At 48.8% G+C, this 288,358-nt stretch overlaps 4 protein-coding genes across 20 annotated transcripts in view; 2 read left to right on the top strand and 2 right to left on the bottom strand.

Moving 5' to 3' along the window:
* Positions 1-41,109, top strand: part of dock6 (dedicator of cytokinesis 6) — a 180,494-nt gene extending 139,385 nt beyond the window's left edge. For 4 of the 6 annotated variants that reach the window (XM_070867242.1, XM_070867245.1, XM_070867244.1 and 1 more), the window contains 15 exons: positions 660-794; positions 1,695-1,847; positions 3,918-4,076; positions 5,234-5,334; positions 5,872-6,064; positions 7,871-8,014; positions 9,182-9,313; positions 14,137-14,151; positions 20,961-21,086; positions 21,913-22,002; positions 27,388-27,624; positions 31,969-32,112; positions 33,721-33,827; positions 34,777-34,944; positions 36,607-41,109. In XM_070867242.1, coding sequence (XP_070723343.1) covers positions 660-794; positions 1,695-1,847; positions 3,918-4,076; positions 5,234-5,334; positions 5,872-6,064; positions 7,871-8,014; positions 9,182-9,313; positions 14,137-14,151; positions 20,961-21,086; positions 21,913-22,002; positions 27,388-27,624; positions 31,969-32,112; positions 33,721-33,827; positions 34,777-34,944; positions 36,607-36,649 — 1,947 coding nt within the window. In that variant the 3' untranslated portion in view covers positions 36,650-41,109. Of the gene's footprint in view, positions 1-659; positions 795-1,694; positions 1,848-3,917; positions 4,077-5,233; positions 5,335-5,871; positions 6,065-7,870; positions 8,015-9,181; positions 9,314-14,136; positions 14,152-20,951; positions 21,087-21,912; positions 22,003-27,387; positions 27,625-31,968; positions 32,113-33,720; positions 33,828-34,776; positions 34,945-36,606 lie in introns of all 6 variants that reach the window. The other 2 variants (XM_070867243.1, XM_070867241.1) reach the window with 2 other exon arrangements.
* Positions 41,110-51,977: 10,868 nt separating this feature from the next.
* kank2 (KN motif and ankyrin repeat domains 2) lies at positions 51,978-202,449 on the top strand. 7 transcript variants are annotated; one of them, XM_070867234.1, is made up of 14 exons: positions 51,982-52,024; positions 52,902-52,969; positions 123,509-123,638; positions 167,114-167,209; positions 175,096-176,958; positions 180,728-180,964; positions 185,014-185,125; positions 187,075-187,602; positions 188,467-188,554; positions 189,546-189,765; positions 190,609-190,751; positions 192,368-192,568; positions 195,027-195,131; positions 200,288-202,449. In XM_070867234.1, exons 4-14 carry the CDS (start codon positions 167,173-167,175, stop codon positions 200,333-200,335), a joined length of 3,582 nt encoding a protein of 1,193 aa, XP_070723335.1. In that variant the 5' UTR covers positions 51,982-52,024; positions 52,902-52,969; positions 123,509-123,638; positions 167,114-167,172; the 3' UTR covers positions 200,336-202,449. The 7 variants fall into 7 exon arrangements, with proteins under 7 accessions (XP_070723334.1, XP_070723335.1, XP_070723338.1 ...); XM_070867233.1 differs by lacking the exon at positions 52,902-52,969 and having other exon boundaries at positions 51,978-52,024; XM_070867237.1 differs by lacking the exons at positions 51,982-52,024; positions 52,902-52,969 and adding an exon at positions 61,468-61,483.
* A 34,395-nt stretch (positions 202,450-236,844) lies between these two features.
* On the bottom strand, positions 236,845-257,653 carry LOC139237924 (low-density lipoprotein receptor-like). The gene is made up of 18 exons (XM_070867231.1): positions 257,512-257,653; positions 251,191-251,313; positions 250,040-250,162; positions 249,557-249,934; positions 248,507-248,629; positions 247,481-247,603; positions 246,978-247,097; positions 246,738-246,863; positions 245,843-246,014; positions 244,997-245,224; positions 244,380-244,498; positions 243,904-244,043; positions 242,654-242,795; positions 241,882-242,034; positions 241,155-241,376; positions 240,810-240,884; positions 240,236-240,396; positions 236,845-239,080 (listed from the first exon to the last, which is right to left on the bottom strand). Exons 1-18 carry the CDS (start codon positions 257,588-257,590, stop codon positions 239,045-239,047), a joined length of 2,643 nt encoding a protein of 880 aa, XP_070723332.1. The 5' UTR covers positions 257,591-257,653; the 3' UTR covers positions 236,845-239,044.
* A 24,667-nt stretch (positions 257,654-282,320) lies between these two features.
* smarca4a (SWI/SNF related BAF chromatin remodeling complex subunit ATPase 4a) overlaps positions 282,321-288,358 on the bottom strand; it is a 168,279-nt gene continuing 162,241 nt past the window's right edge. For 5 of the 6 annotated variants that reach the window (XM_070867225.1, XM_070867227.1, XM_070867224.1 and 2 more), the window contains exons 34-36: positions 285,521-285,650; positions 284,255-284,394; positions 282,321-283,132 (exon numbers count right to left, since the gene is read on the bottom strand). In XM_070867225.1, the coding sequence (XP_070723326.1) occupies positions 283,100-283,132; positions 284,255-284,394; positions 285,521-285,650 (303 nt within the window). In that variant the 3' untranslated portion in view covers positions 282,321-283,099. Of the gene's footprint in view, positions 283,133-284,205; positions 284,395-285,520; positions 285,651-288,358 lie in introns of all 6 variants that reach the window. The other variant, XM_070867230.1, reaches the window with a different exon arrangement.

The raw sequence follows: 288,358 nt of genomic DNA, 5'->3' as shown, positions 1-288,358 counted from the left end.
GAGATAAGAACAGGGTAGATAGCAGACAACTGAATTCCATTGTGACTATAATCATTATCATCATAGGCAATCCCTCAGAATTGAGGAAGACTTGCTTCCACTCTTAAAATGAGTTCTTAGGTGGCTGAACAGCCCAATAAGGGAGCCACAGTCCCTGTCACAGGTGGGACAGATAGTCGTTGAGGGTAAGGGAGGGTAGGACTGAATAGCTGTACGCTCTTTCCGCTGCCTGCGCTTGATTTCTGCATGCTCTCGGCGATGATACTCAGCGCCCTCCCGGATGCACTTCCTCCACTTAGGGCGGTCTTTGGCCAGGGACTCCCAGGTATCAGTGGAGATGTTGCACTTTATCAGGGAGGCTTTGAGGGTGTCCCTGTAACGTTTCCTCTGCCCACCTTTGGCTCATTTACCGTAGAGTAGAGTGCTTGCTTTGGGAGTCTCGTGTCTGGCATGCGGATAATGTGGCCTGCCCAGCGGAGCTGATCGAGTGTGGTCAGTGCTTCAATGCTGGGGATGTTGGTCAAGGACACTAATAAAGAATCGAGTTTGATTGCACCTAGATGGAAACTGATCCAGTTCGTAGTACAGGAGTGTTTGGAGCTGTCGTTCAGCGAGCAAATTGGTCACTCATATTGGTTATGTTACTTTGCATTGTGCAGACAGTTATGGTATCGGAGTCGAAAGAGAGTGTGTTGAGTGGAGTGCTGAAGGTCATTCTACACGGCATGGCCTGTAACCAGAGTGCCCTCTTCCTGCAGCACTGCTTTGCCACCCAGCGGGCTCTGGTCTTCAAGGTAAGCAAGCAGGACCCACCTTTGCTAACCGTGTGCACAACTTTATTTAGTTTAAAATTAGTTCTGCCCCCCACCTCCCAAACACTTTTTTGCCCTCAGCATCAAATAGGGACCATGTACGACCCAAAGCCAGATGGCCTTCTGATTCATGCCTCATGCTGTCACATTCAGAGTCTGACCCTGCCAATGAGCACTGTCACTCAAATGTGCGGTGCTATTGCAAGGCCTTCATTCTATGCATCTTTAAACACTTTGCAATTTGTAATGTACTGTGTGTTCTGTAATGTGCCGTAAACTGATGGTATATAATCCTGAAGTTTTTGGATTAAGAATTAGGAGCAGGAGTAGGCCATTCAGCGCTTCGAGCCTGCTCCACCATTCAGTGAGATCATGACTGATCTTCGACTGCTACTCCACTATCCTCATATTCCCTTAATATCCAAAAATCTAGCATTCTCTGTCTTGAATATACTCAACAACTGAGCCTCCACAGCCCTCTGGGGTAGAGAATTTCAGAGATTCACCACCCTCTGAGTGAAGAAATTTCTCCTCATCTCAGTCCTAAATGGCCGATCCCTTATTCTGACTGACGCCTGGTTCTAGACTCCCCAGCCAGAGGGAAACATCCTCCTTACATCTACCCTGTCAAGCCCTGTAAGACTGTTATGTTTCAGTGAGATCACCTCTCATTCTTCCAAACTCTGAACTTCAATAAAAACAAATTACTCCTTTATTTGAAATATTTTTCAGAGACAGAAATCAGCTGAAGTTTGCTCTGGTTAATTTATTCCCCACTCCTGCGCTAACACTCCATGTGGTTGCAGCTCAGTCCTGTCAGGAGGTGATGAGCTGGTCCCTTTACTCTGCTGGTTGATTTGTCTTTTTAATATCTCTGTGCAGTTTCCCGAAATGCTGTTTGAGGAGGACACTGAGCTTTGCGCCGATCTGTGTTTGAGACTTCTACGACACTGCAGCAGCAGCGTGGGGACTATCCGAGCTCATGCCAGCGCCTCGCTCTATCTCCTGATGAGGCAAAACTTTGAGATTGGCAACGTAAGCGTATCTTATGTCTTTTCGAACGTTGGAGAGCAGGCACTGTTCATTCATGTCTGGGACCTGGGTTCATATTCAACCAGGCTTATTGAATGAAAGTTTCCCTACCTAAATGTAAAATGACTTGTGTTCACCTCACTCAAAGAAAGAAAGGCTTGCATTTAGATAGCGCCTTTCACCAGATGTCTCAAAGCACTTTACAGCCAATGAACTACTTTTGGAGTGTAGTCATTGTTCTAATGTGTGAAACGCGGCAGCCAATTTGCACACAGCATGTTCCCACAAACAGCAATATGATAATGACCAGAAAATCTGATTTAGTGATGTTGATTGAGCGATAAAAATTGGCCAGAATACCGGGGATAATTCCCCTGCTCTTCTTCAAAATAGCTGTGGGATCTTTTATGTTCACCTGAGAGAGCAGAAGAGGCCTCAGTTTAATATCTCATCTGAAAGGCAGCAGCTCTGACAGTGCGGCGCTCCCTCAGCACTGCACGGGAGTGTCAGCCTAGATTTATGAGCTCAAGTCCCTGGAGTGGGACTTGAACCCACGACCTTCCGACTCAGAGGCGAGTGTGCTACCCACTGAGCCCCAGCTGACACTCAATTCCCAGTTGACATGGATGTTAAGCACAGACCTGGCCTTGACTAGCTTTAAATTGCCATTTCCACTTAGAGAGGCCGTAAGGATGGGCTGATTTGTGAAATAGCAACAGTGCAAAGATTGACACAGCAAGATGTGCACTCCTATTGTTGGGCTCAGTGTTAAGGTATTAGCTTTGGCTCAGTGGGACGCATTCTTGCCTGAGTTGCAAAGTTGTGCGTACAAGTCCCACTCCATAGACTTGAGCACAAAATCTAGGCTGACGCTTCAGTGAAGTACTGTCGGAGGTGCTGACCTTTGTTTGAGACATTAAACCGAGGCCCCTTCTGCCCTCTCAGGTGGACATAAAAGATTCCAGTGGCATCATTCAAAGAAAATCAAGGGAGTTCTCCCCGGTGTCCTGTCCGGTGGCTGTAAAGTGCTTTGGAATGTCCTGAGGTGCTAGATAACTGCAAGTTTGCTTGTCATTTGAGGAAACTTAGCACGGCATCGAACCCATGCTGTCCCTAGCCTGACAGCGCTGACATGGCATGTGAAAATCTCTGCAGCACTGACATTCCTTACCTTAAAGAAGCAAGTTTTAATGTGTGAGAATGATCATTCTGAAGGATGCACTATAGCAAGATTACCAGCCAATAATTTGGTTTTATTATTTCTGAAACAATATGGTGCATTGAGTGGTCAAGGTCACAAGGCATGGTGCATTGAGTGGTCAAGGTCACAAGGTATGGGCATTGAGTTGCCGAGGTTGCAATGTATGCTACATTGAGTGGCCGAAGTGATGATGAATTGTGAAATGAGTAGGTAAGGTGACAGTGGTGCATTCAGTGGGGCACGCTGCCGTTCAATCGTGTATTGAGCGACCAAGTTGACGATGAATAGTAGATTGAGTGGCCAGTCGATGATGAATGGTAGATTGAGTGACCAGTCGATGATGAATGGTAGATTAAGTTGCCAGTTGATGATGGTGTGTTTTCACACAGGCCAAACAGAATTGTTCTGTTTTCGGGTGAATTGATGAACTGATCACAAACCTGGACACATTAAACACAAATTAATTCCCAAGTCAGCAGTTTGAATCTTGTTGGCCTGGAGAGGAAGCAGTAACACAGGGAAAAGTCCATTTCCTCGAGTGAGCTCATCTCTTGCAGCTCAGTGATCACATCACTGTCACCACCGACGGTTCATTGTTGCCCTATTCTATTACACAGAGGCCGCCAGTGGGGACACTAAACAGGTCTAAAATGACCTTTATCCTACAACAAAGACCATTTCTCTGGTAAGAACAGAAGAAAAATCATCCCAGAATTGTAGTGCTAACAGAAGACACTAACCTTGATAATCCACTCCTGATGATTGTCTCTGAACCTACTCCAGCATAATCTTTACTGGGAGTTTGTCTCGCCCGCATAATACTTTAACCTCGAGTCTGTTGAAACTGAACCAAGCATTTTGTCGTCCTTTAGAACTTTGCCCGAGTGAAAATGCAGGTCACAATGTCGCTGTCCTCACTGGTGGGGACTTCCCAAAACTTTAACGAAGAATACCTTCGCCGCTCACTGAAGACCATTCTGACGTATGCAGAGGATGACCTGGAACTGCGAGAGACCACCTTTCCTGAGCAGGTAGAACACTTTGGAGATATAAAATCAAAATAGTAGGTGCTGGAAGTACTCAAGCAGTCCAGACAGCATCTGTGGCGAGAGAAAGAGAGTTAAATTTTCAGGCCGATGATCTTTCATTAGAACTGGTCCTCTAACTAAAAATGCTTGTCAAATAACAACAACAACAACGTTTATTTATATAGCGCCTTTAATGTAGTGAATTGTCCAGGGCGCTTCACAGGAGTGTTATGAGATAAAAATTTGACACCAAGCCGCATAAGGGGTTATGGGGAGCGGGCAGGAAAGTGGACCCAAGTCCATGATCAGATCAGCCATGATCCTATTGAATGGTGGAGCAAGCTCGGGGGGGCCGTATGGCCTACATCTGCTCCTATTTCTTATGTTCTTATGTATAAGTAGAAATTAGCGCAGGTGATCAAAAGCTTAGTCAAAGAGGTATGTTTTACGTAGTGGCTTGAAGGAGGAAAGAGAGGGGGAGAGGTTTAGGCAGGGAGTTTCCCAGAGAATAGTAGACCTCTGGAACAAGCTGCCCTCACTGAACTCCTTCAAGTAAAAGCTGGATTTGTTTCTGGTTGCGGCGGAGATTAACTCTGACACAAGGTAGGTACTGCAGGGAATTTAATGGCCAAAGTGATCTTCTGGACTAGTTTCGATCGCCTAGATGGGTCGGAGAGGAATTTCCCAGAATTTTTTTTTCCCAAATTGGCCTGGGTTTTTTTTAATGTTTTGCCTCTTCCAGGAGATCACGTGGTTTCGGATGGGGTGGAGTGTATAAGTTGTGATACACAAGGGTGGGACAGGCTCGATGGACCTGCCCGTCATTGTTCGTATGTTCGTTCCAGAGCTTGGGGTCTGGGCAACACAAGGCACGACCACCAATGGTTGAGCAATTATAATCAGGGATGCCCAAGAGGGCAGAATTTGAAGAGTGCAGACGTCTTAAACAAGGCGAACATCAATAAATCCACTGAATGCACAGGTCACAGGGATCAAATCAAACTGATGATGGCGATAAAGAACTGACGCTAAATATACATCAAGGCAGATTTAAGTGAATGCATATATTTTCTAATTGAAGCAAGTGGGAAATACTCACTCCTTATTATTGATTGCTGGATCGTTTGTGTGATCAGATGTGTTATTTCCTTCCTGTTCAGGTACAAGACCTGGTGTTTAACCTGCACATGATCCTCACGGACACAGTGAAGATGAAGGAACACCAGGAGGATCCCGAGATGTTGATGGATCTGATGTACAGGTAAAGGTTGGGCCTATACTCGTTGGGAGTTTAGAAGAATGAGAGGTTATCTTATTGAAACATAAGATTATGAGGGGGCTTGACAGGTCGATGCAGAGAGGATGTTTCCCCTCATGGGGGGAATCTAGAACTAGGGGGCATAGTTTCAGAATAAGGGGTCGCCCATTTAAAACAGAAATGAGGAGAAATTTCTTCACAGAAGCTCGTGAATCTTTGGAATTCTCTATCTCAGGGAGCTGTGGAGGCTGGGTCATTGAATGTATTTAAGGTGGCGATAGACAGATTTTTGAACGATAAGGGTGTAAAGGGTTATGGGGAGTGGGCCGGGAAGTGGAGCTGAGTCCATGATCAGATTAGCCATGATTTTATTGAATGGCGGAGCAGGCTCGAGGGGCAGTATGGCCGACTCCTGCTCCTATTTCTTATGTTCTGTCCCTTTTACTGCCGCTTATTTATTTTTGCTTGATCCAAGAACAATGAGCGTGTAGAAATGCAGTCATGGCTGCTTTGAACTAACACTGTGCCCTGATCTAATAGAATCGCCAAAGGTTACCAGACGTCACCGGATTTGCGGCTGACGTGGTTGCAGAATATGGCCGGCAAGCACTCGGAGCGAGCGAACCACGCCGAGGCGGCACAGTGCCTGGTACACTCTGCGGCCTTAGTGGCGGAATACCTCAACATGCTGGAAGACTGCCGGTACCTGCCGGTGGGCTGTGTCGGCTTTCAGGTAAGAGGGTGGCGACTCAGCGTTGAGAGGTAAAAATCCAGAACGAGCCTCACTAGGTTCTCCCTCAGCAGAGGGGTCAACACTGGGCATAGATTTAAAGTAATTGGTGGAAAGTTTAGAGGGGATTTCAGGGGAAATGTTTTCACCCAGAGCGGGGGAGGTGCTGGTGGGGCGGGGGGGGGGTGGTGGTGGGTGGGTCTGGAACTCACTGCCTGAAAGGCTGGTAGAGGCAGAAACCCTCACCACATTTTAAAAAGTACTTGGATGTGCACTTGAAGTGCCGTAACCTGCAGACCTAGAGCTGGAAAGTAGGATTAGACCGGCTAGCTCTTTGTCGGCCAGAGCGCACACGATGGGCCTCCTTCCATGCTGCAGCCTATGATGAAATTTCTATGATTCTACGAAAAACACAAAATGCTGGCAACATTCAGCAGGTCAGGCAGCATCTGTGGAGAGAAAAACAGAGTTAACGTTTCAGGTCGGTGACATCTCATCAGCATTGGCTGATAGGTTCTGATATGCCATTGACTTGAAACGTCAAGTTGTTTTTTTCCCGCCACAGAATGCTGCCTGATCTGCTGAGTTTTTCCAGCATTTTCTGTTGTTAGTTCAGAGTTCCAGCATCCGCAGTATTTTGCTTTAGTTTTAATGTTGTGCGGTGTCGTGTCTGTAAGTGTTTTTATAAAGCATAAAATAGGTACACGTGTGCAGTGTGGCTTACTGGTGTCTAGTTCTCTACAGTTGTATGTTTTCACCCCTCGTGAGGCCTTTCCCATTTCATACACCATTCTCTGAGGGAGCAGGTAGCTGGCCTACTTCCAGACACTGACGCCTGCCTCTCTTCAGATGGGCACGAGGACATATGACTGGGAAAAAAGAAAGACTTGCATTTCTGTAGCGCCTTTCACGACCACCAGACGTCTCAAAGCGTTTTACAACCAATGAAGTACTTTTTGAAGTGCAGTCATTGTTGTAATGTAAGAAACGCAGCAGCCAAATTGTGCACAGCAAGCTTCCACAAACAGCATTATGATAATGATCAGATAATGTTTTTTTTTGATATGTTGATTGAGGGATAAATATTGGCCCAGGACACCGGGGAGAACACCCATGCTCTTCTTCAGAATAGCGGCGTGGGTTCTTTTACGTCCACATTAGAGAGCAGATGGGGCCTCGGTTTAACATCTCATCCGAAAGACGGCACCTCCGACAGTGCAGCGCTCCCTCAGCACAGCACCGGGAGTGTCAGCCTAGATTTTATTTTGTGCTCAAGTCCCTGGAGAGGGAGAGGGACTGGAACCCACAAACTTCTGACTCAGAGGTATGAGTGCTACCCACTGAACCACAGCTGACACTAAAAGATGTTCGAAATTCAGCAGCTTACAGGCAAGTACAGAGCCTAGATAGACCCCTGGGATGGGAACCACCCCCCGGCCATGTATTGACAGGAGTGTAGCAACTGAGACACTTGCTTCAAGCTTCTGTGCAGCCTGCTGAGTATCTCTGATCTAGACAGGACTCCCTCATAAAATTGATAGCTCCTTGTTGTCAGATCAAGCAGGCATGGTGCTTGTGTCAGTACTGAGAAGCTGTGCGTGACTTTGGACTGAAATTGTCTCATCTAGCCTACGAGCTGACGAAAGTTTGGTATCAACAGGAACTTTTGGGAGGGAATGAGCAAAGTACCAGTGCATCACTTTCCATCCACAGAAGGGTGAATGTGTAATAGTGTTAACTGATGTCATTTGGACTGGGCAAGAATTTGTTTCATTTTGTCTGTAAAATTCTGTACATTTTTTCTCTAAGAACATATCATCAAACGTTCTTGAGGAATCCGCTGTATCGGATGACGTTCTTTCTCCCGATGAAGAAGGAATTTGTGCTGGGAAATATTTCACAGAAGCTGGCCTGGTGGGATTGCTGGAGCAAGCAGCAGCCTCCTTTACAATGGTACACAAATACATCTCTACATCTCTCCCTCGCTTCCCCCTCCCTCTCTCCTCACTCCGCTCTCCCTCCCCCCCGCCTCCCGTCTCCCTCCCCCTCTCTCCCGTCTCCCTCCGCCTCCCGTCTCCCTCCCCTCCCGTCTCCCTCCCCCCCCCCGCCTCCCGTCTCCCTCCCCCCCCCCCCCCCGCCTCCCGTCTCCCTCCCGCCTCCCGTCTCCCTCCCCCCCTGCCTCCCGTCTCCCTCCCCCCCTGCCTCCCGTCTCCCTCCCCTCCCGTCTCCCTCCCCCCCCGCCTCCCGTCTCCCTCCCCCCCCCCCCCCGCCTCCCTCCCCCTCCGCCTCCCGTCTCCCTCCCCCCCCCCCCCCCCCGCCTCCCATCTCCCTCCCCCTCCGTCTCCCTCCCTCCCCCGCCTCCCGTCTCCCTCTCCCCACCCGCCTCCCGTCTCCCTCCCCTCCCGTCTCCCTCCCCCCCCGCCTCCCGCCCTCACTATCTGCTCCCCTCCCCACTCACTCACTCCCTCCCTCACTTTCCCCACTCACGCACTCGTCACTCCCTCTCTTTCCCCACTCACGCACTCGTCACTCCCTCTCTTTCCCCACTCACGCACTCGTCACTCCCTCTCTTTCCCCACTCACGCACTCGTCCCTCCCTCTCTTTCCCCACTCACGCACTCGTCACTCCCTCTCACCTCCCCTCTCACGCACTCGTCACTCCCTCTCACCTCCCCTCTCACCTCCCTCTTCTGCCCAATCTAATTGTTCCCAAGGAAGTAGAGATCCCTGTCGTGTTTTGGTGCTGGTATTTGTTGACATTAATTCTGAACCCCCCCCCCCCCGCCACTGCAGAGTACTGTTTAAGCTACCAGACTATATTTTTGCGAGAACTGTTATGCACAGCTGTACAGGGGAAATCCCCGGAGAATATCAGTGAAGCGTGAAATACTTGGTCAGTGGGACCCAGCTGTAACAGTGCAATGGGGATCTAACCTAACAATGGGTCTCCTGCACAGAGGAGACGGATTCATTAGGACACGGATAGCTGGAGGTTGCTGGGTCTGCCTGAAGCTGAGACGCCACGAATCAATCGCGGTCTGACCAAGGTGTCTGCAGGCAGCTGCCTTTCCATCCCGCTCTTCAGTTCGAATGTTGATTGTGTGACTTTCTTTTCACCAGGCTGGGATGTACGAAGCTGTAAATGAAGTGTACAAGATCCTGATCCCAATCCATGAAGCCAACCGGGACAGTAAGAAACTGGCAACAATCCATGGAAAACTACAGGATGCTTTTAACAAAATTTCTAATCAGGTATTGAATGTTAACTTAGTAGCTGTGTTTTGTTTAGCCAATGGAATGTGGGAAATTTCTAATTTTAGCGTAATCGTTTGAAAGCGTGTACAGAATTGGGGGGTGGAAACGTAACGTGTCCTTCTCAACCACTCCAGTTAAAAACCTTTATCTCCCTCTTTCAGCACCCCGCCCTCCACACTCCACTCTGCAAATCGAGAGAGCTGACAGTCTGCTCCCAGGACTTGTCAATGCTGCTCTTGAGCTGACTGCCGTGTGTGTGTGTAATGTGCCTCTTCTCTCACCCCAACACTCTGGGAAAGAGTCTCACCTGTGCCTTACTCACCTCCCCAAACCATCTATCTTTCTCACATCATGGCGAGTCAAGACCAACCTGTGATAGTCAATGCTGGATCCAGATTAACATTGTTTTCCTGGGCACATCTTGTTGGTAACGCAGCACAGTGCATTGCACCAGAGGTTTTAAACACAGCATTTATACAGCGCCTTTAAAGTGGTAAAACTTCCCATAGTGCTCCACATCAGCGTTATCAAACCAGGTTTGGCACTGAACTGCATAAGGAGATATTAGGACAGATGACCAAAAGCATGGTCAAAGAGTTGGGTTTTAAGGAATGTCTTGAAGGAACAGAGAGAGATGAGATGAGATTTAGGAAGGGAATTCCAGAGCTTGGGGCCTAGGTAGCTGAAGGTACAGCTGCCAATGGTGATGCAGTGATAAATCAAGGAAGAGCAAGAGGGTAGAATTGGAGAAGTGCAGAGATCTGTGGGGTGGTGGTTTTTACAGAGAGAGAGAGGGGCGAGGCCAAGGAGGGATTTGACCACACGGATGAGGATTTTAAAATTAAGGCATTGCTGGATTAGGGGCTAATGTAGGTCAGCGAGCACTGGGCTGATGGGTGAACAGGACTTGGTGCAAGTTAGGATACGGGCAGCAGAGTTTTGGATGAGCTCAAGACTACACAGCTTCGGTAGTCCCAGTGACTCGGGACACTGTAACTTTCTGCCCCTTTACTAACACAAACCCATAGGCACATGCAGATGCTTGTGACACCTGGCGTATCAACATGCAGTGCAAAAATCCCACAAAATTAAGGACCGATTTAAAAAGCAGAGGCAATGTGCTTGCAGTACCTACAACGTGCCTTGGGATGGCACAAGTGTCCTTTATATAGCATTTAAAAACAAGCTTTTGGCTGCTGCACCAATCAGGCCTGCGATCAGCAGCCCAAGTGTCAGTAAAAGTGCCTGTAAAAATAAAACACGGAGGTTTAAGCTGCGTTCAAAATTCTCTGAGCCACTTTCAAAAACCCATTTTTGAATAGTGGCTAACATCATTCTGCTGAGCTAGAGCTGTTTGCTCTACTGCCAGTGTCTCCATAAAATCCCCGTACAACTTGGCTGAGTCGAATGACTGAAATATAAGAGGGAAAAGAAACAATGAGTTACAAAACTGCTTCGAATCGCCCAGCCCCGTCGGTTTACAGCTGACTGAAACCTGAGCAGCCGAGCCCGGCGACTGACCATCACTTGTGTTGGTTTAGCAGTGTAACCCCATTCTGACGCGTGGCGCGCTTGGAAAAATAAACAGCTGCGTACGGGTTTGCCATCTGTTGCGGGTTGTAAATCTTGCTCCAGCCGATGACAGGCCTGAGTTGAGAGTGCAGTGTATAGATAAGTGACTGTCAGCTCATTTACAATAAAGCAGAAGTGACCAGCCTGAGGGTTAGAAACATAGAAATATAGAAAATAGGTGCAGGAGTAGGCCATTCGGCCCTTCGAGCCTGCACCGCCATTCAATAAGATCATGGCTGATCATTCCCTCAGTACTCCTTTCCTGCTTTCTCTCTATACACCTTTATCCCCTTAGCCATAAGGGCCATATCTAACTCCCTCTTGAATATATCCAATGAACTGGCATCAACAACTCTCTGCGGCAGGGAATTCCACAGGTTAACAACTCTGAGTGAAAAAGTTTCTCCTCATCTCAGTCTTAAATGGCCTTCCCCTTATCCTCTGGTTCTGGACTTCCCCAACAAGGGAACATTCTTTCCACATCTAACCTGTCCAGTCCCGTCAGAATCTTATACGTTTCTATGACATCCCCTCTTATCCTTCAAAACTCCAGTGAATAAAGGCCCAGTTAATCCAGTCTCTCCTCATATGACAGTCCGGCCATCCCTGGAATTAGTCTGGTGAACCTTTGCTGCACTCCCTCAATAGCAAGACCGTCCTTCCTCAGATTAGGAGACCAAAACTGAACATAATATTCCAGGTGAGGCCTCACTAAGGCCCTGTACAACTGCAGAGTAAGACCTCCCTGCTCCTATACTCAAATCCCCTAGCTATGAAGGCCAACATATCATTTGCCTTCTTCACCGCCTGTTGTACCTGCATGCCAACCTTCAATGACAGATGAACCATGACACCCAGGTCTCATTGCACCTCCCTTTTTCCTAATCTGCCGCCATTCAGATAATATTTTGCCCCCAAAATGGATAACCTCACATTTATCCACATTATACTGCATTTGCCATGCATTTGTCCGCTCACCTAACCTGTTCAAGTCACCCTGCAGCCTCTTAGCGTCCCCCTCAGCTCACACCGCCACCCAGTTTAGTGTCATCTGCAAGCTTGGAGATATTACACTCAATTCCATCGTTAATGTATATTGTAAAGAGCTGGGGTCCCAGCACTGAGCCCTGCGGCACTCCACTAATCACTGCCTGTCATTCTGAAAAGGACCCGTTTATCCCGACTCTCTGCTTCCTGTCTGCCAACTAGTTCTCTATCCAAAAGTTCGCAACAAAAAAAATTCAGATTGCGTAGTACGGGTATTTGATACCCTTCAAACAGCATAGTGGGTGATGCTGAAATACTGCAGAACATAGAATAGAATCATAGAAATTTACAGCACAGAAGGAAGCCATTCGGCCCATCAGGTTCGTGCCAGCTGATGAAGAGCTATCCAGCCTAATCCCACTTTCCAGCTCTTGGTCCGTAGCCCTGTAGATTACAGCACTTCAAGTGAACATCCAGGTACTTTTTAAATGTGGTTAAGGTTCTGCCACCTTTTCACGCAGTGAGTTCCAGACCCACACCACCCCCTGGATGAAACAATTTCCCCTTTAATCCTTTTACCAATTACTTGAAATCTATGCCCCCTGGTTATTGACCTGCCAAGGGAAAATAGGTCCTTCCTACCCGCTCGAATCTAGGCTCCTCAGAGTTTTATACATTTGTATTAAACTTATAAATCGGTTTTTTTTTAAACCTGGGTTTCAATCTACTGAGAAGACATTTTTTTTTTAAGTTTTAACCGGTTTATACAAAAATAAATCCTGAATATTAATATTGGTTCTTAATATTAATTTTGGGCTCCAGATTTAAAACCAGGTTTAGCCTCTTTCCCAAACCAGTCCTAAATGTAGGGATTAAGCCCACCAATCAAAATGTTCAGCATAGTTCAATGCTTGGAACGTCCCTGGGAAAGCTTTGATGGGAGCTGCCGTGATGACATGTTGGCTTCATAGCTCTGTCACCGATCACCCCCATCCCCCCCAAGTTTCTCTTGTCCCAGTCCACCGCTAAAGATGAAGAACTTTCAGGTCCGTGTAGTTTTGGTGAACTGCGACCACCCCCCATGCCAGTTCTAATCAGTACGCGTCGTTTGGATGATGAGTGTTGAGTTCAAAGGTTAGGTGCGGACCCTAATTGTGCTTCTCTCGGCCGTGACCTCACTTCCTGGTGCCCCTCGTCTCGCTTCCTCCTGCCCTGAAGGCACAGGTACCCAAAGCTTCAGAGGTGCGCTGTTGGAAAGAGCCAGAGATTTGAGTTCCTTAAAGGGAAAGGAATTCGTGCTGACATTAACCACAGGCTGCATGGGTGAGATGTGAGGATCTTGTGGCTTGACTTGATAATTGGAGGCAGTGGTCTCTAGTGGGAGTTTCTAATTTTCTAATGGTGATGGGAAAAGACAATAACTATGCAGAACCTCAAGAAAAGGATGTGTGGTGGCCCCTTGCTATGACGCTGTCTGATATAAAACCCGCAATGTGATCCTGAGCAATTTGTACCCTTTCCGGTGCCAGCGGCTAATATATGCCTCTTGCTGTGACAATGGCCAATATGCCCCTCACTCAATGTTCCCGCTAATTTTTATTTTTGGGTGCGCTGCCCCTTTAACAGGCAACGTGGCCCATTCAGTTTCTCGCACAATCGCGGTTATTTCAATTGTTAAGCTGCTAGCCTGTTCGGGACCTCCAGATCACCGCTCGGCTCAACAGAAACATAGCTCTCACTGTTACTCTGACTGTATTCCCCTCACTGTCACACTGGTGTAGCCCTCTTGTGATCACCCTCGTGTGATGCTGGTTTGTGCACCCCTGGCCAACGATCCCTCGACGCTGCACGCACGCGTAGGTCCTGCGCTGGCCACTCTCGAGTTTTTAATTTGGAAATACTGTTCATGCGCAGAAATTTAAAGGGACCGCACATTGAATGAAACAGGCTGTGTGGAACATGGAGCAGCCTACAGGGATCCTTGCCCTGGCCATGATGCCTGATACATGCTGCAACACCGCCTGATGTGCGCCACACCCTTCAATATTAGCATTAAGACGACTCCTTGCCAGAATAACCTTATAAAACATCCCCTTGATCACGTGGATCTTAAATGCAGCATCATAGCGAGGGTCCTCTGTAACTCCGAATTATGTGTTAACTCCTGGACCTGTTTGAGTATTCATTGATGGGTGAATTTTGTCTCTCTTTTGCTTTCCCCCTCCCTCCCCCCCCCCCCCCCCCCCTCTGTCCATGTGCAGAGTTCTGGCTGGGAGGTAGGCTGCATGCACTCGGTGTGGATTGGATTGTTCGTACGATGATGGTGCTTTTTGCATGTCACGGGCTGTGTCACGCGAGGAGATGGTGCACGCTCAGACTGGGACAGATCTGTTCTAACTAATGTTTCATTGGCTAACTCCGAGTGTGGACCTCGGACGTTGCTTCAGGCAGCCATTGGATTGTCTCGGGTGGGAGGGAGGGGTGAAAGCTCACTTATTACTATTGGTTTTATTTTTACACCGCTCTCGACGATTTCCTCTTGTCTTGACGTGTCCCTCCAATGACGCCATTTCCTGGCTGAGGTCAGCAGGCATCTGCCTTCGGCTCGCACCACTTACTATTTTAAGCAGATTACTCATTTTTCTGCCCTCATGCTGACTCATTGTTGATGTTCAGCTCCTCTTGCCTTCCGGTTCCGCCTCCACTTTGCCATTCTTTGAGCCTCGACAGCGAGTGTCAGCAGACTACTGTGGGGCTATAAAAGTCCAGCCCCAATGCTGTCCTCACCTGCCGTCCACATGGGGGTCAAAGGTCAGCGACCAGGAGCAGAAACCTTTGCTGCTTTTCTCCTTTCTAACACAGGGATGCCTGGGCCAGTTGCAGGGGCCCCCTAATAACATCCCAATGTAGACTTGGATTCAAACCGGGCAGTCTCTGGTCATAAGAATATAATAATTAGGAGCAGGAGTAGGCTATTCGGCCCCTCGAGCCTGCTCCACCATTCAATAAGATCATGGCTGATCTTCTACCTCAACTCCACTTTCCTGCACTATTCCCATATCCCTTGATTCCCTTAATATCCAAAAATCTTTGGATCTCTGTCTTGAATATACTCAATGACTGAGCCTCCACAGCCCTCTGGGGTAGAGAATTCCAGAGATTCACCACCCTCTGAGTGAAGAAGTTTCTCCTCATCTCAGTCCTAAATGGCCGACCCCTTATTCTGAGACTGACCCCTGGTTCTAGACTCCCCAGCCAGAGGAAACCACCTCCCTGCATCTACCCTGTCAAGCCCTGTAAGAATTTTTCAATCTTTTTGTATGGTCTGTACAGTTCACCCACTCGCTATCTTTAGGTGTTTCTCAATCTCTTTCGCTTGCGGCTAGGAGATGCACGGGAAAGTCCTGGGCTAGCTTCTGCCCACTCCCTCACTTACCCCCCACCCTGGGCAAGGTGCTGGGTTTGTGTTCACTGATAACATGGTTGAGGTCCCCGAGTTCACTGCATGGTTGACTGGTGGCTGTGGACACAAGAACATAAGAAATAGGAGCCAGAGTAGGCCATAAGGCCCCTCGAGCCTGACATGCTGCTCCACGATACGGTGCGTTGGTCCTCCTGGTCCCCTGAACCGCCTGCACTGTGAATTTGTGCACTACATCCTCAAGTGGTGCTGCTATGTGCAGTCAGAGTATAAACCGACCTGCCTTGGCGGCGGAGGAAAGGCTGGAGTACCGCCCAAGACAGCTGAATCTGAACTCTTGCCTTGAGATGTTTGCACTTGGGCTTCTCCTGAAGGGTGAGTTCTACCTGTCGTGGCGGAGGTGAGAAAATCTGAGCTTGGGGAATGAGAATGGGTGCCCCCTCTGTACACTGCTCACCCAGGCTGACCCAGGAGCGGTATTGGCGGTGTGTTGATGACACTTGCAGGCTGCACTGCTCTTGTCTATCAGACGAGGGAGGATAGCTTGGCTGCATGGGTCCTTGAGGATTGGGAATGTTGGGAAATTCCCAGCCTGTTGGCGGCAATCCCAAATGTTTAAATTGTCCAGACAAAAATTTTCAGGGGGAAAAAAATGAGCTACCTTTAAGGATTCTGAAGGAATGCCCCAGAACCGTGAAATCCAGAGGGCTGCCTGAAGGCTGCTTGAAGTTAATATCACATTGCCTGACTGTTCCATGGTCACCCTGTTTTGCTGACTGACTGATGTTTCCCAGCGTGATCACATCATTCACAACACTGACCTTCCAGTCATGTTATAACCGAATAATTTCCATCAAGTCCTGCACATGCAGCGGCTCACTCCGCCGTTTCTGCTTGCGTTCGCAGTGTACCCAATAACACATCTGCCAATGTCCTCCCATTGACTCGGTGGGAGTGGGGCGGGGCTGTCCGTGTGCCAATGGCTGTTGCTGTGCCTCCGAAAATCTGCACAGAAACATCGGATCAAATTTCAACTCGGTTAATTTGCCAAAAAAAAGAAAGGGGGCAATAGAAGAAAAATAAAATCTGACTCTTGATTGATTCAAAACATAAAGTAACATTCTGGATCCGGACCAGCCACACCAGATGTGTTAGTAAAGGTTGCTGTTTGATCGTGGCTGTGTGGGACTGTGGGCTGATCAGAGGCGTAAAACCCTCTGGTCACAAAGCACCGTAACCTGCTTGTGTAGGGTTGCAGTGCGCGTGTGTGTGCGTACTGCCTTCAGGAAGCAGCGGTTTATTAAGGAAAGCCAGCAGGTTCTATGTCCGTGTGGAAGTGAAAACCTTAAAGCATGAGGCAGATCGCCGGGTGCTTTAATGCAGTCACAGTCCCCTTGTTTTGGTTTAGAGGCTGCTGGAGAGTGATTACCTGTTAGTACATGACTCGTATTGAGTCTGTGGGCCATGTAGTCAGCAATGTACTCCTGCTGAATGTCTTCCTGTTCATTTTGAGTGTGGTGCTTAGACTGTGTATTTTTTCATGTATTCATTACCTGGACAGTTAGGGATATACACATGTTTTAAATGAGGTATTTCTGGGTGAAGTAATTTCACTGCAGCTCATTGCGGGAGGGGGGAGGTGGGCTTTTGTCATCCAGCAGCCATCACTTTCGGTAAACTCTTCACTAGTACGTCGTAGCTGTAACACTAAATGGAGATGCTGAGGGTGAAAGCTGCAGAAGTGACTGAGAGTGGAGTTTTAGGCTGAGGGCTTTATTGCAGCATTGAAAAAAGAAAGACTTGCATTTATATAGCATCTTTCACGACCACCAGATGGCCCAAAGCCAATGAAGTACTTTTGGAGTGTAATGACTGTAGTAATGTAGGAAACACAGCAGCCAATTTGCGCACAGCAAGCTCCCACAAACAGCAATGTGATGATGACCAGATAATCTGTTTTTGTTATGTTGATTGAGGGATAAATATTGACCCCAGGACACGGGGATAACTCCCCTGCTCTTCTTCCAAATAGTATCTTGGGATCTTTTACGTCCACCTGAGAGAGCAGACGGGGCCTCGGTTTAACGTCTCATCTGAAAGACGACACCTCCAACAGTGCAGCACTCCTTCAGCACTGCACTGGGAGTGTCAACCGAGATTTATGTGCTCAAGCCGCTGGAGTGGGACTTGAACCACAACCTTCTGACTCAGAGGAGAGAGTGCTACCCACTGATCCACTGGCTGACACTTGAGCTCGCCTGACACCTCGGCACTGGTTCCTCTCTAATGCTGGGGTTGTAGTCTGCGAGTATCTTGTAAGAGTTAGTTCGGAATCCTCGAGGAGATGCCTGTGCTAAGCGACATAACCGGGCAGCAGACTGTGTTCCACTGACATCCGCGAGTGGAAGCTGTTATCACGACGCATGACAACTCTTCAACCGAAATCCCGCCTCACACTTGTGGTCAGGGGGTTTCCCAGTGACATCTCGCCCGTGGTGAAACCGCTGCTGCCGGTCGGACATGAACGTGGTCCGAGCTTGGAATGAAGAGCCCATTTGCTGCTCAGCAGGGACCTGGTCATCTGCCTGCCCAGCACCTTGCGAATTCTGTTGAAAGATAGAAACATAGAAAATAGGTGCAGGAGTAGGCCATTCAGCCCTTCGAGCCTGCACCACCATTCAATATGATCATTGCTGATCATGCAACTTCAGTACCCCATTCTTGCTTTCTCTCCATACCCCTTGATCCCATTAGCCATAAGGACCATATCTAACTCTCTTTTGAATATATCTAACGAACTGGCCTCAGCAACTTTCTGTGGTAGAGAATTCCACAGGTTCACAATTCTGAGTGAAGAAGTTTCTCCTCATCTCGGTCCTAAATGGCTTACCCCTTATCCTTAGACTGTGACCCCTGGTTCTGGATTTCCCCACATCGGGAACATTCTTCCTGCATCTAACCTGTCCAATCCCATCTGAATTTTATATATTTCTATGAGATCCCCTCTCATTTTTCTAAATTCCATTGAATATAAGCATAGTCGATCCAGTCTTTCTTCAGTCCTGCCATCCCGGGAATCAGTCTGGTGAACCTTCGTTGCACTCCCTCAATAGCACAGGCATCTTTTGGGATGGAGGGAGGGAAGGGAATAAAACTAAACCAGGTACGAAAGCGGTCGGTGGTACGATTGCGGCGTTGATGGCCATTCTGGCAGCAGCGCTCGCACCTTGGTGTCATGGGAGGCCCCCCCTGTAACCTGTACGTATAACAGTAATTGGTGTAAAGTCTGTCAGTTGATGATTCTCTCTGTGTGCTCTCTCCTTTATTCCACTTGCTGCTGATCGCACTGTCCCTTCACTGCACCCTGCGGTAAGTTGCTGTATTTTTTAATTGACTGTGATTTTGTAATTTGTACTGGAGATCACTTGAAATGAACTGCCAATTACTGATGAATGTTTCTGGCATGCAACCAATCGCCCCTTGCTTCAACTCTCAGTTCTGGGGGATATCTTCAGCTCTCAAAATGCTCTCTAATGTCTGCTCTGTGACCTGAGGTCTATAAAAGGGACTTTTCTCTTTCGATGGAATAGAAATCAGGAAATTTGGGAGGGCAGAGTATCAAGCACTGACCTTTCAGCTTTGGCACCCAGGTTTGATTCACGGCCAGACTGATGTGATGAAAGTCTCCTCTCTTTCTGCTGCCGTGAGGGTCCAGTGCTGTGAAATAAGTCGGCAGCAGTGTCCTGACTTGAGTGGGTGTCTCCCACAGTCCGAGACTGCTGTTGGGTGCCACAAGTCCACTGAAGTGTAGGGTCTGCAAATAACATGTTGGTGAAGTCGGAGGTGTGAAGTTTGGTTTAAGTCTCATTATTCGTCTGGTGTAAAGGCAGGCTTACCCCGCACCTAGTCAGTGTTGTACTTCGTATTGAAGTTCGGTTCCCCACCACAAACATCCTCACCTTAACGAGAACATAAGAAATAGGAGCAGGAGTGGGCCGTGTGGCCCCTAAAGCCTGCTCCGCCATTCAATAAGATGATGGCTGATCTGATCATGGACTCAGCTCCACTTTCCTGTCATTCCCCATGACCCTTCACTCCCTTATCGCTCAAAAATCTGTCTATCTCCACCTTAAATATATTCAATGACCCAGCCTCCACAGCTCTCTGGATGGCGAACGTAAATGGAGGGGATGTTGCAGAAGTCCAGACTGACTCAACATTTTATTCTGCTGCCACTGTAGTCAGCAGACATTTAAGCCTCCAACCTGACCCCATTCCCTTCCGTTTAAATTTTTACAAATCCAAATCAGGCCATCGATGAGCTTCCGCTGAAGGCAGAGGGAGCATAATTAACATTCAAAAGTCGCAGCCTAATGGCACCATTGATGCCGTGACATAAATTTTACCGTGGGTCACGGGGAGACCTTGCCATCGCCTGCCCGGCAGAAGATATGAAGCGGGCGTCGTAACCTGCCTGAGGTAAGTGTTGAAGATCAGCTCCTTGTGGGCTAGGAGAAGCAGGAGTGCTTCCCCCATTCACGTTCCCCCCGCAATCTCGCAGCCTCATAAGGAAGCCTTCAGCTCACCCCACCAATCCTGATCTTCCCGCCCCAGATCTCCTCCCCAGAGAGCTAGGAACCGTCCCGCCCCGCCCCACCCCTACTGACTGCCGGGGACTGTCCCCACGGGTCCCCAGCTGTGGCCTCCTGCCGTTGCTCGCCACTCCTGCCCACCAGCCAGGCAGTCAATGCCCAAAGTTATTTAGATGAGGCCTTGCTGTTGAGATCAGCCGGGTCTACACCTCTTCGTCCTTGCTGAGTTCTTCGGCCACTCCCGAGCTCACTGCACCCTCCCAGTCGTCTCATTAATATCGGGGCCACAGTTGCAGTTTGGCCTCGTTTTTTTTAACCTTTTGCTTTCGCTTTCTACCCAGCGACTGGATTTACCTCCATCCCACTGAGGATGAATGGAATTGAAACCATGCCGTGCATTTTCTGGATGTACGCTGGCGTTGTCATGTTGCATGTTGGTAATCTAGCTTAACAGCATGAGATACTAGCGTATCTGTTGCCGCTTCCAGACAGTTGTAGACAGAAGTTATTTTCGGGAGGGCGAATGGAGTGTGAAATGAATGACCCATCTCAGACCTGGGTTTGATTTTGCAGGGTAAGATCCTGAATGAAATGCACATGGACAATTTCAATCCGACCACATCACAAAACCAGCTCCTAATTTGGAGAGGTCAGAGAGGCTGGTATGGGATATTTGAAAATGTCACACTGATTCAGTAGGTGGCACTGCTTCTGAGGGGGGAGCAGAGCTATAATTCAAACTGGTGAAAGTTAGTGGGACGCCCAATTAATCTGAGACAAGAACAGCTTCACCAGGATGAACATAACCAAAATTGTTCTTCAAACAACCTCTGCTAAACAACCAAACAACACACTTAATGGTAGGATCTGTCTCTAGCCCTTAGTAGACTGCTTGGATATAACTGGCACTGTGGTGACCAGTCCCGCTAATGTGTACTAATGTAACCGCTATAACTAACAAGCTTGGAAAATTGAAGAGAGATTGAGAGAGCAGAGGGTAGGTGGAGGATTGAAGAAGTCACTGCTGCGTTTGTTAATATTCTCCCTGCTCCATGTACCACAGAACACGAAGAGGATGTTTGGGACTTACTTCCGAGTGGGTTTCTATGGTTGTAAATTTGGAGATTTGGATGAGCAGGAGTTTGTTTACAAGGAGCCCTCGATCACCAAGCTGGCAGAGATTTCGTACCGGCTCGAGGTAAGTAAGTTTGGAAAATCCAGCTTAAAGAAAAAAGAAAGACTTGCATTTATGTAGCGCCTTTCACAACCTCAATGCCCTAAAGCGCTTTACAGCCAATGACGTTCTATTGAAGTGTAATCACTGTTGTAATGTGGGAAACGCCGCAGCCTTTTTGCACACAGCAAGCTCCCACAAACAGCGATGTGATAATGACCAGATAATCTTCAGGTGATATTGGTTGAGGGATAAATATTGGCCAGGACACCAGGGATAACTCCCCTGCTCTTCTTCGAAATAGATCTTTTGCATCCACCTGAGAGGGCAGACGGGACTTCGGTTTAACCTCTGATCCGAAAGACAGCACCTCCGACAGTGTGGTGCTCCCTCAGTACTTCACTGGGAGTGTCGGAGTTCTCATCTTTGGAGTGGGACTTGAACCCATGACCTCCTGACTCAGACCTATCTCAGTGCTACCCATGCAGACATGGCTGACACCTAACTCTGGCAACTATGTGACGCTACAACTTAAAAATGTTAACTATAGCACTTCAAACGAATATTGTGTGTACTCTGGGCATGTGACTCAGCATTCATGCAGGGAAGCCCTAGACAGTTGGCCACTGCTGGTGGGATGAAACAGCATATTGATTGTAGGGGGTATAACCTGCTGCTACATAGTGCAGTGGTGGATCTGTGACAGCAACACCAGGTGACTTGATGATGTACCACTGCTGATGTCGTTTAACAGGACATCTGTATTGCCCTGCACTGTTGGTGCTGGGGTTTAACACAGATTCTGTGTTATATTGTTCTCCCTAAATCATACTGTTCTGTATTGTGGCAGGAGTTCTACCGAGACCGGTTTGGTGAAGAGGCTGCTGAGATTATCAAAGATTCCAATCCGGTTGACAAAGCTAAACTGGATCCGAACAAGGTAACGGCAACCTCGGTGGTACCTTGTACAGTGCCGAAAACAGCTCACCATTGAAACCTGACCAACTGATTCAATATTCGTGCACTCAATCCAGTCCTCCACTACACCGTAGCAATTGTATGTTTTTATGTTGCTGGTCAAGGTGAGGGGTTTTAGTGCTGGCAATGCATCTTTTTCCAGCACCAAGTACAGGTGCAATGTACCAAATCCGGAACGCCGAAAACCGGAATTGTCCGAAAACTGGATATTTTGCGCATAGCTGATGGAGTCGGCCGGAATTATTGTCCAAAAACTGGACATTTTTGAGGCGGTCAACTCTGCGGTGGTTCAGTTTGGTAGGAGGACTAAGGAGGCTACTTACTGGTTAAAATACGCAGCGCCGTGGGAATCGACGCAGAGCGGAGGAGAGTGCTGTGAATCTGTGTCCCCTACTCATTGTACCATCAGCTGCAGGACAGGGGAGTGAGTGGCCAATGTGAATCCCATTTTGAAAAAGGGAAAAACAGCTATTTTGAGTAATTACAGATTGTTTAACATCTGTGGTAAGGAAAATGTAGGAATCTTTAATCGAAGATTAAATTACTAAATAGCTAGATGAAGAGATAATTAAAAGCAGCCCACAAAGGTTTCAGAAAGGGAGATCGTGCTTGCCAAGTCTAATAGTTCTTTAGGCTGTGACAGACATGCTAGATGCCGTGTTCGGAAAGCCGTTGCCACTGTAGGAATCGCAGGATAGCTCAGATGAATACGTGGCTTGAGCAATGGTGCAGCAGGGAGGCATTCAAATTCCTGGGGCATTGGAACCGGTTCTGGGGGAGGTGGGACCAGTACAATCCGGACGGTCTGCACCTGGGCAGAATCGGAACCAATGTCCTCGGGGGAGTGTTTGCTAGTGCTGTTGGGGAGGAGTTAAACTAATATGGCAGGGGGATGGGAACCAATGCAGGGAGATAGAGGGAAACAAAAAGGAGGCAAAAACAAAAGACAGAAAGGAGATGAGGAAAAGTGGAGGGCAGAGAAACCCAAGGCAAAGAACAAAAAGGGCCATTGTACAGCAAAATTCTAAAAGGACAGAGGGTGTTAAAAAAACAAGCCTAAAGGCTTTGTGTCTTAATGCAAGGAGTATCCGCAATAAGGTGGATGAATTAACTGTGCAAATAGATGTTAACAAATATGATGTGATTGGGATTACGGAGACGTGGCTCCAGGATGATCAGGGCTGGGAACTCAACATCCAGGGGTATTCAACATTCAGGAAGGATAGAATAAAAGGAAAAGGAGGTGGGGTAGCATTGTTGGTTAAGGAGGAGATTAAGGCAATAGTTAGGAAGGACATTAGCTTGGATGATGTGGAATCTATATGGGTAGAGCTGCAGAACACCAAAGGGCAAAAAACGTTAGTGGGAGTTGTGTACAGACCTCCAAACAGTAGTAGTGATGTTGGGGAGGGCATCAAACAGGAAATTAGGGGTGCGTGCAATAAAGGTGCAGCAGTTATCATGGATGACTTTAATATGCACATAGATTGGGCTAACCAAACTGGAAGCAATACAGTGGAGGAGGATTTTCTGGAGTGCATAAGGGATGGTTTTTTAGACCAATATGTCGAGGAACCAACTAGAGAGGGAGGCCATCTTAGACTGGGTGTTATGTAATGAGAGAGGATTAATTAGCAATCTCGTTGTGCGAGGCCCCTTGGGGAAGAGTGACCATAATTTGGTGGAATTCTGCATTGGGATGGAGAATGAAACAGTTAATTCAGAGACCATGGTCCAGAACTTAAAGAAGGCTAACTTTGAAGGTATGAGGCGTGAATTGGCTGGGATGGATTGGCGAATGATACTTAAGGGGTTGACTGTAGATGGGCAATGGCAGACATTTAGAGACCGCATGGATGAACTACAACAATTGTACATTCCTGTCTGGCATAAAAATAAAAAAGGGAGGTGGCTCAACCGTGGCTATCAAGGGAAATCAGGGATAGTATTAAAGCCAAGGAAGTGGCATACAAATTGGCCAGAAATAGCAGCGAACCTGGGGACTGGGAGAAATTTAGAACTCAGCAGAGGAGGACAAAGGGTTTGATTAGGGCAGGGAAAATGGAGTATGAGAAGAAGCTTGCAGGGAACATTAAGACGGATTGCAAAAGTTTCTATAGATATGTAAAGAGAAAAAGGTTAGTAAAGACAAACGTAGGTCCCCTGCAGTCAGAATCAGGGGAAGTCATAACGGGGAACAAAGAAATGGCGGACCAATTGAACAAGTACTTTGGTTCGGTATTCACGAAGGAGGACACGAACAACCTTCCGGTTATAAAAGGGGTCGGGGGGTCTAGTAAGGAGGAGGAACTGAGGGAAATCCTTATTAGCCGGGAAATTGTGTTGGGGAAATTGATGGGATTGAAGGCCGATAAATCCCCAGGGCCTGATGGACTGCATCCCAGAGTACTTAAGGAGGTGGCCTTGGAAATAGTGGATGCGTTGACAGTCATTTTCCAACATTCCATTGACTCTGGATCAGTTCCTATGGAGTGGAGGGTAGCCAATGTAACCCCACTTTTTTAAAAAGGAGGGAAAGAGAAAACAGGGAATTATAGACCGGTCAGCCTGACATCGGTAGTGGGTAAAATGATGGAATCAATTATTAAGGATGTCATAGCAGTGCATTTGGAAAGAGGTGACATGATAGGTCCAAGTCAGCATGGATTTGTGAAACGGAAATCATGCTTGACAAATCTTCTGGAATTTTTTGAGGATGTTTCCAGTAGAGTGGATAAGGGAGAACCAGTTGATGTGGTATATTTGGACTTTCAGAAGGCGTTCGACAAGGTCCCACACAAGAGATTGATGTGCAAAGTTAGAGCACATGGGATTGGGGGTAGTGTACTGACATGGATTGAGAACTGGTTGTCAGACAGGAAGCAAAGAGTAGGAGTAAATGGGTACTTTTCAGAATGGCAGGCAGTGACTAGTGGGGTACCGCAAGGTTCTGTGCTGGGGCCCCAGCTGTTTACACTGTACATTAATGATTTAGATGAGGGGATTAAATGTAGTATCTCCAAATTTGCGGATGACACTAAGTTGGGTGGCAGTGTGAGCTGCGAGGAGGATGCTGTGAGGCTGCAGAGCGACTTGGATAGGTTAGGTGAGTGGGCAAATGCATGGCAGATGAAGTATAATGTGGATAAATGTGAGGTTATCCACTTTGGTGGTAAAAACAGAGAGACAGACTATTATCTGAATGGTGACAGATTAGGAAAAGGGAAGGTGCAAAGAGACCTGGGTGTCATGGTACATCAGTCATTGAAGGTTGGCATGCAGGTGCAGCAGGCGGTTAAGAAAGCAAATGGCATGTTGGCCTTCATAGCAAGGGGATTTGAGTACAGGGGCAGGGAGGTGTTGCTACAGTTGTACAGGGCATTGGTGAGGCCACACCTGGAGTATTGTGTACATTTTTGGTCTCCTAACCTGAGGAAGGAATTCTTGCTATTGAGGGAGTGCAGCGAAGGTTCACCAGACTGATTCCCGGGATGGCGGGACTGACCTATCAAGAAAGACTGGATCAACTGGGCTTGTATTCACTGGAGTTCAGAAGAATGAGAGGGGACCTCATAGAAACATTTAAAATTCTGACGGGGTTAGACAGGTTAGATGCAGGAAGAATGTTCCCAATGTTGGGGAAGTCCAGAACCAGAGGTCACAGTCTAAGGATAAGGGGTAAGCCATTTAGGACCGAGATGCGGAGGAACTTCTTCACCCAGAGAGTGGTGAACCTGTGGAATTCTCTACCACAGAAAGTTGTTGAGGCCAATTCACTAAATATATTCAAAAAGGAGTTAGATGAGGTCCTTACTACTAGGGGGATCAAGGGGTATGGCGAGAAAGCAGGAATGGGGTACTGAAGTTGAATGTTCAGCCATGAACTCATTGAATGGCGGTGCAGGCTAGAATGGCCGAATGGCCTACTCCTGCACCTATTTTCTATGTTTCTATGTTTCTATGTTTCTATGTACCGCACAGGAAACGATCGGAGAAAATGAAGGAGTATGGAAGTCGAGCAAGGGTATCAAACTGGGTTAAAAAACCTTTTTGAAGGGCAAAGACAGAAAATGGAGTTAAGGGAAGTTTTTGAGAGGTTGGGAGTGTGTAGAAATGTCTAACAGGGTTCTATTCACTGTGTACATCAGTGATTTGGATATGGGGCTTGAGAGACGATACTAAAATAGGAAATAGTTAATCATTCTGAGGACCAAAGGAAGCTGCAATATTGATAAGATGGTGGAATGGTCATATAAAGTGCTAATGGAATTCAGTATCTGTAAATGTGAAGTATATATTTGGTAGAAAAATGTAAGTAATAATTAATGGGGATAGATGCAGTAATGTGGAAGAGCAGAGGGATTTGGGGGTTCAGGCTGACAAGACATTAAAGGCAGCACCTCAAAATGGAATATGGCCTTTTTTTAAAAAAAAAAGCTAATAGAATACTGGGTTTTATGGGGTGAGATATAGATATGAAAGTCAAAATGTAATGAATCTATATAAAATCTTAATACCACAATAAGAGTACAGGGTGCAGTTTTGTGCCCCATGCTGCAGGAAGAATGTTAAGGTAATAGAGAGGGCACAGCGTAGATTCACTCGGATGCTGCCTGGTATGAGGTAATACAAATACAGAAAGACTTGAAAAGTTGAGGTGGTTTTTATTAAGAACAGAAAAGATTGCAGGGTGAATTGATGGAGGTGTTTAAAATTAATGAAGGGATAGGACAAGGTGGATATGAACAGATTGTGTCTAGTTGAGGGGTTGAAAATATCATCATCATCATCATAGGCAGTCCCTCGGAATCGAGGAAGACTTGCTTCCATTCCTGAAGTGAGTTCTTTGGCGACTGAACAGTCCAATATGAGAGCCACAGACTCTCACAGGTGGGACAGATAGTCGTTGAGGGAAGGGGTGGGTGGGACTGGTTTGCTGTACACTCTTTCCGCTGCCTGCGCTTGATTTCTGCACGCTCTCGGCGATGAGGCTCGAGGTGCTCAGCACCCTCTCGGATGCACTTCCTCCACTTAGGGAGGTCTAGAACAAGGGACAATGGGTTTAGCATTAAATGAAAGATTTAGGACAGAGTGCAGGAGATTTTTTTTTAAACAAGAGGGTTTTGAAATTGTGGCATTCACTACCCGGTGTTAGTGATTGAAGCAGAGGGATAATGGGATATGGGCACGTGGGATTAAGATAGATTGTATGGGGGATATACAGCAGCTCAGATTGGTTGGGCCAATTGACCTGTTGGCATGTTGTAATTTCTGTGTCTTCTCTTCTGTCTAATCTTTAACCGACTGAATTTGAAAGCATTCAGAAGTCTCCGTTTGTCTTTTCCAGGCGTGCATACAAATCACGTATGTTGAGCCGTTCTTCGACACCTACGAGATGAAGGATCGCATCACTTACTTTGACAAGAATTATAACCTGCGCTGCTTCATGTACTGCACGCCTTTTACGTTAGACGGTCGTGCTCACGGAGACCTGCACGAGCAGTACAAACGGAAGACAATCCTCACAACCTCGCACGCCTTCCCCTACATCAAAACTAGGATCAACGTCAATAATAAGGAAGAGGTAAGGGCCCTGTGCCAGGATGTCACTGAATAAAAACAGAAAATGCTGGAAATACTCAGCCGGTCGGGCAGCATCTGTGGAGAGAGAAACAGTATTAATGTTTCAGTTCAATGACCCTTTGTCAGAACTGCAAAAAGTTAAGAGATGTAACTGGTTTTAAGCAAGTATAAGAGCAGGAGAAGGGAAAGAACAAAATGGAAGCTGTGTGATAGGTTGGAAGGCAGAAGAGATGAAGAGACAACAGAGATGATGGTGCGAGGCAAAAGGAGATGGTAATGGGACAAATTAAGAAACAAAAGTTGAGTCTAGATAGGGTGTGAATGGGAAAATCATCAACAGCTTCTGTGAGAAAGAGGAAAAAAACAGGGATAAAAACGTTGGGGCAGGAGTTACGATTTCAAATTGTTGAACTTTGATGTTGAGTCCAGAAGGCTATAAAGTACCTAAACGAAAGATGTTCCTCGAGCTTACGTTGAGCTTCATTGGAACAGTGTAGGAGGCTGAGGACGGAGAGATTAGAGTGGGAGTGGAGCAGAGAATTAAAGTGACAGGCGACCGGAAGCTCGGGGTCATACTTACGGACTGAACGGAGATGTTCCGCAAAGCGGTCACCCAATCTGCGTTTGGTCTCCCCAATGTAGAGGAGACCACATTGTGAGCAGCGAATACAGTAAACTAAATTGAAAGAAGTACAAGGAAATAGTTGTTTCACCGGGAAGGAGTGTTTGGGGCCCTGGATAGTGGGGATGGAGGAGGTAAAAGAGCAGGTGTTGCATCTCCTGAGCTTGCATGGGAAGGTGCCGTAGGAAGGGGAGGGGTTGCTGGGGGTGACTGCAGAATGGACCAGGGTGTCGCGTAGGGAGCGGTCCCTTCGGGAATGCTGAGGAGAGGGGAGAGGAAGATGTGATTGGTGGTGGGATCACGCTGGAGGTGGCGGAAATGGCGGAAGCTATAGAAATCCAAGTCTTTTTCTTTCATTCCTGGTGACTGATACGCGACTTGAATATATTGATGGGAAATATCTTGACCAAGTCATATCTGTTTTCAGGAATTGCCTGATAGATTATTTGTGTTCTGCCTGACCCCACGATAGTGCAGCTCCGTAGCTAGACCTTCACCACTGCCAAAATGTTTCCTTGTCACAGTGTGATTGACTGACCCAGTATGACTGACTGACACCCTGTGGCACCAGTCATCCTAGTCTCAGGTTGCCAACGTCACCCGCAGTGTTGTTGTTGCTGGAGGTGAAGATTGTTGCCATTACCCTCAGTGTTATCCCTGCTGGGAACTCAACATCCAGGGGTATTCAACATTCAGGAAGGATAGAATAAAAGGAAAAGGAGGTGGGGTAGCATTGCTGGTTAAGGAGGAGATTAAGGCAATAGTTTGGAAGGACATTAGCTTGGATGATGTGGAATCTATATGGGTAGAGCTGCAGAACACCAAAGGGCAAAAAACGTTAGTTGGAGTTGTGTACAGACCTCCAAACAGTAGTGGTGATGTTGGGGAGGGCATCAAAAAGGAAATTAGGGGTGCGTGCAATAAAGGTGCAGCAGTTATAATGGGTGACTTTAATATGCACATAGATTGGGCTAACCAAACTGGAAGCAATACGGTGGAGGAGGATTTTCTGGAGTACATAAGGGATGGTTTTTTAGACCAATATGTCGAGGAACCAACTAGGGGGGAGGCCATCTTAGACTGGGTGTTATGTAATGAGAGAGGATTAATTAGCAATCTCGTTGTGCGAGGCCCCTTGGAGAAGAGTGACCATAATATGGTGGAATTCTGCATTGGGATGGAGAATGAAACAGTTAATTCAGAGACCATGGTCCAGAACTTAAAGAAGGCTAACTTTGAAGGTATGAGGCGTAAATTGGCTGGGATGGATTGGCGAATGATACTTAAGGGGTTGACTGTGGATGGGCAATGGCAGACATTTAGAGACCGCATGGATGAACTACAACAATTGTACATTCCTGTCTGGCATAAAAATAAAAAAGGGAAGGTGGCTCAACCGTGGCTATCAAGGGAAATCAGGGATAGTATTAAAGCCAAGGAAGTGGCATACAAATTGGCCAGAAATGGCAGCGAACCTGGGGACTGGGAGAAATTTAGAACTCAGCAGAGGAGGACAAAGGGTTTGATTAGGGCAGGGAAAATGGAGTATGAGAAGAAGCTTGCAGGGAACATTAAGACGGATTGCAAAAGTTTCTATAGATACGTAAAGAGAAAAAGGTTAGTAAAGACAAACGTAGGTCCTCTGCAGTCAGAATCAGGGGAAGTCATAACGGGGAACAAAGAAATGGCGGACCAATTGAACAAGTACTTTGGTTCGGTATTCACGAAGGAGGACACGAACAACCTTCCGGTTATAAAAGGGGTCGGGGGGTCTAGTAAGGAGGAGGAACTGAGGGAAATCCTTATTAGCCGGGAAATTGTGTTGGGGAAATTGATGGGATTGAAGGCCGATAAATCCCCAGGGCCTGATGGACTGCATCCCAGAGTACTTAAGGAGGTGGCCTTGGAAATAGTGGATGCGTTGACAGTCATTTTCCAACATTCCATTGACTCTGGATCAGTTCCTATGGAGTGGAGGGTAGCCAATGTAACCCCACTTTTTAAAAAAGGAGGGAGAGAGAAAACAGGGAATTATAGACCGGTCAGCCTGACATCGGTAGTGGATAAAATGATGGAATCAATTATTAAGGATGTCATAGCAGTGCATTTGGAAAGAGGTGACATGATAGGTCCAAGTCAGCATGGATTTGTGAAAGGGAAATCATGCTTGACAAATCTTCTGGAATTTTTTGAGGATGTTTCCAGTAGAGTGGATAAGGGAGAACCAGTTGATGTGGTATATTTGGACTTTCAGAAGGCGTTCGACAAGGTCCCACACAAGAGATTGATGTGCAAAGTTAGAGCACATGGGATTGGGGGTAGTGTACTGACATGGATTGAGAACTGGTTGTCAGACAGGAAGCAAAGAGTAGGAGTAAATGGGTACTTTTCAGAATGGCAGGCAGTGACTAGTGGGGTACCGCAAGGTTCTGTGCTGGGGCCCCAGCTGTTTACACTGTACATTAATGATTTAGATGAGGGGATTAAATGTAGTATCTCCAAATTTGCGGATGACACTAAGTTGGGTGGCAGTGTGAGCTGCGAGGAGGATGCTGTGAGGCTGCAGAGCGACTTGGATAGGTTAGGTGAGTGGGCAAATGCATGGCAGATGAAGCATAATGTGGATAAATGTGAGGTTATCCACTTTGGTGGTAAAAACAGAGAGACAGACTATTATCTGAATGGTGACAGATTAGGAAAAGGGGAGGTGCAAAGAGACCTGGGTGTCATGGTACATCAGGCATTGAAGGTTGGCATGCAGGTGCAGCAGGCGGTTAAGAAAGCAAATGGCATGTTGGCCTTCATAGCAAGGGGATTTGAGTACAGGGGCAGGGAGGTGTTGCTACAGTTGTACAGGGCATTGGTGAGGCCACACCTGGAGTATTGTGTACAGTTTTGGTCTCCTAACCTGAGGAAGGACATTCTTGCTATTGAGGGAGTGCAGCGAAGGTTCACCAGACTCATTCCCGGGATGGCGGGACTGACCTATCAAGAAAGACTGGATCAACTGGGCTTGTATTCACTGGAGTTCAGAAGAATGAGAGGGGACCTCATAGAAACATATAAAATTCTGACGGGGTTAGACAGGTTAGATGCAGGAAGAATGTTCCCAATGTTGGGGAAGTCCAGAACCAGAGGTCACAGTCTAAGGATAAGGGGTAAGCCATTTAGGACCGAGATGCGGAGGAACTTCTTCACCCAGAGAGTGGTGAACCTGTGGAATTCTCTACCACAGAAAGTTGTTGAGGCCAATTCACTAAATATATTCAAAAAGGAGTTAGATGAGGTCCTTACTACTAGGGGGATCAAGGGGTATGGCGAGAAAGCAGGAATGGGGTACTGAAGTTGAATGTTCAGCCATGAACTCATTGAATGGCGGTGCAGGCTAGAAGGGCCGAATGGCCTACTCCTGCACCTATTTTCTATATTTTTTATGCTGGACGTCACAGCAATAACCTCCAGTTTATGAATAACTGGTGCAGATAAATTGTTCGCGATAATGAAAGGGGCACAAGTTTATAAATGAGGAAGCTAGGAGCAAGAAGGGAAGTCAGGGCCACTTGTGTGGAATGGTCTTCCTCATCCATATCTATCGTGATGAAGGGTGCAATGGGTTACTGGGGGAGGTCCTTGAGGTGGCGAATACAAGAAACTCTTGAATATGTTTCTGGAGAAAGGATGTGGTGTGTGGTCTTGTATTCATTCCCCTTCCTGTATTTTCAGATTATATTAATCCCGATTGAAGTAGCAATCGAGGATATGCAAAAGAAGACCCAGGAGTTGGCTTTTGCAACACACCAGGATCCAGCTGATGCCAAGATGTTGCAGATGGTGTTACAGGGAAGTGTGGGAACCACCGTCAACCAGGTAAAGTGTCTGCTCTTTATATTCGGTACATTGTCTGTGTGCTCTTTATACTCTAGCAAATTTTCTGAGTGTTCTCTCTCTTTGGATGCGCATTCTTTAAATTCTGGCTGTGCCTGAGGTGTGGGCGATGATGTGTGCATGGAACATTTTTGAGAGATGAGCACCTTCAATTTTTTGGCAGAGTGTACATCCATAAACTAGGTGTATGTGACAGTTACACCTGTATAGGCAATTGGCGAGAACCACGAAATGGTGCATAAATTGTCTCCACAAGTCTTTAAACATACACCACAATGCAAAACCAACAACGCGCCTCAATAATGAGCACTGACTGAGGGCTTTATGTTTGGAAGGATTAAGTGGCACTGTTCCTGATTAACCTTCCGTGCGGTTCCAGGACACCTCTGCTGCTTTTAGCTTCATTCGGCAGACTGCCGAGAGAACTATTGCTGTTTGCACAAACTCTCTACATCCTCATATTTTGCCCACCAGTTTCTAACGATATATAAAGTATAGTTTTTGTAATAATATCAGATCTGTGGGTTTTTGATCTTGTATTTTTCCCCAGTTTACCTGCCACTGCCTTCCACCTTCAGCCCAGGAGATCAGGGTCACTGCTGCTGCCTGGGTTAACCCTTCCACCTTCAGCCCAGGAGATTGGGGTCACTGCTCCTGCTGCCTGGGTTAACCCTTCCATCTTTCAGCCTGGGCAGTGTGGATTTTGCTTCCTCTCATCAATCAGCTCGGGTCACAGCCCTTGCCTCTCTGCTTGCTTCCTGCTGCCTGAGTACCCCCGAGACCGAAGGGATTTCAGATAGTTCTCCCACCACTGCACAAGACCTCTGGGCCTCACTTCCTGCTTCAGCAATATGCCTCCTACCATCACGCAGTCCCTAGTAACCTCTGTGATGGGGGTGGAAAGGGGGTTATTTATGTTGCTGGGGCTTCTGGCCACATAACAAGTAAAGTCCCAGTTGGATTCTATAACCAGTGTTGCTTTCCTGTCTAATTCGATGATACAGTGCACCTTTTAATAGCACTGTTGGCCCTTGTAAGGTGAGGCATGAATGGCAAAGAAGATAAAGCGCACTGTCGCGTTGAGGTACCGAGCAATCTCGGACAGGGCGGGGGCTCTAGAATTGGCCTTGTAGCCTCTGAGGGGTGGGGGTGACGGAGGGAGGGGGATAATCATTTACTAGGGTTCCTCCTACTGTCCAGCGTCTGCATGTAGATGTTGGATGAGTGCAGGATTGGGCTTTGCGATGATGCCCTCCACAGTCTGAAACCCTCCCGGCACGCACTAGCTAGTCTCGTATATGAACAACAGTCACTTGGACGAGCAGCTGGTATCTGCAGCCATGTTCCATGTTCCAGTGTATTCACAAGAGGAGGTGGGAAGGAATTAAGCTGTGAACTGCCTGAACTGTATTCTATATATTCTTAGCACCGCCCCCATTTTGCTTCCAACTCTGTAAACCTTCACCTCCGGGCTGTGACATTATGTCTAACCAGCACATAGTTAAAAGCGACCAGCAGTCTCTGGGTTTGCAACATTTATAACAGATGTGCCACTGAAATGATTCTGTTTTCGCTCTGGAACTTTCCCAGGGGCCGTTGGAAGTGGCCCAAGTTTTCCTGGCAGACATTCCAGACGACCCCAAGCTCTTCCGACATCACAACAAGCTACGCCTCTGCTTCAAAGACTTCATGAAGCGGTATGTCAGTATCTTTATGTCTACAATGTACCAGTCAACAAAGGATTAGCTCTGCGTTACAGCTCGCGACTTCCTTGACCGTGCAGCGTCAGCTGCTTGGTGACATGTCCCTTTCCCTTAAACTCCCCACAACGCACACTTTCCACTCTCCCCTCCCCCTGTGGCTGAGAAAGTGGGCAGTGGGCCCTGCTCCTCGTGCAACTTCAGGCATAGGCTGGCATCAGACTGGTGAATGCAGAGTGTAGGAGGGGCAGCGGCTGCTAATTGCGGGGGTGGCCGGTTTACTTCCTCATTTGTGAGGTAGCGTGTGGCCTTCATTCTGTGTCGCCGGTGTGTAGCCCAAATCAGGAACTCATGAAGTGCAGCCAGTGAACCACGAAACAGTCACCGTGTATCCTGGTGCCAGCTGTCTCATGAAGTCAAATGGCACTTGGGACCAAGAAAGTTGGCCTGTAAGACAGTGAGAAGTTTCCTGATTTGTTCTCAGGATGTGGGCGTCGCCGGCAAGGCCGGCATTTATTGCCCATCACTAATCGCCCTCGAGAAGGTGGTGGTGACACTCCTTCTTGAACCGTTGCAGTCCATGTGGTAAAGGCAACAACTGAGTGTCTTGCTGGGCCATTTCAGAGGGCAGTTAAGAGTCAGTGACATTGCTGTGGGTCTGAAGTCACATATAGGCCGGGCAAGGGCGGCAGATTTTCTTCCCGACATTAGTGAACCAGATGGGTTTTTATGACGATCCGGTAGTTTCATGGTCACCATTACTGCTACTAGCTTTTTATTCCAGATTTATTTAATTAACTGAATTTAAATTCCCCAGCTGCCTGTGGTGGGATTTGAACTCGCGTCTCTGGATCATTGATCCAGGCCGCGGAATTACTAGTCCAGTAATAACCACCATGCCACCATTCACATGAACCCACCCGTGTAACCAGTGTTTAATCTGTAGATGTGAGGATGCCTTGCGCAAGAACAAGACTCTGATTGGAGCAGACCAGAAGGAGTACCACCGGGAATTAGAGCGTAATTATCACCGACTGAAGGAGTCTTTACAGCCAATGATCAACAGGAAGATCCCCCAGTTATACAAGTCTCTTATACCCAGTACAAGCCACCGGTAAGGGGTCCTCGTACAGCTCTCTGGATTAAGAGTAGGGCAGCACTGCCTTGGTTCAAATTGTGTTCCACCTCTGAGATTTGGGTTTCACTCAGCCCATGGATCGATCATTTTCTCTTCCTGCCTCTCACTGTCAACTCCAGGGTCAAATGTTTTTATTTGTTTTAAATTCTCTCCCTCTATTCTCACTCAGTCTCCCCTCCCGCTCCATTAATCACTTACCCCCTCGCTCGCTCGCTCTCCCCCCCGCCCCCTCGCTCGCTCGCTCTCCCCCCCGCCCCCTCGCTCGCTCGCTCTCCCTCGCGCCCCCCCCCGCCTCCTCGCTCGCTCTCCCCCCCCGCCCGCTCGCTCTCCCCCCGACCCCTCGCCAGCTCGCTCTGCCCCCGCCCCCTCGCTCGCTCGCCCGCTCGCTCTCCCCTCGCTAGCTCGCTCTCCCCCCCGCCCCCTCGCTAGCTCGCTCTCCCCCCCGCCCCCTCGCTAGCTCGCTCACCCGCTCGCTCTTCCCCCCCCCCCCGCCCGCTCGCTCTCCCCCCCCCCGACCCCTTGCTAGCTCGCTCTCCCCCTCGCTCGCTCGCTCCCCCCCCGCCTCCTCGCTCGCTCGCCCCCTCGCCCGCTCACTCTCTCCCCTCGCTCGCTCGCTCCCCCCCGCCCTCTCGCTCGCTCACTCTCCCCCCCCGCCCCCTCGCTTTGCCTCTGCCTCCGCCCTGCCCCCCCCTCGCTGGCTCGCCCCCTTGTTCGCTCTCCACCCCTCCCTCATAGGCTCTCTACGACTAGCCTATTTACAGTTTTGGGCACTTAGAGAATTGAGAGATATGAGAATAAGGCGGGAAAGTGGAGTTGAGGTCAATGATCAGCCATAATATTGAATGGCGGAGCAGGCTCGAGGGGTCTTATGGCCGACTCCTGCTTCTATTTCTTATGTTCTTCTGACACTCAGTCTTGAATCACACTTGAAGAATGGCAATTTGGTTGAGCTGGCATCTTCAGGAGCGATGGGGATAAAACTGCCGGCCAAACTATCTCGTGAAATGCAGTGCTGCATTAGTTGTCTTTGTTACCTCTAGACTTGACTATTCCAACGCACTCCTGGCTGTCCTCCCACATTCTACCCTCCGTAAACGAGGCAGCCCTTGTCCTAACCAAGTCCCACTCACCCATCACACCTGTGCTCACTGATCTACATTGACTTCTGGTTAAGCATCATCTCGATTTCAAAATTCTCATCCTTGTTTACAAATCCCTCCATGGCCTCGCCCCCTCCCTATCTCTGTAATCTCTTTCAGCCTCACAATCCCATGAGATGTCTGCACTCCTCAAATTCTGCCCTCTTGAGCATCCCTGACTATAATCGCTCAACCATCGGTGGCCCTACCTTCAGCTGTTTAAGCTCTTAAGCTCTGGAATTCCCTCCCTAAACCTCTCCGCTTCTCTACCTCTCTTTCCTCCTTTAAGATGCTCCTTAAATCCTACCTCTTTAACCAAGCTTTTGGTCATCTGCCGTAATTTCTTCTTGTGTGGCTCGATGTGAAATTTATCTGTTTTGTCTTATAACCCTGATATTGGGACGTTTTACTACGTTAAAGGCACTATATAAATAAAAGTAGTTGTAGTGTTTGTAACACTCTCCACGGCCCTGAAACTTTGTCTCTGCCTTTGTTCCAGGAATTCATTCAGCAGATCGAGTCTGCGTAAAGTGGAAGTCTAAAGACCAGGGGGGATGCCTTTTTCCTTTTTTTTTGTTTTCTTGTGTATGAAGGAGCTGGTATGAAGGAGGACCATGTAGCAGGGTCAAGGCCCAGGGACTCTGGGGTCTGCTAACTTTAAAGCCTCCTCTTCAGGACCCGCCCGACATAAGGCAGGTGATCGCCGAATCCAAGCCAGGTGTGGCCGCAGCTTGACCGTGGCAATCTACGATTGCAGGAGACCGTTTTCCAAATAGGAATCATAGCTCCGTGTGAGCTGGACTGCTTGATCTGTGTGAGATGCTCTTGCATGGCTCGCGACATCATACCACTTGTTGTCAAGATTTAATAACCCAGAAATTTTTTTTTTTAAATACTCGTCTCATCGTACCAGTGTCTCGGGCCAGATGCAGACGAGGGGCTGTCTTTATCTGACTTATTGTCCTTTCTCTGTCCGATGCACTTGTGCCCTGTACAGTATTATATGGCGCATGCTGGCGCTAGTAGTGACCTGCACCGACCGGACAGGCTTGACACGCGCCAAGTCGTGAAGAGGCGGGTGCTGATCTCTGGTGGGAAGTATTTTTTGACTTCTTGTCGTAAAAGTATCTTTTGAAATACAGAGAGGATGCGTTTTAGCACTGGCTTAAGTCGGCAGCTTGTGAAGCAAAACGTTCGTGGTCAGTATTGGTCACGGAACCAAAAGGCCACTGGCATGCAAAGCAGACTTTACCACTCCGGTGCCTACCAGTTGCCGCCATAGCTGTTTTGTAATTTATTACTGATTTCCGATGTGCACATGTTTTATGTATTCATGACCTTTTAAGAACCACTAAATTCTGGACATTTCCGACACTAGCTCCTTCTCAGTGGGTGTCGGCTGCAGAGCTGGAGTGAGAGCTCCAAGCAGCCTCTGAAGAATGGCGTTATTACAGTTGTCTCCTGCTGGGGGAGGGGTTTTGCGATGTTTTATGTGCACCGTTGCCCTTCGGGGCATTTTTTCTGATGGCATTTATTGGTTGTCCAGGTGATGGAACTGGCAGTTGCAGCACCTGATGACTCTAGCAAAGAGCCCGACACACCCACTCAGACCTTCGCCTTCTGACCTCAGCTGACGCACGACCCGCCAGCCAGGGTTTTTTTTTGAAGATCTGCCTAAGTCGGAAAGTTTGTAGTGGCAGCGCCATTCGTTGGGCACAGCTGGCAGAGGGGGGGAGCCCAGCAGCACCCTCATCGAGATGAGAGTCTGACTGATGGCAGAGGTGGATCGGGGGGTGGGGGGCGGGAGGGAAAGAGAATGTGTATTGATCTGCCTTTGGGGCTTTGTTTCGAGGTTGTTGTCTTCTTCTGCAGGATTATCCTAGCTTCTGTGTGTTAATTGGTCTTAAAAAAGAATTGTCACTTGGGAACAGAGGAGACCTTGGTGCCGTGTTAGAACGTTGATCAGAATTTACAGATTAATGTGAAGTTCATGCTGTTGAAAGATTTTAAAGAATATTTCTATCAAGAACATAATGATCTTTCGTATAAATGATGTATTCGGGGGCTAAGCTGACGCAATAATGCAATATTCTAAAAGCGTCAGTGGGTTAATGCTGTGTCTGCACTAACACACCAACTCGCCTTGATCCTTACTGAAGCATCCCTGCTCAGACGCAGGTAACTCCAACCAAGAGCGTTGCTCTGTACCAAACCACTTCCGTCGGCTAAACCCTCCCGCTCACTACATTGTTTTAAGAATGAAATCCTCCAAGCTGGGAATCTTCTTCCACGTTGTTATTGGCGTTAAATTATGTGCATTGTGTATGTCTGGCATTGTGTGTGTCTTTAATTTCAAAGAGATCACTTTGATTTTCCACCGCGCTTTGAGTCTCTTGACTTTGATGCCGATAATGGAAGGTCCTGAGGCAGGCTCACCTCAGGCATTCATTGTGTTTTTCTTTTTAAACTGGCTCCTCTCATCATTTGCCGTAATCAGGGTTTGGTTCAAGATGGAAGCATCTTCCTTTCCATCCCCATTCAATGTTTGGTGTAGATCAAGGTCACAATGCTGGATGAAGCCAACATATTTCCATTCAGTCCTGCATTAGGAGTGCAGCGCCCATTCCGACTGTCAAATCTTATATTAAAACCTAATCCTGCTGTATCATTTCGAACTAGCTGATTGTAATCTTCACTCAGACCTCTTTCTGTTTTTTTAATGATTTGTTCTTATTTATTCAGAATTATTTAAAGATATAATGGGATATTTTACACAGAGCATGTTTATTGAAGATTGATTGGGTCCGTCACACTTGCTTTATAAATTCCAGTATCCAGGGCTTTTATTAGGCAGTCGCTGGGATTGGTTCCCCCCCCCCCCCCCCCCCTCGCATTTCCCTCTGCCTCCAAAGGGAGGAAACTGTTGGATACTGAGATTTGCCAAACTTGTACAGGTTTGTGCGATTCCCTAGCCTTAGCCCCCCTGCCCAGAGGGTGCCCCCCTTTCCGGAGGGGAAGTCTATTCGTGCTGCGTTCATGAATCTCCAAGTAGCCAGGCTGATGACTCAATAGATGGCTGGCAGGCAGCAGCCTTCAAGTACTTCACCAGAATTGTCGTTATTCTTGTGTCCGCAGCGAGTGCTGGTGCACTCCTGAGCTCTTGATCAGCTCTGCTGGCCGGGCCACATTGTCCGCATGCCAGACACGAGACTCCCAAAGCAAGCGCTCTACTCTGAACTCCTTCACGGCAAACGAGCCAAAGGTGGGCAGAGGAAACGTTACAAGGACACCCTCAAAGCCTCCCTGATAAAGTGCAACATCCCCACCGACACCTGGAAGTCCATGGCCAAAGACCGCCCTAAGTGGAGGAAGTGCATCCGGGAGGGCGCTGAGCACCTCAAGGCTCATCGCCGAGAGCATGCAGAAACCAAGCGCAGGCAGCGAAAGGAGCGTGTGTTATACCAGTGCCACCCACCCCTTCCCTCAACGACTATTTATCCCGCCTGTGACAGGGACTGTGGTTCCCGTATTGGACTGTTCAGCCACCTAAGGACTCATTTTAAGAGCGGAAGCAAGTCTTCCTCGATTCCGAGGGACTGCCTATGATGATGATGACTCCTGAGCCATACAAACCATCACTGCTGACACTTTTGTTAGATAGTGACTTTGCTGAGCTCCTGCACCGAGACCCATTGTCGGGGGCCCCTACCGCCATCGCGGCTCGTTCACCCCACAACCCCCCCCGGCTTAATGGCCGAGCCCTCCAAACCAAAACCAATTGGGACCTAACCTGGGACCAGCATTAGAGGGCAGTCATGAACTGGGGAGGAGGAATTTCCGTCCGTATCACTACTGCAGCAGCAGGAAGGAGATGATGGAACACGCACCTTACTGCCGAGCGAGAATTGCGCTTTTCTGCTTTGCCGGTCAGAGGTTGAGAAAGGACCAGAGGAGCCCCAGGAATGGTCCAGTCCTGTGCCCATCTCTCATAGTGGATTCTGATCGCTTATACCACAAGCATTGGCTGCACTGATGTGATTCTCACAAGGTGACACTTCTGCAGTGCACCCAGCACTCAGCGACACTAAGTCCATATTAGTAATATAATTGTTGATTGTGCGGTTTATATTAGAATGCCATACATGCGTGTAAGTAACGTATCTTGTATAAGGACCAGCAACATCATGGTACTGTTGTCAGAAATCCACCTTTTGACTGACGTATATTTTACAAAACTACAAATATTGAAAATCTGAAATCTGAAAATTCTGGAAACTCACATCAGGTCGGTTAACATGAGTATCCGCGGGCACCTTGCCAGAGAATCGGGGCGACACTGAGCGTGAAGTGGGAGGGTGAACAAGGTTATTTCGCTAATTAACCTGCTGTGTATTTCCAGCAGTATCTGTTTTTTTTCTTTACTGACAGCTAGGATTCGGGGACATGCATTCATTGCAGTGTCTCTTGGATGTAAAGGTGCCTCCGGTTGCTATATAACCGTCTAGTAGTCAGGAATGAGAAGGCCCCCACTGATTGAGAACACACTACGAGGATATTTTACTGGAGTCAGACCTCGCTATTATCGCTGTTGTATATATTGGAATTTTTTTTTTAATTGAATGATCTTGGTGTACCGAGAGTTTCTTTTATTCTACACTCTTGACGAAGCTGTGACGATGCTGTGGGACCCGAGCACCCTCAGTCAAAGTGGATAGGGCCCCCACAGGCCACCTCCAAAGCACCGATTGCTTGGAGTTCTCGGGTCCCATTGCATTGCCCATCCCTCTTCAACCTGCTTTTCTCAGGTTGGTTTGTTGGCTCCGTGTATTTTCCTAGACTACCTTTGCACTTTTTTTGTTGTGGGGCTGGTGGGGGGGTGGGCAGGCGGCCTTGTGGATTCAGGAAAAGGAGGGGGAGGTTACGTCATGTCTTTGAAATGGATTTTTCTTTTCAACTTGTAATAATCTGTATAAATCAATAAAAGAAAAGGCCAAGCTCTCTCTCTCGCTCTGGTGGTGATTTTTTTTTTTTAATGAATTTTCCTCACACTTGACCAAACCCAACAATTCTCGGTCACAAAGACAAGGGGTGCTCCAGCTGCAAACATGGATGCATGACATTGGAAATGCTTCATCACCCATCCCTGGATATCTCCGGTGAGACAAGGCTACATTCCAGGTCACCGGGACTGCTTCACCTCTCCTTATTGATCGTCAGGTCACGGAGGGCAGGTGAGCAAGTTCCTGCTTCAAACACAGCTTGCGCAGAGTGTAGTCATAATATTTTTGACCTATTTTGCCTGTTAAAGCATTTGTTCTATTGCAGTTTATTTTCTGAGGGTCTCTATGCTGTGTGTGCGCTGTCCTTATTTTCAAGGAATATGAACACCTTTACAAATGCTGCTCTGACAGGCCATTAGGCGAGAGAACAGATCAGGGCGTGTCCCTCACATGGAAGAGTCTCATCACGATGGTGCTGCTGAGACTGCAGAGTCATAGTGCTGAGAGTGACTGTGTGTTACAGCACCAACACTGCACTATCTTGACAGTATATTACAGCTACAATATTGAGCTCAGTGACACTGCATGTTACAGCTACAATATTGCACACAGTGACACAGTATATTACGGTTCGCTGATACTCCATCTACCTGTTCCAGTGCTTCAGGTGGATAATTAAAGATCCCACAACTCTTTCTGAAGAACAGGGATGTTATCTTCACTAACATTCCTCAATCAAAACAACTCAACTTAAAAGCTATTCTTTGCACATTGCTGTGATTGTGCTAGATAAACATAAGAAATAGGAGCAGAAGTAGGCCATTTGGCCCCTCAAGCCTGCTCCGCCATTCAATAAGATCATGGCTGATCTGATCATGGACTCAGTTCCATTTCCCTGCCCGGCTCCCATAGCCCTTTATTCCTTATTGTTCAAAAATCTGTCTATCTCCTCCTTAAATATATTCAATAACTCAGCCTCCACAGCTCGCTGGGATAGAGAAATCTATAGATTTACAACTCTCAGAAGAAATTTCTCCTCATCTCAGTTTTAAATGGACAGCCCCTTATTCTAAGACTACGTCCCCTAGTTTTAGTTTCCCCTACGAGTTGAAATAAATTCTGCATCCACCTTGTCGAGCCCCCTCATCTTATAACTTTAGATAAGATCAGCTCTCATTATTCTGAACTCCAATGTGTATACTCAACCTATCCTCAACCCCCTCATCTTCAGAATCAACCGAGTGAACCTTCGCTGAACAACCTCCAATGCAAGTATATCCTTCCTTAAATACGAGTCTTTTCATTCGCAGGAACTTTGCAATTGGTTACGAAGATGCCCAGAACCACCTGACCTCAGAAAAATTGCCTACAAGCTGGGGATCCCTTTCATACATCAGGCAGCTCCAGGTATAAGTACAGAAACCTACAGCACGGGAGGAGGCCATTCTGCCCGTTGCATCCATGCTGGCTCTTTAAAAGGGCAGTCGTGTTTTGTCTCACACCCTCAGCTTTGTGTCCATAACCCTGTAAGTTCCTTATCCTCAAGTACCTCTCGCCTCCTTTTAAAATTGTTTATGGAACCGGCTTCCACAGGCTTTCCAGGTCGAGCATTCCAGATCCCAACGACAATCTGACTGAAAACATTTCTCCTCGTCAACCCCTCTAGAATTTCTGCCAATGATTTTAAACCTATGACCTCTGGTTATTGACCCAATCGCCAGATTGACCTGTAACCTCCAGCAGTCTTTTGAATAAACAAAGCCACGCCAGGACCCAAACCCCTTCCTGTATATTTTTGTTTGTTCATGAGAAGTGGGCAACATTGGTGAGGCTATATTTGTTTCCCAAAGCACCCCGGGAAGGTGTGGCGACTGTTCACAAGCCAGTGCAGCGATGGTACAGATGATGCTCTCAGTGATGTTGAGTCGGCAATTTCAGCGATGGTGGAGGAATGGATGATGTGCGACTCAGAGGTGATGGTGTTCCTGTGATATTTTTACTCTTGTCCATCTCAACGGTAAAGGTGTATCTATCAAGGATCTATCCTTGACCCCCTCCTATTTCTCACCTACATGTTGCCCCTTGGCATCATCATCCAAAAACAGCACGTCAGTTTCCACATGTATACTGATGCCACCCAGCTCTACCTCACTTGCACTTCTCTTCAATTTGAACTCTCTCTTTTACTCTACCTCTATGAAAGTAACTGCATGCAAAACTTTTGGTCAAGCACATTCTCACGTGCTGGTCATGTCATGGAGGTCTCCTAATAATTTGGACTTGAATTTATTTGGTATAACCACTCTTGCACCCCACAAGATACAATCTTTATCGACTGATAATTCATTTCTATGAATGAAGAATGGATGAATATCTTTGTCTGTTACCTGGTTTGGCCAGCCATTTGCAATATAATCATACACCTTTGACATAACTGGGTCATGTTTGGTTGCTCTACCAATCTCTTCAGCTGTGACTGGCAGTTCCTCAATGTATGAAAAATGGAGCACTTCTTCCCTATCGGGTGTAACTTGTGCTGGGGAAGGCAATCTAGACATAGCATCAGCATTACTGTGATCATCTGTATTCAATATCATATGTATATGCTGACAAAATCAAAGCCCATCTCTGCATTCGGGCTGCAGCTAATGTTGGAACTGGGGACTTTGGATGGAGGATTGCTGTCAGGGGCTTATGGTCCGTAATGATGGTAAACTTACGACCATACAAGTATTTGTGAAACTTCTTGACCCCAAAAATTAATGGCAAAGCATTTTAGTACTTTACTGGTAAAGGGTACAGTCCTAGAGATGGAGGCAGTGCATAAACAAGGTACTTAGTCTTCCTTTCTCTAATAGCAATACTTCATCGGTGTTAAAAAAAAAAAAAAAAAAAAATTTTGAAAGGCACTGGTGGCATGAGTTGTACTTTCAAAGGGGCACTAAAACCATGAGCTGAGCTTTGAAGAGACACGAATAGTGTGAGCTGTGTTTTGAGCGGGACACTGATGGTATGAGATGTGTTTTGAAAGAGACACACAAAAAAAGACTTGCATTTATATAGCGTCTTTCATGACCACCGGACATCCCAAAGTGTTTTACAGCCAATGAAGTACTTTTGGAGTGTAGTCACTGTTGTAATGTGGGAAATGTGGCAGCCAATATGTGCACAACAAGCTCCCAGAAACAGCAATGTAATGACCACGTAATCTGTTTTTATGTTGATTTGAGGGATAAATATTGGCCCCAGGACACCAGGGATAACTCCCCTGCTCTTCTTCGAAATGGGATCTTTTACGTCTATCCAAGAGAGCAGACAGAACCTCGGTTTAACGTCTCATCCGAAAGATGGCACCTTCGACAGTGTGGCGCTCCCTCAGCGATTTTTGTGCTCAAGTTCCTGAAGTAGGAATTTAACTCTCAACCTTCTAACTCCGAGGCGAGAGTGCTATCTACTGAGTCACAGCTGACATGTCACAAGATGTGTTTTGAAAGGGACGGTGAGCTGTGTTCTGAAGAGGCTCTGATGGCACGAGTTGTGTTTTGAAAAGGACGCTGATGACACGATGTGTTTTGAAAGGGGCACTGATGGAGCGACTCCTATGTTTTGCTGTGACACTGCACAGCTGGTAATTTGCTTGGGCTCTTTGCTTTGTTGTCACAGAAGGAATAAAACAATTTAAAAGGGAATGAAATACTGTGGTAGGAAATCGCAGCAGTAGCCTAACTACCCAGAAGCCATTCTGACCACTGATTTGTGGAATATCACCTCAATAATCTACCATAAAAGTGATTGAAATGTGAACCACACAGAGCCCAGACTGTTCCTGTACTTGGGGAACGTCTCCAAATATCTACTTCAGTACAGTGCAGAGTTAATCTAGTGGCTCATTTTCCATCCTTTGATAGTCACCCAGACTGCAGTTCTGCCTGTGCGTTGGCAGGCAATTCTCCAACGGAGGCATCACAATCGAGCCTGCTCCTGTCCTAATGCGATATGAAAGCCTGTCCCTTCTAGCAGGGCTTGCTGGATCAGGAGCAGCCTGGCTCACTTTTTCCCTCCCTAGTCCAAGACACTAAGGCAAATTGTTTTGCATTTACTAACCTGGCCATGACCAGCTAACATAGCATAAAACAAGGATCAAACCTGGGACCACCCTGCCCCATATGGCTCAAGGTAGTACCTTGACCCATTAAGCTTAAGAGCTCTGTCCTATGTTTTTTCTCATCATTTTCCCTCAATAGAAATTCACCCCTGGGACGATGGGACAGCTCACCCAATGGCGTCTCCATTGATGCTGTCAGAGTTGCATATTAGAACATAAGAAATAGGAGTAGGCCATTCAGCCCCTCGAGCTTGCTGCACCATTCAATAAGATCATGGCTGATCTTCACCATCAACTCCACTTTCTCGTCCGAGCCCCATATCCTTTGATTCCAGTGGTGCCCAAAAATCTATCGTTCTCAGTCTCAATGATCGAGCATTCACAGATTTCAGGGATACAGGATTCAAAAGACATTGGCTGAACGAGTGACCTTGCATCACACAGACTCGGGTAGGTGAGACTCTGGCTGATCTAAGACTCCAATCTGCGGTTTGTCAATCCTTAGCAAAGATACATGATAGATCGCCGTGATCAAGTAAAGAGCACTCCCTCCCTAACACCCCACCTCGCTCAAATTTCAACAACTGCAGTATTGAATATCCAGTGCAGCGTATGACTCGGTGCCAAGAAGGGCCACAATACCAGGAGCAGAGCGAGCACCAATACCAAGCTGGGAAATGTGCCAATCACTGGGCAGCCAGCGTGCAGAGAAAATAGAGGACAGAAATGAAAACACTCGTGGTGCAAGAAGCCCAGAAAAACCCAAACAGCTACACCACAAAAGCCGCAAAACTGAGCTGCCAACTTTAAAATAAATCAAAGCTCGAGCCAGTGGTCAAAGTGCAACCTGGCACCGAGCCAACCAGCAATCACTGACTGGCACACTGAGGTTTACTTCAAGTTATTGAAGTAGGGGCTGGATCTCCTTATCCGTGGCGTGAGGTGGGAATCTCAGATGATGCATCAAAACACTTGTACTGTGCGACTGAAGCCCCTGGCTGATGACACCCAGCTCTACCTCACTACCACTTCTCTCGACCCCCTCCTCGGTCCCTAAATTCTCAGACTGCTGGTCCGACATCCAGTTCTGGATAAGCAGAAATTTTTTCCAATTGAATATTGGGAAGACCGAAGCCATTGTTTTCAATCCCCGCCACAAACTGCGTTCCCGAGGCACTGACTCCATCCCTCGCCCCAACTTCTATCTGAGGCTGAACCAGACTGTTCGCAACCTTGGTGTCATATTTGACCCTGAAATGAGCTTTCGACCACATATCCGCAGCATAACTAAGACCGCCTATTTCCACTTCCGTAACATCTCCCGTCTCCGCCCTTGCCTCAGCTCATCTGCTGCTGAAGCCCTCACCCATGCCTTTGTTGCCTCTAGACTTGACTATTTCGACGCACTCCTGGCCAGCCTCCCACATTCTACCTTACATAAACTGGAGGTGATCCAAAACTCGACTACCTGTGACCTAACTCGCACCAAGTCCCACTCGCCCATCACCCCTTGCTCGCTGATCTACTTTGGCTCTGTTATATATGTAAACTTGTGTATATACCCTGTACAGCCACCAGAAGGCTCATCCCCTGGAATCCCAAGGAGTCCCGTAATCCCAGGTACTGGTACTTAAGGAGGCCTCACAGGTTGGAGAGGCACTCTGGAGACCTGCAATAAAAAACTACGGTCACACTTTACTTTGAGCTCACACTCTCCAGTCAGACTCTTCATACATAACAGGCTCCGGGTTAAGCCATGCATCGATTTCAAAATTCTCATTCTTATTTTCAAATCCCTCCATGGCCTCACCCCTCCCTAGCTCTGTAATCTCATCCAGCCCCACAACCCCCCCGCCGCCCCCCGATATGTCTAATTCTGCCCTCTTGAGCATCCCTGATTATAATCGCTCAATCATTGGTGGCCGTTCCTTTGTTGCTAGGCCCTAAGCTCTGGAATTTGTTTCCTGAACCTCTCTACCTCTTTTTCCTCCAAGATGCTCCTTAAAATCTACCTCTTTGACAAAGCTTTTGGTCACCTGCCCTAATTTTTCCTTATATGGCTCAATGTCAATTTTTTTTTAATCTCATAATACTCCTGTGAAGCGCTTTGGGACATTTCACAACGTTAAAGGCGCTATATAAATATAAGTTGTTGGGATTGCCCATTGTGGTCTGGCGCACTGTACACAGAGAAATCAGTCCCACTTCCTATGTTAAGCAGGGCCATTCAATGACAATTTGCATTTATGTAACACTTGACAAGGAAGGGGGTGAAACAGATGTTGAACAGGAGATGGGAAGGATAAAAGGAGGGGCGAATTGAAGTCACCGTTAAAGAGAAAGATTTAAGGGGATTTTGATGAAAGAGGGTAGAAGACCAAGTGGTTTTAAGGGTGTTCCAGGGAGCACGGGTGGAGCGATGGTAGAACAAAGGGAGACGGGAACGAACAGTAATCCAGAGAGAGAAGTGTACAGGTGAGAGGAGATTGCTGAGGTCAACTGGAGCAGGACTGAAGAAGGGTTTGAAGGTGAGTGAGGATCTTGAATTCGATAGGCTGAGAGAGCCAGAAGAACACAGTGGCAGTGTTGGACTGGCACTGCATTAACTGGAATTTGTGAAGAGGGAGGGCTGTGGGGAGAGAGGTTGAATCACAATCGAGCAAGGGAAAAATATAGTCTGACTGGTTGTGGCGTACGAAGGTCGGCGTCGGGTCTGAAAATTAAGGCTACGCACAACCAGATTCAGCCTGGGATGTTGGTGAAGCTGGAGCCAGAGGCAGGTAGCTGCTGGTGAGAATATGAGTAGGATTCATATCCCACAGAGCCCGCTGTTCATTTTGTTAGCCTTGGTATCCCTTTGATCCTCGTCCTTTCTCCATATGCCTTAATCATCTTACTTCCCAAATAAGTTTCTGTTTCCCTTTCAATAACCTCAGCTGACTCTACATCAGTGCCCCATGTGACAGTGCCCTCCACTTTAGGGGGGGGGGGGGGCGGCTGGACTATTTTGAAATCACTTTTAAGTGGCTTTGTCTGAACTTTTAAGGTGATGTACCCCCCACCCCCCTCCCTATTCTGGATTTGTCTATCCGAGCGAAGAGTTGTTCCCGATCAATACCCTTCATTGTTTTGAACTCCCAACCAGATCACCCCTCGCTGCCATCCTTTTCGTCTCCAAGGAATATAGCTCACGCTCACCCAGTCCCAGACATTATCCTGGTGAATTGTTGCTGGACTTTCTCCAAGAACTTGGAAAAACAAATTCAATATTCCAAGCGGGGTGTGTAAGCAGTGCTGTATAAAATCACAGCAGCATTTCCAAAGAAGATGGATTTGGTTTTGTTGCCGTTCAACTGAAGGAAGTTTCGGCTCATCCATGACACCGAGACTTAGCTCATGCTGCAAAATTATGCATTTCTCCTGCATGACTTCGTAGGGATGCACAGTGAAAATGATGCTTGCTATGGCCAGTAGGTAGTGTTGATGCAGTTTCTCCTTTCCAGGTACAGTTTTCCAGGTTCTGGCCAACAGCAGCAACAACTACAACTTATATTTATATAGCGCCTTTAATGTAGTGAAACGTCCCAAGGCACTTCACAGGAGTATTATGAGATTTAAAAATGTTGACACCGAGCCACAAGGAGAAATTAGGATAGGTGGTCAAAAGCTTAGTCAAAGAGGTAGGTTTTAAGGAGCGGTCTTGGAGGAAAGAGATGTAGAAAGGCGGAGAAGTTTAGGGAGGGAGTTCCAGAGCTTTGGGCCCAGGCCTCAGGAGGCACAGCCACCAATGATTGAGCGATTATAATCAGGGATGCTCAAGAGGGCAGAATTAGAGGAGCGCCGACATCTCGGGGGGGATTGTGGAGTTGAAGGAGATTACAGAGATATGGAGGGATTTAAAAATAAGGATGAGAATTTTGAAATCGAGTCGTTACTTAACCGGAAGCCAGTGTAGGTCAGCGAGCACAGGGGTGATGGGGGAGTGGGACTTGGTGAGAGTTAGGACACGGGCAGTGAGCACAGGGGTGATGGGGGAGTGGGACTTGGTGAGAGTTAGGACACGGGCAGTGAGCACAGGGGGTGATGGGGGAGTGGGACTTGGTGAGAGTTAGGACACGGGCAGCGAGCACAGGGGTGATGGGGGAGTGGGACTTGGTGAGAGTTAGGACACGGGCAGTGAGCACAGGGGGTGATGGGGGAGTGGGACTTGGTGAGAGTTAGGACACGGGCAGTGAGCACAGGGGGTGATGGGGGAGTGGGACTTGGTGAGAGTTAGGACACGGGCAGTGAGCACAGGGGGTGATGGGGGAGTGGGACTTGGTGAGAGTTAGGACACGGGCAGCTGAATTCGGCCCCCTTCAGATAAATCTCCCCCCACCCCCCCATGCACAACTCAGTAAAAGTTGTGACACAGGTTAGCAAGGCCATTAAAAAAAGAAAATCAAGCACTAGGGTTTATTTCTAGAAGTATGGAATTGAAAAGTAGGGAAGTTATGCTGAACCTGGATCGAACCTTGGTTAGATCACACTTGGAAAGCTGCATACAGTTCTGGTCGCCATATTATAAAAAGGATATAGAGGCACTGGAGAGAGTGCAGAGAAGATTTACAAGGATGATACCAGAAATGCGAGGGTATACATATCAGGAAAGGTGGGTCTCTTTTCTCTTGGAAAAATAGAAGGCTGAGGGGTGACTTAATAGAGGTCTTTAAAATTATGAAAGGTATTGATGGAGTGGATACAGAGAGAGCGTTTCCACTTGTGGGGAAGAGCATAACGAGGCCATCAATATAAGATAATCACCAAGAAATCCATTAGGGAATTCAGAAGAAACTTCTTTACCCAAAGAGTGGTGAGAATGTGGAACTCGCTACCACAGGGAGTGGTTGAAGTGAATAGCATCGATGCATTTAAGGGGAGGCTGGACAAGCATATGAGGGAGAAGGGAATAGAGGATTATGCTGATAGATTTAGATGAGGAAAGACAGGAGGAGGCTCGAGTGGAGCATAAATGCCAGCATGGACTGGTTGGGCCGAATGGCCTGTTTCTGTGCTGTATATCCTATGTAAAAAAAAAAAACATGCTACTCTCCCAGGTACAATTCCCCAGGTACCAGCTACTGTCCTGTATCTCGCCCTCCCTAGGTACAGTTCTCCGGGTACCAATCTTGCCGCTAACCTTTGTTTTTCGAGTGCCATCCATTTAACTGGCTACACAGCCCATTCAAATTCTCGAGCATTCGCGGTTACTTCCATTGAAAAAGTTGGTGAGCGGCCTGCGTGGGACCTCGAGACTGGCATGCGGTCACATAGCTTAGCGGTAACGTTGCCAGTCACCCTCCCTTACCTTACCCTCCCTCCCCCCCCTCCCCTTCCCAGGTACCAGGCACCCGCCCATATCTTCTCTTCCCCTCCCCAGGTACAGTTCCCCAGGTACCGGCCACCCTCCTGTATCTCCTATATCCCACCTGTAGATGTAGCTGGTGCGATGACAGCAGAGTTCACCCTGTCACCACCCGACATCTTCATGCATATGCCGCCCTGAGTGAGTTTTCTGATGGAACCAATTTCCGTTCTTCGTAGCGACTGTGTTCCTTCTATTAAAAGTCATGACATCATAGAATGGTTACAGCACGGAAGGGGGCCATTCGGCCCATCGAGCCCGTACTGACTGTGTCAGTCCCACTCACCCGCCCTTTCCCCGTAGCCCTGCAATTTTTTTTTCCTCCAGATACTTATCCAACTCTCTTTTGATCGATAAAATTGAGCCTGCTTGCACCACCCTTTCAGACAGTGCATTCCAGATCCCAACCACTCGCTGCTTAAAAAAGTTTTTTCTTACATCGTCTTTGGTTCTTTTGCCAATCCACCTTAAATCCATCTCCTCTGATTCTCGACCCTTCCGCCAATGGGAACAGTTTCTCTCTATATACTCTGTCCCAGCTCCCTCATGGTTTTGAACACCTCGATCAAATCTTCTCTGCTCCAAGGAGAACAACACCGGCTTCTCCAGTCTATCAATGTAACTGATCATTCCGAGCACGGTGGGTCAATAGATGAACACTCCCAACCCAGTGGACCGGTGGGCCGCTCAGACCCCAATGGTTCCCACCATGGAGCAACTCAGCAACCTCCTGGCATCCAATTCAAGTGGCAGAGGTTTGACCTGCTGAGATGTGGGTACATACCCCTTGGGGCTGGGAAACTTTGTATGCAGAAGGGGGAAGAGGCTGAAGGGAGGGAAAGACTAAAATGTTTAAAAAAAATACAATTGTAAATTAAATTAATTGAAATTGGATATATATTTGAAAAGGAAAAAAAGTTCATGGCTCATAGAAACATAGAAAATAGGTGCAGGAGTAGGCCATTCGGCCCATCGAGCCGGCACCACCGTTCAATCTGATCATGGCTGACCATGCTCTATGGAAAGAGGAGATAGTCTAATTGGATCGCTCTTTCAAAGAGCTGGCACGATGGGCCGAATGGCCTCCTTCTGTCCTGCATGAATCTATATTCGAGCGCGGCATCGAATGTGAAACTATACTTATTTCCTTAAAATACTTTTTGGCAGTACGTTTTTTTTTTAAATAGCTCGGGTTCTGGAGCATCACCTAAGTATTGCTCGCTCCCTGGAGAGGTTTGTGTTGTTTCTCCAGCTTGGGCCGTACGTTTGCTGAAGATGTGGCAATTTAGAGAGAGTCCCTGAGCAATCGCTCGGCCGCTTGGAGTTTAGAGGGATTCTGAAACTTTCTGGTTCTCAGTTGAAGCTGGAAGAGGATTGGGATGCGAACAGCTGGGAGTCAGCTTTTAATGTAAGTCATATAAGTTTTCCAAGTACCGTTTAAATACACTGATATTTTAAATCCTGATCTTTGCATTTATATTGAGAAGATTTATTGTTAATTCTGTGCAATTGTGATGGTGAATTGGATGATGGTGATGAAAAAGTTACAAACTATGATTTTTGTTTAAATCGTTACAGTTTCCCCAACCTTAAACTCCTATCTTTTGTTTAAATCGGCCCAGAGTTTAGTTTGGAGTTTAACCCTCTTGGTGGAGATTTTAATTGGGAGTGAATTATTCCTTTGGGGCGGTGGGTTGTTCAATTTTCCCGGAGTTGGGAAAAGTTTCAAACACTCGGGGGGGAGGAAAAAAGTTAGCAAAAGTTTTTTTTATCTCTCTTTGAAAAGTGAAACTGACGAGTCGATGTAAATATCACCTTCCCATTCTGGCCTGTCAGCCCCGGGAATGCGATCGGAATTCCTGGGTGAATTCTCGGAAGTTATTGAGACCGGTGGGGTCAGTCAGAACAGCCCCACTTAAAATGATGCAAAGCAAGGAGTCACAGATTGAGGAACCCGGGAGTGCAATTCAACCAGACCCTCCCTGAGAGAGAGAGAGAGGGAGGAAACTCATTCACATATCATTTCAGACTTGTTCTAAAACCTGGTGCTAACCGATGATTGAGTGGCTTCTCTGAAGTGTACTTGTCAGTTCAACCGTCTCCCCGTCCTCCCATATTTCTATATTGTGATGGTTTTGAGCTCAACGTTCCCAGTGCTCTGAGGATCTTCCTTTGGGTGCACTAAAGCTTATTTTCTTAAATAAAACGTTAAATGATTCGCTTCTTCCTCCCCCCACTCCAATTGTTTTGTTTTAATACAACCCTTACTATCATATCATTTCCAGCTGGGGGTTGGGTTCCTGCTCCAGGCACCGCACCACTATCGCCATGGAATAGCAATTGTCTACAGGAGGTAATGTTGTTTTGTCCTCATCATCTCTACCCCCCACCCCGTACACCAGTTCCCATCCACACGGTGCTGAGTGTGTTGGTCCCGGCTGTAAGTTGATAAAATTCACCCAACTCGGGCTGGCGGGTCCAAGGGGCAACTTTCAGCTGTGCATTTCTCCCCCTTTTCTCACCCCCCTATTCTCCTCCATTTTCCTCCCCCATTCTCCCCTTTCCTCCCCCTATTCACCCCTTTTCTCCCCCATTCTCCCCCTTTACTCCCCCCATTATCCCCCTTTACTCTCCCCATTTACTCCCCCCATTCTCCCCTTTCCTCCCCCTATTCTGCTCCATTTTCCTCCCCCATTCTCCCCTTTCCTCCCCCCATTCTCCCCTTTTCTCCCCCATTCTCCCCCTTTACTCCCCCCATTATCCCCCTTTACTCTCCCCATTTACTCCCCCCATTCTCCCCTTTCCTCCCCCTATTCTGCTCCATTTTCCTCCCCCATTCTCCCCTTTCCTCCCCCCATTCTCCCCTTTTCTCCCCCATTCTCCCCCTTTACTCCCCCCATTCTCCCCTTTACTCTCCCCATTTACTCCCCCCTACTCTCCCCATTTACTCCCCCCATTCTCCCCTTTACTCCCCCATTCTCCCCCTTTACTCCCCCATTCTCCCCCTTTACTCCCCCATTCTCTCCCTTTACTCCCCACATTCTCCCCATTTACTCCCCCCATTCTCCCCTTTACTCCCCGCATTCTCCCCCTTTACTCCCCCATTCTCCCCCTTTACTCCCCCCATTCTCCCCTTTACTCCCCCCCTTTCTCCCCCCATTCTCCCCTTTCCTCCAGTCTCTCCCCTTCCTCCCCCATTCTCCCCCTTTTCTCACCTCCATTTGCCCTTTTCTCACTCCCATTCCTTCCTATTCTCACTCCCATTCCCTCTTCTATTCTCACTCATTCTCCCCTTTACTCATCCCATTCCCCCTCTTTTCTCGCCCTTTAACCTTTTCCTCGCCCTTCTCTCACTCATTCCCCATTTCCTCACCCCACCTCCAAATCCCCAAATTTTCCCTGATATTCCCACCTCCTCAAGCACTGTAGTTCGACTGCCAGGATTGCTATTGGCTTGTAATGAGTAATGGTATATTGCCAGGTTTTAAACCTGCTATTCCGGGTTATTTAGCTTTGTTTTGTACTATACTTACTTTTGTGAAAGTTCTTAACGACCGATTGAGATGTGTTTGTGCGTGTGTACAGAGGATCATTAAATAACACTTGTACACGTAGGTGCTATAGTATAGCAGATAACAACACTGTATTTATATCACAACTTATCGCAGCAAAATCTTTCAAACATTTTCACGCATTGACTTACTTTTTGAAGTGCAATTGCAATTGTTGTGTCGGCAAACATGACCCAGCAACATTCCATAAACAGCAATGAGATGATTGGCCAATTAATCTGTTTTTGGTGGTGGGTGGAATGTTCGCAAAATACTGGGAGAATTCCCGACTTATCCTCAAATGATGCGTATTTAACAACCGCCTGAGCCACTAGAAAGGCAGATTGGAACCACATCCCGAACTGCTCCACCTCCGACAGTGCAGCGCACTCTCAATATTGCACTGATGTGTCAGGGTCAACTATGTACTGCAGTCTTACAGAATCATAGAATCAACAACAAAAACTTGTATTTATATAGTGCGTTTAACGTAGTGAAACGGCCCAAGGCGCTTCACAGGATTATTATGCAATAAAAATTTGACACCAAGCCTCATAAGTGCAAAGTTACGGCAGGTGACCAAAAGTTTGGTCGGAGGTAGGTTTTAAGGAGCGTCTTGAAGGAGGAAAGAGAGGTTTAGGGAGGGAGTTCCAGAGCTTGGGGCCCAGGCAACAGAAGGCACGGCCACTGATGGTTGAGTGATTATAATCAGGGATGCAAAAAGGTCAGAATTAGAGAAGCGCAGATATCTCAGGGGGGTGGGGGCGGGGGCGGGGGGGGGGAGGCGGGAGGCTGGAGACTGGAGGAGATTATAGAGATAGGGAGAAGCATAGACAATTACGAGACAAAAAGAGGCAATATGGTGCATCATGTCTGCCCAGCTACCCAGTCTCATCCCACCTTCCAGCACTAAGTCCGTAGCCCTGCAGGTCACGGCTCTTGAATTGCACATCCAAGTACTTTTTAAATGTGGTGAGGGCTTCTGCCTCTGTCACCCTTTCGGGCAGTGAGTTCCAGACCCCTACCACCCTCTGGGTGAAATTTTTTTCCTCATCTCCCCTTGTCAGTTTGAACCTACAGCCTTCGGACGATGGAGGTGCGAGCAATGAGTCAAGCTGACATAACCATGGTTCTGATGGTCTTTGTATCGCACTCTTGGCACTGCGAGCCTCGAATAGACTGATACAGCAGAGGAGGAGGCCATTCGGCCCATCGTGCCTGTGCCGGCTCTCTGAAAGAGCTAAAATAAAAACAGAAAATGCTAGAAACACTCAGCAGCTCCGGCAGCATCTGTGGAGAGAGAGAAACAGAGTTCACATTTCAGGTTGATGATCCTTTGTCAGAACTGGAAATTTGACACCAAGCCTCATAAGTACAAAGTTACGGCAGGTGACAAAGTTTGGTCGGAGGTAGGTTTTAAGGAGCGTCTTGAAGGAGGAAAGAGAGGCAGAGAGGTTTAGGCCGGGAGTTCCAGAGCTTGGGGCCCAGGCAACAGAAGGCACGGCCACTTATGGTTGAGCGATTATAATCAGGGATGCAAAAAGGTCAGAATTAGAGGAGCGCAGATATCTCGGGGGGGGGGGGGGGGGGCGGGGCGGGGGCTGGAGACTGGAGGAGATTACAGAGATAGGGAGAAGCATAGAAAATTACGAGACAAAAAGAGACAATACGGTGCATCATGTCCAATTAGTCCCACTCCCCTGCTCTTTCACCATAACCCTCCAGATTGTTCCTTGTCGAGTAGAGATTCAACACCTCCAAGTTCCCCTCCAAGTCACACTTCATCCTGACTTGGAAATATATCGGCCGTTCCTTCATCATCGCTGGGTCAGAATCCTGGAACTCCCTCCCTAACAACACTGTGGGAGCACCTTCACCACATGGACTGCAGCGGTTCAAGAAGGCGGCTCACCACCACCTTCTCAAGGGGCAATTAGGGACGGGCAATAATTGCCGGCGACGCCCACACGAACAATTTTTTTTAAATTCCCTTTTGAAAGTTACTATCAAATCAACTTTCAGGAAGTTCAACCCAAATCATAACAACTCGCTACATAAAAAAAAATCTCCACCCTGGCGGTTTTGCCAATTATTTTAAATCTGTGTCCTCCTGACAGTGGAAACATTTTCTCTCTATCTCCTCTATCAAAACCCCCCTATAATATCGTACGTTTGATCTCGAATGTATTGCACGGTGAGAGAGAGAAAATCTATGGTTAGAACAAAAAGGAACCAACTCTTAATCGTCTTTTTTCAGTCCTTGTTTCGAAGCTATGTAATTATTGCTGACACTCACAATATAAGTATAACTGAGAACAGCCATTTTTCAGCCAAATGGACCCGCAAGTGGCCAAATTGCAGCATTCAATTGTTCCATAAATGATTCAAGGGCTTTGGCCTCCACTGCTCTGCCAGAAGTCTATTCCATGTATTGATCACTCTGCAGAAAAACTACCAGTCCTAAATATACCTTTTACTCATTTGAAACTGTTGGAATCTTGCCCTACTCCCACAATTTAATTTGAAGTAATTTTCTGGATACAATTTACTATCCTATGAGCCTCTACAAGATCACCTCTCTTTTTTTTTTTATTTGGTCCGGGATCTGGGCATCATCGCCAGGGCCGGCATTTATTGCCCATCCCTAATTGCCCCTTGAGAAGGTGGTGGTGAGCCGCCATCTTGAACCGCTGCAGTCCTTCAAGGTTGAAGGGCCCAAGTCTCTCCAATCTTTACTCATAACAATATGGATCAGAGTTTTGTTAGGCAATAATATTAATGGCTACAGCACCAAGGCGGGTAGATGGAGTTAAGATACCGATTGGCCTTGATCTAATAGAACGGTGGAACAGGCTCGAGGGGCTGAATGGCCTCCTCCTGTGCTGTAAATTTCTATGATTCTATGATAAAGCTAATTCACGTTTCCCTTGCATGACTCTCCATGGGCCCTTCTGCCTCCATACTGCCCTCTCAGCTGGGAATACTGCAGTAGTGATCTTACTGAGCATGGAATTTCAACTTACAGAATCCCCAGACTGCCAGTTACCCATAAAAAAGAAAAAGACTTGTATTTTTATAACGTCCTCCATAACCTCAGGATGTCCCAAAGCGCTTTACAGCCAATGAATTACTTTTGAAGTGTAATCACTCTTGTAATGTAAGAAACGTGGCAGCCAATTTGCACATCGCAAGCAATGTGGAAATGACGAGATAATTTGGATTTGGTATGTTGATTGAGGGATAAATATTTGCCAGGACACCGTGGATAACTCCCCTGCTCGTCTTCAAAATAGTGCCATGGGATCTTTCACGTCCACCTGAGAGGGCAGACGGGACCTCGGTTTAACGTCTTATCCAAGAGACGGCACCTCCGACAGTGCAGTGCTCCCTCATTACTACACTGGGAGTGTCAGCCGATGGATTTATGTGCTCAAGTCCCGAGTGGGACTTAAATCCACAACCTTCTGACTCAGAGGCGAGAGTGCTACCCACTAAGCCACAGCTGACAGCGATGGAGTGCAGCATCAGTCGAGCTGCCAGCCTGTGGTGGGGGTTGTGATGAGGGAAGAGCCTTGTCGTGTTTCACACTGTGACATTTCTGTATTGTATCTGATGCACATCAAATCTCAGACAGACCATAGTACTGAGGAAGGTGACTTCAGTTAGATGTACGCGTAAGAGTTCTTGAGAAATACAATCGGTAATATACATTTGGGGCCCACTGTTCTCCAGAGGGACAACTAATTGTATTTGAAAATCTTTTGTGTTTCTGAGATGTTAATGCATCCAAATTTATAAACTCGTATATATGAGCCAATGTGACCATTTTAGAACAGGGAAGTGACTTGAAATGCCAGGCGGGAGCCAAAAACAAGTGAAATTCACTCTCCTCTTCACAGGCTATCTACTCAAAGAGAACTGTCGATCAATTGCATGATTATCTGTCTAATGGGATAGGGTTTCATTGATCGTGTGAGTTTGGCTTTGGGCTTTGGGCTGGTGTAGATGTTGCTGGTTTCCCTATTCCCTGTTTCCCTACTTGCCTGTTTTTTCACAGCATTGGGAGTCGAACATCCATGTTATGTTCATCTGTGATTCCATTAATAGCTTCTGGATGGAGTTGCCAAAATGTTGAACTCTTGTTATTTTTTTTTCCGCCAGCAGTTTAAGCAAGTCAATTATTTGGGTTGTTCGCTGCATTCTTTAGCTTCAGTGTAATCGCATTCCTTGCAAATAAATTCGACTTGTTAATTTTAGCGTGAGTGTAATACGGTCTTCCCAGTGTTGTCCTGTCTGCAGGAGCGCGTAGTGGTATTAGGGTAATGATTCGTCTCGTGACTTGCTGATCCCATTCAAGTCAGAAGCCGGACTACTGACGGGAAATTGCCTTTTTTGCCGTGAGGCCGAAGGCAGAATATTGAGTGAGTGACTGAAATGGGACGCATATAATTACCGCTTGAGCTTTACGCTGGACCTGCTAGGCAGCAGTGCAGGCATCGCCAAGCACTGCCATCGAATGCATTACTGCTGCAACTACTGGGCTGCACTATACTACCTGATGCTGGAATCCAACACTGCCAGTCAGTCCGCTGGGCTCTGATAGAGGTGTGTCTAATTGAATCCAGTCAACTTCCCATTCTTTGGGCTGTATATGCCCGTGTTGGGATAACTCCCCTGCTCTTCGTTTGAAATAGTGCCATGGGATTTTTTTTACGTTCTCTTGAGAGAGCAGACGGGGCCTCGGTTTAACGTCTCATCCAAAAGACGGCAGTGCAGCACTGCCTCAGCACTGCACTGGGAGTGTCAGCCTAGATTTTTTTGTGCTCAAGTCTCTGGAGTGGGATTTGAACCCACAACCTTCTGACTCACAAGCAAGGGTGCTACCCACGGAGCCACAGACTGTAGGGGAGGACTGGACTCCTATCTCATGTTAACAACGCTCTTTTCAAATCAGCAAATGAAACGGACTGTCCCATAAAGCAGCGGAAAAACTTCCCAAACTTTTTTTTAATAGACTGAAAGTTGTTTCGAAATGTTTATTGGGATTCCTGAACAGCAATCTCAGACTTTAATGTCTTGCAGTAATTTCCGCTGGACTTTCTCTCCCAGTCTCCAGTTGAAGCTGTCTGTGCTCCCGAGGCGAGCGCCAGAGCTGGCTGCTGTTATTTTGGGCTCGGCAGATGTTAGCCATTATTCTAATTATTACTTCGCCCCCCCGCCGCCTCCATTCTCGATTTGCTTTTCATCTGGGGCTGATTTTGATTATTTACCTCGCGTTGCTGAGGAAAGGCAGAGCCGGAATGTTGCCAGGAGTTTGGAAGCAAACGAGAGAGAGAGAGAGAGAGAGAGAGAGAGAGAGGGAGAAAGAGCTTGCATCCAACAGAGAGACAGGGACTGAACAGGGTGGGGAAGGAAGAGAAAGAGAGGCTGAACAGAGAAAGGACTGACAGATGTTCTGTTGCATTACATCATCATTACAAGACTTTCCTTTCTAACACCCTGTCAGACATAGCCCATCCTCATTATACAGCTCTCAGCTGTAGCACTCTCTGTGTTGCAGCCCTCTCTCATTATAAGCCTCTGAGCTATGGGGTGTGGTCTGGTCATAGCAGTCTGATGCCAACAGAGTGCCAAATTAGGGCAGTTTTGTGCTGGAAACTGGCTCGAGGCTGGCCAAAGGCGCTCCGCTTAGGACTCTTGCAGCCAGCAGCGACAGGAGACTCTCACTCGGTCTGGCCTGGATTTGACTTGGGTTCCGTGGTGCAAAGACAGTGTCCACTTTGCTGCACCTGGCGACAAGAAATTCTGTCTTGCAAAACAACAAATCCCAACAAGATTGCCTTTTATGGTAACAGACAATAATCTGGCAACATTGTGATTCATGTAACACGAAAGAGCACTCACTGACCAAATTTATTCAGGGAAAGCTGGGCTTGTAGGGTTTGGTCCAGTTGGCACCAACGGTGACACCAGCTCATGGGAAACTTAATTGTGTTTTGGCTTGGTAACCGGAAAATTAGTGTACCAGGATAAAGCAGCTCCGTTCCAGCCAGCTCCTGTGCATTGCCCTCTCCATTGGTCAGTTCCCCATGGGCCTGTGTGTCCCCCCCATTGATCAATTCCCCATGGCCCTGTGTGTTCCTCCATTGGTCAGTTCCCCATGGCCCTGTGTGTCCCTCCATTGGTCAGTTCCCCATGGCCCTGTGTGTTCCCCCATTGGTCAGTTCCCCATGACCCTGTGTGTCCCTCCATTGGTCAGTTCCCCATGGCCCTGTGTGTTCCCCCATTGGTCAGTTCCCCATGACCCTGTGTGTCCCTCCATTGGTCAGTTCCCCATGGCCTTGTGTGTTCCTCCATTGGTCAGTTCCCCATGGCCCTGTGTGTCCCTCCATTGATCAGTTCCCCATGGCCCTGTGTGTTCCCCCATTGGTCAGTTCCCCATGACCCTGTGTGTCCCTCCATTGGTCAGTTCCCCATGGCCCTGTGTGTTCCTCATTGGTCAGTTCCCCATGACCCTATGCATTGCCCCCTCCATTGGTCAGTTCCCCATGACCCTGTCTGTCCCTACATTGGTCAGCTCCCCATGACCCTCTGCATTGCCCTCTCTATTGGTCAGTTCCCCATGACCCTGTGCATTGCCCTATCATTTGCTCGACCCCCATGCTGTGCCCCAATAGGATGCTGTGGGCCCACACCTATTCGGAGCTGGGCTGTGGCTGCCCAGACTCATTTTACCTAGGATTGCTATTGCTGAGATAATGCCCCTTCTCTTCGAGTGGTGCCATGGGATCTTTTACGCTCACCTGAGAGAGCAGACGGGGTTTCGGTTTAACGTCTCATCCGAAAGACGGCACCTCCAACACTGCAATGCTCCCTCAGCACTGGGAGCGTCAGCCTAGATTTATGTCTCGTGCAACGGGACTTGAACCCACAACCTTCTGACTCCGAGGCAAGTGTGCTGCCCATTGAGCCACAGGTGACACCTTAGTTTTAAATGGGTAAGAAATTGAGGGGTTGGCAAAAAGAGGGAGGGTTGACGAGTGAGCAAAACGTGGCCTTCACCGAGAGAACCGAGTAAGGGTGCCTGTGTGGCCTGAAATAGACAGAGTGGAAAATATGTTTCTGTGGCTGTTGTGACATGGTCTGACGAGAGGCTGGGCTATTTATATTTGATGGCTGCCTGGGTTAGACTCCAAGCTGACACCTGGGAGGCCTTGTAGCTCCAGTAGAACCTGGCTCCGCTGCTTGGGGCCTGTCGCGACCTCTGGGGGTGACCGCGAAAGCCCCTGTGACCATCAGGAGGATGCAACTGGGAAGTAGGTGACTGTGTTATCTGATTAATTGTGAGCGTGTGTTTCTGACAGCTCGCCCTGGGAGCGGCGACGAGCTGGGGGAAGTCAAGTGTTTGCCTGTTAGATATAGCACTGACCCTGCAATGCAGACAAGTGACTTCCCATTGCTCAGATCTGCTCAAAAACAAACATTTCCTCTCCTTGGCACTGTTTGTAGAAGATGGGCAGGATTGGGGCGGCAGATAACTGGTCAGGCTAGGAATTTGTCACTTAATCGACCTCGAACTCAGAGAGTTTCAAACATGCCTCTGCGCGGCAGACCCCATTCCAAATGTTGGCATACTTCCGAAGACGCCGTGTCCCAACTTCTCAATGTCCGTTTCAGCTGCACAAAAGGAAAATACTGCAGCAAATATTTTAAATGATTGCTTTATCTCCATCAAGCATTTGTACTTGGCGTTGGAAGCCGTCGAGTCACTCTGCGCCGGCTTGAACTTGTTTTAACTTGTCCGCTGCTGGCAGTCTAGAGCTGGGAAATGGCATCTCATCTGATCCAGGAATCGGCATTTAATCTGATCCAGGAACCAGCAACCCAATCTGAACATGCAAATGGTTTAGTTGGGAAATGCTTTCTAATCCGCTTTAATTACCACTAATTATTCCTCAGCCACAATCTCATTGGATGGCAGAACAGACCCGAGAGGCTGAATGGTCTCCTCCTGTGAGCCTCCTACTCTGAAGTGAATGACATAATGTTCTGCTTTGGGGGCATTCGGGTGAGGTAATGAGAACTGTGGAGATGAAACGGTCACTGTCAGCACTGAAAGAAAGACATGCATTTAAATAGCGCCTTTCACGACCACTGGACGTCTCAAAGCGCTTTACAGCCAGTGAAGTACTTTTGGAGTGTAGTCACTGTTGTAATGTGGGAAACGCGGCAGCCAACTTGCGCACAGCAAGCTCCCACAAACAGCAATGTGATAATGAGCAGATAATCTGTTTTTGTTATGTTGATTGAGGGAAAAATAATTGCCAGGACATTGGGTATAACTCTTCAAAATAGTGCCGTGGGATCTTTTACATCCACCTGAGAGCAGACAGGGCCTCGGTTTAACGTCTCATCTGACAGACGGCACCTCCGACAGTGCAGCGCTCCCTCAGCGCTGCACTGGGAATGTCAGCCTAGATTTTTTTTGTGTACTCAAGTTCCTGGAGTGGGACTTTAATCCCACAACCGTCTGACCCAGAGGCGAGAGTGCTGCCCACTGAGTCACAGCTGACACTGTCACCCAGAGTCCAGGACATGAAGAGGTAAAATTGTACAAATGTACAGACCTTGCACTTCCACACAATGTCACGGCCTTGTGGGATTGCAAAAAACGTGCAGAAGGTGGGGCGTGAGATTGGATTCAAATCCCGGAAAATATGAGAGCAAAGTCTTCAGCGGAGTGGAGCATTTCACGAGATTTTGCTTGTCCCATGAGGAAGGGAGTTCCCGAAATCCAGAGTGAGGGTGGGGTCCTGCTGACTTGCTCTCATATCCCAGTACAATTCTCCTCACATTCGCCAAGCACAGAGAACTCTGCCTTGCGCCACACCCCTCCCCAGGCCACGAAGTGAGCTGGATTCTGGACTCGTGATGTTTTTTTTTTACTGAATCAACTTGCTTCAGAAAAACATACATAGACTCTTCGTTGGGATCAGAAATTCTGCGTCATGAAGGGGAATGAGTCGAGTGCGTGAAATCGTTGGTGATTTGTGTTGGAAAATGCTGCCAATTTACATCGGGCCGGTCAGTGTCTGATTGGAAAACAAGCACTGAGTCTTACAAAAAGCAAAATACTGCGGATGCTAGCAATCTGAACTAGAAACAGAAAATGCTGGATACACTCAGCAGGTCAGGCAGCAACTGAGGAGAGAGAAACAGAGTTAACGTTTCAAGTTGGTGACCTTTCACCAGAACGGAGTCTTGCTGGGCGACCTGGGTGTCCATGGCTGTAGCCCACACTCTGATACCTCCTCCCAAATGGACATGCTTCATGAGTGAGTCTGGATAGTGAGTGGTAGACGTTTGTTTAAAATTCAAAAATCGGATGTCGATGTCACTGGCAAGCATAGAAACATAGAAAATAGGTGCAGGAGCAGGCCATTCGGCCCTTCGAGCCTGCACCACCATTCAATAAGATCATGGCTGATCATGCAACTTCAGTACCCCATTCCTGCTTTCTCTCCATACTCCTTGATCCCTTTAGCCGTAAGGGCCACATCTAACTCCCTTTTGAATATATCTAATGAACTGGCCTCAACAACTTTCTGTGGTAGAGAATTCCACAGGTTCACAATTCTCTGAGTGAAGAAGTTTCTCCTCATCTTGGTCCTAAATGGCTTACTCCTTATCCTTAGACTGTGACCCCTGGTTCTGGACCTCCCCAACATCGGGAACATTCTTCCTGCATCTAACCTGTCCAGTCCCGTCAGAATTTTTTATGTTTCTATGAGATCCCCTCTCATTCTTCTAAACTCCAGTGAATGTAAGCCTTGTCGATCCAGTCTTTCTTCATATGTCAGTCCTCACATCCCGGGAATCTGTCTGGTGAACCTTTGCGGCACTCCCTCAATAGAATGTCCTTCCTCAGATTAGCAGATCAAAACTGTACACAATATTCAAGATGTGGCCTCACCAAGGCCCTGTACAACTGCAGTAAGACCTCCCTGCTCCTATACTCAATTCCTCTCGCTATGAAGGCCAACATGCCATTTGCCTTCTTCACCGCCTGCTGCGCCTGAATGCCAACTTACAATGACTGATGTACCATGACACCCAGGTCTCGTTGCACCTCCCCTTTTCCTAATCTGTCAACATTCAGATAATATTCTGCCTTCCTGTTTTTGCCGGCAAGGCCGGCATTTATTGCCCATCCCTAATTGCCCTTGAGAAGGTGGTGGTGAGCCGCCTTCTTGAACCGCTGCAGTCCTTCAAGCCCAAGTCACTCCAATCTTTACTCGTAACAATCAGAGAGTTTTGTTGGGCAATGATATTAATGGCTACGGCACCAAGACGGGTAGATGGAGGTAAGATGCCGATCGGCCATGAATTAATAGAACGATGGAACAGGCACGAGGAGCTGAATGGCCTCCTCCGGTCCCTATGTTCTTATCAGGCTCAAGCCTCTTCTCTGCATTGCCTCCAGGGCGTGACTCTCTCCCTTATAGCTCAGTGACCAGGACTGGACGCAGTGCGCAAGATGTGGCCTGACCAGAACTCTATCCAATTTAAGCGTGACTTCCTCAGACACGAACTCTTCTGTTTTGACTATATAGTTCAGCTTTCTATGTGCTTTGTTGAATGCTGCTCTGCACTGATTGGACAGGTTGAATGCCCAGTCACCCTCGGGTCACTTTCCCTTCACCAATTCAAGGCCATTCATGAAGTTTGCGTGTTGCTGAGGCATTTCAGCTGCTGTTCTTCACTCCCACTGAAATATTTCAGAGGGCAGTTAAGAGTCAACCACATTGTTTTGGGCCTGGAGTCACATATAGGCCAGACCAGGTAAGGACAGCAGATTTCCTTCCCTATGGGACATTGGTGAACCAGATGGGGTTTTATTACAATCTGATAGTTCCACGGTCACTATTATTAATACTAGTTTTTTGTCTTCAAATTCCGGATTTATTTAATTAACTGAATTTAAATTCTCCAGCTGCCGTGGTGGGATTTGAACTCGTGTCTCTGGATCATTCGTCCAGGCCTCCGGATTACTCATCCAGTAATACAACCACTGTGCTACTGTAGCCTATTCGATGAAGCGCACCACAATCATCGAATAGAATCATAGAAATTTACAGCACAGAAGGAGGCCATTCGGCCCATCGTGTCCACGCCGGCCGACAAAGAGCTACCCAGCCTAATCTCACTTTCCAGCTCTTGGTCCGTAGCCCTGCAGGTTACGGCACTTCAAGTGCACATTCAAGTACTTTTTAAATGTAGTGAGGGTTTCTGCCTCTACCACCCTTTCAGGCAGTGAGTTCCAGATCCCCACTATCCTCTAGGTGAAGAAATTTACCCTCAACTCCCCTCTAAACCTCATACCAATTGCTTTAAATCTATGCCCTCTGGTCGAACCATATCTCGTTGTCCCGACACACATGCCCCCACCCACCATCCCCTATCTGAAGTCACTGGGACCGTGGGCCAAATTGGGGATACTGTCAAATCCCAAGTGTGCAGGGTCTAGTCGTAGCATCGCAATCGCTGCCTCCCACCGAGATCAGCCTGACTCCAGCGGAGCCAGGAGGCCCAACCTGTATCCCTGCTATTGCAAAAATGCTTCAAGGACACCCTCAAAGCCTCCTTGAAAAAAAGTAACATTCCTCAGCGACACCTGGGAGTCCCTGGCCCACGACTGCTCAAAGTGGAGGAGAAGCATCCAGGAAGACGCCGAACACCTCGAGTCTCTTGGCCGGGAGCACACGGAAGCCAAGCGCAAACAGCGGAAGGAGCACACGGCAACCCAAGCACCCCACCCACCCGTCCCTCCAACCACTGTCTGCCCCACCTGCAACAGAGACTGTAGGTCCCGCATTGGTCTCATCTTAGAACTCGTTTTAGTGTGGAAGCAAGTCATCCTCGACTCCCAGGGACTGCCCAAGAAGAAGAGTCATAGAGTGCAAGAAAAAAATGGGGCAACATTTCAGATGGGTCCCTTCATCAGGAGCTGAAGAACTAGTCTGTCCCTCTCCATCAGGAGCTGAAGAACTAGTCTGTCCCTCTCCATCAGGAGCTGAAGAACTAGTCTGTCCCTCTCCATCAGGAGCTGAAGAACTAGTCTGTCCCTCTCCATCAGGAACTGACAGTGAACCAGTCTGTCCCTCTCCAGGCACTTCCACGTTCACTGCTTTTACTTCCGATCTGATTATTGACCCGTGCTATTCGGGGATTCTCTCGCTCCAGTCCTGTACTGCTGCAAGACTTTCTCTCTGAACTTTTGAGGGCACTGTGGACTAAACTCGTTCCTTTTTTTCTCTCAATAATGTTTAGTAATGGCTTCAGCCAAAGAAAACCCGCTGCCTGAAAGGCTATCTGCGATCCCACCCGCGCTGCACGGTCACATGAAACCCTTCAGATTTGTATGTTTAAGGGAGAGAGTGCAAGGGAGGGAGGTGCAGTTTGGAACAGACCCTTGACTGCAGGACTGAAAGTGATTTATCCATCTGGAAGGGCTCCCGGCACCGAAGCTGAGAATAAAAATGTTGTTTTCCTTGGAAAGGCAGAGTTTGTTTTCAGTGCGCCCCCCTCCCCCCGCCTCACACCCTCTCCCTCTCTCTCCTTTTCTGTGCCGGGAAAGGATTTGACAGAACAGTATGCAGTGGAGGGGTTAGGAAGAAAGCGTTCCCTGAAAAACATTTAAGGACAAAGAATTTGCTGAGAATGCACCTCGAGTTTTACCTCGTGTTATTCCATTTTAATATAATAAATTCAGTAGCATATTCAGTTAACTGCTCCCAGACTTTGAGCATTTCTATAGGAGCCCTAGTATCTATCAGCTCAACACCACTGCACATATGCCTTGCATGAATTTGGGTTGTATTAATATAAGCCATTGTAAAAATTCAACACCTATATCAATATTCGTATTTCATTATTCTTCTGTTGCTCATTTAAATTGATTTTCCGCCCATTTTTTTTTTCCTCCTCGCACTCTGACCCCCTCACCCCTCCCTTCCTCCCTTCCTCTCCCCACAGGCTCTGGGCCCCACATCATTCCCGGCTGAAAATTAGACATATTTCCAGGCCTCTGCCAGTGTTGCACTAAACTGAACACCAGGAGAGACGCAAGTTCGGGGCCCAGAAGAGGCGTGGGCCCAGGGGCAGCACGGGCCAGCCCACACTGCGATATGTGCGCGTACTAGGTCCGTGCAGCAGAGCTGGTCTCCAGTCGTCTTGGTTAACCCTTGCTACTGGACCAAGACCTAGCTCTGTCAAGCCCGTGTGGTGGCTGGTGTACAACGGCCACCACATGTTAAAAAAAATCCACGCACAGGCATCTTCCACCCTACACGATGTAGTTCGGGATCTGGAATATTAGGTCCTTCATTGAAATACCTGTAAACTCATCCTTTTTTGGCGTGGAAGCAAGTCATCCTCACTTCGAGGGACTGCCTATGATGATGACTAAACTGCGGTGGGGGAAGCCACGATGACCGAGTACCTTCGCCGGGAACAGCCCGACCCCTGGCTGGTTTTGGAGATTTGCCACCTCCAGAGTTGCAAGCACAAGACAGATGCTGGTTGGACGTAACTGAGGTGCCCACATTCACTGGCATTTTTCTTGCATTTATATAATAAAACATCCCAAGGCGCTACACAGGAGCATTTATCAAACGCGGTTTGACACCGAGTCACATCATGAGATATTAGGACCGGCGACCAGAAGCTTGGTCAAAGAGATGGGTTTTAAGGAGCGGCTTAAGGGAGGAAAGAGAGATGGAGAAGGAATTCCAGAGATTAGGGCCTGGGCAGCTGAAGGCGCAGCCGCCGATGGAGGAGCGATGGGAATCGGGGATGGAAACGGGGTTTATTCGCGGGATTCAAAGCCTGGGATGGTGACAGGAGATTAGGAAGATGGAGGAGTAATGAAGGGTTGGGGTTGGGATTTGGTGGAGCGGAGGGGTTGCACAGAGTATCCGAAAGGGGAGGGTTGTAAGGAGGCATTTTTCTGGGTGTAGAAGCCCCTGAACACGAACTTCATTGGTGAAGGAGTTGGTGGAAAGTGTGCAGCTGAGATCCGGAACTCCTCTCTCGAACCAAGGTGATGTGACTTACTTTTCTCCCAGCCTAATTAAAAAGTGGAGAAGTTATGTTAAACTTATAGAGAATCTTGGTTAGACCACACTTGGAGTGTTGTGCACATTTCTGGTCTCCATACAATAAAAAGGATATTAAGGCACTGGCGGAGGTACAAAAGGGATTTACAAGGATGACACCAGAACTGAGAGGTTGTAACTATCAGTTGTAACTGAGAGAATGAGGAACTGAAAGATATCCTTATTAGGCGGGAAATTGTGTTAGGGAAATTGATGGGATTAAAGGCCGATAAATCCCCGGGTCCTGATAGTCTGCATCCCAGAATACTTAAGGAAGCGGCCCTAGAAATAGTGAATGCATTGGTGATCATTTTCCAACAATCTATCGATTCTGGATCAGTTCCTATGGACTGGAGGGTAGCGAATGTGACGCCACTTTTCAAAAAAGGAGGGAGAGAGAAAGCGGGTAATTATAGACCAGTTAGCCTGACATCAGTAGTGGGGAAAATGTTGGAATCAATCATTAAGGATGAAATAGCAGCCCATTTGGAAAGCAGTGACAGGATCGGACCGTGTCAGCATGGATTTATGAAAGGGAAGTCATGGAATCTTCTGGAATTTTTTGAGGATGTAACTAGCAGAGTGGACAAGGGAGAACCAGTGGATGTGGTGTATTTGGACTTTCAAAAGGCTTTTGACAAGGTCCCACGCAAGAGATTGGTGTACAAAATCAAAGCGCATGGTATTGGGCATAATGTACTGATGTGGTAGAGAACTGGTTGGCAGACAGGAAGCAGAGAGTCGGGATAAACGGGTCCTTTTCAGAATGGCAGGCAGTTACTAGTGGGGTGCCGCAGGGCTCAGTGCCGGGACCCCAGCTCTTTACAATATACATTAACGATTTGGATGAAGGAATAGAGTGTAATATCTCCACGTTTGCGGATGACACTAAACTGGGTGGCGGTGTGAGGAGGATGCTAAGAGGCTGCAGGGTGACTTGGACAGATTAGGTGAGTGGGCAAATACATGGTAGATGCAATATAATATGGATAAATGTGAGGTTATCCATTTTGGGGGCAAAAACACGAAGGCAGAATATTATCTGAATGGCGGCAGACTGGAAAAAGGGGAGGTGCAACGAGACCTGGGTGTCATGGTTCATCAGTCACTGAAAGTGGACACGCAGGTACAGCAGGCGGTAAAGAAGGCAAATGGTATGTTGGCCTTCATAGCTAGGGGATTTGAATATAGGAGCAGGGAGGTCTTACTACAGTTGTACAGGGCCTTAGTGAGGCCTCATCTGGAATATTATGTTCAGTTTTGGTCTCCTAGCCTGAGGAAGGACGTTCTTGCTATTGAGGGAGTGCAGTGAAGGCTCACCAGACTGATTCCAGGGATGGCTGGGCTGTCATCTGAGGAGAGACTGGATCAACTGGGCCTTTATTCACTAGCGTTTAGAAGGATGAGAGGGGAACACATAGAAACATATAAGATTCTGACGAGACTGGACAGGTTAGATGCGGGAAGAATGTTCTCGATGTTGGGGAAGTCCAGAACCAGGGGACATAGTCTTAGGATAAAGGGTAAGCCATTTAGGACTGAGATGAGGAGAAACGTCTTCACTCAGAGTTGTTGACCTGTGGAATTCCCTGCCGCAGAGAGTTGTTGATGCCAGTTCATTGGATATATTCAAGAGGGAGTTAGATATGGCCCTTACGGTTAAGGGGATCAAGGGCTATTGAAGGAATGATCAGCCATGATCTTATTGAATGGCGGTGCAGGCTCGAAGGTCCGAATGGCGTACTCCTGCACCTATTTTCTATGTTTCTATCAGGAAGGATTAAAAAGGCTGGGGTTCATTTCACAACAAAAGAGAAGGCTAGAGGTGATCTTTAAAATTATGAAGGGGTTTGATCAGGTAGATCTAGAGAAAATGTTTCCACTTGTGGGGAGTCCAAAACAAGTCACCAATAAGGAATTCAGGAGAAACTTCTTTACCCAGAGAGTGGTGAGAATGTGGAGCTCGCTGCCACAGGACGTGGTTGAGGTGAATAGTATCGATGCATTTAAGGGGAAAGAAAAGAAAGACTTGCATTTATATAGCACCTTTCACGACTTCAGGAAGTCCCAAAGCGCTTTACAGCCAATGAAGTACTTTTGAAGTGTAGTCACTGTTGTAATGTAGGAAACACGGCAGCCAATTAGAATGTGGAACTTGCTACCACAAGGAATAGTTGAGGCGAATAGCAGAGATGCATTTAAGGGGAAGCTGGATAAACACACGAGGGAGAAAGGAATGGAAGGTTTTGTTGATGGGGTGAGATGGAGTAGGGTGTGGAGCATAAGCACACAGGCAAAGCACAATTGGGCTGAATGGCCTGCTTCAATGAAGCAAATTCTATGACCGTTCATCTAGAATATCAGAATTAAAACCAGCACTGTTTATGTATCTGAGCCTTACATTCAGGGGCTGTAAGGACAGGGAAGGGCTTTATGTAGTGAGCCTTGTAATGAACGCTGTTACTATCTGGGCTTCAGGATATCAGAAGCTACAAAAAAGAAATTGCTGGCGCTAGACATCTGAAATAAAAAGAGAACATTTTGGAAATACACAGCAGGTCAGGTAGAGTGTGAAACGTGAACAGGCCATTAACACTTGGTGAGGGTTCTCCACTTGAAGCATTAACCCAACTCTCTCTCTTCAGATACTGACATTTGTTGCGTGTGCAAATTAGAAGTGATCCAAAACTCGGCTGCCCATGTCCTAACTCGCACCAAGTCCCGCTTGCCCATCTCAACACAAAAGCAAAATACTGCGGATGCTGGAATCTGAAATAAAAACCGAGAATGCTGGAAATACTCAGCGGGTCAGGCAGCATCTGTGGAGAGAGAAACAGAGTTAACGTTTCGGGTCGACGACCCTTCGTCAGAGCTGCTGAATGTTCAAAAAGAGCACATTCTTAAGCACTGAAAGGGGGAGGGGAGGAAAGAACAAAAGGGGAAGGTCTGTGATAGGGTGGAAGGCAGGAGAGATTAGAGAGACAAAAAGGATGATGGGCCGAATTGAAATGGTAATGGCAAAAGTCAGAAAAAGGTTCATCTGGATAGGGTGTGAATGATGGAGAAATGACCAGCTGCCATTATAGACAAAGCGAAAAAGGAGAGAGAGAAGAAAGAAGAGTAAAAAACATAAGATGGGAGGTGGGTAAAGGGAGCCAAAGATGGTCAGAGATTACGCTCTGAAATTGTTGATCAATTTTGTGTCCAGAAGGCTGTAAAGTGCCTAAACGAAAGATGAGGTGCTGTTCCTCAAGCTTGCGTTGAGCTTCATTGGAACAGTGTAAGAGTCCGAGGACGGAGAGATCAAAGTGGGAGCGGAGAATTAAAGTGACAGGCGACCGGAAGCTCAGGGTCACACTTACGAACTGAATGGAGGTGTTCAGCAAAGCAATCACCCAATCGGCACTTGGTCTCCCCAATGTAGAGGAGACCACATCGTGAGCAGTGAATACAGTATACTAAATTGAAAGAAGTACAAGTAAATCGTTGTTTCACCTGGAAGGAGTGTTTGGGGCCCTGGACGGTGGGAAGGGAGGAGATAAAAGGACAGGTGTCGCATCTCCTGCGCTTGCACGGGGAGGTGCCGTGAGAAGGGGAGGGGCTGCTGGGGGTGACTGCGGAATGGACCAGAGTGTCGCAGAGGGAGCGGTCCCTTCGGAATGCTGAAAGGGGAGGGGAGGATGTGATTGGTGGTGGGATCACGCTGGAGATGGCGGAGAATGACCCACTGAATGTGGTGGGGTGAAAGGTGAGGACAAGGGGAACCCTGTCATGGATCTGAGAGGGAGGGGAAGGGGTGAGAGTAGAGATGCGGGAAATAGAACGGACACGGTCGAGAGCCATGTTAACCACGGCGGAGGGGAAAAAGGAAGACATGTCAGAGGCACAAGTGTGAAAGGTGGCGTCATCAGAGCAGATGCGACGGAGACGGAGAAACTGGGAGAATGGAATGGAGTCCTTGCAGGATGCAGGGTGGGAGGAAGTGTAGTCCAGGTAGCTGTGGAAGTCACTGAGCTTATAGTGGATACTGGTCGAAAGCCTATCCCCAGAAATGGAGATGGAGAAGTCGAGGAGATGGACCATGTGAAGGTGAGGGAAGGGTGGAAATTGGATGCAAAGTGAATGACCTTTTCAAGTTCAGGTCGAGAGCAGGAAACGGCACCGATACAGCCATCAATGTACTGGAAAAAGAGGTGAGGGGACATGAGTAGGACTGGAACAAAGAATGTTCCACATATCCCACAAAAAGGCAGGCATAGCTAGGACAATGCAGGTTCCCATAGCAATACCTTTAACTTGGAGGAAGTGAGTGGAGTTAAAGGAGAAGTTGTTCAATGTGAAAACAAGTTCAGCCAGGGGGAGGAGGGTGGTGGTGGATTGGACCTCTGCTCGAGGAAGAAGCGGAGCGCCCTCAGGCCATCCTGGTGGGGGATGGAAGTGTAGAGGGATTGGACGTCCGTGGTGAAAAGGAGAGCGTTGGGGCCGGGAAACTTGAAACTGGTAATGTGACGGAGGGCATCGGAGGAGTCGCAGATGTAGGTGGGAAGAGAGTGGACAAGGGGAGAAAAAATAGTGTCGCGATAGGAAGAAGTAAGTTCTGTGGGGCAAGAACAGGCTGAAACGATGGGTCCTGTTTGTGGATCTTGGGAAGGAGGTAGATGCGGGCTGTGCGGGGTTGGGGAACTATGAGGTTGGCGGCTGTGGAGGGAAGATCTCCAGAGGAGGTGAGGTCAGTGACGGTCTGGGAAATGATGCCTTGATGTTCAGTGGTGGGGTCATGGTCCAGGGGGAGGTAGGAGGAGGTGTCAGAGAGTTGGCAATCAGCCTCTGCAAGGTAGAGGTCGGTTCGCCAAACAACAACAGCGCCATCCTGTCAGCGGGTTTAATGACGAGGTTGGGGTTGGACCTAAGTGAGCGGAGTGCTGCAACTTCAGAGGGAGGTGAGTTGGAGTGACTGAGGGGAGCAGAGAAGCTGAGACAGCCGATGTCCCTTCGGCAGTTCGCAATGAAAAGAGGGTAAGAGGCCAGAGGGCGAGGTCCAGGTAGAGCGAGAATTCTGAAAGCGTGAGAAAGGATCAGCTGTGCGAGGGAAGACTCCTGGCCGAAGAAGTGGGCACGGAGGCGAAGGCGGCGGAAAAAGAGCTCCGCATCATGCTGAGCTCGAAATCCATTGAGGTGGGGGCGTAAGGGGACAAATCAGCACAGGCCTTTGCTGAGGACTGATCGCTCGGGGTCAGAGAGGATAGTGAAAACACGGCAGGGGGCGAGATTGGAAGAAGGGATGGGATCAGAGGGAAGTGTAGGGGAAGAAGGTTCCGGAGGGTCGTTGGTGTCCAAGAGTTGTTGAAGTTTACGAACCTTGACACCTGAAGGGAAGGAAAAAAGTTTTTGGTTAAAGTGCCGGATGAGGTGAAGGATGAGATGGAACTGCGGACCAGGACTGCTTAGAGACAGAGTGAGTCGGTGCTGCTGGAGAGAGAGGTCGAGAGTGTGCACATGGTGGCACGTAGTATTGAGTGTAGATCCTAGGAGGCAGCGAGAGCAGTGATTGGAGGAACGCTGAATATCTCGGAGATATCTATAATCCTGGGTGGATCTAAAACATGAAAGGTGGAATTTCAGTCGAAATCCACGTGGATTAAGTCTGAGGCGGAGACAGTTACTGAGGAAAGAGATGTGGCTGTGAAAGCGAGTCTTGGCAGATACTGAATCAATCACAAAAAGCGAAACATAGAAACATAGAAAATAGGTGCAGGAGTAGGCCATTCGGCCCTTCTAGCCTGCACCGCCATTCAATGAGTTCATGGCTGAACATGCAACTTCAATACCCCATTCCTGCTTTCTCACCATACCCCTTGATCCCCCTAGTAGTAAGGACTTCATCTAACTCCTTTTTGAATATATTTAGTGAATTGGCCTCAACAACTCTCTGTGGTAGAGAATTCCACAGGTTCACTACTCTCTGGGTGAAGAAATTCCTCCTCATCTCGGTCCTAAATGGCTTACCCCTTCTCCTTAGACTGTGTCCCTTGGTTCTGGACTTCCCCAACATTGGGAACATTCTTCATGCATCTAACCTGTCTAACCCCGTCAGAATTTTAAACGTTTCTATGAGGTCCCCTCTCATTCTTCTGAACTCCAGTGAATACAAGCCCAGTTGATCCAGTCTTTCTTGATAGGTCAGTCCCGCCATCCCGGGAATCAGTCTGGTGAACCTTCGCTGCACTCCCTCAATAGCAAGAATGTCCTTCCTCAGGTTAGGCGACCAAAACTGTACACAATACTCCAGGTGTGGCCTCACCAAGGCCCTGTACAACTGTAGCAACACCTCCTTGCCCCTGTACTCAAATTCCCTCGCTATGAAGGCCAACATGCCATTTGCTTTCTTAACCGCCTACTGTACCTGCATGCCAATCTTCAATGACTGATGTACCATGACACCTGGGTCTCGTTGCACCTCCTCTTTTCCTAATCTGTCACCATTCAGATAATAGTCTGTCTCTCTGTTTTTACCACCAAAGTGGATAACCTCACATTTATCCACATTATACTTCATCTGCCATGCATTTGCCCACTCACCTAACCTATCCAAGTCGCTCTGCAGCCTCATAGTATCCAGAAAGCAAAGCAGATGAACAAGGTAAAAGAGACAAACGGAACTTTTTCAAGGTGAGCACTCCGAGAAGAGAAATGGCACTGAATTAAACACGAATTGAAAAGCAAAATACTGCGGATGCTGGAATCGGAAATGAAAACCAAAATGCTGGAAATCTCAGCAGGTTAGGCAGTATCTGTGGAGAGAGAAACAGAGTTAACGTTTTGGGTTGACGATGCTTGGTCAGAACTGCTGAATGTTCGAAAAGAACACATTCTTGAGTGCTGAAAGGTGGAAGGGAAGAAAGATCAAAAGGGGGAAGGTCTGTGATAGGGTGGAAGGTAGGAGAGATTAGAGAGACAAAAGGGATGAAGGGCCAAATTGAAATGGTAATGGCAGGAGTTTAGAAAAAGGTTCATCTGGATAGGGTGTGCATGGCGTAGTAATGATCAGCTGACCTACATTGGCTCCCGGTTAAGCAACGCCTCGATTTCAAAATTCTCATCCTTATTTTCAAATCCCTCCAAGGCCTCGCCCCTCCCTATCTCTATAATCTCCTCCAGCCCCTCAACCCCCCCTCCCCCGAGATGTCTGTGCTCCTCTAATTCTGCCCTCCTGAGCATCCCTGATTATAATCGCTCAACCATCGGTGGCCGTGCCTTCTGTTGCCTGGGCCCCAAGCTCTGGCATTCCTTGCCTAAACATCTCTGCCTCTCTATCTCTCTTTCCTCCTTCAAGACACTCCTTAAACCTACCTCTTTGACCAAGCTTTTGGTCGCCTGCGCTAATTTCTACTTGTGCGCCAAATTTTTAGCTAATGGTACTCCTGCATCCGCAGTAGTTTGCTTTTCTATTTGTGTTTAATTCACTGTCACTTCTCTTCTAGAAGAAATACTCCTGTGAAGCCCCTTGGGACGTTTCACTACGTTAAAGGCGCTATATAAATACAAGTTGTTGCTGTGTGTGATTGCAGGGTAGCGGGAGTGAGCAGTGTTTGAATTGGGCACCTGGTCCTTAATCTCGTGCTGGTTTCGCCTGAGTGCTGTGTTTGAATTCATAACATGAATCACTCCTCCAAAAAAGGTCATTTATGGTGTGAAGCACTTTCAGCAGTGTGATATGGCACTGTATAAGCTCAAGTATTCTTTCCTGTGCGTGTAACTGGGGCCCACGGGAGGGGGGGGGGGGCTCGCTGTGGATGGAGAAGGTCCAGCTTGTTATACAGCGGGAGCATGTGGGGCTCGTTCTGGCTGCCACTGTCCTGAGTAATCGTCATAACAAACTGGCTGGAGAGCCCAGAACCAGGGGTCACAGTCTCAGGATAAGGGGTCGGCCATTTAGGACTGAGATGAGGAGAGATTTCTTCACTCAGAGGGTGGTGAACCTTTGGAATTTTCTACTCCAAAGGGCTGTGGATGCTGAATCATTGAGTATATTCAAGACGGAGATCGATAGATTTTTGGACTCGAAGGGAATCAAGGGATATGGGGACAGTGCAGGAAAGTGGAGCTGAGGTCGAAGATCAGCCATGATCTTATTGAATGGCGGAGCAGGCTCAAGGAGCCGAATGGCCTACTCCTGTTCCTAATATCTTGTGGTTATGGTGCAGCACTCAAGAGTATGGCGAGCAAATCGCAGACACAGCTTTGATATTGTGCTTCATGTTTCAGTCCAACCATCTCCACACCCAGCGCAGTGACCCAGGGAGAAGATGGACCTCACTCACTAACTGATCCTCCTGCTGTGCAGATATACCCAGGTCTGAAAACTAGAGTGACCTTGTAGGCTGCAATAGAATAATATCCATCAACAGAAGGAAAGAATTCAAGAAAGAACTGGCATTTATATAGCATCTTTCACAACCTCAGGACGCCTTACAGCCAATTCAGTAGTTTTTGGAATGTAGTCACTGTTGTAATGTGGAAAACGCGGCAGCCAATTTGCGCACAGCAAGCTCCCACAAACAGCAATGTGATAATGATCCATTTTAGTGATGCTGGTTGAGGGATGAATATTACCCAAGGATAACTCCCCTGCTCTTCTTCGAAATAGTGTCTTTTGCATCCACCTGAGAGAGCAGACGGGGCCTCGGTTTAACGTCTCATCTGAAAGACGGCATCTCCGACAGTGCAGCACTCCCTCAGCAGTGCACTGGGAGTTAGATTTTTGTGCTCAAGTCTCTGGAGTGGGACTTGAACCCACAACCTTCTGACTCAGAGGTGAGAGTGCTACCCACTGAGCCCCAGCTGATGCCTTACTCTGAGCTGATGACGTCCCCGTTAGGTTGAACTGTCCTGTGACTGGCCCATTAAAATGAAGGGAGCACTTGGCCCCAGTCAGACCAGCCTGTGCTTTCTTCTGACGCACAGCGTTCCACATGCTTGTCTGCGACTAGATTCAGCCTCTGATTTAATCATGCTAAAACATGAGACTGTTCAAGTACTGGGAAGTTCACTGTTGACATCCTTATATAACTCGAGAGCTGCTAACTGTTAAAAGGGATGTTTACTTCGGCATAATACTTAATGTAAAAAATGTTCTGGAACATTCCTTCCCCTTCATTTGCGCACAAATCGTCCTTGCTCGGGACAGAGCCACAGCTTGGAGAAAACAGTGAGGATTGTTGGATCGGAAAAGTTCAATCTGTGTGCCTGGGAATGCCAGTGATCCTTATGTAAGGATCGGGCATTGCACTGGTAGCGAGAGGGGGGCGTAACCGTAGCGACAGTGGCTACCGCCAGCTTTGTCCAGCACTGTTCTGCAGTGTAACTGGGATATTTCTGGGTGTTTAGGCCAAGGCCCATCGTGCAGTTAATGGAACTTGCTGCAGAACCTCTTCTATTGAGTTTGAATAGAGCAGGAGACAACCTAAGTCAAGTAGTGGTTGGTTCATTGACGGGAAGCTGGGGTTTTGAAAGCCTGTTAATTTTTTTTTAAAAGAAGTTTCAGTTTAAAGCTAGGTTTGTAAACATTCTTAACCTTAAAAATAAAAGCTACACAGGCACCGCCAGCACCAGGAACTCGCCTGGTGTAAGCAGCAGGGCACCGTGGAATGGTTATTGATGTGGAGTTTTGTGGCAAAGATCAGCCTGGTGACCTCACTCCCCTGGCTCCACCCATCCCTCCATTGGCTCCACCCATCCCTCCCTTGGCCCCCACCCATCCCTGCATTGGCGCTGATCGTCAATCCATTGGCCCCTCCCATCCCTCCATTGGCCCCTCCCATCCCTCCATTGGCCCCGCCCATCCCTCCATTGGCTCTAATCGTTAATCCATTGGCTCCACCCATCTCTCCATTGGCCCCGTCCATGCATCCATTGGCTCTGCCCATCCCTCCCTTGGCTCCGCCCATCCCTCCCTTGGATCTACCCATGACTCCCCTGAATTTAAATGACTGTACTTGATGCACGTACGCTTTTGTTGGGGTGAAGGACTAATACAGGTGAGGCCCAGGCCCAAGGGCCTCTCGTTGACCGTGTCAGGCGGCCTTGTGTTGGTCACAGCAGCGCGTGCGCTGGGACTCAGCGACTATGTCATGGCGACAGAGCCTTTGCGTGCGCCTATTTCCTTGCTTCTGCGCATGTAACTCGCCGTGCGCATGCTGCTAAAGAGCGGGAGAGGTCCGGCACCTAAAGGCACATCCTTTCAGCTCGTGTTTGTATGTCAGTGGCTTCCTCAGTATCCCTGTGGGCTTGTGGTATGCAGTGTACACAATGGGCATCTCTCTGAGGGAACGGCCCATATGCACTGCATATGTTCTGAAGACGGGTCTAATTCATGCCATATGTGCGTGTGTGAGCCTGTGATGTCATTAATTTGCTTTAAGAAAAGTGCCCTCCCCTCCCGCCCCCTCTCCCCTCCCCCCCCGCCTGTCTGCTGCTCCCCCTCAGCCCCGACCCCCCTCTGCAAGCAAACTGACCTGAGGACTGTGCGAAGGAAGCAATGGCAGAGGCAGCTGTCCCTTGATGCTGCACTTTCTGCTGACTTAAGACGGGTACTGCTTCCGCTGCCATTTTCCCGGAGTCACTAACAAGACCGACGGGGAGCTGGATAACATCATCAGTTCCTCCGGTATTGCAGCCTTGCAAGCCAGTAATTCTGTGTAAACATTGGGGCCATTGCAGGGGTAGAGTTACAGGAGGAATGGCTGTAAGTTTGGGAACTAGGGCTGCGCTCACGTATAGACAGAGAGAGAGACAGAGAAAAGAAACTTGTACTTGGCTGGAATCTTCCCACATCTGTGGGAAACACTTCAAAGTGCTTCACGCAGTGACTTTGAGTGTAGTCACTTGTTGCAGCGAGAAACACAGCCGTTCCCTTGGATAAAACAAGATGCCACAAACTGTAATGGGATTAATGATCAGTTCACCTAATTTGGTTGACTTTGGCCTCTCGTACATTCCTGCATTTCCTTCACTCCATCATTGGTGGCCGTGCCTTCATCCTTCCAGCTCTGGAATTCCCTCCCTAAAGCACTCCACCTTTAATAAGACGCTCCTTCAAACCTACCTCTTGGATCAAGCTTTTGCATATCTCCTTCTTTGGCTCCGTGTCAATTCTTGTCTGATTATCATCATCATAGGCGGTCCCTCGAACGAGGATGACTTGCTTCCACATCAAAAGGGTTTGAGTTCATAGATGTTTCAATGAGGGACCCGATAATCCATGTCCTGAACTCCAATTGAAGGGTGGAAGATGCCTGTGCGTGGATTTTTTTTAACGTGTGGTGACCGTTGCACATCAGCCACCACACGGGCTTGACAGAGCTGGGCCTTTATCCAGTGGCAAGGGTGTAATGTATGTACATAAGGTCTGCCCACCAACGGGGCTCTACCATCGGAGGTCCTAGGGTGATAGGTACACACGTGCTGGGCCCGGTATATAGCCTGAACTTCACCTTTGTATCTTTGTTTAGATCGTTTGCCACGAAATACTGGTCAAGACGATCCGTGAAATCTCCCCAATCCTCTCCCTCATTGACTCTCTCGAGAATTCCAACAGTACGCGATCGTGCTGTGCTCGCCATACTTTTGCGTGGGTTCGTATTTGCCTCGTCGCCAGTTGTGGTGTATGAAATGATACAATGAACTCCGTACTGTGAGCCAGTGACTAGGTGTAACCTGGTCAGTCTTTAATGGCTTCCAGAAGTGAAGATACAAAGGTGAAGTTCAGGTTATATACCGGGCCCAGCACGAGTGTACCTATGACCCTAGGACCTCTGACGGTAGTGCCCCCTGGTGGTGGGTAGACCTTATGTACATACATTACAAAGGGTTAACCAGGACGACTGGAGACCTGCTCTGCTGCACTGGGCTGGCCCGTGCTGCCCCTGGGCCCTCGGCTCTTCTGGGTCCCGCACCCTCATTTGCCGCTCCTCTGCTATGACCTTCCCACTTCTCCGCTGTGCCTTGTCTGATAACACTCCTGTGAAGTGCCTTGGGACAATACAGATGCTTTATAAGTGAAGTTGATGTTGTTGTTGGTGCAATGTTGGCCAGGAGTTCATGAATACTCTCTGTGCTCCTTTAAATAGTCTCATCCAACAGACGGCACCTCCACCAGCGTAGCACTGCCTCAGCACTGCACTGGAGTGTCAGTTTTGATAACGGGCTTAAGTCCCTGGAGTGGGACTTGAACTCATGATCCTCTGAATCAGGGACATGAGTTTGAGCTTGGGATAACAAGGGACTGGTTCTCTGATCTGGCAATTAGCAATGGTGCAGAGGAGTGCACTGACACTGACACCTGGGAGTCCCTGGCCCAAGACCGCCCTAAGTGGAGCAAGTGCATCCGGGAGGGCGCTGAGCACCTCGAGTCTCATCGCCGAGAGCGTGCAGAAACCAAGCGCAGGCAGCGGAAGGAGCGTGCGGCAAACCAGTCCCACCCACCCCTTCCCTCTACGACTGTCTGTCCCACCTGTGACAGGGACTGTGGTTCTCGTATTGGACTGTTCAGCCACCTAAGGACTCATTTTTAGAGTGGAAGTAAGTCTTCCTCAAATCCGAGGGACTGCCTATCATGATGATGATGATGAGAGGAGAACTGATAACTTAGTTTGTACCACATGCCTAGGTCTGTGACCAAGATGGAAAATACCGATCTTACTCAGTCTATTGGCAGCTGTATCTCGCTGGCTCCCAACTACAACAACAACAACATGTATTTATATAGCGCCTTTAACGTAGTGAAACGTTCCAAGGCACTTCATAGGAGTATTATGAGAGAGAAAAATTTGACACTGAGCCACATAAGTAGAAATTCGCGCAGGTGCCAAAAGCTTGGTCAAAGAGTTAGGTTTTAAGGAGCATCTTGAAGGAGGAAAGAGAGGCGGAGAGGTTTAGGGAGGGAATTCCAGAGCTTGGGGCCCAGGCAACTGAAGGCACGGCCACCAATGGTGAAGCGATTATAATCAGGGATGCTCAAGAGGGCAGAATTGCAGGGTCACAGACATCTCGGTGTGGGGGGGGCGGCTGGCGGGATAGGGAGGTGCGAGGCCATGGAGGGATTTGAAAATACGAGGCATGCTTAACCGGGAGCCAATGTAGGTCAGCGAACATAGGGGGTGATGAGTGAGTGGGACATGGTGCTGAGTTTTGGATCATCTCTAGTTTACATAGAGTAGAATGATCAGCCATGATCTTATTGAATGATAGTGCAGGCTCGAAGGGCCGAATGGCCTACTCGTGCACCTATTTTCTATGTTTCTATGGGAGGCCAACCAGGAGTGCGTTGGAATATTCAAGTCTAGAGGTAACAAAGGCATGGATGAGGGCTTCAGCAGCGGATAAGCTGAGGCAGGGGCGGAGACGAGCGATGTTACGGAGGTGGAAATAGGCGGTTTTAGTTACATGCGGATATATGGTCAAACACTCCAACCTGAAGACCTGAGTATCAGGCTGGGCTTTTAAAGAAAAGGGAGACTGCCTCCTTTCTCAAACAATTACCCCCGCTCCCCCCCTCCCCCCCACCTCTGAAATTGTTCCCCTTTAAATATAAAAAAAATTCTGGTTCTGGAAGCGTTAATGCCTTCTGCACCCTGTGGGACCTTCGCTGGGGAGCCCAGTACAGGCTTCACCACAATCACAGTGTCAGCCACCCGGCAGTGTAAGGTATCTGGGTTTCTCCAGGCGCTCTCGTATTGAACCCTCGGAGTTGAGATTCGAGTTACTTCGTTGCTGGATGGTGGAGGGCTGGTGCTTGTTGCTTCGTGCTGTACAGTCTCAATCGACGGGACAGAGACACAAACATGATGAGGTCACTGTGGGAGTTCCACAGGCCGCCAGCTGTTTCAGTGCACTGCGGCAACAACATCTGGGATCAAAACGTCAAGAGGAACAGCAATGATCCCTCCGCCTAACTCCCAACACAAGGAGATATAGCAACATAGAAAATAGGAGCAGTAGTAGGCCATTCGGCCCATCGAGCCTGCACTGCCATTCAATATGACCATGGCTGATCCTCTATCTCAACACCATATTCCCGCTTTTTCCCCATACCCCTTGATGCCTTTTGTGCCTATAAACCTATCTATCTCCCTCTTAACTATATTCAGTGACTTGGCCTCCACAGCCTTCTGTGCTAGAAAATTCCACAGGTTCACCACCCTCCTGAGTGAAAAAATTTCTCCTTATCTCGGTCCTAAATTCCCTACCCCGTATCCTGAGACGGTGACCCCTTGTTCTAGACTTCCCAGCCAGGGGAAACATCCTCCCCGCATCCAGTCTATCCAACCCAATCAGAATTTTATACGTTTCAATGATATCCCCTCTCATTCTTCTAAACTCGAGTGAATACAGGCCTAGTCGACCCAATCTCTCCTCATCCCAGGAATTAGTCTGGTGAACCTTCGCTGCGCTCCCTCTATGGCAAGTATATCCTTTCTTAGGTAAGGAGACCAAAACTGCACACAATACCCCAGGTGCGATCTCACCAAGGCCCTGTATACTTGTAGTAAGACATCCTTGCTTCTGTACTCAAACCCTTTTGCAATGTAACCCATCCCTTCAGTGGCCTTCCTCCTACGCTCATTTGGAACTCCCTTCCCCAAAAGTCTGTGATGGTTGGGGGTAGTCAATTCATAACTTTCAAGTCTTGAGATTGATAGAATTTTATGGGATACGGAACACAGGCGGGTAAATTAAGTTAAGGTACAGACTAGGCATGAAGGCTTGAATTGCGGAGAGAGGGCTCGAGGGGCTGAATGGCCTTGCTCCAGTTGCAATGCATCTTTCAACTGCACAGTCGATGTCCTGAATTGCTATCTGTGCTACTCCACCACCAATTGTCGGGAAGCACATATATAGGCGTTCGCTCCTGGTTGGGGTTTTTTCCCAGTCTTCCCCTCGATGGCGCATCTCTCCCCGGAAATAGTCGGTGAAGGCGGCGTTAGGTGGGAAAGGCACGACTCCCTCCCTGGTTGGGAATACAACCCACCACTCTACAGCTACAGCTCCCCCACACCCCCAAGCCCTTTTTCGTTCCGTTCATAAGAAATGGGAGCAGGACTAGGCCACACGGCCCCTCGATCCTGCTCCGCCATTCAGTAAGATCACGGCTGACCTTCAACCTCAACTCCACTTTCCCGCCCTTATTGTTCATTAGTCTTTTGGTGCACATGTGCTTCTCCATTTTTTTGGGAGCTGAACCTTGATCGACACGATGGGTCGACTTGGAGCAGCTGAGTTGCTGTTTCTCTTTCTTGCTTCCCTGTTGTTTTCCTCGGTTTACGTTCACCAGATTTCCCAGTCGACAGCTGCCACTCAGTGCCGTCTAACATAAATACCGTGGCAACAAGAGCAGGTCAGAGGCTGGGTATTCTGGGGCGAGTGTCTCACCTCCTGACTCCCCAAAGCCTTTCCACCATCTACAAGGCACAAGTCAGGAGTGCGTTGGCACACACTCCACTTGCCTGGGTGAGTTCAGCTCCAACAACACTCAAGAAGCTCGACACCATCCAGGACAAAGCAGACCGCTTGATCAGCACCCCATCCACCACCTTCAACATTCACTCCCTCCACCACCGGCGCCCCCTGGCTGCAGTGTGTACCATCTACAAGATGCACTGCAGCAACTTGCCAAGGCTTCTTCGGCAGCACCTCCCAAACACGCGACCTCTGCCGCCTAGAAGGACAAGGGCATCAGGCGCATGGGAACACCACCACCTCCACGTTCCCCTCCAAGTCACACACCATCCTGGCTTGGAAATATATCGGCCGTTCCTTCATCGTCGCTGGGTCAGAATCCTGGAACTCCCTCCCTAACAGCACTGTGGGAGTTCCTTCACCACACGGACTGCAGCGGTTCAAGAAGGCGGCTCACCACCACCTTCTCACGGTGCAATTAGGGACGGGCAATAAATGCTAGGCCTTGCCAGCAACGCCCACATCCCAGGAAAGAATAAAAACAAAACATGGTGTGACTAGGATCGGCATGTACACGTGACAATGGTAATCCTGGGAGGGGCAGGTGAACTTTGCCCTCCCCAGTGATGCCTCAAGAACCCCTTGGGTACACTGTACACTGCCCTTACAGGAGCCCTCAACTCTTTCCCTACCCCCCCACCACCTCATTCCAACATTAAGACAAAAAGCCTTTTGTAGCAGCGTCTGTTTCCCACACACGCCTTCCTCATACCTCACAGACCAACATTGTTTTGTTACCGCTGGATTTAAGGGAATCTTGTGCTCTGTACTTTTTACCACAAGCATCTGAATTGACGTTGCCAAACGCAGATTAGCTGCGAATCTTTAACTAGCGCTGAGGAAAATAGAGCCTTGTACCAGCTGTCTGAGGGTGGGGGGGGGGGGGAGATAAAACGGCAGTGATGAACACACAGCCCTTTTTCAATGTCTCTAATTTGTGTTCTGATATAATCTGCAAAATTAGACTTTGAATTTCTGCCACTCGGCTTCAGTTTGAAGATTTTTTTCCGCCCCCCCCTCCCCTCCACCCCATGCATCAGCCACGGCTCAGTGGGTAGCACACTTGCCTCTGTGTCAGAAAGTTGTGGGTTCAAGTCCCATGCCAGGGACTTGAGCACATAAATCTAGGCTGACGCAGTGCAGTGCTGAGAGAGTCATAGGCAGTCCCTCGGAATCGAGGAAGACTTGCTTCCACTCTTAAAATGGGTTCTTAGGTGGCTGAACAGTCCAGTTAGGTGAGTGGGCAAATGCATGGCAGATGCAGTATAATGTAGATAAATGTGAGGTTATCCACTTTGTTGGCAGAAACACGAAGGCAGAATATTATCTGAATGGTGACAGATTAGGAAAAGAGGAGGTGCAATGAGACTTGGTGCATCAGTCATTGAAAGTTGGCATGCAGGTGCAGCAGGCAGTGAAGAAGGTAAATGGCATGTTGGCCTTCATAGCGAGAGGATTTGAGTATAGGAGCAGAAAGGTCTTACTGCAGTTGTATAGGGCCTTGGTGAGGCCACACCTTGACTATTGTGTATAGTTTTGGTCTCCTAATCTGAGGAAGGACATTCTTGCTATTGAAGGAGTGCAGAGAAGGTTCACCAGACTGATTCCTGGGATGGCAGGACTGACATATGAACAAAGACTGGATCGACGAGGCTTATATTCACTGGAATTTAGAAGAATGAGAGGGGATCTCATAGAAACATATAAAATTCTGATGGGATTGGACAGGTTAGATGCAGGAAGAATGTTCCTGATGTTGAGGAAGTCCTGAACCAGGGGTCACAGTCTAAGGATAAGGGGTAAGATATTTAGGACCGAGATGAGGAGAAACTTCTTCACTCAGAGAATTGTGAACCTGTGGAATTCTCTACCACAGAAAGTTGTTGAGGCCAGTTCATTAGATATATTCAAAAGGGAGTTACATGTGGCCCTAACAGCTAAAGGGATCAAGGGGTATGGAGAGAAAGCAGGAATGGGGTACTGAAGTTGCATGATCAGCCATGATCATATTGAATGGTGGTGCAGGCTCAAAGGGCCGAATGGCCTACTCCTGCACTTATTTTCTAAGTTTCTATGTTAATACGAGACCCACAGTCCCTGTCACAGGTGGGACAGACAGTCATTGAGGGAAAGGGTGGGTGGGACAGGTTTGCAGCATGCTCTTTCCGCTGCCTGCGCTTGATTTCTGCATGCTCTCGGCGACGAGACTCGAGGTGCTCAGCGCCCTCCCGGATGCATTTCCTCCACTTAGGGCGGTCTTTGGCCAGGCGTTAGTGGGGATGTTGCACTTCATCAGAAATGTCCTTGTAACATTTCCTTTGCCCACCTGGAGCTCACGTGTAGGAGTTCCGAGTAGCGTGCTTGCTGAGGGAGTGCTGCAGTCTCAGAGGTGCCGTCTTTCGGATGAGACATTAAATCGAGGCCCCGTCTGCTCTCTCAGGTGGATGTAAAAGATCCCATGGCACTATTTCGAAGAAGAGCAGGGGAGTTATCCCCGATATCCTGGGGCCAATATTTATCCCTCAATCAACATTACAAAAACATTATCTGGTCATTATCACATTGCTGTTTGTGGGAGCTTGCTGTGCACAAATTGGCTACCACGTTTCCTATATTACAACAGTGACTACACTCCAAAAGCACTTCATTGGCTGTAAAGCACCTTGAGACCTTCGGTAGTCGTGAAGGGTGCTATATAAATGCAAGTCTTTTTGTTGATTCCACCAGGGTTCCTGTTCTATAAGTAGAAGGTGCCTCTGGTACCCCACCCAAATGGGAACTGAGGCGAACAACTATAGGGGCATTCGAGCCAAGCACGCTCCTGACCACCCCAAGGTCTGCTCACCTGGTCCACAGTCAGTATATGGTTATCTGGGGCAGGAATGCTGTTTCCACCTCGGCCCAGGGATAGTAAGGGATGAATGTAATTTCTGTAGCATTGGTGTGCCTGAATTGCCTGCATTTATGATGATATTTCGGTCCCTTCCCCAAACTGCGTTCCCTCGTCACTGATTCTATCTCCCTCCTCGTCACTTTCTCGGGCTGAACCTCAGTGTCCTATTTGCCCCTGAGCTGAGCTTCCAACCCTGTATACACTCCATCGCAAGGACACCTACTTCCACCTCCGCAACATCGTCTGTCTCCGCCCCTGCCTCAGCCCATCTGCAGAAACCCTCATCCGCGCCTTTGCTACCTCCAGACCAGACTATTCCAACGCTCTCCTTGCCGGCCTCACATCTCTCACCCTCCGTAAACTTTGAGCTCATCTAAAGCTCTGCTTGCCCGTGTCCTAACTCGCGCCAAGTCCCCTTCAAGTTCTCTTCGAAATCTCGCACCACCCTGACTTCGGATGTATATCGTTGTTCCTTCATCATCACTGGATCTCAGTCCCTTATGTCACTGGGCACACAGACTGCAGTGGTTCAAGGAGAAGGCCCACCTTCACCACCTCAGGGCAACTAGGAATCGCCAATAAATGCCAGCCTTGCCAGCGACGCCCATAATCCTGAGAGCAAATTTTAAAAATGGGGCAAGACTCGTGTGCAGATTGGGGACTGCTCCCCTTTTGCAGTCAGTTTTTATTTGCGTTGTATGTTCAGTTCCACATGGATAATGTGGAAGCTTCTGTCACTCAATGAGTTAATCCGAGTCTTTAATACAGAGAGTGCGGTCTGGAGACGAGAAATGGCCAGAACCAGCCTGATTGATCCGCTGCCCAGAAATGTCTGTTTTATTCCATTACTTTACGGTACGATGGAGGATCTGTGAGCCAGCAGTAATTGATAGTCTGGCTCTGCTATCTACCCACGTGTTTCGAGGGGCTTGAGACAGTGTGGACCCAGGAGAGGGGGAAGGGGCGACGGCCCCCAGAGAGAGGGAGTGGGTGAGGACCCCCGGAGCAGGCGATGGGCTCGCTGCCATACAGCCTTTTGCCAGGCTCCTCGCGAGACAACAGCACTTGTTGGCCGGCCTGCGTCCAGCTTCACCACAGCAGTGTGTTGCGGTGGAATTCATGTTCGAGAGGGAAACAATTCCTGTTTAAAGAGCCCTGCTGAGCTGGAACGGGAATTGGAATGGAAATTAGCGGCAAGCTTTCTGGCCATGACCTTTGGGAGGAACGGCTCGTTTTATCGTCTGCTTATTTCTCAACCAAAGTTAGCCCTTCTGACACCACACCATTTGCCTCTCCATTTGTGCCACTTCTCCAATCCACCAGGTACCAACAGCTGATTGCTGTAAGAACATAAAACTAGGAGCAGGAGTCGGCCATTCGGCCCCTTGAGCCTGCTCCCTCATTCAATGAGATCATGGCTGATCTTCTACCTCAACCCCACTTTCCTGCACTGTCCCCATATCCCTTGATTCCCTTAATATCCAAAAATCTATCGATCTCTGTCTTAAATAAACTCAAAGACACAGCCTCCACAGCCCTCTGGGATAGAGAATTCCAAAGATTCACCACCCTCTGAGTGAAGAAGTTTCTCCTCATCTCAGTCCTAAATGGCCGACCCCTTATTCTGAGACTGTGACCCCTGGTTCTAGACTCCCCAGCCCAGGGGAAACATCCTCCCTGCATCTATCCTGTCAAGCCCTGTAAGAATTTTGTACATTTCAATGAGATCACCTCTCATTCTAGAGAATATAGGGCCTAGTCTACTCAATCTTTCCTTGTAGGACAATTCCCCCATCCCAGGAATCAGTCTGGTGAACCTTCGTTGCACTCTCTTTATGGTAAGTATATACTTCCTTTGCTAAGAAGACCAAAACTGTACACAATACTCCAGGTGTGGTCTCACCAGGGCCCTATATAATTGCAGGAAGATGTCTTTACTCTTAGCCTTTATTGCAAGAGGTTTTAAGTATAAAGTACCATTTGCTTTCTTAATTGCTTGCTGAATCTGCATGTTAACTTTCCGTGATCCTGGTACAAGGACACCCAGGTCCCTCTGAACAGCATTTCCCAACCTCTCTCCATTTAAAAAATATACTGTTTTTCTATTTTTGTGACCAAAGTAGATAACTTTGGAAGACCACTGTCTCCATCCAGACTAGCTTTCAGTGCAGCCCTTCCTGAGAAAGTCGTCAGAAAAGTATCCCGAGAGGAGACTTTAAAATGAAGTATTGAAGACAGGGGTTCAAGCAATCCCCCAGCCTCTGTATGCTCATCTAGTTCTTCCTTAAGGGCTCTGTTTATCAGGAATCTGAGGCTGAACCACACTGTACACAACCTTGGTGTTATATTTGACCCTGAAATTAACTTTCGACTATCTATCCACAGCATAACTAAGAGCGCATATTTCCACCTCCGTAACATCACCCGTCTCCGCCCCTGCCTCAGCTCGCCCGCTGCTGATACTCTCATCCATGCCTTTGTTGCCTCTAGACTTGACTATTCCAACGCACTCCTGGCCAGCCTCCCACATTCTACCGTACGTAAACTAGAGGTGATCCAAAACTCAGCAGCCTGTGTCTTAACTCGCACCAAGTCCCGCTCACCCATCACCCCCTGTGCTCGCTGACCTACATTGGCTCCCGGTTAAGCCATGCCTCGATTTCAAAATTCTTAACCTTATTTTCAAATTCCTCCATGGCCTCGCACCTCCCTATCTCTGTAATCTCCTCCAGCTCCACAACACCCCCCCCCCCCCTCCCCACCACCCCAGAGATGTCTGCACTCCTCTAATTCTGCCCTCCTGAGCATCCCTGATTATAATCGTTCAACCATTGGCGGCGTGCCTTCTGTTGTTGCCTGGGCCCCAAGCTCTGGAACTCCCTCCCTAAACCTCTCCGCCTCTCTTTCCTCCTTCAAGACGCTCCTTAAAACCTACCTCTTTGACCAAGCTTTTGGTCACCAGCGCTAATTTCTACTTATGTGGCCCGGTGTCAAATTCTTTATCTCATAATATTCCTGTGAAGCGCCTCGGGACGTTTCACTATGTTAAAGGCGCTATATAAATACAAGTTGTTGTTGTTGAATAGGAGCTCCCCTCCCCCCCCTTGCACCCAACCTGGGACACTGAGGTCAATTGTAGCCCCCACAGCTTGCTCTGGCTGAGATCATCTAACTGGCTCAGTACCACACCGGGGGTTCATTTACCTACAGGGCCACTGGGATGCTAAATTGTGTTACGTTTAGCCCATGGCCTGCATTCTAAGTGCCTGTGCAAACGATGTCTCTCTGGGGCTGGTACCTGACAGTAAATTGCATTGTGTGGCATGAGACGTGATCGAGCTCTTTGGAGAAAATTGATAGTTTAATGCGAGCACAGACGAGCAGCCAAGTTTGCTCCTGATAAGATCAGTGCAGCAGTCCAAGTACTTAATATGATGATGGGTTTGGATGTAATTGTTTCTGATGGCATCTATATTTGGGAGGTCCACGTCCGTTTGACGGGCGGGGTAAACGTCGGGGTCGAATGACGCAGATTCTCAGGCTCATGGACGTATCCTGACACCCCGCCCAATTACAGACTGGGCCGCAATCAAAGCTCCTCTGGAATCGGCCCCAGTGAACAGGAGAAATGCAGTTGCACTCATTGTCCTCCTGGTGAAGGGCCGGCCTGCTCCTGAACAGCTCACCAGGGTCAACAACATTCCAGTGGGGAATCGTGGCGCACAGTCCATTTCCTCTTCGTTTCTATTGTTAATTTCAATTTTGCCGTTCAGTGCCTGAAACAGGCAACAATGCCACAGGTTTTGGACGGGTTCTTGACCAATCAGAGACCTAGTTTGTAAATATGCTGGACCTTCTCCCAGCACTGCGCAGTGAGTTACATGGCATTTACTGAGCAGGGATCGTATCAGAGAGTGTTACAGTGAGGGGCGTAAGGTATATCAGAGCATGTTACAGTGAGGGATGAGGAGTATATCAGGGAGTGTTACAGTGAGGGGCGTAGGGTATATCAGAGCGTGTTACAGTGAGGGATGAGGAGTATATCAGGGAGCGTTACAGTGAGGGGTGTGGGATATATCAGGGAGTGTTACAGTGAGGAGCGTAGGGTATATCAGAGCGTGTTAGTGAGGAGTGTGGGGTATATCAGGGAGTGTTAGTGAGGGGTGTGGGGGATATCAGAGAGCGTTACAGTGAGGGGTGTGGGATATATCAGAGTGTTACAGTGAGAGGTGTAGGGTATATCAGGGAGTGTTAGTGAGGGGTGTGGGGGATATCAGAGTGTTACAGTGAGGGGTGTGGGGTATATCAGACTGTTACAGTGAGGGGTGTAGGGAATATCAGAGAGTGTTACAGTGAGCTGAGTGGGGCTATGTGGATATTTATGCTGGTTCTGATACATGTGATATTTACTGTTAATGGTCAGGAGCTGAGGTGATCGTGAGCTAGGACATTAAGTGGTGCTGGAGTCTCTGGATGTGTGGAATGCAGGGAATTAATCCTTGGAAGAACACATCAACTCAGCTGATGTTCTCCGAAGTCTGGGCGGGTCTGGCATTCGTCGCATCTGTCTCCGAGCCCTGCACTCGAACTGGTCTCAGCACGGCCCAGAAGCGTTTGTTTGAATTCCCATTAATCTGTCTAGGTGCGAAATGGCGAGCGGCTGGGTGGTCTGTTGCTGAATCTGCAGTTTGTTATGTTGATTTTAACATTCAGTGATATCCCGGAAATGTACTTTGGGACGTTTGAGATTGGTGATGAATTGTTGAGTCTGAATCAGATGAACGATTGATGGTGTTGGCCAAGAGATAAATATTGGCTTGGACACTGGGAGTATGGGTTCTTGTACGTCCACCTGAGAGGGCAGACGGGGCCACGGTTTCAACTGGCACCCGCCATGAACCCCCGCAGTTAAGAGTAAATTCAGTAATGATCACTTTTGGGTGTTTCCCCCCTCAGTCCTGTTGACGAGCTGAGTGAAAGGAAGTGACTGAAGGGGCCTTCTAGTGGTGTTTCCGATAGTAAACAGTACAAAGAAGGGTAACTCTGTGTAGTGTGTGCACCTGTGAGTATGCTCACACATTTGTAGAGCTGTTGTTACCCCTGGCAATCAAATTTTAATTTGATTTTATATGCTTTAAAGTTTAATTTGTTTTAAATGCTGGTTTTAGTGTCCCCCTCCCCTTTTATAGGGGGCACTTGTAAAAATTATGATTTTAGTGCCCAAAAAAAAACACAAAAAAGGGCCTTGAAAAATGTTTGGAGTGTCCCCCAGATCGGGGGGGCACTTGATTTAATGTTTATTTTTGGTTTCCCCAAAAAGAGTTGTAGAGCTGTTGTTGAGGCCTCCTCGTAGGACTGCTCCTGGGCATGGCCAAGGTGGCCATTAACCGGTCCAGGCAGCAGGCGGTTGAGGGGGTCGTTCAGCCCAACTGCCTGCCTCTCTTTCGCTGTTACATCCGAGCCAGGGTGTCCCTGGAGATGGAGCACGCGGTGTCCACCGGTACGCTCGCGGCCTTCCGTGAGAGGTGGGCACCGGAGGGACGGGAGTGAATCATCACCCCCGGCAACCAAACTTTGATTTGATTTAAGTTACTGCCAAAATTAATTTGTTTTTGTGTTGGTTTTAGTGCCTCCCCCCTTTAATAAGGGGGTACTTGTATTAAAGATTGCCATCTAATTTACCCCTTTAAAAAAGAGGCGTTTGATTTACAGATTTACGGATGCAACTAAAATAGTTGTAGAGCTGTTGACGAGAGGTGGGCGCCGGAGGGATTGGAGTGCATCATCACCCCCAGCAACCAAATTTTAATTTGAACCATTATTGTCTAAAGTTGAATTTGTTTAAGTTTGCCGGTTTTGGTGCCTCCCCCACCCTTAATCAGAGGGCACTTGATTGAAATTTGATTTATAGGAGCAACTAAAAATAGTTGTAGAGCTGTTGAGTGGGAGCGGATTAGTTAGTCACATGATGCTCACAAGACTCAATAAAACCCCAGCCAGTTGGGTTCAGGAGATCCACGATGAGGCAGGTGGTTGTGAGCCTGATGGATGAACCGGTAATGTGTAGTGTGATTGTTAAACCTTTGCTAATAAACCAACTAGTTCTTAATAGCCAAGCGTTGCTATGAATTCTTCAGCAAAGAACCCATGAAGCAAACACCCTGGAATCCGTGAGAGTAGGTCAAGGGGCGCAGAGTCAAACTGGAGAAAGGAAATGATGTCAAGAAATTATTCCCACCGAGCACTCAGAATGTCGACCGTAGTTTTGGGACAGGTAATGGAGGCCAAAAGATTGGCGTCATTTCTGAGACTGTCGGAAGCTGTGATGAGGAGCCTGCGATAGTCTTTGGGATGGATGAACCAGGAGGGGCTCCCTCATCCTGGCTGGGCCAATATTTATCCTTCAATCAACATAACAAAACAGATTATCTGGTCATTACCACATCGCTGTTTGCCGGAGCTTGCTGTGCGAAAACTGCCGGCCGCGTTTCCCACATTATAACAGTGACTACACTCCAAAAAGTACTTCATTGGTTGTAAAGCGCTTTGGGACATCTTGTGGTATATAAATGCAAGTCTTCTTTCTTTCATCCCATGCTGCCCGTGTAAATGTTTGAGAAGTGATGGGGTAGTGCTGCAGTCTCCCACACAGTTGGTTGTGGATCGCTGCGTGACACTCGGAGGATGAAGGGGAAATCGGGGAGTGTCACACCACTGAGCGGGGAGAGGGAAGGGCAAGTCAGCAGGTTGCCTCATTTCAGAGAATTGAAGTGTGGAGTCTGTGGCTCACTCACATGATGACACAGGAGCAGGAGTAGGCCATTCAGCCCCTCGAGCCTGTTCTGCTGATCTGTAACGTAACTCCATCTACTCACATTGGTTCCATATCCATCAATACCCTTGCCTAACAAAAATCAATCAATCTCAGTTTTGACATTTTCAACTGACCCCTGGCCTCAACAGCTTTTTGGGGGAGAGCGTTCTGGATTTCCACTACCCTTTGTGTGACAAAGTGCTTTCTGACATCACCCCTGAACAGCCTGGCTCTAATTTTAAGGTTATGCCCCCTTGTTCTGGATTCCCCCCTACCAGAGGATACAGATTGTCTCTCTCTACCCTATAAAATCCTTTGATCATCTTGAACAGCTCAATTAGATCACCCCTTAATCTACTCGAGGGAATACAAGCCTGGTTGTGCAACTTGTCCTGATAATTTAACCCGTTTTGCCCCGGTACGGTTCTGGTGAATCTGCGCTGCTCCCTCTCCTAGACCAGTATATCTTTCCTGAGGTGCAGTGCACAGAACTGAATGTAGCGCTCTAAACGCTACTTCAGTTAATCTTCCTGCACAAGGTCTTGCTGTGACAGAAACTCTCAAAGCTCCGTTGTGATGGCAGCGAGTCGTTGATCCGAACTGTTGCAGTGGCCAAAGTCTCCAGCCGTTCTCTTGCCTCTGAGTCAGAAGGTCGCGGGTTCAAGACCCACTCCAGAGTCTCGAGCAGAAAAATCTAGACTTCCACTCCCAGTGCAGTGCTGAGGGAGCGCCGCACTGTCGGAGGTGCCGTCTTTCAGATGAGACACTAAACCGAGGCCCCGTCTGCCCCCTCGGGTGGATGTGAAAGATCCCGCGGCACTATTTCGAAGAAGAGCAGGGGAGTTATCCTCCGGTGCCCTGGCCAATATTTATCCCTCAAATAATGTAACAAAAAAACAGATTATCTTGTCATTATCACGTTGCTGTTTGAGGGAGCTTGCTGTGCGCAAATTGGCTGCCATGTTTCCTGCATTACAACAGTGACTGCACTCCAAAAGCACTTCATTGGCTGTAAAGCACTTTGGGGGCGTCCGGTGGTGGTGAAAGGTGCTATATAAATGCAAGTCTTTCTCTGTAGCTTCTTTCAGCTCCTCCCGCATCCCGCTGCACGGAACGTCAGCTGAGGTTTCAGGTGCAGGGGGAGCCGGTTGGCGGGGGTGGGGGGGGGGGGGGGGTCTTTGCCCACCGAGATGGCCGTGCCGTTGGCCTGCTCCAAGTTGGAACAACTGAGATGGCTGGGACTGCACTCAGAGGACAGAATGTTTGAGGCTTTGGCAGCGATTGTGTTATGGAAACCATCCCATCTGCTGCTCAGTACAGTTGAAGAATTATTTATACAGACTCCAGTACAGGGTACGGAGCTAGCCGGGCCAAAGGGCTGCAGCTCTTGGGCGGTGAGGTGGGGCACGAGAGATGGCTGGCCAATGGGAGCACAGCGGAATGGAACATTTTAGATTGGGTCCAATCTACCCCGATGTTGGTGCACCATGTGATGAAATATTCAGGGGTTTTACATTAAGCCCTGATCTCAGGGCGGGGAGCTCTTAGTTGTTGTAACTTTAAGTTTTAACAGCAGATTTTACAAAAAATATTTTTGCAGCTTTTTTGCGAGGAAAGAAAGAAATTGAAAGAAAAAAAGACTTTCATTTATAGAGCGCCTTTCACGACTACCGGACAACTCAAAACACTTTACGGCTAATGAAGTACTTTTTGGAGTGTAGTCACTGTTGCAATGTGGGCAACGCGGCATCCAACTTGTGCACAGCAAGCTCCCACAAACAGCAGTGTGATAATGACCGGATAATCTGTTTTAGTGATGTTGGTTGAGGGACAGGGAGAACTCCCCTGCTCTTCATTGAAATAGTGTCCTTAGAGAAGGATGTCTGTAAGAAGGAGAATACATCATATCGGGGAGTGCGCGATGTTTGCTGCATGATGGTCCCTGCGTTGTGTGGTGTAGGAGAGATCGACACCCACACTACGTTGCTAGCCTATTGCCAATCTCTAGTATACACGATTAATTGGTGCTGGAACACCCAACCCCGGATCTCTCTGCCATGTCCCTCCCTCCCAGAGAAATCTCTCCACAACTTCCCATTCCCAGAGAGAGCACTCTGCAGCTTCCCATTCCCAGAGAGAGGACTCTCGGCTGAGCTCACTTCAGGCAGTTCTCCTGGCCAAGGACCTGTATTGGGTGCCCTTTGACCCCTTCCTTTGCACTGCCTGAGCTGAATGTTGTGAACTGAAGTCAGCCTGCGTCCCCTGTGACCCCTGCGTCCCCTGTGACCCCTGCGTCCCCTCTGACCCCTGCCACTACCTGATTGTTCACTCGCTGTGATTATGCCGCGGTTCTGGGCAGAGCTGACCTTGGAGAGAAAGGCACCCCTCACGTGTCCACACAGACACTTCTCCTTGTTAGCCAACCATGGAGCAGGTTTGATGGTCATCCGCCTGCTTGGGGTGGGCTGCGGTGTAAGGAGAGAGAGAAAAATCAGAGGTAAACACTGCGAGATTTGCAGAATGAAAGGGCTGGCTCTCAGACTGCAGCCAGTGAAAGGGTTACTGAGTCTGGCATCGTGCACTGGTATTGTTGGCAGGGAATTTAAATCCTCCCAGCTGGAGGCAGAGCAACAAGAGAAGAGAGCTCTCCACACGCATTCCCGCTGTGCCTGTCCTGCCCTTCAGCCTCCGTCCCACACCAGGTAAGTGAAAAAACCCAGACTTGAGATTTGTCCGATCTGCTTATTACTTGCCCAAGCGCAGAGGCACCTCTGTTAAGAGCTGGTCCAGAACTCGCTTTGGCTGGCCAGCTTCCTTCCTCCAACCCCCACCCGTGACCTACATTGGCTTCCAGCCCCCAAAACCTCCATTGCTCCAATTTTCATCATCGTGTTTAAAACCCTTTGTGGCCTCGCCCATTCCATATCTCTGTAACCTCCTCCAGCCTTCAACGTTCCCAGAGCGCTCTATTCCACTGGGCTGCTGTACATCCCCACCACTGCGTCCCACCCCACCCCAACAATCTTCACCCCACCGTTGGCGGCCGTGCCTTCAGCCATCTTAAGTTTTTCTTGTTGAATGGGAATCAAAGCTTGTATTGGTGATTCCGACCAGGGTGCGCTCGATGCTGCCCAGCCTCCATCTCTGGATTTTCCCTCAAATACAGGGTGTGCGATTGTACAGCGAGTTCCTTACACAGGGAGTCCTGTCCTGAGAATGAGGCACAGCTCTATACCGGACGAGCGCTGTATGAGTTTACTGGGATTTGTGTCATCTGAATCACGTTTCCTGTAAAAGGTTGGGATGTATCCTTGCTGCGTATCTAAGTCCATCCCACCACAGATTTAATCAGTTGCACAGAGCATCGACCGAAACCGGTTCAGGGATATAGAACCGGGGCGATTCCTCAAAACACGAAACTGGTGCCTCAGAGCAGTGTTGTGTATGAGTGTGGTGAGTGCACTCTCTGACACTGGATGTGGGTAATCAAGAATTGTCCCTGCAGAGGTTTATAATCAATAGTTACATTTCTCAAGAACTTCACAACCAACAATGTGTTAGTTTGTAGAGCTGTGAGTATTGTTGTGTAACCAAACACAGTAGCACAGTGTCACACAACACTCTTTCCCAAAACTGTCTGGTCCTATGATTGGGAGTCCAGCATTGTACCCCAGAACCATTGGGGTCCGATGACCGGGAGTCCGTCCCAACACTGCCCCCAGAACTGTCTGGCCTTGCAACTGGGAGTCTAGGTCTGTGAAGACCATTTGAGGAGCTTGAACAATGGTGGTGGGGCAGGTGGTGGTGGAGAACTTGGAGTAACCCTGTACATTATCTCCAGCAAGTATCTGTAGAACCAAGGCTGAGCTCAGATGGATTCACTGAAGCTCTGGATCTTAATGGGAATGGTGAGGTTATTCTTGATAAGTGGGAGAAACTTTGGCAGAGTAAATTTGGGTTGGGTACTGGGAATATGCCATTGTAGGAGAGAGCATTGATTTAAGAAAAAAAAAAAATGCATTTATATAGCGCCTTTCACGACCACCAGACGTCCCAAAGCGCTTTGCACTCAATGAAGTACATAAGAACATAAGAAATAGGAGCAGGAATAGGCCATACGGCCCCTCAAGCCTGCTCCGCCAATTAATAAGATCATGGCTGATCTGATCTGATCATGGACTCAGCTCCACTTCCCTGCCCGCTCCCCATAACCTTTATTCCCTTATCCTCAAAAATCTGTCTATCTCAGCCTTAACTATATTCAATGACCCCGCCTCCACAGCTCTTTGGGGCAGAGAATTCCACAGATTTACAACCCTCAAAGAGAATAAATTTCTCCTTATCTCAGTTTTAAATGGCAGCTCTTATTCTGAGACTATGTCCCCGAGTTTTAGTTTCCCCTATCAGTGGAAATATCCTCCCCACATCTACCTTGTCGAGCCCCCTCATTATGTTTCGATAAGATCACCTCTCATTCTTCTGAACTCCAATGAGTATAGGCCCAAACTACTCAACCTATCTTCATACGTCAACCCCTTCATCTCCGAAATCAGTGGGAACAGCCTCCAATACAAGTATATCCTTCCTTAAATACGGAGACCAAAACGCAATACTCCAGGTGTGGCCACATGCATACCCTGTACAGTTGTAGCAGGACCTCTCTGCTTTTATACTCTATCCCCCTTGCAATAAAGGCAAACATTCCATTTGCCTTCCTGATTACTTGCTGTACCTGCATACTAACTTTTTGTGTTTCATGCACAAGGACCCCCAGATCCCTCTGTACTGCAGCACTTTGAAATTTTTCTCCCTTTAAATTATAATTTGCTTTTCTCTTTTTACTGCGAAAGTGGATAACTCACACTTTCCCACATTATACTCCATCTGCCAAATTTTTGCCCACTCACTCAGCCTGTCTCTATCCCTTTGCAGATTTTTTGTGTCCTCCTCAAAATTTGCTTTCCCATCCATCTTTATATCATCAGCAAACTTGGCTACATTACACTCGGTCCCTTCATCCAAGTCATTAATATAGATTGTAAATAGTTGAGGCCTCAGTACCAATCCCTGCGGCACCCTACTAGTTACTGTTTGCCAACCAGAAATGTTTTCTGTTAGTTAGCCAATCCTCTATCCACGCTAATATATTACCCCCAACCCTGTGAACTTTCATCTTGTGCAGTAACCTTTTATGTGGCACCTTATCAAATGCCTTCTGGAAATCCAAATACACCACATCCACTGGTTCCCTCTTATCCACCCTGCTCGTTACATCCTCAAAGAACTCCAGCAAATTTGTCAAACATGATTTCCCTTTCATAAAACCATACTGACTCTGCTTGATTGAATCATGCTTTTCCAAATGTCCTGCTACTGCTTCCTTAGTAATGGACTCCAGCATTTTCCCAACGTCAGATGTTAGACTAACTGGTCTACAGTTTCCTGCTTTCTGTCTGCCTCCTTTTTTAAATAGGGGCGTTACATTTGCGGTTTTCCAATCCACTGGGACCTCCCCAGAATCCAGGGAATTTTGGTAGATTATAACCAATGCATCTATTATCTCTGCAGCCATTTCTTTTAAGACCCTAGGATGTAAGCCATTAGGTCCAGGGGACTTATCCGCGTTTAGTCCCATTATTTTACTGAGTACTATTTTATTCGTGATAGTGATTGAATTAAATTCTTCCCTCCCTATCGCCCCTTGATTATCCACTATTGGGATGTTTTTAGTGTCTTCTACCGTGAAGAACAATACAAAATATTTGTTCAACGTTTCTGCCATTTCTCTGTTGCTCATTATTAATTCCCCAGTCTCATCCTCTAGGAGACCAACATTTACTTTAGCCACTCTTTTCTTTTTTATGTACCTGCAGAAACTCTTACTATCTGTTTTGATATTTCGTGCTAGTTTACTTTCATAATTTATCTTCCCTCTCATTATTATTTTTTAGTCGTTCTTTGCTGGCTTTTAAAAGTTTCCCAATCCTCTGGCCTCCCACTAGTCTTGGCCACATTGTATGCCCTTGTATATCATCCCTTATTTCCTTAGTTCGCCACGGATGGTTATCCCTTCTCTTACAGTCTTTCCTTCTTATTGGGATATATTTTTGTTGCGAGTTAGGAAATATCTCCTTAAATGTCTGCCACTGCTCATCAACCGACCCATATTTTAGTCTATTTTCCCAGTCCACTTTCGCAAACTCTGCCTTCATACCTTTGTAGTCTCCTTTATTTAAGCTTAGGACACTGGTTTGAGATCCAACTTTTTCACCAACTGAATTTGAAATTCAACCATGTTATGGTCACTCATTCCTAGAGGATCCTTTACTAGGAGATCGTTTATTAATCCTGTCTCATTACACAGTACCAGATCTAAGATAGCCTGCTCCCTAGTTGGTTCCACAATGTACTGTTCAAGGAAACTATCCCAGATACATGAACTCTTCCTCAAGGCTACCCTGGCCAATTTGCTTTGTCTAATGAATACGAAGGTTAAAATCGCCCATGATTACTGACGTCCTTTATTTCTTGATTTATACTCCGTACAACAGTATAGCTACTGTTAGGGGGCCTATAGACTACGCCCATCAATGACTTTTTCCCCTTATTATTCCTTATCTCGACCCTAACTGATTCAACATCTTGATCTTCTGAGCCAATATCGTTTCTCGGTAACGTACTTTTGGAGTGTAGCCACTGTTGTAATGTGGGAAAAGTGGCAGCAAATTGGATAACAGCAAGCTCCCACAAACAGCACTGTGATAATGACCAGACAATCTGCTTTTGTTATGTTGATTGAGGGATAAATATTGGCCCAGGACACCAGGGATAACTCCCCTGTTCTTTTTCTAAATAGTGCCATGGGATCTTTTACACCCACCTGAGAGAGCAGTCGGGGCCTCGGTTTAACAACTCATCCTAAAGACGGCACCTCCGACAGTGCGGCGCTCCCTCAGCACTGCACTGGGAGTGTCGGCCTAGATTTTTCTGCTCGAGTCTCTGGAGTGGGACTTGAACCCACAACCTTCTGACTCACAGGCGAGTGTGCTGCCCACTGAGCCACTGCTGACACTTTACGTCAAGCAAACCTGTTTGTTGTTTTCTACATGAGGCAGTGGAGCTGCTCCGTTGCTATGGTTACCCTTTTCTTGAGCTGTTTGAAGGGCTGATTATTAGAGATTTACTGCGTCCTCCAGTTGTGATTGTTTTGTCAGTAAACATAATGTAGATAACGTGAGGCTGGCTGTGTGTTATAGTGAGGAGGAAATGCTACGAACAGGACTGAGTGCTGAGTTGCACTTGAACACTCGAGAAGGTTGTAATTATTGAAACTGCAGGAAGCGATAATCAGTGGCTGTGGGTGTCAGTTGTGACGATGATCCTTTCTGAGTCCCAACAACAGCAAGCTGGGCTCTTGTCCTCAGTGTCGAGTTAAATGGAGAACGGGCATGGAGACTGTCCAAAGTACCTTGTAACCAACTAACCTGATACAATTGACAGGTTCGAGGGGCAAAATGGCCTGCTCCTGTTCCTAGTCTCTGATTACATGTGTTTAATGTCCTGTCACTCGATAAGATTAGCATCATCGTCCCAATCGATCCAATCAGAATTTGTCATTGTAATGTATTTGCTTCATGAATTCTTTGCTTAAGAATTCAGAGCAACACATTGCTATCAAGAACTAGGTGGTTTATTAGCAAAGGTTTAACAATTACACCACACATTACCCAGTTCCTCCACCAGGCTCACAACCATCTGCCTCATCGTGGATTCCCCCGAACCCAACTGGCTGGGGTTTTATTGAGTCTTGTGAACATCACATGACTGACTAAGCCGCTCCCAACTCAACAGCTCTACAACTATTTGTGCAAAACAATAAATGAAGTGCCCCCCCCGCCCCCACTAGAGGGGCACTAAAACCGACAAATTAACCAAATTAACTTTTCCATTGGTGGCTCAAATTAAAATTTGGTTGCCGGGGGTGATGATGCACTCCAGTCCCTCCGGCGCCCACCTCTCGCAGAAGGCCGCGAGTGTACCGGTGAACACCGGGTGCTCCATCTCCAGGGACACCCTGGCTCGAACATAACCTCGGAAGAAAGGCAGGCAGTTGTAGAGCTTGTTGATTGGCATGGCCAAGGTGGCCTCTACAACTCTTTCCATTGGAAACAAAACTAACCAGTTAAGTTAAGTGCTCCCCAATTTGGGGGACACTCCAAACATTTTTCAAGGCTCATTTTTTTTTTGTATTTTTGTAGGTTTTTTTTGGGCACTAAAACCATAATTTACAAGAACCCCCTATAAAAGGGGAGGGGGACACTAAAACCCGGCAATTAAAACAAATTAAACTTTAAAACATATAAAATCAAATTAAAATTTGGTTGCCTGGGGTGATGATGCACTCCAGTCCCTCCGGCGCCCACCTCTCACGGAAGGCCGCGAGCGTACTGGTGGACACCCTGGCCTGGATGTACGCACGGAAGAGAGGCAGGCAGTTGTAGACCTTGTTGATTGGCATGGCCAAGGTGGCCTCTACAAACCTGTGAGCATACTCACAGGTGCATATATTACAGTAATGTTTCTTAACACATGGCTCGGAGGACCACAGCATCCCAGCTTCAATCCCAGGTCTGCGCTCACTTTAACCACCTCAAGCTGCTGTAGTGGTTGGGCTGCGACAGTTAGCAGAAAGAGAGCAAATTAGCCCGCGTCCCTGTCCTGTTCATTGCAGAGTGCCCCCCGGCCCCGCCCTGACCCCCCCCCCAGTAAAGTGCCCAGCTGTGGGCACGTGAGCTAAGGCTCAGGCCTTCTGCCCCTGGGTTAGATACCCTACCATGGCAGCTGCACACAGCCTGTGCTGCACAAACAGTCCAACTCTGCTGCTGAAAATAGATAAGAACAAATTGCGTGGAGCGATTCCTCTGGGATTTCATAACTAGAACCATCAGGGCATGGCCCCATCTCAACACGAAGAGCTGGATAAACATCACCCTGAACCGTAGGGAAAGGCAGATAAAACCGAGCGGTGGAATAAAACAGACTTCAGCATCAATGAAACTCACCCAATGGTAGGTGAGTAAGAAGGTATCTGGAAGATGGACAAAGCTCTTCTCTGTACAGTACATTTATCATCATCATAGGCAGTCCCTCGAAATCGAGGAAGACTTGCTTCCACTCTAAAAATGAGTTCTCAGGTGGCTGTACAGTCCAATACGGGAATTACAGTCTCTGTCACAGGTGGGACAGATAGTCGTTGAGGGAAAGGGAGGGTGGGACAGGTTTGTCGCACACTCTTTCTGCTGTCTGGACTTGATTTCTGCATGCTCTCGTCGACGAGACTCGAGGTGCTCCGCGCCCTCCCGGATGCTCTTCCTCCACTTTGGGCGGTCTATGGAGCGCGAGAGACTATGGAGCGTTCTCTTCCGTTTCGGCTGACCCCAAAAGTTTGTTACCATCCTCTGCCTGCTCCACGACAACATGCAAGGCCATGATCCTGACCATCAGATCCACCACAGACCCAATCCACGTCCGGACCGGAGTCAAGCAGGGCTGCGCCAACGCTCTTCTCGATCTTCCTTGCTGCAAAGCTCCATCTCACCATTACAAGCTCCCCGCTGGTGTGGAACTAAACTATAGAACCAATGGGAACTTGTTCAACCTACGTCGCCTCCAGGCTAGATCCCAAGGTTGTCCCATCCTCTGTCAACGATCTACAGTCCATTAATGAGTCTTTTTTTAAACTTTTCTCCATCCTTCCCAGAAGGTGCTGACTAATATTGGGGTACAGTTCCACAGACACTGACTCTCACTGGGGTACAGGTCCCACACACACTGACTCTCACTGGGGTACGGGTCCCACACACACTGACTCTCACTGGGGTACGGGTCCCACACACACTGACTCTCACTGCAGTACAGTGATGAGAACTGTACCCCAGTGAGAGTCAGTGTGTGCGTGGAACTGTACCCCAGTGAGAGTCAGTGTGTGTGGAACTGTGCCCCCTGAGAGTCAGTGTGTGTGGCACTGTACCCCAGTGAGAGTCAATGTGTGCGGAACTGTACCCCAGTGAGAGTCAGTGTGTGTGGAACTGTGCCCCCTGAGAGTCAGTGTGTGTGGGACTGTACCCTAGTGAGAGTCAGTGTGTGTGGGACTGTGCCCCCTGAGAGTCAGTGTGTGGGGGACTGTACCCCAGTGAGAGTCAGTGTGTGTGGAACTGTACCCCAGTGAGAGTCAGTGTGTGCGTGGAACTGTACCCCAGTGAGAGTCAATGTGTGCGGAACTGTACCCCAGTGAGAGTCGGTGTGCGAAACTGTACCCTAGTGAGAGTCAGTGTGTGTGGAACTGTGCCCCCTGAGAGTCAGTGTGTGTGGGACTGTACCCTAGTGAGAGTCAGTGTGTGTGGGACTGTGCCCCCTGAGAGTCAGTGTGTGGGGGACTGTACCCCAGTGAGAGTCAGTGTGTGTGGAACTGTACCCCAGTGAGAGTCAGTGTGTGCGTGGAACTGTACCCCAGTGAGAGTCAATGTGTGCGGAACTGTACCCCAGTGAGAGTCGGTGTGCGAAACTGTACCCTAGTGAGAGTCAGTGTGTGTGGAACTGTGCCCCCTGAGAGTCAGTGTGTGTGGGACTGTGCCCCCTGAGAGTCAGTGTGTGTGGAACTGTACCCCCTGAGAGTCAGTGTGTGTGGGACTGTGCCCCCTGAGAGTCAGTGTGTGTGGAACTGTACCCCAGTGAGAGTCAGTGTGTGTGGAACTGTACCCCAGTGAGAGTCTGTGGATGTGTACCCCAGTGAGAGTCAGTGCCCATGTAACTGTACTCCTGAAATCAACTAACACAACACACACTAGGGATCAGATCTGGGCCTTCACTCGATTAACACGAGTCTTTCTCCTGGAATTGTGGGTGAGCACATGATTAATTGGTTGATCCAGCGATTGTCTCCTGACTGTTGAGAAAAGCTGAGGGTGAGAGCTGGGAAGTGTGAGTTCATACCGAGAAAGCCTATCACTGCTGATCTGCATTGAGGGAAGTGACCTAAAAGACGTTACAGGGGGAACTTTCTGCTCCACTAAGTGTGACTGTGGGACATGCGCCGATATAAACCAGAGTCAAGAATAGAAGTGATTCATAGTCTGATGGTGCTTTCTCTGTATGAGGAGGGTGTGACTTTGGGGGAGGGGCTCCAAGTCAGTACTTCCTATTTGTGGATTTTTATGCCAGACAAATTTTCGATTTGATATTTCAGAAACTGCCAATATTGGTGTTTCACTTCTCCCACGACGCGTGCGGGCACAGGGTGTGATGGTCACGACCTCACATAGCGTCGACAACCCTCCAGGATTGCCCGGGAGTTTCCAGGAATTAAAGATTAATCTCCTGGACTGCTGGAAGCAATGCCCGGGAGAAAAATCACCGGGGCAATTTAAAAAATGCCGCACTTACCTTCAATTTTTTCAAGGCTTTTGTTTATTAGTTATAATAATATTGGAGATGGCAGGGAGGCTGTTTGACTGGAGTCAAGAATCATCCAATCGTGTAAGGAAGAGTCTCTTCGCTGTCCAATTGGCAGAGGGGAAGGCGGGGCTCCGTGAAGATGGACGTTTTGAGCGACCAGTGACGGGAGTGTGGGGGCGGGGCAGTTGGAGGCCGGAGGTCATGTGATAAAACCTCCAGGTCGATAAGGTGGTTCAGAAGGCATACGGAACACTTGCCTTTATTAGCTGAGGCATAGAGTACAAGAGCAAGGAGTTTATGCTTGAACTGTATAAAACACCGTTTAGGCCGCAGCTAGAGTACTGGTCACCACATTACAGGAAAGATGTGATTGCACGAGAGAGGGTACGGAAGAGATTTACGAGGATGTTGCCTGGACTGGAGAATTTTAGCTATGAGGAAAGACTGGATAGGCTGGGGTTGTTTTCTTTGGAACAGAGGAGGCTGAGGGGAGACATTATTGAGGTGTTTAAAATTATGAGGGGCCTGGATAGAGTGGATAGGAAGGACCTATTTCCCTTAGCAGAGGTGTCAACAACCAAGGGTATAGATTTAAAATAATTGGTAGGAGGTTTAGAGGGGATTTGAGAGGAAATTCCTTCACCCAGAGTATGGTGGGAGTCTGGAACTCACTGCCAGAAAGGGTGGTAGGGGCAAAAACCCTTATCACATTCAAAAAGTACTTGGATGTGCACTTGAACGGACCAAGAGCTGGAAAGTGGGATTAGGCTGGATAGTGGATAGCTCTTTGTCGGCGTGTGGACACAATGGGTCGAAATGGCCTCCTTCCATGCTGTAAATTTCTATGGTTCTTTGATATGAATTCGGCCGACCAGAGTTGGCAATCCGAGCCTCACATAACAAGCGACATTTTATTTGTCTGCTCTATTCTCTGTTTCAAAAGTCCGAAGTTACAGCCTGGTGTGATTTTACTTTCAGAAACCACTTGAATGTTAGTTTTAGTTTTGTCTCGAGTTTCGTAAGAAATTTGGTCTTCAGTTGAATTTACTGGAAATACAATAATTTCAGTAAGGACCAAGGTCCTCCTACTGCGAGTTAATTGAAACAGCACCGAGTGCTCTTCTACCATCATCATCATAGGCTGTCCCTCGAAATCGAGGAAGACTTGCTTCCACTCTAAAAGTGAGTTCTCAGGTGACTGAACAGTCCAATATGGGAATTACAGTCTCTGTCACAGGTGGGACAGACAGTGGTTGAGGGAAGGGGTGGGTGGGACTGGTTTGCTGCACGCTCCTTCCGCTGCCTGCGCTTGCTTTCTGCACGCTCTCGGCGATGAGACTCGAGGTGCTCAGCGCCCTCCCGGATGCTCTTCCTCCACATAGGGCAGTCTTGGGCCAGGGATTCCCAGCTCTTTTACCACATAACCATAAAGCCATTGATAGTGATGCTAATCTCAGTTGCCTTTCGGATGAGACGTTAACACGAGGCCCTCGGGTGGATGTAAAAGATCCCATTGAACTATGTGAAGAAGAGGAAGGGAGTTATCCCCGCTGTCCTGGGGCCAATATTTATCCCTCAAGTAACATCACTAAAACAGATTATCTGGACATTATCACATTGCTGTTTGTGGGAGCTTGCTGTGCGCAAATTAGCTTCCCTGTTTCCCTCATTATAACAGTGTCTACACTCCAAAGGTACTTCATTGGCTGTAAAGCACTTTGGGACGTCCTGAGGTCATGAAAGGTGCTATATAAATGCAAGTCTTTCTAACCAGGGGTTGTTCACTGAGGAGTGAGTTGTTCGAAGACAGTAGCCCAGAGATTAAGACTGTGGCCCAGGTTAAAGGTACCAGGCAGTGTGATACTGAGCCACACAAACCAGATGCTGCTAGGTTACATTCCCAGTCTATGCTGAATTAGCTGGCATCAGTCATGGGACCATGAGTTAGCTATTCGGCTCCTCGAGCCCGTTCCGCCATTCAATGAGATCACGACTGATCTGTGACCCCATTCTATATATATAGCGAGGGAACTTTTGGCAGAGTTCCCCTCCCCACCTCTGGGCTGAATTTGAGGCACCGCTATTGACCCCAGTGCCTCTAGGGTAGGGTGTGGAGAAACATCACGTCAGGTTCCCGCTTCTGATCACTACCCTGTGACCCCACCCCCCTCCTCCACAATGCAAAGTGCACACGATCTGGACATTGCAGTGCAGAAGGGGATATGATTAATGTCAGCAACGATGCCTTGCAGGATCAGATATCCTGGTGACTCTCTAGGCTCCAACGTGGGAGACGTGCCGAGGAACCGGAGGGCAGCGAGTTGCCATGGAGTGCCAGCTGTGGCTGTGTGGGCCGGCTCACGTTGGTGGGGGAGTGCCTTTCGGGCAGGCTGGTGTGTTGGGAACGGGGGGGTGAGGTGCAGATCGCAACCGCTGTGGACATTTCTGACCCCACAGGAAAAAAAACACATTTTAAAACTTGCCTTTCGTTGGCAGCTGCTGAACAATTCTGAGCTGGGCAGGCCTAATTTACAGATTTAAAGGGGCCCCCCGCCTGTTTTAGGCATCCTTCCGGCACTCCGAAAAAACGGGCCCAGCAGTTGATCCCACGCCTGTGCAGATCAGGTACAGGTAGACCCACTGCTAAAACAGGCCGGATAATGCTCGAGGTTATAACTATCGGTGGCTGAGTGGGCAGCACACTCGCCTCTGATTCACAAGGTTGTGGTTTCAAGTCCCACTCCAGGGTTAAACCGAGGCCCCGTCTGCCCTCTCAGGCGGACGTTAAGGAACCCATGGCACTATTTGAAGAAGAGCAGGGGAGTTATATAAACATAGAAAATAGGTGCAGGAGTAGGCCATTCGGCCCTTCGAACCTGCACCAATATTCAATATGATCATGGCTGATCATGCAACTTCAGTTCCCCATTCCTGCTTTCTCTTGATCCCTTTAGCCACATCTAACTCCCTTTTGAATATGTCTAACGAACTGGCCTCAACAACTTTCTGTGGTAGAGAATTCCACAGGTTCACAACTCTCTGAATGAAGAAGTTTCTCCTCATCTCGGTCCTAGATGGCTTACCCCTTATCCTTAGACTGTGACCCCTGGTTCTGGACTTCCCCAACATAGGGAACATTCTTCCTGCATCGAACCTGTCCATTCCCGTCAGAATTTTATATGATTCTATGCGATCCTCGGTGTCCTGGGGCCAATATTTATATCCTCAATCAACATAACAAAACAGATTATCTGGGTCAGTATCACATTGCTGTTTGTGGGAGCTTGCTGTGCGCAATTGGTTGCTGTGTTTCCCACATTACAACAGTGACTACACTCTAAAAGTACTTCATTGGCTGTAAAACGGTTTGAGACATCTGGTGGTCGTGAAAGGCGCTATAGAAATGCAAGTCTAGGAAAGGGGAGGCAGGGCAGGTCGGGGCAACTCGATGGAGGTTTGATAGGGTAGAGAAGATGTTTCCACTTGTGTGGGAGACCAAAACTAGGGTCCATAAATATAAGATTTAAAACTCAAGTAAATTTGTATCCATTTACAAGATACCGCACAGATGTGAATCGTATTAATCTATGGGTGCAAAGAGTGATCAGTGTAAATGGAGTACTGTGCATAGTTCTGGTCTCCCTATTATAAAAAGGACATAGAGGCACTGGAGAGGGGACAGAGAGGATTTACAAGGATGATACTGGAACTGAGAGGAAAGATTGAACAGGCTAGGGCTCTTTTTTTTTTAGAAAAGAGAAGGTATTTTAAGATTATAAAGGGGTTCGATAGAGTAGATGCAGAGAAGGTGTTTCCTCTTGTGGGGAGAGCAAAACTAGGGGCCATAAATATGAGACAGTCACCAATAAATTCAATAGGGAATTCAGGAGAAACTTCTTTACCCAGAGAGTGAGTGAGAATGTGGAACTTGCTAGTGTTTGAGACGAATAGTATCGATGGATTTAAGGGGAAGCTGAATAAATACATGAGGGAGAAAGGAATAGAAGGTTATGCTAATAGGGTTATGTTATATATGCAGACTATAGATATACTCTCTGTGTAGTCACTGTATAGTTGCATAAGATGGTGACTTGTTACCTGATGTACTTTCAATAAGGTTTACACTGTGTATATACTATGCTGGCACCACTAGAGGGTGCAACTGGTAGAGACCGGGGTTTCCTGCCCCTGTGGCAGAGGCTGTCCACCAGAGGGCACTGCGGTGGGAGACCTGAGGGTCACCTGCATAGGTGTGCAGGGCCCAGTATAAAAAGCTGCCCACCTTGCTTGTGCCTCACTCTGGAGTTACAAATAAAGGACCAAGGTCACTACAGTTTAAGTACAACACATTGCCTCGTGGAGTCATTCAGTAGTGCATTACAGACATAACAGGTTAGATGAAGTGAGGGGCTTCAGCTCTGCGGATAGCCTGGAGACGCTGGGGTTGTTCTTCTTGGATCAGAGAAGATTGAGAGGAGGTTTGATTGAGGTGTTCAAAATCATGAGGGGTCTGGACAGAGTAGATGGAGAGAAACTGTTCCCATTGGCGGAAGGGTCGAGAACCAGAGGACAAGGATTTAAGGTGATCAGCAAAAGAACCAAAGGCGACGTAAATAAAAACCTTTTTACGCAGCAAGTGGTTAAGATCTGGAATGACCTGCCTGAAAGGGTGGTGGAGACAGTCTCAATTTTATCTTTCAAGAGGGAGTTGGATAAATATCTGAAGGGGGAAAAAAATTGCAGGGCTACGGGGAAAGGGCGGAGGGAGTGGGACTAGCTGAGAGTTGGCACGGGCTCGCGGGCCGAATGGCCTTCCGTGCTGTAACCGTTCTATTATGATTCTAAGCATAAACACCGGCATGGACTTATTTGTGTGCTCCACATTCGATGCAATGTTTACCAATTTCTTCCGCCTCTTCAGATTCTCCCATACAATACGTCAGCCGAGGACCGAGGAGATAAGCCTCGAACACTGATCTCACGCTCTGAGCCCCTCTGATGTGGTTACCCTCCCTCTGTCTCACTGCATGCTGTTCTATAATTAAGCAGTCATATCAGCAATCATCCTGTGACCTCTTTGTGCACTCATTTTGCTGGTGGGAGTGCTAATGAGTGGCATTAAATGAGTTTAAAAGTGCTATAAAAATGTGAAACAGGTCACAGACTCTACTGGTTGCAGCTTACGTTGAGTTACTGTCTGCTGGAGTAGCAGAGAGAACACCAGGCACACAGCAGCAGACAAACTCCTCACTGGCCCTATACTCTCTGGAGTTTAGAAGAATGAGAGGTGATCTCAAGGAAACGTATAAGATTCTGAAGGGGATTGACAGGATAGATGCTCAGAGGCTGTTTCCCCCTGGCTGGGGAGTCTAGAACCAGGGGGTCTCAATCTCAGGATAAGGGGTAGGGTCAGCCTTTTAGGACTGAGATGAGGAGGAATTCATTCACTCAAAGGGTCGTGAATCTTTGGAATTCTCTGCCCCAGAAACCTGTGGATGCTGATTCGTTGAGTATATTCAAGATTCAAATCGATTGACTTTTGGATGCTGTGGGAATTAAGGGTAATGGAGATAGTGCGGGAAGATGGAGTTGAGATCGATTATCAGTCATGATCTTATTGAATGGCAGAGCAGGCTCGAGGGGTTGTATGGCCGACTCCTGCTCCTATTTCTTAGGTTCACTGCTTGAGCTAAATGTGTAATAAAATCCAGAAGCAAAAGCGAATGCTGGAAATCTGCAATAAAAACTAGGGGCCATATATATAAGATCATCACCAATAAATCCAATAGGGAATTTAAGAGAAACATTCTTGCTCACAGTGCTTAGAATATGGGACTCACTTCCACATGGAGTAATTGAGGCAAATAGCATAGACATTAAACTGATGGATGTAAAATGGCACTCAGGAACAGCAGGAGAGTTCTTCGCGGTGTCCTGGGCCAATATTTATCCCTCAACCAGCATCGCTAAAACAGATTATCTGGTCATTATCACATTGCTGTTTGTGGGAGCTTGCTGTGTGCAAATTGGCTGCTGCGTTTCCCACATTACAACAGTGACTACACTTCTAAAAGTACTTCATTGACTGCAAAGCGCTTTGGGACGTCCTGAGGTCGTGAAAGGCGCTATATAAATGACCAGGGTTACGCAGCGAGCTGCTTGCTGCCCCTGGCAGAGTAGATGCAGGTTGATGGTGTTCAATCTGCAATTGGGGGAATTTGCCATTGAATTCTTTAAAGTCATTTGACTGATTTAAAATGTCAGCAATTCAAATCCTGTCTTCGTTCAGAGATGATCCAGCAACAGCAAAGAGGGAAGCAGCTGTTTCCAGGCTGTTCTGACTCATTCGGTGAGCCTCTGAAGGAAAAGGGGTTGTAGGAGATTGGCCTGTGAATAAATACTGAGGTCAGAACCAGTCCGAAGGTCCCACAACCTCTGCTCGGGCAAGTGTGCTTCCTGCGCCCTCCCAGACACTGAGCAGCGCCTCCTGCTGGTGTGCTGGTGTGGATTCACCAATGTCCCTCTCTGTAACTCCGTCCAACAGAATACAGTGCTCTTATCTCCATCTTCAACAGTTGGCAGGTATCAGGCACTCAGTATAACACTTGGCACACAGTGACTATGGTTCTCAAAGCTATAGCTGGGAAATAATCCCCCTCTCTATAATATTGCTCCTGTCACTGTGCAATGACTCTCTCTACAACTGCCTCTATCTCTGTGACTCTCTCTATAAATGCCCCTATCTCTGTGAGCCTCTCTAGAAACACCCCTATCTCTGTGACCCTCTCTCTATAACTGCCCCTATCTCTGTGACCCTCTCTATAAATGCCCGTATCTCTGTGACCCCCTCTCTATAAACGCCTCTATCTCTGTGAGCCTCTCTATAAACACCCCTATCTCTGTGACCCTCTCTATAAATGCCCGTATCTCTGTGACCCTCTCTCTATAACTGCCCCTATCTCTGTGACCCTCTCTCTATAAATGCCCGTATCTCTGTGACCCCCTCTCTATAAACGCTTCTATCTCTGTGAGCCTCTCTATAAATGCCCCAATCTCTGTGACCCTCTCTATAAATGCCCCCAATCTCTGTGCCCGTCTATAACATGCCCTGTGTTATACATCACCCCCTGTGCTCGCTGACCTCATTGGTTCCCGGTTAAGCAACGCCTTGATTTTAAAATTCTCATCCTTGTTTCCCAATCCCTCCAGGGCCTCGTCCCTCCCTATCTCTGTAATCTCCTCCAGCCCCACAATCCCCCCTAGGTATCTGCGCACCCCAAATTCTGGCCCCTTGAGCATCCCCGATTTTAATTGTTCGCCATCGGTGGCCGTGCCTTCTGTTTCCTGGGCCCCAAGCTCTGGAACTCCCTCCCTAAACCTCTCCGCCTCTCGACCCCTCTTTCCTCCTTCAAGACGCTCTTTTAAAATGTCCTTATATGGCTCGGTGTCAAATTTTCTCCTGTGAAGCGCCTTGGGACGTTTTACAACATTAAAGGTGCTATATAAATGCAAGTTGTTGCTGTTATTGTGCCTCTGTACATGCCCCCTGTGCCTCTGCCTCTATAACCTCCCTTTCTCGACATGCTTGCCTTTGTCTGTAATGTCCTCTGTCTGATATGCATTTTCTCCATTTAATGAAATAAAGAACTTGCATTTATAGAATGCATCAGGATGTCCCAAAGTGCTTTACTGATGGATTACTTCTTCTGAAGTGCAGTCACTGTTACATAAGCAAACGCAGCCGCTAATTTGAACACAGCAAGCCACGGGATCTGGTTGAATATTGAACATGCACAGAACTCCCTGATCTCTGAATAGTGCCATGGGATTCTTTGCATTCTGCACTCCTGCAGTACTGCACTCCCTCAGTACTGCACTGAAGTCTTACACTAGAGTAGGTGCTTGTCCATACTGCCGTTTGTACCCCCAACCTTCTCACCCAGGAGCAAGAATGCTACCGACTGTAATGTCCCTTTCCCTATCATCATCATCAGAGGCGGTCCCTCGAACGAGGATGATTTTCTTCCACATGAGTTCATAGATGTTTCAATGATGTTCCAGTCCTGAACTCCAGGGGTGGAAGATGCCTGTGGGTGGATTTTTTTAACATGGGGTGGCCATTGCACACCAGCCACCACACGGGCTTGACAGAGCTAGGTCTTGGTCCAGTGGCAAGGGTTAACCGGGACGACTGGAGACCTGCTCTGCTGCACGGGCCTAGTGCGCGCACATATCGCAGTGTGGGCTGGCCCACGCAAGCAGCACGGAACCGGTGCACGAAAGCTCCTGTGGGAGCCCAGCCCCTATAGCACACCCGTGTTACTGTGGAATGTCTCACTAATATGCTGCCCCTCTGCATAACAAAAAGAAAGACTTGCATTTATATAGCGCCTTTACCGTAGTGAAATGTACCAAGGCGCTTCACAGGAGCACTACCAAACAAAATGTGACAGCGAGCCACATAATGAGATATTAGGGCAGATGACCAAAGGCTTGGTCAAAAAGGTAGGTTTTAAGCAGCGTCTTAAAGGAAGAAAATGAAGTAGAGAGGCGGAGAGGTTTAGGCAGGCAGTTCCAGAGCTTGGGGCTCAGGCAGCTGAAGGCACGGTCACAAATGGTTGAGCGATTATAATCAGGGATGCTCAAGAGGCCAGAATTAGAGGAGCGCAGATATCTCGGAGGAGGTTGTGGGGCTGGAAGTGATTACAGAGATAGGGAGAGGCGAGGGCGGGGCAAGGGCCATGGAGGGATTTGAAAATAAGCACGAGAATTGTTTTCAAATCCTTTTAACAAATTGCTTTCACAACTGCAGCATGTCCCAAAGCACTTTACAGCCAATGAAGTATTTTTGAAGTGTAGTCACAGCTGTAATGTAGGAAATGCGGCAACATATTTGTGCACAGCAAGCTCCCACCATCAGCACTGTGATCATGATATATTTTAGTGAGTGTTGGTTGAGCGATAAATGTTGTCCAGGACCCCAGTGTGAGCTCTTCTTGAATTAGTGCCGTGGGATCTTTTATGTCCACCTGAGAGGCCAAACAGGGCCTTGGTTTAACGTCTCATCCAAAGGACTCCACCTCCGACAGTGCAGCACTCTCTTAGCACTGCACTGGAGTGCACCCATGAGAAACGTATCTCAGCGGTTTTTGAAGAAGAAGATCTACCTGAAGTTGCATAAGTGTCTGAAGTTACTGTGGGACCTGTTGTACATCATCATGTACGTAGGTCATCACATTCCCTGTGCTGCGAGCAAGTAGCTTGCAAGCCAGTTAAAACAGACTGCTGGAGTTTGTCGGAGTGTCAGCTGTGGCTCAGTGGGTAGCACCCTTGCCTCGGAGTAAAAATAGTTGTGGGTTCAAGTCCGACTCTGGAGACTTGAACACAAAAATCCCAGCTGACACTCTAGTGCAGTACTGAGGGAGTGCTGCACTGTCGGAGGTGCCATCTTTCGAATGAGACATTAAACCGAGGTCCTGTCTGCCCTCTCAGGTGGATGTAAAAAATCCCATGGCATTGAAGAAGAGCAGGGGAGTTATCCCCGGTGTTTTGGGGGTCAATATTTATCCCTCAATCAACATAACAAGAAACAGATTATCTGGTCATTATCACGTTGCTGTTTGTGGGAGCTTGCTGTGCGCAAATTGGCTGCCGCGTTTCTCACATTACAACAGCGACTGCACTCCAAAAAATACTTCATTGGCTGCAAAGCGTTTTGAGATGTCCGGTGATCGTGAAAGGCACTATATAAATGCAAGTTCTTTCCGACAAGCCTCTTCCTATTACGGTCTCTCACCAAACCTTTGCTGCAACTTCAGCCGAGCTTACGATGGGAGTGTCCCGGTCTGTGCAAGATCACCAAACTCCAGAGCTGGCCTTGTTACCAGCTCAGTTATTTCTGTGAGGGAGTTATTGTTATTGTGAGATGTGACTGTAATAGGAGCATTCCGGTAAAGCCACTGAGTGCTGCAAGCCAGTTACCGATGGATAGCCCTGGCCAATGATAATATGTCAGAGTAGAAAGCGAGTACATGCATCCGCCCCACACCTCCCTTGAGCATCGACCCTCTGCGAAGGCTTGTTATTTATGGGACTCTTCTTACATTTTCCGGCTGTATCCCATCCACACACATTGTCTGCAAATTCTTTAAATACATTGGAGCTTGTTTGGGAAATGGAATTGTTTGGCTCTGGCTGCAGGAGTGTGAAGGAGTGACAGCAGATTCCATTCACTAGTTCTCATGAAACAGTGCGAGTGTGTCTGTGGGTGGGGAGGTCAGATTAGTAACATCCCAGGGGGTGGAGTAGATCAGTGTTACACTGAGGGTTGTGGGGTATATCAGTGTTACACTGAGGGGTGTGGGGTATATCAGTGTTACACTGAGGGGTGTGGGGTATATCAGTGTTACACTGAGGGGTGTGGGGTATATCAGTGTTACACTGAGGGGTGTGGGGTATATCAGTGTTACACTGAGGGGTGTGGGGTATATCAGTGTTACACTGAGGGGTGTGGGGTATATCAGTGTTACACTGAGGGGTGTGGGGTATATCAGTGTTACACTGAGGGGTGTGGGGTATATCAGTGTTACACTGAAGGGTGTGGGGTATATCAGTGTTACACTGAGGGGTGTGGGGTATATCAGTGTTACACTGAAGGGTGTGGGGCATCCGACTGCTGATGGGATACTCAAAGGGTTGACGGTGGATTAAGCAGTGGCAAACATTTAAAGAATGTTGGGGAAGTCCAGAACCAGAAGTCACAGTCTAAGGATAAGGGGTAAGCCATTTAGGACCGAGATGCGGAGGGACTTCTTCACCCAGAGAGTGGTGAACCTGTGGAATTCTCTACCACAGAAAGTTGTTGAGGCCAATTCACTAAATATATTCAAAAAGGAGTTAGATGAGGTCCTTACTACTAGGGGGATCAAGGGGTATGGCGAGAAAGCAGGATTGGGGTACTGAAGTTGAATGTTCAGCCATGAACTCATTGAATGGCGGTGCAGGCTAGAAGGGCCGAATGGCCTACTCCTGCACCTATTTTCTATGTTTCTATGTTTCTATCACATGGATGAACTTCAGCAATTGTTCATCCCTGTCTGGAGTAAAAATAAAACTGGGAAGGTGGCTCAAAGGAAATTAAAGATCGTGTTAAAACCAAGGAAGAGGCATATAAATTGGCTAGAAAAAGCAACAAACCTAGGACTGGGAGAAATTTAGAATTCAACAGAGGAGGACTAAGGGTTTAATTAGGAGGGGGAAAATAGAGTATGAGAGGAAGCTTGCAGGGAATATAAAAACTGACTGCAAAAGCTTCTATAAATACGTGAAGAGAAAAAGATTAGTGAAGACAAACGTAGGTCCCTTGCAGTCGGATTCAGGTGAATCCATAATGGGGAACAAAGAAATGGCAGACCAATTGAACCAATACTTCGGTTCTGTCTTCACAAAGGAAGATACAAATAACCTTCAGAAGGTACTAGGGGACAGTGGGTCTAGTGAGAAGGAGGAACTGAAAGATATCCTTATTAGGCGGTAAATTGTGTTAGGGAAATTGATGGGATTGAAGTCTGATAAATCCCCGGGGCCTGATAGTCTGCATCCCAGAGTACTCAAGGAAGTGGCCCTAGAAATAGTGGATGCATTGGTGATCATTTTCCAACAGTCCATCGACTCTGGATCAGTTCCTATGGACTGGAGAGTAGCTAATGTAACACCACTTTTTAAAAAAGGAGGGAGAGAGAAAACGGGTAATTATAGACCGGTTAGTCTGACAACAGTAGTGGGGAAAATGTTGGAATCAATCATTAAGGATGAAATAGCAGCGCATTTGGAAAGCAATGACAGGATCGTACCAAGTCAGCATGGATTTATGAAAGGGAAATCATGCTTGATGAATCTTCTGGAATTTTTTGAGGATGTAACTAGCAGAGTGGACAAGGGAGAACCAGTGGATGTGGTGTATTTGGACTTTCAAAAGGCTTTTGACAAGATCCCGCACAAGAGATTGGTGTGCAAAATCAAAGCACATGGTATTGGGGGTAATATACTGACGTGGATAGAGAACTGGTTGGCAGACAGGAAGCAGAGAGTGGGGATAAACGGGTCCTTTTCAGAATGGCAGGCAGTGACTAGTGGAGTGCCACAGGGCTCAGTGCTGGGACCCCAGCTCTTTACAATGTACATTAACGATTTAGATGAAGGAAAGAGTGTAATATCTCCAAGTTTGCGGATGACACTAACCTGGGTGGCGGTGTGAGCTGTGTGGAGGATGCTAAGCGGCTGCAGGGTGATTTGGACAGGTTAGGGAGTGGGCAAATACATGACAGATGCAGTATAATGTGGATAAATGTGAAGTTATCCATTTTGGGGGCAAAAACACAAAGGCAGAATATTATCTGAATGGCGGCAGACTAGGAAAAGGGGAGGTGCAACGAGACCTGAGTGCCATGGTTCATCAGTCACTGAAAGTGGGTACGCAGGTACAGCAGGCGGTAAAGAAGGCAAATGGTATGTTGGCCTTCATAGCTAGGGGATTTGAATATAGAAGCAGGGAGGTCTTAATGCAGCTGTAAAGGGCCTTAGTGAGGCCTCACCTGGAATATTGTGTTCAGTTTTGGTCTCCTAGTCTGAGGAAAGACGTTCTTGCTATTGAGGGAGTGCAGCGAAAGTTCACCAGACTGATTCCAGGGATGGCTGGGCTGTCTTATGAGGAGAGACTGGATCAACTGGGCCTTTATTCACTGGAGTTTAGAAGGATGAGAGGGGATCTCATAGAAACGTATAAGATTCTGACGGGACTGGACAGGATAGATGCGGGAAGAATGTTTCCAATGTTGGGGAAGCCCAGAACCAGGGAACATAGTCTTAGGATAAAGGGTAGGCCATTTAGGATTGAGATGAGGAGAAACTTCTTCACTCAGAGAGTTGTTAACCTGTGGAATTCCCTGCCGCAGAGAGTTGTTGATGCCAGTTCACTGGATATATTCAAGAGGGTGTTAGATATGGTCCTTACGGTTAAGGGGATCAAGGGGTATGGAGAGAAAGCAGGAAAGGGGTACTGAAGGAATGATCAGCCATGATCTTATTGAATGGTGGTGCAGGCTCAAAGGGCCGAATGGCCTACTCCTGCACCTATTTTCTATATTTATATGTATATCAGTGTTACAGTGAGGGGTGTGGGGTATATCAGGGTGTTACAGTGAGGGGTGTGGGGTATATCAGAGAGTTACAGTGAGGGGTATCGGGTATATCTGGGCGTTACAGCGAGGGGTGTGGGGTATATCAGAGAGTGTTACAGTGAGGGGTGTGGATATATCAGTGTTACAGTGAGAGATGTTGAGTATATCAGTGTTACAGCGAGGGGTGTGGGGTATATCAGAGAGTGTTACAGTGAGGGGTGTGGATATATCAGTGTTACAGTGAGAGATGTTGAGTATATCAGTGTTACAGTGAGGGGTGTGGGGTAGATCAGAGTTATACTGAGGGTTGTGGGGTATATCAGAGAGTGTCACAGTGAGATGTGTGGGGTATATCAGTGTGTTACAGTGAGGGGAGTGAGGTATATTGGAGCGTGTTACAGTGAGGGGTGTGGGGTATATCAGTGTGTTACAGTGAGGAGAGAGAGGTATATTGGCGCGTGTTACAGTGAGGGGTGTGGGGTATATCAGTGTGTTACAGTGAGGAGAGAGAGGTATATTGGAGCGTGTTACAGTGAGGGGTGTGGGGTATATCAGTGTGTTACAGTGAGGGGAGTGAGGTATATTGGAGCGTGTTACAGTGAGGGGTGTGGGGTATATCAGTGTGTTACAGTGAGGAGAGAGAGGTATATTGGCGCGTGTTACAGTGAGGGGTGTGGGGTATATCAGTGTGTTACAGTGAGGGGAGTGAGCTATATTGGAGCGTGTTACAGTGAGGGGTGTGGGGTCTGCCAGTGTGTTACAGTGAGGGGTGTGGGGTCTGCCAGTGTGTTACAGTGAGGGGTGTGGGGTCTGCCAGTGTGTTACAGTGAGGGGTGTGGGGTCTGCCACTGTGTTACAGTGAGGGGTGTGGGGTATATTGGAGCATGTTCCATCCATGCCCCCAAGAGTAGAAAGCAAACTCTCGAGTCCGTCCACCCCACTGTCCCACGATCCCCCAGGGCCTCATTATCATAGCTGCTCCCAATAACACCGGCACAGGCTGTACCTCCACTGTCCGGAGGAGCACGGCAGAATGGCAATAAACATCTGCGGGGGGGGGGGGCACCAACGTGTGGAAAGAGTGTTGATCACAGCGACAATGCCGCTGAGCCAAGAGCTGTGCACCATCCCCGAGCTGCGACCTGGAACAGATGGGGAATCAGACCCGCTCTCCCAGCCAGCTCCCGGGAAAGCCCTGCTTCACCCACACAGGCTGCTGTTTGCCTTCGCTCTCCGTTCTCATGTCTGCCCGGCTCCCTGATGCTTATTCGTTCCAGCTGTTGGCCTCTCGTTGTATAATGGTCTTTTTGTTGCCTACTCACATGTTGCCAGGATATTTAAAGCTGGAGTTCGCTGCCAGTGACTCCCTGGTTGATCATATCACTGGTGTGCACACAATAAACCCCTTGAAGTGGTCACGGTAGGCACCATGTCTTTTTATGTTGTGTGTGTGTGTGTGTGGTGGCGGGGCGGGGGGGGGAGGAGTAGGAGGCGATACTAAACAACTTAGTCATCAGCTTTATTTAATTGGTGTCTGTTTCGGGATTGTGTCTACATTATCAGCATTGAATTAACATCCTCGTCTTCTGATCTCTCTCTGGCCTCACCTCTCCTCCCCTAACCCCCGGCCCTCTGACTCTGGCCTTTTGTGGATTCCCCACCCCTCCTTCCCTTCTCCCCATTGGTGGCCAAGCCTCTTCTCTCAACAACAAAAACTTGCATTTATATAGCGCCTTTAACGTAGCAAAACGTCCCAAGGCGCTTCACAGGAATGTTATAAAATGAAACAAATAAATTTGACACCGAACCACATAAGATGAAATTCGGGCAGGTGACCAAAAGCTTGGTCAAAGAGGGAGATTTTAAGGAGCGTCTTAAAGGAGGATAGAGAGGAGGAGAGGTTTAGGGAGGGAGTTCCAGAGCTTGGGGCCCAGGCACTGAAGGCACGGCCACCGATGGCGGAGCGATTATAATCAGGGATACTCAGGAGGGCAGAATTAGAGGAGCGCAGATATCTCTGGGGGGGTTGTGGGGCTGGAGGAGATTACAGAGATAGGGAGGGGCGAGGCCATGGAGGGATTTGTAAGCAAGGATGAGAATTTTGAAATCGAGGCGTTGCTTAACCGGGAGCCAATGTAGGTCAGCGAGCACAGGGGGTTGTGGGTGAGCGGGACTTGGTGCCAGTTAGGACACGGGGCAGCGAGTACAGGGGGTGATGGGTGAGCAGCACTTGGTGCCAGTTAGGATACGGGCAGCCGAGTTTTGGATGACCTCAAGTTTACGTAGGGTAGAACGTGGGAGGCCAGCCAGGAGTGCGTTGGAGTAGTCCAGCCGAGAGGTAACAAAGACTTGGATGAGGGTTTCAGCAGCAGATGAGCTGAGGCAGGGAGCTAGCTGTGCGCAAGTTGGCTGCTGCGTTTCCCACATTACAACAGTGACTACACTCCAAAAGTACGTAATTGGCTGTAAAGCGCTTTGAGACGTCCGGTGGTCGTGAAAGGCGCTATATAAATCCAAGTCTTTCTTTCAATCAGGAGCAGAAACATTGGTTGATTTTTCTTTCCTTCCCCCTGGATCAGAGAAGCCAGATCTGGTCCCCCAACTGTTGCCTGGCACAGATCAGCTAACTCAACACCTAGCAGTCTGCATGGCTCAGTAATGCACACCGAGGTGCATTCACCCCCTAGACTGTCAGAGGCTCTTCAATCATTGCATTGTTGAGAAGCCTACTTGACTGGCCGAGGCCCATAATCAGGGACAGCACCAAGGGATAAGGGAGCGTAGGGAAAACAACTTAAATCGGAAAGTGATTAGGGAGCAGCAGTGTTAAAAGCCTGGAGCATGTGGAAGGAAGGGAACTTGGGGAATTAAATCTTTCACAGCTTTGAGGCCTTACAGAGTGAGTTAGAGTAGGAGTTGGTGAGTCTTGATTTCAACACAATGAGGCTGTTGGAAGGAGGAAGATAGCGAGGAGCATTACATAGAATGTACAGCATACAAAGAGAAGGGGAGTTCTCCCCCGGTGTCCTGAGCCAACGTTCAATGTCAATCAACATCACTAAAACAGATGATCTGGTCATTATCACATTGCTGTTTGTGGCAGCTTGCTGTGCGCAAATTGGCTGCTGCGTTTCCCACATTACAACAGTGACTACACTTCAAACATCGGGCGGTCATGAAAGGTTCTATAGAAATGCAAGTCTTTCTTTCTATCGAAATGTTCCCTCACTCTCGTTTGTTGGCTGGGTCGAGCGGCCCCTGTGTGCGGTGACACACAGAGCTTTGCTGGCTGTCTAGATTCCTAGTCAACAAGCCAGCAGCTTCATTTACATTTAGCATCTGGTTGCAATAATGCCCCTATTCTTTGAGGCTAAAGGTCGCAATTAAACACAGCTCCGCAGCTGGGCTCCCACACAGTAGCCTGAATGGTGCATCAGAGGGACCGATGGGTGGGAGTCAGGGATTCTCCTGCCCAGTATGGAGTCTCGACATTTCAGTGTGAGGAATGTCTGGAATTTCTTTAAAGAAATAAAGGGAGAAAAAGGATGGAGACAGAAATTGAGGGAGGAGGGGCCCTCCCGAGTTATCCCCCCACGCCCTCCGCCCCGCGTTGTAGTGATGGAAGAGGTGTTGGTGGAGCTTTTGCATATCTCTGACCTCCTATCAGCTCACAAGTACAAGGCCACTTTATCTGAAAGCTATACCCAACTCGCGGCCCAAGTGCAGGTCAGTGTGAGGTTACTGCAGCCCTGCCCTGAAGACCACGTATCTCCTGCCGCGATATAGTCAGACCGTCTTTCGGATGAGACGTCAAACCGAGGCCCCGTCTGCTTTCTCAGGTGGACGTAAAAGATCCCACGGCACTATTTTGAAGAAGAGCAGGGGAGTTCCCCCCGGTGTCCTGGCCAATATTTATCCCTCAATCAACATAACAAAAACAGATTATCTGGTCATTGTCACATTGCTATTTGTGGGAGCTTGCTGTGCGCAAATTGGCTGCTGCGTTTTCCACATTTCAACAGCGACTACACTCCAAAAGAAAAAGTATTTTTGTCATTGGCTGTAAAGCGCTTTGAGACGTCCGGTGGTCGTGAAAGGCACTATAGAAATGCAAGTCTTTCTTACTTTCTTGGCTCTTGTGGTCAGGTTCACAGGCGGCCATGGGCACCTGGGCCTGCATTTTCATTGTTGTGTTGATAGCATCACGCCATGGCGCACCATCTTGCCGTCTGGAGGAGGCGGGAGTCCTCCCACTATTTATTGGGGACTTGGCCTGGAGGGTGTTGCATGGGGCAGTCCCGTGCACTCACTTTTTAAGTCGGTTCACGGGCTCCCAGGCCGCCTGCAATTTCTGCGGTCTGGAGGAGTCCGTGTTCCATGTTTTTATTGAGTGTGTGAGGTTGCAGCCCCTGTTCCATTATTTGAAGGGGCTGCTCCTCAAATTCTGGTTACACTTCAGTCCCACACTCCTGATCTTTGGGCACCCGGTGCGGAGGGGAGCGGGCAGGTCGGAAGGCCTCCTCGTAGGACAGCTCCTGGGCATGGCCAAGGGGGCCATCAGCCGGTCCAGGCAGCAGGCGGTCGAGGGGGTCGTTCAGCCCGACTGCCTGCCTCTCTTCCGCGGTTATATCCGAGCCAGGGTGTCCCTGGAGATGGAACACGTGGTGTCCACCAGTACGCTCACGGCCTTCCGCGAGAGGTGGGTACTGGAGGGACTGGAGTGCATCATCACCCTCGGCAACCAAATTTTCATTTGAACCACTTAATGTCTAAAGTTTAATTTGTTTTTTTGTCGGTTTATTGCCCCTTTAATAAGGGGGCACTTGTATGAATGTTCAACTAAAAATTGTTGTGATGATAGTGTGAGTTCCAAGGCATGAACAGTGCCAAAGCGCACAAAACAGAGTAAATGTTTCTCCTCTAAGGCCTTGCGTACCTCTACTTCAATAACAGGAAAGCAACAGATAATCCATTGAGGGCTGAGTATTATTTACCCTCTCCGCATAGCTCAGTGGCCTTTGACTTGAATCAGGTGACTGCAGACCAGGACCTTAGCCCATCCCTCGACCTTCTCTCATCTCCCCGTTGTCCTGGGCCAAAATTTATCCCGCAACCGGCATAACTAAAACAGGTGATCCGGTCATTATTCTCATTGCTGTCTGTGGGAGCTTGCTGTGCACATAACTCGGCTGCCGCGTTTCCTACATTACAACAGCGACCACACTTGTGGGGAAAACATACTTCACTGGGCTGTAAAGCGCTTTGGCACGTTCTTGAGGTCGTGAAAGGCGCTATGTAAATGCAAGTTCTTTCTTTTGTCACTCCTCCAGGTCTGTGGAGTAGTTGAGCTGGCTCCAGAGTCGCCCCCCCTGGAATTGTCACAGAATACTCCAACGTTATGACCTTCACAGACGCCGCTGTTCCTCTTGGACTCCACACCGACGCAGATTGTTGAGCTTGGTAAGAAAGACCTAAAGGTTTGACAGCGATGTCTTGTTCAGTCTGTTGACCCGACTGCCAGGTGGAATTTGTAACCCGCAATCCTGAATCAAATGATGAATCTGCTCGTAACCTCGCCGACCTTTAACACCCGCCCATTGGGCGACCTGTAATCCAGCCCCCCCCCCCACCCCCTTGGGAGACCCTTCGGTCTGGCTGAGGGTGTCAGAGTCAGAATGAAGGGCGCAGTACCCAGAGGTTGAAGTGTACGCAGCACGCAGTAATGTGCTTCTCTTAGCTCGCAGATTGGGAAAGTATCGGGTTATGGAGGGTGGAGGTTGGGAACCTGCTGCCCGATCCCAAGTTTGATGTGTGCATCCATCCTGCAGAGTTTGTAGAGTTGTTGAATGGCCATACTAGTCTGAAAAAGTCTGATCTTGAATGCTAAACAGAGTAAGGCCTGCTTAGTACTTGGAAGGAAGACCAAGTGGGAATACCTGGTGCCGTAGACTTGTAGTTTCTGGTTAAAAGTTAATTGGTTTAATTGTTGGTTTTAGTGCCCCCCCCCTCCCCCCCGCTAATAAAGGGTCACTTGTTTTATGGTTTTACAAAATAGTTGTAGAGCTGTTGAGTTGGGAGTGGCTTAGCCAGTCACGTGATGTTCACAAGACTCAATAAAACCCCAGCCAGTTGGGTTCGGGGAATCCACGATGAGGCAGGTGGTTATGAGCCTGGTGGATGAACTGGTGTGATTGTTAAACCTTTGCTAATAAACCAACTAGTTCTTAATAGCAATGTGTTGCTATGAATTTTTCAGCAATGAACCCATGAAGCAAATATATTACACAGATGATCCCAATTATCCCAGAACAGCTGACTGTTCTCTGTGCTTCGGTTATTTTTGTAGTCGCAGCTCACAGCTCACCACCACCCTTCTCTCCCCAGTATGGTGACCATGGATACAACACCACATCCTTAATTAAGGCTGGGGAGGTGGAGCTGCTGGCTATGCTGTGGGAATGAACATTTCCCGTTATAATTGCAGTAGCTCATTGACAACCCAGCATCTGTGAGAATGGATCTCACGAGGGAGCCCAGTGTTGTGACATTTCACAAACATGATTAGTATCATTTCGGAGGGGAGGGTGCCGAGGCGATTGACCAGAATAAGGCAGCAGGGATGAGTCACTTTAGTTACGTGGAGAAGCTGGGGTTACATAAGAACATAAGAAATAGGAGCAGGAGTAGGCCATACGGCCCCTCAAGCCTGCACCACCATGCAGTAAGATCATGGCTGATCTGATCATGGACTCAGGTCCACTTCCCCGCCTGCTCTCCATAACCCTTTATCCCCTTATCATTTAAGAAACTGTCTATTTTTGTCTTAAATTTATTCAATGTCCCAGCTTCCACAGCTCTCTGAGGCAGCGAATTCCACAGATTTACAATCCTCTAAGAGAAGAAATTTCTCCTCATCTCAGTTTTAAATGGATGGCCCCTTATTCTAAGATCATGCCCCCTAGTTCTAGTCTCCTCCATCAGTGGAAACATCCTTTCTGCATCCACCTTGTCAAGCCCCCTCATAATCTTATACGTTTCGATAAGATCACCTCTCATTTTTCTGAATTCCAATGAGTAGAGGCCCAACCTACTCAACCTTTATTCATAAGTCAACCCTCTCATCCCCAGAATCAACCTAGTGAACCTTCTTTGAACTGCCTCTAAAATAAGTATATCCTTTCGTAAATATGGAAACCAAAACTGCACGCAGTATTCCAGGTGTGGCCTCACCAATACCTTGTATAGCTGTAGCAAGACTTCCTTGCTTTTATACTCCATCCCCTTTCCAATAAAGGATTGTTCTCCTGCGAGCGGAGAAGATTAAGGGGAGATATTAATAGAGGCGTTCAAAATTATGAAGGGTCTTGATAGACTAAATAAGGAGAACCTGTTTTCCCTGGCAGGAGGATTGGTCACCAGGGGATGCAGATTTGAGATCATTGGCAAAGGAACCACGGCGGAAGTTGAGGAGAATTTTATTTTGCAGCGAGTTGTGATCCGGAATGCAATGCCTAAAAAGCCGGTGGGAGCAGATTCAATAGTAACTTTGAAAAGGGAATTGGATAAATACCTGAAAAGGAAAGATTTACAGGGCTGTGGGGAAAGAGCAGGGGTGTGGGATTAATTGGATCGCTCTTTCACAGGCCCAATGGGCTGAATGGCTTCCTCCTGCGCTGTAAGATTCTAGGTGGGGGGGGGGGGGGAATTCGGGAATGCCCCTTTGGGCAGCTAACTTTTATAAGTTTAAAAAATTAGCACCAGGTGTGAATCGTTCTCAACTTTCAAGCAATTCGGGGTTTTGAGCTCCAGGAAGCAAGTGGAGCGCTAAATCAAGCGACGCATTTCCTTCCCGGGGCACAGCAGGACGCAGGCAGGGCGGTAGGTGTGCAGCACTGCCACGTTCGAAGGCTCCTTCTCCCCCGTACAGGGAAGGGCCATCGCTGCGGGCTCTGCAAGAGTAGGACCCCGATGGTAGTCTCGGTCCGGCCCGATCAGCCCCATGCACTGCAGCAGAGTGCCGGGCCGATCGATCGCTGGCAAAGACAACATTTAAAAAAAAAAGAGAAACAGCAATTTAAAATTTTTTTTCACCTGGCCTTTAAGCATCGCTCCCCTCTCCCCCGAAGTTCCGGGGCCGGGGCATTACCGGGGTCGTGCGCACGGCGATGACATCACGATCTCAGGGCGAAGGATATCGGGGCGCAACACCCCACCATCGTCGCAAACCTCCCGCCGGATTTAGCGGGAGTCGTTCCTCTCACCGCGCACGGTCGTTAAGTGTTCACGCCTCGTTAGCGCCCCCGGAGGCGATGGCGGGAGGTGCTAAGGAGGCCAATTCCTAGGGGTATGATTCTATGAATATAATTTCATGTTTTAAAATGTCTCCAACGTCTACCTTGGTGGGGATCCAGAGGAGAGTGGCGTATTCTTGACTATCTCCTGAATTTTATATCACAGTACCAGATCTCTGTATGAAATAACATTTATTCTGGGGGTGCATAATTAGCTGATACGTCAATTCCTGTAATGTTTTAGTAGACCGTGTCCTTTAATAGGAGGGATATCGAGTCTGACAAACAGAGAAACCGGGCGAGGGACAGAGAGTTGACAGGGAGACACACATTCAGAGACAAGCTGGGACAGCTGTTACTTCTTTCCCTCAGTATGATGGAATGCTTCAGCATCAGATATTTAACCACAGAGATTGGAGAAGGTATTTTACAGCTAATCATAGAATCATAGAAATTTACAGCACGGAAGGAGGCCATTTGGTCCATCATGTCCGCGCCGGCCGACAAAGAGCTATCCAGCCTGATCCCACTTTCCAGCTCTCGGTCCGTAGCCCTGTAGGTTACAGCACAACAAGTGCACATCCAAGTATTTTTTAAATGTGGTGAGGGTTTCTGCCTCTATCACCCTTTCAGACAGCGAGTTCCAGACCTCACCACCTTCTGGGTGAAGAAATTTCCCATCAAATCCCCTCTAAACCTTTAAATCTATGCCCGCTGGCTGTTAACCCCTCTGCTAAGGGAAATAGGTCCTTCCTATCCACTCTATCTAGGCCCCTCATAATTTTATACACCTCAATCAGGTCTCCTCTCAGCCTCCTCTGTTCCAAAGAAAACAACCCCAGCCTATCCGATCTTTCCTCATAGCTAACATTCTTCAGTTTAGGCAGCATCCTCGTAAATCTCCTCTGTAGCCTCTCTAGTGCAATCACATCTTTCCTGTAATGTGGTGACCAGAACTGCACGCAGTACTCCAGCTGTGGCCTAACTAGTGTTTTATACATTTCAAGCATAACCTCCCTGCTCTTGTATACTATGCCTCGGATAATAAAGGCAAGTATTCCGTATGCCTTCTTAACCACCTTATCTATCTGTCCTCCTAGCTTCATGGATCCGTGGACATGGACTCCAATGTCCCTTTGTTCCTCTACAATTCTCAGTGTCCTACCATTTAATGTGTACTCCCTTGCCTTGTTGGCCCTCCCCAAATGCTTTACCTCACACTTCTCCGGATTGAATTCCATTTGCCCACCCGACCAGTCCATTGATATCTTCTCGCAGTCTACAGCTTCCTTCTTCATTATCAACCGCACGGCCAACTTTTGTATCATCTGCAAACTTCCTAATCACATTCCTTACATTCAAGTCTAAATAATCTGCCAGACCGTATTAAAAATTAACCTGGCTCTGACATTCGGACTGTTGTCGCCAGCAACTAGATGTGACTGCTGTAATTCCCATCTTTGAATATGGCCAGATGGGATGTTGATATCCCTCTTCAGTGTGCCAAGAAAACACTTTGCCCTACCCTTGAGCCTCCAGCGGTGTGGGAGACACCCTCTCAGCCAGGGTATGATGTGAGACCGGACCCACCCAGAACTGGAAAGCAAATAACATAAATAAAATGGAGGGATCTAAACTCGGGCTACCTCTGATTCATAACACCTTCCAAACCCGCGACCTCTACCACCTAGAAGGGCAAGAACTGCAGGCGCATGGGAACACCACCACCTCCACGTTCCCCTCCAAGTCACACACCATCCTGACTTGGAAATGTATCACCTCTACAACAACTTGTATTTATAGCGTGCCTTCAACATAATAAAACGTCCCAAGGCATAATTTAGAAGGACGAGGGCAGCAGGCGCATGGGAACACCATCACCTGCAAGTTCCCCTCCAAGTCACACACCATTCTGACTTGGAAATATATCATCGTCGCTGGGTCAAAATCCTGGAACTTCCTCCCCAACAGCACTGTGGGACCACCTTCACCACACGGAGTGCAGCAGTTCAAGAAGGCGGCTCACCACCACCTTCTCACGGGAAATTGGGATGGGCAATAAATGCTGGGCCTTGCCAGTGACGCCAACATCCCGGGAACTAATTTTTAAAAATGGAACCCAGGACACAGGATCTTCATCCGATTGGTCCACAGTGGTTGCATGGCCAGATCTCAGAGGTGAAAAGGGGAGTTCGCTGGGCAGGCCACATAGTTCGCATGCCAGACACGAGATTCCCTAAGAAAATGCTCTATGCGGAGCTCCTTCACGGCAAACGAGCCAGAGGTGGGCAACGGAAACGTTACAAAGACACCCTCAAAGCCTCCCTGATAAAGTGCGACATCACCATTGACAGCTGGGAGTCCCTGGCCGAAGACCGCCCTAAGTGGAAGAAGTTAATCCGGGAGGGTGTTGAGCTCTTCGAATCTCAGCGCTGAGAGCATGAAGAGGTCAAGCGCAGGCAGCGGAAAGAACGTGCGGCAAACCAGTCCCACCCACCCCTTCCCTCGACGAATGTCTGTCCCACCTATAACAGGGTCTGTGGCTCTCGTATTGGACTGTTCAGCCACCAAAGAACTCACTTCAGGAATGAAAGCAAGTCTTCCTCGATTCCGAGGGACTGCCTATGATGATGATGATACACCACACAGCTCCTTGAGAGAGACAAGACCTTCAGCGAATTCCCAGCTAGGCCCCCAGAGGTGATAGGTCAGTGTTGCAGCACCCTGTGACCCAGTTGCTGGTAATCTTGTCTTTCTATATTGTTTTTTTTAATACTATTTTACTACCTCTTGTATTTACTTTGCGATAGGGATGAGCTATTTTTCCTTGTGACCCCAGACGTGCCGGTCCTGAGTGTTCACATTCCAGCATCAAGACTGTCGATGTTTCTGTCTGGGTCAGAGCTCGGTTCTCAAAGGACTAAAATGAACTCGCTTATTACAAAGGAATCCTTTTAATCAGTTTGTTTTCCTGTGCATCCCAGCCAGAGTACAACAGCGCCAGAGAGATTGATACCCGCTGACCAGGGTTAATAGATTCTCGGCAGTACAGAGTCACTGGCAAGTTAACTGTAACAGCCACAAGGCTGGATTCAGCAGTCAGGTTAGATCCATCATCTTGTGCAACTTGGTTTAATTTGAAGAGTCGGGTGATTTCAACAGAAAATCTTAGAATTAACATGGTCCCCCACAAAGTGTTGTCTGTGAGATACTCACGGCTCAGGTTAACTTTCTTCATGTGTTCGACAGAAGATTTGTGAATAGCCTAAAAATGACTGCATGCGCTTTTAACATATTTACTGTGATTGAACGGCTGCATTAGAGGGAGCAGCCTGCGGCGGCCCAGCACAGTCCTGGCCTGCAAGACCATCAGCAGGCCGGGACCATCAGAGGGAGCAGCGTGCAGCGGCATACCACTGCAGGAGGGCGACGGCTGCGAAGCCAGGTCGCTGATTGCAGTGCGGGCAGGCACAGCAGGAGGAGCGAAGGAGCGGCAAAAGTTTGTAGAGGGAAGCGACCGGGGCCCAGGAGAGGCGTGAGTCTGCGGCCCAGAAGAGGCGAGGGCCCAGGGGCAGCACGGGCCCAGCCCACACTGCGATATGTGCGCGCGCTAGGTCCGTGCAGCAGAGCTGGTCTCCGGTGGTCTTGGGTAATCCTTGCCACTGGACCAAGACCGAGCTCTGTCAAGCCCGTGTGGTGGCTGGTGTGCAACGGCCACCCCACGCTAAAAAAATCCACGCACAGGCACCTTCCACCCTACACGATGTAGTTCGTGACCTGGAATATTGGGTCCTTCATTGGAATGCCTGTGAACTCATTCCTTTGTGGCATGGAAGCAAGTCATCCTCGCTTCGAGGGACTGCCTATGATAATGATGACACTAACCTTACACATTCATTTCAAGGCTGATATCCAAAACTTTAAGGGGGAGAAATTGGTTGCATTTGAACCTCCCAGGGGCACGAACAGGGCGCAATTTACTTTGCAACCAGGCTAAATTCACCGGGAGTTTAGAGGTGGCGCTACGGCGATGCGCTCCAAAGATTGTGACATCATCGCCCCATTACCGACCCAGCCCCTAAATTGGGTTTCACCTCCTGAAGCATCGCGGGGCGGTAACAACGACAGCTTCAGGACACGTGTACCGACCGGGGTAACATTTAAAAGGGGAAGTGACCGGCTGCTGCCAAAAAGAAAATCTGCCTCGCCACTCTGGTTGCGCCTTGGTTCGCGGGGTCGGTGCCGCGATCGCTCGGCCCGGCGCTCCGCTCCAGTGTCAGTCTGATCGCGTGGAACCCCCGCACCCCGCTGGTCCAGGTAGGTGGGTTTTACTTACGCAACGTATGCAGCGTGCACCCTGCTCTTTAATTGAGGGACGAGCCCATTGGAGGCGGCCGTGCTCCGCAGCCCAGGAAGGAAGTGCAGCGCTTGATTTAGCCCTCCTATCCCTTCCGGAGGCAGTAACCTGAATTTCTCACGAGGGAGCAAGACTTCTGTGCCTGGTGCAAGGTCTCGCGAGTGTTACCGCCCGAAATGGGGCGGTATCCAATTTCTAGCCTAAGAACCTCCGCAGGACTGATCCAGTTCTGTCTGCACTCTACCTGATCTGGTAAGGTTATGCCACTCAAGTGGTTTGGTCCATTCAGATTCTGTACAGTGGGAGCGATTGGGAAAGGAATTGGTCCATTCCATTGGGATTCTACACATTGGGAGTGAATGGGAGGGTTTGTTGTCATTGGGACAATGGCAAAGGAACTGGTCCAGTGGGATTCTACACAATGGGAGTGATTGGGAAAGGGATTGGTCTGTTAGGATTCTACACAATGGGAGTGATTGGGAAAGGGATTGGTCTATTGGGATTCTATAGAATTGGAGTGATTGGGAAAGGGGTTTGGTCTATTGTGATTCTGACTTTAATTGGTGTATATATTAATTTGGAGTTCAGTATATCTCGGATATGTTTTATTAAACCGGAGCCACCTCCTCTTTCTGTAGCTTTATTCTGTAGAGGGTGAGAAATATAACACATCAGCTCTCTCCCATTGTTGGAACTGAGATCTAAATACTGTTCAAAATCTTGCTGCTTGCTAAGCCACTGAGGAAGGAGCTTTACTCTGTCTCTAACCCGTGCTCTACCTGCCCTGGGAGTGTTTGATGGGACAGTGTAGAGGGAGCTTCACTCTGTATCTAACCACGTGCTGTACCTGCCCTGGGAGTGTTTGATGGGACAGTGTAGAGGGAGCTTTACTCTGTCTCTAACCCGTGCTCTACCTGCCCTGGGAGTGTTTGATGGGACAATGTAGAGGGAGCTTTACTCTGTATTTAACCCATGCTGCACCTGCCCTGGAAGTGTTTGATGGGACAGTGTAGAGGGAGCTTTACTCTGTATCTAACCCGTGCTGTAACTGCCCTGTACGTGATGCAGTTTGAGAGATGTGATGAGGAGTTGTATAAATGCCGACTGACAGTTTGAATCTAACATTCTTTTTCTTCCCATGTTGCGAGAGTCTAATTTAGTCACAAACCCTGATGTTCTGCTCCGCTTTCCACAACCTATTTCCTCCCTTGCACCAGAGGGTGGAATTGAAGCATTTCCCGATAGGTTGCGGTGACAGTGGGAGGGGGAGGGGTGAGAAATATGATGAGGGTGTACCATCATCATCATAGGCTGTCCCTCGGAATCGAGGAAAACTTGCTTCCACTCCTGAAGTGAGTTCTTTGGTGGCTGAACAGTCCAATACGAGAGCCACATACTCTGTCACAGGTGGGGCAGATATTCGTTGAGGGAAAGGGTGGGTGGGACTGGTTTACCACACACTCCTTCCGCTGCCTGCGCTTGACCTCTTTATGCTCTCGGCGTTGAGAGTCGAAGAGCTCAACGCCCTCCCGGATGCACTTTCTCCACCTAGGGCTGTCTTCTGCCAAGGTCTCCCAGATATCAATGGTGATGTTGCACTTAATCAGGGAGGCTTTGAGGGTGTCCTTGTAACGTTTCCGTTGCCCACCTTTGGCTCGTTTGCTGTGAAGGAGCTCCGCATAGAGCTTAGGGAGTCTCTTGTCTGACATGAGAACTATGTGGCCTGCCCAGCGAAGCTGATCGAGTGTGGTCAGTGCTTCAATACTGGGGATGTTAGCCTGGATGAGGGCACTGATGTTGGTGCGCCTGTCCTCCCAGGGGATTTGTAGGATCTTGCGGAGACATCGTTGGTGGTATATCTCCAGCGACTTGAGGTGTCTTCTGTACATTATCCATGCCTCTGATCCATACAGGAGGGCGGGTATTACTACAGCCCTCCATGATCTTGGTGGTAGATTTGAGGGCCTGGTCTTCGAACACTCTTTTCCTCAGGAAGGAGCACTTTGAAGATCTCCTCAATCGAGACTCTGCGTTTGACTCGAGTGTTCTCGATTCCATCCCGCAGCATGCGACCCGCCACCACCTCAGTGAAACCCCAACGTTGCACGAGGTAGGCAAAGCCATAAAACAGCTCAAGAATAACAAGGCTACGGGTGCGGATAGAATTCCTGCTGAGGCTCTAAAGGGTGTACCACCAACTGCTCCAGCTGTGTTACACCCTGTGGCTGGACAATGACAGAGGGAAAAGTAATCAAAATTACATATGCTAAATATTATTGAAATGTTGGTTGGAATGATTTGGCTGCATTAAGTAATCCTTCTCGCTTCATTCCGACTCCATATCTCAGCTGCTATTTATCTCCATTTCCCAGAAGATAAACTCGAGATCAAAACAATGCACGTTTATTTTCCTGCTGCTTAGTGATGTCACTGCTTGCTGGACGGGTTCCCAAAATAAACATTACCTACCAGGGTTGGACTTAGTGTTGGAGATATTCCAGGAGGGTTCACCACGTAACAAAGCAGCCCGCTTGATCGGCACCCCATCCATTTAACCATTCACTCCCTGCACCACCGGCGCCCCCTGGCTGCAGTGTGCACCGTCTACAAGATGCACTGCAGCAACTCGCCAAGGCTTCTTCGGCAGCACCTCCCAAACCCGCGACCTCTACCACCTAGAAGGACAAGGGCAGCAGGCCCATGGGAACACCACCACCTCCACGTTCCCCTCCAAGTCACACACCATCCTGACTTGGAAATATATCGGCCGTTCCTTCATGGTCGCGAGGTCAAAATCCTGGAACTCCCTCCCTAACAACACTGTGGAAGTCCCTTCACCATACGGACTGCAGCGGTTCAAGAAGGCGGCTCACCACCACCTTCTCAAGGGCAATTAAGGATGGGCAATAAATGCTGGCCTTGTCAGTGTCGCCCACATCCCAGGAACAAATAAACAACAAATGACCTCCCACCTCGAACCACCCCACCCACACACTCCCGCCATTGGTCCATGCTCCAGGTGCATTGCCTTCTCATGGCCAATGGGATCGGGAACAGACCCTTATTACCCAATTGGATTAATCTTGAGTGTTAGTGAAACATTATTTTTTTCCCAATCGTCGATATTTTTAGAACTCAGAAATAAAAATGTTCAAAATATATGAAATAAAAAACACAATCTTGTTCAAAGCCCCTATGATTTTTCTCCCGAGTGTTGCTCACAGCAGTGCCCAGGAGATTAATCTTCAATTCCTGGGGGCACCAATGTGATCCTATAGAGTTGGCGTCCCCAAGGAATTGCGTCACCCTCCAAGCTGGCTGGCTGGAAACAAGATGGCGGCTTAGTTCTGCGCTTGTTCCCTGAAAGTGGCGATCCGTTGGGTTAATCCGAACCGCTGTACCGGGGGGTGTGGGGGATGGGGGTTTTATTTCGCAGTGACTCCTACCAACCAACCGGAAGCTGCGCAGAAGCATTAAATGTCAGCCCCCAAATTTTAAAAGTAACGTTGACCACAACGGACGGAGGGTCTGGGAAGTGCTGAAGCCCATCACTAGTAAAGTTTCACTAATGTAACTAGGTTGGAATAATTTAACTTTGTTTCAAAAATCTAACTATAGTTTGATTAATGTTACTAGGTTGAGTTAATGTTATCAGGTTGGGTTAATTTACCAGGCTGGGTTAATGTTACAAGGTTGGGTTAATGTAACTGGTGATTTTCCAGTTTAAGAACCGTTGTCTCGAAGCACAAACAACAACTTTTACAAATAAACTCACAGTTCGAATTTTATTTAAAATGAACGGTTCGAACAGAATTCTCTAAATCCATTTCTTGATTCTTCATTTGGGGAAGTCCGTCGACAACAAACAAACAAATCACTGACACTGCGCATGGGCAACAACTTCCGGTTCGTTGGCAGCAGTCCTGTCCGTCTTTAGCATTCGTTCCTGGGATGTGGGCGTTACTGGCAAGGCCGGCATTTATTGCCCATCCCTAATTGCCCCTTGAGAAGGTGGTGGTGAGCCGCCGCCGCCTTGAACCGCTGCAGTCCGTTGGGTGAAGGTGCTCCCACACAGTGCTGTTAGGGAGGGAGTTCCAGGATTTTGACCCAGCGACGATGAAGGAACTGCCGATATATTTCCAAGTCAGATGGTGTGTGACTTGGGGGGGGGTGGTGGGGGGTGGGGGGGTGGTGGGGGGTGGGGGGTGGTGGGGGGGGTGGGGGGTGGTGGGGGGGGTGGGGGGTGGTGGGGGGGGGGGGGTGGTGGGGGGTGGGGGGTGGTGGGGGGGTGGGGGGTGGGGGGTGGTGGGGGGGGGGGGTGGGGGGTGGGGGGTGGTGGGGGGTGGGGGGGTGGGGGGTGGTGGGGGGGGGGTGGGGGGTGGGGGGTGGTGGGGGGGGGTGGGGGGGGGGTGGGGGGTGGTGGTGGGTGGTGGGGGGTGGGGGGTGGTGGGGGTGGGGGGTGGTGGGGGGTGGGGGGGGGGGGTGGGGGGGGTGGGGGTGGGATGTGGAGGTGGTGGTGTTCCCGTGCGCCTGCTGCCCTTGTCGTTCGAGGTGGTAGAGGAGCTTTTGTCAAAGAAGCCTTGGTGAGTTGCTGGATCTTGTAGATGGTGCACACTGCAGCCACAGTGCGCCAGTGGTGGAGGGAGTGAATGTTTACGGTGGTGGATGGGGTGCCGGTCAATGTTGGTGACGGATGGCGTTCAGAAGGCGTTCGACAAGGTCCCACACAAGAGATTGATGTGCAAAGTTAGAGCACATGGGATTGGGGGTAGTGTACTGACATGGATTGAGAACTGGTTGTCAGACAGGAAGCAAAGAGTAGGAGTAAATGGGTACTTTTCAGAATGGCAGGCAGTGACTAGTGGGGTACCGCAAGGTTCTGTGCTGGGGCCCCAGCTGTTTACACTGTACATTAATGATTTAGATGAGGGGATTAAATGTAGTATCTCCAAATTTGCGGATGACACTAAGTTGGGTGGCAGTGTGAGCTGCGAGGAGGATGCTGTGAGGCTGCAGAGCGACTTGGATAGGTTAGGTGAGTGGGCAAATGCATGGCAGATGAAGTATAATGTGGATAAATGTGAGGTTATCCACTTTGGTGGTAAAAACAGAGAGACAGACTATTATCTGAATGGTGACAGATTAGGAAAAGGGGAGGTGCAAAGAGACCTGGGTGTCATGGTACATCAGTCATTGAAGGTTGGCATGCAGGTGCAGCAGGCGGTTAAGAAAGCAAATGGCATGTTGGCCTTCATAGCAAGGGGATTTGAGTACAGGGGCAGGGAGGTGTTACTACAATTGTACAGGGCCTTGGTGAGGCCACACCTGGAGTATTGTGCACAGTTTTGGTCTCCTAACCTGAGGAAGGACATTCTTGCTATTGAGGGAGTGCAGCGAAGGTTCACCAGACTGATTCCCGGGATGGCGGGACTGACCTATCAAGAAAGACTGGATCAACTGGGCTTGTATTCACTGGAGTTCAGAAGAATGAGAGGGGACCTCATAGAAACATATAAAATTCTGACGGGGTTAGACAGGTTAGATGCAGGAAGAATGTTCCCAATGTTGGGGAAGTCCAGAACCAGGGGTCACAGTCTAAGGATAAGGGGTAAGCCATTTAGGACCGAGATGCGGAGGAACTTCTTCACCCAGAGAGTGGTGAACCTGTGGAATTCTCTACCACAGAAAGTTGTTGAGGCCAATTCACTAAATATATTCAAAAAGGAGTTAGATGAGGTCCTTACTGCTAGGGGGATCAAGGGGTATGGCGAGAAAGCAGGAATGGGGTACTGAAGTTGAATGTTCAGCCATGAACTCATTGAATGGCGGTGCAGGCTAGAAGGGCCGAATGGCCTACTCCTGCACCTATTTTCTATGTTTCTATGTTTCTATGTTTGTTATATTGGGACGCGCACCCGACAGGGTATCTGACTAACCCTGAGCGTCCTGATGGACTGGACGGAGAGTTTGTAAGTTCTGTCTGAATCTTCCTCTCCTGTACAGTGATTCCGAGAGGAAATGCTCCTGCCAGTGGCTAAAAAATAATGTCCTGTTTGTTTTCTCGAAAAATGAATTCCATATACGGTGAAGATTGGGGGACTCAGCCCCACTCATCTGTGCCAGCTCCCTATTAATGAAAGCTGCCTTGCTGACCTCAGAGAATACAGATGGAACCGTGCCTTCTCCTGCACGGCAAGGTGTCGGCCGTGGTCAGAAATAAGAACATAAGAAATAGGAGCAGGAGCAGGAGTCGGCCATTCGGCCCCTTGAGCCTGCTCCGCCATTCAATAAGATCATGGCTGATCTGATCATGGACTCAGCTCCACTTCCCTGCCCACTCCCCATAACCCTTCACTCCCCAATCGCTCAAAGATCTGTCTATTTCCGCCTTAAATATATTCAATGACCCAGCCTCCACAGCTCTCTGGGGCAGAAAATTCAACAGATTTACAACCCGCTGAGAAGAAATTCCTTCTCATCTCAGTTTTAAATGGGCAGCCCCTTATTCTGAGACTATGTCCCCTCGTTTTAGTTTCCCCTCTGAGTGGAAATATCCTCTCTGCATCCACCTTGTTGAGCCCCCTCATTTTTTATAAGTTTCGATAAGATCATCTCTCATTCTTCTGAACTCTAATAAGTATAGGCCCAACCTACTCAACCTATCGTCATAAGTCAACCGCCTCATCTCTGGAATCAATCAAGTAAACCTTCTCTGAACAGCCTCTAATGCAAGTATATCCTTCCTTAAATACAGAGACCAAAACTGTACGCAGTACTCCAGGTGTAGCCTCACCAATACCCTGTACAGTTGTAGCAGGACTTCTCTGCTTTTATACTCTATCCCCCTTGTAAAAAAAGGCCAACATTCCATTTGCCTTCCTGATCACTTGCTATACCTGCATACTAACCTTTTGTGTTTCATACACAAGGACCCCCAGGTCCTTCTGTACTGCAGCACTTTGCATTTTTTCTCCATTTCAATTATAATTTACTTTTCTATTTTTTCTGCCAAAGTGGATAACCTCACATTTTCCCACATTATACTCCATCTGCCAAATTTTTGCCCACTCACTTAGCCTGTCTATATCCCTTTGCAGATTTTTTTGTGTCCTCCTCACAATTTGCTCTCCCATCCATCTTTGTATCATCAGCAAACTTGGCTACATTACACTCGGTCCCTTCATCCAAGTCATTAATATAGATTGTAAATAGTTAAGGCCCCTGCACCGATCCCTGCGGCACCCCACTAGTTACTGTTTGCCAACAGGAAAATTACCCATTTATCCCAACTCTCTGTTTTCTGTTAGTTAGCCAATCCTCTATCCATGCTAACATATTACCCCCAACCCCGTGAGCTTTTATCTTGTGCAGTAACCTTTTATGTGGCACCTTATCGACTACTTTCTGGAAATCCAAATACACTACATCCACTGGTTCCCCCTTATCCACCCTGCTCGTTACGTCCTCAAAAAACTCCAACAAATTTGTCAAACGCTGCTTGATTGAATTATGCTTTTTCAAATGTCCTGCTTCCTTAATAATGGACTGCAGCATTTTCCCAACATCAGATGTTAGGTTAACTGGTTTATAGTTTCCTACTTTCTGTCTGCCTCCTTTTTTAAATAGGGGCATTACATTTGCGGTTTTCCAATCCGCTGGGACCTCCCTAGAATCCAAGGAATTTTGGTAGATTACAATCAATGCATCCACTATCTCTACAGCCACTTCTTTTAAGACCCTAGGATATAAGCCATTAGGTCCTGGGGACATGTTCGCCTTTAGTCCCATTATTTTACCGAGTACTACTTCTTTAGTGATAGTGATTGTATTAAATTCCTCCCTTCCTATAGCTCCTTGATTATTCGCTATTGGGATTTTTTTTAGTGTCTTCTACCGTGAAGACTGATACAAAATATTTGTTCAACGTCTCTGCCAATTCCCTGTTCCCCATTATTAATTCCCCTGTCTCATCCTCGAGGGGTCCAACATTTACTTTAACCACTCTTTTCCTTTTTATGTACCTGTAGAAACTCTTACTATCTGTTTTGATATTTCGTGCTAGTTTACTTTCATAATCTGTCTTCCCTCTCTTTATTTTTTTTTAGTTGTTCTTTGCTGGTTTTTAAAAGTTTCCCAATCCTCTGGCCTCCCACTCGACTTGGCCACATTATATGCCCTTGTTTTCAATTTGATGCCATCCCTTATTTCCTTAGTTAGCCACGGATGGTTATCCCTTTTCTTACAGTCTTTCCTTCTCATTGGGATATATTTGCGTTGCGAGTTATGAAATATCTCCTTAAATGTCTGCCACTGCTCATCAATCGTCCCATACTTTAATCTATTTTCACAGTCCACTTTAGCCAACTTTGCCTTCATACCTTTATAGTCTCCTTTATTTAAGCTTAGGACACTGGATTGAGATCCAACTTTCTCACCCTCCAACTGAATTTGAAATTCAACCATGTTATGGTCACTCATTCCTAGAGGATCCTTTATTAGGAGATCATTTATTAATCCTGCCTCATTGCACAGTACCAGATCTAAGATAGCCTGCTCCCTGGTTGATTCTGCAACGTACTGTTCAAGGAAACTATCCCGGATACACTCTATCAACTTTTCCTCAAGGCTACCCAGGCTAATTTGCTTTGTCCAATTAATATGAAGGTTAAAGTCGCCCATGATTATTGCCATTTTTTTTTACAAGCCTCCATTATTTCTTGATTTATACTCCGTCCAACAGTGTAGCTACTGTTAGGGGGCCTATAGACTACGCCCACCAGTGACTTTTTAGCCTTATCTCTACCCAAACTGATTAAACATCTTGATCTTCTGAGCCAATATCATATCTCACTAATGCACTGATCTCATCCTTTATTAACCTCCTTTTCCTTTCTGTCTGTCCTTCCGAATTGTCAAATATCCCAGAATACCTAGTACCCAGTCCTGGTCACCTTGCAACCACATCTCTGTAATGGCTATCAGATCATACCCATTTGTATCTATTTGTGCTGTCAACCCATCTATTTTGTTACGAATGTTGCGTGCATTCAGGTAAAGAGCTTTTAAATTTGTTTTTTTACCATTTTTTTCTAATTTGACCCCACTCTCTGATTCACCTTTTATGTTTATACATTCTGTCCCTTGCTGGCCTGCTCTGGTTTTCATTTCCCCCAGTGCTACCCTGCTCTATTGCCTTCTCTTATTCTTTGACACCCGCTGCCCGAGACTGAAGAATTAAAATAAGCCGGCCGGTTGAAGTCCTGTGCTTCTGTGTCTTACTCTGTTTTACACCATGAACAGCGAGACCCGCTGTTATGTCTGTAATGTACTTATGAATGACTCCATGAGGCAATGTGTTGTACTCAAATTGTAGTGACCTTGGTCCTTTAATCGTAACTCCAGAGTGAGGCAGCTGCATGGTGGCTACCCTTTTATACAGCCCCTGCCACCAGGGGCAGGAAACCCCGGTCTCCACCAGTTGCACCCTCTAGTGGTGCCAGCATAGTATTTACACAGTGTAAATCTTATTGATAGTACATCAGGTAAAAAAGTCTCCATTTTATGCAACTATGCAGTGACTACACAGAGAGTATATCTATAGTCTGCATATATAACAACCGCCATCCGCCCTGTTTTTAGTCCTGTGTTTTCCCGGTTTACCTGGAGTGTCTCTTTGAGAGCAGAGTCCTGACTGTTCCTTGACCAGTGGACCCGTGAGCTGGGTGCCCGAGAAACACACCTCCACCGTTGCCCTTTACTCCCTCCTCTCTGTGAAGTTTCCTCTGCGAGTTTCACCCCCCCCCGCAGTGAGTGTTAGCATGATATTTCGCCATGGCGGGCATCACCGCCGTGCCCAATAAACCAAAGGCTTCCATTTCTATGGTCACGGTCATCGAACGACCCAAAGCGCTTTACAGCCAATGAAGTTCTTTTGGAGTGCCGTCACTGTTGTAATGTGGGAAACATGGCAGTCAATTTGCGCACAGCAAGCTCCCACAATCTGCAATTTGATGATGACCAGGTAATCTGTTTGATAAACAGGACACCGGGAAGAACTCCCCTGATCTTCTTCGAAATAGTGCCGTGGGATCTTTTACGTCCACCTGAGCGGCCTCGGTTTAATGTCTCATCCGAAAGACAGCACCTCCGACAGTGCTGCACTGGAGCTTCAAGTTGCATTATGGCTTAGAGACGAGAGTGCTGCCCACTGAGCCACAGCTGGCACCTATCCAAACTCCTGCACGCATGTTTTTGATCATAGGATTTCCCTCAACGACTGTCTGTCCCACCTGTGACAGGGACTGTGGCTCTCATATTGGACTGTTCAGCCAGCTAAGGACTCATTTTAAGAGTGGAAGCAAGTCTTCCTCGATTCCAAGGGACTGCCTATGATGATGATGATAGGATTATACAGCACAGAAACTGACCATTTAACCCAACCAGTCCATGCCGGGGATTACATCGGATATACAGGAGCAGGAGTCCCCTGATGGGCAATAGGGGTACAGGAGCCTTGGTGGATTTAGATTTTGTGTCTCCCATGCCCTATCCAAGGATGTTGCTGCCTTTTGGCCTGACATCACTGCCGAGACCAGCACACAATGGGGCTGCAGCCCGGGACTTTCCTGCTCCGCATGACTCAGCGGCAAGTGCTGGTAGCTTCCTGTAGAATGAGTGAGAAACAGCGGAGGAGCCAGGGGCCACGGGAACAAGCACATCTCATGCTCGATGAGTCGGCCAGCAGTCTGGAACCTGAGCCCCAGTTCTGCCTCGGGCGGGGCGAGCTGATGCCGGGGGAGAGGGGGGCCGATACGTCAGGCATTAGTTACCTCATCATCATCATAGGCAGTCCTTTGGAATCGAGGAACACTTGCTTCCAGTCTTAGCATGAGTTCTTAGGTGGTTGAATAGTCCAATACGAGAGCCACAGTCCCTGTCACAGGTGGGACAGATAGTCGTTGAGAGAAAGGGTGGGTGGGACAGGTTTGCCTCACACTCCTTCCGCTGCCTGCGCTTGGTTTCTGCACGCTCTCGGTACTCAGCGCCCTCCCGGATGAACTTCCTCCACTAAGGGCGGTCTTTAGCCAGGGACTCCCAGGTGTCGGTGGGGATGTTGCACTTTATCAGGGAGGCTTTGAGGGTGTCCTTGTAACGTTTCCTCTGCCCACCTTTGGATCGTTTGCCGGGAAGGAGTTCCGATTAGAGCGCTTGCTTTGGGAGTCTCGTGTCTGGCATGCGGGCAATGTGGCCTGCCCAGCGGAGCTGATCGAGTGTGGTCAGTGCTTCAATGCTGGGAATGTTGGCCTGATCGAGGACGCTAAAGTTGGTGTGTCTGTCCTCCCAGGGGATTTGTAGGATCTTGCAGAGACATCGTTGGTGGTATTTCTCCAGCGACTTGAGGTGTCTACTGAACATGGTCCATGTCTCTGAGCCATACAGGAGGGCGAGTATGACTACCGCCCTGTAGACCATGAGCTTGGTGGCAGATTTGAGGGCCTGGTCTTCGAACACTCCTTTTCTCAGGCGAACGAAGGCTACACTGGCGCACTGGAGGCGATGTTGATGTTACACCGAGCTACAGACTGCCCCACCCCAGCCGGCTGGAGAGCGGGGTGGTCAACCTCTAGGATTGGCCAGATGTCTCATTTCCGAACGATTAACAAGAGCTGCGAGCAAACCTGGGAGAAATATCACCGAGGCATTAAAATTGTGTACGTTTGCTCCTATTTTCTTGGCAGGCTTTTGTTTATTAGCATGGCAAATATTGCAGATGGGAAAAAAAAAGACTGGGTGGGCGGGGGGTGGGGGGGCGGTTGGAAGCAGGGGCCCATATGATGAAACCTCCAGGAATATGCCGAACTGGAGTTGGCAAGCCCTATTGGCACGACATGCTCAGCACCGCCCCCCTTTCCAACCCCCTTGTGCTTTGCTCCAGGAATTTCTAACGAGAGCCGTGATTTAGTCTTAAAAATAACATTTTTGTGAAGCTAGCCTTGTTTTGAATACGCAGGGTCGGTCGAGTCTCCGGGGGATTCGGGACAGGAACTAGATCCTTGAACGGTCAGGCCACGCCTTTCCTGCCTGTTATCCTGCCTGTTTCCCTCCGACTGTGCTCTCGGGGCCCACAGTGCAGCGCTGTACACTCTGCACAAAATGTCAAAGCAATTATCCAAACGCAGGCAGAGCTCTCAGCTGAGCATTGAGTTAAAGCTGCGGAAATCCTAGCCCTCCACTGCAACCGTACCGAGTCCCCCCCCCCCCACCCCGGCCTCCCACCGGTCCCCAGTCCCCCCGGCCTCCCCCCGAGTCAGTCCCACTCCCATTATATACAACCTAAACGGGTCAAAACCACTTCCCATCATTCTCCCTGCGTGCAATCCCGCTGGAATCATCACATCCCATTCACTCTCATTACAAAGGGCCAAACCCGCTTTGAAACGCAGGAATGTACGGAACCAGAAAAGGCCCACTGTGCCCATCTGGCCGCCGACCAAGTTCAAAGATTACCATGACATTATGTCTCCAGTGCCCTCCGCATTCACTGCTCGCACAGAATCACACACTGTACTACCCGTTATGAGAACATAAGAAATAGGAGCAGGAGTAGGCCATACGGCCCCTCGAGCCTGCTCCACCATTTAATACGATCAAGGCTGATCTGATCATGGACTCTGGTCCACTTCCCCGCCCGCTCCCCATAACCCCTTAATCCTTATCGGTTAAGAAACTGTCTATGTCTGTCTTAAATTTATTCAATGTCCCAACTGCCACAGCTCTCTGAGGCAGTGAATTCCATAGCTTTACAACCCTCTGAGCGAAGAAATTTCTCCTCATCTTTGTTTTAAATGGGTGGCCCCTTATTCTAAGATCATGCCCTCTAGTTCTGGTCTCCCCCAAGAGTGGAAACATTCTCTCTGCATCCACCTTGTCAAGCCCCCTCTGTAGCGCCTATAACGACCTCCCGGAGTGCTCTGCACCGAATGAAGTACTTTCGAAGCGCGGCCGTGGTTGTAGGAAATGCGGCAGCCTACCCACACACAGCAAGATCCCAACAAGCCGCAATGCGTGATCGTGGCCAGATCATCTGTTTTCCAGTGATGTTGGTCAAGGGATAAATATTGGCCGGGACACCGTGGATAACTCCCCATGCTCTTCTTTTCAAAATAGTTTCCATGGGATCCTATACGTCCACCTGAGAGAGCAGACAGGGCCTCGGTTTAACGTCTCATCCGAAAGATAGCACCTCCATCAGTGCAGCACTTAAACAATTCACTGGGTGAAGCACATTGAGAAACTTTGACCTGATAAGGTGTTTGTATAACTATTATTTACTGGTTCTTCGGCCATGGTGTTGCACATGGGGAGTGAAGACTGTAATTTTCAGGTGAAGTGAGTTAGAGGGTTGGGTTCATTGGATCAGGGTGAACAGATGTGACTCAGCCCCATATCAAAGTCAGTCAGCCTGTCCTTATTTTAATATGTTCATTACAAATTTCTTTGCCCACACTTATAACAGAAGCTGAATTATCATGTTGTAGTTATGCCCTCTCACACTGGAGGAGCTGCAGTGCCTCCATTAGCGAGAAGGTGTAATTACACCATGACAAGTTGACATAGCTAGTTTCCATTATAAATGTGGACAGAGGAATTTGTAATGACAAAAGACAGAAAGTATGGAATAGATGTAAGATCTTTAATAAGTTGCTAGATTTATTTTGTCATTACAGAGTTCCAATGGGCACAAGCATCTCCTGTTTAGTTCCATTATGTAGACTCGCAAATTACCAAGGATCAGTGAGGGATTGGAATCAGTAAGAGGATCAGTTGGAACCCTCACTGGATTACTTGCTGGCCCAAAACTGAACTTTGACCTTTACAGGTTCATTCTAATATGTCCCTAGGTGGGTAACTGTACTGGCAAGAGTGTTGCTGAGTCACACAGAGCAGGCTCTGTGTGCTTGTGAGGGTCTGTGTTTCTGAGAGTCCAAGTTTCTGAGGAGCTGTGTTTCTACACCTGCCCTCAGTGCCCTGGGCTAGCGAGGCAGTGCTCCGCTAGGGTAACTTCTCTTGACCTATAGTGAATAGACTCCTGCTGGAAGAGGTGAGCAGTCGGACTGGGCTCAAGCGCGATGCCCACCCAGGTCAAATAGCTCCTGACACACGCCGCTGAGGGTCGCACTTTCAGAATTGGCACTGGATGGCGGATGGCCCCAGGAAGAGTCAGCATCTTTAGGGGAGAATGAAACTGTCCTTACCCAGAAATCATTATCCAGGGGTCTCACTGAAAGGGCGACAGCCCAGAGAAGAGAGAGAGAGAAAGTGGTCAGTGTTGAATTCTGTCCAGCAGGAGCTGAAGTACAAGGAGGCTCCAGCTGATCTCAAACCATCTTGTTCTGAATGATTTCTCTGATTCCTGTATCCACTGTTTCGATACTGTACACTCTGATTTGCTAGAGAAATAAAATTGAGTCAGCCCTCAGAAGCAGTGAGTCAGAGTTTGAGGAGCTTTAACACGCAGACATAATCTGAGATTGTCTCGAGCGATTTATCCGCCTGGGGTAAGGACAGGCTTTTATAGAGACAACAAGGTAATTACTTATTGCAGCCTTTTTATTTAATTGATTTATGCAGCATCCACCTCTCCCCCTCCCCCCTCTGGTGCATTAGCGAGCGAGGAAGGATAGCGTACATAACACAGAGGCTCACAGGCTGTGATGGTTTTAATTTGATAAAGATTGGACAGTTCCGTGTGAATCAAATCCTTCTCAGAATGTTGAGGCTCTCTATGTTTCTGAGGCTGTGTATTTTTGAGGGTCTGTGTTTCTGATGCTATGTTTCTGAGAGTCTGTGTTTTCTGAGAGTCTGTGTTTTCTGAGAGTCTGTGTTTTCTGAGAGTCTGTGTTTTCTGAGAGTCTGTGTTTTCTGAGAGTCTGTGTTTTCTGAGGGACTGTGTTTTCTGAGGGACTGTGTTTTCTGAGGGACTGTGTTTCTGAGGGACTGTGTTTCTGAGGGACTGTGTTTCTGAGGGTCTGTGTTTCTGAGGGCCTGTGTTTCTGAGGGCCTGTGTTCCTGAGGGCCTGTGTTCCTGAGGGCCTGTGTTCCTGAGGGCCTGCGTTTTGAGGGTCTGTGTTTCTGAGGCTGTGTTTCTAAGGCTGTGTTTCTGAGGCCCTGTGTTTCTGAGGCTGTGTTTCTGAGGGACTATATTTCTGAGACTCTGTTTTGTTTGACGCTGTCTGTTAATGGTGCGTGCTGCTGCAAGGCTCTCTCTCTCTCGCCGGGTGTTCCTGGATGTCGGTGGGCCCCAGCCTCTCTCTCGAGAGCTGTGCTACCAGGGGACGAGCGGGGTCCATCCTGGGGCGAATTGGCATATGGAGGCCTGGGGGGGGGGGGGGGGCACATTACCCAGCAGCATGGGTTCATTAATTAGTGAAAGGAGTCCAGGTGGCTGAACACAGGAGGGTGAAGAGAATAGCAGCAAATGGAGAGGAGGGGCCTCCTGCTGCACACCACCCCAAGCCGACTGCTGACCCAGCCCTTGGACAAGTGCTGCTTGTTGGGATCCTGTGAGCTGCTCTGTTTTGGGTTATGTGATTTTCTCCTGATTCCAGCAGACAGAGAAAGGCCGTGAATAAAGGGCTCCCCGAGGGAGATATTTCCTCACATCCTCCTGACTACACAAATTGCTGCTCGGTCATGAGTCATTTTGTTAAACTGGATTTAATGAGAAACATGTGCGGGGTTTAATGCTGGAAAATCTTTGAATGTTTTTTCCATTGCATTTCTGCAGTATTCTCTTGTATATTTGTTCCACCGATCACCGAGCCCTTCCCTAGCTCACGTACTGTTTCGACTCTTCAGGATCATTCACACTTCGGAGGGTGATATTAATTCTCCCCTCCCCCCCCCCCCGGAGCCAGTATTCTTACATAGTATTAAAAAGAAAGACTTGCATTTATATAGCGCCTTTCATGACCAGCGGACATCTCAAAGCGCTTTACAGCCAATGAAGTACTTTTGGAGTGTAGTCACTGTTGTAATGTAGGAAACATGGCAGCCAATTTGCACACACAACAAACAGCAATGTGATAATGACCAGATAATCTGTTTTTGTTGCGTTGATTGAGGGATAAATATTGGCCCAGGACATCGGGATAACTCCCCTGCTTTTCTTCGAAATAGTGCCATGGGATCTTTTACATCCAACTGAGAGGGCAGACGGGGCCTCGGTTTAACGTCTCATCCGAAAAGACGGCCCCTCCGACAGTGCGGCGCTCCCTCAGCACTGCACTGGAGTGTCAGCCTAGATTTTTGTGCTCAAGTTCCTGGAGTGGGACTTGAACCCACAACCTTCTGATTCAGAGGCGAGAGTGCTGCCCACTGAGCCATAGCTGACACTCTTTTATATGGGATATACAGCACAGCAACAAGCCACTCGGCCCAACTAGTCAGTGCTGGTGTTTATACGCGACACGAGTCTCCTCACACTCCATCTACCCCATCTGAGCCTTTCAGCATATCTTCCTGTTCTCTTTTCTCTCATGTACGTATCCAGTTTCATTTTGAAAGCCTCTCAGCTGTTTGCCTCAACCGCTTCCGTGGTATCGAGTTCCACGTTCTCTGAGACAACTGGGCTGAGATCGGCAACTCACTGCGCACGGGCCTCGATTGATCCACTGCCTTCCTGGGGGGGAAGACATTCCTTCTGTGGGATCGTCTGTGAGTGGGAATGTGGGAGGGCAGGTGTGAGGGTGGTGAGGGTGGGAGCGTCCCTTGCAGTACCAGCTCCTGCTAATGCCGTTGCTGTTGGGTTGACTGCCGGCACCTATCAGCGGTTTGGCCTCGACCGACTTCACAGGAGATGGCGAGAGAACAAAGTGTTTTTTGTCGTCTGCAGCGCAGAATCTTCTCCGGGAAGACCGTTGTTTGGCAGCGGGTGATTTTTGTTGCTCAGCCCAAGTGGTCTGTGCCGGTCTGTATACGCGATACCAGCCCCCTCCCATTCTATCTGCCTCATCTCAACCTTTCAACATATCTTTCCGTTCGCTTTTCAACCATGTACTCGCCTATCCCCCCCTCTCTCCGTGGATGCACTGTAAGTTCCTGGAGCACAGTTCCTCAGGGCCTGGCACAAGAGGCTACCATTTGCCTCCTCAGCCCTGAATCCAAGGAGCGGAGGGCAAGCGTGCAGGGTTCCCGCTCGCGTACACCATCCATTCACCTGACAAAAAGTGCCCTCACCTCCGCTCATCTGCTGCGGGAACCTTCACCCGTCCTGTTGTTACTCCCAGACTTCCGATGTTCCAGTGCTCCTTCCTGGCCGGCCTCCCACCTTCTGCCCTTCATAAACTTCAGCTCATCCAAAACTTGGGCTGCCCCGTGTCCTAACTCGCACCGAGTCCCGCTCACCCATCACCCCCTGTGCTCGCTGCCCCGTGTCCTAACTCGCACCAAGTCCCGCTCGCCCATCACCCCCTGTGCTCACTGCCCCGTGTCCTAACTCGCACCAAGTCCCGCTCACCCATCACCCCCTGTGCTCGCTGCCCCGTGTCCTAACTCGCACCGAGTCCCGCTCACCCATCACCCCCTGTGCTCGCTGCCCCGTGTCCTAACTCGCACCAAGTCCCGCTCACCCATCACCCCCTGTGCTCACTGACCCGTGTCCTAACTCGCACCAAGTCCCACTCACCCATCACCCCCTGTGCTCACTGACCCGTGTCCTAACTCGCACCGAGTCCCGCTCACCCATCACCCTCTGTGCTCGCTGCCCCGTGTCCTAACTCACACCGAGTCCCACTCACCCATCACCCTCTGTGCTCACTGCCCGTGTCCCAACTCGCACCAAGTCCCGCTCACCCATCACCCCCTGTGCTCACTGACCCGTGTCCTAACTCACACCGAGTCCCACTCACCCATCACCCTCTGTGCTCACTGCCCGTGTCCCAACTCGCACCAAGTCCTGCTCACCCATCACCCCCTGTGCTCGTTGACCTACACTGGCTCCCGGTACGGCAATGCCTCGATTTTAAAATTCTCATTCTTGTTTACAAATCCTTCCATGGCCTCACCCCCTCCCTATCTCTGTAATCTCCTCTAGCTTCACAACCTCCCGTGATCTCTGCATTCCTCCAGTTCAGGACTCTTGTGCACCCCTAATTTTAATCACTCCACTATTGGTGGCCGTGCCTTCAGCTGCCTGGGCCCTGAGCTCCGGAAATTCCTCCCTAAACCTCTGCATTGTTTTTCTCCTCAAAGATATTCCTTAAAACCTACCTCTTTGACCAAGCGTTTAGTCATCTGTACTAATGTCTCCTTCTTTGGCTCGGTGTCAATTTCTGTCTGATTACACTCCTGTGAAACACATTGGGAGGTTTTACTACGTTAAAGGCGCTATACAAATACAAGTTGTTGAAGACACTATATAAATGAACGTTATTGTTGCAGTTGTATGGATGTGTGAGGTGATACATTTTGATAGGAAGAATGGGGAGAGACGATACAAGCTAACTGTTACTCTTGTAAGGGGGTGCAAGAATAGAGAGACCTGGACGTGTTTGAGATAAATCTTACACGTTGGCAGGGCAGGTTAACAAAGTATATATGCGATCCTGGGCTTTATAACTAGAGGTAGAGAGCACAAAAGCCAGCAAGTTATGCTGTACCTCTGTAAAACACTAGTTCGGCCCCAGCCGGGGTATTGGGCACAATTCTGGGTGCCACACTTTAGGAGGGACGTGAAGGCTTTGAAGGCTCCTTTGAGCAGAGAATGCTACGAGAAGGTTTGACAGAGGTGTTAAAATCATCACCGGCATAGATAAAGTGAATGAAGAGAAATCGTTTCCAATGGCTGAAGGGTCGATAACCAGAGGGCACAGATTTAAGGTGATTGGCCAAGGAACCAGACGCAACGCGAGGAAAAACTTTCTTTACGCAGCGAGTGGTTAGGATTTGGAATACACTGCCTGATACAGATTCAATAGTGGCCTTCAAAAGGGAATTGATAAATACTTGAAGGAGAAAGAATTTCAGGGATGTGGGGAAAGGGCGGGGGAGGGGGACTGACTGGATGGCTCTTCGAAAGAGCCAGCATGGACTCGATGGGCCGAATGGCTTCCTCCTGTGCTGTACTGTTCTGTGATTGTACGTGGAGCGAGGAGGGGATTTTTGAGCTCCCCCAAATAAGTGGCCTGTAACATTCAAGGGTCGAAATTCGGTTTCTTGCGCCGCCCGTTACTGCCGAGAGCGGCGACTAATGGACGGCTATGTCTTTACCGTCGGTGGCGACCAGGTTCCTGGGCTGTCGGGGAATTGAGTCAGGCGGTGGGGGCGGGGCCAAGACGCACCGCTGCGCGCTCGGTCGCTGCCCACCTAGTGACATCATCGAGCGTGCAACGCCCCTTTGTCGCCGCCGCGGCTGCGATATTCGGTGAGTACGGTTGCCTTTACCGCCTGGCGTACGTACAGCCCGGGAAAGGTGATGTGACAGCGTGGGGGTCCCAGGGCAGGGGCGTCCAGGGAGCAAGGTAAGTGCTTGTGTTTAATTTGTTTTTAGGATTTAGGTATTAATGGGACCGATGGGGAAGTGTGGGCGAGGGAAATTGTCGGAAACTTTTTTATTCTCTTTTTTTTTTTTCCCCCATCTGGCCTGTCGTGGGGAAATTCGGTGAGCTTCCTGAGCTCCCGCTCCCGCTCCGTCGGCGCTCCAAGGGTGAGTGTACGACGCCAGTCTTAACGCTGCTCCCTCGTCTTTGGGCGGCAAAACTGAATTTTTCCGTTTGAGGTGCACCTACTGCCCGCCGGTAGAATCAGCACTCGGCCGGTGTCATCGCCTCAAACGCAGCGGGAACCGAATTCCGACCCCCTCGGTGTCTAGGCTCAGCCCTGCGGAATGGGTATTTGAGTGAGCTGGTGAGGGTCGGGTGAAAGTGGGACTGTTGCCCCAGTGAGGAGGAGAGCAGGGAACAGGGCAGGGCAGAGAGGAGGGAAGCAATACACCCAGCTAAATACACGGGGGGGGGGGGGAAAGTGAAACAAAGCACTCAGAGGGTTACTGAGACCAGAGTGAAAAAAAATGTCAGTAATGTGTGGTCTTTGATGTGAGATAATCAACAGCTTCAGTCAACATTAAACCCAAACTGTAAACACTGTCACATGATGCCGAATGCCAGTCTCATTCGTAGTAAAGCGTACACGGCCTGAACCAAGTGCGACCCGGAGTGGGAGGGGGCAATGTCTCAATGCCTCGACATTTCAGCCAGGCTCGATCACAGACACCCAGGGCTCCGGGAGCAAAGCAGCTGACATAACTCAATACCAGGCTGCAGGCTGCAGGGTGCGGAGGTGAGGATGGTTTATGCTGCATGTCTTGGCTCTGTGTGTTTGTGTGTGTGTGTGTGTCTGCCTGTATATCTTACTGTGTGTGTATGTGTCTATGCATGTCTGTGTGAGTGTGTCTTTCTGTATGTATGTCTGTATATGTGTCTATGTGTGTGTGTGTGCCTGTGTCAATGTGTGTCTTTGTGCGTGTGTGTCTCAATGTGCGTCTCTATGTGTGTGTTGGTGTGTATGTCGGTGTGTGTGTGTGTCTGTGTGTGCGCGTGCCTGTGTGTGTGTCTGTGTGCCTGTGTGTGTGTCTGTGTGCCTGTGTGTGTGCGCGCATGTCTGTGTGTGCATGTGTCTGTGTGTGTCTGTGCCTGTGTGTGTCTGTGTCTGTGTGTGTGTGCTTCTGTCTGTCTGTCTGAGTGTGTGTGTGTCTGTATGTGAGTCTGTGTCTGTGTGTGTCTATCTGGGCTCTAAGGTCGGGAGAGGGAGCAGCACTGTGAAGGCTGTGGTGATAGTCAGTTTTGGGGTTCCTGATGCGGATGACTTGTTTCTAAACACACATCTTTCCCCGTATCCCTGCAAATTTTATCCTTCAAGTATTTATCCAAATTCCCTTTTGATGGCTACTATTTTACAGCACAGAAACGGGCCATTCGGCCCAACAGGTCTATGCTGGTGGTCATGCTCCACATTAACCTCCTCCCACCTGACTTCATCTCACCCCATCAGCTTAACCTTCTATTCCTTTCCCCCTCATGTGCTAATCTAGCTTAAATGCATCTGTGCTATTTGTCCCAACTACTCCCTGTGGAAGGAAGTTCAACAATTTAATCACTCTCTGGGCAAAGAAGTTTCTCCTGAATTCCCCATTGGATTTATTAGTGACTGTCTTATATTGATGGCCCCTAGTTCTGCACTCCCCCACACTTGGAAACATCGGCTCCACATCTACCCTATTAATGCCTTCTTAATTTTAAAGACCTCTATCAGGTCACCCCTCGGCCTTCTCTTTTATGGAGAAAAGGGCCCCAGCCTGTTCAGTCTTTGCTGATGGATATAACCTTTCAATACTGGTATCAGTCTTGTAAATCTTTTCCACACCTTCTCCAGTGCCTCCACATCCTTTTTATAATCTGGAGACCGCGACTGTGTTTGGTGGAGTTTTTGCAGTGATTTAGTGCCCAGCTCCGTTTCCCTTTGATGAACCATTCCGAAAGAACGAGACTGGAAGAAGGTTCAAGTAAATTCTCCAATCTCACCATCCCTGTGGGGAATCCTGGACTTTACCCTGGAAAGAAAGACTTGCACTTATATAGCGCCTTTCATGTCCCAAATCGCTTTACACCCAATGAAATACTCTTTTGGAGCGTAGTCACTGTTGTAATGTAGGAAACGCGGCAGCTAGTTTGTGCACAGCAAGCTCCCACAAACAGCAATGTGATAATGACCAGATCATCTGTTTTTTTGTTATGTTGATTGAGGGATAAATATTGGCCCCAGTTCACTGGACTTCCCTGCTCTTCCTCAAAATAGTGCCGTGGGATTTTTTACATCCACCTGAGAGAGCAGACAGGGCCTCGGTTTAACATCTCATCCAAAAGACAGCACCTCCGACAGTGCAGCACTCCCTCCGTACTGCACTGGGAGTGTCAGCCTAGGTTTTTTGTGCTCAAGTCCCTGGAGTGGGATTTGAACCCACAACCTTCTGACTCAGAAGCAAGGGTGCTGCCCACTGAGCCACAGCAATGTAGACTACACGAGACTATAATAAGCGACAGCATTAGGGACACTTACATTGGGCGAGCCAACATCGGGTTCATGAATGGCAGCGCACACTTAACCAATTTAATCAAATCCATCAGTGTACAGACAAAAGGAATGGCGCAGATATTTGGGCTTTTCAAAAGCATTTGATAAAGTAAGAGACTTGAGGAGAGCACCACAGCCTTCTCATTCCCTTCTTCCTAGAAAGTAGGCCCTCTGCCCCAATTCTTTACAGAAAATATACCACTCAGAATCAGGCCTCTCGGACCACTGGTCTGTGCTGGTGACGAGACTCGAGGTGCTCAGCGCCCTCCCGGATGCTCTTCCTGCACTTTGGGCGGTCTTTGGCCAGGAACTCCCAGGTGTCGGTGGGGATGTTGCATTTTATCAGGGAGGCTTTGAGGGTGTCCTTGAAACATTTCCTCTGCCCACCTTGGGCTCGCTTGCCGTGTTGGAGTTCCGAGTAGCGCGCTTGCTTTGGGAGTGTTGGGCATGCGGACGATGTGGCCTGCCCAGCGGAGCTGGTCGAGTGTGGTTAGTGCCACGATGTTGGGGATGTTGGCCGGGTCGAGGACGCTAACGTTGGTGCATCTGTCCTCCCAGGGGATTTGTAGGATCTTGCGGAGACATCGTTGGTGGTATTTCTCCAACGATTTGAGGTGGCTACTGTATATGGTTCATGTCTCTGAGCCATACAGGTGGGCAGGTATCACTGCATCCTTGTAGACCATGAGCTCAGTGGCTCATTTCCTTTTGAAAGCCTCTCAGCTGTTTGCCTCACCCCGTGGTAGTGAGTTCCACGTTCTCTGAGACAACTGGGCTGAGATCGATAACTCGCTGCCCGCGGGCCTCGACTGATCCACTGCCTTCCTAGCGGGAAGGCATTCCTTCTGTGGGACCGTTCTGTGGGCGGGAATGTGGTAAGGAAGGTGGGGAGAGGGTGGGAGCGTCCCTTGCAACACCAGCTCCTGCTGATGTAGTTGCTGGTGGGTTGACTGCCGGACAGTAGCATCGGCACCCATCAGCGGTTTGGCCTCGACTGACTTCACAGGAGGTGGCAAGAGAACAAAGTGTTTCTGTCGCCTGCAGCGCAGAATCTGCTCCGGGAAGACCTTTGTGTGTCGGTGGGTGATTTGTGTTTGGGTGCTTGTTCCTACGTGTTGGGGGGAGGATAGAGTGAACCAGCCCAGCGGGAAGACCCTCTGACGGGAGCAAGAGTCTGTGATTGGACGTCGCATTCCCGTGGAGGCTTTCTGCCAAACGGGAGGTAGTCTGGCTTCCAACCTTCCCGTTCTCATTCTCCCAACACCCCTGTGCTCGCTGACCTTCATTGGCTCCCAGTCCAGCAAGACTTTGTTGGCCTTGTTTTCAAATCCCTGCATGGCCTCGGACCCCGCCCCCCCCCCCCACCATCTTTGCAACCTTCTCCGATCCTACAACCCTCCGAGATCTCTGTATTGCTCGAATTCTGGCCTCTTGCACATCCCCCTCTATCTTAGCTCCTCCATTGGTGGCCGTGCCTTCAGCCACCTAGGCCCTAAGCTTTGGTGTTCCCTCCTTGTTAGCCGTGGCTCAGTGGGTAGTGTACTTAGCTCTAATTCACAAGGTTGTGGGTTCAAGTCCCCTCCAGAAACTTGAGCACATAAATCCAGGCTGACAATCCCAGTGCAGTGCTGAGGGAGTGCTGCACTGTCGGAGGTGCCGTCTTTTGGATGAGATGTTAAACCAAGGCCCCGTCTGCTCTCTCAGGTGGATGTAATAGATCCCGCGGCACTATTTCAAAGAAGAGCAGGGGAGTTATCCCTGGTGTCCGGGCCAATATCCCTGAACTAACATCACAAAAACTGATTATCTGGTCATTATCACATTGCTGTTTGTGGGAGCTTGGTGTGTGCAAATTAGCTGCCACGTTTCCCACATTATGACAGTGACTGCACCCCAAAAGTACTTCATTGGCTGTAAAGTGTTTTGAGACGTCTGGTGCTCGTGAAATGCACTATATAAATGCAAGTCTTTCTTTCTTTCCCTAAACCTCTCCACCTGTCTCTCCTCATTTAAGACGCTCCTTAAAACCTACCCCTTTGAGCAAGCTTTTGGTCACCTGTTGTAGAGTCTCCCTGTAAGGCTCAACGTCACTTTTTGCCTGACTACGCTCCTGTGAAGAGCCTTGGGATGTATAAGGCGCTATATAAACACAGTTTGTTGTTCTCCTGCTAGCGAGCAGCACAGCAGATGGCACGGAGCCTCAGTGTGGGAAGTGTATTTGTTTCGCTGAGCTCGGAATACGGCAGGCTGCACACTCCCAGCAGGACAGTTAGAAAGTTCTCCGCTTGCTTACAGGACCAGATGTAGGGCTGGGCCCAGGCCTGGAAAGACAAGGCCCTTGCCTGACAGCAGGGCGGGGTCGGGTCGGGTCGGGGGGAGGAGGCGAGGATTACTGCGCAGATGCAGTCTCCAGCTTTTGTGTTTACTTTGTTTTACTGAGACTCCGATGGAGGAGAGAAAAAAAATGCGACTTGTACGCAGCCTGTTAACACGTCCCTCAGAATTGTCTCAAATTCTTCACGTAAATGAGTTCCTTTGAAGCGCACTGACTGTTGTAATATGTGCCGATGAAAGAAAGAAAGATTTATATAGCGTCTTTCATGACCACCAGACATCTCAAAGCGCTTTACAGCCAAGTACTTTTGGAGTGTAGTCACTGTTGTGATGTGACAAAGCCGCCACTTTGCACACAGCAAGCTCCCAGAGACAGCAATAGAATCAAAGAGCAGTTAATGTGTTTAGGTGGTGTTGGTTGAGGGAGGGATGTTGGACCAGGACAGTGGGAGAACAAATGCAGGGAGACAGAGGGAAACAAAAAGGAGACAAAAGCAAAAGACAGAAAGGAGATGAGGAAAAGTGGAGGGCAGAGAAACCCAAGGCAAAGAACAAAAAGGGCCACTGTACAGCAAAATTCTAAAAGGACACTGGAGAAGGTGCAAAAAAGATTCACAAGGAGGATACCAGAGCTGAGATGTTATACCTATCACAGTAAAGGTCGAACAGGCTGAGGGGTGACCTGAAAGGGTTTGATAGAGCAGGTGCAGAGAAAATGTTTCCACTTGTGGGAGTGACCAAAAGAGAAGTCATAACTATATGATAGTCACTAATAAATCCAATAGGGAATTCAGGAGAAACATCTTTACCCAGAGAGTGGTGAGAATGTGGAGCTCGCTGCCACAAGGAATGGTTGAGACGGACAGTATGGATGCATTTCAGGGAAAGCTAGATAAGCACATGACAGAGAAAGCAATAGAAGGTTACTGTTATGTTTTAAGTACGACATCACAAACACACAGGCTTCAAGATGGCTGATAACTTCAGGAAATCTGTCACCTGACTTGTTCCCTCGTTACTGTTGTAAACATCAATAGCTGCAGTGCCACAGTAGTTCACTGGGTGGAGCTATATATATTACAGTTACACTGATGGGTTGAGATGAAGAGGGGTGGGAGGAGGCTTGTGTGGAGCATAAATACCGGCACGGACCAGTTGGGCTGAATGGCCTGTTTCTGTGCTGTGGACACGATGTAAGCTCGACAGACAGGACCTCAGTGCAACATCTCATCTGACATTGCAGTGACCCCTCGGTACTGAAGGTGCTGACCCCTGGACAGTACAGTGACCCCTCGGTACTGAAGGTGCTGACCCCTGGACAGTACAGTGACCCCTCGGTACTGAAGGTGCTGACCCCTGGACAGTACATTGACCCCTCGGTACTGAAGGTGCTGACCCCTGGACAATACAGTGACCTCTCGGTACTGAAGGTGCTGACCCCTGGACAATACAGTGACCTCTCGGTACTGAAGGTGCTGACCTCTGGACAGTACAGTGACCCCTCGGTACTGAAGGTGCTGACCCCTGGACAATACAGTGACCCCTCGGTACTGAAGGTGCTGACCTCTGGACAGTACATTGACCCCTCGGTACTGAAGGTGCTGACCCCTGGACAGTACAGTGACCCCTCGGTACTGAAGGTGCTGACCCTTACTGGGACTGCTCTCCGGGGTCTCACCCGAGTGACCACCTTTCATTGTGAGGACAGTGAGTGTTGGCAGGGTATTTGATCGGGGGGTAGGGGGGGGGGGAATTACACCCCAACCGGTCCTGGCCTCAGCCAGCTGGGTCAGAGGGGGGAACCCAGGCTTATCTTCTTCTCCCGAGCCCAGGGGCACCAAAGCCAATAGTTAGCTTCCTATTGCCGCCACAGCTCAGTGTAAACCAGGGGACACCCTCTCATCAATAAGGCACCACACCACATGGTGCCTTTCACTCACTAAGCCATTGGGGGTTACCGCAATGATCCTCACCAACTAGCAGTTGTGCCTGAGCTCCACAGCGCCCAACTGCTAGTTGGCGAGGATCATTGCGGTAACCATGGTACCATGCACTGGCCATGCCAACGCCTATTACAACAACTTCAATACAGCGCTTCACAGGAGCATTATCAGGCAAAAATTTGACAGCGAGCCATATTAGGAGATATTAGGACAGGTGACCGAAAGCTTGGACAAACAGGTAGGTTTTAAGGAACATCTTGAAGGAGGAGCGAGTGCCGGAAAGGTTTAGGGAGGGAATTCCGGAGCTTAGGGCCCGGGCCGCCAATGGTGGAACGATGAAAATAGGGGATGCTCAAAAGGCCAGAATTGGAAGAGCGTAGATATCTCGGAGGATTTGTAGGGCTGGAGTAGATTACAGAGATGGGGAGGGGCAAGGCCATAAAAGCCTTTGAACACAAGGTTGGGAATTTTACATTTGAGACAGTACATTTTAAATGACTGACAAAGGCTCCGTTAAACAGAACCTTACTGTCCCCCAAAGGCAATTAGTCCGTGCCCAGCTCAGACCCTTGAACATAGAATCATAGAAAGTTACAGCACAGAAGGAGGCCATTCAGCCCATTGTGTCTGCGCCGGCCAACAAAGAGCTATCCAGCCTAATCCCACTTTCCAGCTCTCAGTCCGTAGTCCTGTAGGTTACGGCACTTCAAGTACACATTCAAGTACTTTTTAAATGTGCCATTACCACCCTTTCAGGCAGTGAGTTCCAGACCCCCACCATCCTCTGGGTGAAAGCATTTCCCCTCAAATCCCCTCTAAACCTCCTACCAATTACTTTAAATCTATGCAGCCTGGTTGTTGACCCCTCTGCTAAGGGAAATAGGTCCTTCCTATCCATTCTATTTAGGCCCTCATAATTATATACACCTAAATAAGATCTCCCCTCAGCTTCCTCTGTTCCGAAGAAAACAAACCCAGCCTATCCAATCTTTCCTCATAACTAAAATTCTCCAGTCCCGGCAACATCCTCATAAATCTCTGGAACCTCTCCAGTGCAATCACATAGCAGTCGGCTATTTAACCACAGCCTGATCCTGCCCCAAATAACGGTGGCACCTGAGGAGCCCCCAGATTGTGAGCGGGGTCAGGAGCTCAGACTGGTCCTCCCAAACCCCCAACCAATCCCCTCCCCAATCCCCTCCCCAATCCCCTCCCCAACCCCCTCTCCAACCCCCCCAACCAACCCTCTCCTCAAACCCCTCCCCCCAAACTCCCAACCAACCCCCTCTCCCCAAAGCCCCCCACCAACCCCCTCCTCAAATCCCTCCCCCAAACCCCCAACCAACCCCATCCCCACAAACGCCCCCCCCCCACCAACCTCCTTCTCAATCCCCTCCCCCAAACCAACCTCCTCCCCAAACCAATCCCCTCCCCCAAACCCACAACCAAACCCCTCCCCCCAAACCCCCTTCCCCAAAACCCCCCTCCCCCCCTCCCCACCAAGCCCCAACGTCCCCCCCCACCCCCCATTCCCACAAACCCAGGGCACTGAGGCTAACTGCGTTAAAGTCCCCTGTGGGCGTTGTTTCCTTTCGCCTCGGCTGTTCCCCTCGCGCTGAGTGCGTGAGCGTCAAATTAGAGCCCCATAGCACAGACAGACAGGGGCTGCACCCTCTGCCGGGCTGGGCTGGGGCTCTCCAGGAGCTTTTACATCATCGTACCATCGCCCTGTGCCCAATGGGGGTCGCTCCTGACCAATCGCGGTGTCTCCCCCACTTGACACATGGCCTCTCTGGGCAAGAGCTCATTGCATAAATCTGAAATCCCACTGACACAGGCCCTCGAGCAGGTTGATCCACAACACATGCAGAGAATCTGTCAACAATCAGTTCTCCCAGGCCGGGAAACATCCTCTGTGTTGTGCTGATCAACAACAACAACAACTTGTATTTATATAGCGCCTTTAGCGTACTGAAACATCCCAAGCCACTTCACAGAAGTATTATGTGATACAAATTTAACACCGAGCCATATAAGTAGAAATTAGGGCAGGAAAGAGGTAGGTTTTAAGGAGCATCTTGAAGGAAGAAAGAGAGGTTTAGGGAGGGAGTTCCAGAGCTTGGGGCCCAGGCAACAGAAGGCACGGCCACCGATGGTTGAGCGATTATAATCAGGGATGCTCAGGAGGGCAGAATTAGAGGAGCGGAGATATCTCGGGGGGGTTGTGGGGCTGGAGGGGATTACAGAGATAGGGAGGGGTGAGGCCATGGAGGGATTTGTAAGCAAGGATGAGAATTTTGAAATCGAGGCGTTGCTTAACCGGGAGCCAATGTAGGTCAGCGAGCACAGGGGGTGATGGGTGAGCAGTTAGTGATAAAGCCATTTCCCCTTTGCGTTAAAGTCCCCTGTGGGCGTTGTTTCCTTTCGCCTCGGCTGTTCCCCTCGCGCTGAGTGCGTGAGCGTCAAATTAGAGAGTGATACGGTACAGAAGGAGGCCATTGGGCCCACTGTGCCTGTGCTGGCTCTTCAGTAGCGTTATCCCATTAATCCCAGTCCCCTGTAGACAGTACGCGCTGTGTGTATTTGCAAGTCTGCATGTAGAATGGACTCCTCGAAGCTTGGCGGATTCGATACTCTAACGGGTGGACTGGAGGTCTGTGGGCCCACACTACAATCTAATCTAGATGTGCTGAGCGCTGCAATGGTCAGAGGTCCCGTCCTTCAGGACTGACGTTAAACTAAGGCCCCGTCTGCCTGATCCACCGATTGTACTGGCTGTTAAAGCCTGTTCTACACGAGACTGCATTCGCTTTACCATTAACTTCAAACAGATGGATTGCCGAATCGTTATCACCCATTTAGCAGCAACTCCAAGACCAATTTCACACCCCCCCCCCCCCCCGCATTCAGCCTCCCCACTATCTCTGCAACAAGTGCTTGACAGCTGTGAGTGTTTATCTGAGGAAAAGTGCTATCTCGATCCAGAATATAAGACTCACATCGTTAATAGGAATGGAATGCGGCCAGGATCTGTGTTGTTGGCCGCCCGCTTTTACTGGGCTGAGTGCTCACCTTATCTTCAAGGCCAAGTGCATCAGTGTTGATGCCAAACAAGGAGAAGATTTGGTGCTAAAATAGGGCACCGCATCCTGCAGGGGCCAGAACATGAAGCTGAGCAGCAACACTGGCCCATAGAGGCCTGCGGAAGGGGGTTGGGGGGCGGTGGCAGGTAAATAGGTGGGCAAGGACAAAGGAAGGAGGCAGCAAAACGGGGACTGGCGCATGGAGGTCCTAGTGACAACCCACAGATTCCCTGCAGTGTGAAGCACACTTCTCTGTTTCCACCTCCATAACATCGCCCCGTCTCTGCCCCCTTGCCTCAGCTCATCTGCTTCTGAAACCCTCATCCATGCCTTTGTTACCTCCAGACTCAACTATTCCAACGCATTCCTGGCTGGCCTCCCACGTTCTACCTTACGTGAACTTGAGGTCATCCAAAACTCGGCTGCCTGTGTCCTAACTCGCACCAAGTCCCGCTCACCCATCACCCCCTGTGCTCACCGACCTACATTGGCTCCCGGTTAAGCAACGCCTCGATTTCAAAATTCTCATCCTTGTTTACAAATCCCTCCATGGCCCTCGCCCCCTCCCTATCTCTGTAATCTCTTTCAGCCTCACAACCCCCCGAGATGTCTGCGCTCCTCAAATTCTGCCCTCTTGAGCATCCCTGATCATAATCGCTCCACCATCGGTGGCCGTACCTTCTGTTGCCTGGCCTCAAGCTCTGAAATTCCCTCCCTAAACCTCTCCAACTCTCTACCTCTCTTTCCTCCTTTAAGACATTCCTTAAAACCTACCTCATTGACCAGGCTTTTGGTCATCTGATGTAATTTTTTCATATGTGGCCCTGTGTCAAATGTATTTGTTTTGTCTTAAAACACTCCTGTGAAGCTCCTTGGGTCATTTTACTACGCTATATAAATACAAGATATATAAATACAAGGTATTATTGTTGTTGTTGAAACTCAGTCCTTTTGTCCCTCTCTCCCACATTACAACAGTGGCTACACTTCAAACACTTGTTGACTGTAAAGCACTTTGGGACGTCCTGTTGTGAGAAGCGCTATACAAATGCGACTTATTTCCCTTTCTGCACCGTTTTATGAAGGGCTACAGTCCCAAGCTTTGGCCTGTAATGAGAAGGGACCAGAGCAGATTGGAGCCCAAGAGCGAGTGGTAGTGCTGAGCCCCCAGGGGGGACCGCACAGCATGGCCAGACACAGCTTCCAGCCCCACTCCGGACTGGGGGATATGAGGCAGAGGCAGCAGCAAAGGGCCAGACCACATGGGTGCTGGCATCTCCAGGTGAAATGATCAGCGGGCAGGTGCCCACTTTCTCAGCTGTCATTCTCAGATCAGGTGTGCAGAGGGAGGGGGATAACAGGTCCATCTCGTGGTTTATGCTCCAGTCGAGCCTCCTCCTCATCTAACGCTATCAGCATAACCCTCTATTCCCTTCTCCCTCATACGCTTGTCCAGCCTCCCCTTAAATACGTTGATACTATTCGCCTCAACCACTCCCCATAATAGCGAGTTCCACATTCTCATCACTCTCTGGGTAAAGAAGTTTCTCCTGAATTCCCGATTGGATTTATTGGTGACTATCTTATATTGATGGCTCCTAGTTGTGCAAGTAGAAACACCTCTACAACTATCCGATCAAACTCTTTCTTAATCTTCAAGGCCTTTGTCAAGTCACCCTGTGACTTCTCTTTTCTAGATAGGTAGGTATAGCCTTTCCTGACGGGTATAACTTCTCAATTCTGATACCACCCTTGTAAATCTGTTTTGGCTCTTCTCCAGTGCCTCCATTTCCTTTTTATTATATGGAGACAGATACAGGAAAATAAATAAATATCTTAACATAAAACGGGAACAGACATGCCAGCCTGAGGCCTAGGTGGGAAGGCCCTTTCACTGAGGTGGGTCTGAGTTTGAATCCAGCCTGATATCCTCTCCCTCAACGAGCAGGAAGGATGTCACATGGATGGGCTGAACCAACAGCCCAACATTATAGGCCCCAGGCTGCCAAAATCTCACACACAGAGCTGATTTAATGACAGCTCTGGAAGTGGTGGAAGTTGATGCAGAGAGCTTGGAATTAAAGTCACTGGGAGAGGCATCGATCAGAAAGTATAAAACAAGACAAGGCTGTCTGATCCTTCTAACAGACTGTGTGCCTGTCCAGAAATCTCCCCATACAGCTGTGTAACCCTGGACTAAACCCAGGCAATGAAAATTCATAATACTGATTTAGTCCCATTAATGAGCTGAGATACATTCCATAGATTGTCGTTTAGAGTATAGAGGGAGCTTTACTCTGTATCTAACCCGTGCTGTACCTGCCCTGGGAGTGTTTGATGGGACAGTGTAGAGGGAGCTTTACTCTGTATCTAACCCGTGCTGTACCTGCCCTGGGAGTGTTTGATGGGACAGTGTAGAGGGAGCTTTACACTGTATCTAACCCGTGCTGTACCTGCCCTGGGAGTGTTTGATGGGACAGTGTAGAGGGAGCTTTACTCTGTATCTAACCCGTGCTGTACCTGCCCTGGGAGTGTTTGATGGGACAGTGTAGAGGGAGCTTTACTCTGTATCTAACCCCGTGCTGTACCTGCCCTGGGAGTGTTTGATGGGACAGTGTAGAGGGAGCTTTACACTGTATCTAATCCCGTGCTGTACCTGCCCTGGGAGTGTTTGATGGGACAGTGTAGAGGGAGCTTTACTCTGTATCTAACCCTGTGCTGTACCTGCCCTGGGAGTGTTTGATGAGACATTGTAGAGGGAGCTTTACTCTGTATCTAATCCCGTGCTGTACCTGCCCTGGGAGTGTTTGATGGGACAGTGTAGAGGGAGCTTTACTCTGTATCTAACCCTGTGCTGTACCTGCCCTGGGAGTGTTTGATAGGACAGTGAAGAGGGAGCTTTACTCTGTATCTAACCCGTGCTGTACCTCTCCTGGGAGTGTTTGATGGGACAGTGTAGAGGGAGCTTTACTCTGAATTCCTCTATATCACTCAGCCCCTTCTCCACCCCCGTTCTCTTCCTTCCCCTCCCCCTTCTCCTCTCTCTCACTTTCCCTCTTTTGTCTCATTCCCCTCCTCCATCTCTCCATTCACCTCTTCCTCCTAAACCTCCTCCTCTTTCTCTCTCTCTCCTCCCTCCCACTTTTACATCCTCCCTCATTTCAAATTCCCTCCCTCTCCTCCTTATCCCTCCTCCCCGCCTCCCTCTCTCTCTCTTTGCTCTCCTCTCCCTTGTTCAGGTGACAGTGACGCACACTTTTTGGTGTCAGTTCAAGGCTGCTCAGAATCGCTGCAACTGTACACCCACCCCTCCGGTGCCAGTTTGGAGGGGGGTGGGAAGGGGGGAGATGGAATAGTGAACGCACTAACACCCCACAATAGGTACTGCAGTGTTGATGTCCCCAGCACACTGGACATCATTTGGACACAATACTGATGGTTCATGTACAGCAATCTGTGACCCAGAGCTTCCCTTCCGCAACCGAAAGAATTAGCAGTCAGGGAAGGAACTAAAAGGACCGAAAATATAAACAAGCTTCAGATAAATTATTTATCCATTAGTCCATTGGCGGGTCACGTCAACCAGAGGGGCAGAGATGGTCCAACTGTTGCTGCGTGTATGGAGACCCCTGCTGGAGACAACCAGTACGGCACATCATGAGGCAATTCATTTCAATGCAGTTACAGACTTGTCTAAATTAATGTAACCCACCGCTGGCCAATACAAGTCCACCTAATGCAGCCTGACACAAATCAACCGAACCCAGTTCCAACCAACGCACCTCAGCTCTATTTCAATCCGATCCAATTCCACCCAACCCAATTCAAGCCAGTCTAGAAGGAACTTTACTCTGTATCTAACCCCATGCTGTACCTGCCCTGGGAGTGTTTGATGGGACAGTGAGAAGGGAGCTTTACTCTGTATCTAACCTGTGCTGTACCAGCCCTGGGAGTGTTTGGGACAGTGTAGAGGGAGCTTTACTCTGTATTTAACCCTGTGCTGTATCTGCCCTGGGAGTGTTTGATGGGACAGTGTAGAGGGAGCTTTACTCTGTATTTAACCCGTGCTGTACCGCCCTGGGAATGTTTGATGGGACAGTTTAGAAAGAGCTTTACTCAGTATCTCACCCATGCTGTACCTGCCCTGTGAATGTTTGATGGGTCAGTGTAGAGGGAGCTTTACTCTATATCTAACCCATGCTGCAGAAGAATGAGAAGGGATCTCATAGAAACATATAAAGTTCTGACGGGATTGGACAGGTTAGATGCAGGAAGAATGTTCCGATGTTGGGAAAGTCCAGGGGTCACAGTCTAAGGATAAGGGGTAAGCCATTTAGGACCGAGATGAGGAGAAACTTCTTCACTCAGAGAGTTGTGGACATGTGGAATTCTCTACCACAGAAAGTTGTTGGGGCCAGTTTGTTAGATATATTCAAAAGGGAGTTAGATGTGGCCCTCATGGCTAAAGGGATCAAGGGGTATGGAGAGAAAGCAGGAATGGGGTACTGAAGTTGCATGATCAGCCATGATTGTATTGAATGGTGGTGCAGGCTCGAAGAGCCGAATGGCCTACTCCTGCACCTATTTCTATGGTGCACGGGCACTGGGAGTGGGTGTGATGTTGAGGCCAAGTATTGAATGGCAAAGAGCCATTTTCTTGTTTCATTTTAATTTTGAGTCCATCACGAAGTTTACGATGATCGTCACTGGTGACTGAGCTAAATTTAGGTTCGACCCAAAGTGAACCAACGAGGCGTCCAGTAATGTGTCTGTTACTCCCATCAGTAAACAATCTGTGGGGAGGACAGCCTTGATTTATGAAACCTAAAATCCCATTTGCTTTTTATGGTCTTTTCTACTTGCTGTTCCCATTTTAAAGATCCATGTGTCTGCCTCCCTCGATTTCAGTTCCTCACCGTTTATGGCATCTTTCCTTTACCCTTGATATGCTGATATTCATTAATCGAATGTGGACATCACTGGCAAGGCCGGCATTTATTGCCCGTCACTATTTGCGCTTGAGTAGGTGGTGGTGAGCAGCCTTCTTGAACTGCTGCAGTCCCGTGGGGTGAAGGTGCTCCCATAATGCTGAGTGTACTTCTTTGTAGCAAGTTGACACGAGGCCATTTGCGAGGACAGTTAAGAGTCAACCACATTGCTGTGGGTCTGGAGTCACATATAGGCCAGACCGGGTAAGGGCGGCAGATTTCCTTCCCGAAAGGGCATTAGTGAACCAGATGGGTTTTTTACAACAATCCAGTAGTTTCATGGTCACCATTACTGATACTAGCTTTTTTTTTTTTTTCCCTCCCCTTAAATTTATTTAATTAACTGAATTTAAATTCCACAGTGGTGGGATTTGAACTTGTGTCTCCAGATCATTAGAGCACTAACATAACCACTACGCCACTGTATCTGCTATTAGAAGAATGGCAAGGGCATAAATAGCCTGTTTCTGTGCTGTAAATATAATGTAAACATTTGCGGGGAAAAAGCAGGATGGAAGAGCACGATACCCGAGTGCTTGTGGGACTGGATTAGCAAACCTGTAGATCATGAGTTCAAATCCTACCGTGACAAGTCGAATTCAGTCGTTTGGTAAAAATGCGGGTTGGCATCAGGTGCGGGAAAAAATAATGTAAAAACCTAACTGGGTTGTACAGGGAACGGGACCGGTCACTTCTTCCTGGCCAGGCCTACATGTGAGACTCCAGTCCTCTGCCATGTGGTTGTCCCAATGCCTTCAGGGATGGGCAATAACTGTGGCCTTGGCAGAGGTTCCTACATGCCAAGAGCAAATACATTAAAAATAATTGAACGTGACAATCGTAAGGCCAGCAATGTTGCACTGCGAGAACCTGGAGTGCCCAGACAGTCCTGTAGGATCGGCAGATAGGACGCAGTGTTCTGTCGGGCAGTTGTAATTCGGGATGAGGGGAGGGGGCTCGAGTGGAGCATAAACGCCAGTGTGGACTGGTTGGGCCGAATGACCTGTTTCTGTGCTGTCTATTCTATGTAATCCTACGTGAATTGTTATCATATGCAGCTCCCCGCTACCTCTCCCCGCTCCCCCCCCCCCACCTCCCCCCAACAGGGATTTGCTGCTCACCCCCCACCTCCCACATCAGCCTGCTCCTGCTCAGTGCCAAGAAACAGCCAGTTCCCAGTCGGATCTGTGCTGAGCAGGGAGGTGAGACGGGGTCACTTGTGTAAACGCCATTTGCAGCGGTGTCTCCACTCTCAGGCCAAGCAAGCTGAAGGTGGGGGAACCAATGGAAAGAAAGGCTTGAATTTATATAGCGCCATTCACAATCTCAGGATGGCCCAAAGCACTTTGCAGCCAATGAAGGACTTGTTTCAAAGTGTAGTCACTGTTGCAATGTGGGAAATGTGACAGCCAATTTGCGCACAGCAAGCTCCCACAAGCAGCAATGTGATAATGACCCAGATAGTCTGTTTTAGTAATGTTGGTTGAGGGGTAAATATTGGCCCCAGGACACCGGGGAGAAGTCAACTCCCCTGCTCCTCTTCATAATAGTGCTGCGGGATCTGTAACGTCTGAGAGAGCAGATGGAGTCTCAGTTTAACGTCTCATCGAAAGACGGCATCTCCAACAGTGCAGCACTTCCTCAGCACTGCCCGGGAGTGTCGGCCTAGATTATGTGCTCAAGTCTCTGGAGTGGGAATTAAACCCACAACCTTCTGAAAACCACAGCTGACCCCTAGAATGAAACGATCCAAGTGTTCTGTCCTGTCCGGTCTCGGTGCCATTCTGACTTGCTTTTCTTCTTGCCTGCAGACCCCCGCGCTGTGTGATTCATTCATCTCCTCGTGACTGACAGAAGATCAGAGGTGAAGATGGCGGAGGTGCTCCAGATGAAAAGTAACTTTCCCGGTACGTGTCATTTATTGAACTTCCCTGGCGCCTTTTAAAGTGGCCAGGTACAGCGCTCGTTAATCAGCGTGGTGTTAAACCTGCGTTTGAGCAATCTCGTGTAGCACATGGGCGGGACGGGGGAGGGATTTCAACCGAATCCGCCCGTCGGGAAAGTGACGGAATCTGCACCACGCTGGTCATTGAATAAAAACATAAAATGCTGGAAATGCTCAGCAGGTCAGGAGAGAGAAACAAGAGTTCACCTTTCATCAGAACTAGATTTATATCCAGGCCGGTTGTGCTCTCCATTGAAATCAATATTGAGTGGGGCGTAAAGCCAGTCTTCTACCTGATCCCGTGGATTTCCCGCCCGGAAATTAAGGTTAAAATTGCCCCCGTAGTCTGCAACCATTACCCTACAGCTGGCCAAGTCCCAGTGAGTAGACTAGGCCTGTATTCCCCAGAGTTTAGATTTAGAATGAGAGGTGATATCATTGAAACATATAGAATTCTTAAGGGGATTGACAAGGTAGATGCAGGGAAGATGTTTCCCTCAGTCTGGGGAATCTCGAACTAAGGGGTCACGATCCCAGAATAAGGGGTCGGCCATTTAGGACTGAGATGAGGAGAAATGTCTTCACTCAGAGGGTGGTGAATCTTTATAATTCTCTGCCCCAGAGGGGTGTGGAGGCTCAGTCATTGAGTATATTCAAGACAGAGATCAATAGATTTTTGGATATTAAATGAATCAAGGGATATGGGGATAGTGCAGGAAAGTGGAGTTGAGGTCGAAGATCAGCCATGATCTCATTGAATGGCGGAGTAAGCTCGAGGGGCCGAATGGCCGACTCCTGCTCCTATCTTTTATGTTCTTATGTCCTGTACGTTATAGGCCCATGGATTAATAAATATCTGCAAAATGAAAAAAAACATGCATGTACAAATTACGCAGCTACGCTTTACAGACTTGATCATCATTTCATCATAGGCAGACCCTCGGAATCGAGGAAGACTTGTTTCCAGTCTTAAAGTGAGTCCTTGGGTGGCTGAACAGTCCATTATGAGAACCACAGTTTCTGTCACAGGTGGGACAGATAGTCGTTGAGGGTAAGGGAGGGTGGGACAGGTTTGCCACATGCTCCTTCCGCTGCCTGCGCTTGATTTCTACACACTCTCGGCGATAAGACTCAAGATGCTCAGCGCCCTCCCGGATGCACATCGAGACTTGATATGAATCAAATGTCTTTCCATAATGTACAAAATTCAATTAATAGTCCCTTTCAACTAATATTGTATGTGGGCTATTAATTCAAAATACATGTTAGAACATGCAGCCCCTCGAACCTGCTCCGCCATTCAATGAGATCATGGATGATCTTTGACCTCAACTCCACTTTCCTACCCGATTCCCATATCCCTTGGTTCCCCTCGAGTCCAAAACCCTTATCGATCTCAACCTTGAACATACTCAACGACCATCATCCAGGGGTGCCGAGGTCAATTGTGGCTCTTCAAACACTCTTGCTCAGCAAACTCACCACGGACCAAGGATTGAACTCGGGAACGTGTGGGCTGTGTGACGACACTCCACCCTACCCACCTGGGGGGCCACGCGATCTCCCGGGAGAGGCAAAAAAACAGATTAACAATCCAGGCCAATTGGGGGAAAAATCTGGGAAAATCCTCTCCGACCCATCCAGGCGATCGAAACTAGACCAGGAGACCAGGAGCTCTACAACTATTTTGGTAGAATGTAAAGTCAAATGCCCCCATTTTGGCAAGGGCGCTGGAACCCACAGATTAACAATTTAAACTTTAACTGTGACTTAAATCAAATTAACATTTGGTTGCCGGGGGTGATGATGCACTCCAGGCCCTCCGGCGCCCACCTCTCACAGGTGCGTACATTACACTTGCTCACGTGGTGAGCTTGCTGAGCCAGAATGTTTGAAAAGCCACAACTGATCTGGGTTATGATCTTAAATGTCTTAAATGGCCGACCCCTTATCCTGAGACTATGACCATGGTTCTTGCCGGGGGAAACAACCTCTCTGCATCTACCCTGTCAAACCCCCTCAGAATCTTGTATGTTTCAATGAGATCACCTCTCGTTCTTCGAAACTCCAGAGACTATAGGTCCATTCTCCACAATCTCTCATCATAGGACAGCCCTCTCTTCCCAGGAATCAGTCTGGTGAACCTGTTCTTGCTGTTCTTCCTGTTGAGTGTGACAGAGTGTATGTGGAACGGACGATACTTGTTCGCCCATCGCGGGTGCTGCACTCACTTTCCCATCCGCCCTTTGGCTGTACATTTCCTCAGATTTTTGCTCTCACCCCCGCTCCTCCCCCTCCTTCCCCCTCCCCACCCCCGCCACTCCCGTTCAGCGTGACTCCGTCTGTCAACAAGATGAACTGGTGCAAACACTCGTGCGCTCAGTTCATGGCTGAGAGGGAAAGTGGAATTTGGATCATTAGACCCTGGTATCTGCATCGTACCTCCCAGCGAGAGTGATTATTAAAAGGCCTGGGGATCTGTGGAGCGCTGTGCTCAGAGGCTGGAGAGTAAGCGGAACGCCCGAGGTACAGTCTTTTTAAGTGTCACTGTGTTGGAAACAATTTGTTTTAAGCTGAGGCCGAGGTGTCGGTCAGTACAGTCGGAATGTTTTAGTGTTTGGGTCATTGACACCAGATCGTAGTATAACGTCCCGCATCGCCGGAGTGAAGGACATCAGGAGTTCAATGTCCCAGAGACACAGTGTGACACCAGGGGACTGTGCTCGCACACAGTCATGGGCCACTCACTCACTGATACAGGAGGCTGTACTCTGTGGATACATGGGACACTCACTGATACAGGGGCCTGTACACTCTGGATACATGGGACACTCACTGATACAGGGGCTTGTACACTCGGGATACAAGGGCCACTCACTCACTGATACAGGAGGCTGTACACTCTGGATACATGGGACACTCACTGATACAGGAGGCTGTACTCTGTGGATACATGGGACACTCACTGATACAGGGGCTTGTACACTCTGGATACAAGGGCCACTCACTCACTGATACAGGAGGCTGTACACTCTGGATACATGGGATACTCACTGATACAGGGGCCTGTACACTCTGGATACATGGGACACTCACTGATACAGGGGCCTGTACACGCTGGATACATGGGACACTCACTCACTGATACAGGAGGCTGTACATTCTGGATACATGGGACACTTACTCACTGATACAGGGGCCTGTACTCTGTAGATACATAAGAACATAAGAACATAAGAATTAGGAACAGGAGTAGGCCATCTAGCCCCTCGAGCCTGCTCCGCCATTCAATAAGATCATGGCTGATCTGGTCGTGGACTCAGCTCCACTTACCCGCCCTCTCCCCGTAACCCTTAATTCCCTTATTGCTTAAAAATCTATCTATCTTTGACTTGAAAACATTCAATGAGCCAGCCTCAACTGCTTCCTTGGGCAGAGAATTCCACAGATTCACAACCCTCTGGGGAAGAAATTCTTTCTCAACTCGGTTTTAAATTGGCTCCTCCGTATTTTGAGGCTGTGCCCCCTAGTTCTAGTCTCCCCCACCAATGGAAACAATCTCTCTGCCTCTATCTTGTCGATCCCTTTCATGATTTTAAATGTTTCTATAAGATCACCCCTCATCCTTCTGAACTCCAAGGAGTAAAGACCCAGTCTACTCAATCTATCATCATAAAGTAACCCCCTCATTTCTCGAATCAGCCTAGTGAATCGTCTCTGTACCCCTTCCAAAGCTAGTATATCCTTCCTTAAGTAAGGTGACCAAAACTGTACGCAGTACTCCAGGTGCGGCCTTACCAATACCTTATACAGTTGCAGCAACACCTCCCTGCTTTTGTACTCCATCCCTTTCGCAATGAAGGCCAACATTCCATTTGCCTTCCTGATTACCTGCTGCACCTGCAAACTAACCTTTTGGGATTCCACCGGTACGCTCGCGGCCTTCCGCGAGAGGTGGGCACCGGAGGGACTGGAGTGCATCATCACGCCCGGCAACCAAATTTTAATTTGATTTTACGTTTTAAAGTTTAATTTGATTTAATTGCCGGTGCTTTTAGTGTCCCCCTTCCCTTTTATAGGGGGCACTGGGGAAAAATTGTGATTTTAGTGCCCCAAAAAAAACTAAAAAAAGAAAAACACAAAAAAAAAAGGAGAAAAAAAAAGGGGCCTTGTAAATGTCTGGTGTGTCACCCAGGTCGGGTGGCACAGTTTAATGTTTTTTGTTTTGCAGATAAACTCCAAAAAGAGTTTCATGAACAAGGACCCCCAGGTCCCTTTGCACCATAGCATGTTGTAATTTCTCCCCATTCAAATAATATTCCCTTTTACTGTTTTTTTTCCCAAGGTGGATGACCTCACACTTTCCGACATTGTATTCCATCTGCCAAACCGTAGCCCATTCGCTTAACCTATCCAAATCTCCTTGCAGCCTCTCTGAGTCCTCTACACAACCCGCTTTCCCACTAATCTTAGTGTCATCTGCAAATTTTGTTGCACTACACTCTGTCCCCTCTTCTAGGTCATCTATGTATATTGTAAACAGTTGTGGTCCCAGTACTGATCCCTGTGGCACACCACTAACCACTGATTTCCAACCGGAAAAGGACCCATTCATCCCGACTCTCTGCTTTCCAGCCAGCCAATTCTCTATCCATGCTAATACATTTCCTCTGACTCCGCGTACCTTTATCTTCTGCAGTAACCTTTTGTGTGGCACCTTATCGAATGCCTTTTGGAAATCTAAATACACCACATCCATCGGTACACCTCTATCCACCATGCTCGTTATATCCTCAAAGAATTCCAGTAAGTTAGTTAAACATGATTTCCCTTTCATGAATCCATGTTGCGTCTGCTTGATTGCACTATTCCTATCCAGATGTCCCGCTATTTCTTCCTTAATGATAGTTTCAAGCATTTTCCCCACTACAGATGTTAAACTAACCGGCCTATAGTTACCTGCCTTTTGCCTGCCCCCTTTTTTAAACAGAGGCATTACATTAGCTGCTCTCCAATCCGCTGGTACCTCCCCAGAGTCCAGAGAATTTTGGTAGATTATAACAAATGCATCTGCTATAACTTCCGCCATCTCTTTTAATACCCTGGGATGCATTTCATCAGGACCAGGGGACTTGTCTACCTTCAGTCCCATTAGTCTGTCCAGCAGTACCTCCCTAGTGATAGTGATCATCTCAAGGTCCTCCCTTCCCACATTCCTATGACCAGCAATTTTTGGCATGGCTTTTGTGTCTTCCACTGTGAAGACGGAAGCAAAATAATTGTTTACGGTCTCAGCCATTTCCACATTTCCCATTATTAAATCCCCCTTTTCATCTTCTAAGGGACCAACATTTACTTTAGTCACTCTTTTCCGTTTTATATATCTGTAAAAGCTTTTACTATCTGTTTTTATGTTTTGCGCAAGTTTACCTTCGTAATCTATCTTCCCTTTCTTTATTGCTTTTTTAGTCATTCTTTGCTGTTGCTTAAAATCTTCCCAGTCCTCTAGTTTCCCACTAACCTTGGCCACCTTATACGCATTGGTCTTTGATTTGATACTTTCCTTTATTTCCTTGGTTATCCACGGCTGGTTATCTCTTCTCTTGCCGCCCTTCTTTTTCACTGGCATATATTTTTGTTGCGCATTATGAAAGAGCTCCTTAAAAGTCCTCCACTGTTCCTCAATTGTGCCACCGTTTAGTCCTTGTTTCCAGTCTACTTTAGCCAACTCTGCCCTCATCCCACTGTAGTCCCCTTTGTTTAAGCATAGTACGCTCATTTCTGACACAACTTCCTCATCCTCAATCTGTATTACAAATTCAACCATATTGTGATCACTAATTCCGAGAGGATCTTTTACGAGGAGATTTTTTCCTGTTTCCTGTTTTTTTTCCTGTTTCGTTACACAGGACCAGATCCAAAATGGCTTGCTCCCTTGTAGGCTCTGTTACATACTGTTCTAAGAAACAATCCCGTATGCATACTATGAATTCCTCCTCCAGGCTAGCCCCTGCGATTTGATTTGACCAATCGATATGTAGGTTAAAATCCCCCATAACTACTGCCGTTCCTTTTTCACATGCCTCCATTATTCCCTTGATTATTGCCCGCCCCATCATGAAGTTATTATTTGGGGGCCTATAAACTTACTATCTCTAATCTCCACCCACAATGATTCAACATTTTGTTCATTGGAGCCAATATCATAAGAAATAGGAACAGGAGTAGGTCATATGGCCACTCGAGCCTGCTCCGCCATTTAATAAAATCTTGGCTGATCTGATCATGGACTCAGCTCCACTTTCCTGCCTGCTCTCCATAACCTCTTATTCCCTTATCGTTTAAGAAACTGTCTATTTCTGTCTTAAATTTATTCAATGACACAGCCCCCACAGCTCTCTGGGGCAGCGAATTCCACAGATTTACAACCCTCTGAGAGAAGAAATTTCTCCTCATCTCAGTTTTAAATGGGCGGCCCCCTATTCTAAGATCATGCCCTCTAGTTCTACATTGGACACTCATTCACTGATACAGGGACCTGTACACTCTAGATACATGAGAAGATGTTTCCCCTCGTGGGGGAATCGAGAACTAGGGGGCACAGTTTCAGAATAAAGGGTCGCCCATGTAAAACGGAGATGAGGAGGAATTTCTTCTCTGAGGGTTGTGAATCTTTGGAATTCTCTATCCCAGAGAGCTGTGGAGGCTGGATCATTGAATATATTTAAGATGGAGATAGACAGATTTTTGAACGATAAGGGAGTAAAGGGTATTGGAGAGCGGGCAGGGAAGTGGAGTTGAGGCCAAGATCAGATCAGCCATGATCTTATTGAATGGCGGAGCAGGCTCGAGGGGCCAAATGGCCTACTCCTGCTCCTATTTCTTATGTTCTTATGTTCTTTCTCTCTGTCTCTCTCTCTCTCCCTTTCTCTCTCTCTCTCTCTCTTTCTGTTTCAGTCTTCCTTTGCCTGTTTCTGTCTCTCCCATTCTCTGTCTCTCTGCTATTCTCTGTTTTTGACTCTCTGCCTTTCTCTCTGTCTCTGACTCTCTGTCTCAGTGATGTATGGATGCTTTCTCTCTCAATATATACAAGGACACATTGCCCAAGGAGTTCCCGACAGCTGACTATAGAGCACTCCACTCCCTATCAGAGATGTCAAGTTCAAATCCTAATTTCAAATGTTGCTCAAACTAATTTGACCCCCAACCATGAGTTCCACTTTGAGCCTGACCCATGCAGTAACCCGGCGTTACCCATATGGAGGAGGGTGAGCTACTGGTGAAGGTTCTATCACACCCTCCCCTAGACTTTATCATTGAACGATCATCATCATAGGCAGTCCCTCGAAATCGAAGAATACTTGCTTCCACTCTAAAAGTAAGTTCTCAGGTGACTCTTCAGTCCAAAACGGTAATTACAGTCTTTGTCAGAGGTGGGACAGATAGTCATTGAGGGAAAGGATGGGTGGGACAGGTTTGCCGCACGCTCTTTCCGCTGCCTGCGTTTGGTTTCTGCATGCTCTCGGCGTCGAGACTCGAGGTGCGCAGAGCCCTCCCGGATGCTCTTCCTTCACTTAGGGCGGTCTTTGGTCAGGGACTCCCAGGTGTCGGTGGGGATGTTGCATTTTATCAAGGAGGCTTTGAGGGTGTCCTTGAAACATTTCCTCTGCCCACCTGGGGCTCACTTGCCGTGGAGGAGCTCCGAGTAGACCTCTCCTCCTTCCGCAAAGTGGACCTCCGACCATCCCAATGCCTGCCCTCAGCCAGGCTTCGGTTTTCTCAAATTGAACGATGAGGAAATGGTGGCTCTGTTATAAATCGGAACCCACTCTTATTTATGTCTTTCAGGTAAGGTTGACCTTCCAGCTGGTTCAGAGGTCAAGGGTAAGGACCCGGCCTTGCCCTACTCTGTGGAAACTCCCTACGGCTTCCATCTGGACCTGGACTTTGTGAAGTACGTGGATGACATCGAGAAGGGGAACACCATCAAAAAGGTTCACATCCACCGCAAGCCGAGGGGCTGTGGCTACACGGGGTCGTGGTGGACCTCCACCGAGTCGCTGTGCTCCAACATCAGCGCCGACAGCAGACGCTCCTCCTTCTCGTATTGCGGGCGGAGTATGTACACGCCCACCTGCAGCCTGCCCGGAGGCTACAACCGGCCGTCCTCGCTGATATCCGGCGGCTACAACGCGCGGGTGGAAAAGACCCTGCTGGAGACCAAGAGGCGGCTGGAGGAGGAGCCGCTGGGCTGCGGGGAGGGCAGGAGGCCCCGCTACACCAGCCTGAGCAGCCTGCACAGCAGCATGGTGGGCTCCACCAGCTCGCTGGCCGGGGCGGGCCAGTCCTACTCGCGCCTCTCCTCGTACAACGGCTCGCAGGGCCTCGCGTCCGGCCAGTTCACCCCGCTGAGCTCGGGCCTGGCCACCCCCTCCACGCCCAACCCCACCCACCTGCACAACATCCGCGAGCAGATGGCCGTGGCTCTGCGCAGGCTGCGGGAGCTGGAGGACCAGGTGAAGGTGGTCCCGGTGCTCCAGGTGAAGATCTCGGTCCTCCAGGAGGAGAAGAGGCAGCTGAGCGTCCAGCTGAAGAGCCAGAAGTTCCTCGGCCACAGCCTGGGCTTCGGGTCACACCGGTCACTGAGCGGGCCCAGCAAGCACCGCGGGGAGCTCTACATTGACATACCCGAAGAGGACAGCTACCAGGCCAAAGCAGAATCGCCTCTGTCTCCGGCACTGAAGAAATCGCCGCTGGAGACCGCCGGCAAGCTGGAAAACGCCCATCCCAAACCAACAAAGGACTCGGGGCCGGGGAACGTTGGGACCCACGAGGACTTGAAGGTCAACGTGACAAATGGAAGCCTGGCTGGGGCCAGGAGTGTCGGCGTTTGGGTGCGAGAGAAGGACTTGGGCGTGTCGCCCACCACGCTGCAGCTAGAGGTGGAGCACTACCGGCATATCACGGAGCTCCTCACCAAGAAGATTGCCATGTTGGAGAAGCGGCTGCGCGACACGGTGAGAGAGCTCCAGGCCGCCCACCAGGGCGTCGAGCGGCAGAAGCGAGAGATGGCAGACAAAGGGCAGCAGGCCGACTTCTCCGCGGCGGGGGCCGCCGGGGCAACGAGCGCAGGCGGGCGGAAGCCAGCTCCGGACCCGACCAGGGCCAGGCGAGACGGGCCCGAGGCAGATCTCCAGTCCCAGGCGGGAAAGAGGGGAGATACGGCACCAGGCGGCGGCGGCGGCGGCAGCGGGAAGGAGCGCTTCACCGAGCTGGTGCCGCAGTGCGCGGCGGGCGTGCCGCAGGCCGGCCATTTTGGACATTCCCTCGGCGAGCCGGCTGCGGGCAGGGCGCAGCAGTTCATCCAGCCACAGGGGGCGCCGAAGGAGACGCCCCACGCTAAGGGCGACGCGGCCCAGGGGGCGGCAGGCGGCGGCCGCCACCCCGTTGGCGGTACGGCACCGCCCGCCAACAAACCGGGAGGCGGCGAGGCAGCGGCAGCGGCGGCGGCCGAGGAGAGGCTCGGGCCCACCTCCGAGGCACCGTTTAAGGAGGTGACGGCCAAGGTGGTGACCTGCACGATTGTGACGACGCTGGCGTCCACGTGCGAGGAAGTGAACTCGGTGATGACCACGGCCAAGAGTGTGAAGCAGGTGAAGACAGGCCCAAGCGGGGCGCAGCTCCGGGAAGCTGTGGAACAGCTCACGCAAGGTACGCTATTAAAGTGACCGTGCACCGCCCTGCTGTCTGTACCCGCATGGAAATCAGAGTCAGCCCCGCCCCTTTAAGACTCAACTTTGCAAATGAAACCAAAGGGATGCTATTTTCCCACAACTCATCAAGTCTTTAAAACTGTGGCTTTAATTGTGAGCAATTGTTTAATTCAAAGCACGTGACAAAATGCAGATTTTTTCTAAAATTGAAATTGAACCGATGCTATAACGTTGTCTCTTTATGTCTCTTTTCAAACATATTCACTCACCCTCTCTCTTCCCAATTTCCTCCACTGACTCCCCCTGTTATACATCCCCCCCCCCTCCACTCTCTCCTGAAGGCACTGACTCTCCTTGGGGTACAGGAGAAAGTGAGGGGAGGGGACGAGGAACGAGAAAGACAGGATAGGAGAGGAGTGGGGATGGGAGGGGAGGTAGTAGAGCAGCGGGGGAAGGGAGAGGGAGGAGAGAAGAGAGGGAAGGAAGGGGGGAGAGGAGAGGAGAGCTGAGGGGGAAGGGAGAGGGGAGGAGAGGGAGAGATGGAGGAGATGAGGGGAAGGGAGGAGAGGGGGAGGGGCGTGAGGGGCAAGGGAGAGGAGAGATGATGGGGAGGGGTGAGAGGGGAGGTAGGAGAGGAGAGGGGTGAGGGGGGGAGGGGAGAGAGGGGAGGGGAGCGAGGAGGGGGAAGGGAGAGGAGGGGGCTGGGGGGGAGAGGGGAGGTAGGAGAGAAGAGGGGTAGGGAAAGGGGTGAGGGGGGAGGGGGCAGAGGGAGAGTGGAGGGGGTTAGAGGGGGGAGAAGGGAGGTAGGAGAAGATGGAAAAGGGTTACCATCTGTCAGTTTAATTTCAGTTTCACTGGAGGTTGGAGTTTTTCCCACGTCAGTCCCGGAGTGGGAGGTGAATCTCCCGTGAGACCAAAGCACCAGGTTGGTAACTTTAGCACCTGCCCGAGGAGAAGATACAGAGAACAAAATGTGAACTGCGCAGAAAACCAGCCGATGTGAGGGTGTTGGTTGTGACAGCTGTGCTGACTGGGCAGTGTGCGGAACCACTGGATGTGACGGACTCGCCCAAAAATAGCAGCTGCAGAGAGACAGGAGAGCAGCGACGGAGAGAGAGAGAATGGACACATTGTCCGCTCAGCACCTTCTCATTCTGCGGAGAGAGCCTGCTGTCAGAGCCTGAGCAATAACCAGTCATCGCCATACAGCGTGCTGGGCCCAGCAATCACATCTGCCAAACATCAGTGTTTTCTGACAGGGATGGACTCAGACTGGGCTCTCTCCCTCCAGTATTGACCCCTGCTCCAGCTTCTTTCCAACTCCAGCTCACTCAACCTTCCCCACTCCTGCCCACGTCCCACTTTCCTTCCTGCTGCCCCAGCCCCTCAACTAGGCCCCGGCCCCACCTCCACCCAGGTCCACCTTCCCGTGCTCCTTCACCACCCCCCCCCCCCCATCCCTGTGTCCTTTTCCCCACCCCCACCTCCCCTGGGTCCTGCTCCCCTCTCCCCCGGGTCACACTTCCTCACCCCCACCTCTCCTGGGTCCCCCCCGCCCTCCCTGTGTCCCCTTCCCCACCCCCACCTCTCCTGGGTCCCCCCGCCCTCCCCGTGTCCCCTTCCCACCCCCACCTCCCCTGGATCCCTCTCCCTGCCCCCCCCCCTCCTTGTGTCCCCACCCCCCCTCCCCTCCCCCTATCACCTTCCCCACCCCACCACCCCTGGGTCCCTCTCCCTGCCCTCCCCCTCACTGTGTCCCCACCCCCACCTCCCCTGGGTTCCCCCCCCCCTCCCCGTGTCACCTTCCCCACCCCCACCTCCCCTGGGTCCCGGTCCCCCCTCCCTCCGGGTCCCCCATCCCGACCCATCTCATCTGGGTCCCGTTTCCTTTAACCGGGTCCCCCTTCATCCTTCCCCTGGGTCTTGCTACCCCTCCTCCCCCAGGTCCCCCTCCCCCGGGCCGAGTCTCTCTTCCCAACCTCCGCCCTTCCCCTAGATCCTGCTACATCTCCCTCTCCCCAGGTCCCCCTTCTTCCCACCCCCATCCCTCGCCACGTCTCATTTCTCCTCCCCCCTCTCCCCTGGGCCCTGCTTCCCTTCACCACCACCCCCCCCCCCCGCACACCACCTACCAAGTCCTGCTTCCCTCTCCCCTCCCCAGATCCCTCTCCCTTAGGTCTCGCTTGCCCACCCCCACTTCCTGTAATGTATGTACCTGTGAGTATGCTCACAGGTTTGTTGAGCTGTTGCATTGTGAGTGGCTTAGCCAGTCACGTGATGTTCACAAGACTCAATAAAACCCCAGCCAGTTAGGTTCGAGGGATCCACGATGAGGCAGGTGGTTGTGAGCCTGGTGGATGAACTGGTAATGTCTAGTGTTATTGTTAAGCCTTCGCTAATAAACCGAATAGTTCTTCATACAATGTGTTGCTATGAATTCTTAAGCAAAGAACCCATGAAGCAAATACATTATACCATCCACACTAGTGTTCCAGTAAAACTGATTCCAGCTCTGTACGTCTGGACCCAGCATGGTTTTGGCAGTGTCGAGAATGTCTGATCGGGTGAACACTAACAGCTGGACAGCGGTCACACAGCTGGGCTCCTGGGTTTATACTGACTGTGTTTCACTGGGACAGGAATTCGGCGTGGTGAAAGTGAAGAGGAAATGGTTTTATTCGTGGGATTTTAAGTTTGGGGTCGAGCACGTATGCATCTGGAGTGAATTCTGAACTTTTCCCACTAGCTGGCGAGTGCGTGGGGGGGGCGGGGGGGGGTGGTGATTGGGTCGTATGTTCGGGGGAGAGGCAATGACTTTGCAGCGCTGGGACCTGCATTGGAATCCAGCCCAACCCAGCCCTCGCTCACTGCTGACACATCCCATACAGAAGGAGTTGGACAGCCTCAGTCCACTCCTATTGGCTACAGGCCCACAGCACTACATTGCCCTTAAAGCAACACCAAGCTTAAAATCTGACTCAGGCAGGTCACAGAACGCCCGAGATTGGGAAAGACATCACACAGCTGTAGTAGGAGGCACTGTTCGGAGTGTGGGAGTGAGGAAACATTTAATAATCGTCGAACACTAAGAAAGGGAGCACTTTCTTAATCCACTGTTCATACCACGCACTCTCAGACCAGGTACAGCATGGGTTAGATACAGAGTAAAGCTCCCTCTACACTGTCCCATCAAACACTCCCAGACCAGGTACAGCATGGGTTAGATACAGAGTAAAGCTCCCTCTACACTGTCCCATCAAACACTCCTAGACCAGGTACAGCACGGGATAGATACAGAGTAAAGCTCCCTCTACACTGTCCAATCAAACACTCCCAGGGCAGGTACAGCACGAGTTAGATACAGAGTAAAGCTCCCTCAACGCTGTCCCATCAAACACTCCTAGGGCAGGTACAGCACGGGATAGATACAGAGTAAAGCTCCCTCTACACTGTCCCATCAAACACTCCCAGGGCAGGTACAGCACGAGTTAGATACAGTGTAAAGCTCCCTCAACGCTGTCCCATCAAACACTCCTAGGGCAGGTACAGCACGGGTTAGATACAGAGTAAAGCTCCTTAAACATCCCTGAACTTCAAGCTCAGAGGAATGCTTCCTTGGTGTAATGTTTGTCCGTCCATGCATTGACCTGGAACACAGAGACACATCCACTATAAAGGTCTCCTCAAAGGACAGAGCAAATTGCAGAGCAGATGAACCGAGACACTGAGGGGAGGGATCTCACCTCAAATTTTTTTTGTATTTCCAGCTTCTCGAGCAGACCACAAAGCAGATGCTGCTGCCCACTCCGGACGCCCCCTCAGGGGCATTGAAGCCCCTCGATATTTTTCGGCTCCCAATGCATGTAGCTCTGCGGAAACTCCCTCTGAGGAACACACCAGCCCGAAGCCAGCAGATGCCCAGCTCCAGCCCTCGGAGACGGGGTGTCTGGCTCCGTCGAGACAGGAGAGCTCCGTCCCGTCTGCAGACGACTCGGCGCGGCCAGGTAGCCCTTCGATCTTCCGCGTTAACCCTTTCACAGCTGCGGGTCCTTTGTTCTTGACGTGTTGTAGTTCGAAGGGTTGGTATCACGCGCAGAGCACAGTGGTTTGTCGGGAGATCCCGGCAGCTCAGAAACAGCTCCCCAAGTGGCTCAGTTGGTAAGTGCACCGCCTGCTATTGTTGGTAATGAGGGTATCAGCCGTGGCTCAGTGGGTCTCACTCTTGCCTCGGACCCACAAGATTGAATGTTAAAATCCCACCCAAATTAGGCTGACACTCCCGATGCAGTGCTGAGGGAGCCCCGCACTGTCAGAGGTGCCATCTTTCGGATGAGACGTTAAACTGAGGCCCCGTCTGCTCTCTCAAGTGGATGTAAAAGATCCTATGGCACTATTTTGAAGAAGAGCAGAGGGGAGTTATCCCCAGTGTCCTGGCCAACATTTATCCCCCAACCCACACCTAAAACAGATGTTATTTCAGTGCTGTTTGTGGGAGCTTGCTGTGCTCAAACTGGCTGCCGTGTTTCCGACATTTGCAATGCTTCAAAAGTACTTTATTGGGTATAAAGCGCTTTGAGACTTCCAGTGGTCGTGAAAGGCGCTGTATAAATGCAAGTCTGTCTGGGTGATCGATATGGATTAGAACGGACCATGATCGCTCTCTGGCCTATGCTGAGTTAGACGTTTAACTCGTGTGTCGCCATTGACAGGATCAGATACAGATCGACCCTTGCAGTCAACTAGCCTGCTGTGAGGGTCACTTCCCAGGCTCACACATGAAAGTTGCTCACTTTAGTGGGATATCCAGTGAACCATAGCCCAGTATCAGTGCCTTCAAGAGGACAACGGGAGGAAATTATTAAAGCATATTTTATTTAATATCATTGTCGGTTTCGGCACCCAATAAAACATTAATTTTAACAATTTGCGAGCTGGTATCGCAACAATCTGTGGTCACTCTGCAGAGCTTGGGCATATATTTATACCCAGAGTTCCCTGGTCTCGCCTGTGTTAGCAAAGGGATTTCCCTCGGCAGAATCAAGTCTTCTGAAGGGGGTGTGGCAGGCGAATCATACAGAACAGAAGGAGGCCATTCAGCCCATCGCGCCTATGCAGGCTCTTTGAAAGAGTGATCCAATTAGTCCAACTCCTCCACCCCCTCTCTTTCCCCGTAGCCCTGCAATTTTTTTCTCTACACCAATTATACATCCAATTTCCATTTTGAAAGTCAATATTGAATCTGCTTCCGCCACTCTTCCAGGCAGCGCGTTCCAGATCATAAGGCAGGACTGTCGTATGAGGAGAGATTGGGTCAACTCATCATCATCATCATCATAGGCAGTCCCTCGGAATCGAGGAAGACTTGCTTCCACTCTTAAAATTAGTCCTTAGGTGGCTGAACAGTCCAATACGAGAACCACAGTCCCTGTCACAGGTGGGACAGATAGTCGTGAGTGAAGGGGTGAGTGGGACAGGTTTTCCTCACGCTCCTTCCGCTGCCTGCGCTTGATATCCGCATGCTCTCGGCGATGAGACTCGAGGTGCTCAGCGCCCTCCTGGATGCACTTCCCCCACTTTGGGCGGTCTTTGGCCAGGGACTCCCAGGTGTCGATGGGGATGTTGCACTTTTTCAAGGAAGCTTTGAGGGTGTCCCTGTAACGTTCCCTCTGCCCACCTTTGGCTCGTTTACTGTGAAGGAGTTCCGAGTAGAGCGCTTGCTTTGGGAGTCTCGTGTCTGGCATGCGAACAATGTGGCCTGTCGACTAGACCTGTATTCACTAGAGTTTAGAAGAATGAGAGGGGATCTCATTGAAACTATAAAATTCTGATGGGGTTAGACAGACTGGATGCGGGGAGGATGTTTCCCCTGGCTGGGAAGTCTAGAACAAGGGGTCACAGTCTCAGGATATGGGGTAGGAAATTTAGGACTGAGATGAGGAGAAATTTCTTCACTCAGAGGGTGGTGAACCTGTGCAATTCTCTACCACAGAAGGCTGTGGAGGCCAAGTCACTGAATATATTTAAGAAGGAGATAGATAGATTTCTAGACACAAAAGGCATCAAAGGGTATGGGGAGAAAGCGGGAATACGGTGGGGTTGAGATAGAGGATCAGCCATGATCATATTGAATGGCAGTGCAGGCTTGAAGGGCCGAATGGCCTACTACTGCTGCTATTTTCTATAACAGCTCATTGCGGTGAAAGACAAATTCTCCTCAGCTCCCTCAAATGTGTGGGCAGGGAAAATACTCAGCCTAGGTTGACAACTGTTAAACGGCAGCAAGACCTGAGGCCTGGGCCCCACACTTTAGGCTCCTGGATCGGGAGAGATATAGGTAGGCGTCGTACAAATCGAGAACAAAATAACCGAAAAGGAGGGGTGAGAAATATTAATGGTTTGGTGCCAGGGCTGAGCCAGGATTTTGGGGGTGGGGGGTGAACTGGTTGAAAATAGCAAAATAGCATCTGTTTATGTACGCACTGCTTCATCATCATCATAGGCGGTCCCTCGAGACAAGGATGACTTGCTTCCACTCCAAAAGGGACAAGTTCACAGGTGTTTCAATGAAGGACCTAATATTCCAGAACCAGAACGACATCCTGAAGGGTGGAAGATGCCTGTGTGTGGATTTTTTTAACGTGTGGTGACCATTACACACCAGCCACCACACGGGCTTGACAGAGCTAGGTCTTGGTCCAGTGGCAAGGGTTATCCAAGACGAATGGAGACCAGCTCTGCTGCACGGACCTAGTGCGCACACATATCGCACCTGTGCTGACCCTGGGCCCCTGGCCCCGAACCCACGCCTCTCCTGAGCCCCGATCACATCCCTCCACAGTCTCTCGCCACTCCTGCTGTATCTGCCCACGCTCCAGTCACCGACCTGGACCTTGATGACGTCACTCTTTGATGCCGTCACCCTCCTGTACCAGCTCGCACTGCTCCCTGGAGTAATAGGCCTCCACGCTGCTCGCTGGAGTAATAGGCCTCCACGCTGCTCGCTGGAGTAATAGGCCTCCACGCTGCTCCCCGGGGCCTCCACGCTGCTCCCCGGGGCCTCCACGCTGCTCCCCGGGGCCTCCACGCTGCTCCCCGGGGCCTCCACGCTGCTCCCCGGGGCCTCCACGCTGCTCCCCGGGGCCTCCACGCTGCTCCCCGGGGCCTCCACGCTGCTCCCCGGGGCCTCCACGCTGCTCCCCGGGGCCTCCACGCTGCTCCCCGGGGCCTCCACGCTGCTCCCTGGAGTAATAGGCCTCCACGCTGCTCCCCGGGGCCTCCACGCTGCTCCCCGGGGCCTCCACGCTGCTCCCCGGGGCCTCCACGCTGCTCCCCGGGGCCTCCACGCTGCTCCCCGGGGCCTCCACGCTGCTCCCCGGGGCCTCCACGCTGCTCCCTGGAGTAATAGGCCTCCACGCTGCTCCCCGGGGCCTCCACGCTGCTCCCTGGAGTAATAGGCCTCCACGCTGCTCCCCGGGGCCTCCACGCTGCTCCCTGGAGTAATAGGCCTCCACGCTGCTCCCCGGGGCCTCCACGCTGCTCCCCGGGGCCTCCACGCTGCTCCCCGGGGCCTCCACGCTGCTCCCCGGGGCCTCCACGCTGCTCCCTGGAGTAATAGGCCTCCACGCTGCTCCCTGGGGCCTCCACGCTGCTCCCCGGGGCCTCCACGCTGCTCGTCGGGGCCTCCACGCTGCTCCCCAGGGCCTCCATGCTACTCCCTGGGGCCTCCACGCCGCTCCTTTTATGGCCCTGACCTGCCGCTGGTGTTCTCACGCAGGTCAGAGCCTCCATTCCACACTGCCTAAAAGGGTGGAGGAAGCAGATTCAACAGTAACTTTGAAAAGGAAGTTGGATAAATACTTGAAAGGGAACTATGGGGAAGGAGTGGGACGATTTGGGCAGCTCCTTCAAAGGGACGGCACGGGCACGATGGGCCGAATGGCCTCGCTCTGTGCTGTGATGTTCTATGATTCACGATTCTGTGCCAGTTGGGACTGGGATCCCCGCAGTGCTGGGGTCTCTGAGGTAAAGGTCTTTCTTTCTTCTTTCTTCTCAGTTTCCCCACACGGAGCACAGCTGAAGTCCATTATGAAGAAGAAGGAGAGCGGGGCGAGTTCTGAAAGCCCTCCGACAAAGAAGAGCCTTCAGTTTATAGGAGTGAATGGCGGGTGAGTAAGCAGGGTCTGCACCCGCGGCACAGTCGCACTCCGCTGATCGGTGGGAGGGGTCCCAGCTCCAGGTCCCTTCCCTTTCACCCGAATGACCCTTGATCGAGATTCTCACTGAATTGGACTCACTCCGAACAGACATCCAAGAAGCTCTTTGATCCTGACTGATTAGACCCTTTTACCCTTGTCTGCAGCGCAAAAACTAGAGAAAGCGTTAGTTTTATTACTGGCGAGCTCGTATAACAGCTGTGTACCGCCCTTCGACCTGAATTTTTACCCAGAATTCCCTGCACGAGTTCCTGATCTCGCCGGTGTTATCACAGGGACTGCACTCCGCAATTAGTTCATCCAAAGGGTTGTGGGGCAAGAGAAATGTGTGGCCAGGGAAAATAAGCAGCAGATGTATCTCAGTTTGCCAGCTGTTAAAGAGCAGTAGCATCAGAGGCCTGGACTTGGCCCTTTAGGCTGATGGATAGGGAGAGAATCGTTCCAGGAAAAGACCACGCAAACTGTAGAATAATCCAAAATTCATCTTATTAACCCCTCACCTCCTGAATAAACAGGGACACTACTGTTACAGAATGAGTGATCCTTACCCTGCTGAACAAACAGGGACGCTGTACTGTTACACTGTGAGTGATCCTTATCCTGCTGAATAAACAGGGAGTCTGTACTGTTATATAATGAGCGTGTTTATTATCCAGCTATATTGCAGCCTCAGTGTTATATATGCAGACTATAGATATACTCTGTGTAGTCACTATATAGTTGCATAAGATGGAGACTTGTTACCTGACATACTCTCAATAAGGTTTACACTGTGTATGTACTATGCTGGCACCACTAGAGGGTGCAACTGGTGGAGACCGGGGTTTCCTGCCCCTGTGGCAGAGGCTGTCCACCAGAGGGCACTGCGGTGGGAGACCTGAAGGTCACCTGCATAGGTGTGAAGGGCCCAGAATAAAAGGCCGCCCACCGTGCTTGTGCCTCACTCTGGAGTTACAAATAAAGGACCAAGGTCACTGCAGTTTAAGTACAACACATTGCCTCGTGGAGTCATTCATAAGTGCATTACAGACATAACAACCAGTGTCTCGTATCTAAAGGGTCACAGATTCTTTTACACTGGAGCTGCTGGATCCGACAGGTTTGCAGGTCAGACATCCTGTGTGAAGGTGCAGCTGATTTCATGGTCTGTGCTGTAATCGTTAACACTGCTGTCCCCGCTAGTTATAATGATCGTGGCCCCTGTGCTTGGAGGGGAAACATCATCCCGGGTTCCCTCCCCATCACTATCCATGTTACCTTCTTCCATCGCTATCCAGGGTTCCTGCTCCTGATCGCTATCCAGGGTACCTGTTCCTGATCACTATCCAGGGCTCCTGTTCCTGATCACTATCCAGAGTTCCTGTTCCTGATCGCTATCCAGTGTTCCTGCTCCTGATCACTATCCAGGGTTCCAGCTCCTGATCTCTATCCAAGGTTCCTGCTCCTGATCACTATCCAGGGTTCCTGCTCCTGATCATTATCCAGGGTTCCTGCTCCTGATCACTATCCAGATTTCCTGCTCCTGATCTCTATCCAGTGTTCCTGGTCCTGATCGCTATCCAGGGTTCCTGCTCTGGTCACCATCCACATTTCCTTCTTCCCATCGCTATCCAGGGTTCCTTCTCCCCGTTGCTATCCCAGGGTCCTGCTCCTGATCAATAACTCCAGTTGCAACAGGTGGATGTATGGAGAGGTTGGGCTCGCTGTGATCTTCATTAATAACTTGTTGACACCTACTGTCTGAGTTTGAAATAAAGAATGGTCCAATGGACAGGAAAGCAGGTCTGCATGTTTTCTGGCATCAGGTGGTTTCTTTGGGACATGAGGGGAGATAAGTGGGGAGGGGGTAGGTGGGAAATCAGTTGAGAAGATTCCTCTGAGCATCAATTTCTTTCCTCTAGATACGAGTCAACATCTTCTGAAGAATCGAGTTCGGAGAGTTCATCGAGTGAGTCGGATGATGAGAGCGGCGAGAGTGATTACCATGAGGCGAGTGAGAGGCTTCCTGGCGACCAGGTGGAGAAAGCAGAGAGCAGGAGGACGTCAGCACAGCCTGGGCAAGAAACCAAGAGTGTGCGGACTGTAGCAGAACCTGTGCAGGAAACCGAGATCTTGGAGATTCCAGTAAAGCCTGTGCAGGGAACCGAGATCTTGGGTTCTCCAGCGGAACACGTGCAGCAAACCGAGATCTTGGGGACTCCGGCAGAACCTGTGCAGGAAACCAAGATCTTGGGATCTCCAGCACAGCACACAGCAAGACATGAAGTGGAGGAGCAGGTGCCGAATGTAAGGAGTGAGGAGGATGTGAAGCAGATGGTGCAGAGAACAGAGGGAAAGGCAGAAGAAACAGTCAAACAAGGAGAGGACAGAGCAGCAAACGTTGATTGTCATGAAATAGTGAGCTCAGAGCAGGAAGCTAACAGCAGCATGTACGTAAATGAATTCTCACTTTTCATTTTGCGGAACTCTCTGAGCAAGGGCGGTGCTGCAGAATGTAAAATATCCCGTGTATTTCATTCAGTTCTCCATCAAACACTCCCAGGGCAGGTACAGCACGGGGTTAGATACAGAGTAAAGTTCCCTCTACACTGTCCCACCAAACAATCCCAGGGCAGGTACAGCACGGGGTTAGATACAGAGTAAAGCTCTCTCTACACTGTCCCATCAAACACTCCAAGGGCAGGTACAGCACGGGGTTAAATACAGAGTAAAGCTCCCTCTACACTGTCCCCATCAAACACTCCCAGGGCAGGTACAGCACGGGGTTAAATACAGAGTAAAGCTCCCTCTACACTGTCCCATCAAACACTCCCAGGGCAGGTACAGCACGGGGTTAGATACAGAGTAAATCCCAAACCCAGTCTGCCCACAGGTTTCTTATAATTTGCATGAAAATTCCAACAAGAGTTTTGAGGACTTGTGCTGGGGGAATGTCTCTTTTTGAGTCAGATGTGACAAGTTTACTCCCAAGTGGAACTAATATTAATTACTCAGTATTCAGCAATTCACTAAAGGAACTTATCAGTCACCAAATTGGCGTAGAGGAAACTCAACCCTGAGTCAGAAGGTTGTGGGTTCAAGTCCCTCTCCATAGTCTTGTCCACAAAATCTAGGCTGACACTCTAGTGCAGTACTGAGGGTGTGCTGCACTGTTGGAGGTGGCGTCTTTCCGATGAGATGTTAAACCGAAGCCCTGTCTGCCCTGAGGCCGTGAAATTCGCTGTGTTTCACAGTGTGATGGTGCATGCTCCCCTGTGTGTTCCCTCACTGATCTGTGACTCTCTTACTTCCAGGTTTGAGCTGACGGAGGGCTTGGTGTCGGCCTGCGTGACTCTGCAGAAACACCGAAATGATCCAGATGGGTTCACGAACAAAGATGTGGTACGCTGCCTCGCTTTCTATCAATGTTCGCAGTTGCTCTCCCCTCATGTGACACCACGTGACAAGCTCACAGCACTCTCCTCTGCAGACCTTTAGTTAAGTGTCCCGATTATTTTATAGACCCAGAAGCAGAGGGAGAGGCAGCTGGTTGACAACGCACATGTCTTCTAGATTCATATAGCGCAGAATGAGGCCATTCGGCCCGTCGAGCCCGTGCCGGCTCTCTGCAAGAGCACTTCAGCTAGCCCCACTCCCCCGCCCTTTCCCCATAGCCCTGCACGTTTTTTTTCCTTCAGGACTCACTAGCTGCCTACGTTTGCTGGGACAAGGGGGTATCTGGGCAGGTTGATTGGTCAGTATCTGGGCAGATTAGCTAGGGGTATCTGAGCAGTTTGGCAGGGGGGTATCTGGGCAGATTAATGGGAGGGCGTATCTGGGCATATTAGCGACGGGGGGGGGTGGGTATCTGGGCAGATTGGCAGAGGTGCATATGGGCAGGTTGGCAGGGTAGTATCTGGGCAGGTTGATTGGTCGGTATCTGGGCAGATTAGCTGGGGGTATCTGAGCAGATTAGCAAGGGTAACTGGGCAGATTAGCAGGGTAGTATCTGGGCAGGTTGGCAGGGTAGTATCTGGGCAGGTTGATTGGTCGGTATCTGGGCAGATTAGCTGGGGGTATCTGAGCAGATTAGCAAGGGTAACTGGGCAGATTAGCAGGGTAGTATCTGGGCAGATTGGCAGGGGCGTATCTGGGCAGATTAGCAGGGTAGTATCTGGGCAGGTTGGCAGAGTAGTATCTGGACAGGTTGATTGATCGGTATCTGGGCGGATTAGCAGGGGGTATCTGGGCAGATTAGCGTGGGGGGGCAGTAACTAGGCAGGTTGGCAGGGGGTATCTGGGCAGATTAACTGGGGCGGTGTCTGGGCAGATTGACTACAGATTGTTCAGTTGTAACCTGTTCCTGATTGAATGCTTCTTGAATGCCCTGCAGAGAGTGAGCTATCTCACGGTGCAGCAGGAGTGGCTTTTGGTGTCCAGCCCGAAGACAGCAGATCCTGAGGTGGTTCGCCGATACCTGGCCGTGTTCAAGGCCATGTCCCCGAGTTTACTGGAGCTGATAGTCAACATGGCCGATGGGAACGGCAACACAGCCCTTCACTACACCGTCTCTCACTCCAACTTCCCCATCGTCAGGTTGCTGCTGGACACAGGTACACCCTTCACCTCCAGGGGGCAGCACTCTCACCTCTGAGTCAGAAGGTTGTGGGTTCAAATCCCACTCCAGGGACTTGAGCACAAAACCTAGGCTGACACTCCCAGTGCAGTGCTGAGGGAGTGCTGCATTGTCGGAGGCGCCGTCTTTCAGATGAGATGTTAAACCAAGGCCCCGCCTGCTCTCTCAGGTAGATGTAAAAGGCTCTATGGTGCTATTTTGAAGAAGAGTTGGGGAATTCTTTTCTGGTTTCCTGACAAATATTTATCCCTGATCCCAAATCAATAAAAACAGTGTATCTGGTCATTTTTGGGAGCTTGCTGTGCGCAAATTGGCAGCCACTATTCCTACATTGCAATAGTGACTACACTTCAAAAGTACTTCATTGGCTGTAAAGCGTTTTGTGACGTCCTGGGATTGCAAAAGGTGCTATAGATTCTAAGGGGGCTTGCCAGGATAGATGAGATGAGGAGGAATTTCTTCTCTGAGGGTCGTGATTCTTTGGAATTCTCTGCCCCAGAGAGCTGTGGAGGCTGGGTCATTGAATGTATTTAAGGTGGAGTTAGTCAGATCTTTGAATGATAAGGGAATGAAGGGTTATGGGGAGCAGGTGGGGAAGTGGAGTTGAGGCCAAGATCAGATCAGACATGAATTTATTGAATGGCGGAGCAGGCTCGAGGGGCCGAATGGCCGACTCCTGCTCCTATTTCTTATATTCTTATAGAAACGCAAGGCTTTCTATTTTCTGTAAAGCTTTAGAAAGTCGTACCGTGTGCTAATGGGGATTTGTGTGTGGTGCGCGGTGTGTGTGTTTAACCTGTGCCGGCTCTTTCTGTCACAGGCGCCTGCAGTTTGGATAAGCAGAACAAGGCGGGTTACACCGCCATCATGCTGGCCTCTCTCGCTGCGCTACAGTCCGAGAGTGACATGCAGACCGTGACGCAGCTCTTCCGCCTCGGCAACGTCAACGCCAAGGCCAGCCAGGTGAGTCAAAGGTCAAATCATTGCTTTTACCCCCTCCACCGCCCCAGTCTCTGCCCGACCAAAGGCCGTTCGCGCCAGACGCCAACAGGCCGCGGTTTACGCCAGCGCCTCGCTGGTTTTGACTGCTCGTGTCATCTGCGATGGGTTTCCATCAGACGTTAAACCGAGGCCCTGTCTGCCCCCTCAGGTGGATGTAAAAGATCCCGCGGCAGTATTTCAAAGAAGAGCAGGGACCTTCTCCCCGGTATCCTGACCAATATTTATCCCTCAACCAACACAACAAAAACAGATTATCCGATCATCATCACATTGCTGTTTGTGGGAGCTTGCTGTGCACAAATTGGCTGCCGCGTTTCCCACATTACAACACTTCAAAAAGTACTTCATTGGATGTGAAGCATTTCAGGACATGCTGAGGTCCTAAAAATGCATTCTTCCTTCCATGGTCACCGGGTCTCTGTCCTGGCCAAACTATCTGTAGTTGCAAGTAAGATAAAGGGATTAGAGAAGAGTTTACCAAATTCACGCCTGTGATTGCCACGCAACAGCTGGAGATTCCAGCCGTCCCTTAGTTGAGCCTCACTTTTATAAACCGAGCTGTCACCTGATTCGGTTAGACCGCTGCGATGTGCTGGGAGGTTTTGGAATATGGCCTTGAGCACTGGCTGTGGTAAAGCAAGTTCATCCTTCAAATAAAGCCAGCTGAGAATCACTAGGCGGAGCTGTGCGATTAGAGGACACGGGTTCAAACTAGCCGAAGGGAAAGTTATGGCCGATACTGAGGTTCTGAGCAGAGACAGTGATCAACACTCCAATGGGACTCCCAGGCATAGTGGTGGAGGAAAAAACTGCAATCATTTAAGGAGCAATAAGCCATGGAAATGAGGGTCTTTCTGGATAGATGCATTAAGATGAGTGGAATGGTCTTCCTCATCTATAATTATTCTGTCAATGAGCCCCAAGTTGTCAATGGGCCCTGAGCTGTCAATGGGCCCTGAGCTGTCAATGGGCCCTGAGCTGTCAATGGTCCCAAGCTGTCAATGGGCAGTGGGCTGTCAATAGGCCCTGAGCTGTCAATGGGCCCTGAGCTGTCAATGGGCCCTGAGCTGTCAATGGGCCCTGAGCTGTCAATGGGCCCTGAGCTGTCAATGGTCCCAAGCTGTCAATGGTCCCAAGCTGTCAATGGGCAGTGGGCTGTCAATAGGCCCTGAGCTGTCAATGGGCCCTGAGCTGTCAATGGGCCCTGAGCTGTCAATAGGCCCTGAGCTGTCAATGGGCCCGGGCTGTCAATGGTCCCAAGCTGTCAATGGGCAGTGGGCTGTCAATAGGCCCTGAGCTGTCAATGGGCCCTGAGCTGTCAATGGGCCCTGAGCTGTCAATGGGCAGTGGGCTATCAATGGGCAGTGGGCTGTCAATGGACCCCGGACTGTCAATAGACCCTGAGCTGTCGATGGGCAGTGGGTTGTCAGTGGGCCCCGGACTGTCAATGGGCCCCGAGCTGTTGCTGGGCAGTGCCCGCTGGGTTTCCCTTGCCCCCCTCGTAATCCGGAAGCTGCAGTACACCCTTGGTCCAGGAGAGGTTAACGCTGACGGTCTTTCCCCTTTTCTCGCGGCAGGCGGGCCAGACGGCGCTGATGCTGGCGGTCAGCCACGGGCGGGCGGAGATGGTGAAGGCCCTGCTGGCGTGCGGGGCGGACGTCAGCATCCAGGATGACGACGGGTCTACGGCGCTGATGTGCGCCTGCGAACATGGCCACGCAGAGATCGTCCGGCTGCTGCTGGCGACGCCGGTCTGCGACGTAAATCTGGCGGACAACGTGAGTGAGCTTGCGAGGGGGCTGCTCTCTGGGGAAGCCCCAGGAAAGCCCCAGGCTCCAATCCCGGCCTGTGCCAATGTTGCCGGTCAGCCAGCCACGAAACTTGGTTCAGGGGTGCAGAGGAGGAATCAAATTAGCCATGGTGCCCTTCCCTGTTTGCTATCCCCCGTGACCCTGCCAGAAAGTGCGCGCATGGACATTCTAGGGAAAGCTGGGGTCAACCTCGCTTACGATGGCCCCCCCAGGGTTGGGAATCCAACTGAGACTCATTGTCTGGGCTCCCACCTGGGGGAGGTATCTCGGGGCAACAGGAGGCTCGGGATTGAATCCCAGCACAAGGCAGGGGAGGCGGGGTGGAGAAATGTTTTAACATGAGAGTAATGCAGAGAGGAGAGACGAGGAATTACATTGGTGTCATTAAAGGAGCTTTACTGAGCTTTACCGTATAAAAGCCCAGGGAAATGACCAATCGCGGGTGTTGCGCACGGCTGTAAATAAATCCCTGGCAATGCATGTTGGTGCAGACAGGTGGTGTGTGCGCAACGCTGGTACGGCGGGTAAATGGTTTGGGGCAACACACACATACACCATGCATGTTCTACACCGAGACAGTGGGGCTGAACATCCGGCCCACCACAAACCTGGCACACTTACCGTTTTTAAGTGTTTTCACCGCCAGGTAGGATGAGGTCAACTCTTGATCGATATCCAGCTCTTTGTCGATTTTTTTTTGGAAGCGGCCAAAAAATCGGTCATAAAGGGGGCGTAAGTGTCGGTGAGGGGCGGAGATGGAGGTGGGACGGATTCTCCACCGCTGTCACTCAGTGGCAGGGTGGCGGTGACATCATTGCGAATCTGCGTCACCGCGTCTCTCGCCTCCGTTAAAAGGGAGAGAGAATTGGCCGTCAGTCGCGGTCGGACACTGGGCCACCAGCGAGAGTTTCGGCCGGGCCAGCGGCCTGGCACCCCCAAGGGGGGGGGGGGGGGGGTGGGTGCGGGGGCTGCCTGTTGGCGGCCCGGCCGAACCCGGGGGGCACAAAACACCGGCCGCAAAAGAAATTAGATGGCGGCCGCGGCATTGGGATCTCGCCTTTAATGGCCGCCGCGCAACCAGAGCGGAGAGCGAGCAGACAAGGTGCACCGACAGAGAAAGCTGTTGGGGGCACTGCTCAGCGGAAATAAGATTTTTGTGGCTGAATTTGGCGGGAGGTGGGGGGGCGAATGGATGATGCCAGAAAAACCCCGTGACGGCCATTCGACCAGAAATCGGCGGCCGCTCGACTCCACCCCCTCACCGTCCCAAACGGGCTGTAACGGGCCTTATTCGGGAGCTGAATTTCGGCCCCAGTATTTCCACAATACGGGGGGGGGGCGGTAATGGGTACAGGAACAGTGTGTGTACAGTATGGGGGTAATGGGTACAGGAACAGTGTGTGTACAGTATGGGGTAATGTTACAGGGACAGTGTGTGTATAGTATGGGCGTAATGGGTACAGGGACAGTATGTGTACAGTATTGGGGTAATGGGTACAGAGACAGTGTGTGTACAATACAGGGGGTAATGGGTACAGGAACAGTGTGTGTACAGTATAGGGGTAATGGGTACAGGGACAGTATGTGTACAGTATGAGGGTAATGGGTACAGGAACAGTGTGTGTACAGTATGGGGGTAATGGATACAGGGACAGTATGTGTACAGTATGAAGGTAATGGGTACAGGAACAGTGTGTGTACAGTATGGGGGTAATGGATACAGGAACAGTATGTGTACAGTATGGGGGTAATGGGTACAGGAACAGTGTGTGTACAGTTTGGGGGTAATGGATACAGGAACAGTATGTGTACAGTATGGGGGTAATGGGTACAGGAACAGTATGTGTACAGTATGTAATGGGTACAGGAACAGTGTGTGTACAGTATGGGGGTAATGGGTACAGAGACAGTGTGTGTACAGTATGGGGGTAATGGATACAGGAACAGTGTGTGTACAGTATGGGGGTAATGGGTACAGGAACAGTGTGTGTACAGTATGGGGGTAATGGATACAGGAACAGTGTGTGTACAGTATGGGGGTAATGGGTACAGAGACTGTGTGTACAGTATGGGGGTAATGGATACAGGAACAGTGTGTGTATAGTATGGGGGTAATGGGTACAGAGACAGTGTGTGTACAGTATGGGGGTAATGGATACAGGAACAGTGTGTGTACAGTATGGGGATAATGGGTACAGGAACAGTGTGTGTACAGTATGGGGGTAATGGATACAGGAACAGTGTGTGTACAGTATGGGGGTAATGGGTACAGAGACAGTGTGTGTACAGTATGGGGGTAATGGATACAGGAACAGTGTGTGTACAGTATTGGGGTAATGGGTACAGTGACAATGTGTGTACAGTACAGGGTCTGACTGTAAAGTGTGGGATGCTCTTTGACACTCTGTTATTTGTCTATGTGCAGGATGGCAGCACCGCGCTCTCTATCGCAGTCGAAACCAGACAGAATGAGATTGCTGCCCTTCTCTATGAGCATCTGAATCGCTCCAAGACTCCCAGCTCCCTCCCGGTGAGAATCTCGGCAACCCGTCCTCGGGCTGCTGGAACCGGCGGGAAGCGCGTGCATCCTTCTGCTATTTATAATGGTTGGTTTCCTCCCTCTGCCCAGTCTCCTTCCGACTGCACAGCTGCGACAGGCCAGCTCGAAGGGGTCTTCATGGCAACTGTCTCTCGCTCAGTGAGAGAGGCCTGTCGAGTGCGCCCAGAACTGAGCCAGCTTCACATCACCACAACTTTTAAATCCAATCTTTCTCACCCAGTGTTAACATCTTGGACCTGTTCCCATCCATCCGTCCATCCATCCATCTATCTATCTATCTATCTATCTATCTATCTGTCTATCTATCTGTCTGTCTGTCTATCTATCTATCTATCTATCTATCTATCTATCTATCTATCTATCTATCTATCTATCTATCTATCTATCTATCTATCTATCTATCTGTCTATCTATCTATCTATCTATCTATCTATCTATCTATCTGTCTATCTCTATCTATCTAACTATCTATCTATCTGTCTGTCTATCTGTCTGTTTGTCTGTCTAACTATCTATCTATCTATCTATCTATCTATCTATCTCTCTCTGTCTGTCTATCCGTCCGTCCGTCTGTCTATCTATCTCTCTCTCTCTGTCTGTGTCTCTATCTGTCTAACTATCTATCTATCTCTGTCTGTCTGTGTCTCTATCTATCTATCTATCTATTTATCTGTCTGTCTAACTATCTATCTATCTATCTATCTCTCTCTCTCTCTCTCTCTCTCTCTCTGTCTGTGTCTCTATCTATCTATCTATCTAGCCTGTATATATTTATATCTATCTCTCTCTATCTCTATCTCTCTCTCTCTCTATCTCTATCTCTATCTATCTCTCTCTCTCGATCTCTCTATCTCTCTCGATCTCTCTCTCTCTATCTCTCTTGATCTCTCTATCTCTCTTGATCTCTCTCTATCTCTCTCTCTATCTCTCTATCTATCTATCTATCTCTCTATCTATCTCTCTATCTCTCTCTCTCTCTCTCTAAATCTCTATCTCTGTCTCTCTATCGCTATCGCTATCTCTGTCTCTCTCTGTCTCTCTCTTTCTCTTTCTATCTCTATCTCTATCTCTATCTCTATCTCTATCTCTATCTCTATCTCTCTTTAGCTCTCTATCTATCTATCTCTCTATCTCTATCATTTCTATCAATCTCTAGCTATCTCTCTATCTCTCTCTCTCACTCTACTAAAAATGCTGGGAGTGAGTGACACAGCATGGCCAGCACTCCAGGTTTCCCCTTTCCCTGTGGTGTACAGGCAAAACAGAGAAGTTATGTTAAACTTGCTTCGAACCTTGATTAAACCACATTTAGAGCACTGTGCATAGATCCGATCTGCATATTATAAAAAGGATCTAGAGGTACTGGAGAAGGTGCAGCTAAAATTTACAAGGAAGATACCAGAACTGAGAGGTTATAGTTATCAGGAAAGACTGCACAGACTGGGGCTGTTTTCTCTTGAAAAGAGAAGGAAGGCCAAGGGGTGACCTGATAGAGGTGTTTCAGACAATGAGCGGGTTTCGTAGGGTAGAAACATGTTCACACTTCTGGGAGAGTCTAAAACTATGGGACATACATATAAGATAGTCACTAATAAACCCAATTAGGAATTCAAGAGAAACTTCTTTATCCAGAAAGTGGTGAGAATGTGGAACTAGCTGCCACTGGGAGGGGTTGAGGTGAATAGCATATATTCTTTTAAGGGGAAGCTAGATAAACATATGAGGGAGAAAGGAATAGAAGAATATGGTGATGGGGTGAGATGAAGAGGGGTGGGAGGAGGCTCGTGTGGAGCATAAACACCGGCACGGACCAGTTGGGCCGAACGGCCTGTTTCTGTGCCGTACGGTCGATGGAACAGTTGGAGTGCTACAGCCCCGTACAGTCAGTGCCCTCTGGTGGAGATTCTTTGAATTGCCTCGGTTTGTTGCGAAGGGAAGTTATGAAGCCCGTTCCTTCCACAGACCGCCCGGCCTCACTCTCCTGAGAAACAGGACCGACCACAGGAGCTGAAGTTCAGGGAGATCTCTTCCCCAATCCTGCCGGCAATCGCGGAATAGGCCGGAGCGTCGCTCCAGCCTCTGACCAGTTTAGGGGGACCACTGAACTCGGCTTGCGACTGGATACCCTCATTTCGAAGGGAGTTGGGGGGGTGGGGGGCCAGAGGGAGGTGGGGGGGGCCAGAAGGAGGTGGGGGGGGGGCGAGAGGGAGGTGGGGGGGGCGAGAGGGAGGTGGGGGGGGCGAGAGGGAGGTGGGGGGGGCGAGAGGGAGGTGAGGGGGGTGAGAGGGAGGTGAGGGGGGTGAGAGGGAGGTGAGGGGGCGAGAGGGAGGTGGGGGGGGTGAGAGGGAGGTGGGGGGGGTGAGAGGGAGGTGGAGGGGGGTGAGAGGGAGGTGGAGGGGGGTGAGAGGGAGGTGGGGGGGTCGAGAGGGAGGTGGGGGGGGTCGAGAGGGAGGTGGGGGGGCGAGAGGGAGGTGGGGGGGCGAGAGGGAGGTGGGGGGGGTTGAGAGGGAGGTGGAGGTGGGGGGGGTTGAGAGGGAGGTGGAGGTGGGGGGGGTTGAGAGGGAGGTGGAGGTGGGGGGGTTGAGAGGGAGGTGGAGGGGGTGAGAGGGAGGTGGGGGGGGGTGAGAGGGAGGTGGGGGGGGGTGAGAGGGAGGTGGGGGGGTGAGAGGGAGGTGAGGGGGGTGAGAGGGAGGTGGGGGGGGTGAGAGGGAGGTGGGTGGGGGGGCGAGTGGGAGGTGGGGGGGGTGAGAGGGAGGTGGGAGGGGGGTGAGAGGGAGGTGGGGAGGCGAGAGGGAGGTGGGGTGGGGGGGGTGAGAGGGAGGTTGGGGGGGTGAGAGGGAGGTGGGGGGCAGTGAGAGGGAGGTGGGGGGCAGTGAGAGGGAGGTGGGGGGGCGGTGAGAGGGAGGTGTGGGGGGGCGAGAGGGAAGTGGGGGGGGCGAGAGGGAGGTTCGGGGGGGCGAGAGGGAGGTGGGGGGGGCGAGAGGGAGGTGGGGGGGGCGAGAGGGAGGTGGGGGGGGCGAGAGGGAGGTGGGGGGGGCGAGAGGGAGGTGGGGGGGTGAGAGGGAGGTGGGGGGGGGTGAGAGGGAGGTAGGGGGGGCGAGAGGGAGGTGGGGGGGCGGGTGAGAGGGATGTGGGGGGGGGGCTAGAGGGAGGTGGGGGGGGCGAGAGGGAGGTGGGGGGGCAGGTGGGGGGGCGGGTGAGAGGGATGTGGGGGGGGGGCTAGAGGGAGGTGGGGGGGGGCGAGAGGGAGGTGGGGGGGCAGGTGGGGGGGCGGGTGAGAGGGAGGTGGGGGGGCGGCTAGAGGGAGGTGGGCAGCACTCAGTCATTTTGACAAATGAAAGCCAGGCAGAAAAGGTCAGTTTTCCAACGATGGATTTATTGTTTCGAGACTGTGAGAAGGCCCGAGCACAGAGCTAGATCGGGTCACTCGCACCCTTGCCAGTGGGTTATCCCGTTTCCACCTCCCCCACTCCTCCCTCCCCCCACCTTGCCACGTGTCCGCTCGTTATTAAACTGGTCCGCTATTGGACTGGGCACAGAGGGCTTCCGTTGTTCACTTACAATCGTGAGTGACACCCCCATACCAAAGTCCGCCCCTAATATTGTGTTTGAGGTGTGCGGTCTCTTTAAGTGGTTTCCAGGCCCATCCACAGTTTCGCACATGTGCAAACTTTAACATTGCAGAAGGTTCCGGGCTGTGCGGGGCCCGCTGAGAGCTGCACCTTATAGGGAATGTTGGTCCATTCCCCATCCCTTCAGAGGGTTCATCCGCTGGAATTTCCCAGATATTCCTCTCCCACGCCAAATTGACCTGTGTTTTTATCTGTTTTTTTCGCCTCTCCCAGGAGATGACACGGTTACGGATAGGGTGAGGAGAGTGTATAAGAACATAAGAGCATAAGAAATAGGAGCAGGAGTCGGCCATTTGGCCCCTCGAGCCTACTCCGCCATTCAATAAGGTCATGGCTGATCTAATCTTGGCCTCAACTCCACTTCCCTACCCGCTCCCCATAACCCACATATATTGTGATTGACAGGCCTTTACCTGTCGTATGTCCGTATGCCTTTGTGACCTCTGGCTAGCCTCTCACCTCCGCAAACTCAGCTGCCCGTGTCCTAACTCACACCAAGTCCCGCTCACCCATCACCCCCTGTGCTCGCTGACCTACATTGGCTCCCCGGTCTATCCATGCCTCAATTTTAAAATTCTCATCCTTGTGTTCAAATCCCTCCATGGCCTCGCCCCTCCCTATCTCTGTAATCTCCTCCAGCCCCACAAACCCACCCCCCGCCCCCGAGATGTCTGCGCTCCTCTAATTCTGCCCTCTTGATTATAATCGCTCAACCATTGTTGACCGTGCCTTCTGTTACTGGGCCCCAAGCTCTGGAACTCCCTCCCTAAACCTCTCCGCCTCTCTACCTCTCTTTCCTCCTTCAAGACGCTCCTTAAAACCTCCCTCTTTGAGCCAGCTTTTGGTCACCTGCCGTAATATCTCATTTTGCTTGTGAAGCACCTGGGGATGTTTTACTGGGTTGATTTGTCTCTCTCTAATTTAAAACCACCAATCCCGATCTTTATTAAGTGTATCAACCTTTGTGGCCCTCTTCTCTTCTTCTTATGCAGCTCCCTCGGGGTCGAGGGTGACTTGCTTCCTCACTAAGATGAGTTCTCAGGTGACTGATGAGACCAATGTGGGACCTCCAGTCTCTGTCACGGGTGGGGCAGACGATGGTTGGAGGGACGGGTGGGTGGGGGGGGGGGCTTGGGTTGTCGTGCCCGCCTTCCGCTGTTTGCGTTTGGCCTCCGCTTACCCCCGGCAAAGAGACTCGAGGTGTTCGGCGCCTTCCCGGATGCTTCTCCTCCACTTTGAGAAGTTTTGGGCCAGGGATTCCCGAGAGTCGGTGGGAATGGTACATGTTTTCAGGGAGGCTTTGAGGGTGTCCTTGAAGCGTTTTCTCTGCCCTCCTGGGGCTTCGAGTAGAACGCCTGTTTCCGACGCGCATTGCCTCTAATCCTCGTCTCTGCGCTCGCACTCAGAGAGCGGTCCGATCGTGAAGGAACGAGCACTGTGCCGATATTGAACGCCTAATGTGCCTGTGTTTGTTTGTTTGTGTGTTTATTACAGGGCCCGCCCGCCCTCGCTCACCACTCCCCGTCTGAAGCCCAGCAGTAGGCCCGAGGGCCTCCCGGTCCAGCTCCTTGCGCTGCACCCGTGGAAACTTGACAGGATGTGCCTGAACAGACTGAGCGGGGGCCTCCCCCTCCCACACCGGCACGGTCGGGCACCTTACACCGCCTGCTCCACTCGGCGTGTCCGGAGGAGCCGGGGCCTGTATCCTGTCGCCTGCGTCAATTGCCCCTCGGAGGCACGGATCACCGAGGGCCAAGGTCTGAGCGAAGGGCCCGAGAATCTTCGCGCTCTCCCGGTTATAAACCTGCTGCTGCAACCCCGCACGACAATCCACCCGGCGGCCTTTTATATGAAGAAAATATATATATAGACTCTGTAAAGGACAATCGGCCAATCGTGGCTTCAGGCCGCACAGTTCTGATTGTGACCGTCACTGGTTCTCCATCACCTCTCGTCCCCTCCCTCACACTCTCCCCACCCTCTCCCTCGCCCCCACCCCCTCCCCCATCCTCTCCCTCGCCCCCTCCCCCATCCTCTCCCTCACCCCCTCCCTCACCCCCTCCATCACCCCCTCCCCTTCCCTCCTCCAACCCCACCCTACCCCTCACCCTCCTCCTCCCTCGTCTCCCTCTGCCATCCCCTCCTCCTCCCTCTTCAGCTCAGTTGACACTTTGCCTGTCCGCTGCTGTCAGGATTATCAGGGCCCGGTCACTAGGCACTGCCTCCGTCCCTTGGAGCACCCCCTCTCCCCCCTCCCCCGGCCAAGGGCTGTGCCCCTAACGCCGCTCCTGTCGGTCAGTCCTCGGGCCGAGCTCACTGCCCCAGCGACATGGCTTGCGGTAAAACAGCGTCTCATGGGGCCTGCAGATACAGAGTTTAGTCCGACAGGGCCTGACAGAGGCTGTGACGCAACAACCGGGCTACGCTCCCGCGATGCCGTGTTCCAGCTCGCTCTAAAACCGCCATGTCAGGAACGGCACTGGTCTGACCAGAGTCCAGCTGAAGGCGAGGCTGTATACACACCACCCCCCCATCGGCCCCCCCGGGGCTCTGAGTTAAGGCCCTGGTTCTGAACTCGCCTCGACAGACACACAGCCTGTTTAATATCTCCCTCACACCAGGGTTCAGTGGAGATTGATACTGGCGATGAACACCAGGCCTTCTCATGTTAGCTGTGGCTCAGGCAGCCTGACCCAGGCCTCCGGGAGAAAATGGTACCTGGAGAGAGGGGGGGGGGGGGCGAAGGTCAAAGGTTGCTCCCAGCCGCTAGAGCCTGGGCTCAGCGAGCTGCCCCCCTAGGCAGCAGCTAACAACCCCCCCCCCCCCCCCTCACCTGGGGAATGATACCTGACCTCTGGGAAACTGAAAGTGGGAGGGAGGAGGAGGCGGGGAAAATAAATAATTTCACTCAATACACAGGGTGTGATGCTTCAACGAGCAAATAGCTTGTGTACGGCGGGGGAGGGGGGGGAGAGGGCGCAGGAAGCAATGACTGCTTTACCCAGCCAGAGATCAGTACGGAGCAGCCCAGCCTTGTAGTTTGGAGACCAGGGGGCCTATTGGAAGTGGCGGGGTGGGGGGGGGGAGGGGAGCGACAGAGAAGAGACGGAGACATTGGGGCGACGTTTCGCTTCCATTTGACTCCCAACGGAAACCGAAGTTGGGCGGGGTTTAGAAAACGGACAGCCAATCCGCTGCCCCGTTGTGTTTAAAATGTCCCGAAAGCTTTATTTAAAACGTCACATTTTTTTTATTTGTTTCAAAGGGGTGTGAAGGCAATGGACCACCCAGGGTCAGACATTACTCAGCGTTGAATATGAAGATGGTGCAGTGAGTTGTACCGTGCACAGTTATACACCCTCCCCCACCCCCTCACCATAGCACGTACCGATATATAAACCAAATGTAGTGGATTTCTTGTGTATATTATTAAGCTGATATTTACAGGTCCGGTTACAGTCCCACTTCCTGCCGCTCGCCATTCTATCTTCTGCTACTAACCTGTTGTACTTCATTCCTGTTGAAGGTGCTGGTTTCGGGTCTCCCCGAGATCAACCACACCCCCCTTGGTATCTTTGTATTACCCTTTATACAGAAGTATCTATCGAAAGAGTTTTGTAACCCACATATTGCAATACACCGAAAAGGGATTATTACTGGCCTGTGTTTTATTTCATCGACCGACTCTCTGAGTGAGTGCAGCAAGATTGTGTGTGGTTTTTGGACTCCTCGCCCAAGGAAGGATATACTTGCCACATTGCCATGTGCAACCAAGGTTCACCAGACTACTTCCTGGGATGGGGGAGGATTGTCCTATGGGGAGGAGGCTGAGGGGAAACCTGACTGAGGTGTATAAAATTATGAGGGGCCTGGTTAGAGTGGATAGGAATGACCTATTTCCCTTGGCAGAAGGGTCAACAAAAAGGGGGCATAAATTTAAAGTAATTGGGGGGAGGTTTAGAGGAGATTTGAGGGGAAATTTCTTCACCCAGAGGGTGGTGGGGGTCTGGAACTCACTGCCTGAAAGGGTGGTAGAGACAGAAACCCTCACCACATTTAAAAAGTACTTGGATGTGCACTTGAAGTGCCGGAACCTACAGGGCTACGGACCGAGAGCTGGAAATTGGGATTAGGATGGATAGCTCTTGGTCGGCTGGCACAGACACGATGGGCCGAATGGTCTCCTTCCGTGCCGTAAATTCCTATGATTCTTGGAGAGATTGAGCAGACTAAGTCTTTATTCTCTAGAATTTAGAAGAATGAGAGGCAATCTCATTGAAACATACAAAATTCTTACAGGGCTTGACAAGGTAGATGCAGGGAGGATGTTTCTCCGGGCTGGGTCCAGGGGTCACAGTCTCAGGATAAGGGGTCGGCCAATTAAGACTGAGATGAGGAGAAATTTCTTCACTCGGAGGGTGGTGAATCTTTGGAATTCTCTGCCCCAGAGGGCTGTGGAGGCTCAGTTGTTGAGTTTATTCAAGATAGGGATCGATAGATTTTTGGATATTAAGGGAATCAAGGGATATGGGGATAGTGCAGGAAAGTGGAGTTGAGGTAGAAGATCAGCCATGATCTCATTGAATGCAGAGCAGGCTCGAGGGGCCAAATGGCCGACTCCTGCTCCTATTTCTTAATGTTTTGAAGATCACATAAAACATTTCAAAGGTGAGGAGGATGAGAATCAGAGGGCAGATGGGGCCAATGAATGTTCATCAGATCGGTAGCAGGAGAGTGGGTTGAATAGGCCAGGCCGGGAACTGTACATCTGTAATAGATGTACAGCACAAGTCCATTTGGAACAAATATAGATCTGAATCACCTTGCACCTTCCATTATAAATGTGTGCCTGGGAATTTATAACAGAAATATAAAAATAAGGACAGAATGTCTGACTTTAAAATGTGGACTGAATTATATGTGCTTGCCAAGGTTCAATCTCCCACTCTCTAACCCTGCTTCACCTCAACATTACACTGGTCTTGATGATTCCCCAGTGTACAATGTTACAGGAGATCACCTAGTGTACTTATGTCCATATGTCCATTCCAATGTTCCCTGTCATTTCACTTGGCTGTTAGGGGCTGCCTGGGCCATTCAAAATACTGCACACGCATGGTTTTTACATTGAAATACTGGCAAACCGGCTGCACAGGACCTCTGTAGCGCTGTGTGGCTACATACAGACATATATATATATATACACGCACTCATACACAGACACCTTTCGGATGAGAAGTTAAACCGAGGCCCCATCTACCCTCTCCGGTGGACATGAAAGATCCCATGGCACTATTCCGAAGAAGAGCAGGGGAGTTATCCCCGGTGTCCTGAGGCCAATATTTATCACTCAACCAACATCACAAAAACAGATTATCTGGTCACTATCACATTGCTGCTTGTGGGAGCTTGCTGTGCGCAAATTGGCTGCCGCATTTCCCACATTACAACAATGACTACACTTCATGGGCTGCAAAGCGCTTTGGGGCTTTCTGAGGTCGTGAAAGGCGCTATAGCAATGCAACTTATTTACTTTTTGCAGACCTATACTTTTAGTGCAAGGGATTCCTAGTAAAGGCAGTCTTTCTAATGTATCTTTATTCTGATAAATCTCTTCACAGTCAATTCCTGCAGAACATGGCGTCCAGCTAAATAACTGCAGGCTGCATGGAGTTGTATCCAGTGTGAACAGAATCATCAGACACTTACAGCCCCGGGACTCTGGATAAATATACGGTGTACTGGAGCATCTATATTAAAATTAAAGCTTAATATGTAATTGCTCCAGAAATACAGCAGGGGGCGACGCAGTATCATGCTGTGGTGCAACTCGGGTTGCTCTGAAGCTGCGTTTGAGCCCTGCTGCCACTAGGGGGCTCTGTTGGGCAGCGCTGCCAAAGGAGAGAGTTGGACAGCAATAGTTTGAACCTGGTGTTTGATGTGCTTTACCCTGTGTGTGTGTAAAGTTAAACCGTGGAAAGTACAGCACAGGAGGAAGCCATTCAGCCTATCACACCCGTGTCTTGCTAGCTCTTCAACTCACCTGTCTCCTTTCATCCCGGTACCCCATCTTATAACAACAGAAGAAATAGGAGCAGGAGTCGGCCCCTCGAGCCTGCTCCGCCATTCAGTAAGAACATGGCTGATCTGATCATGGACTCAGCTCCACTTTCCCGCCCGCTCCCCATAACCCTTGACTCCTTTATCGCTCAAAAATCTGTCTATCTCAGCCTTGAATATATTTAATGACCCAGCCTCCACAGCTCTCTGGGGCAGAGAATTCCACAGATTTACAACCCTCTGAGAGAAGAAATTCCTCCTCATCTCCATTTTAAATGGGCGACCCCTTATTCTGAAACTATGCCCCCTAGTTCTAGATTCCCCCACGAGGGGAAACATCCTCTCTGCTTCTCCCCTGTCAAGCCCCCTCAGAATCTTATATGTTTCAATAAGATCACCTCTCATTCTTATAAACTCCAATGAGTACCAGGCTCCACCTGCTCAATCTTCCCTCATAAGACTACCCCTTCATTCCAGGAATCAGCCAAGTGAACTTGTTTTATATTCTTTCTTTACAAATACTTTTCCAATTCCCTATCAAACGGTGTTAGGTAGAATTTTGCAGCACAGAAGCAGGCCATTCGGGCCCAGTGGTCTATGCTCCACATGAGCCTCCTCCCACACTCTCTGCCCCAGTCATCATCATCATAGGCAGTCCCTCGAAATCGAGGAAGACTTGCTTCCACTCTAAAAGTGAGTTCTCAGGTTACTGTACAGTCCAATACGGGAACGACAGTCCCTGTCACAGGTGGGACAGACAGTGGTTGAGGGAAGGGGTGGGTGGGACTGGTTTGCCGCATGCTCCTTCCACTGCCTGCGCTTGGTTTCTGCATGCTCTCGGCGACGAGACTCGAGGTGCTCAGCGACCTCTCGGATGCACTTCCTCCACTTAGGGCGGTCTTGGGCCAGGGACTCCCAGGTGTCAGTGGGGATGTTGCACTTTACCAGGGAGGCTTTGAGGGAGTCCTTGAAACGTTTCCTCTGCCCACGTGGGGATTGCTTGCCGTGAAGGAGCTCCGAGTAGAGCGCTTGCTTTGGGAGTCTCGTGTCGGGCATGTGAACAGCGTGGCCCGCCCAGTGGAGCTGGTCGAATGCGGTCAGTGCTTTGATGCTGGAGAGATTAGCCTGGTCAAGAACGCTGACGTTGGTGTGTCTGTCCTCCCAGGGGATTTGCAGGATCTGGCAGAGACTCCGTTGGTGGTATTTCTCCAGCGATTTGAGGTGTTTACTGTACATGGTCCATGTCTCTGAGCCATACAGGAGGGCGGGTATCACTGCAGGCTTGTAGACCATGAGCCCCGTGTGGTAAAGAGTTCGGTTCTGAGTGTGAAAACATTTTGTCTCCTTTCTCCTCTAAACAATTTCCAGTTTATCGAAGGACAATTTGGTCGGGATTTGTTTTTAAGGTCATGTCTCAGCTTGGCACCGGGTGATATGGGCTGCATGTCTGGTACAAGGTGTGAGGGAATCAATACAGTCAGCCCACTCCCACCCACTGCCGCTCCGACTCTGGTCTACAGTGTCCCGTTCACCGGACCACCTCCCCCCCCCGCCCCCACAACCCCCTCATCTAGCACTGGCCGCAAAGCGCTTTGGGACATACTGAGGTCGTGAAAGGTGCTATAGAAATGCAAGTTGTTCTTGCATTAGAAAGCTAGGACTTGCATTTATATAGCGCCTTTAACATAGTAAAACGTCCCAAGGCGCTTCACAGGAGTGTTATCAAGCAAAATTTGACACCGAGCCGCATAAGGAGATATTGTGACCGAAAGCTTGATCCAAGAGGTAGCCACCAAGGACCATCTTAAAGGAGGAGAGAGAAATGGAGAGGTTTAGGGCGGGAATTCCAGAGCTTAGGGCCCAGGCAGCTGAAGGCAAGGCCGCCAATGGGCCCAGTGGGCGACACCAGCTCCCATGTCTCCATCTGATCAGGTTCTCAAAGAGCGGCGCACGGTTTGAAAAGTGCTCTTCTTGTGAAGATGAGTTTGAATGAGCCCTCAGTGACCTGGGATCGTGCACCAAAGCCTGACATCGCATGCAGCGCAGTTTGATGTGACGGTGTCGATACCCTGTCCTCCGCTAGCCTCACTCCCGCCTGAGATTTTAATTCACGAGCCCTGGTCCTGCTCGCCCCCCAGCCAAATTCCCTGCGTACTTTGGTTACAGTTACAGGCTTCCAAACAACTATCGGCTGCCACCTACCAACCCTCTGTCCGAACCTTCATTGCGGCGTTGAACACTCCCTGGCCAATGGCCCAGGCTCAGAGACACAGCCTCGGGTGGAATGCCCTGTCCCTGGCACCCTGCTGGGCGCAGGTTGGCACCAATCCATCGAATCCCGCTGCCTTTCGCACCCTAGTGTGGGATTTTCCGTGGGATGCAGGAATCCCCAAAGGAATCTGAACGGCCAATGTTTAAACCTTTCATCCCGCAATAATCAGGCAGTAAAGAAAGCAAATGGCATGTTGGCCTTCATAGCGAGAGGATGTGAGTATAGGAGCAGGGAGGTCTTACTGCAGTTGTACAGGACCTTGGTGAGACCACACCTTGAATACTGTGTGCAGTTTTGGTCTCCTAATCTGGGGAAGGACATTCTTGCTATTGAGGGAGTGCAGCGAAGGTTCACCAGACTGATTCCCGGGATGGCAGGACTGACATATGAAGAAAAACTGGATCAACTAGGCTTATATTCACTGAAATTTAGAAGAATGAGAGGGGTTCTCATAGAAGCATAGAAAATTCTGACGGGTTTGAACAGGTTAGATGCAGGAAGAATGTTCCCGATGTTGGGGAAATCCAGAACCAGGGGTCACAGTCTAAGGATAAGGGGTAAGCCATATAGGACTGAGATGAAGAGAAACTTTTTCACCCAGAGAATTGTGAACCTGTGGAATTCTCTACCACAGAAAGTTGTTGAGGCCAGTTCGTTAGATATATTCAAAAGGGAGTTAGATGTGGCCCTTACGGCTAAAGGGATCAAGGGGTATGGAGAGAAAGCAGGAATGGGGTACTGAAGTTGCATGATCAGCCATGATCATATTGAATGGTGGTGCAGGCTCGAATGGCCGAATGGCCTACTCCTGCACCTATTTTCTATGTTTCTATGTTATGTATGCACCTGTGAGTATGCCCACAGGTTTGTGGAGCTGTTGTTTTTAATGCCCCAAAAAACCCACAAAAAAACAACAAAAAACAACAACAAAAAAAGAGGGCAGGTATAAGTGTCTGGAGTGTCCCCCAGATCGAGGGGCACTTGATTTAATGTTTATTTTGTCTCCCCCTAAAAAGAGTTGTGGAGCTGTTGCATTGTGAGTGGCTTAGTCAATCAGGTGATGTTCACAAGACTCAAGAAAACCCCAGTCTGTTGGGTCGAGAGGTACGCAGGTAGTTGATGAACTGGGTAATGTGTAGTGTGATTGTTAAACCTTTGCGAATAAACCCAACTAGTTCTTAATGGCAATTCATCATCATAGGCAGTCCCTCGGAATCGAGGAAGACTTGCTTCCAGTCTTAAAATGAGTCCTTAGGTGGCTGAACAGTCCAATATGAGAACCACAGTCCCTGTCACAGGTGGGACAGATAGTTGTTGAGGGTAAGGGAGGGTGGGACAGGTTTGCCGCACGCTCCTTCCGCTGTCTGCGCTTGGTTTCTGCATGCTCTCGGCGACGAGACTCGAGGCGCTCAGCCCCCTCCCAGATGCACTTCCTCCACTTAGGGCGGGCGGACTTTGGCCAGGGACTCCCAGGTGTCAATGGAGATGTTGCACTTTATCAGGGAGGCTTTGAGGCTGTCCTTGTAACGTTTCCTCTGCCCACCATTGGCTCGTTTGCCATGAAGGAGTTCCGAGTAGAGCGCTTGCATCTTTCTCAGCTCCAGAAGATGGCCTCACACTTCCCCAACATTGAACCCCACCTACTGTAACATTCTTGAGCGTGATGATCTCCATCCATGACCAACTGAGGGAGGAGAAAAGTACGTCTGTTGGGACGGTGAGGCGGATGGACACCTGCTGATCAGGTGACTCCTCGCCTCTGAAGCATTCAGTAAAGATGGGGAGGGGGGCAGGTTAAGGTGATTGTGTATCCCGGCGGGGAGTTTGATCCACATCACTTCTCCCTTTTTTCATCTTTGATGGTTTTGAGCTGTTCCTCCCACGCACTCTGTTTTTTGACAGTGTCAGCCACTCTCTTCAAACCTTGTTTTAAATTTAGGATGCTCTCGTGGGCTGAAGAACAGCTTGTCTTTTCTGCGTGGGCGGGCCGACATCAGTGTGCGCTGATGGAACTGACTGACAGACACCTCTACGTCGACGGCACGGCCTACAGGCAATATGTCAGCCGCCCCCCTCCCCCCGGCAACGGACCTACCTCCCTGGCAACGCACCCACGCCTCACCTGCTCTCAAATCAAGGTTCTCCAAACTCACGGGGTTCCGTTGGGAAAAAAAGACAGCATGCCGAGTAAAAGTTAACCAAATGACCCACTCAGTGTTTTACACTGAGCCCTTGTTCCACCGAATACATTATCATCATCATAGATAGTCCCTTGGAATCGAGGAAGACTGGCTTCCACTCTTAGAATGAGTCCTTAGGTGGCTGAACACTCAATACGAGAACCACAGTCCCTGTCACAGGTGGGACAGATAGTTGTTGAGAGAAAGGGTGGGTGGGACTGGTTTGCCGCACGCTCCTTCCGCTGCCTGCGCTTGATTTCTGCATGCTCTCGGCGACGAGATTCGAGGTGCTCAGCGCCCTCCCGGATGCACTTCCTCCACTTAGGGCGGTCTATGGCCAGGGACTCTCAGGTGTCGGTGGGGATGTCGCACTTTATCAGGGAGGCTTTGAGGGTGTCCTTGTAACGTTTCCTCTGCCCACCTTTGGCTCGTTTGCCGTGGACGAGTTCCGAGTAGAGCGCTTGCTTTGGGAGTCTCGTGTCTGGCATGCGAACTATGTGGCCTGTCCACCAGAGCTGATCGAGTGTGGTCAGTGCTTCGATGTTAGGGATGTTGGCCTGGACAAGGACGCTAATATTTGTGCGTCTGTCCTCCCAGGGGATATGCAGGATCTTGCGGAGACATCGTTGGTGGTATTTCTCCACCAGCCTGACTTGAGGTGTCTGCTGTACATGGTCCATGTCTCTGAGCCATACAGGAGGGCGGGTATTACTATGGCCCTGTAGACCATGAGCTTGGTGACAGTTTTGAGGGACTGGTCTTCAAACAATGCCTCATCAGCAACCTGTGTGTAACCATGGTTACAGCCTGAGGCCTACTCCTGGTAAGCACGGTGCCAACCATTCAACTTATTCTTGCAACGTGACATCCAAAGCAGAGTTCGTGTCACAGAAAGTATTCTTAGTTAGTAATGTACACTTAACCAACCGACTGTAATTACTCACTGTAACCTCCCTGTACTTTGTACCATATCATCCAATGCCTAACTATTAAATCCCCCTATACTTAATTCATTTACGATGTCACCCTATATTTAAATAGCCGACTCGATTTTTTAGAAACACCCTGTCATTGAACCTTCTGAGGTGCTATGATTTAAGGAAGGTTCAGATCTAGAAAGGGATCATTAGTTTGGAATGTCTTCGAGGAAGGTTCTGGATTGAAGTTATTTTACACTTTCTCCCTCCCGCTCCCCTCGTCCTCACCAGGTCCTACACGTACACTCCGAATCCTCGTCTCTCCGACTGTCTGTTCTTCATGCGTCTGATGTTAAAAGAAAGACTTGCATTTCTATAGCGCCTTTCACAACCTCAATATGCCCCAGAGCGCTTTACAGCCAATGATGCCTAATCACTGTTGCAAACACGGCAGCCACTTTGCTCACAGCAAGGTCCCGCAAGTAGCAATGTTCCCCTGTTCTTCTTCAGAAAGGTTGATGATAGAGTATTCAAACAGGCTCATTTAGACAGACTGTGAAAATTCACAGACCCCCAAGTCAAGGCTGCTACATGCAGTTCGACATGTTGCATTAACTCATCAATCAACTTGACATTTTAGGACCTTGGGTAGTGAGCCAATAAGGTCAAAGAAGCGAGTTCTTTTCTGTAAATTGATCCAGGCATAAATACAGCCAATTTGACCATGTGGTTTCAGTAAGACAAAGAAACTGGCAATCAGCCAGCTGCTTGTTACTCTCTGCTAAAATTAAAAAGTTAAAACTACCATTGGAGTTCGTATTTCATTGGAAATTAAGAGATCTAACAGTTGAGTAGGTTGGGCCTCTACTCATTGGAATTCAGAAGAATGACAGGTGAGCTTATCGAAACGTATAAGATTATGAGGCGGCTTGACAAGGTGGATGCAGAGAGGATGTTTCCACTGATGGGGGAGACTAGAACTAGAGGGTATGATCTTAGAATAAGGGGCCGCCCATTTAAAACTGAGGGTTGTAAATCTGTGCAATTCGCTGCCTCAGAGAGCTATGGAAGCTGGGACATTGAATAAATTTAAGACAGAAATAGACAAGTTTCTTAACCGATAAGGGAATAAGGGGTTATGGGGAGCGGACAGGGAAGTGGACCTGAGTCCATGATTGGATCAGCCATGATCATATTAAATGATGGAGCAGGCTTGAGGGACTGTATGGCTTACTCCTATTATTTCTTATGTTCTTATGAATTGTGCCATGGGCTCTTTTGCGTTGACCTGAGAAAGCAGACGGGGCCTCGTTTTAATGTCTCGTCGAAAGACTGCACCTTCGACAGTGCGGCACTCCCTCAGCACTGCACCTCCAATAGTGCGGCACTCCCTCAGCACTGCACCTCTGACAGCGCAGCGCTCCCTTTAGTACACTTGACCTTTGGGTCAGCAACTCACTCCTGAGGTCGGCCTGCTGACACCCTCCTCCTGATCCAGGAGGATCTGTATCCTGGGTACCTAGGTCCTGAGTGAATAGAGAAATATAGATGGCCTCCTGAAGAAGCTGTACAGTCCACTGCCACCTTGCTGCCCATGCCAGAGATAGCCCCTGAGAAACGAGCTACTGCAGCACAGTGCCTCACACACCCCGGGCGTGGCTCCGAGAAGCATTCATCAGTTTTCTTCATGGTGTTCCTCGCCGACCCAACAAAGTGGCAAACTCTCAAACGTCGGGGCTGTTAGTCAGAGTGTCAGCTGTGGCTCAGTGGGTAGCACTCTCGCCCCCGAGTCAGAAGGTTGAGGGTTCAAGTCCTATTCCAGAGACTTGAGCACATAAATCTAGGCTGACACTCCCAGTGCAGTGCTGAGGGAGTGCTGTATTGTCGGTGGTGCCGTCTCTCGGATGAGACGTTAAACCGAGGCTCTGCCCTCTCAGGTGGATGTAAAAGATCCCACGACACCATATGGAAGAAGAGCAGGGGAGTTATCCCTGGTGTTCTGGCCAATATTTATCCCTCAACCAACATCACTAAAACGGATTATCTAGTCATTGTCACATTACTGTTTTTAGGAGCTTGCTGTGTGCAAATTGGCTGCCGCGTTTCCTGCATTACAACAGTGACTGCACTTCATATAGTAATTCATTGGCTGTAAAGCGCTTTGGGACGTCGGGTGGTGGTGAAAGGCGCTATAGAAATGCACGTTTTTCTTTCAGATGGCTGCGACATCTGACCATTGTTCACTCTGAACTACTATTTATGTTTGAAATTTTGCTTTTGTGCACTGTGTTTTTGGGTAGGGTAGTTTTTGTCGTCAGCAAGAGGTAGTTGGATAACTAACTGCTGGAAACACTTTGAACTGTGCAGCTTCTTCATGAGGCCATCCATATTCCTCTATTAGCACATCAAATCAAGGGACACTCTCTCTCTCTCTCTCTCTCTCTCTCTCGCTGCTGTTTCTCTTAGACTACAACAGCCAAATCCAGCGAGGGTTCCCTAAGCACCCATTGGCTGACAATAAAGTAAAATGGCGGCAGTGTGCATGTGACCAAAAATGCGGCTCGCCATTCCAGCCCCGCCCCCACTCCTCTAATGCTCCCTGCTCATCAGGCATGCCACAAAACCATTTATCACAGCTCATTTCACTGCTGGTAAGGCAAGTGCCTCGTTCATTATGTGCCCCACATTGTCATTGTCGTCTTCTTAGGCGGTTCCTCGTATCGAGGATGACTTGCTTCCACACCAAAAAGGGATGAGTTCACAGGTATTTCAATGAAGGACCTGACATTCCAGGTCCCGAACTACATGTTGAAGGATGGAAGATGCCTGTGCGTGGATTTTTTGGACCACACGGGCTTGACAGAGCGAGGCCTTGGTCCAGTGGCAAGGGTTAACCAGGACGACTGGAGACCTGCTCTGCTGCACGGACCTATTGTGCGCACATATCGCACAGTGTGGGCTGGGCCCGTGCTGCCCCTGGGCCCTCGCCTCTCCTGGGCCCCGATCACATCCCTCTACCATCTCTCGCCGCTCCTTCGCCCCGACCTCACCGTTCCTCTGCTGCTTGCTGCCGCTCCTGTTGTGCCTGCCCTCGCTCCAATCAGCAACCTAGATTTTGGTGATGTCCAATCCAGTCGCCCTCCTCCAAGTCGTCACCCTCCTGAACCGGCTCACGCTGTACCTTGTAGTGGTACGCTTCCGCACCTCAGTAACAGATGCACTGTGCCACCCTCAATGTAACAGTATCAGAAAAGAAAAAAAGATTTGCATTTATATAGCGCCTTTCACAACCACCGGACGCCCCAAAGCACTTTACAGCCAATGAAGTACTTTTTGAAGTGTAGTCACTGTTGTAATGTAGGCAGCCAACTTGTGCGCAGCAAGATACCAATGACCAGATCATCTGTTTTAGTGATATTGATTGAGGGATCAATATTGGCCAGGACACTGGGAAGAAGCCTCCTGCTCTTCTTCAAAATAGTGACACAGGATTTTTTTTTTACCAGAGAGAGCAGATGGAGCCTCAGTTTAACGTCTCATCTGAAAGCCAGCACACTGTATCAGACACACTGTCACCCTCAATGTGTGAGTAAAAGATACACTGTGCCACTCTGGGCATACCCAGTATCTTGGGCTTGAGATGTAATGTGACTCTTCCACTGCCCCAGATTGTGACACCGAACCACTCAGATTGACTCCTGGTTACTGTTGTGTGATCGCACACTGCTCGCACTCACTTCACAGGCCACTTGTTCTCTCACTTTTTTCATCTCAACTCTTTTGCAAAGATGTCTGTACAGCCCCTGCCGACTGTACTGAGATCTCTGCCCGGCTCCTGTTCTTGCTTAATTAAAGAGATATCGCCCTCCGAACCCAGCCAGAGCTCCTGGGACATCCCTCTCCCGTCACTCTGCTCCAGGCTCCCGTCATGTTGGTTGTTGTGATAAGTTTGCCCACGAATATACACCGTGTTATTTCTCTTATTGGGCCCAAGTTTCCACACGATCAAAAACGGGCGCCCCTCCGAGCTGGGCGGCCGTTTTTCGCGCCTAAAACGGCGCCTAAAAAAACCGCGTGATTCTGGAGCGCCCTGCAGCTCCTTGTCTGCCTGGCGCGGCGCCCAGGGGGGGGGCGGAGCCTACACTCGCGCTGATTTTGTAAGTGGGAGGGGGCGGGTACTATTTAAATTAGTTTTTTTCCTGCCGGCAACTTTACGCGTGTGAAGTGTGAAGGAAACATTGGCACTCGGCCATTTTTGTAGTTCTTTGTAGCTGTTTAATTTTTGAACATTTTTTAATAAAAGCACATTGCCATCAGCACATCAGCACTTGCAGCCTTCTCACTGTCTCCCCCCCCCCCCTCCGCGGGAAGAACGGGCGCCTCCTCCTCCTCCCCCCTCCCCCCCGCGGGAAGAACGGGCGCCTCCTCCCCCCCCCCCCCCCACAGGAAGAACGGGCGCCTCCTCCCCCCCCCCCCCCCACGGGAAGAACGGGCGCCTCCTCCCCCCCCCCCCCACGGGAAGAACGGGCGCCTCCTCCCCCCCCCTCCCCGCGGGAAGAACGGGCGCCTCCTCCCCCCCCCCCCACGGGAAGAACGGGCGCCTCCTCCCCCCCCCCCGCGGGAAGAACGGGCGCCTCCTCCCCCCCCCCCCCACGGTAAGAACGGGCGCCTCCCCCCCCCCCCCCCGCGGGAAGAACGGGCGCCTCCCCCCCCCCCCCCCCCGCGGGAAGAACGGGCGCCTCCTCCCTCCCCCCCCCGCGGGAAGAACGGGCGCCTCCTCCCCCCCCCCCCCCCGCGGGAAGAACGGGCGCCTCCTCCCTCCCCCCCCCGCGGGAAGAACGGGCGCCTCCCCCCCCCCCCCCCGCGGGAAGAACGGGCGCCTCCTCCCCCCCCCCCCCCCGCGGGAAGAACGGGCGCCTCCCCCCCCCCCCCCCCGCGGGAAGAACGGGCGCCTCCTCCCTCCCCCCCCCGCGGGAAGAACGGGCGCCTCCCCCCCCCCCCCCGCGGGAAGAACGGGCGCCTCCTCCCTCCCCCCCCCGCGGGAAGAACGGGCGCCTCCTCCCCCCCCCCGCGGGAAGAACGGGCGCCTCCTCCCCCCCCACCCCGCGGTAAGAACGGGCCCCCCCCCCCCCACGGGAAGAACGGGCGCCTCCTCCCCCCCCCCCCCCGGGAAGAACGGGCGCCTCCTACCCCCCTCCCCTCCCCCACGGGAAGAACGGGCGCCTCCTCCCCCCCCCCGCGGGAAGAACGGGCGCCTCCTACCCCCCCCCCCCGCGGGAAGAACGGGCGCCTCCTACCCCCCCCCCCCCCCCACGGGAAGAACGGGCGCCTCCTACCCCCCCCCCCCCCGCGGGAAGAACGGGCGCCTCCTACCCCCCCCCCCCCGCGGGAAGAACGGGTGCCTCCTCCCCCCCCCCCGCAGGAAGAACGGGCGCCTCCTCCCCCCCCCCCGCAGGAAGAACGGGCACCTCCTCACCCCACCCCCGCGGGAAGAACGGCCTCCTCCCCCCCCCCCGCAGGAAGAACGGGCACCTCCTCCCCCCCCCGCAGGAAGAACGGGCACCTCCTCACCCCCCCCCCGCGGGAAGAACGGGCGCCTCAGGCTGACTGCAGCATTCTCTGTGCCTGAAGCACTTTCACACAGGTAGGAAGATGGTTTATTTAATCTTTTCTTTGCTTATAAATGTTTATTCAGGTTGGATTTATTTGTATAATATTTGTAGAAGTATAAATAAGGATTTATTGTAGAATTTAATGACTTCCCTTCCCCTCCCCCACCTCGTTCCGGACGCCTAGTTTGTAACCTGCACCTGATTTTTTAATGTGTAGAACAGGTTTTTTCAGTTCTACAAAAATCTTCACTTGCTCCATTCTAAGTTAGTTTGGAGTACGTTTTCACTGTGGAAACTTTGAAATCAGGCGTCAGTAGCCGGACACGCCCCCTTTTGAAGAAAAAATTCTGTTCCAAAGTAGAACTGTTCTACCTGACTAGAACTGCAGAAAAAAAAATGTGGAGAATTGCGATTTCTAAGATAGTCCGTTCTCCACCAGTTGCTCCTAAAAATCAGGCGCAACTCATGTGGAAACTTGGGCCCATAGTCTCAGCTGTGGCTCAACGGGTAGCACAACTGCCTCGGAGTCAGAAGGTTGTGGGTTCAAGTGCCACTTCAGAGACTTGAACACAAAAATCTAGGCTGACACTCCCAGCGCAGTGCGGAGGGAGCGCCGCACTGTCGGAGTCGCTGTCTTTAGGATGAGACGTTAAACCGAGGCCCCGTCTGCTCTCTCAGGTGGACGTAAAAGAGCAGGGGAGTTCCTCTCGGTGTCCTGGGGCCAATATTTACCCCTCAATCAACATAACAAAAATAGACTATCTGGTCATTATCACATTGCTGTTTGTGGGAGCTCGCTGTACGCACATTGGCTGCCACGTTTACCACATTACAACAGTGACTACACTCCAAAAGTACTTCATTGGTTGTAAAGTGCTTTGGGCCATCCTGAGATTGTGAATGGCGCTATATAAATGCAAGCCTTTCTTTCCATTGGTCCCCCACCTTCAGCTTGCTTGGCCTGAGAGTGGAGACACCGCTGCAAATGCCGTTTACACAAGTGACACCGTCCCACCTCCCTGCTCAGCACAGATCCGACTGGGAACTGGCTGCTTCATAGCACTGAGCAGGAGCAGGCTGATGTGGGAGGTGGGGGTGAGCAGCAAATCCCTGTTTGGGGGGAGCGGGGAGAGGTAGGGGGTAGCGGGGAGAGGTAGTGGGGAGCTGCTTATGAGAACAACTTAAGTAGGATTACGTAGAATATACGATACAGAAACAGGTCATTCGGCCCAACCAGTTTATGCTCCACTCGAGCCTCCTCCCGCCTTTCCTCATCTAAATCTATCGGCATAACCCTCTATTCCCTTCTCCCTCGTATGCTTGTCCAGCCTCCCCTTAAATGCATCAATGTGATCCAGTGATCCAATCTCACTGTATGAGCCAGTGATCCAGTCCCACTGGATAGGTCCAGCACTGCTATTCTTACACTGAGTATACGCAACGTGCTCTGTTCAGCTCATCACAAAAGAGACTCGCGATCAGAAGAGTAACGCCTGCCCTCCAACACTCCTGCAGTTTTTTGTCACTCCTGTCTCACTGAACAAATTATTCAGCTTCAAACTTTTTACGAATAATAGTCTGAGTGTTTTGGGGCCGGAAGTTCCAAACAGAGCGTGTGATAAACTCAGGGGGGATCAATACAGCTCCCCTGCACGGTGGGGAGGGAGAGAGAGAGAGAGAGAGAGAGAGAAAGCAAGAGAGTGAAAGGAAGAGAGAGAGAAAGCAAGAGAGTGAAAGGAAGAGAGAGAGAAAGCGAGAGAGAGAGAGAGGAAGAGAGCCAGAGAGAGAGAGAGGAAGAGAGTGAGAGGGAGAGAAAGAGAGTGAGAGGGAGAGAGAGGAAGAGAGCGAGAGGGAGAGGTAGAGAGAGAAAGAGCAGGAGAGAAAGAGGAAGAGAGCAAGAGGGAGAGAGAGAAAGAGGAAGAGAGAGAGTGGGAGAGAGAGAGAAAGAGCAAGAGAGTGAGAGGGAGAGAGAAAGAGCGAGAGAGAGAGAGAGAGAGAGAGAGAGAGTAAGAGGGAGAGAAAGACTGAGAGTGAGAGGAGAGAGAGAGAAGGAGAAAGAGAGGGAGAGAGGGTGAGAGAGTGAAAAACAACAATTGAGCGGGATAGAGCGAGAAAGAGCAAGAGAGCAAAAGTGAGAGAGAGCAAAGGAGAGAGGGAGAGAAAGTGCATGCGAGCTATTGATTACCCCTGGTGGAAAGTGCCAGGTCAGGAGGGAGGGGAGTACAGCAGTGCTGCCTCCCGTAGTTAAATAGCTCGGCAACAGTCACTGTTTTCAGTGTCAAGGTGAAAGAACGCCCACTTGGATGAGGAACTGAATGCCCATTCCTAGCACCGTCCCCCAGGACTCGATACTTGTAAATAAAACAGTGCAAAAGTTCTTTTGAGGGACAATAAATACAGAAGCAAAAGTATGCAGGTGGAGGCTAGGATCATATAGGCTCTCATGTCACTTATATTCTGCTCAGTTTGACCAGAGGCTGATTGACTTGTTTCTGTCCACTTCCCATCCCCCTCGCTGTCCTTGGCCTATTTCCAGAGCTACAGTGCAAAGTGAATTCCATTAAAAGACGCTGTGGTGTGCTGGGATTCTGGGCCGTAGCCAAGACACCCTAGTCAATCTCGGAATCAGCCCTGTGTTTGGAGGCGATGAATAGTCCCTAGGCCATGGGCCCCACCTCCCCGAGAGTGGAGGCGTGGACTTCACATCACACCACCAGCGAGAGGCGTGTTCCTGGTTAAAATTAGGAGAGGCCTCGCAACGACCCTGTGGCTCTCCCCAGAATCTGAGGCTGTGTGTGCGTCAGGCTGAAGGAGGCCTCACTATAATCCGTGACTGTGAACCCCCGTTGCCGGGACAACCAGAGTGCTGTCGGCCTGGTTTGATTCCTGGGAAATTACGGCATAACTAAAAGGATTTTTTAAACCTCTGGCTCATTCTTACAGCAGAAAACCACGGGAGGATAGGATTATGGGGGAGGGGGTTTGGATTGTTGGGTGGGGAGGGCGTTTAGTAATGTTTGTGGGTGTAATCATGGATTGCGGGGGCCGGAATGGAAAGAAAGTGATTAAAGATCTTCAGTCTGAGTGTAACGTGGAGATGTGAACGTGAATTTACTTAGGACGTTTTTTGTAAGGTTCCTTTGGATGTGTTTTGCTCGCCCTCTCCCTCACCCCTGTCGGCCAGAACATGCTGCAGCTGCCCCCCAGTGTCTCAGTGTAACTGGCCTCAGTGCCTATGGTTTGTGTGTGGCCCTGTGCCCCATTGCACTGTGTCACTCGCTTATCCCCCCAATTTCCCGCCCCCTCCTCGTCCGGCGCTGGGTGCTCAAATTACATTCCTCACGCAGAGGCCTAGAGGGCAAGTGTTGGCAAGCTATTCCACTGCAGAAGGCATCACAGCTGAGCTCAATCCTGGGCCCGCCCCCAGACACACGCCTGCTTTCTGGTGAGGAGTGGGGTAGGGGGAGCCATTGGATAGTGATCACGAGGAGAGATGATATTTCACTCTCTCCTCCCCTTTCTCATCCAGAGTCAGTGAGATTAATTGCAATTTCTACTGCCAACCCCGTCTCGAGGTTACCTTACTCACGGGTTAACCGAGGGGAGGGATTGAACCGAGAAGCTTCCCTGGGCCCTGTTGCCTTCAATTACTCACTCACAACCAGCTGAGGCACCAGGGCGGGGGCTGGGAGGTGGGGGGGCCAGGGGTGGGGAGGTGGAGGTGGAAGGCCGGGGGGGGTGGGGGAGGGAAGTGGAGGGCCAGGGGGAAGGAGGTGGGGAGGAGGGGGAGGGAGGTGGAGGGTCGGGGGCTGGAGGTCCGGGGGGAAGGGAGGTGAGGGGCAGGGGGTGGGGGAAGGTGAGGGGCCGGGGGGCAGGGACTGAGGGGCCGAGGGGGAGGGAGGTGGAGGGCCGGGGGGGGGGGGGGAGATGGGGAGCTGGGGGACGGGGGGTGGAGGTGGTGGGGGGGGGCTGGGGGGGAGGGAGGTGGGAGGGCTGGGGGGGCAGGGGGAAGGATGGTGGAGGGCCAGGAGCAGAGGGAGGGAGGTGGGGTCTGTGGAGAGGGATGTGAGGTGCCGCAATGGTTAGAGCTGTTTTTTGAATTGTCGGATGACTGTGAGTGAAAGCTGAAGGCTTCAGCACCAGACTGATGAGGCTCGTATAAAAGATCCTTGATTGCTATTCACGGTCACCATGGAAACAGCCCCAGCCTGCCCTTTCCTCGAATCGATGTGTCTCATCCAATAATGGGGCCTTGTTGTGAAGTGGCAGAAATGCTAACTGTTTTTAAGGGCAGAGACTATTGAAATGCCCTCTTTATAGGGCGATTGCCCTGAACGCTACTGACAAAAGAGTCAGGGTAGCCTCAAGTCTCCTGGCTGGGGTGACAGTGGGAACTAGGCAACAGCTCAAATCAGAAGCGTTCCATCTTTTACCGCACTCCAGGGTCCTGCTCACCCACCAGCCCTGCGCTCGCTGACCTACTTAAGCTCCCAGTCCAGCAATACCTCGAATTTAAAATTCTCATCCTTGTATTCAAATCCCTCCATGGCCTCGCACTCCCTCCCTATCTCCGTAACCTCCTCCAGCTCTACAATACTCCGGGATCTCCGTGCTCCTCCAATTCTGGCCTCCTGCGTATCCCCAATTTCCTTCGCCTCACCATCATCAGCCGTGCCTTCCGCTGCTTAGACCCTAAGCTCTGGATTGCTCTCCCTAAACCTCTCTGCCTCTCAACCTCTCCCCTCCTTCAAGATGCTATTTAAAACCTACCTCTTTGACCAAGCTTTTGGCCACCTGCCCTACTATCTCGCAGTGTCTGCCGTGGCTCAGTGGGTAGCACCTTCACCTTGGAGTCAGAAGGTTGTGGGTTCAAATCCCACTCCAGGGACTTGAGCACATAAATCTAGGCTGATACTCCAATACAGTGCTGAGGGAGTGCTGCACTTTTGAAGGTGCCGTCTTTCAGATGAGATGTTAAACCGAGGCCCTGTCTGCTCTCTTGGGTGGATGTAGAAGATCCACGGTGCTATTTTGAAGAAGAGCAAGGGAGTTATCCCAGTGCCCTGGGGCCAATGATTATCCCTTAATCAATGTAACAAAAACAGATTATCTGGTCATTATCACATTGCTGTTTGTGGGAGCTTGCTGTGCACATATTGGCTGCTGCGTTTCCTATATTAGAACAGTGACTACATTTTGAAAAAAGTACTTAATTGGCTGTAAAGTGTTTTGAGACATCTGGTGGTCGTGAAAGGCGCTATAGAAATGCAAGTCTTTTATGTGGCCCGTTGTCAAATTTTGTTTAATAACGCTCCTGTGAAACGTCTTGAGACATTTTACTACGTTAAAGGAGCTATATAAATGCTAGTTGTTGAGTTCCATGTGCCAGAATCTAATGAATTAACCTGTGTGTCCTATTTGTGATAGGTGTTTAAACATAAGAAATAGGAGCAGGAGTCGGCCATTTGGCCCCTCGAGCCTGCTCCGCCATTCAATAAGATCATGGCTGATCTGATCCTGGCCTCAACTCCACTTCCCCGCCCGCTCCCCATAACCCTTGACTCCTTTATCGTTCATGAATCTGTCTATCTCCACCTTAAATATATTCAATGACCCAGCCTCCACAGCTCTCTGGGGTAGAGAATTCCATTCCAAAGATTCAATGGCCCTCTGAGAGAAGAAATTCCTCCTCATTTCCATTTTAAATGGGCGACCCCTTATTATACTCCATCTGCCAAATTTTTGCCCACTCACTTGGCCGATCTAGATCCCTTTGCAGATTCTTGGCGTCCTCCTCACAACTTGCTTTCCCACCTATCTTTGTATCATCAGCAAATTTGGCTATGTTACAAGATCCCACGGCATCGTTTGCAGGATTGACATTGGCACCCTCAACCAGCAACACCAAAAATAGATGAAAATTCATTCATCTCGGTGCTGTGTGTGGGATCATGTGCGTAAATAAGCTGCCACATCCACCTACTTGGTGGCTGTAACATAATGCATGCGAAGCTATATAAAGGCACGTTCGTTCCCTCGTGAGTCACTGATATTTACTGAGTATTTACTGAGGGTGCAGCAGGTGAACAAGGCTTTGCTAGCAGTTAGTTTTGATAGGAGCTACCCTCACTGAACAGCATCCCAATTGGACAGTTTGAAGTAGCGAGACATGTCTCCTCATTCCTCGCATTGTAGTCTCATTTTTCTCATTCCTTTTGGGCCCACACCAAAAGTATGGCCCATTCCCGGTCCCGCTGGAGTTACAGGCAGCGTTGCTGCAGCTGCTTCCCGGCTCCTTACTAATGCTTCGCTTTTCAGCTCCTTTGTGTCAGCCGTGGCTCAGTGGGTAGCACTCTTGCCACTGTTGGAGAGAAATTTCTTAACCTATAACCTTTGTAACTTTTATAATGTGTAGCCAGCTCCCCTGACTTTCTCTGATGAATTATGGGACGGGGAGAGTAGTCAAGTAAGAAATGTATACTTAAGCAAAAAGCATGTATAGTCTCAAGTCCGGTGACCCTGAGTCATGGAGATAGGGGAAGTAAGACAATGGGCAGTTGAAGAGGCAAACAGATGTATATCGCTTGTACTAATAACAGGAAGATAGTTCCTTGGTTTTCTGCTGATGTGGAGAACTAACCCCACTTGTGTGAGCGTATGCTAGTTAACCTTTGACTTACCACAATGTAAAGATAGATTGTCATAGCATTACCATATAGGGTAAGACGTACAAAAATGTTAGATAATTGGACAATGGTGTAAGGGGGCGAGACCGCCCCCAAAGGTATAATTGTAACTTGGAAACTTCGCTCGGAGAGAAGGTGTGGCGAAGCTGCGAAGTTTCCCCACTTCTCCCAGAGCGCTCTGTACGAATAAACTGTGACGTTTTCCTTCACCGTACTCGGACTTGGTGTGGAATTTATTTCCCTTACAATTTGGCGCTGCGAGCAGGGTGAATACTGTCGCCTCGGGTCGCCTAGCCGATGGAGAGGGACGAGTAGTCAAGGTTTGACCGTCCAGTCAATTGGGCCCCGGAACAGGCCGACCCCTGAGCCCCAATTCACCAAAGAACAAAACGTCCGTGAACGGTGAGAAAAACCACAGTTGAGCCGCGGGTTAGAGTCTAAGCTAGCTTGGTATGAGTGATGTGTGAAAGAAACGAGTGTTCCCCGCCACTTCGATTGTCACAAACTATCTCAGTCACCTAACTTGAGCCGGAATTAAGAGGGCGAATGCCCCACATGAAGGCCAAGGATTAAGGTCGAAGGGAACATAGAGAGGACAAAGTGGCAACGGAAAAGTGGAACATTGAGTGAAGTAGGGACTAATCTCCTTGCGACTTTGAGTCACACAGGTCGGGACTTTGAGGGTCGTGTGTAGAACAATTAACGTGGTTGTAGTAAGTTGCGGGTGCAGCTGGAAAAGATCGTAGTGGGTCGCGGAGGCACCATTTTTAACGAATCGCAAGTGTGTTGAAACACCTCTGACGATAGAGACTGCAAGTCCTGAACGGACCGCTGACAGTAGTAAGACGGTGACGTGAGACGACGATGAGTGGTAAGAATCGCAAGTGTAATCAGACACCTCTGACGATAAAGATTGCAAGTCCGCCTGGTAGAAGTGAGTAAGACCAGGCGTACCTCTGACAATCGTGAGACTGAGACTGAGACGTGAGACTGCGATGAGTGGTGAGGAAATGGAGAGGGCCCCGACGGGAAAAAAAAAAAGTGTGAAAGAACAGAGAGAGTGGTGGGAGATGCAGAAACAGAAAGAAAAACTGGGACATTTGAGAGGACGAAAAGCAGCCCTCAAAGCCTACGTGCTAGACTCCATTCTAGTTATGAAAAGACAGGATAAAGATGCAGCCTTGAAAGAAACCAAATTGAACGAAATTGAAAGAAAAAGTGTCTTCAATTGTCTGAATTAACAAAGTTACCAAGAGACGAGCCCTCTGTGTAAAATACCAAAATCTAATTTGAAGAATGGAGATCAAAAGAAAGAGGACATAACTTACTAAATACTAGTTGATATTGGCTGTGAAAAAAAAAGATATTGGTTTAATTGAAAAGATTTTTGGAAGAGGTAAAAGACACTCTCCATTGAAAATGATTTTAAATTACGAGAAAGTTTCATTGCAGTTTGAAAAGATTTCCAGAATAGACGTGTTTATCCAGAAAAGTCCCGAACAGTCTAAACAAGCAGGAGGGTTTTGAAAATAACGAGGAGAAGAGATCTAAGCTATGCGAACTCAGCACAGAAAGAAACATTGGGAATTAGAAAATCTTACTGATTTTAAAATTCTTATAGGAAATGTTGGAATGTATAGAGCTTGTGTGAAAATTGAAGTTCATTAAACAAAATAGCTATTAAAAATGTGTGGTATCATTTTAAATCAATTAAAAAAAACCTTTGGCAAATACCTGAATTAGAAGTTAAGAAAAAATTGAAATTTAATCTAAAATGCTGTCTGTCCTGATGAGAAAACTTCTATTATGACGACTTTACTAATGATTTCTGCTGTTTTAACGGTTTCCTAATTTCTAAGCAAGTTTTGAAGGCACAAAGACTTAAAAAAAAACGAAATTTGGATGATTACGTGAAGTCACGTAATGACATCAGGCCTTCTTACAAACCTGTAAAGAAGTTAACCCTTTCCATTGACAACTGTTTTATATTGGACATTATTCATTTGGATTTCTTAATAGAATAAAGAAGACTCACCTGACAGATAAAGGAAATGGTGGGATAGTCAGAATAAAATAAAACAGAACTAGCCCATGTAATAATACTTGCCTGATACAAATAATGAAAGAATTATTCTAGGAACAGACTTAATAAGGGAATTTAAACTATTAATAGACGCCGAGCTTAACAAAATAATCTGGCCGCAAGCGGATGGACGTAAAAGCAAGTACTCCGTGCCCTTATGAAACATTGCGAAAATGGGCAGTGCTAAACCACTGGCCCGGGATTAGGGATAAGAGTCGGGGGTAGACGGGGTGATATGCGAGGCCCTAGAGCCGGTATGGGCCAAAAACAAAGCAGGGCCTGAACATGAGGGACATAGGAGAAAACCCAGCAGAAGGCCTCCTGGGGGCAGTGAAGTCACACCAGTGGATAAAGGATGGAAAAGTCACAGCCCCAAACTGCATTAAGCAGACATTACTGGAACTACACCATGGAGTGGCCCATACAGGCAGGGGACCCATGATGGAGTGGCTCACCAGAAGATTGGTGGTGGTCCGGAATGGGGCGGGATATAGCCAAACACTGTCAGCGCTGTATAACATGTGCGCAACATAACCATGGCAAGCCGGTTAGGATATGGATGGCCCATCAACCGAGACCAAGGGGGCCATGGGAAAATATACAGATAGATTTCACCGGGCCACTGCCGGACTCATGGGGGAAAAGATATTGCTTGGTGGTAATTGACCAATTCACTCGGTGGGTGTAAGCGTTCAACCACACGAAATTGTACGGCCACTACAGTGGCCAGGATACTGGCCGAGGAGATCATCCCCAGATGGGGGGGGGGTGCCGGTGCAAATGGATTCGGATCAGGGCACCCACTTCACGGGAGGGGTGATAAAGGCAGTATGTAAACTGATGTGGGACCCTTAAGGGATAGGATCAGGAGGTACGTCCTGGAAATGAGCAACAATCTTAAGGAGATGAGAACGCAGGTCAGGGATAAGCAGCACCGACAGGACGAGAAATTAGAATCCACCGCTCTCCCAGATGTGCCCCAGGCAGGGACCCGCGTAATGCTAAAGGTCATCCCTGGGAAGCCTGGCTTTGCACCAAAATGGATAGGACCGTACGAGGTTATGATTAGCAAATAGCAAATAGCTATTAGAACAAATAGCTAATGACACTTACGAGGTGATGAAGAGCGTAACAGCTGAAATGGTAGCCAAACGTACTACCGTACTTCAGAACCGAATGGCCCTAGATTATGTATTGACCCAGAACGGAGCCACTTGCGCATTGATTGGTGCCGAATGTTGCACTTACATACCCGATAATTCGGAGAATATAACTAACCTAGCCGACCATATAAGGAGAGAAGTGAAGAAACTAACCACCCCGGATGGTGCAGTTGGCTGGCTAGGGGGGATGGATGTCTAAGTTGGGACAAAGTATTGTACAGGGTCTTGTGCCAGGATCGTGGGCGTATGCCTGGCATTGTACCTTGCGATAATGATGATTACAACAACCCAACTTCCACCCGCAACATATCAGAAGCTGCTCCTCCATTTTCAGCAGTATCACCAACTCCAGGCTCGCCCAAGAATCCTGGCACAAGACGACGAGACAGTCCGAATGTAGGATTGGATTGTTCTTATCTGCATGAGATGGGAAAAGATCAAAAGGAGGGACTGTTGGAGAGAAATTTCTTAACCTATAACCTTTGTAACTTTTATAATGTGTAGCCAGCTCCCCTGTCTTTCTCTGATGAATTATGGGACGGGGAGAGTAGTCAAGTAAGAAATGTATACTTAAGCAAAAAACATGTATAGTCTCAAGTCCGGTGACCCTGAGTCTTGGAGATAGGGGAAGTAAGACAATGGGCGGTTGAAGAGGCAAACAGATGTATATTGCTTGTACTAATAACAGGAAGATAGTTCCTTGTTTTTCTGCTGATGCGGAGAACTAACCCCACTTGTGTGAGCGTATGCTAGTTAACCTTTGACTTACCACAATGTAAAGATAGATTGTCATAGCATTACCATATAGGGTAAGATGTACAAAAATGTTAGATAATTGGACAATGGTGTAAGGGGGCGGGACCGCCCCCAAAGGTATAATTATAACTTGGAAACTTCGCTCGGAGAGAAGGGGCGGCGAAGCTGCGGAGTTTCCCCACTTCTCCCAGAGCGCTTTGTACAAATAAACTGTGACGTTTTCCTTCACCGTACTCGGACTTGGTGTGGAATTTATTTCCCTTACACCTCCAAATCAGAAGGTTGTGGGTTCAAGTCTCACTCCAGAGACTTGAGCACATAAATCCAGGCTGATACTCCCAGTGCAGTGCTGAGGGAGTGCTGTGCTGTCTTTCAGATGAGATGTTAAACTAAGGCCCTGTCTGCTCTCTCAGGTGGATGCAAAAGATCCCATGACACCATTTTGAAGAAGAGCAAGGGAGATATCCCTGGTATCTTGGCCAATATTTATCCCTTAATCAACATCACTAAAAAAGATTATCTGATCATTATCATATTGCTGTTTGTGGGAGCTTGCTGTGCATAAATTGGCTGCCGTGTTTTCTACATTGTGAAAGGTGCTTTAGAAATGCAAGACTTTCTTTTTTCTCTTAATCTAATCTTTCTTTCCCTCTCTTTATTTTGTTTCCTTCACCTGATTTGACATTGACTTGACGCTTCCTGGTGCAGACTCGGTGGTGCTCGTTAACATCTGATTGGTCAAGGCATTACACGTTGGCTTGCCCTGTTCCCACAGGGCTCAGATGCCCTGTAGAGGGCGTAGTGCTTTTTGGATGCTTGGCTGACCTGCCGTAGAAAGTCTATGGGCAAATGTAAGTGTAAAATTATGAGGGCCCTAGATAGAGTGGATAGGAAGGACTTATTCCCCTTTGCAGAGGGGTCAATAACCAGGGGGCATAGATTTAAAGTAAATAGACTTAAAGATTTAGAGGGGATTTGAGGAGAAATGTTTTCACCCAGAGAGTAGTGGGGGTTTGGAACTCGCTGTCTGAAAGGGTGGTAGAGACAGAAACCCTCACCACATTTAAAAAGTACTTGGATGTGCACTTGAAGTGCCGTAACCTACAGGGCTACGGACCAAGAGCTGGAAAGTGGGATTGGGCTGGAGAGCTCTTTGTCGGCTGGCATGGACACGATGGGCTGAATGGCCTCCTTCCGTGCTGTAAATTTCTAAGTCTAAAGAACTACTCAGAACCACGCAAAATCCAGCCCATTGTACGTAACTCTATTACATTTTTCACACATTACTCTGGCTCTTTAATGGTGTCTGTGTCAATTCCTCAAATCTGTAGGTCTTCCTATAGATTCTGAATTCAACGATGTACAAATCGATGGTCCCTCCTGTGTTGTGTGTCCCCTGTACATGTCACAGATTAAATTGCAGCAACTCTCAAACTGATTCATGACCACATCCGATACCAGACTCGCTTTTGAAATTACTTCTAGCCTAATAGCGTGTAGGAAATTGTTCACTTTCATCTTTTCACTCGTTCATTTTCCAATTGTGGCAACAGCTGCCAAAAACAATTTCAACCTTAAACCTTTTTTGCAATTCCCTTCACCTGAGGGCTAAGTGAAGGTGGCAAATTGTCAACTTTAATGTATTTCCTTTAGTCAGCTTCCTATTTTTTTCAGTCACTTGCGTGATTCATGATTTTTCACTTTCTGTTTCTTTCCTTCACTCAGCACAACTGTCCCGGGAACTTCCTTTGGGATTGGATAATTTCCCAATCAGCTGCCGTAACTTTAGCGTAAACCCCCCCAAAAACACTACGTAAATGTTTTTTTCTGCCAATGGTTTTTCGCCTCAACTACTCCTTGTCGTAGCATGTTCCACATTCTAATCACTCTCTGGGTAAAGAAAGCACCCAGAGTAATTATACGCAAGGTATATTCTGCTATACTTCGCACTGTGAGTTTTTCATGTCAGTGGGGAAGCAGTAAGCCTGACTCATCATTGCCATATTGCTATTGTTACGTTCAGAATAACTCCACAAGACTGTATGCTGTAAGCTCAAACTGTTGTGACCTTGGTCTCTTTAATGTAACTGCAGAGTGAGGAAGCAGCATGGTAGACTGCCTTTTATACCTGCTTGCCCGGGGTGTGCAGGTGACCCTTGGGTCTCCCACAGGTGCGCCTCCTGGTGGCAAGTCTTACACATTGGTAATGCTTACATACATAATAGGTATGTGTTAAGCTTCAGCTCGTCCAAAACTCAGTTGCCCTTATCCTAAATCATACCAAGTCCCGTTTACCCATCATCCCTGTGCTCGCTGACCTACTCCCAGTCCGGCAACGCCTCGATTTCAGTTCTCATCCTTGTTTTCAAATCCTTCCATGGCCTCGCCACTCCCTATCTCCTCCAGCCCTACAACCTTACAAATCTCTGCGCTCCTCCAATTCTGGCCTCTTGCGCAGTCCTTCGATTTTAATCGCTCCACCATTGGGCGGCCGTACTTTCAGCAGCACTAAGCTCTGGAATTCCCTCACTAAACCTCTCCACCTCTCTTTCCTCAAGACGATTCTTAAAACTTACCTCTTTGACCAAGCTTTTGGTCACCTGTCCTAATATCTCCTTAATGTGGCTCAGTATCAAATTTTGTTTGATAATGCTCCTGTGAAGCGCCTTGGGGCGTTTTATTATGTTAAAGGCACAAGTTGTTGTTAGCTGGTAAATCCCAAGTTATCTGGAGTATAACTCCGATTGAGGCAGCTACGTCGCACAACAATGCTCTTGGGTCCTGTGGTGGTTGTCAGACACTTTTGCAACTCCCTCTCCCTCTCTACAATCTTCACATTTCAAACCCAATACTACTGGCATCAATCGCCAACTTCCTGAAATAAAAACAAAATCGCTTGGAAACACTCTACAGCAAGGTTCCCTTTAAGCTGCGCGACTGCGGAGCGCTCCAGGGACCTCGTGCAGCTGGCAAAAACGGTGCATGCGCGGTATCTTGAATGGCCAGCGCAGCCCCTTAAAGGGGCCATGCAGTGCCAGAAAAAAATTAGAGGGAACATTGCTCAGTAGGTCAGGCAGCGTCGGTGGAGAGAAACAGAGTTAACATTTCAGGCCGATGGCCTTTCATCAGAACTGGAAGAAGTTAAAGATATAACAGTTTCTAAGCAGGTACAGAGTGAGCCAGGGGAAAGTAGGGACAGGGCGGGGGAGAGGAAGAAAATAAAGTTTTTTTTAGCTGAAGCAACAGTAGAAAGAAAACATTTCATTTCTCTTGACTTGTAGAACATGGTGATCACATCAAACATGAATCTAAAAATATATTAAAACAAAATGATGAACAGAGGCTCCACTGCAACATTGTAAGGCTGCCAGTCTATGAGATGCCCGAACTGCGAGATATCACTGATGTAACCTGCTGCAGCCTGGAAGGAGCCCGTGGCATAAAAGTTAAGGCCGTGGTGACTTTGACAGCTAGTGGCAGTGCTGTCCATGATGGGGTTCCTGATTCACTTTGTTCTCTCTCTGGGAGGGCATGAAAGGTCCTCATATAAATCTTTGCCACCCTGATCCTCACCTGAAGGTGCTGACTGGGTGGTTCACTAGGCAGTGGGTGGCTATCGTGAGCAAGAACTCTGGTGAACCTCACCTTGCCTAGCCTGAGACCAAGCCAATTGTAGCAATCCTACTGTGATCTGTCAGAGAAGTGTTTCTGAGCTGCATTGAAGCTGGCTTCTTCTGATAAAAGAAAATCTTGCATTTATATAGTGCCTTTCACAACCTCAGGATGTCCCAAAGCACTTTACATTCAATGAAGTATCTTTTGAGGTGTAAACACGGTTGTAAAGTAGGAAACAGCCAATTTGCGCACAGCAAGCTCCCAGAGACATCAATGCGATAATGACCAGATAATCTGTTTTAGTGATGTCACGTGATATGCTCCTCCTGTGCCATGTGGGAACTCAGGGACGCTTCCGGTGTCCCTTATGACTACATGTGTAAGAAGTGTATCCGCCTCCATCTCCTGATGGACCGCGTTGCGGAATTGGAGCTGAGGGTGGATTCACTCTGGAGCATCCACGATGCTGAGAATGACATAAGTGGCACGTGTAGTGAGTTGGTCTTACCGCATGAGAAGGATCCACAGCCAGCTAGGGAATGGAAGACCAGCAGGAAGAGTAGTACAAAGAAGGTAGTGCAGGGGTCCCCTGTGGTCATCCCCCTGCAAAACAGATACACTGTTTTGAGTGCTGTTGAGGGAGATGACTCATCAGGGGAGAGCAACAGCAGCCAAGTTCATGGCACCATGGCTGGCTCTGTTGTACAGGAGGGCATAAAAAAGAGTGGAAGAGCGATAGTGATAGGGGATTCAATCATAAGGGGAATAGATAGGCGTTTCTGCGGCCGCAATCGAGAGTCCAGGATGGTATGTTGCCTCCCTGGTGTAAGGGTCAAGGATGTCTCCGAGCGAGTGCAGGACATTCTGAAAAGGGAGGGAGAACAGCCAGTTGTCGTAGTGCACATTGGTACCAACGACATAGGTAAAAAAATGGGATAAGGTCCTACGAGACGAATTTAAGGAGCTAGGAGTTAAATTAAAAAGTAGGACCTCAAAAGTAGTAATCTCGGGATTGCCACGTGCTAGTCAGAGTAGGAATCGCAGGATAGCACAGATGAATACGTGGCTTGAGCAGTGGTGCAGCAGGGAGGGATTCAAATTTGTGGGGCATTGGAACAGGTTCTGGGGGAGGTGGGACCAGTACAAACCGGACGGTCTGCACTTGGGCAGGAACGGAATCAATGTCCTAGGGGGAGTGTTTGCTAGTGCTGTTGGTGAGGAGTTAAACTAATATGGCAGGGAGATGGGAACCAATACAGGAAGACAGAGGGAAACAAAAAGGAGACAAAAACAAAAGACAAAAAAAGAGATGAGTAAAAGTGGAGGGCAGAGAAACCAAAGGCAAGAAACAAAAAGGACCACTGAATATAAAAGGGCTGCAGGAGAGGTAAAAACTAAAATTCATGGTTTAAAAACTAGGATGAAAACACTCTACCTAAATGCACGCAGCATTAGAAATAAAGTAAATGAGTTGATGGCACAAATCATTACAAATGGGTATGATTTGGTGGCCATTACAGAGACATGGTTGCAAGGTGGCCAGGACTGGGAATTAAACGTACAGGGGTATCTGACGATTCGGAAAGATAGGCAGGAAGGGAAGGGAGGTGGGGTAGCTCTGTTAATAAGGGATGATATCAGGGCAGTTGTGAGGGATGATATTGGCTCTAATGAACAAAATGTTGAATCATTGTGGGTGGAGATTAGAGATAGTAAGGGGAAAAAGTCACTGGTCGGCGTAGTTTATAGGCCCCCAAATAATAACTTCATGGTGGGGCGGGCAATAATCAAGGGAATAATGGAGGCATGTGAAAAAGGAACGGCAGTAGTTATGGGGGATTTTAACCTACATATCGATTGGTCAAATCAAATCGCAGGGGGTAGCCTGGAGGAGGAATTCATAGAATGCATACGGGATTGTTTCTTAGAACAGTATGTAATAGAGCCTACAAGGGAGCAAGCCATTTTGGATCTGGTCCTGTGTAACGAAACAGGAAAAATAAACGATCTCCTCGTAAAAGATCCTCTTGGAATGAGTGATCACAATATGGTTGAATTTGTAATACAGATTGAGGATGAGGAAGTTGCGTCAGAAACGAGAGTACTATGCTTAAACAAAGGGGACTACAGTGGGATGAGGGCAGAGTTGGCTAAAGTAGACTGGAAACAAGGACTAAACGGTGGCACAATTGAGGAACAGTGGAGGACTTTTAAGGAGCTCTTTCATAATGCGCAACAAAAACATATTCCAGTGAAAAAGAAGGGCGGCAAGAGAAGAGATAACCAGCCGTGGATAACCAAGGAAATAAAGGAAAGTATCAAATCAAAGACCAATGCGTATAAGGTGGCCAAGGTTAGTGGGAAACTAGAGGATTGGGAAAATTTTAAGCAACAGCAAAGAATGACTAAAAAAGCAATAAAGAAAGGGAAGATAGACTACGAAGGTAAACTTGCGCAAAACATAAAAACAGATAGTAAAAGCTTTTACAGATATATAAAATGGAAAAGAGTGACTAAAGTAAATGTTGGTCCCTTAGAAGATGAAAAGGGGGATTTAATAATGGGAAATGTGGAAATGGCTGAGACCTTAAACAATTATTTTGCTTCCGTCTTCACAGTGGAAGACACAAAAACCATGCCAAAAATTGCTGGTCATAGGAATGTGGGAAGGGAAGACCTTGAGATGATCACTATCGCTAGGGAGGTACTGCTGGACAGACTAATGGGACTGAAGGTAGACATGTCCCCTGGTCCTGATGAAATGCATCCCAGGGTATTAAAAGAGATGGCGGAAGTTATAGCAGATGCATTTGTTATAATCTACCAAAATTCACTGGACTCTGGGGAGGTACCAGCGGATTGGAGAGCAGCTAATGTAACGCCTCTGTTTAAAAAAGGGGCAGGCAAAAGGCAGGTAACTATAGGCCGGTTAGTTTAACATCTGTAGTGGGAAAAATGCTTGAAACTATCATTAAGGAAGAAATAGCGGGACATCTGGATAGGAATAGTGCAATCAAGCAGACGCAGCATGGATTCATGAAAGGGAAATCATGTTTAACTAACTTACTGGAATTCTTTGAGGATATAACGAGCATGGTGGATAGAGGTGTACCGATGGATGTGGTGTATTTAGATTTCCAAAAGGCATTCGATAAGGTGCCACACAAAAGGTTACTGCAGAAGATAAAGGTACGCGGAGTCAGAGGAAATGTATTAGCATGGATAGAGAATTGGCTGGCGAACAGAAGGCAGAGAGTCGGGATAAATGGGTCCTTTTCCAGTTGGAAATCAGTGGTTAGTGGTGTGCCACAGGGATCAGTGCTGGGACCACAACTGTTTACAATATACATAGATGACCTAGAGGAGGGGACAGAGTGCAGTGCAACAAAATTTGCAGATGACACTAAGATTAGTGGGAAAGCGGGTTGTGTAGAGGACTCAGAGAGGCTACAAGGAGATTTGGATAGGTTAAGCGAATGGGCTAAGGTTTGGCAGATGGAATACAATGTCGGAAAGTGTGAGGTCATCCACCTTGGGAAAAAAAACAGTAAAAGGGAATATTATTTGAATGGGGAGAAATTACAACATGCTGTGGTGCAGAGGGACCTGGGGGTCCTTGTGCATGAATCCCAAAGGGTTAGTTTGCAGGTGCAGCAGGTAATCAGGAAGGCAAATGGAATGTTGGCCTTCATTGCGAAAGAGATGGAGTACAAAAGCAGGGAGGTGTTGCTGCAACTGTACAAGGTATTGGTAAGGCCGCACCTGGAGTACTGCGTGCAGTTTTGGTCACCTTACTTAAGGATATACTAGCTTTGGAAGGGGTACAGAGACGATTCACTAGGCTGATTCAAGAAATGAGGGGGTTAACTTATGATGATAGATTGAGTAGACTGGGTCTTTACTCCTTGGAGTTCAGAATGATGAGGGGTGATCTTATAGAAACATTTAAAATCATGAAAGGGATAGACAAGATAGAGGCAGAGAGGTTGTTTCCATTGGTGGGGGAGACTAGAACTAGGGGGCACAGCCTCAAAATACGAAGGAGCCAATTTAAAACCGAGTTGAGAAAGAATTTCTTCTTCCAGAGGGTTGTGAATCTGTGGAATTCTCTGCCCAAGGAAGCAGTTGAGGCTGGCTCATTGAATGTTTTCAAGTCAAAGATAGATAGATTTTTAAGCAATAAGGGAATTAAGGGTTACGGGGAGCGGGCGGGTAAGTGGAGCTGAGTCCACGACCAGGTCAGCCATGATCTTATTGAATGGCGGAGCAGGCTCGAGGGGCTAGATGGCCTACTCCTGTTCCTAATTCTTATGTTCTTATGATTGAGGGATAAATATTGGCCCCAGGACACTGGGGAGAACTCCCCTGCTCTTCTTCAAAATAGTGCCGTGGGATCTTTTACGTCTACCTGAGAGGGCAGATTGGGTTTTGGTTTAACGTCTCATCCAAAAGATGGCACCTCCGACAGTGCAGCACTCCACTGGGTGTGTCAGCCCAAATTTTTGTGCACAAGTCTCTGGAGTGGGACTTGTACCAACAACCTTCTGACAAAACAAGAGTGCTACCCACTTAGCCACGGCCGATACTAATCTGTGCAGCACAGTTCTGCGCTCACTTTAGTGAGCCGTCACTCCCATTGAACCCATGTGAATTTTGAACCCTGGCCCTTTATCCAGATTTTTCAATTTTAAGCAGCCCCAGAGACTCTCCATTGAGGTGAAAGTACAACAGAAAAGAGAAGGCATTGGAAAATATCTTCAAAATGGAGTCGGGGGAAGCAGTGCAGAGATAAATGAGGAGCTTTCCTGCACCAAGCCTGCTTCATGTGATTCTGTGCTGCAGCTCAGTAATGTAGAAAGATAATTTCAAAATGTTCCTTCACCTCCCCCAGAACATGGAATTTCAGTGATTATGTTCCCTGAGGACGCACTGGCTCAGAATATCAATCCAAATCACACGCAGTGTGACGGAGAGAGAAACCCAATCCTCTTGCACCGACAGATACCACACATGGAGCCATTGTCTTGCCTGCAACCTGGCTCATTAGGCACAACAAGTGCAAGCTTGTCAGGAAGCATGAAAGCTCAAGAATGAAAATGTATCACCTTTCAAAGATCTTCTTTGAAATGGAGATCTAGTCTGGCTATTAACAGCCTATTAAAAATATCAGCCAAAATGCCTCAGGCTTATTTGGTGATGTGGTTTTGCTTTACTAGTAGAATCAAAAACAGGAATCCATTCAGCCCATGAAAAGAACATGCCAAATCAGTCCCACTCCCCTGCTCTTTCTCCATAGGAAAGGGAGAAGGAAGATTTGTTCAGCCTCGCCCCCAGTTGGGATCAGTCACTCCAGGCCAGCCCTCAAATGCTTGGATTGTTTTCCAGTCGCCAGATACACGCTGCTTTGCCCAAGAGGCTAGATTTCCCTCAAGGTTCTACAACTGAATGAGAAAAACAGCAGTTTTTGATGGTTTAGATGGAGGGATAAATCTTGGTCAGGACAGTGGGAGCCGGAAAATAGGAAGAACTCACGGTAATACACTGGAGCATCAGTCTATATTTGCTCAAGTTTTTGAAACTGGACTTGGTAACACACCTTTGAGACAGGGTTGTGGGCTCCTCAAGTCAAGGCTGACACCTAAATTTGACCTGTGCACAACATATCCAGGATTGCAACTGCAGTGAGTAATGAACCCCATTGCCATTGAGGGTGGGGGGGGGGGGGGGGGGTGATAGCCACTAGGCATAGAAACACACAAAATAGGTGCAGGAGTGGGCCATTTGGCCCTTTGAGCCTGCACCACTATTCAATATGATCATGGCTGATCATGCAACTTCAGTACCCCACTCCTGCTTTCTCTCCATATCCCTTTAGCCATAAGGGCCACATTTAACTCCCTTTTGAATATATCTAATGAACTGGCCCCAACAAGTTTGTGGTAGAGAATTCCACAGGTTCACAATTCTGAGTGAATAAGTTTCTCAGTCCTAAATGGCTTACCCCTTATCCTTAGACTGAACTAGTTCTGGACTTATCAGGAACATTCTTCCTGCATCTAACCTGTCCAATCCCATCAGAATTTTATGTTTCTATGAGATCCCCTCTCCTAAATTCCAGTGAATATAAGCCGTGTCAATCCAGTCTTTCATATGTCAGTCCTGCCATCCCAGGAATCAGTCTGGTGAACCTTCGCTGCACTCCAATAGCAAGAATGTCCTTCCTCAGATTAGGAGACCAAAACTGTACACAATATTCAAGATGTGGCCTCACCAAGGCCCTGTACAACTGCAGCAAGACCTCCCTGCTCCTATACTCAAATCCTCTCGCTATGAAGGCCAACATACCATTTGCCTTCACCACCTGCTATAGCTGCATGCCAACTTTCAATGGTGTACCATGACACCCAGGTCTCGTTGCACCTCCCCTTTTCCTAGGCTAGCAAGAAGGACATTGATTTAATCAGAGTTTAAGATGCAACAAAAGTGCAAATGGATTTCCATGGGAGTGGGGTGAGTCAACTGTTGCAGAAATGGAAGTGACCAATGCTGGTGCTGGATAAGTGGTGGTGTGGTAACATGGGACAGTAGTATCTTTATAAAAATAGGTTGACATTCAAAAATCTTAGACCCAGCATTTTAGCCCAGTGTAGTGAAATGGGTGCAAATATTTCTTCCAAGTGAGAATTAAACCTACAAAACACAATGGCAGCAGTTTTGAAATCACTTTATTTCGGTTGATTATTGGTATAAACAAATCACAGTCACCATGATTTAGGCCAAGATACACACAGCCCCAAATCCATGGGGTGGGGGTTACACAAACTCACAAAGGGTTTTAGGAAATGGACAGCTAGTCAGATTCTTTTGCACTTAAGCATTGTTAGGGGAGGGGTGGGGGAGAAATTGGAAAATAAGGAATATTAAATGGAAGGGATTGTAGCAAGATCGAGTCACATTATTGACTCTCTTTATAAATCCCCGTGAATTAATTAAAAAACTGTAGATAGCGAAGTCTCAAACACAAAATGGTAAGTTCACGTCAAGTGCGACACCAGTGATATGGTAGCAGAGGTAGCAAGGCATTTGCACAGAACACAGATAAGACAAAAATTTATAAAGTTCACAAATACAGCCCGTTAAGTCACTGAGCCACTTGACACTTTGAAGGTGAGCAAGACAGCCACATAAAGCCCCAGGGGCAAGGGAGGCACTTTATCCATACGTCACACATTGCTCGTGTAGGAGCTTGCCCCAATTTGGGATTTCACAAACAATTCCCAGCCACCTGCCAAACCCAGGCATTAGTAGTGAAGGGCACAAGCTCTTTATTTACACACATTAGCAGCAGCATGCTGAATAATGTATGGAGGAAGGTCACACTATGGCCAGTTAAAGCAGACACAGAATCCTACACCAGTCTCCTTCAAAACATCAGTTTGGAAATGTGCATGGGCATGAGATTCCAGATTCTGGCTACAGTGGGTCAGGAAGGTAGAGATGCGGCCTAGGAATGTAGAGTCACCTCCTGTGGAATGGGCTCCCCACTAATTTTTTTGAAAAACATTTATCCTTTTTATAAATAAATATATGTTCTTTGAGTGTAAATTTTAACAAGTAGAAAGACAAAACCATTTAGCAAAACATGCTGTCAAAGCAGCCATTGTAAACATTGACATTTAATAAAAGACAAAAATAAGTTGTTGGGTTGTGCACACAGGAAGGGATGTAGCATTAAAATGCCACCCAGAACATTGTGGAGTTTGATTTCCCAGCATTGACATGGTACATACCCACAATGCACTGTTGGTGCTGCATGGCTGGATTTTGGGGCTTTACAGTAACAGGTCACAAAATAAATAAATACATTAAACATCAACCAACACTGCAATTATTAAACATTTCCATCTTCAAAAAAATCTGTACAATATACACAATTATTTACAAATCAAGACAAGCTGGGGGCCCCCCCAAGCTTATGGGCTGGCAACCAACCTTTTGCAAGGAGAGTCAGGCTCAGTAGTGAGGGGGGGGGGGGGGGGGGGAATACAGATGGAGCCTGTATCCCACTAGTTGCATCAAGAGGAAGGACACCAGTGGAGTGTTTGGCAGAAACACAGCCTTTAGGAAAAGTCCAGTATATCCTGATCAACACAGAATTCCATACACACTAGTTGCTTAGCACATTTCTTTTATACAAAATAAAAAGTTCAATTCTGGGTGCAAACTTGCACTGGATCCAAAAAACTGGGCTTCTAATATTAAAAAAAGAGCCACCTTAAAAGCCAAAAGTTGGCTAGTTTAAGGTAGCAAGCAACAGTGATCAAAAAAAACAGGTCAGGGAGAGTTGAATTCTAGCTCGCTCCCCTCTAGTCCTTGCGATATAGCTGTACACGGAGAAAACACTCATGCAATTTACAAAATGTACAACTCTTCAGTCTTGGACTAACATTATATACACAATCTGTAGCATACTTCATCTTCAATGTTATCCTTTTCCAATCACCATTCTCCTGGTCAGTCAGTAGTCAGTGACTTTAAGCTGCACTGATCAGTGTCCACTTCTAACTTCATTTCAGAGATCAAACACCTTCGGTCAAGAGTTTTTAAAACCCAAAAATGAACATTTCTTGCACTTTACAAAAAAAAAAAGTTAAGTCACATCTGGAGTTTGGGTTTTTAGAAAAACCATAACACAATAAAAATGTCCACGGTAATGGCACAGAGTGCAAACAAAAAAACCCCACCCTAACCAGCAACTTGTACAGAGTGGCTCTGCTGAAGGGGTGAGAGAGAGTCGGTGGAAAAGACATGGGAGGTCTGTGGAGGATGGGTGAAACAGCAGAATTGAAATTCTAGATCCAAAAGCAGCGTCGCTACTATGAGGCACTCTGAATCAGGCTCCTTGCATCAAGCACCATAATCTTCCAAGCTCACAGCCGCTCTCTGCAAGAGAAGGGGACTTAGTTATTACATGAACACTAAAGGATCCACAAGTTAGTGCATTTAAAAAAAGGGATTTGGTACAGGAAATAAAGCAGCTGTAGAGTCTGGTTGCTATCTACCTAGGATCAGCTGATTCGGCCCATCTCTGGGTCAGAAGATTGCAAGTTCAAACCCACAAGCAGGACTTGAGCACGCAATCTTGGCTAACATTCTGCCACACTAAAAATGTTGTCCGATGTCACACAATGAGGTGTTAGACAAAAAGACATCCACCAGAGCAGGTGGTGGAGACAAGAGGTTGGTAAGTGGGATGGATGAGATTAAATGGGCTAAAGTCAACCGTGGGACAAATCTCACCCGGCACTGTGCACCAACAAACATACAGCACAATGGAAATCCAATTCTGCCCCCCCATCCCCTCCAGTTTCAGATGCCAGCCCTGTTGTTGTAGCAACAGGTGGATCAGACGACAGGCTGCCATTCACACTCCACTGGAGATAAATCCTTCATTGAAGGTTCCCAGGGATGGGAAATAAAAGGAGACTTGCATTTCCATAGCACCTTTCATGACCTCAAGATGTCCCAAAGCACTTTAGCCAATGAAGTACCTTGGACTTGTCAATGATGTAACATAGGAAATGTTGCACTGCAGCCAATTGCTGTATGTGGGAGCTTGCTATGCACAATGTGATAATGACCAGATAATAGATTTTAGTCATGCTGGTTGAGGGATACATATTGGACAGGATATCATGGAGAACACCCCTGCTCTTCAAAATAGCTCCATGGGATCTTTTATATCCACCTGAGCGCGCAGACAGGGACCTCTGTTTAACGTCTATCTGAAAGGCAGCGCGGCGCTCAGTCAGTACGCCACTGGGATGGTCAGCCTAGATTTGAGCACTCAAGTCTCGAGTTGAGACTGAGGCAAGATTGCTACCCACTGAGCCACAGTTAAAAGTATTGGTCTCTTGGCATTGAAGGATTTTCAGGCTCAGCTGGGACCCAACAATAGCCTACATGCAGCTTCTGCCACGGGAGGTTAGTTTAACCATCTTGGAGAAGGGAACACGTGGCATGAAAACATCACTGTGTAACTGGTGTCTCGAATTTTTAAAAACAAGTTTGCTTTAGCTTCAAACAGCAAAGGCTCACCGTGGGATACGTGTAGCCGACCTGATTCCGGCTAATGTGGACCTCATCATCTTCGGTGGTCTTCTGGTAGACAGGGTTATCGAAGTTTATGCTGTTGGTGTTCTTCAATCTCCAGTTTTTCCACACGAAATAAGCAGCAGTACCGAGCAGCGACAGGATTGCTTGGGAAGAGAAGAACAGTTTAACCATCACCTTCCCGGAGATTTTAGTGCACAACACAAGTCGATACTAGAAAGGCTGGGCAGGGCAAGGTAATAGTACCGACAAGACACCACGGAGCGACAGCTCAAGGTATACACTCGGTTTGCAGTTTGACCACAGGATGAAGAGCTTTTCCTTCTCCCCCACATTACATCAATCCTGGATAAACACTGCCCATTTGGCAGGTTGGCACCAGCAGCCAAGACAAATTTGACGTAGGCAGTATCCGCTGAACAGATCAGCACTGGAGCTCAGCCGACTCTGCCCTATACAACTTGGCAGCTTCACTGGGATTTACAGAGGCTACAAGAGCTGCCAGCTCCTTGTGTAGTTCTCATCTTATTTATTTACAATCTGTTTTAACCGAACTTACCTAGTGGTAGAACGATCCACAACGCATTAGTTCCTTTGCGGCTTTCCTTAGCCTCTGCCGCGACCCCGTTCCTAGCTGCAAGAGAAAACAGAACAATTAGCGGCCTGAAAAAAGTGAACTCCGCAGGAAGAATCCTATTAGCAGCTCAAAGCAGTGTTACCTGGAAGCTGCGCTTTGTTCTGTGTGGCCCGTTACTTTTAATGTGCGCTCCTTTAAATTTCTGCGTATTTACTACGGAAAAGCCAGTGAGTGGCCTCCGTTTGACCTTTCCCGTTAGGCCACGAGAGAACACAGTTTTGAAGCAAGCCTTTTTTTAAAAAATAAATAAAGTAGCCAATGAGTTACCTTCATGTGAAATGGTGAACATCTCGTGGAGGGTAGGGAGTGCAGTGGGCCCAGCATGGTCTGATGGAACATTGGCAGCTTTGGAAGTCTGGACAATCATTTTCCTGGTTGTGGCGGTGGGGCGGCGTGTGGTGGTGGGGCTGTCTGTTGTGGTGGCCTCAGCATGGTTCAGACCAGTTGAGGTTTTGGCAGCACTAGAGTTGGTAGGAGGCACGATATCGGCTAAAGAGGATAAGCATGGGTCAGTATGTGCAGCAACAGCAGTCTGATCTCTACAACCACCAGGTGTAACCTGGGAGTGGGCAGTGCTGATGGAAATGGTTTCTGCTCGGGAAATATCACTCCCCTTTCAAGACTGGTCGTCATCATCACCCCCTCAACACACTCCTTGCAAACTGCCACCCCATTAATCTCCCTTTCCTCTCCAAAGTACCAACCAGGTTTCCTCCATAAACCCCTCTGCCCCTCTTTTTAAAGGCCCCTTTGCAATCTACCTCTGACCAAGCTTTGGTCACCAATCCAAATTTTATTATCTATGTCCATTTTTCCCCCCTTAGGCCTCGGAGGTGATTTGGGACTTCTCTCCTCCACCCAATGTTCCCTGCAGAGCTGGTCTTAATTCCCTTTAAATGCAAGCTGTTGTAGTACTTGCCCCTTGACCAGACGAACATGTAACATCCTTGTTCAAATGATTAAAACAGATCAGTTATAGATCAGAGTCACGAACCTGGGATGCAGAGCCTCATGTCTGGCCCCAATTGCATTCCATCAGAGCAAACACAGGTGTACTTTGGAGAATGAGCATTGATCTGAGGCGCTGGAAGGCACAGGTGCTCACAACCACCGTTTACTTGTCCATTCTGCTCGCACCAGTTAACACCTAGAAAAAAAAACACACTGCACTTACAGAATGTACTACAGGAGTGTAACAAGAGTGTAACACAACAACAGACACCATTTTTATGGCACCTTTAACGTAGAAACACATTCCAAGGTGCTTCGCAGTAGTGTCAACAAAATTTCACGCCGAGCCACATATGGAGATATTAGGCAGATGACCAAAAGCTTGGTCAAAGGGGTAGGTTTTAAGGAGAGGCAGAGGTTTAGGGAGGGAATTCCAGAACTTCGGGCCTAGGCGGCTGAAAGCACGGCCGTCAATGGTGCAACATTAAAACAGCTGATAACAAATGCATCTGCAGCAACAACCAGTGTTTAAGAGCAGAAGTGGACAGTCCCACAAAATATTGCACTTTAGGTTCATCAGCTGTTTTCACTGGAGGGAGGTTGAAGAAAAGCAGAATTGAGGTATTGAAATCCCAGATATTAAACAGGTTTAATTTTTGCAGCTGTAGTGGCACTGACCATCTGGATTTAAACATGTTGCGAGGGCAAACTGCAAGAATGTTTCATCGGAGCTTCACATGGGAGCAACCAGACCTGCACTGAGCCATTATGCTGCTCAGTTTGAAAACAAGGGACGTCCTTGAACAGATACTGACCGTTGGGTTGTCGGAGATGGTGGTAGAGCACAATGTCCTGAGGACCATCCAGGTTCTCGATGACCGTTAGGATATCGCCACCAGTGAGCCTGTTGGCACTGAAAATGGCCTCGTGATCTATATCAGTCCAGAAGATCTTATCCTAAAAATAAAAGGCAGGAGCAAAAATCATCAGCCAAATGAAGCCAACCATCTCTGAAAAGACACAATGAACACATCCAGAGTTGTGAGAGACAACTACACTGAGATTGCAAATCTCTGATCAGGATCCAGAGCCATTTTTCAAAAGGCACATTAGTTTTCAAACGAGGGGTCAGAGATTTCACTATAAATCACACCAGCCAGAGGCTCCAGGGCTGAATGAAATGCAGCATTTCCGAGTGAGTCTTTGGTCGCATTGGGGCTAGTTTCACCAATACCCATGGGCAAATTTAATCGCAACTAGTCGCAGAATGAAACATTAAAATATAAACCCATCGCACTAGTGCTTCCCCCAGATCAGAACCACCCATTCATTCCAAAAACCTGCACTTTAAAAAAAAAATAAATAAATAATAAAAAATTCAGCATGTGGGCATCGCTGGCATTTATTGCCTATCCTAGTGGTGGGCCTTCTTGAATTGCTGGTGGCTTGATACAACAGATTGGCTTGCTAGAGCACTTCAGAGGGAAGTTAAGAATCAATCATGGAGGGGTTGGAGTCATGGGGATGGACACTTGCTGTCCTCTCCTAAGGGGCACATTAGTGAACCAGTTGGGTTTTTACAATCCGATAGATTATTGGTCACTTCTATGGATACCAGTTTTAAAACTGAATTCAAATTCCCAAACCGTAATGGGATTTGAACTCGGGTTCTCTAGATTATTAGTCTTTGTCTCTGGATATGGGGGTCTGGAACTCACTGCCTGAAAGGGTGGTAGAGGCAGAAACTCTCACCACATTTAAAAAGTACTCGGATGTGCACGTGAAGTGCCGTAACCTACAAGGCTACAAACCAAGAGCTGGAAAGTGGGATTAGGCTGGATAGCTTTATCAGCTGGTGGACACGATGGGCCAAAATGGCTTCCTTCCGTGCTGTAAATTTCTAAGATACGCTAATGTATCCCTGTCGCTCTCTCTCCCTCTCTTTCCCCCCCCCCCCCCTCCGAGATATTTTTCCTCAATACGAATCTTGACCATAACACTGATCCATTAGAATTGAAGCAGGATCAGAAGCAAACATTAAAACAGAGTCCCAAGGTTCACTCACCTCAAACAGTGTCACAGAGAAGGGATGAGCCAGTTTATCCTCGGAGATGATCAAAGTCTTCCTGTTGTCTCCACCAACACCAATACTGGATAAAGTGTGCAACTTGGAGTCCACCCAATAGAGTCGCTGATTCACCAAGTCTGGAACAAGCACAAAAGCATGATCACACACAGCCCCAATAAAAGGTTCTAACCGAGACCAAAAGGGGAATAATTCCTATGCAACTCCCAAACCACATTATGTTTTAGAATTACTGATACCCATCAAGTACCTCACCCAAGTCTGCAGTACAGAACAGGGAAAAATCAATGGCAACCTGAGATATGTAGCTCAACTTGAGATAATACAATAACTGAACTCCACTTGGAAGATCTGCACTGGGAGCCTGCTATACCCACCCTCCCAGTTGAATTGCTATTGCTTTGGTACTTTATATACAACCCCCCTTCCCCCCTCCCTTCAGGGGAGACACTTACCTAGAGTGATTCCATTTGGCCATTCAATCCCTGCAATGACCAGCGACATCCGATCCACTCCATTCAAACCGCCTTTCTCGATCTTGGCTGGGCTCCCCCAATCACTCCAATACAGAAAGCTGGTGGGAAAAGAATCAGTAATTAAAACTCCATGAACAATTTAGGTTGGATTGTAGTGCTGTATCAACCACAAAACAAAAATCAAGAAATGCACCTAAACCCTCAGGTCTCTCTCCCCTTCACCACCACAAACATATCTGCAGTCAAAAGATGGGGTGAACTCTGATGTTGTCATAGCTCAGTGCTGGCTATAGTTACCCATTAAACCCACTCATTTTTGCCAAGCATCACGAGATTCTTTAGGTTTTCCCCAATCACAAATTTAAAAGACAGACAGTTGATCCATTTCCAGACTTCTATCCCTTTATCTGGCAATAAGAGCAGTACAATGGCTTAACTAATATAGCAACCGTAGGAAGAGAAACCCCCACACAGCAAGTTATTGCATCAACATACAGTCCCAGCAGCCTGCCACCAAGACCAAAGACCACCCCACATTTATATATGTGCCTTTACTCTCAAATTCCCTTCAGTTTTGTCCCAGAAATGGCTCGTACCCATGAACTGGATCCACCACAATGCCCCTGGGCTTCGAAAGCTCTTCTTTAAACAGGACCTTTCTCTTTGTTCCGACTGTGTTAGCGACAGAGATGGTGCTGGTGAAATAATCTGTCCAGTAGATGTTCTGGTGAATCCAGTCTACAGCCAGGCCATCCGGGGCCTCGATTTCAGTCTCAATCACTGTAGAATGATGGGACGAGCTCTCCGCTTTGTCCATGTGGGCACTGTGGAAGAGAAAAAAATATATATACGATCAAACCAAGAAATGAGGTGGTTTATAAAACAAGGTCCAAGTTACTGGAGGCTAGAGATTTAATTTATTTGAATCTTGGGAGCTGGTGCTTTGAGTTTATACCACAGGATGTGGATTCACTCCAGTATCCCTTCAAGCCTGCAGGTCGAAGCATTTCTGCCGTCAACCCTTTCGGGGAATGTCCATGGGAACAGGAGTAGGTCATTCAGCCCCTCAAGCCTGTTACGCCATTCAATGGGATCATTACTGATCTGTGACCCAACTCCATATACCGCCTTTGCCCCATATCCCTTAATGCCTTTGATTAACAAAAATCTATCCATCTCCAATTTAAAATTAATTGATAGAGCATCAATTGCCATTTGCAGAAAGAGCGTTCCAAATTTCTACCATCCTGTGTAGAAGCCTAATTTCACGCCTCGACTATGCCTCCAAACAGAAATAGTTTCTCTATCTATTCCCCCAATATAGTTTGGTCTCCCGAATGCTTTGTACCCACAGGCCGAAACGAGAGGCAAGAGACGCTCATTGGAGTCAATCAGGATCACATCAGAATTATTGGCCGCCTTTTTCCCAAACAGCATCTCACCTGTAGATTTTTTTCTGAGACTGGTCAGCCCAATAGATCTTGTTCGCAGCCACCTCCATGTCCAGCGCCACCACATTCTTCAGCCTGGGGATAAGCTGTGTGTACTCGCTTCGATCGAGGGTCAGCTTTCGGACCTCGTGCCGGTTGGTGAAGAACAAGTATGCAACTGTACCTGAGGCACCAAAATGAAGAGGAGCAACAAATTTAGCATTGCATACATCAAGCCCATAGTTTAAACAAACTGCAAGCTGGTGCCCAGTGTTGACCTCGATGAAGGTTACACACGCAGGCTGGAGCCAAGTGCTGACCTTGAAGGTTACACATTGTAGACATGCAGGCTGGCAACAGTGTTGACCTCGGACAAACCAGCAAATTGATTTTCTAATTCTATAGACACACCAGATTGATGGGAAAACATGGCTAGACTCTGCCAAGTTTCTGACCAGACTTTGGTCACTGGCAGGGAGGAACAAAAAACAACCACCGACTTCCTGGTGACAGAACCAGGATCAGGAAGGAGGGTGCAGGCAGCCACGCTGCCTCTTAACCAGAAAGGCGATGACAATAACCAGCTGTGGCAACATGATACTTCTGCTGGCTACAATCAGGAGTAGCAATGCACGAGGGAATGAGTTACGATTTAACTGAATGGCATCCAGACCAGCAAGGGTCCAAACCAATGTTCCCCTAATGTTTTTTTTGGGTGCACAGCCCAGTTTTGCACACTTGAAATTTACCACCACAAAAGCTGGTCCCAGGCTATGTGGGCCTGAGAGAGCAGTGTTGCCACACAGCTTAGAGAGAACACTGGTCCAAACCATTAAGAATTGAGATCACTACAGCTGCTAGAACTCCAAACACAAGGCCATGCAGAATCTCTAGATGTGGCTCTTACCAACAGCTTTGCACTGCCTGGTCACTGGGTCCATGTGATAGCCCTCGTTGCACTCACACTTAAATCCACCTTCCAGGTTGATGCAGCCCTGGCTGCACATATCTGGATTCTCGCACTCGTCGATATCTGAAAGTCACAAAATGTCAGAACAATCTGGCCATTTCCAACAGCTCGCCAGTACATCAGAGCCCAGTAACAGTAACAGACACTGGATAGAATGAAGGAAAGTTATATTCATACCTTCACATTTGGCATCATCAACCAGTCTGAAGCCAGGGCGACAGAGACACTTGTAGCCGATCTTGAGATCATTACAGATGTGTGAGCAGCCACCATTTTCAGTCAGGCATTCATTCTCACCTAGAGAGAGCACAGAACATTCAGTGAAACCAAAGCCATTAAGCTTCAACTTAACCCTCTGAACCTCGCCTGATCAATCATGTCCCTATACAGCAATGAATTCCTCACCCCACTCTCCTCAGCCTTACATACCAGCTCGTGCCTTCTCAAGAGTCCTCTCCCCTTAGTGGCAGAGCTTTCAACCCTCACACTCAAAGTTACTCTCCCCAAAACCCATCCAAAGCTTCTCACGCTCAGTAGATGCAAGTTACTGCTCCAATACAAAGCCCTCAGCAAACCACAGCGCTTTCTTGCAAGTACTTGGGTGAACTACAACTTGTATCTCTGCTGCTGTCCAGCAAGGACCATAAACCGTAACAGACATGGTAACATTTCTGACGTACCACATTCCTTCAGGGGCTCATCTGACCAGTCTCTGCAGTCGCGCTGTTTGTCACAGACTTTGTCCAGTAGGATGCACTCGCCACTCCTGCACTGAAACTTGTGGGGACCCTCACACTTGGTCACTGTTGAGAAATGGGACAATACATTAACAACCCAATAACAGCTCACGTTGCCTGCTGCATGCCAGAAGGCGAGAGCCACAGTTTGCAACTCAATACAATGAACTAGTGAAGTGGCAAATGACATTCCTGGATTCAAAATGGTTAGGATAGCACCACTTAACATTTCAGCAACTTTAAAGATTATGGGTTCCTTCTCCAGTCTGTGCTAGCAGATATTAACGGGGTGGGGGGTCATCATAAGTGGCTGCAACAGCAAAGTACAGAGGGTTAATTTGCCTGCTGGCTTACTAGTCACTCCTGCCGCAAGTGCACGGGTACAAATGCCAATGAGGACACTGTCCATTCAATTGTCCGACAATGTTAAGTATCGATGGCAGCTACTAGAGGTGAAACTGGAGTGATCACCTTCTGGCGGAGAAAATTTAAAAAAGGGAAAAAAAAAGGAGCAATATGCACAAATATAATGGGCACGATCCATTTACTGAGTCAGTGGGCTTACAAGTTTCTTTCAATCCCTGATGTGACTAACACAGCATTGTAAAACCACAACACTGACTGCAGCTCTGTAGTTAGTCTAGGGATACTTGGCTTAAAGGGAGAGGATTCGAGGTCTGGGTGCTAATCAGAGTAGTGCAACATATTCAGTGTGGCCAATGTGGACCAGACACATGGATCGCAAGTCTGGGAGGGAAGCCACTAAATCATCCCCCTGATGAAGCAATGTGCACCTTCCTACATTAACATGGGATGGGGAGGGGGAAGTAATCACTCAGCTCTCATTTAAACCTCAGCCAGGTTTACAAGAACCCTACATTTAAAAAAAAAAATAGTCCCCACACCAATACTTCAGCTAAGCACATGATAATAGGCAATTCCCACCAATTTTGTAGGAAAGCAACTTACCATTTACACAGCCAACTTCATCACTCAGGTCATGGCAGTCGAACTTCTTATTACACTGCAGGCTTCCATGAATACACATCCCATTATTGCACTCAAATTCATCTGGACGGCAAGTTGTCACAGCTTAAAAAAAGTTTCAACACATTTAGTCCAAGTGCCTGTATCGTGCGTATCTGAAAACAAAACTCCTGCTAGTATCAGAGTCTGACAGTACTCCTAACGTCACCGATCACAATCGTACAGCACAGAACGAGGCCATTCAGCCAGTCATGCCTGTGCCAGATAGATGCCAGTCTATCTGTCTATCCATCCAGTCAGAAGGTTATGGGTTCAAGTCCCACTCCAGGGACTCTAGCACAAAAAATAAATCTAGGCTAACTCAGTGCCATGTTGAGTGAGTGCTACACTGTCAGAGGTGCCATCTTTCGGATGAGACGTTAAACCAAGGCCCCGTCTGCTCTCCGGTGAATGTAAAAGATCCCACGGCACTATTTCAAAGAAGAGCAGGAGAGTTCTTCCTGGTGTCCATCAACATTTAAAAAAAAAAAGTGTTCTGGTCTCCATCACATTGCTGTTTGTGGAAAGTTGGCTGCCATGTTTCCCATATTACAACAGTGACTACACCCCAAAAGTACTTCATTGGCTGTGAAGCACTTTTGAGATGTCCGGTGCACTATATAAATGCAAGTCTTTCATTTTTCTTCCCGTCAAATGCAACAGGAAGCTCCGCAGCTGTTCAATCCCCACGCTGCTGGGGTGGCCATCTGGGCTGCAGGAGATACTAAGACAGTACCTTCAGACCATGCAGAAAGTCACAATGTGTGGCCCTGGGGCAGGAAACCCCACATCTGGGTCCATCCGAGCTTTTTAAAAAAAAAAGCAAAAAAGCAAAAGCTGCAAATCCTACAATCTACGTGCTCCATAACCGAGGAACTGCAGACTGGGGTGGGGTGGGGGGGGCGGGTGACCTACCTCGGGAGTGGAGGGGGGGGCGGAAGGGTTGAAAAAAAATTGACCGTGTTCAGGAGGGACACAGTTACAAATACTCACCACAGCCTTCTTCGTCAGACTTATCCCTGCAGTCAGGGTTGCTGTCGCATCGCCATTTCAGGTGAATGCATTCGCCGCTGCCGCAATGGAACTCCAGGGCGGAGCAGGGATTGGGCAGCTCATGTGTGGTCTCCCTGCCGCAATTCTGCGGCCACTCATCAGATTCGTCGGGGCAATCTGGGTCATCGTCGCAGGCCCAGAGTTTTGGGATGCAAACTTTGTTGGTGCACTGGAACATCTGAGGCCCACAGGTCCGCTCCGGACATCCCACCTCGTCGCTGCCGTCGCTGCAGTCCCGGTCCTGGTCGCAGACAAACTTTGGAGAGATGCAGTTTCCATCACGGCACTGGAACTCGTCATCTTTGCAGACAAGGGCAGCTGTTGAGCAAGAGTGATCGTTAAGATGCCGTTTTGTATTCCAGCAAGTGGTTAGAAACAGCTCTTGCAAACTGAGTGAGCAGGAGGAGAATCAGGATTACTTACGGCAGTTCTCCTCGTCGGAACCGCTCTCGCAGTCTTTTTGGGTGTCGCAGTGCCAGGATGCTGGGATACACTTGTTAACACGGCCACCACAGCTGAACTCTTGGGAGTTGCAGGTCTTATTCCCTGGAAGAAAGATTTAAAAAAAAAAAAACAATCAGAATCTGAAGATGTACAATGCATCTACAGGACAATGTCTACCTCCCTTCACATTTAGTTCCGAGTGCTCAGAAAGCTCTGCTTTACCCTTACAGGTTCGTCACAGGGACTGGCCAGGTTAGAGGCAGGAAGAATGTTCCCAATGTTGGGGGAAGTCTAGAACCAGGGGTCATAATCTAAGGATAAGGGGTAAGCCATTTAGGACCGAGATGAGGAGAAACTTCTTCACTCGGAGTTGTTAACTTGTGGAATTCTCTGCCGCAGAGAGTTGTTGATGCCAGTTCGTTGGATACATTCAAAAAGAGAGTTAGATGTGGCCCTTAAGGCTAAAGGGATCAAGGGGTATGGAGAGAAAGCAGGAGAGGGGAACTGAGGTGAATGATCAGTCATGATCTTATTGAATGATGGTGCAGGCTCGAAGGGCCGAATGGCCTACTCCTGCACCTATTTTCTATGTTTCTATGTCACCCCTTGCAGTTTCTCAGTTATGGAGCATGTAGGATTTGCAGCATTTGGACATTACAAGCCTACCATCCACTTACCAAGTAAACATTCCTGCAATGTTCCCTCTAATTTTTCATGCACGATCCCTTTGAATTTGCTGCATGACCGCACATCCCTGGTATCTTTACCAGCAGCAACAGCTGGTGAACGGCTTGTGCGGGAGCATTCCAGTCCTTTCCCCTATGCCAGCCTACCAAGACCACCAACTCTCCCACACCATTTAATTCCCTCCTCAGCACCAACTCTTGCCTTGGTACAGTTCCGTGGGCTCTATTCAAATAAGAATATTCTTCAACTATGGGGAGGAGTCACAGCACAACCTGATCCACTTTCCGGCAGGGAGTCACTGGACAGGACCAGGAAAAAAAAAAAACAATTGCACCCGACCACTGCCCTGGCTAAGCTAGTTCAGTTGAGACATGGGAAATTAAACCCATTCCCCAGGATAGTCAGTGAGCAACCGCCACTTAATATAATGAAGTTCCACTTACTGCATGTCTCCAGTGACTCGTCGGAACCATCGTCACACTCAGACTGCCCATCACACAGCCAGTGGACTCGAATACATTTCCCGTCACCACACCGGAAGTGGTTCTGATCACAAAGTCCAGTTGCTGAAAATAAAAAACACACAAGTTACCCTTAGCACTGAGTTGGTTAGGAGGGGAGGGGGGCGGGGAAGAGAAGGGAGTGAAAACACAGTAAATACCAAAATTGAAAACACTCATGAATCCAGTTGGAATCTCAATCTATGGACCCTGCCAGCATCACGTGTGCCTCAGTGCAACTGCAGAGCAAAAAAGCAGCAGCCGCCATCATCCCTCTTCTATACACAGGTTGTGCAGCCTATGGCATGACTGTTAGGTTGGGGCCAGTCTCAGGCTAGTTATATGGTTCGGCCTTTACTGCCCCCCCACACACTTTGCAGTAAAACTCGTACAGGGGCGACACACACCGCTTTAAAAAATGTCAAAAAAAAGTGTGCCAGACCTATTCATAAGATGGAGCCCATTCAGCAAGATCCTGAAGTCTCTGCATTCCAGCATCCATTTAAGTGTCAAGGTTTTGTGTCTCGCTCAGAGTGCTGATCACTGCCTTCAAGAAGATTTATTTTACTAGTTTGAATCAGAGTGCCCCAAGCCCTACTCAGCAGTTTAAAGCAATATTCTCCGGATCTACTTTGTCCGTCTATATAATGACCACAAATCACTCAGGACACCCTCGTTTCAGACTAAAAAGTCAATACTGCATATCAGGAGGAAAATGAAATGAGGTTAGCGTAACATTTTCTGTTGTAATGTGCGTGCGTGGGGAGAAGAGGGGTGTGGCAGAAATCAGCATTCTGATTCAAGTACTCGTATTCTCCCCCTTAAAAAAAAAGGAAATTACTTCTGCTCAAACAGAAATTCCAGCAGGGGTGTTTTTTCCCCTCGTCTTTAGGTGTAGAAACTTTTTTTTTACTCGGCACTGTGACTCACCCAAAGAGTACAGACAGCTGTGACCCATCTCACCCATTGGTTGCCGAGAGTGGGCCGACAAGCTCATGGGACATGATTGGCTGGCTGATCACGGCACATTTAAAAAAAAAGTGACGAATCACATCAGGAAGTGAGTACAGAAATTAACAAGATGTGCAACAGATTGTGAAGGACCAGTATTGCTGTAATAATGTCCTGCCACTCCTACAGCAAGCACATAGGCAGGGAACGAGCACTGGGCAATAGGGTAGAAGGAGGGGGCACAAGTAAAACAGAGGGGGAAGAGTGACCCATTCAAGATCTGAGCCGCACCAGTTAATGGCTAATCTCTCAGCCAGTCATTCTGTAATATAGCTCCAACCTCATCTACTTTTACTACAGGTATAAAAGCCAATGCTGAAATGGAAAGCTTCTGATCGTATATACTGAGCGGGGCATGGATCCACAACATTATTCAGAGGGGCGACTGATACCAACTGAGCCAAACTCGACAATGTTAATCCTCTTCAGCAGAGTGGTTCATAAAACACTTAACGCAAGGTTTTGCTGCTGGGTGGGGGTGGGTGGGGAAACGGAGAAAAAAGTGTCAGAATCCAACTTAAAGTTCACAAAGCAGCAGTCAGGCAAAATATGCTCAAATGTTAAACACCGCCCACCCCTTTTCCATCTTCCTAGCATGATACCATCCAGCCCAGCCAGCATACTGGTAGTTACACAAGACTGCAGCAGGCATTTTCCAGCCTACTTCTGGAATCAGAATCCATGTAAACAGGACTCCCACCTGCCCAGCTATCATTTCCCCCTCCATGCTAGAGTCAGATGTAAATTATAATGCAGGAAAGTACCAGGTTGTTTAACATGATAATATAAAATTTCCCTTTTACAACTGTAAAGACAGCAATCCGGAGCACTCTGCTACCCACATATTCCAGACTGATGCCATTCAATTTTCTATTGAGTCACCACCACCACTCACAGAAACTGCAGTGCTGACTCTCACTGGGTAGAGTTCCACAGACATTGGACACCCTCTGAAACCTCACTCTGGTGATCATTCTCAATGAGAGCACGAGATTGTAGTTAAAACAGGCCATTCACTATAGATAGAATCACAGCTGACCCAGATCTAGTTCTCCCTCAGCGACCTTTAGAGAGTCAGTGAAAGATCAAGAAACAAAGGACCCTGGCAGATTGTCACTACTGACCCAGGGGTACTGATACCTGTTACAGCACTTCTAATGCTACCCAAGGCAACAGCTGATGCAGTACAGACCAGGGCTTGAACGAGAGACATGCCTAGTCTATACAGCTTAGCTGCTCACCCCATTAGGCATCAGAGGCTGGGAATTGAAGAAACCCTGAATATTTGTTAAATGAGAGATTTGATAAGAGGCATTATTATTAAAAAAGGATAGGACAGAGTAGATAGAAACAGATCATTTTCAGTGAATAAGGTGTGTAAAACAAGGACAGATACACAATTAAATGCAAGAGATTTAGGATGGAGCGCAGGAGGAAAAAGTCAAGCAATGTTTCTGTATAGTAGGCCATACGGCCCCTTGAGTCTGCCATTTAAAACGACTCGAGGGGCCATATGGCCTACTCCTGCTCCTATTTCTTATGTTGAGCTGTGTGGCCTCACAGCGGTTTGGAGGTCCAGCGCAGCTGGCTCTTATAATTGAAAAACCGCACATGCGCGGAAATTTGAATGGGCTGCACAAAAAGCGAGGGAACATTGGTGGTGCCTCGTGACCAGAGTTAGTGACTGAAGCAGAGACTAAAGAATATAAAAATATTTAAGAATAGTTAGATAGGTTGTTGAAGGAAAGGGAATAAAGGAATTTGGGAACAGGGCAGGAACATGGGGGCAGGACTGTGCAGAAGCAGCACGGACTGGTTGGACCAAACAGCCAGTTTCTATTGCCAGTGATGTCTGCACACACCTTGGTAAATCTCAGCTGACAAGCATCTAAGCCATGTGCCACTGAAGACGGCAATAACAAATTATTTAGAGCTCCATGGTTATGCCGCACCATTAGAAATTGCCAGTTGACAAGTTTCTCCGCTAGTCACCAATGATGAGCGATGGGCATGAAGGAACCACATTCTTAAAGTCAAACAGTGCTTGTAGGTGTGACACCGCACCCAACAATGGGGCTTCACCTGCTGGGTGGCTACGTAGCATTGGATGGGTGTGCATCAGTCAACTCAAAATTCCCAGCATGCTAAAGCTGTGCCAGTTTCTGCTGCATTCTACATGGATCACACAAACAAGGACCAACTACAAACAGAATTTGTTTGAGACATAGGGACAAAAATGGTAGAGCACTCAATGACAAGGCAAACCCAGTTAACAATAATCTCAAATTCTCCATACCCAAGAGACAGTTTTAATAACTAATCTGTTTTAAAATCTGACTGTATGAAGCCATTAACCAATTGTACCAGTGCAATTGTGGGGTCTGAGCAACTTAGGTCAGTGCCAAAGAGAAAAAGATGGACCAGCTGAAGAAGACAGCCATCAGATCAGTCTAGACAGCATAACCTACATGATCATCCAATGAGACATTCAATACAACTCACACATTTAAACACTGCATTATTTAACACGGAGCAAAGATTCCCTCTAATGTCCAGCGCAATCTAATCGCATCCAAATTAAATTATGCAGCAGCCAGCACCTCTATCACTGCCCATTTCCAGAGGGCAGCAGGGGACCATCACACCTCCCCTCTCCTGCAACAGTTTTATGAAGACCTCAGAGGGCTCCACCCTGTAGCCACAGCCATTACAAAGGCTCTTTGATATAGTAGGGTATGCTGGAGGCATTTAGTGTCTGTAACAATTGCCCATTTCTGCCACTGAAGTGTCAGATGCTTTGACTACAAGCGTCAGAATCTCTTATGTTTGCATTCCCAACACTTGGATCTTGTTTCAACACTGCAGAGCTGGACTCACTTCAAAAAAGGCACAGTACCTACTCAGTCTCCACACAACCTGGAAAGTTGTCTCACACTGCTTCACAAGCTTTGGCACTTCTTATAATTTTATTCCCAATTAGTGCCCAGCATGTTCGCTGCAGCCTCATGCTTAAACACGCCACAAGACAACCTGGTCCCCCTTAATACACTGTAGCACCGTGATAACATCTGGGTTGAATGCAACATTTCTAAATCAGTCTCCGAGGATTTAAAAGCCTACTTGCAGAGGGATTACTGCAGTCCTTGGAGTAGGGGACCAGACAGTTTGCTTGCACTGGGCATAACAGAGTTAAATTTTTCCTGCTGCTATCTCACCAATACCCAAAAGGCAGCTGAGAATAATCAGGATTGTGTTTATCAACAGTAACTTAGTCAACAGCAGAAGTAGTCTGATCGTACCATGCAAGTTAGCCAATCAGATGTTAGTTTGCACAAGCTGTAATCATATGTTTTCAAAAAAAGGAGTGGCTTGATTGATTGAAGTTCTTCGATTGTACCGTGTGTAGTTAAGGGAATTCACCACTCCCAGCATAGAGCAAATACAACCTAGAAATGTACAAGTTTACAAAAAAGCTGACCAACACAAATCTTATGGAAATAAAGATGAACATGTACCACAGTACCATCTTGATTAGACACTATACTCAGTCTGAAACTAACTCGTTCATTCATAAAAAACAACCATGTTGATGAATCACCAAGTAGTACCGAGCTTAGTTTCTTTTTTAAATTGCCTTTTATTTCCCACAGGCACAAACCTATCAAGGTATGATACTGATTCACAGTTCAATGTGTGCTTAAAGACTGAGCAAATAAGTGTCAAATCTCTTATTTACAAAGACACTTCCTCCTCTTTCTCCCCATCCATCAGCAAGATAAGGAAATAGGATCTACAGTGCCTTGTCCAAGTGAGCATTTTTAAACAGGCAGTGATGGTCAATAGGCTATTAAACAACGAGAGGCATCTCAGCTAGCGCAAGTAATGACCTCATCAAAACCCAGACCACACAACTTCCCAATGGGGCAACACTTAGCTGCAGGAATTTCAGGGGCTTTTCTTTTTCCCCTCAGCCATACTGACAATAACTGCATGAGAAAGCAGTTAACTCAGCACAGCCAGGGTTCTGCACTGGGAACTTCCCAGTATGCATCATTTAAACATTTTACAAAAAATGATAAAGAACAAACTTGCTTTCATATAAACCACCTTTCATGACCTCAGGATGTCTCAAAGTGCTTTACAGCCAATGATGTTTAAAGTGTAGCCACTGTTGGGAGGTGGGAAACAGTGGAATTTTTCACAGCAAGATCCCACAAACAGCAATGATAAATGACCAGGTAACCATGTGTTTTTCTTTAAAGTGACATTGATTGAAGGATAAATGTTGGACAGCACACCGGGGACAACTCCCACTGCTCTTCAAATAATGCCATAGGATCTTTTACATTTAATCGAGGGGGGCAGGCAGGGTCTTGTTTAACATCCCAACCGAAAGACGGCACCTCCGACAATGCAGCACTCAACACTGCACTTAGTGTACCAGCCTAGATTTACGTGCTGAAGTCTCTGGAGTGGGACTTAAAGCCACAACCTTCTGACAAATGCGAATAGAACAGTGACTACACTCCAAAAGTACTTAATTATTGGCTGTAAAAGCGCTTTGCAACATCCGGTGGTCGCAAACGTCGCTATATATGAAAGTCTTTCTTTTTGCTACCCAGAGATACGGCTTGGCATTACTATTTTAAATAGCGGGATGTAGAGATAACCCCGGGTCAGCTACATTTCAACAGTGCCCACCCCTCACTGCTGAAACATGACTACAACTTCCAGAGTGCCCCGCGCGCAGTCTCCGCCCTTCAAGAGGCGGGGCCGCGGCACGAGCTTCAGGGAGAGCGGCGATTGGTCGGGGGTGGGGCCCGCGAATGGCCTGTTCGGGCAGGAGCCAATCGGCGGGCGGCACTAGCAGCGCGGCTCGAGCTCCCCTGACGGACGAGGGGGGCTGCGGAGACCCCGGGGACAATTCAACGGCCCCGGTGGAGGGACAGGTAAGGGGCAGCGGCGGCGGCGACGATGATGATAACGGCAGCCGGGCCCGAGTCAAAAGGGAGGGGGATAAAACACCGACCATGGTTCCCTCACTCAAACCCCGGTGTCTAAGCACTGCCACCCCCCAACCCCCCAAACCACCACAGCCACAGAGGTCCCTCACATCCCCGGGGGTCTCCGTTCAGCCATTTTCCCCCACTTTTCACCTCACACTTCCCTCATTTTTCACCACACACAAACCCCGGGGGTCTCAACACCATCATGTTCCCCTCCCACAACCCCGTCAGCCCCGGTTCCACTCACCACTGACAGCGGCGATGGGTTGCACGAAGAGGAAACAGCAGCAATAGGCGGCGAGCAGCAGAGCGAGCGCTTTCCCCATGGCGATGTGTGTGTGTGTGTGCACGCGCCAGTTCCTCGGTGACTGTGAAGCTGCCCTCCCGCCCATCCGGGTATTTCAATCTTGGCCGCCTGCTGCCGGTGGGGTGATCCGCTAGGCCCCGCCCCCTTTTAAAGAGACATGCCCCTCCCTCCCTCCTCCTTCTCCCTTGTAGGCTAATTATGGAGTGCCATCAAAACCTGAAGGTTTCTCACAAACTTCGCTTATCCGCCCCCCAGATAATAAATCACACAAAAAAGACAAAAGAAACTGGATAAATCAAAGAATGCTTTTTCATTCTTGTCAGGATCTGGAACGCTCCACCGAGGGATAACATAGAAAATAGGTGCAGGAGTAGGCCATTCGGCCCCTCGAGCCTGCACCGCCATTCAATGTGATCATGGTTGATCATGCAACTTCCGTACCCCTGTCCTGCCTTCTCTCCATACCCCCTGATCCCTTTAACCGTAAGGACCACATCTAACTCCCTTTTGAATATATCCAATGAACTGGACTCAACAACATTCTGTGATAGAGAATTCCACAGGTTCTCAATTCTCTGGGTGAAAAAGTTTCTCCTCATCTCGGTGACCCCTGGTTCTGGATTTCCCGAACATCAGGAACATTCTTCCTGCAGCTAACCTGTCCAGTCCCATCATAATTTTATATGTTTCCATGAGATCCCCTCTCATTCTTCTAAATTCCAGTGAAAATAAGACTAGTTGATCCAGTCTTTCTTCATATGTTAGTCCTGCCATCCCGGGAATCAGTCTGGTGAACCTTCGCTGCACTCCCTCAATAGCAATAATGTCCTTCCTCAGATTAGGAGACCAGAACTGCACACAATACTCAAGGCCCTGTACAACTGCAGTAAGACCTCCCTGCTCCTATACTCAAATCCTCTCGCTATGAAGGCCAACATGCCATTTGCTTTCTTTACTGCCTGCTGTACCTGCATGCCAACTTTCAATGACTGGTGTACCATGACACCCAGGTCTCGTTGCACCTTCCCTTTTACTAATCTGTCACCATTCAGATAATAATCTACCTTCCTGTTTTTGCCACCAAAGTGGATAACCTCACATTTATCCACATTATATTGCATCTGCCATGTATTTGCCTACTCACCTAACCTGTCCAAGTCACCCTGCAGCCTCTTAGCATCCTCCTCACACTACCACCCAGCTTTGTGTCATCTGCAAACTTGGAGATATTACATTCAATTCCTTCGTCTGTATCATTAATGTATATTGTAAATAGCTGGGGTCGCAGCACTGAACCTTGCGGTACCCCACTAGTCACTGCCTGCCATTCTGAAAAGGACCTGTTTATTCCCATTCTTTGCTTCCTGTCTGCCAACCAGTTCTCTATCCACATTACTACATTACCCCCAATTCCATGTGCCTTAATTTTGCACACTAATCTCTTGTGTGGGACCTTGTCAAAAACCTTTTAAAAGTCCAAATACACAACATCCACTGGTTCTCCCTTATCCACTCTACTAGTTACATCCTCAAAAAATTCTAGAAGATTTGTCAAGCATGATTTCCCTTTCATAAATCCATGTTGACTTGGACCGATCCTGTCACTCCTTTCCAAATGTGCTGCTATTACATCTTTAATAATTGATTCCAGCATTTTCCCCACTACCGATGTCAGGCTAACCGGTCTATAATTCCCTGTTTTCTCTCCCTCCTTTTTAAAAAAGTAGGGTTACATGAGCTACCCTCCAGTCCATAGGAACTGAACCAGAGTCCATGGAATGTTGGAAAATGACCACCAATACATCTACTATTTCTAGGGCCACTTCCTTAAGTACTCTGGGATGCAGACTATCAGGCCCTGGGGATTTATCAGCCTTCAATCCCATCAAGTTCCCTAACACCATTTCCTGACTAATAAGGATTTCCCTCAGTTCCCTCCCTTCTCGCATTTATAGAGCGCCTTTCACCACCACCCAACAACCCAAAACGCTTTACAGCCAATGAAGTACTTTTTGGAGTGTAGTCACTGTTGTAATGTAGGAAATGCGGCAGCCAGTTGGCACACAGCAAGCTCCCACACACAGCAATGTGATAATGACCAGATAATCTGTTTTTAGTGATGTTGGCTGAGGGATAAATATTGGCCCCAAGACACCAGGGAGAACTCCCCCTGCTATTCTGCAAAATGATGCCACGGGATCGTTTATGTCCACCTGAGAGGGCAGACGGGAGCCTCAGTTTAACGTCTTATCCAAAAGACAGCCCCTCCGACAGTGCAGCACTCCCTCAGCATGCACTGGAAGCATCGGCTGAGATTTTTGTACTCAAGTTCCTGGAGTGGGACTGGAACTCACAACCTTCTGATTTAGAGGCGAAAGTGCTGCCCACTGAGCCATGGCTGACACTAGGCTTATAGCACTTTCAACACATCTCAGAAATATCTCTTTTTTCAGATAATAAAGACTCAAATCACACAAAAGACAAAAGGAAACATAACAAATTAAAGAATGCTTTTTGATTCTTGTCAGGATCTGGAACACTACACCTGGGGAAAAAAAACCTCGCATTTATATAGCGCCTTTTACAACCACCGGACGTCCCAAAGCACTTTACAGCCAATGAGGTACTTTTTGAAGTGCAGTCACTGTTGTTATGTAGGAAAGGTGGTGGAAACTGATTCTATAATTTTAAACCACAGAGTTGGACAGGTACTTGAGGGTGAGTAATTTACAGGGTTACGGACAAAAAGCGGGGATGTGGGGCAAAGCACGAGTGCTCTTTCAAAGAGCCGGCCCAGGCACGATGGGCTGAATGATCTCCTTCTGTGCTATTTTATGAATCTTCGATGATATTGTTTCCAAGGCCACTGCTGCAGATGATTTTTGTGTTTGTCACGTTAATTTTCCAACGTGTCCCTCCCTGTGATACACTCGGAGCAATTTAGAAAGGAATGGAAGGTTATGCTGATGGGGGTCGGGTGAAGAAGGGTGGGAGGGGCTCCTCTGGAGCATAAATGCCAGGCATTAAATATAGACCTGTTGGGCGGAATGCCCTGTTTCTGTGCTATGCATTGTGTAATTAACCAATCACACTGTGGCTATGTGTGGGGCAGCATGCCTGAGATATTTGCCTATCTAACACATGGGGAGAGGCTCTTAATATTTAAAGATCATTTTGAAATCAATGAGTTAGTACACTTCTGTATTTTGCAATATCAACATTTTGGAAATTACAATTTCAGTCTAGTTTGCCTTCACTCTCATTGCACTAATATTCTGGATCAGCCTAATTCTTAAATCTCAATATCCCTGTTGTAAAGTGTCTTAATACTCTAAATTATTCCCACTGTATGGATCCCATACTCAACGGGAGGGTGAGAGGGCAAAGAAATGGTGGAAACTAAGTGCAGCAAGTCCCTTGCTAACCACTGACTAGACATCTCTACCAGGAAAGGATTAAATTGAAGGCTGCTCAAAAAAGTCACAGAGATTAGTCCTCTGGAATAGAATACTCGCCAATCTCACCCATCAAGAGAGCAAGTTGTAAAGTCCTTACACAATACCACAAATCCACACGAGACACATTCTATGGACAAGGTCACTCCATGACCTGAACCTTTATTCACAGGACCAAGAAGTGATGACCCATCGTGGGACCTCCCTTTATATACCTGGATGACCAGGTGAGGAGCGTCTCCCACAAGTTCACCCCCTGTGGTCAAGGTGTGCATTTCTTACGTATATACAGTATTGCAGTGTTGTTACATAAAGGTTACATACATGACATCACCTCCCCCTCAGCATCTTATTGGGATCATAGGTTAAGTCTCTCGGGTGGTCGATGCTCTCTCGTGGAGCGCCGCAGTTGGGGCTCTGGTTGTTGAGCCTTGGAATGCGTCTCTGTCACCTGTGGTGATTCTGGCCTGTCCGGGCTGACCGCAGGGACTGTGCATGCTGCTGAATGTTCTTATTGCTCATTCATTGGCGGTGGTGTGAATACCATCTCATGATCTTCCTCAGGTTCCTCAGTGTCCATGCTGAACCTTTTTTTTACTTGGTCCAGATGCTTGCGGCATTTCTGCCCATTGTTAAGTTTAACCACTATGATTCTATTCCCCCCTTTGTCTATTACAGTACCCTCAAGCCATTTGGGCCCCAAAGCGTGATTGAGAACAAATACGGGGTCATCAATTTCTATACATCTCCCCCTTGAATTTCTGTCATGGTACTCGTTTTGGGACTGGCGCTTGCCCTCAACAATGTTGGACAAGACTGGATGAATGAGGGACAGCCGAGTTTTGAGTGTTCGTTTCATGAGTAGCTCCGTGGGCGGGACCCCAATGAGCGAGTGCGATTGGGACCTATAGGCCAGCAGGAGGCGCGATAGGTGGCATTGAAGGGAGGGTCCTTGAATCCAGAGAATGCCTTGTTTTATGATTTGGACCGCATGTTCCGCCTGGCTATTAGAGGCCGGCTTGAACGGTGCTGTCCTAGCATGGTTAATGCTATTACCCGACATGAACTCCCGGAATTCGTAGCTTGTGAAACATGGGCCATTGTCGCTAACAAGGATGTCCGGCAAGCCGTGTGTTGCAAAGACCGCATGCAGACTCTCCACAGTGGTGGATGTCATGCACGAATTCAAAATGATGCACTCGATCCATTTCGAGTACGCATTTACCACAATGAGAAACATTTTTCCCATGAACGGGCCCGCGTAGTCTACGTGAATACGTGACCATGGACTGGTGGACCAGGGCCACGGGCTGAGCCGGGCCTCCCTGGGGACATTACCTAGCTGGGCACACGTAGTGCACCTGCGAACACAGTGTTCCAGGTCTGAATCAATTCCCGGCCACCACAAATGTGACCGGGCAATGGCCTTCATCAGCACAATGCTTGGGTGCTCGCTGTGGAGTTCCCTTATGAATGCTTCCCTGCTCCTCTGGGACATGACTACCCGGCTGCCCCATAGTAGGCAGTTGGCTTGGATGGAGAGCTCATCCATCCGTCTGTGAAACAGTCTGACCTCCTCAGGGCATGCTCCATGTGCGGGCGCCCAATCCCCAGTCAGGACACATTTCTTAATCAAGGATAGGAGGGGATCTCTGTTGGTCCAGATTTTGATCTGGCGGGCTGTGATGGGGGAGCCTGCGCTGCCAGTGGAAGCCTGCTGAGCGCGTCAGCGCAAATTTCGGTGCCTGGCCGGTGCCGTATGGTGTAGTCATACGCAGCGAATGTGAGAGCCCATCGCTGTATGTGAGCTGACGCATTGGCATTGACAGCCTTGCTGTCTGACAGCAGGGATGTTAACGGCTTGTGGTCCGTTTCTAATTCGAACCTCATGCCAAAAAGGTACTGATGCATCTTTTTCACCCCATAGACACATGCGAGTGCCTCCTTCTCAGCCATCCCATATCCCCGTTCAGCTTGAGAGAGCGACCCGGAGGCATAAGCCACAGGTTGTAGTTGGCCCTCAGCGTTACACTGCTGCAACGCGCACCCAACCCCACAGGACGATGCATCACATGTCAAAACCAATTTCTTACAGGGGTCGTACAAGGTCAACAACTTATTTGAACAAAGTAGGTTCCGTGCCCGATTGATAGCCCGTTCCTGACAGTCCCCCCAAAACCAATCGCAACCCTTACGCAGGAGCACGTGTAGCGGCTCCAACAATGTGCTTAAGTTCGGCAGAAAGTTCCAGAAATAGTTCAAGAGTCCCAGAAATGAACGCAACACTGATGTGTTGCCGGACCTGGGCGCACGACGAATTGCCTCCGTTTTGGATTCGGTCGGCCGAATCCCGTCTGCAGCAACCCTCTTGCTCAGAAACTCGACCTCAGGAGCCAAAAACACACACTTAGACTTCTTGAGTCGCAGGCCTACCCTGTCCAGTCGGCGTAGCACCTCCTCCAGGTTGTGGAGGTGTTCCTCGGTGTCGCGACCCATGATGAGGATGTCGTCCTGAAATACGATTGTTTCGGGAATGGATTTAAGCAGGCTTTCCATGTTTCTTTGAAAAATCGCGGCGGCTGATCGAATGCCAAACGGACACCTGTTGTAAACAAACAGTCCCTTGTGCGTGGTGATGGTGGTCAGCAGTTTAGATTCGTCGGCCAGTTCTTGGGTCATGTCGGCTGAAGTGAGGTCCAACTTGGTGAACAGCTTGCCGCCTGCCAGCGTGGCAAAAAGGTCCTCCCCTCTCGGGAGCGGGTATTGTTCTTGTAGGGACACCCGGTTGATAGTGGCCTTGTAGTCGCCACAGATCCTGACCGAGCCATCCGCTTTTAGGATGGGAACGATGGGGCTCGCCCAGTCGCTGAATTCAACGGGCGAGATGATGCCCTCTCTCAGCAACCAGTTCAATTTGCTCTCAATTTTCTCCCGCATCACATACGGCACAGCTCTGGCTTTGTGGTGCACTGGTCTGGCGTCCGGGGTGATGCGAATCACTACTTTGGTACCTTTGAATGTCCCGACGCCAGGTTGAAATAGAGACTGAAATTGCTGTAGGACCTCTGAGCATGAACTTCGCTCCACAGATGACATGGCGTGCGCATCTCCCCATTTCCAGTTCATCTCAGCTAACCAGCTCCTCCCCAACAGTGCGGGACCATTGCCCGGTACAATCCAGAGCGGCAGCCGGTTCACTGATCCATTGTGTGTGACCGCCAACATTGCACTGCCTAGCACTGGAATGATTTCTTTGGTGTACGTTCGTAATTGCGTCTCAATGCGTTCTAGTTTGGGTCTGCTGGCTTTGAGTGGCCACAGCTTTTCGAATTGTTGAACACTCATGGGTGACTGGCTGGCCCCCGTGTCCAGCTCCATGCGTACAGGGATGCCGTTTAATAGGACTTTCATTATCATAGGTGGTGTTTTGGTATATGAGCTGTGAATGTTTGCCACATGAACATGAGCGTCCATTGATTTGCCCCAAGCATCGTCCTGCCTCGCAGACCCCTCATCTGATTCATCCGCCTCGTATATTAGCCTGGTTACAGGCTTTCTGCACATTCTGGCTAAATGGCCACTGAGGTTACAATTTCTGCAGACGAACTGTTGAAACCTGCAAGTCCTGGAAGCATGTCTGCCCCCACACCTCCAGCATGAACTGAGATTCCTATTGTTGTGGACAAAAGAGCTGTTACAAGGCATTCCTCACTGATTGTCCCTTTGACTGTTCTTGAGCACCCTGTTAGTGGGTGTCAATGGTCCCATCCCGGGCCGCATTGTCCACTGGGGGGGCGTAAATGTCCGTTCAGCCTGCCATTGTCTCTGTTGGAGACTTACTCTTGGGTCTATTGCTGCCTGGGGTGTCACGAACTGCCCTTGCCTGCCTGCGGGGCTCTGTGTCGCGTTTATGATATTGACTCCCTGATCCATCGCCACGTTGGAGGCAGAATTGCGTGCGTATATTATCTTGCTTTCCTCCTCCCCCGAGATGAAAGTCTGAGCCATCAACGCCGCTGCTTCCAAGGTCAAGTCCTTGGTCTCAATTAGCTTTCTGAAAATCCCAGCATGACCGATGCCCTCAATAAAGAAATCCCTTAGCATCTCCCCCCTGCAGGCGTCTCTGAATTTACAGAGGCTGGCCAAGCGCCGGAGGTCCGCAACAAAATCCTGTATGCTCTGTCCTTCCCGACGTTGGTGGGGATAGAATCTGTGTCGGGCCATGTGTGCGCTGCTCGCCGGTTTGAGGTGCTTACCGATTAGAGTGCTGAGCTCTTCAAAGGTTTTGTCCGCCAGCTTCTCGGGTGCTAGCAGATCTTTCATGAGCGCGTAAGTCTTGGGTCCACAGCTGGTCAGCAGATGAGCCCTTCGCTTGTCGGCCGCTGCGTCTCCCAGCCAGTCCTTCGTGACACAACTCTGCTGGAGCCTCTCAATGAAATCGTCCCAGTCCTCACCAACACAGTACCGTTCATCTGTGCTGCCGGTGGCCATTCTCGTGGGTTGTTGATTCCCGTTTCTCGTCGCCAATGTAAAGTCCTTACACAATACCACAAATCCACATGAGGCACATTCTATGGACAAGGACCTGAACCTTTATTCACAGGACCAAGAAGTGATGACCCTGCATGGAACCTCCCTTTATACCTGGGTGACCAGGTGAGGAGTGTCACCCCCTGTGGTCAAGGTGTGCATTTCTTACATATATACAGTATTGCAGTGTTGTTACATAAAGGTTACATACATGACACAAGTGAACATAACTCTTAACACCCCTAATTGGAAGGAATATATAGCACTTGATCACATCTCACCAATACCTCAAAGCACATCATATTACATTGAATAACTTTGAAATAAAATGACTATTTCTCTACAGGCAAACATGAAAAGAAAGATAGACTTGCATTTCTATAGCGCCTTTTGCGATTACCAGACGTCCCAAAGCTTTTACAGCCAATGAAGTACTTTTTGAAATATAGTCACTGTTGTAATGTAGGAAATGTGACAGCCAATTTGCGCACAGCAAGCTTCCACAAACAGCAATGTGATAATGACCAGAAAATCTGTTTTAGTGATGTTGATTGAGGGAAAGATATTGGGCCAGGACACCGGGGATAACTCCCCTGCTCTTCTTCGAAATAGTGCCATGGGATCTTTTACGTCCACCTGAGAGGGCAGACGGGACCTCAATTTAACGTCTCATCCGAAAGACGGCACCTCCGACAGTGCAGCGCTCCCTCAGTACTGCACTGGAGCGTCAGCCTTGATTTTTGTGGCACTGCCAATCACCGTTATGAGTTCTTTGGTGAACGTGCGCAACTTGGCATTGGCTGGACTGAGCCTGGGCCTCGCAGTCTTCGTATCCCACAGCTTGTCGAATGCCCTCTGGCTCATTATCGATTGACTTACCCCTGTGTCCAGTTCCATCGATACCGGCACTCCATTAAATTTCACGTTGATCATTATCGGTTTGCTCTTAGTTAGGAACGAGTACAGTCCATACATTTCCTCCTCTGGTATCGGCTCACAAAATCTGCCCAATCTTCTCCTTCCACAAATCGCTCCAACAATCCAATTGTGCTCATTTTTGCATGCAAAGATTCTTGTTGCCTCGTCGCCAAATGTTGTGTATGCAATAACTGTTAGACTGAGTACTGTTTAACTCCAAGAGGTATGACCTTGGCTGCTTTATTAAGGCCCAAAGTGACTAATATACAAAATGGCTGGCATTTTATACTTGGGCTGCACACACGTGCGTGCAGCCCAATGGCCTCCAACAGTGATGCCATCTAGTGGCTAGTGATCCCAAAAGTACATACATGACAGTTCTCACACAGGTTGGGGTGGACCACGATGTCCCAGGGCCCGGCGCTCCAGCTCTATTTATAGCCCCGACTTGCGGTGGTGTTCTCACACAGGTCGGGGTGGACCACGATGTCCCAGGGCCCCGCGCTCCAGCTCTATTTATAGCCCCGACTTGCGGTGGTGTTCTCACACAGGTCGGGGTGGACCACGATGTCCCAGGGCCCCGTGCTCTAGCTCTATTTAAAGCCCTGACCTGTGGTGGTGTTCTCACACAGGTCGGGGTGGACCACAATGTTGCATGAGCATTAGTGAGTGGGTGAATAGCTGTCATATCAGAGGCAAAGCAATTTCACACACACTATGTTAAGTGTTCAAGCGTTCATACGCACATGGTGTGATTTCAAAGCTTCTATCTCTATTACACAGTTGCATGATGTTTTTTGTGAACATTTTGTAAAATAACACCTTGGAGTAGAAATTCACCTCTGCCCGAAACAGGGCGCACCTACTGTTTTTGAAGGGTTCTGGCCGCTGCAATGGATGTGGTGGCCAATTCGTCGAATTTCAGCTCTTCGTGGGTTTTTTTCCTGCGGAGCGGAAGTGGCCTCATCATGGGGGCGGAAGCGAGAGTGGAGCGGAGTGCTCGTCACTAGCGGAGCGGAAATGGGGCTGTCGGGGGCACTGGACAGGCCCAGGACACTGCTCCGCTCCTGAGGAAGGGCAATTTACAAAATGGCGGCCCCTTCACGGAGAGTCAGCGGCCATTCCGCGCCGCCCCATGGCCGTCGCCTTCAGGCGGTCAGAGTCCTTATCAGAAGGGGAAATTTCAGCCCCGTTGTCTTACACCTGGTGCCGATGAACAACACAGATATGATGGTCGACTCCACAGTCGCCTCCATCCCAATCACCCTGCCCACCACCCCCTGACCTCCCCCTATCCACCTCCCCCGCCTCCGACCATCCCCACCCTCTGCCCACCTCCCCTGTCCCCTGACCACCCTGACCACCAGCTCTAAGATGTCCCTGTGGATCTTCTGTCTTACAGATTTCAGGATGGATGACACATTACTTTATCGTGAGTACTGTGTTGTTGAGCTTCTCCCTCTCTTGCTATTGTCAAACAGTATTGTTCAGAGAGGAAGGTTAGATGAGCTGGCCATATGTCCTCATCCAATAGGCTGCGATATGTAATCTCATATGCTCAAGGCTACGTACTTGATGGTTTATGTAATTGCACAAATCATACGATGTTTCCTGACCTTCCCACTGTACAGGACCTTGGACTCAAACCAAGATTTTTATTTACTCTATGCCTCGCTTGTGTTCTTCTATCTAACTAGTAATCAACAGCAGCTCCTGGAGGCAAGGGTCTTGGACCAGTTCCAAGGGCATTGGGGTACTGGGCAGCTGGAAGCATCCAGTCACACAGGTGCATGTGTCTTTTGACAGCGCAGTCTTGTTATGTCGGCCTGTGCATGGAGCTGGGATCTGTTAGCTGTCATGGTACCTGCTGTACAACACTCGAATCATACTGATTGGCGTGGCTGGAGGGGGAGGGGTTTGGAGCTGGTACCAATGACTACTACACAGCTAGAATCAATGACTACACAGTTCTGTTCAGCTTCCTATTACTGGTGTGATTTGTTAATGTGTACAGCGGTAAAGCCAAATCAATGTATGCAAATGCGGGGTTGATTAGGCAGAGCCAATACTCAGTGGGCTAGAAATTCGTCTCGGGCGGTGACGCAAAGCGAGCGGTATCTGATCTGCCGCCTGTTATACACAGCGCCTGATATTCAGTTCTCGAACAGCTCAAGGACAGAGAAATCGAAATTCAGTGCGAGTGCGGCTAAAGTTTGCTTGGCACTCAATTAATTAGTGGCACCGAAAGTGACCTTTGAGACTCACCTTTAAAAACAGACAGAAGCAGGGCCCCAAGAGGGATCAGGCAGACCCCGGGGGGCACTGCTGGTTGCTTAGCCACGGTTTAAACACCTGAGGCTTTGTCAGACAAGGTAGGGCCACAGCGAGGGGATAGGGTGAGGTTAGTGGCTGTAAGGGTGGGGCATACCTCTGTTATTTATGATTTATTACCACAGATGTTGCTGCTGAGTATCTCCAGCATTTTCTGTTTATATTTCCAGCTTCCACAGTATTTTGCCCCCCGCACCCTTGTTATTTATTTAATTGTTTTTCACGCTGGTCACTGACTTTTGTCTAAACTCTTTACTGAGCTGCCGAACTGAATTCCTCCTCTGTCCAAAATTCCATGAAAAATGAATATAAATTCCTGACATTCCGAGGTGTCACAAGGGTATGTGCTTTAAGGCAAGTGGGGTTTGTAGTGTGGGCGTTCCATGCTGATTCACTCCATCAGGCCACTTTCTTTAAGCCCAGCCCATTGCATGCTATTTGCATATAGTATAAAAAGCAGAAAGTCATGCCACTCAGTGGCTGTCAAGGGCTGTCGGACTGACACAGAAAGGAGTGGCTTTGTCCTACACCATTACCCAAGCTTGTGTCAACAGGAGTCTCAAGATTCTTGCAGGGCACTTGTCAAACTTCAGCAACAACTTTCATTTATGTATCACCTTTAACGTAGTAAAGCATCCCGTGGCTCTTCACAGGAACATTATCAAACATAATTTGACACCAAGCCACATAAGGAGATATTAAGACAGGTCAATGAGCCAGGTTTTAAGAAGTGTCTTAAAGGAGGTAGAGAGGCGGAGAGGTTGAAGGAGGGAATTCCAGAGCTTAGGACCTCAGCAGTGAAAGCACGGCAGCCAATAGTGGTGCGATGGAAATCTGGGATTCGCAAGAGGTCAGAATTGAAACATAGAAACATAGAAAATAGGTGCAGGAGCAGGCCATTCAGCCCTTCTAGCCTGCACCGCCATTCAATGAGTTCATGGCTGAACATGAAACTTCAGTACCCCCTTCCTGCTTTCTCGCCATAACCCTTGATCCCCCGAGTAGTAAGGACTTCATCTAACTCCCTTTTGAATATATTTAGTGAATTGGCCTCAACTACTTTCTGTGGTAGAGAATTCCACAGGTTCACCACTCTCTGGGTGAAGAAGTTTCTCCTCATCTCGGTCCTAAATGGCTTACCCCTTATCCTCAGACTGTGACCCCTGGTTCTGGACTTCCCCAACATTGGGAACATTCTTTCTGCATCTAACCTGTCTAAACCCGTCAGAATTTTAAACGTTTCTATGAGGTCCCCTCTCATTCTTCTGAACTCCAGTGAATACAAGCCCAATTGATCCAATCTTTCTTGATAGGTCAGTCCCGCCATCCCGGGAATCAGTCTGGTGAACCTTCGCTGCACTCCCTCAATAGCAAGAATGTCCTTCCTCAAGTTAGGAGACCAAAACTGTACACAATACTCCAGGTGTGGCCTCACCAAGGCCCTGTACAACTGTAGCAACACCTCCCTGCCCCTGTATTCAAATCCCCTCGCTATGAAGGCCAATATGCCATTTGCTTTCTTAACCGCCTGCTGTACCTGCATGCCAACCTTCAATGACTGATGTACCATGACACCCAGGTCTCGTTGCACCTTCCCTTTTCCTAATCTGTCACCATTCAGATAATAGTCTGTCTCTCTGTTTTTACCACCAAAGTGGATAACCTCACATTGTGGGGCTGGAGGAGATTACAGAGATAGAGAGGGGCAAGAACATGGAGGGATTTGAAAACAAAGATGAGAATTTTTAAATCGATGCATTGCTCAACCGGGAGCCAATGTGGATCAGTGAGCATAGGGGTGAAGGATATCACAGGGCATGTTATGGAGAGGGACACAGAGATAGGGGCATTTATAGAGAAAGGGTCATTACAGATGTTTTCGGATGAACTCAACTTTATGGAGGGTGGAAGCTAAATTTCACATGAAAGAATCTGTCCTGAAGTGTATATATTTATATTTTAAAATCTTGTAATAAAGAAATAAATGAAACAGTGAATGATCCCTTCAGAAAATCTTTGGAAAAAAACAATCAACAGAGGTATTTAAAGCAAATATTAATTTTAACTGTTAAAGCATTTCACTGGATGATTTTTGAAAGGGGCTGGATCCCAATTTTTTTAAAGTACAAGCAGGTTTCTTGTTGCATTGCTCACAGCAGTCAGGGTCTGGAGCACAGCTGTGATGGTCAGCTGGGACCAGGGTCCAGAGTGGCAGTGAAGTCAATTAGAAGCTAATTATCGTTGCCGTTGGCAGTTTCTCCAGATTGGCAGCTGCTTGGCTCCTCCCCTTGTTAGCTCAACAATCTCGCCACATTCTCTCAAAGCCAGAAAAAGGCAGCAGTCTTTTATGATTTGGGTGTTAATGAGTTGTTTTGTTTGATAGGACTACTTATTGTTCTAAGTAAAGAAGTAGAAAAAAAACAGCAGGAAATGACCTTTCTTCCTCCCTTTGTACACTTTTCTTTGATGATTCAGATCTAATGGATTTTGCACACTGTGACGTTTGAAGCTCTCAAACGTTCACATAAATAGAGCTTTGTCAAAGGCAGGAATGTGATGACTCAATTATCAAGTCGCAAGCAGTACCAGTTTTGTCATATATTTTCAGTTGTGATAGACACACGGAGACAGTAGTACAGGCTGCTGATGGAGAAAGACAGGTGGGAACTCACTGTCCACTTCTGAAATACTAGTTCCACCTCTATTCATTGCTCTTAAAATTCTGCAATAGCATAGTTCAAAACATCCTTTAGGGAAGAGGAGGAGGATGACGTTTCTGTTTTGTTCTTCTCTTTTGTTCTTATAGCGGACAATTGTACATCCTGAACGAAGTTGGCATAAATGCCACACCGATTGGCTAATACGAGTTACGATTTAAGTGGGAAGTTGACCAATGCTGGCTGTTCGTGCCCTCCAGATCAAACAGCTGATTTCCATTGACCAACCCGATCCCCGCCACACTCCCACGGCCTCACTAAAGTCAGGCAGGTGAAATGGGGCACCTCCCCTCCATTTGTAAAGACAATTACAGTAAGTATCTGCAGTTATTGATTGCATAATGATAGCACTCAACTGAGAACCGCAATCCTTCTTCATTCTTACGGTAAATGCCCAGTGCTCATTTCACACCAGAGATACATAATGAATCACACTTTTAACTCAGATACAATACTGATGTGGAGCAGGAATAATTGTGTGGCCTAGGACCTGTTTAGTTTGGCCAGAGGCTGAACTGGACCAGCTGTACACGAGCAACATTTGGGTACTTGGCAATGAGTGGCTCACCTCCCTCAATGCCACTCCACCATTTACAAGGCTTGAGTTAGGAGTGTGATGGAATATGCCTGATTGGGTGCAGCCGCAACAAGACTTGAAACTCGACACCATCCAGGACAGAATAGTTTGCTTGATTGGTGCCTCTGCTACTGGACATAATATCCACCCCACCTCCACCACCGGCGCACCATGGCTGCAGTGTGCAGTCTACAGTTCCTCAAGGTTACTTCGACAGTACCTTCCTCCCCCGCAAACTCTACCATCTAGAAGGGCGAGAGCAGTAATGTCATGGGAACACAGTCAACTCCAAGAACCTCTCCAAGTCAAACAATCTCCCGACTTGGTCGTATATCACCGTTCCTTCAACGTTACCCGGTCGATATTCTGGAACTCCCTACCTAACAGCATTGTGGGAGCACCATCACCACAATAACAACTTGCATTTATATAGCACCTTCAGAATCATAGTATGATACAGCACAGAAGGAGGCCATTCAGTCCATTGTGCCTGTGCCAACTCTTTGGTAGAACTATCCAATTAATTCTACTCCCCTGCTCTTCCCCATAGCGATGTACTTTTTTTCCCCTTCAAGTATTTATCCAATTCTTATTTGAATGTTACTATTGAATCTGCTTCTCCCACCCTTTCAGGCAGTGCATTCCAGATCATAACAACTTGCTGCTTAAAAAAATGTTTCCTCACGTCGCCGCTGTTTTTTTTACCAATCATCTTATATCTGTGTCCTCTGGTTCCCAACCCTCCTACCACTGGAAACAGTTTCTCTTTATTTACTTTGTCCTAGAAAAATGCCCCAAAGCGCTTCACAGAAGCGTTAACAAACAAAATTTGACACTGAACCACAAAAGGAGATATTAGGATAGAAGAGGTAGGCTCTAAAGAGTGTCGTAAAGGAGCAGAGAGAGGCAGAGAGGTATAGGGAGGGAATTCTAGAGTTTAGGATCTTGGCAGCTGAAAGCACAGCCACCAATGGTGGAGTGATTAAAATTTGGGATGTGTAAGAGGTGAGAATTGGAGGAGCGCAGATATCTCGGAGGGTTGTAGGGCTGGAGGAGGATACAGAGATAGGGAGGGGTGAGGCCATAGAGGGATCAAGACTAACGCTGATCTACAAAGGTTAATATCTCCATCCAGATCTTTAGTTTAAGATTGTTTAACATTTCTTGACCTCCAATCTGCTCTGAAATGAAATCAGTTCTCCTATTTCCACCCCACTGGGCTCCATCCTTGAGCCTGGTCGTTTAGGCCTCTATTCTCTAAGAACCTGTGCCATTGTTACCAAGACGACACTAAAAGTTAAATGGATTTGGTGTTTTTAGTTCATTTGATATGGATGAGCAAATGCATTTGGAGAAAGGTGCCCGCTAGACACTTAAGATCCGGACACACAACAGCCAGAGACACCACACGCCTATTTTACTAAGTGGCTTCATTGTCAGGATGGACTATACCCTGGATAGTTTAGTCCTATCTGCTGCTCACACACAGCTGATAACCCCCCCGTCAGAAATCAACAGAAATGCCTGCAATCTAAAGGTGGGAAATTATTGTGATATTTGGGAAACAATCAAATTAAAACTTCGAAATTAGGCTAAAATTCAGGGCATAAATTTTTGCATTTTGGCCCATTCAGTCATGAACAGTCAATCCCTGTGAGCAATGTTACATAGAATTTAAGATGCAGAAATAGGCCATTTGACCAACTGGTCTATGCCAGTCTTTATGCTCCACATGAGCCACCTCCCACCCTACTTCATCTCACCCAAGCAGCATATCCTTCTATTTCTTTCTTTCTCACGTACTTATTTGGTTTCCCCGTAAGTGCATCAATTCGCCTCAACTACTCCATGCGGTGGCGAGTTCCACATTCTCACCACTCTCTGGGTAGACTTTTCTCTTGAATTCCTTATTGGATTTATTAGTGACTATCTTATATTTATGACCTCTAGTTTTGGTCTCGTCACAAGTGGAAACATCTCTACATCTACCCTATGAATCCCTATCAATTTTAAAGATCTCTATTCAGTCACCTCTCAGCCTTCTCTCTTCTAGAGAAAAGAGCCCCAGCCTGTTCAGTCTTTTCTGATATTTTTAACCTCCTAGTTCTAGTGTCATCCTTGAGATCCAAGAGAGCATCTTTTTTTGCATCTTGGCCAGTGCCTCTATATCCTTTTTGTAATTATGGGCCCAAGTTTGGGCCACGCCTAGAACGGCGCAGCCCCGACCTGGACGCCCGTTTTTCGCGCCACAAAGTGCGCATAAAAAAAACTTACAGATTCTCCGGCTCCCTGCTGGTCCTCTGGAGCCGGGCGCGGCACAGCACGAGCTGTGGGGGGCGGAGCTAGGTCCCTGCGCTGAAAACAGTGCCGGGATCTCTGCACATGCGCGCTACAGTGGGCGCCCATGTGTAGTAGCTCCAGGCGCCCAAAACTGTGTGGGAGGGGCCCGAAGCACGCAGCCCCTAGCCCTGGCCGAATGGCCTCACTGGGGCTGCGTGCATAAGGCTGCCTCCAACGCCCAGCTCCTGCTTCCTCCCGACCCGACTCAACTCCCACTTCCCCCCCGCCCCCGGACCGGACCCGACCCCGACCCGACTCCCGCTTCCCCCCGGACTGGACCCGACCCGCGCTCCCCCCACCCCCCCCCACCCGACCTGACCTCCCTCTCCCTCCCTCCCTCCCCCGACCCGAACCGAACCGACCTCCCTCCCACCACCCCCCTGACCCGAACCGCGCTCCCTCTCTCCCCCCCCGCCCTACCCGAACCAACCCTCCCTCCCCACCCCCCCCGCCCCTGGACCCGACCCGACCGCCCTCCGCCCCCCCCAACCCGACCCGCGCTCCCGACCCCGACCCGCGCTCTCCCCGACCCGACCCGCGCCCCGGACGCCGGACTCGACCCGACCCAACGTCACCTACCTGTAAATCTGGTGCTGGGGACGGGCCCTGCCCGAAGTCTTGGGCCTGGCCGGGCCGGGCCGGGCCGGTTCAGCCTCCCTCCCCCTTATCCTTTCCCTCCACCCCCCCCTTCTCCTCACCCCCCCCTTCTCCTTTCCCCCCCCCTTCTCATTTCTCCCCTCCCTTCTTCCCCCTTCTCCTTTCTCCCCCCCTTCTCCCCCTTCTCCTTTCTCCCCCTTCTTTCCTTTCCCCCCCCTCTCCTTCCCCTTCTCCCCCCTTCCCTTTCCCCATCTCCTCTCCCCCCTTTTCCCTTCTCCCCCCTTCCCCTTCTCCTCCCCCCTTCCCCTTTTCCTCCTCCCCACTTCCCCTTCTCCTCCTCCCCCCTTCCCCTTCTCCTCCCCCTCCCCCCTTCCCCTTCTCCTCCCCCTTCTCCTCCCCCTCCCCCTCCCCCTCTTCCCCTTCTCCTCCTCCCCCCCTTCCCCTTCTCCTCCCCCCCCTTCTCTCCCCTCCTCCCCCTTCTCCCCCTTCCCTCCCCCTTCTCCCTCATCCCTCCCACTTCCCTCCCTCTCTCCCCTCCCCCTGCACCCACCATCCACTCTATCCCCCTCCCCTCGCTGTCAGAAACACAGACACTGACAGACAGAGAGTGAGAGACACACACAGACAGACAGACAGAGAGATAGAGACACTGACAGAGACACACTGGGGTGGGGGTGGGGGGGGGGTATCCCAGCACGCTGTTGGAGGGCTCCCGGTGCTGCAGTCGATAAGTAGAAAATGTTTTATTTATTGATTAAAAAAAAAAATTCTTTCTTATTAATTTTTTTTGATTGATTTATTGGTTGATTTATTGGTGTTTTTATCATTTATTATTGATGATGGCTCTTTATTTGTAAAACTGAAGTGTTTAATGTTTGTAAACTTCCCTTTAAACCCCCCCCCCCATTCCCTACGCCTGATTTGTAACCTACGCCTGATTTTCTAAAGTGTAGACAAGGTTTTTTCGAGCGTACAAAAATCTTCACTTACTCCATTCTAAGTTAGTTTGGAGTAAGTTTTCACTGCCGAAACTTTGAAAACAGGCGTAAGTGGCCGGACACGCCCCCTTTTGAAAAAAAAATTCTGTTCGAAAGTGAAACTGTTCTAACTGACTAGAACTGGAGCAAACTAAATGCCGAGAATTTGAATTTCTAAGATACTCCGTTCTACACCAGTTGCTCCAAAAAATTAGGAGCAACTGAGGCCGAAACTTGGGCCCATTAGAACAAAGCAGGTTCCGCGCCCGATTGAAAGCCTGTTCCTGACAGTCTCCCCAAAACCAATCGCGACCCTTATGCAGGAGCACGTGTAGCGGCTCCAACAATGTGCTTAAGTTCGGCAGAAAGTTTCTGAAATAGTTTAAGAGTCCCAGAAATGAATGCAACTCCGATGTGTTGCCGGGCCTGGGCGCACGACGAATCGCCTCCGTTTTGGATTCAGTAGGCCGGATCCCATCTGCGGCAACCTTCCTGCCCAAAAACTCGACCTCTGGGGCCAAAAACACACACTTGGACTTCTTTAATCGCAGGCCTACCCGGTCCAGTCGGCGTAGCACCTCCTCCAGGTTGTGGAGATGTTCCTCGGTGTCTCGACCCGTGATAAGGATGTCGTCCTGAAATACGATTGTTCCAGGGATGGATTTGAGCAGGCTTTCCATATTCCTTTGAAAGATAGCGGCCGCTGATCGAATGTCAAATGGACACCTGTTGTAGACAAACAGCCTCTTGTGCGTGGTGATGGTGGTCAGTAGCTTGGATTCTTCGGCCAGTTCTTGGGTCATGTAGGCTGAAGTGAGGTCCAACTTGGTGAACAGCTTGCCGCCTGCCAGCGTGGCAAAAAGATCCTCCGCTCTCGGAAGCGGGTATTGGTCTTGCAGTGACACTCGGTTGATAGTGGCCTTGTAGTCACCACAGATCCTGACCGAGCCATCCGTTTTTAGGACAGGGACGATGGGGTTGCCCAGTCGCTGAATTCAACGGGCGAAATTATGCCCTCTCTTAGCAACCTGTCCAACTCACTCTCAATTTTCTCCCGCATCACATACCGCACAGCTCTGGCTTTGTGGTGCACTGGTCTGGCATCCGGGGTGATGCGTATTACTACGTTGGTACCTTTGAAAGTCCCGACACCAGGTTGAAATAGTGACTCAAATTTCTGTAGGACCTGTGAGCATGAACTTCGCTCCACAGATGAAATGGCGTGCATATCCTCCCATTCCCAGTTCATCTCGGCTAGCCAGCTCCTCCCCAAAAGCGTGGGACCATTTCCAGGGACATACCAGAGTGGCAGCCGGTTCTCTGATCCATTATGTGTGACCACCAACATTGCACTGCCTAGCACTGGGATGATCTCTTTGGAGTACGTCCGTAATTGCGTGTTAGTGCGTTCTAGTTTGGGGCTGCTAGCTCCGAGTGGCCATAGTTTCTCGAATTGTTGGACACTCATAAGTGACTGGCTGACCCCTGTGTCCAGCTCCATGCGTACCGGGATGCCGTTTAATAGGACTTTCATCATCATTGGTGGCGTTTTGGTATACGAGCTGTGGATGTTTGCCACATGAACCTGCTGAACTTCAGCGTCCATTGCTTTGTCCCAAGCATCAACCTGCCTTGCAGACCCCTCTTGTGGTTCATCTGCCTCGTAAATTAGCCTCGCTGCGGGCTTCCTGCACATTCTGGCTAAATGTCCACTGAAGTTACAATTTCTACAGATCAATTGTTGAAACCTACAGGTTTTTGCAGCATATCTACCCCCTCACCTCCAGCATGAGCTGAGATTGTTGTGAAGAAAAGAGCTGTTACCAGGCATTCCTCTCTGATTGTCTCTTTGATTACTCTTGAGCACTCTGTAAGTGGGTGTCAATGGCCCCATCCCGGGACGCATTGTCCACTGTGATGGTGTAAATGTCCGTTCATCCTGTCATTGTCTCTGTTGAGGACCCATTCTAGAGTCTGTTGCTGCCTAGGTGGTGTTGAATTGCCCTTGCCTGCCTGCAGGGTTCTGAGTCGCGTTTACAATGTTAACTCCCTGATCCATCGCCACGTTGGAAGCAGAGTTGCGCGCGTATATTATCTTGGTTTCCTTCTCCCCGCCATGAAGGTCTGAGCCATCAACGAGTCCTTGGTCTCAATTAGCTTTCTGAAAATCCCGGCATGACCAATGCCCTCAATGAAGAAATCCCTTAACATCTCCCCCCTGCAGGCGTCTGTGAACTTACAGAGGCTGGCCAAGCGCCGAAGGTCCGCAACGAAGTCCGGTATGCTCTGTCCTTCCCGAAGTTGGTGGGTATAGAATCGGTGTCGGGACTTGTGTACACTGCTCGCTGGTTTGAGGTGCTCACCGATCAGTTTGCTGAGTTCTTCAAAGGTTTTGTCCGCCGGCTTCTCGGGTGCGAGCAGGTCTTTCATCAGCGCATACGTCTTAGGTCCACAGCTGGTCAGTAGATGCATCCTTCGCTTGTCAGCCGCTGCATCTCCCAGCCAGTCCTTGCTGGAGCCTCTCAACGAAATCATCCCAGTCCTCACCGACACAGTACCATTTCTCTGTGCTACCGGTGGCCATTCTCATGAGTCGTCGCCAAATGTAGTGTCCTTACACACTACTATAAATTCACACGAGACACATTCTGCAGACAAGGTCACTCTGTGACCCGAACCTTTATTCACAGGACCAAGAAGTGATGACCCTGCGTGGGACCTCCCTTTATATACCTGGATGACCAGGTGAGGAATGTCTCCCACAAGTTCATCCCCTGTGGTCAAGGTGTGCATTTCTTAGGTGTATACAGTATGCAGTGTTGTTACATGAAGGTTACAGTTACATGAAGGTTACATACATGACAGTTCCAGAGGGCATCCAGAACTCACTGGACAACTCACTGATGCCTTCAGGAAAGGGATGGGCGAGATGGGTTACAATAGAAAAATAGCACTGTAAAAATAAAGAGATAAAGTTAGTCTGTGTTTATATTCTTAAACAGATGGGGGACTGGAGCAGAGGCAATTCTTCCTCATCATTCTTCCTAACACATATATTGTTAGAAAAATTGAAGCCCATGGGATTAAAGGGCAGTGGCTGCCCCAGCCGCTGGGCAGGTCCCGGGGGTAATTACTGAGCAATAGTTCGTTACCAGGCACAGCGAGGCCTTCATCGATCGGCTCAGCACTCCTGAGAAAACAGGACAAGGAAGATCCGGCCTGTAACACAGAGCGGCCAATAGAGCCAGGGCCTGCCTAGCAGCTGGGATCTATCCCCTCCCCCCGCCCAGCAGCCGGGGCCTACCCCCGGGGCCCTCCCCGTGGATTGTGAGATGAACTTTTCTCTGGAGGAGTTGGCTGGATCCAGTCATGCCCCCGCCCCGCTGAAATGTGCCACGGTTTTAATTCGTTTTGTCTGAATTGTTTGTATTTTACAGTGGAAGGTTAGTGAAAGATTCATAAGAGCTGTGTGCACATTTCTGAGATTATTTAGTGAGGTGCAAACACCTAACATTTTATTGGACTGAGAACCAGCCGACAGGAGAAGCTATTTGTGTAAATAACTGCATTTTGATTCAGCAGGCTTTCAAGCTCCATTGACGTGTTTTTCCAGTTCAGTGTAATGTCCATTGGATCACGGAACCCAGGGATTTGTTAATATTTCCTTTAAAGCATTTTAATTTGTTAATCATTGCCTAGATTTACATGTGATGGTAATTTTTCCGAGAGGACAATGAGGTCATTAATCCCTATGCCGATAATATATGACAGTAGATTATAAGAAGGTTTTGCTTTTTGACAATTGTATCTGTCTTTTAGTCATGTCGAAAGATCAAAGTAAGTGGCACCATATGGGTGGTGATAACAGGTAGGATTTTGAACGTTTTTTGTAAAGCATTTTCAGATGCAGTAATATGGTTTTTGTAAAGGGCTATGACCAATGTTCCCTGTAATTTTTTTTGAGTGTGCAGTCCTTTAAAGGGCTGCACGGCCCATTTAAACTTCCGCACACGCACGGTTTTTCCATTAAGAAACCAGCAAGCAGCCTGCGCAGGAGCTTCAGACAGCTGCAAGGCCGCGCAGCTAACTAACCAGGAACGATGGCTGTGACCGGTAGAGGCTAAATAAACCATGAATGAGGTTTATAAACCAACTGTCAATTGATATTGGTTTATGTTTGGAAAAGAATAGCAATTCGTGATTTTCAACCTAAATCTCCTGATTTTTAAGAGTTTGCCTCTTGATTTATGAGATGATGGGGTTGACATGTCTGTGGTTAGATGCTTCTAAAAAGCTCAAAGTTCGTAAAAAGGGAAGAATGAAGGTTGCTATAAAATTCAAGGGAGTGAGACAGCTGGGAATAGGAGGGAGAGAGTAATAAAGTCAGCAACCACCTCAGGACACTTTGTGGGGCTTGTAGTATCTAGAGGGATGTCTCCGTTTGAGACTGCAGGACCAGCCCATTGTTCTAATCTGCTGACATACACAAATGACTCATGGTAGCATTTAGACTTTATTCCATGGAGTTTTACTGAATACCTCCTTCCCTCAGGACATGAGTTGGTAGTCGGGGAAAAAGGCTCCAAACATCCAGTTTTTCTCATTCATTCATAGCTTCTAGGGGTCGACCAGTCTTTCTTCTGCCACAGTCGAGATAAATGGTTCATTCTCTGGTTGGCAACCAGTAACTAGTGGGGTGCCGCAGGGATCAATGCTGGGACCCCAACTATTTACAATCTATATTAACAACTTTGGCAGAAAAAAATCAAAGAGCAAGTTATTATTTAAATGGAGATAGATTGCACAGTACAGCAGGGCCTGGGGGTACTTGTGCATGAAACATAAAAGAAAAGGATAGTATGCAGGTACAGCAATTGATCAGGAAGGCCAATGGTATCTTGGCCTTTATTGCAAAGGGGATGGAGTTTAAAAGCAGGGAATTCTTACTATAGCTATATAAGGTGAGGCCACACCTGGAATACTGCGTGCAGTTTTTGTTTCCATATTTACGAAAGGATATACTTGCTTTGCAGGCAATTCAGAGAAGTTTCACAAAGTTGATTCCAGGGATGAGGGGGTTGACTTATGAGGAAAGGTTGAGTAGGTTGGGCCTCTACTTATTGGAATTCAGAAGAATGATCTTATCGAAACGTATAAGATTATGAGGGGGCTTGACAAGGTGGATGCAGAGAGGATGTTTCCACTGATGGGGGAGACTAGAACTAGAGGGCACAATCTTAGAATAAGGGACCGCCCATTTAAAACAGAGATGAGGAGAAATTTCTTCTGAGGGTTGTAAATTTGTGGAATTCGCTGCCTCAGAGAAACTGGGACATTGAATAAATTTAAGACAGAAATAGACAGTTTGTTAAATGATAAGGGGATAAGGGGTGATGGGGAGCGGGCAGGGAAATGGAGCTGAGTCCATGATCAGATCAGCCATGATCTTATTGAATGGCGGAGCAGGTTCGAGGGGCCGTATGGCCTACTCCTGTTGCTATTTCTTATGTTCTTATGTTCTATTCCAGCACCACGGGAGCCTTCTCCCCTTTGCCAGATTTTCCATGCTTCCCTCCTCTCTCTGCTATTCTGCTGGACCCAGCTTTTATTTCTATACTTGTCCCATTACCTTGCTATTGTTTTGGAGATGGGAGTTCTGGGACCCTCCCTCTCCCTAAGGAGACCGGCATGCAGCAATATATAAACGGGAGAGTGGGGGCGTTGAGTTCATCTCCTTCTTGGGAGGTGTTAGTTTGAAGAAGTCTTGCCTTTGTTACCTCGAGACTCGATTATTCCAATGTTTTCCGGGCTGGCCTCCCACCTTGCACCCTCTGAAAACTTCAGCTCACCCAAATCTCTGCGGCCCGTATCCTAACTCGCACCAAGTCCCCTTCACCCATCACCCCTGTGCTCGCTGATCTATATTGGCTCCCGATCCGACAATGCCTCGATTTTGAAATTCTCATGCTGGTTTTCAAATCCCTCCATGGCTTTGCCCCTCCCTATCTCTGTGACCTCCTCCAGTTCTAAAACCCTCCGTGATCTCTGCGCTCCTCCAATTCTGGCCTCTTGCGTTGTCCTGATTTTCATCGCTCCACTATTAGCGTTCAGCTGCCTAGAGCTTAATCTGTGGAATCCTCTCCCTAAACTTCTCTGCCTCTCTGTTCTCCTTTAAGCAGCTATAAGCTTTTGGTCACCTATCCTAATATCTTGTTATGTGGCTCGACTCCTGTAAAGTGCCTTGGGACATTAAAGGCGCTATATAAATGCAAGTTGAAAAGACAAACATGCACACACACACATCAGACACAGTCAAGTAATTATTTTATTGTAGTCCAGTGATAATGACAGTACAGAATTCCCTTGCGGTCTGCAAAGAGGGGTGGTTTTGACCTGTTTTAAAATACAGTACAGTAATGGGAGTGAATTCCTACACACATGCTTACACAAGTCACAATACAATGAGGCAAGGACTGCATGTGACCGACTGCTCGCACGGAGAAAGGAAACAAAATAAACGTCTAGAAAAAAATCAAGTAGTCCCAAATTCATGAGTTTTTGTTCTTTCCCTGGTCCGACCTTTTCAAGGTGTCATTTGTTGTGCAGAACGCGCATCATCCAGCAATGGGTAAACCCGCGGGTTAGTGTCAAAGTCCCCGATTCAAGCCCGTTCGGTTAATTTAATTAATGTAACGATTAACCAGACGGATTATATATTACACAGTGCGAGGTGACTCAGCGGGAAACTGAAAGGGGGGGAAGGAAGGAGTTAGATCGCGGGATGCCTGCGGTTAGCAGCTACGTCTTGTCAGAATTAACATTACTTGCACAAGAAATGCCAGCTTGGAAAAGAGCCGTCCCGTTAATGCCACTGTGAACACGACCGGCTTCAACACGGCGAGACACTAAGTTGATAATCCTACATGCCTTCTCCTCTCCTGCTATAAATATGCAAGTTTACATCGTATACTAAAAACGTACACTACACTGCTAGCTGGACACGGGTACGAGAACATCGCACAGTCACTTTCGGAAGGGTGGACAAAGCCCCCAGTGTAGATTCCGACACGGAATGTTATCCTGAGATTAATCTTCATCGCTACCAGTTCCTGACCGTTCCTGAAAAGGCACAAAAACAAACAAACAAAAATAATAAAATAAAGGAAATATCCATCGGAGTATACTCATGGTTTAAAAGGTTACTTCTCCGCACTCCTCCCACCGGTCCTTCAGATCTCTCCTTTTCAGTGCAGTAATCCAGCTGCTTTCGTAAAAGATCTACCATCATTTAAAATTCTTTTGGTATATCAAGTGACAATAATTGTGCTCACCAATGTTCCTGTCAAGTTGTGCAGCCGTGCAGCGGTCTGGAGGTCCCGAGCAGGCTGCTCACCGGCTTTTAAATGGAAAAAAACGAGCACGCGCGGACATTTGAATGGGCCGCACAGCCAGTTAAAGGGACTGTGCCCGCCCCCCCCCCCCCCAAAAAAAGAGGGAGCATTAGTGGTCACTGGTATAATTCCAATTGTACAGCTTTGATATCTCCTCCCTGCCACCACTCCCCCCCCCCCCCCCGCCCCTACATCTGCTCCTGTGTGTTTTGTCTATCATCTGGGACTTTGCCTGATTGCCCATTCTCTCATGTGGGCTTCGGTGATTCAACCATTGTGGGGAGAGGGGCGGTGTCGCCATGGCCAAGCCCAATCCTCTCCTCTGCTGACATCCACAGACGTGCGACTTCCAGCAGGCATCGCTGTATAGCGATCTGAAGTGGAACGCCTGGCTGATTTCTCCCTTCCCATGTCCTGCGGACACTGAGGTCAGTTGTAGCGCCCGCCCTGACCGAGGCCAGCCCAGCGTAAATTGATAAATACACTGGTAGCTAAGGGAGGCACAGCAGGTTGCTTTACCAGCGCATTGCATCTTGCAGAGGTGGGATGCAAGTTCCTGATCTGAGGCTGGTAACTGCGGGGTGGGAATGGGATGACTGGACAGGCAGTTTTTGTCCTTCTCTAACCTGCTACTGCATGGTGCAGTGCTGTTTGTATAAAAGCACATGAAACTTGTTAACTGAATTAAATGACAGGCAGCTGCAGGATTCAAAGCTACGACCTTGAAGGCATGAGGTCAACATGGAGGTGGCCACTGGCCATCCAATACTGGAGATTCTGTATGACTGGCTTAAACTTAACTCTGTACAATTCAAATTCTGCAATAACGGCCTCAGGTACTGGGTCCCACCTCATCCACTTCCTCCTCCGTGTCATCATCGCTTACAATGGGTTTGGACTTGGAGGCACGGCTGGAGCGTTTCCGCACTTTCACTCGATCCTGGCTCTTCTCCTTCCGGCCTAGCTTAATCTTCACTTTCACTGAACGAGCTATGAGCGGGAGAAAGAGAGAGAGAAATGGGATCACAAAGGGTGAACCTAATCCAAGAATATTCACTCTCATCACAGCCAGTCACAATCCAGTAATCGGAGTCAGAATGTGTTCCTGCGACCCAAGTGTGTTTCCTCAACCCTGGATATCCTCATTTCCTAATCCAGTAATTGCTGTCAGAGTGTGTTCCCTTGATTCAAGTGTGTTCTCTCAATCCTGGATATCTTCATTCTCTAATCCAGTAATCAGAGTCAGAGTGTGTTGCCTCGACCCAAGTGCGTTCCCTCAACCCTGGTTATCCTCATCCCCTAATCCAGTAATCAGAGTCAGAGTGTATTCTCTCGATACTGGATAACCTCATTCCCTAATCGGAGTTGAAGTGTGTTCTCTCGATCTTGGATAACCTCATTCCCTAATCCAGTAATTGGATTCAGATTGTATTCCCTCAATTCAAGTGTGTTCTCTCAATCCTGGATAACCTCATTCCCTAATCCTGTAATTAGAGTCAAGATTATGTTCCCTCGGTTCAAGTGTGTTTCTTCGACCCTGGATATACTCATTCCCTAGTTGCTATGTAAGACACTCGGGCGTGTGTCACACACGAACACTCCTCGTCGGATAGACCATTATCAGGATGTCCTCTTCCCTTTAAGTCCTGCGGACCCTACTCTAGCTGAGAGCGCAGCTAGACGACCTTCCCCACAGTTCTGTTCATGTCACTCTGCACCATCCTTTGTCCTTGGGTCTGCGGGGAGGCAGTCTGGCCTCCATGGCAGGGTAGTCATACCGGGCTAACAGAAGGGGAAAAAATGAAAAACAGTCAGCCTTAGGCTGTGCTGGATCAATGGAACTGAACAGCCTGCTGAGGGAAGGAAATGCTGGTTCCTTCTCCCCTGGAGTGGATCAATGATAAACAGTGAACGCAGTACGCCCTTAATCATTAATTAACACACCGGTGTCGGCAGTCACAGAGCTCCACTGTCTAAACCAAACCATTTCTCAGCCGCCCTCCTGAAGGGTTTTGTGTGGAAGTGGAGGAGAACCTGCACAGAGATCTGGGAATAAAAAATCAAAACTGAAAACTCCGAAGGCAAAATGGAAACCGAAACTTCCCACAGAACTTACATTCTGACTCTGACCCTTCCTCCTCCTCCTCCTCTCCTTCCTCACTATCATCTTCGCTGTCTTCCTCCTTTTCGATTTTCTGTCGTACACTGGTGAAAACGGACTGGAGTACAATCGAATCTTCATAGATCTAAGAGTGAGGGAAAGAGGGTTTTGTCAGCTGGGCAATGCACTGGCAACAAAGTCAACTGGCCAGGGATGCACGCCGTAGGGTGGAAGGTCAGACAGGTGTTCTGGAGATTTGCTGGTTTTCCTCTCTGCTGGGCTAAGGGAGGCGTTTTAGAGAAGCTTTAGTCAGAAGGTTTAATGGGTGGTCAGTGTAGTTTGTGCAAGCTCTATGGACGCAACGAACGGCTGAAAGCTGAACAGACTGTGATCATTTTATGTTTTCGCATGGCCCAAACAGATAGTCTTTATTAATATTTGCCTTCCCTTTTGTCCTGTGTAAGAACTTACATTCCTATAGTGCCTTTCACGACCTCAGGACATCCCAAAACGCTTTATAGCCAATTAAGTACTTTTTGAAGTGTAGCCACTGTTATAATGTAGGAAACACAGCAGCTAATTTGCACACAGCAAGCTCCTACAAACAGCTATAAATTAAATGACCAGATAATTTTTTTTTTAAGGTGTCCCCGTCCCTCTGATCTTCTTAAATTAGTATCCTTTCTGGTTCTGGGGTCCATACCAATCCAATCGGTTTCCCTTTTAACCCAACTCTCTGACCCTCCCCCAAAAAGTCCCATCTAGCCAGAGGTTTGGTTTAAATGAGGCGCGCTGTGCCGTGGATTCATGCACTGCAGTGGCAAGAAAAAAAAGGTGCCACGAGCATCTGTGATGGGGCAGTGGTTTTGATACATCAAAATGCCTTATTAAAAAATCACTACCCACTTCAAAAATGGGGCATGGCAGCCAGAAACAAGGCAGGAACAAGAGCTAAATGAAAGCAGGAGAAAATAGCAGTTTCGATGGATTAAAGAAGTAAAAATTTAAGTTTCAGGAAAGAGCAACTAGAAATGAGAATGGGGGAGGGGAAAATGAGAATGGGGGAGGGGAAATTGAGAATGGGGGAGGGGAAATTGAGAATGGGAGGGGGGAATTGAGAATGGGGAGAGGAAAATGAGAATGGGGAATAAGGACGATGAGTGAGCAAAATTCAAATGTTGGCACCTCTATTTTAGTTTAAGTTAGTTTGCGTTTACTGCATTTGAAAACACTAAGCAGAAGGAGCGGAAATATTTTGGAGGTGACGGAAAGAGAATAAAGGAAAGCAAGGTGGAAGATCGTACAAGGTTGTAGGAGAGAATTCAAGATAAGAGGAGCGACTAAACAATGCAGGGAGAAGTCTGGTAAGGTGAACACTCCTTAGCAAATGTTGCAGCTTGCCAGATAGTCTGGAGAGTCAGTGTTAATGCAAATGAAACCGTTTGACATGTCTTGGCTCATCCTTAACACTGGCAACCGATGGGTGACTAAGTGAAAAAGCATTTGCATTTCATGACCTTGGAAAACCCGAAAGCGCTTTATAGCCAATGGAAGTACTTTTGAACTGTTGTAATGTAGGAAACACAGCAGCCACTTTGCACCCCACAAACAGCAATGATATGAATGACCAGGTGATCCATGTGGGATAAATATTAACCAGGACACCGGGGAGAACTCCCTGCTCTTCTTTGAAATAGTGCCATGGGATTGTTTACATCCAAATGTGAGGGCAGATGGGACCTCGGTTTAACGTCTCATCCAAAAGGCTCCCTCAGCTGTGCACTGGGAGTGTCGGCCTGCGTTATGTGTTCAAGTCTCTGGAATTGGACTTGAATTCACGACCTTCTGACTCTGGCGAGAGTGTTACCCACTGAACTAATCTAAGATGAACTGTATTTGAAGTTGAAAGCATTTTTCAGCAATAAATTCACCACGGGTTCATAACTCTTAAGCAACACTGGTGACAAGTGTAACATAACATTTATTACAAAATGATTGGAGTGAGAGTAAAGAAGTCTTACTGCAATTATACAGGGCCTTGGTGAGACCACACCTGGAGTACTATGCAGTTTTGGTCTCCTTACCTAAGGAAGGATATACTTGCCTTAGAGGGAGTGCAACGAAGGTTCACCAGATTGATTCCTGGGATGGAGGTGGGGCGGGGCGGGGGGGAGTGAGGAGAGGAGGGTTAGATGCTGCAAGGTTGTTACTCCTACCTTGGGAATCTAGAACTAGGGTTCACAGTCTCAAGATTATGGGGTCGATACCAGGGATGAGGAACGTCAGTTATGTGGAGAGACTAGAGAAGCTGGGGTTCTGTTTGGAACAGAGATGGTTAAGAAAGGAAGACTTGCATTTATATGGCACCTTTCACAACGACCGGACGTCTCAAAGCGCTTTACAGCCAATGAAGTACTTTTGGAGTGTAGTCACTGTTGTAATGTGGGAAATACGGCAGCCAGTTTGCACACAAGCAAGCTCCCACAAACAGCAATGTGATAATGACCAGATAATCTGTTTTTTTGTTATGTTGATTGAGGGATAAATATTGGCCAGGGACACTGGGGATAACTCCCCTGCTCTTCTTCAAAATAATGCCATGGGATCTTTTACGTCCACTTGAAAGGGCAGACGAGACCTCGGCTTAACATCTCATCCGAAAGAGGTTTAATAGGTGTTAAAAATTATGAGGGTTCTGGTAGGGTAGACCATTCTACTGGCAAGAGGGTCGGTAACCAACAGATGCATATTTAAGATATTTGGCAAAAAAAAGCCAGGGGGATGATGAGAAGAATTTTATTTTTATGCAGCGAGTTGATATGATCTGGAATGCACTGCCTGACAAGGTGGTGG

Source organism: Pristiophorus japonicus, chromosome 24, assembly GCF_044704955.1.
Source record: "Pristiophorus japonicus isolate sPriJap1 chromosome 24, sPriJap1.hap1, whole genome shotgun sequence".
NCBI classification, from domain to species: Eukaryota; Metazoa; Chordata; class Chondrichthyes; family Pristiophoridae; genus Pristiophorus; species Pristiophorus japonicus.
This window is presented reverse-complemented; position numbering and strand designations above follow the sequence as displayed.

Excerpts from the sequence above, each read along its gene's own strand:
- kank2 (XM_070867233.1), top strand. The coding sequence starts at position 167,173 with ATGGCGGAGGTGCTCCAGATGAAAAGTAACTTTCCCG. Across the intron at positions 187,603-188,466 it reads CAGGAAGCTAACAGCAGCAT|GTTTGAGCTGACGGAGGGCT; the intron begins GTACGTAAATGA and ends TCTTACTTCCAG. Across the intron at positions 195,132-200,287 it reads AGACTCCCAGCTCCCTCCCG|GGCCCGCCCGCCCTCGCTCA; the intron begins GTGAGAATCTCG and ends TGTTTATTACAG.
- LOC139237924 (XM_070867231.1), bottom strand. The coding sequence starts at position 257,590 with ATGGGGAAAGCGCTCGCTCTGCTGCTCGCCGCCTATTGCTGCTGTTTC. Across the intron at positions 251,314-257,511 it reads ACCCATCGCCGCTGTCAGTG|CAACTGGACTTTGTGATCAG; the intron begins GTGAGTGGAACC and ends TTTTATTTTCAG. Across the intron at positions 244,044-244,379 it reads GCCAAATGGAATCACTCTAG|ACTTGGTGAATCAGCGACTC; the intron begins GTAAGTGTCTCC and ends TGCTTGTTCCAG.